Consider the following 288,358-nt stretch of genomic DNA (forward strand, 5'->3'; position numbering starts at 1 on the left):
CACTGCCCTGGATATTACAGCTTTTCATCAGTGGCTAAATCAACAAAATACTTTTCTTAAATTCACAGTTGAATACAGTAAGACATGTTTACCCTTCTTGGATATCTCCATCTACCCATGTAATGGCCATCTTGAGAGCAAACTCTATAAGAAACCAATGGCTAGAAACTCACTTCTGACCTTCGAGAGTCATCATCCAAAGGCCCTGCGTGAAAACTTGCCAGTAGGCCAGTTTCTCCGCATCCGGAGGAATTGTTCAGAATTGACAAATTTCCAGAAACATGCGAGAAGTCTGTCAACACAACTCAAAGCACGTGGCTTTCCCAAACATTTGGTTAAAAAAGCTTGGAAGAGAGTCTCCAATAACAACCGAGAGGTCCTTCTAGATTTATCAACACAAACCCACACTGACTAGACTCACTTTTGTCCATACTTTCAGTACCTATACCAATCAGGTACAGAGAACAATACGTAAACATTGGCGTATTCTACAAATTGGATCAGAGGCGGTGCCATCTCCACTCTTTTCTTTTAAAAGAGGCAATAGTATACGTGATAGCCTGGTACACACCAGACCAAAGAAAACAATTACAACAAGAATCAATACTCTGTGGAATTTGCCTGCAGTTCAGGGCCATTTTCCTTGCGGTTCTTGCTCTGTATGTGAACAGACCCAACAAACTAAACAAGTAGAAATAGGCACAGGGAGACCATGGCTCCTAAAAAAGCATACAAACTGCAACTCAGAGAAGGTCATCTACATGATTACATGTCCTTGTCATCTTCGGTATGTAGGGATAACGACGTGCAAAATCAAACTGCGCATTAATGAACACAAGAGCACCATTCGGTGCAAAAAACAATCAACAAAACTAACTAGTCATTTCCTACTACTTAAACATGGGACAGAAGACCTTAAATGGGTAGTGCTGGAACAACCGTACATCCCTGCGCGTATTAGTGATATCACACGGTTCCTTTTTCAAAAGGAACAGAAATGGATTTACAGGCTCAAGAGCGACACCCAGGGATTGAATGATGATATTCCCTGGGCGACATTATAGGCCTGCACTAATGCATTGTGATTTGAATAAGATATAGTGGGAAACAGCAGATAAACCATTATGACTATTACATGGAGGTGCCCAATATATACAATAGAATAGGGTCCACATTAACTAAATCCAGAGGATGAGAATTCGACTATACTAGTAATTGTTGTTTACAGATATTGAACTTCAGTCTGAGTAAGAACCTAAAGGACATGTATCACTTTGTTGCACTACAACTTTGGGCGTTACTAGACAAATAATAAAGGAGTTTTCTAAGTGTGGAAAACGATACTTGATATTAGGTGGCACTATAAACAACATAATCCCTTCACACTCACATAGCAAAGAGCAGAGTTACAATACATCGTGTTGCTCATTACCAGTAGTCCACTACATAGGGTGTTATAAGGCAGATATAAAGAAATCTGAAACAGGCGTGAAATGATGTCTGAGCCACACGTGTTATATGACACAATCCATCCAGTACTATCATAGCAACGAGCTGAGTTAGAACCCCTCTTGTTGCTCATCATCATCAGTTCACACTGCTACCTACGAAAAAACTAAAAAACTATAAATCCCATGCTACCCCGGCGCTCGATTATGAGGCATTGAATCGAACGCGACAGTGCCTGTGTATCTAGACCATTGCGTCATGTACTATAAACAAAAGAATCCCTTTAGCATTTATACACTAAAGAGCTGAGTTATAACCCATCGTGTTGTACATTACTATCAGACCACAATATGGGATGTTATAAGGCAGATACTAAGAAATCATTAACGAGCATGAAATGATACCAGACTGGATACATTTATATTAGGTGGAACTTTAAAACGACACAATCTCCTTTGGATTAGTATACTAACGAGCACAGTAAGAACCCATCTTTTTGGTCACAACTACCAGTCCACATTGAAATTCACGAAAAAACTACAGATCCCATGCTGCCCTGGCGCTCAATTATGACGCATTGAATTGTACGCGACAATGCCTGTGTATTTAGTCCATCGCGTTATGCGCTTCGGCGCCTCCCCATCCTGCCGAGTTTAATCTCGAGGTACCGACGGACAGGTTAGTGAATGCGTGCACTTGAGCTTTAACGGGTTTCAATAGGAGTGCGCTCTCACAATGTTATCTTGAAACGGCTTGACGATTTCAGAAACGTAGCCAGTAGTGCTGACTTCACAGAGTGCAGGATATCGACCTTTGCAAAGTTCTGGTTGTATTCTATGTGCCGGAAAAGGGGTATTTTTCCTGTCAATTGATTATTACAAACCTATTATAGCCTCTTTTAATACCATTTGATCACGATAAAGGACCCCTCTTAACCATCGAGCGCTACGCTTAAGATTGTGCCTATTTTGAGCAAGTTATTGGTGTGCCTAGAGGTCTTTAACCTTTACAACTGACAGAAGAATTACCGATTTCAAGTGTTTGGCCTATGAAGAATAGAGGTTTACACACAGAATAGGTAATTAATGAACTGGATGCGCGCACAATTGTATTTTATCAATGTGCAAGGGGTTGTTGCAAGACATGTACGATATTTTAATTGCTATTTTTCTAAAAGACATGTAATGTGTCCTACACCCGTTCGTTTGCATATAGAGCGGGGCCTCATTTACTCCGAGTGGATGCCGGGTGAGGTGAGGAGAGCTCCCGTACATCGATGGGTAAGCGTTTTCTTTTTGTGTTGCTGTTTTTCTCATGGGTGTTGTATTGAACAAGAAACACTGAAAAGAATCACAAATAATTACAAGTGTTCAAGAGGTTACATATAGACCCTTAGTGATAGACAGCAAATATTGATGAAGTGCAGTGATACACAATTCTGGGTACTGATCTTTCTCCTTTTTCCCTCCTCTTCTGTAGGGAATGGATTAACACTACTGATAAAATGATCAGAGTATCGCGAAAAAATCAGCAACCAAAGTAGTTTGTATATTTTCCTTTTCAGTTGTGTTTACTTTTGGATTACACATACACACAGCAGTAGCATAAGTTCATAGGTCCTGACGAAAGCCAGATTAGAATACAATCATATGGCTGAAACATGTAGACCGTTTTTGAGCTGGATTTGAGCAGTTATTCTTTCGAACTGCTCCTGCACTGGTTTTAGTTTCGTCACCCGAACAGAGTTAATAAAGCTTCTTTTCTGTTCTGGTAGATGATTTTAAGATTCACATTTTTGTTTTGTTGCACTGCTTCCCTCGCTACTACCCACACTATTAGGAACCTTGGTTGATACAACATCAAAGTGAAGATAAGGTTCACGTTGGTCCTTTCTTCTTGTGGCCCTGTTCTAACCAAGGGCACTAGAAAGGTTCCTAAATCCCAGATGATGAGGGTGGCTACCTAAGTGGCTGATGGGATTTATTTTCACTTGTTGTAGTATCTACCTACTTCATCTTAAGTTTGTTGGTCGGACCCTAAGTTTCCCATTTTTGTGGTTACAGTATAATGAGAAGCTGCCACTGCATTACTGGCACTGATTTTGCCACCTCTGAGGCCAGGGGTCATAAAGACAGTGCCACGGTTCGCAAGAGGCATGCCGAAGGTCTCAACTGCAACCCCTGGATGCTTCGAAATTAGGTCCATGTTGCCAAGGTACATCAGGGAGAAAGTGAGGCTCTGCAGAGAAACTTTTTGTTTAATTCCTGCCTGCATTCTCTGAATAACATGTCAAATGGCTCCTTGATTAATCCTCCGAGCAGCCATAATTTGGCATCAACAAGAAACTCCTGTTGTCATAAATCTATGGTCTTACTCGTCGATCATCAAAGAGTGCTGCACTGGCCTGGGCTAGATAGGAAGTGAGGAGACAGGGATTTGGGGGGCTGCTGACCACCGGGAGGTCTGCCTCCCAGGCAGATTGGAATGGTGGTGCAGTCCAGTGACTGCCATTTTGTTTTGGGCTACATGTGTAGTCCAATATAGCCCAATATTATTTAAGGGGAAATTTTGGGCACCATGCCACCATTTTAGGTTCAGGTGACCTGGTGGCTGGTGGAAGAGAGGCTCTGGTTACTTTTTGTCCCCTTCATCCCATCTCTTTAGATTTGGCTTCTTGTGGTGTCTGTTTGAGGGTTATGTTTTTTCTTTCGGGCTCAGTTGTTGAGAAATGTGCACAGGGTTCAATGTGTGTATGTTATCACTTGGAACAGGTGCTCTGCAGTGGCATGAAAAGTTTGCCAGGAGTTGGCAGAAGTATGGTTTGCGTTGCCAGTTGGTGAGCCATGTGCAAAGGGAGGGTAGGCAGGGAGTTCAGGCTTCTGTTTACGACATTTGGTTACCTACAGGTTTATAAAGGCAGTCTTAGGATGTAGGTCTAATAGAAAGTTGGTAATGTTGAAATGCAATACATTTAAAAGTGTTAGCAGCTGGTTGGGTATTTGGAGGGGAACGGTGGGGATGGGGAACTTGTTTAGTTCACTTGATGTAAAGCGAGGTTTAAGTTTTGTAAGGTGGTTTGTCAGGAAATTTTTGTGATGTGCACCTCTTTCAATAAAGCAGTGTTTCTCTCACAATTTAAGTGGTCAGTTGTTATGTGCTGCACAACTCCCTCAAAATGTGGGTTATGGGATGCACACTGCACTGGATCTGCCTTCCCTGAGGTTCAGCAGCTGCCGCATGCCCTGCTCACTCAGTACACCACCACCAGCGTCATCACCGTCCCTGCCCAAGCCGGCAACCCCGGATGTCTGGCAAGCGGGTAGGGGGCAGGCAACCAAGGAGGTGGGTAAGCAGCTGCCTCCCCCCCAAGTAGCATGAGCCCACCCAGCCGCTTCTGAGGTGATTCTAGCTACTCGGTAGCCAGGCAGCCAACAGCCGGGCCTCCTGTCAAGCTTACCCTGAAGTTTGTTTCGGGGGGCTAGTTAGCAGGTTGATGCTACAGCTGCTGTTGGTGATGCCGCCAACAGGCTATACATATTGTGTATTTCGACTGGTGTTGCTTCTATCCTGTGCAAAGTATCATTCATTTTAAGAAAGAATGTGTTTTTTTTCTTATTTGTTTTGTAAGCAATGTGTAATGTAGATGAATGATAATTATTATGAAAAAATATAGATAATGTATGATTACAGTATAGCTTAAAATGTCTGTCTTTCTTTGTCTATGAAGGACTTAAAATAATTGAATGTCAGAATAACAAGCAGCATGAAAGATATAAGTCTCCGGAACACTGTATAAACTTTATATCCTGAAGAAGATGGAGTAATGAATGTGTACCACCGACACTCGTCAATGCTTTTTTTGATGGCCAGTAATCAGCCTTGTACTATTCCAGTTTGAGATGGAAAACAGATCAATATCTGTGCAGCAAAATAATGGATTGGGTGGAATTGGTTTTGAAGACTGGACTTTTGTATTCGTCCGGTGATGATTTTTGTTATGTAAAGAGTTATATTTATTTAGGCTTCTTATGTAAACATTTTTACTAAATTAAATATTTGTATTTGGTTAATATACATTATTGCACTGACTTACGCAGCATTTTTATCAGTTAAGAACTATAGGCCATATGTAGGTAAAAATAAATTTGCGATTTATGGAGGCAGCGGAAGCGGCTCTTAAGGATTCCGAAGGTCCTCTCAATGGCACAGCGTGTGGCTCTGTGGGCGCTGTTGTACCTCCGCTCACCTGCAGTGGCTGGATTCAGGTACGGTGTCAGGATGTAGTCACGTACAGCATACGCACTGTCACCTGCTGGGTAAAAGTAGATTTATGTTCAATACTGTCCTGCCACTTCAAATGTTTACTGGTTGTGTGTCTGTAAGCCATGCATTTACCTAGTAGGTAGCCCTCTTCAAACTCTCCATTTGTGAGTCTGCGGTTTAATCCACAGTGGCGAAACATGAATGACTCGTGTGTGCTTCCTGGGTATTTTGCCGCAACATCAGTGATTATATGTTTGGTGTTGCACATCACCTGAATGTTCAGGGAATGATATAACTTTCTGTTCCTAAACACATACTCATTCTGTGATGGGGGTGAGATTGCGACATGAGTCCCATCTACACAGCCAATGACGTGGGGGAATTGGGCTATTTGGTAGAATTCCTGCTTGGTCTGATCTAGTGTCTGTTGTGTGCTGGGAAATTGGATGTGGGGATGTAGCCTCTGAACCATTGCATCAAGGAAAGCGTGGAAGAAGCGCGAAAGTGCACTCTGAGAGACCCCTCCTGCTGTGGCCATCACCCCCTGAAAACTACCTGATGCCAGGAGGTGCAGTGAGCACAGGACCTGGACATGGGTGGGAATGGTGTGTGCCCTGCGTGTGGGGTGTTCCAGTATGGGTCTCAGCTCCTCTATTAACTCTACGATGCTTTCTGGGTGCAGCCTGTAGTTCACATGGATCTCCTCCTCGGTGAGCTGGAAGAGGGTGATACGTGCTGTGTAGATCCTTTCCTGGCATCTCCTTCTCTGTGTAGCATCTCTGATTCACAGCCTCCTGGCTATAACATACAGCCCAGCCATGATGGCATATCCCAGTGGCATTGTGGGCCTGTTTAAATAGGTAGCACCTGGTTACCACATGCTCAGAGTTGGTGGTAATTGAGAAGTGCAAAATTGTGAATTTCGCAAAATCGCAAACTGTGACTTTTACCAACATCTCAATTTGTGAATTCGCATTTAGCGGGAATGGTAGTAGCAAATTTCGCAAATGCTGTGACACTGATTGCGAATTCGCACAATTATTCGCAGAATCATTGGGATGCAAAAATGGTAATCGCTAAATTAGCGATTCCCATTTTTGCGCTGCTGAAACCTTTTCTACATAGGAACGGTTTGTTTTGCGATCACATACACCCTGATTTTTGCGATTCGCAGTGTTTGGGATCGCAAAACAGCTTCCTACATATGGCCCTATACTTTTCTCCTATTCCTTTATTTATACTTTAGTCTTACAGAGATTTTCTTCTTTGTGGGTAGATCATAACATAGGGCCATTTGAAACGTATCACATACAAGGAATCTGCCAAAGAAGGGCAGATGTCCTGCAGCCAACTTCGTGGTTCCCCTGCCTCCTTTAGAAGTGGGAACTCTGAAGTTTCACCAGTGGAGCCTATTTAGAATGTACTGACAATTACTGGATTTTGAATTTCGGAACCGTCATGTGAGGCACAGTGGTCTTGATCAGGGAAAATTCAGAAAGCCTGTGGTTCATTGGGAGGAAACTCAATGCATGCCAGGTGCATTGCTTTTTTGTTTGTCTAAAGCAAATTCCTGCTTTGTGAGTTTCTTTCAGAATAAAAAGAAAATGTAGAGCTTGAACAAGAAAACTTGATACCTGCAAAACTTTCTGGGGCTTATTTACAAGCCCCTTGTGCCACTTGTGCGTCACTTTTCCCATGTTAAAAATGACGCAAAAGTGGTGCAAGGGGCTTGTAAATAAGCCCCTCTGTTATACTGCAGCTACATACTGAGCGTAGTTGCACCAAAGGCAGAGAGATCGCTGTTCTGGAGGCGGCAATCTCATATTTTGATGGGTGGTCTCCCACCTGAGTAGTGAAGGCCAGAGTGTCGACTGACATGGGGAGCTGGTGGGCCAAATGAAAGGATCTATATAAACCCACCAGTCGGCACATCAGTGACGGGTTGTCCAGGCCTGTAGCTTTTCCTGCAGACATCCACCCCTCTCCTGAACTATGAATCATACACTCCAATGCATTTGACAATACTGCATCAACAATTAGACAGCATGTTCCATTGATCTCATTTCCACTCTGCTCATACCTTTTATTCCAAAGGATACATGTTTCTCTCATTTCAGTCCAGTTTGTACAAACCTTGCAATATCAGGATTTCTGGGCTAGGATCTTGCTTCACTTTGGACCTTTAGTCTCTTTTCAAATCTTTCCTTAGCCATCGTCTCCGTTCTATCTCCTTCAAAGAAAGCAATTACGTCCCATTACCAAAAAAAAGACTTCTTTTGGTCCTTCATTTTTAGGTCTCTCCTAGGCAGCGCGCATGCGTTGCTCTAGGAGATGAGCTTTAGAAATCGGTAATCTCCTTTTCCCAAGCACACTCGTGCTTGTGGTGGCATCCACCTTGCGGGAGCGAGCAGCGTTGCGCCGACCTTCTGTTTTTAATTTTTTTTTTTTATTCCTTTTTGCGTGTGCGCACCACTCCCGGGCTTGTTTTAGTTGCTTTCTGCCTGTCGCTGCTTTTTTTGTTTGTTTTGATTTTGCTTACCCCTTGCACTTTGCGTTATAAGCTCTTCCCCCACCCTCCGGGCACAAACAGAGTGTTTCCCTTCCTCAGACGTCAATATCCTGGCTGGAGACCGAACAATGCCTCTGCCAGTGCCATGTATACTTGTCCCTATTGCCTCCTCTTCTCCCGCGTTCTCCATGTTACTTTCAAGTCTCACTGGCCCACTCTGTTTTCCTTTCATAATCCTCCCCCCACCCAGCCCCATGTTGTTTTCATATTCATCCCCCACCCTTCCCTGTGCTGACTCTGCGCTCACAACCCCACCTTCCCCTTTGTGTTTATTCTCCGAACAGAGTGCAGCCTTTCGCACAAAGCGCAAACTCCTACTCCGGTGGTCCGACCATGCTCCGCGCAAGCCTCGTGAGACTTTCCTCCAGGCTCTCTCGCCTGCCTCACTTGGTCTGCAGCTTGTCCACTGCAATGGCCATCCCGGTGCTGGAGCCGGACGTTTAGGACAACAAGTTGAGGCATGTGCGGCATTGCCACTAAATACACTGCTGTAATGTAAAATGTAATTGTGTCTTTGAGTTTTACCAGATGACAAATAGCAGATCATCTGTGCCTTGAAAACACTTGGACAAAGCTTGACTAGTTGATCAAATGTTCATAGGACGAAATGCAGGCTGCAATGACAACTTCCGTGGCTATGGCAGACGTGCTGGTAGTCTTTGTAGTAGCAGCTGTTCACATGCAGTTTGTGTGGAGCCATTATGTGGTGTTTTGGATCACCTGCTTTATCTATGATTGTCCTTCGTTTGTGACACGTGAGGTCAATAAAATAGAGTAGTGTGTGTAGTGAGGTGCACAAGTTAGTGCATCGGGACAAGTGCAGGATTAGAGGACAGTACCAGAGAGAGTGTATGTTGCATTTGTTCTTCTATTAGATTTATGCTTGCATCTGCCCATGGTCCTTGATAAAATCACACTTTCACTGTAGTGTTCTTCCCTGTATTTGGGATGGTGCTAAGTTCAGCCAAGCGTTGTGATTTTTAAAATGTGTTAGTGGATAGATCTGTCGAATAGTCGTACGAGCAAATCTTCTGCAGTTGCACACAGTTCCTACAATCATTATGCATGTGATTGGTTCAATTTGCATGTTTTGTCCTGAACACAAAAAAGAGGCAGTATTCCTGTGTGCACACAGCGTGACTTGTAGAAAGTAAAGCATAGTTAAATCATGAGCATCAATTTGGGCACAACTCTTCTGTCGACAGATAATGCTGGTAGTATAGCATATTAGTATATCCAAAATATGAAACCTAAAGTACCTGCTCCTTCCTGCAACTTCCTTACCCCTTTCACGGCTTTCCTCCGTGTCTTCAGCCGTCACATTCTTTCATCCCATTTGATGCAAGTATTTCCACCTACCCTTCTTTGTATGGCCAATGCCACAACCCTCACTGTCTTCCACCCTCCGTAGGCTTTCACTGTGTGCCACGCCTACCCTCCTCTTTCACCCAGCCTAGTTTACTCCTGCACGTGTTCTTTACTCACTTCTTTGCTATCCTTTCATACCAGTTCTGCTTCTACTCTACTGTCCTCTTTACTCTCATATACCTTGATTCCTGTATGCTAGCCTCCCCCCTCGCTGTCCTTGCTCCAGCTACTCTGCTGCTCCAACACAAAGTGGAAGCTGACTTCAGTCTATTCACTAAGGGTAATTAGGAGCACTGGCTCGTATATGGTCCACAATAGGAGGCCGTTCACCCACCCCTAAAATAGGGATGAGACTGCTCATGATAAAAGTTGTATGTACTAATTTGTAGAATGACTCATGTTTTGTTCACTTTAATTATCGATCAGGGGTTATTAACGCAACTGTGGAGCACATTTAAAACTCTGTCTATTTATATTTGGTCTTCAAAGTATCTACAGATGAAGGCTTAAAATGCCAACTTTAGGTTATTTTGCCTTTTTGGGTACCAGCCGGGACATCAAATACCAGTGGTGCTGGTCAAAAACTGGTCATGTGACAACCATATTCGCAGGCAAAGTGCCTGTGCAAGGCAGGTCATTACACCTGAGAATTTATAAATTCCAATCCTGCAAGCGGAGTCATAAGTTGGTTCCCCTGATGGTTATGCTGTCATGGAACAGCTGTTGGTGGCAGAATGTAACGGGTTTAGCTGCTTACTCTTGGCAATGAAGTGTTTCAGTCTCTTAACTATTGTGCATTTTCGACATGACTCATAACAAGCATTGGCGTAGCCAATAGGTCTCGCTTTTGGAACCTTATAATTATTTAGTTATGCAGCACAATATTCTTGGAACAACAACATCAACCATTGCATGGCTAAACACTTATAAGGTCCCAAATGCGAGACCTATTGGCTATGCCAATGCTTGTTTCTTTTGGCTGTCATGCTTGTAGACAGAGTGGGCCAATGGATTTCTACAACCACAATAAGGTTTATAACTGGGTGCTTTACAGGGTGGGATCTCAATTTCAACCTCAGTGGGGTATAGAAACTGCACTTGTTCATATTAACACTGTTGGTTCCATATAGAAGTATAAAGCCTAGTCACAGTGTGAAGTGTATGGTAACATATTCAAAACATAGAAAATACAGCTAGACCATGTAGTGCACAACACATGTGTTGTAAACTGGGATACCTTTCATCAAACTCACAGGTGTGTGTCGTTTGCATAATGTGATGGGTGGCTATGCCTCAGATGTCCCTCCCTCAAAGTGATGTCACTTCCGGTCCATGTGACCAGGAGGTAAAGTTACCTCTGACTCCTGATTCAGTAGTCTTGTCCTAGTAATTATGTCATCAATGGCCCCTGAGCTGGAAATTACATTATTCACTGCACCGTCCCTGGCCAATCCGGAAGTGATGTCACTTCTGGCCCATGTGACAAGGAAATGACATCACCCATGACGCCTGACCCAAAAGTCCAGCTGACCAGAAAGTGACATCCCTAATGACTCCTGACCTGGAAGTACTGAGTGGAAATTAAACTTTATATGAGGCTTTACCCATTAAGTGACATCACCCTTCAATTGACTGCCCTGCCCAAAACCCATCCCACCATGCAATATGCAACAAGTAACTGGTGACATTCAGGGTTCAAAAGTCCCAAACTAACTATGCTCTTTAACATCAACCCATGATGTAGTGTGTAGAAAAGCACATCGTTGGTGGCCACCGGCATCAGGGACCCAAAACTCACAAACTCCAAAACCCCCACTTTGCAGCCCCATCTCAGCATATAATGTGCAGTGTTGGACTTGGCCCTTTTGGCAGGTTCACCCCTAAGCTTTTTGCCTTTCCTGTGACCTGGTATTGGTGGTCCAGTGTAAAGTGCGTGCGCTCTCTGAGTGCGTGTGGTGAGATTGGTCTGCCCTCCATAGGAATGCATGGGGGATATGAGTGTCCATGGTAATTCCTGGTGTGAGAGGAGTGCAGGATCGAGTTTAGTATGTGCGAACTCGTGAGAATAAATGGTGCGCAATGGTGTGAGCAGATTTATTGTGACTGGTGGAGAAGTGCCACTTTTAGAAGTTGGCATTTCTGTGTGCTATTTTTCCTGTCTGCCTGATGTGGAGTGCATGTCTGGCTTGTGATTGACAGGTGCTGGAGGGTGTGGGGAATTCCAGGAGCCAGGGTGAGTCAGCCCAGTGGTGAATAGAGAGATCTGCATCTAGATGGGAGGGAGGAGTTGCACCTGGGACCTGAATAGGGCTGTGCCTTCCCTCCACAATGCTGGCTGTGCCCCCTGTGGTGCGTCTGATCCCTGAGCCCCCACCTAACAAAGGAGAGAGGAGCTAAGCAAAACAAAGTGCTCCAAAGCTCCCCCAAACCAGTTGAATCTGGTTTTCCTCCAGCCCTGTGCTTACAGACAAAGGAAAAGGGTGTATAAAAGAAGGGGCTGTGACCCCATGAAGGTGTTCTGTTGTACTTGTGTTCTTGAGGGGTCACTTTGCCAGGAGGAACCGCCGCGGGACCCAGCTGCTGTTTCCTGGGGGTCCGTGCGTGCTGGCCTGCCTGGCTGTGCTTTGCTGGGGTCTCCCCAGCACCAAAGATCCTCTGGTTCTGCCTGTCTGGGGACTTTGTGAACACCTAGCACCTGGGAGCGCTTTTGTGCAGACTTTGACTGTGAGGAAGAGTGCTTCTCTTGTTGGAGGAGTGCTTGGGCTCTGCAGCACCGAGCCATTCGTTAGGAGGGAGTCCCTGGCATGGGGACCCCCCCTCCATGCTGCTAGGGAGAAGCGGGTGCCCACCCTGCGTTGTTGCCGCTGATTTGTGCTGAAAACCGAGCAGGAGCCCACCCCGCATCGGTACCTGGAGGGCGGGTGCCCACCCCGCAGTTTTGGCTGTTTTGTCGCGGGAGCCCACCCCGCTTTATTATTTATTTTTCGGGTGCCCACCCCACTTATGCTGCCAGGACCGAAGAAGAATCACCGCCGCAGCCCAGAAGTTGCGAAAACGTTGCCGGGCCGCAGCCATCGTGACCCGGAAGCTAGGCGGCCCTGCCTGGTTGTGGGCGGGGCCGCGTGATGAAGAGGAAGTTGCCAGTGAGGAAAGGGAGGACGGGAGCCTACCCCGCCTCCCAGGACGTCCCGGTGCCAGAGGAAGAGCCCCGCATGGTGTGGAGCCGGAAGAAGAATCCAGGCAGGAGCCCACCCCGCGCTGGATGTGGCCAAGAAACTGGGAACTGAGAGGCGCAGTGAAGGCAGGGCTCCCGCAGCCGCGGTGCGAGCCCTGAGTGTGGTGTCTGCTGAAGCGGGGCTCCCAGAAGTGCGAGAGAGCCCCGCGGTGCCGGAGTAGAAGACCTGGAGCAGCCCGCCACAGGAGACGAGGAGAGTCCCCAGCAGCTCTGGTGAGTGGGGGCTGAACTGCAGGGATATCGTGGCTGCCGGTCAAGGCACCTTGCAGGTTTTGGTCTTTTTGATTCCCTGAGTGGACCCGCCGTAGCGGACCGCTCCAACGTGGGGCCAAGTTTTCCTCAGTGGCACCGCCGTAGCGGGCCACTGCAACATTGGGGGCAATTGTTTCCAGGAGTCCCCCGAGTGGGGTTCCCCCAGGCACAGTGGTGCCCGTGCTGATTGTTTTTGGGGGCATATTGTCTTGAGAAGTCCCAGTGGGACTTGGGGCCATTCCAGTTTGAGAGTCCCAGTGTGGACTCCTGAGGCCCCCGAGGTGCCTAATATTTCCCCAGCTGGACCGCCGAGGCGGACAGCAGCAACGTCTTGGACAGTGTCATTTAGAGTCCCAGACAGGGGCTCAGGGGGCACCTCGGTGCCGTGCTCATTTTTACAGCTGGCCAGCAAGTAGTGGGCAGCTGCCACGTTTAGGTTGTGCACCTGCGCACTCTGTTTTCGCTGCTTTTGCAGCCCGCCTTGACATTCTGGACGTTGGGCATTTGAGCCCCTGGTAGAGGCCAGTTGGCCTAGGGCCAGTTTTAGTGTGTATGCCCCCAATTGGGGTACACGGTGTTCATGCTAATGATTGCCTAAGGTGATTCATTTGGTCTATGCTAATGTGATCCAGGACTTATATGACGTAGGCGCCTATATTTTATGTTACAGGATCCAGTTCTCAGTTCAGTATTTCGCCAGTAGTTATTGGTGGTGCTCTACATTTATTATTTGTGTTACATTTACAATTGGTGATTTGTGAGGGTTATGACAGTGGCCCCATTGGCCCTGTCATGTGTAAATAGTCCCCTGTAAATACTGCCTAGTGCCAGTTGGCACAGTGTATATTATGTGATTATGATCTAATGTGTTTATTATAATACAAAGGCTATTTTTATATATAACCTTGTGTGGAGTTCCTTTTGTGGTGTGCCTGTGGTGGTGTTGCTGTGTGCGTGCGCATACGCTTTACACATGGCCTCCGGGATAGGCCTGACTGCTCATGCCAAGCTACCAAGGGTGTGAGCAGGGGTTATCTTTGGCGTGTAACTCCCTTGCCCTGACTAGAGTGGTGGTCTCTGCCTGGCTTTGGCGCAAGCCTTAGCCAACCAGAAATCCCAAGTCTAACATGCAAGAATTGCAGGAACTAGCGACTTTCAACATAAGGGTTCCAGAAACTAAAGCTGTATCAGCCATGTATGTCCTCAATGTTTTTTAACTCCCTAACTCTAAGGCTTTTCCACCTCCAGTGCTGGGCCAGTTTTTGCTATTTGAGGTACTTCACGCTTACACCTTTCTAACATTTGTCCACATAAGGTATCCACCCTAATTTGCCTTTAATTTTTCCTAATATCCTGGGCATGGTGGTCCAGGAAAGCTATGCATTTCTGAAAAGTAGACAAAATTCAGACTTTAACAAGGAGTCATTTGTGTAGATCCCTCAAGATGTTCCCAAAGAAATTAGCTGTTGACTAAAAAGTAACGAAAATGAGAAAAAAACACCATTAGCGTGTTCATTTATAACTTCTTATGGCCGATTTACAAAAGCAATACACCGTTACATGCGACAGACCTTTCTGCTCATTGCGATATATAGGGTTTGTAGGTTCTTCAAAATTGTGATAGCCAGAGTCATCAACAGAGTTGCACCTTGTAATGATTTTTCATTGTGAACAGACTATACAGCAATTCATATGGTAAAATGTAAGAAATGAAACATGGATATGAAAGAAACCTACTGAGATGCACAAACCATGTGAGTTTAGGAAGAGTGATTATTTGTGGTTATCCATACTACCATGTGATTCAGAAGACATTTTGCAAAATGTCTTCTTTCTTGTGCACTGGCATACATTTGGAAGACACGAATGCAGAGAAATCCAATTAGTAATACCAGATGTTATACTATTCTGTGTGCCAACACGTCCCCTGATATAAACAGTACTCCACTGGTGTTGCTGAGCCTAGCGCCTGCAGCACAAAGCACCCCAAAACAAGACCTGAAGACATTTTTCATACAATAAAATCCACCTTTTTTTAACAATGTGCTTAGCTGCTGATTTTGGGCCCTAGCACTGCTGCCACCCAGGGACATCAACCATACCTAGACATTTCAGCAAACTAGACACCCCAGGGTGTACTGGGTTTTGTGACTTGTGTGGTTCTCATGGGATTTTCTAACCCAGATGCCCTTGCAAACATCAAACTTTAAACTTTGGCTAAAAACACACATTTCCTTCACATTTCTGTGAGGGAAAGTTCTGCAATCTAAGGGGAGGCAAAATTGTCCTACTACCTGGCATTCCCCCACGTATCCCAATAAAGATGGTGACTGACTTGTGTGGATGGGCCTAGCACCACTGCAGGAAAGGGCCTAAAACACAACATGGACACATCAAATGTTTCCACTCAAAACCAACCCTATTTGTTCTGCAATTTGAGTAGCTGTGGATTTTGGGCCCCAACTCAGCTGGCACACAGGGAAACCTACTAAACCTACACATTTTTAAAAACTAGATTCCCGGGGGTGTCCAGGGAAGCGTGACTTCCATGGATATCAACTGACTGCAGCCACTTACTATTCCATTACCGGGCATGCGCAGCCTATCAGGGCCAAGGGCTGGTTCCTGCCATCTGATTTTTTTTTCTTTAAATAAAAAGTGCCACCAGCCATCACTTCACTCGATATTGGTCATGCCACATAACATCATTGGGCTCACACAGCCTATTGGGTCCAAGGACTGGTTCCACCCACCTGATGCTTTTTAAAACAAAAAGGTACTCTTGCAGTGAGATCACCCCGGCCTGTTTGCCCGACCACAATAATGTGATTTCCTGCTAATGGCCACAACACAGCCTACTGGGGCCAAAGTTTGGTCTGACTACCTGATTTTTTTAAAAAGAAATAGTTGCTCCTGCAATCTACACTCCTGCCCATCCCATTACCAGACAGTGGTCATGTGGCGTAATAGTTAAAAATAAAAAGCCGTTGGAAGAAACCCTCTGCACCCTCATTTGCCCTTTGGTTTACTCACCGCTGGCATGTTAGGGCGATGGAACTTTTTTAATGTCGGGTGACACACACAGAACCCAAATTCACATGTATCTTGTAATCACTGATCGACCACTTCTCCAAACTGGAATATGTTTGCTTCACCCCTCCTCGCCTTCGTGCCCTCCAATTGTTTGTGGACCTTTCGCTAGTTCAGGGTGTCGAAGCCCCATAGGAGATTTCCTAGGTTTTTTTACTAGTTTTATATAGCACGAACTAGACCCGAGACATCGGGTATCAGAGCGCTTTACATGAGTATCGTTACAGATGAACACATTCGTTTTTTTGTTGGGTTTTTTTGTGCATGGGGAGATTAAGAGATTTGCCCAGAATCACAGGATGTTGAGCGTCGTTGCCTAGACACGAACCCAGTTCCCCAGGTCCGAGGTTGACCGCCCTGTCGTAAGGCTGCATCCTCTTGACAATACAAAGCTTGACAATACAGAGAGCCCAATGCCTACCCCTAACCCCCTATAGAAGGCCTGTTGGGCCCCACTTGAGATAGCCCCCCTCCTCCCACCCCCCTCTTCCTAACTCCCTCTCTCCCTTCTCTATTTTTCCTTCTTGTCCCTTTCTATTTTTCTGTTGCCACAGCTATTGCTACTTCAGCAAGGCACAGTTACGCTCTTAGCCGCTATGCTTCTGGAAATGTGATGCACAATGTTAATGTTCTCACTATAGTTGTGTAGCCTATAATGTAAGACGTACACTATTAAATCGCTTGTCATATGTCTCCAAGCTGTGGTATTAGATTTCAACCCTTCAATAAATAGATTTGAAAATATAAATAAAAAGCCACCGCTGCAGCCTGGTCACCTCAGTCTGTTCATCGCATGACTACAATCTCATGATATCCTGCTGCTAGTAATGCTCAGCCCATCAGAACCAAAGACGGGTTCTTGCCCCATTTCATTCAACATCTAGGCCATCCCCTCACCTGGGATTCTTTAGCATGGGGCAGCGAAGATACGGGGAACTCATATTTGGCCCTACTCATAGCTGCCAACGTCTAAGATGGCTTATGTGTGACATATTCATTGTTTCATTGTACATATGAGGGACATTCTACTACCTAATGTGTGACAGTTCAAGTGAGCAACTTCCAGCGAGTACAAGAAAGAAAAGAGGTCCATTTAAGAAGATATCAGGAATTACCACCTTTTCAGCAAACTGACTGACTCTATGGCCCATACTAACCCCATTCACAACCACAAGTCAAGTGCCTTCCCAGGGGTCACGCCGAACTGGCAGTACCGAGCACCAGGCGTTTCCCCGGGTGACTGGAAGGGTAGAAGTCAGTTTTGTTGTCAGGGGCCAGTTATGTTACTGAGGGTTGATTTTACAGCAGTGTTGCAAAATACCCCCATAGCAACAAAATCAGCAGGTCACCACTCACTGAGTTGTCTTCCAGCCTCACAGGGTATGTTATGACGTCAGGGCCGTAAGGTTATCATTCACTGTGCTTTACAAATGAATACATTCACATATATCATGAAAAATGTGCTATAGAATGCACCATTTTTGACATATTTTTCTGAATTTTGTGAATTTTCTTGGGGGAGCCCCCTCCCAACCGCCCCTTTCAAGTTATCAGGCTCGCTCGTTCGCTCTCTACACATCCTATGGGGGGGCTGGTCTGACAACATTTCCTTTGGGTTCCCAGTCTGGCCCTGCCAGGGGTTCACTCACAGCCAGCCTGAGCCGGGATGCATTTGCCGGGCCGGCAGAACTCAGGGGCACCGAGTGCTGCTCGACTGCTGATTATTACAGGACAAAGGCTGGGACTGGCCTCTCACAACTGACCGCTGACCGCATTGCAATAAATGACTGCTGCTGCAGCACGGGGCTGAGAGCGTCTTAAGTGGTCTCAGTCAGGGCTAGGCTGCTGTATCTGCGTGCTAGGCTCCAGTCTGCCTTGGGCTCTCATGTCAGCAGCGCTTTTAAAGTCTACTGCCACCTAGCCGGGCGAAGCATCACTTGACCAGAGGAGGGCAGGGTTATTCAGTCAAAAACTGAATAACATATTGCAAAATCGTGTCCAGGGACTGGAGCGGCCCAGGGAAACTAGCACAATAATAATTGAATTATTTGTGATCCCTGGTTGGTGGTCAAAGACATCCTGGGCTGCACCTTGTTTGTTCACTGTTCAATCTGTCGGCCACAACCACACAATCCAGCAAGTCCTGCGAGTATCGTGCAGTGCCAGCCTGTCTGGACCCGGCGGGGCTGCCAAAGAAAAAACAATTAGCCTGCAGCCCAGCCGATCAACAACTGTGAGTCCCGAAAGGTGCTAGATTTATTTTGATTTTATATTTTTGTATCAGCAATTTTATATAGCACGGACATAGCCCGAAGGCATAAGAGCGCTTTACAACAGTAGCAGGGTACATTGGTTACAGCAAGTTCCAATTACATTAATTAAACTCTGAGTCGTTTACATCGGTAGATGCATGCAGGAGTTACCCCATGAGACACCTGTAAGAGTTGGTCAAAGGTCGTAGGTAAAGAATTGATTTAGATGGTGGGGATCGCATAACTAAGTTAGTTCAGATCCGGGTGGAGAGAGTACTTATTTATGGTTGAGGGTGATTAACCAAGGTGTCTGTCAAATAGGGGCTGGGCCTGAAAGGTGTGAGTTTGTTTAACTTTATGATGCTCAGCGCTGATAAGCCTATTGGTTCGGAGTGAGGTACAAGATAGCCCTGGAGGCCACAGCTGTTTTTTAGGTTTCATCCTATCCGACAGCACAGCTGTCTTGTATGCGAAAGACATCTTGGGGAGCTTCAGAAAATTGACACGAGAATGCATTCTGCCTGTTGCATGCCATTGGCTTTGTAACTCACATTTTCTTGCTTTCCGTTTGCTGGATTAGGCTGTCCAGATTCACCTCGTCCCTCCCGATGCCAAAACCTTATTTACCAGTATCCTTCCTAGAGCTCCCTTTCTGTAAACAGGCCTTTAACTCTTGTTCTTATCTTGTCACATTTGCTGTCCATTTAATGTCAGAGGTCAAATGTCAAGCTGCGTCTTCGAGGGAGCCTGGTGTTTACTTTGCTTTCAGCTGACTTCAAAGTGAGAGAGTTTATAGGAAAGAGGAATGCAGATTGCTCTCCTCATGGAGTAGGGGTATCACTTCTTTTATTTGCTTTCCCATTAGATAAGAATGAGTGGTCCTGGGCAAATAGCTTTAATCTGTCATTTGGTTTATTTATTCTTGTTAATGTTATTCTATCCAGTCTCTGAGGTTGCTTTTAAAGTATTTGCTCATAACAAATAGAGAAAAACACCTCTCTGTAACAAAGGAAGCTGCGAGGATCACAACGCCAAATTTAGTTAAACAATGTTCTGTATTAGAAGCGTGTTTTTTTTGTATTGATTTACATTTAGCAAAACACTGCTACCTAACAATGAACAATTTTCGCTTTGAAATTTTGTTTCATAAAATGTTATACAGCGACCTCAATGTAATTACAGGCACCCACAGAGGTTGCTCCTCAAATCATTTGTTAATGGTACTAGTATACCACTGCCATTTCATGAACGAAGCCAGCAGCACTGTGTGTAAGCTGATGTTTGGGGAGGCACAAATGTTCTCGAATGGTAGCAGTGCTTGTGTTATTGTCTGAAGCTTCGGCGCTGTGAAATGCAAACGTCATAAGAGCTACGAGTTGCTGCCATTAATATGAAATCCAGTCCATTCAGGCAGTAAAGTACCCTAATTTGTTGAGAAACTTCACTAGAACAAAGGGGCATTTTGTTTTAGAAGCCATCATTTGCTTTCTAAGGAATCTAAGATGTTGTTTCTCAAAACTTTATCAGATAGCAATGCAGCTGTTACTTTGGTGGAAACCCCATGAATGTGTGTTACAGTTGTTAATATCTAGCTGGTAATTTTTAACTAACATTCGCTTGAACATTGTCAAAACCCCTTTTTGTGCTGTGTTTTTAATAGTGCAAACCTGACTGTTATGCTATGTGAGTTGCACTGAATCACAGGATGTTGAGGTGAGGGATTCAAACCTGGTTACCCATTTTCCATACTCAACAGCCCTGCCATTATGCCACATCTCCTCCTAAATGTTCAGAAATGTATAACATTTTAATATGAATTCAAACTATAAATGTACATGCTGTTCACAATATGTTTCGAAACAATATAGATCTTTAACACTATAGAATCAAGGAATTATATTAAACAAAACTTTTTCTATTCTTAATACTATGCTAAAGCAGAATTGCAGTTTTTATAATGTATTTCCTTTCTCAATGTCCAATAACGACAATACAATTACACGCTAAAGTCTGTACTACATTGGTCAGCATTCCTTAAAAGCTTTATCACATAAAGTATTGCAAGCAAACAGCCATTGGCAAAGCCAACAGCTAGCACGGCACCTTTATACTAAAGGCAAAACCTATTGGCTTTGCCAATGCTTGTTGTGAAAGTTATTGTAACAATAACTTAGACAGGTCCAGATCGTCACTATAGCAAGTAGTCACCTCTCCATGCCCTCGGCTCAGCTAGTACTGCATGAAGCAGCAGAGCAAAGCAAACGTGCTGGCTAGATACTGGAAATCCAAAACAGCTGCCTGCAGCTCCTCATTTTGCTGCTAGAAGCTGCTGATGTTGCTACTGACTAAGGCCCACATGCATCAAAGCAAAAACCGGTTGCAAACGGGCAGATTCTAAGAATCTGCCCCTTTGCGACCGGTATTTTTGCATTTGGGATGCATACATAGAAGCCCCGCCCCACACATTGGCTGTGTGCAACGTCTTCCCACCCTTTCCCCACTATGATGGACAGCTCACTCGAGGGACCCCGGCGCCCATCGGCGCGGTGGCAAAGTTACAGACACACATGGTCACTGAAGACAACTCTTCTGGCCCTTCACGCAGCTGTAGTGTAGGAAAAGCACTATACATTTACCCAACGAGGTAGCACTTACTGATTAGCCAGTAGAAAGTACTCCAGTTGAGTAGAGGTATTGCATAAAACGGTGGCATCTTCTTGGGTAAATATGCAGGGCAGGATTCATTCTGGCACGATGCTCCTGTCACAAAAATTAAACCTCAACAGGAAGCACTTATACTGAATTTGACCTTCAACTCGGGCACCTGCTTTATTTATATCTGTAAGTATTGCAGATATAAAGCAGGTGCCCGAGTTGAAGGTCAAATTCAGTAATGCATTAATCAGCACAAAATCTCCGCGATCACACAAAATTTCGCGTGATCGCAGAGATTTTTTGCCGTTTCGCCATATTTTGCGAAAGGCTCTTTTGCAAATTCCGCCCACCCTTACTGCTGAGCCGAGGCCAGGGTTCAAACCTGTGTCCCTAGCAGGGCCGGACTGGGAACTGAAATCGGCCCTGGCTCGGCCAGCCCCCCTGGAGGTTAGGAGGGGGGTGCGGCTGAGCTGTTTGAAAGTGCCGTTTTCGGACGATTTTGTTACAGGTGGCCGATATTGCCAGCCCCTGTAACAAAAACGCCCCCCCCCCCCAGGGCCCCCAAACCCACCCCCCCCCCTCTCCCGTGACCCACCCGGGAAACGCCTGTGCCCGCTACGGCCAGTCCGGCCCTGGTCCCCAGTTCTAAGTTCAGTAGCTGTAATCGCTATGCCGCATTTCCTCAGTTCTCCCATTTTCATCCAAGCATTTCTGTTTTATGTCGATCACTAAGGATATTTGTCGCAGCGAAATAGGGCGACGATGTTGTTGAGCCTGGTGCTCAGTAGCTATGCTCTTCTACACAAGCCAGACCTTCCCGCACGTCACACTGGCTGCTGTAGTGATTTCTCAAGTTATTGAACAAAAACAGACAACAAGCAATTTTATTTTCAACTTTAATATCATATATGAAACACATGATCAGAATAGCAAACCGCTAAACCGATATATAAATATACATAAATATATTCAGGGTATTTCTAAAACACATTTTCTGGTTTATGCGCAGAGCAATAAACTCCTCCAAAACGTATAGACTATATAATAGAAAATATATGCACTTCACTGGCTCTAAGGACGAAAATATAAAATACCTAAAAAATCTTATTACACATTATTCTGTTCGGTCCTGGTAAAACGCAATAAAACCACCGCTTACAAAGCTACGAATCGAAAACAGGCTTTAAATACATAAAAAGCAGGCACTATTTTTATAAGGCTAGATTCCTTTTTGTCAGCTATACTAAGGACATGGATGTTACACCAACAGTGTTAATATGGATTAGTAAGTAGAGGCTAAAAAAACCACACTGTTCAGTTAGCTCTAGTAACCTAGCTAATGAAGGTTATTAGTATGACATAGAAATGACCATGTCTCTGGGCTAAAGCGTGATAAAAATAACTTCAGTGCCTGACGGTACCTCTGGGAAACAAGCAAAAGGAAAAGAGATCATGTTTTAACAGATTCAATGTACTTCCTAAGCACTGGAGAGTTGTATTTTTTTCAGACTAGACCTGTGGCTTAAGCAGTGGTATTCTGTGCGCCCTTAATTATTTATTTGCCCTGTAAAAGTGCTAATTGGTAAGCAAGAAGGTTGCAAAGAGCATGGTAAGCCAGCTGAGACTGCAGTAGAGTGCTTCAGAGTGCTGTGAGGGGATTGTGAGTTCTGGGTGGTGATGAAGAATGAATGACAGCGATGGTTGACGAGAGCCTTTCAGCGTGATTGACCGGACCGCCAATTAACCCAAAGCAACGCATGGTGATCTGGAGCGTTGAATCCATACAGAGCACTGGATGACAGCGCGAAAGGATGGTCAAGGGGGTTTTGAGGATTACTGAGATTGCCGCACTAAGAGTGCAGGATTCCTTTGGGTGATATAGTATACTGTAAATTGATTGCAAGTTATGTAGGGTGACTTAGGGTTCAGCAGCCTGCTTAAATGTTCTTCGGGTGATTTAAAGAGAATAAGGGCCAATTTGATGATTAAAAGTGAATTAAAGCATAACAGGGTGATTCACTGCTGAATGGGTGATTTAAAGTTCTGGGGCATCTTCAGAAAATCTGTATTAAATACCTCATATGGGTGTTACTGAGGTTCTAGAGAGTGATTTGAAGTTCTGCAGAATGCTTCAGAGTACTGGGACCAGGAAGCTTGACCTCTGAGGAACCGGGATTTAGGAGGGCATGAGGATCCGCGACGAGCTGGAGGTCGTCCCCGCTGCCCACCCCATCATTACCTGAAGAGGAGCACCCCTCCCTTCCCCCGCTCGCAGATTTCCTCTCCCTTGGGAGCTCCACTATGACCATGTGAGAGGGAGAAGCATAACCAGATGTCTGCGTCCCTGACTATTATGATTACACAGTTCACTAAAATCATTTATTTTAGGGTAATTAATCATAAGTAAATATAAATAATTACAATTGTATTCAATAATTTTGAAAGACAGGGTTATTCATGAAAATTACATTAGTTTACATATAATTGAGTGAATAAAATCATATGGAAAACCTTTGGAAATTATTTAAGAGTGTTTAAAGTGCTTGGTGCTTTTGTGCTATACCAATTCTCTGATAACACATGAGGCCTTGCAGTCTGCTTGGGTCTTTGCTTGCAAATGTTAACAGAATGTGGTACTTTGACTTTAAAGCATCTCTTGCTTTAGGATTAAATGCCTTCTATTCATGGCCTTCCAGGGACAAACATATTCATCCCTAGTCAATTTCCTCACGTAGACAGTTTTGCCAAGAGTAAGTGAAGAATATGCAAAGAGATGGTGCAATTTTCAGTTCTCAGGTGAATGTTTGCAGCTACCTAATGTGAACATCCTTGGGTCTTGTGTTAGAAACTCTGACAAAATCTGCTACATTTCTTTAACCCTGTTTCTTTTTAGATAAATGTATTGTTCTTAGCCTCCAGAAACAAAACAAATTAATTCCAGAGGTTTATCACATAAACAACGTTTTTTTTCTGAATGTGAAGTGAAAGAATCGGGTTCAAAGAGTCTCCTATTTTAATACATCTCCAATACAGAGAGCAGTTTTAAATTTAGTTGTGTTACCTGCTAGAGAGTTATTTCCGCCTTTTCGTACTACCATGAACACCTCTTTACACGCCCAACAATGGCCAGGAATAATTTTGTCTGTCTATTACAGCGGAACAGAATTCACTCTGATCATGGAAAATAATATTAAATCACACGTTAACTTTCTACTGTATTTTGCTAAATTTCCATTGTTCCTAGATCAGTAGGCAGGACTATTTATTTGGAAACAGAAGGGCAATCTAAGAATGAGTAAGGTTTTTTAGAATGAGCTCATAGCAAAGCCTGTAGAGGACTAAGCCAAAGCAAACGATGTTGGTGGGGAAATGGCTAGTGTTGACCGCAGAGGTAAGAAAAAACCTTGATCTTTAACAAGCATGATATTGTGTTTATGTCATTTATTTCATATTGTCCAAGATATATCTTCAGTTGCCTGAGAACTAATTGAAGGCCGACATACAGCCGTGCTCTTTGCCATTTGTACATATTGCTTTAATTCACACTGAAAAAGCTCCTTTCTCTTTCCATTTCTACAAGTTCCCCAAGGCTGTGCAAAATGACATAAAGGTGATGCCCAGGAACAGGAATATAATAGCAGTCATTTTTTCTTACTCTCATTTATTTATTTATAAGACTTTGTATGACCCTTAAATATGTCCCTTTGCAGCCAGTTGATGGATTGTGTTTAAGAATCAGTTCAAACCGGGAAATCCAAATGAATGGAAAGTTCAAACAAACTTCTTGGAACCAAATCGAACATGTTGGGTCTTGAAGAATACATGGTGGTGAGTGGGCACAAAACCTGTTGAGTTTTCAGGTTTATCATACAGACGTCTTGGAAACAATATCAACGTTATTAAGTCTTAGAGAGGACATGGTGGTGATTAGGGCCTGGTCCATGAAAAGGGAGAGGACTCATCGGGTTCACGCTCTGATGCGCAGAAGGCATTTTAAAGAGATGCGTTGTAAGGTCTTTCCTGAACTTGAGGTTGGCAATTTGATATATTACCATCCAGTATAGTTTATTCCAAAGACAGTGGCCAAAGATTATGAGGAGACGTCCTAGCTATGGGTTTAATTCAACTATGTTTACCACTGCAGAGGCGGGCAACCACACAAGCTAATCATGCAGCACTGAGGAATGGTTAGAGCTGAAGCCTTCATCTTCAGTCTTTGATTTTAGAATTAAAGAAATACGCTTTTCATGGCACAAAACAAATTAATTTTATGCGAAGCGTTTCAGAGCAGTAATAGTTCTACTGAGGACTCTTTTAGATATTTCAGTGAAATATTTTAATAGACAAAAGATGGGAGGGTTGACCAATAGAAAGGTCAAATAAGCAAAAATAGTTTGTCAAATTTTGTCAAGATAGTTAATGACAATGATGACTATTGTAAAAAGGTATTTGTCTTGCTTGAACATTAATTTGATTATACTTTGTCCTTTAGTGGGTGATTCTGCCAGCTTATCTGTACGAAAAATTCTCACACCAACATTTGTGCTCTTACGTCTTTAGCCGGTGCCTGTTATCCTAAAAAATGTCCTAACCTCTTTACCAAATTTTAAATGTTTGTGTTGTAAAATGAAATGAAACACCTAAATAAAAAATTAGATATAACAATTGAAACGTTGTATCGTAAAAAGGTTCAGTTCTGATGTGGGGTTTGTGGATAATTGTGATTACTGTGTGTGTTAAAATCAAGGTAAAGGGTTCACAATATAGAAAGATGGCTATATTATCAGGAAGCAGGCCCCTGCTGTTCCCATGTTCACATTTAGATTCCAAAATGTAATAGAAAGTGAAATGAACAAATGCTCTTTTATACTCTATTTTACATATGTTGTGATTGCACATGTAGTTTATAAATATATTATTACCTCTAAAATAGCAACGTATAAATCTCCTATGGTTAGTTCAATTAATCCTACATGAAGTTGGTCTATAAAAGAACTTCTGATTGTTGTCAAAACACTTAAAACTGGTGTAAATCTTTACAAATTACAAAACGTTAGGCATATCCCAGCATATCCAGAAACCTACACATGTACACTACTGGCTACAGCGCATGGCTTCACTGAGCTACTATACTATTGAACAGCATGTGATTTCAATGAGTTGTTCTTCGATCTGCAGAAGAAGTCTTCCTTTCCTCACAGGAGTATGTGCTTTAAGTCATCATTATTTTTCTGAAGAGCTGAAAAAAGTGGTAAAGAAAAAGTAATGAGTACTACCATTTCTGTGTTCATGTGTTGGAGACAATATCGTTGGTAGTGACAGTACCACAATAATGCATTGTAAAATGACTTAAGAGTGAGATGGGTGTCAGTTAAATGCTACTGCTAAAGGAGCCATAATATTCCACACAAAGCATTGAGGAAAGAAGCACACAGGGTTCTGCAAGAAGTAAAATCAATACCGAACAATGTATTCAATGGAGGAAGTGAAATTCCACTAATACTGGTTTTATGAATCGGGATTTGATATTTTCAAACGTAAGTTTCAAGATTTGTGCACAATTTTCTCTGACTGAGGCTTGAAGGAGCCATTTCACCAAACATTTTATGAAAATGTCAGAAATCAATTCGGCTTGGAACTACTTCTACTATTTGAGATGATTTATAGCTGTTGGGGCATTTACAAACATCCCCAAGACTACTCTTGGAAATCTAGGAAAATCCTACATTTTCACTGAGTTTTCTTTCATTAAACACATTTTTGATGTGTATACAAGATTGTGGGACTGCACTCGTGCGTTTTGTGGAAAATAATTAACTGTGGTCAGTTGTAGGCTAATGGTGATATGAAGTGGAAGATGCTTACAATTTTGTGTTGTATCCCTCATTGGTTTGTGCTTTGCCTTCCTTGCTTTGTATATCTGTACCATGTGTAGCTAATTGTTTAAGATAATTCTGATTAAAGGCAACATTTTCTACCAATCAATCCATTAATCAGTCAAAACTTTTATTTAGGATAAATATCCATATAAGTATATACATTAAATCAAAATATAACAAATTGCAAAAATTAAGGGGAAAAATATACAATGGCAAAATAAAATTGAGAGTCAGATCATTTTGAGAAAGCTTCACACTAGACCATATAGCTTCAGCTGATGGCGCCTAGAACGCCTGAACCTAGCGTGCAGCCGTAGGCATTATTGTAATTGTATTTATATGTCAAGTTCTAGTGGTCTAGTGGCTATGGAGTAATCATTTGCAGAGCCTGGTACCCTGGTAGACCTGCCAGAGTTTATATAAATAATTTGGTGTATTCTATTTTCCATTATATAGAGACCAGAGGAGGGCACCTAACTTCAGACTGTAGCACTGAGGGTGATGTGGGAAAGACTATCAATACATGATTCCCAGATGCACTGAACATTTAATTCGAAATATGTTGCTGCCATTTTACTTTTCAAGTGTTGTTTCACCCATCCCCATTGTCAGAGTTTAACAGATTCAAAATGACACCTATTTATTTTAGCAATACAGTGCAGTAAACATCACAGATTTGTATTAGGAAATAAAACTCTAATGCACCTCAACTATATAGAGAGGTGAACTCATCAAGTACGTTATGGTAGGTCTCTCCACATTGTCAACTGCAAAAGGAGTCCGGTATTAATAAAAGCAGGCTGTTCCATCCCTTTGACTCCTACCGTAAGGACAGCACTGGAGTTGAATATGGAATATTTAGAAGTCACCCAAGAAAGGTGTTTTTTGCAGGAATTAAATAAGAAACAATATGCTGACTTAAAATTTGGCCATGTAAAGAGAACTGGTGATTTACTTAGTCCTATAGATTTTTCTGGCATTTTTAATAAGCACACCACTAAAACATATTAAAAACCACTCGCTACTGTGGCTGGATGGAGGACAGAAAATCTGCTTTTAGCCAGAGGACTTGTCCAGCCCAGGTGTCTGTGATAAGATACTCAACAAGCCTTAATATTGAACCTGCACAAGTACTTCTCCAACGCTCAGTCTGAATTTTCTTTTCATCCCATGCAGTCAGCCTACAACTAGTATTTTACATGTTCCTACACTGATTACTAGACTTTTCAAATTACAATCAGCATCAAAACACGCAAGGGAATTTCCTAAATTGTTACTTGTCCTCATCATAGTGGCATTGTCAGGAGAGTAAGTGAATCTCAAGCCCCACAATGAATGGTAAGTCTGCTTTGATGCAGAGCAATACTCATACCCATCGTTTATTAATACAGTAAAGAGCATTGGTTGGGAACACAGCCTTGGGGACCTCTTTCATTAATGGAAACAATCTTTGTTTTTTCTCCAAAGCTGACATAAGCCCGACTGTCAGATTATAGATGATGACTATTAATCTTTGATCAACGGCCTTCTTCACGTAGTTTTCTTTTCACCTTTTTAATCAATCCTCTACATCAAAAGCCCATATAAGAGCTAAGAAGCCAACAAAATTGCTTCCACCAAGGGTGTAATATTTCTACTGAAAAACAGGTGAAAGTTATGTGTTATGTGTCCTGTTTTACTTCTAAACACAGATTTTACAGTGGTTGAAAAATTGACTTCTCACATCTAATCATTAATTTATGCTCACGAAAACTTTGCTAAATATCTGAATGAAGGAGTTCTGTTAGGACACAATTTACAAGATCCATTTTTATTTTCCTTTTCTAAAGATCAACATGATTTCCACTCTTTCCACAATAAGCACAGCATTTGCAACCTTTTGGATCATCATGGTCTAGACAAGAGAATTGTATTTTTATAGATCTATAGATCTTTTGACAGATGATCTGGATCACAGGCCTTGAAACTATTTTGGGTAGATAGTGCCCTAAATCTATCCTTCACAGCAAAAAATGCCGATTAGAAGAGACAAGACACAGTAAGGTTGTTATTGTTGAGAGAACTACTTTCAAGCACAGGTGAATAGACTGGAAATGATGTGTCCATTGGTTTTCTGGATTAAACGTTAGCAGTAGGGGAGGGCTGTCCCTGGACCCTCCACTGCAAGAATGATACCAAGATACTTAATTTTCACTGAATGTTAAAAGGTTCTTTTTCTAGATATGAAAGCAAACAAGAGCTGCCTACATTTAAAAAAGATTTATAATGCCTTTTAGTTCTGTAGTTTCTGTTTGATCAATAGTAAACAGAAGTATGGCCTTCAGTTGGTACTGCTTTCTTATTCTTCCCATTTTTAGCCACCATTCATGCAGGGATCCATTTTGATCAGGGCCCCTCTTAAAGGTGGCAGAATCAGCTCATCTTAGTTGATGCTGGGTTCATGTAGATGTCGTCCAAATCAGCTTTTCCACACGCTTACACATTCAGATTCGGACGTTCGATTTTACCCCATGCAAAGCTTCCCATTTATCATCTGTAGGAATTTGTAAGGGAAAAACAAGTTGGATAGGGAATTGGATGTGGTTGTTCCGCATTTTGAGACGTAAACCTTTACAATTCGATAATTCCAACAAGCTCAGAATGATGCCCTATATACATTTCTGGCTGCTTACTGTCTTTCTGCGTATTCATGGAAGCAGCGACCTTGTTCTCTTCTCCACCAGCCAAGGTTTGCTCTGAGGATGCTGTCGCTTTAAACGGTCTATTCAGTTTGCTCTACAGCGTTTTCTCCTCAACAAATCCAAGCTATGGGTTTACATGTGGGCTCTGAATACACTACCCAGTAGGACCACTGTTAATCAAGCGACTAGTCACTTCTGTGAGCAATTGTGTGTGGTTGTATCTGGGGCAAAACTATTTAACATATAATCTTAGGACTTACTTTGCTTCCTTTAAGATGCAGCTCTTATCAACAAAAGGGATGGCCTCTCTCTCTGTCTTTCCCAACTCAATGTGATTCTTTTCCAGGTTTATGACGCACTGCAAAAAACATAAATAAACAGCAATTGTTATATAAAGAATGAGAAGCTTTTATATACCAGGAAAGAAGGTTACATTTACTATAGGCAAATATGACAGCTGGAGAAGAAACTGTAGCCATTTCCTCTACATTTCAAGTCTTGTTGCAGTCGTAATATCGAGAATCACATACATAAGATAAACTTGATCCCTGAGCAGTAACTCTAACTGGAGACTGATCAAGGTTGTGAAGCAGCTCACTTTATAAAGCCCACAATGCCAATAGCCCATATAGTTCTGAAATGTTCGTATCATAATTATGAGTTGTATGGTTTTTATCATACCAGGTAAATATCTGGTGCGATAAAACATACATTTCAGCAGGTCAAACATGCTGAATTTTATCGGGGAAAAATACCTGGCAAATACCGGGACATGCATATATTGCTGCAGAAAGCACCAAAACTTGCACGTTATGCCCCATTTTGAAGGCAAAAATTATTGCACCTGATAAATTCCGAACACATCACACAAAAAGTTGGGCGCATTACACTGAGAGCAGGTGTACTATCTACTTTAAATACCACTATGCAGAAAGAGCCCAATGTAATGACACATAACATGTACAGATCACCCACTATGAGGTTCTTCAAGTACCACACCCACAGTACTCGTTATTGTGTGGGACAACCATTGTGATGTTCTATGTGTGGATTATCTAAGTTATAACCCATTCTAGTGATTGGTGTGTGTACCACAACCACAGTTGTGGGGAGTGCCTCTTCTCGTGACTATTATCAAAACCTATGAAAAATATGGACAAGTAAACATTAACGGTATGGTATGGTAGCTGCATTTATGCAGCGCTTGGTATCCCTGATGAGGCGCTGCTACTGGTCTATATAGACAGCATCCATATTATTGGTCTGTCATGCCCAATTGAAAGTGGTGGTCTGTGTGTTGAACTTCCATGCCTTTGGTCAGTTTGAAAACTCTGTATTAAAGATATGTATGTGCCATATCTCCTACAAAATGGCAATGACTTGAGTATGAAGCGAGCAAGAAAACAAGTTGTTACCCATGCTACTGGTATAAGTATATCACATTCATAATAATGTTGTTTTCGTGCTGCATCCGTACTGACATCTGCTTGTGCCGAATACACAGTAATGGTCAATACCTGCTGCATTCATATTAATGGTCTCTCTCTGCTAAACCCACAGTGATAGTCTTTTTATCCCACATTCTTATCAATAGTGTGTCATACCCATGATGTTGGTCTGTGTCACGCCCATAATGGTGCTTTGTTTGTTATGCACCTATCATGGTGGTGTGTGGCGTATACCAATGTAGAGTGTGGAACACAAGTAAGTATTCCTGCGTTTGTAGCACAAATATTTGTATGACTGCATGAATTTGTAAGTTGTGCATGTAAATTTCAAATACGAACATATTTCAAATCTAAAAAAGATTATTGTAAGCTCGCTAAAAGTGAACTGTGAAAATTAAATAAAACATGTTTTTAAGAGAAAGAGTAAGCCTTAGCAAATATCTGCTCTTCAGAGTTGGTGATGGCTGTGAATACATTTGTACAACTGTTTCATGCTAGACTTCGCTCATTCGGCCGTCAAAATATATTCCCACCCCTCTCCTGCAATACTGCAGACAGACCTATAGCGGCAAAATATCATAAGCCATCACTCCCACCCCAAAGGCCTTTGCTGCCTCCCCATCAAAGCCCACATAGCCTTCAAGCTGATGGTCATCCTCCTCATGAGCTTGATCTATGATATTTAATGTGGTTGAAATGTATTGGGTACCAAACCAACAAAGTTCATTTAATCTACTCTTTCCATCATAAAAGTAAAGTAATATTAGGGGGAGCATAACACTGACCAAATTTCACAAAGTCCCATTTGATCCACATTTTGTTGTTAGACAACATTCACAATATATCACAAATTAGGCACTCCATTCCACAAATGTTCCCACTCACTTGATCACATCATAATAATATATTAGTTCTTATGCTATTTGTGTCATCTCGCAACCCGTCTTTTGTATAGTCAGTGCAATTGTGTTTTTCAAGAGAATACATTATAAATTGGGTGCGTTACAGATACCATGAAGGTATCTCAGCATCAGTACTTTAAATGGGCTGGTACTGCCCGGTACGGAGTACCGGCTCTTTTTTATTTTGAGAGGGAGCGTACCAGCACTTCTCAAGAGTGATGTAATACTTTTAATTGGAGAGTACCTGCACTTCTCAGAAACAAGCAGGTATTCTGGTACAGAGTATCTGAACTTCTCTTTTTCAATTTCAAGCACTGCTCAGCAGGGTCTCATGTGTGATTCATGGATAATGCATTCCGTTTAACCACAAGTCGCCAAGTAGCTTTTTTAACTGTGTGTATTATCATCTTTCCACCTCATCAAAATCATTATTTTTGATATTTAAAATCCCAGCTCTTTAAACATGTTATTTTTCTCCTCTTGGGGTCTAGCTTGAGAGTGCCTTTATAGGGTGTAAAAAAATCTGCACAATTTATAATTCCGATATGTGCGGCAACAAGATATATTCCGAATTAGCGCTCATGGTGTTACAGTAGTTATGTTTTAGAAATGTTTTTACGTTAAGGTGCCCCCCTCAACACCCCACTGCAGGCAGATGCTAACACTCACTGCACCTGTTGACAGGGGGATATCTGTCCCCCCTCATTTACATGCAAAATCATTGTGCGTGGTGTGCTGGGGCGAGCCCGGAAGTATCGGGGCCCACTGAATGAGGCCTCCGTGCAAGGTAGCGACTGGAAAGAAATACACATGAACACTTTGGGTATACTGGTATGGGCGAGAAAGACCACTAGCGGTCTCCGCCCTTTTATTAAATAGACTCTGGCCACACCTGGCCAGATGATGAATACAGTGCATTTCCAGGACATAGTTCCCGCAAGGGGGAGGGGCTAGCTGGCCACTAAATCCCTTCCCAACTCGGTGGTGAACTTAGCATGCAAAGTCTCTGAGCCTCTGGCTCAGTGGCAGGTTGGGTCGGAGATGATATCGGTGTTGCCGAGAAGGACCTCTCGTTTCCTCTGGTCCCTGATTACCGCCGGAGTCAGGCTCATCGTTAGGTCCTCCACGGGCTTGGTTGGGATTCTCCTCACCAGATCTAGTGGCTCCATCCCCCTTTTAGGTCTCGCCTGGCGTAGGCTGCGCACATGCGCAGTCTCGCTGGCGAGATTTAACGATTTTGGGTATTTTGTGTAAAGGGCATTAAGCCCCGCCCCTCTTTTTCATTGGCTGGCGTCACCGTTTATGCTAAACGGTGGCCAGCCATTGGAAAAGAGTTGGTAGTGACGTTTTTGTTTGGATTTTTGAGCCGTCCCATTTGGACGGGCTCGTCTTCCTTCCTTGCATCGTAAAAGCTTTCTTATCTTTATGGGGCCATGTGTTTCAAACACATGGCCCCATAAAGATAAGACATCGTTTTGCGATGCAGACCGTGCTTGTTCTCCAGGGCCACCACACGAACAGATGTGATACAGAACGATAGAGGACGGAGACGCTTAATGGGAGTTAGCGTTTGAGACCCGTCGTTTCGGAATTGGTTTTGAAAGTGTACAAAACTGGCGTATTGCGGCCATTCAGCTTACTGAAGCATGTCTCTGTTTTTCTTAACTAACATATTTTTAATTATATGTATATTGGTCGTTTCCCATTCCATCATGGCCGTCTTGTCAGGCTTAATTAGACTTCGTCTTTACGGTAGGCGGAATACGAAACTGAAGCTGTCTGGCAAGTTTGAGAGAGTGCTGCCTACTTTAGTGCATGTGCTTAGATTGTATTTGTCAGAACCTGTACGCACAGGGAATGTTCCTGATAATTGGCGCTGCAAGTTGTCCTGTATCCGGCTGACAACGAACAGGGTTACCAGGGGCTCCCTAGATGAAGATGTGAGTCTTCTGAGTCCAGGATTACTTTTTAGCAAGTGGTCTCTTTTGTGGCAAGAGTTCACCGCCGGGAGCTTCATCGGGTCGGCGAGTCTACGGGACGTTGGGGGACCAGTGCTCGTCGTTTTTTGCAAGCAGCAGTCATCGTGTAGGAGCCTCGGAGCAATACTGGGCAGCGGAGTTGCTGTACAGCTGGAGTGCAGGGATTTAGCTGTGGTGTACTTGCGGAAGTTGCGGTGCACAGAGGTAAAGGGGGGGCTTTGGTTGTGGCAATGGGCAATGGCGGGGGAGGATTTGTGAGTGTTTTTGTAGTTAAATGGGGGGGGGTGGAGGGCACCCCTCTAGCCTCTTGTTCCTGCGGCTGCCCGGTGCGCATAATTGAAGACACGTGTGGTGTCCCTGTTTGTGCTGGTAAATGCCGTACTTCATTGCCATAGTGTGTACACAGATAGAACGTGCTACTGTTCCTGCCTTCCAAAGTACTTCCCCTCAGCGCCACAAGAGAGAGTCTGTTAACACTTAAATTGGGAGTCAGTCCCAGAAATAAACCCCTCAGTCAAACCTGCTACTCAAAAGTCCAATTTCAAACTAAACAATTCCTACCATGCTTGTGTGGCCGCTGTACTTCTGTGTTTCCCTACATACCGCCTCTTTTGGTCCTGGCACTATACAACCCCTTGTGCCACAGTGCAGCCGTTATCACCACTGTCCTGCCCACTCCTGCTGCCATAAACAATGCCTACTAGGGTACCCTTTCACTTTCTTTTCTGGCAGCCGGCCGGGCTATGAGAACCTACATCAATAATATACTAGACAACATTATGTATAGAAGTGCATTAGGCACAGGGTGATGATAATTTTCGAGAATCAAACCATTTATGTGGGGCAAAAGGTGAAGTTCCGGTCATAACCCAGGTGTCTAGATTGCAAAGTCAGGTTTTTAGGCCTTAAATTCCATTTTTCCCCAATGTGCAATAATTTACCATGGAGAAGTTAAGCTGTGCTCCCATACAGAAGGGAACGGTCTCTAAAAAATCTCAACTGCATTTCTTAATATTTGTTCCATGTATTTTATTTTTATAAAGTTATCAGAACGTCTTTTGTTTAAGAACAACTCATCTAAACAATGTCCACTGTTTACAATTGTTTTACATCTCAAAATGCATTTCTTAAAACGCAATGCAGTTAAGTCTCTGCTTCTCAATTTTTATACATGGACAGTCTATTAATTATTCAAAATCAATTATTAGACATTGATGGTACTGTTAGTAATAGTCAATCCTTTTCATTCCAGGGTTCTACCATTTTTTCTGGGCCCTACAGTTCCACAAGTGTGTATATCTTCATATAACATGATTGTCATATATATATGGAATTCTCACTTGACTTTCAGAAATATAAGGTTGCCATCTATGTGACTGGAATAGCCTTTATATGCTGTTGTAGCAACAGATTAGTTATGTATGGATATTTTGATGCATTACTAAATTACTTTGTTTTGGACCTTCGCCCATTTCTGCTACCTGTTTAAATAGTAAAACGTCTCAAGTCTGTGTAGTAACTTCAGTGCAGCGTAATCGTAGGTGGAGGAATGAGGGAGAAGGGGAGTTAAAGTTAACCTAGTTGATTATATAGCTCAAAATTGGCCGAAAGTTGCAATGGTAGGACAACAACCTGGACACACAACGATGTACATTTTCAATCAGATGCTCCCACTGGAGCTAAACTTTTGATCTGTCTCCGCCTGCATGAGTTTCTGTAGTTCCTTTCAGTTGAGCTCAGAGCTGTGTGGAATGGTGTCATTTTTCCAAATTAAGCTGGGCCTTTGTAATGTGCTTTAGTACTGTCTTCCTCGAACAGATGAAGAATCTGAATGAGGAATATAGTCATAGAAAATTACCCTTTTCTGGACAGCGATTTGGGGCATCGTCACTCTAACTGTCCTCAAAAACTACCCATAGCATCCCTCCTTAAGGATTTATCTTTAATGCTCATCTGTTTAAAAACTCGAGTTTTCTAGTTTTGGGTGTACTCACTGAGAGTTGGCCTAATTAAACAAGCATTAAAAATGCAATAGGTCTCGCCTTTTATTAAGTTAAAGCCATTTGCTTTGCTATACAATACCATTAGCAAAGCAAATGGCTTTAACTTAACCAAAGGCGAGACCTGTTGCATTTTCAATGCTTGTTCGTCTTGGCTCTCTAGTCTAGTGGGACTCCCGCATGGGTATCAGTCCCTCCCACTTCTGTTTCAGGTGACGGAACAAGATCTTTTACTACGAACCAAGGCACGTTCCTTGTAACCTGTTCACTTCCTTTACGGGCTGTGACCAGGGTACAGTTAACTAGGGTGACTGTCCATACCTCTGGTTCAAAAGGTATTTGGAACTTCCACCCTGGTCGGCAGTCTTTTAGCAGCACTTGATCTCCGGGTGAGATCACTCGTGAGGGGGTCCGCCGCTTGAGGCTGGCACGCATGTTGGTCCGATTGTGTTGATCTTGGGCGTTCGTTGAGTTATATTGTGGGGTAGCTTCAAGGTTTGTCCCTTCTACTATAGTGATTCGAAGAGCCTTCTTGAGTGTCCGCATGAACTGCTATGCCGCTCCCTTCACTTGCAGACATTGGGAGTGATATGGCGGTGCCGAATTTCCAACTTTCCTAGGAGATCTTGGAATTGAGAGCCTTGAAAAGGTGGTCCGTTGTCGGTCTTTATCTCCTCTGGTAGGTCAAAGACTGCGAAGCCTTTTTCAAGCGCTGGGTCTACTTGGCAGAAGGCTGTGGAGTCAACGACTTCGGCAAGGGGGTACTTGGAGTAGCCATCGATGATAACTACTGTTGTTCTCCTGTCCGGGAAACCTCCTAGGTCAAGACTCACTCGTGACCAGTGTGCGGGGCATGGTTCTTCTGTTATGATCGGTGCAGGCACTTCTTGGGCACTGGTGACCTGGCACGATGGGCACTGTCTCACCAGGTGATCGACAGCAGTTTCGAGCACAGGAAACCAGACCTCTTTTTTCATGCGGGACTCCATTTTTGCCATTCCCTGATGTCCCCCAATGAGCCAGTTCCATCACTTGATGCTGCAAGCTCTCAGGTATCACTAGGCACTGTAAGCTCATGATGAGCCCATCCATAGTAGCGCTCAATTAACTGGCACACGCCACATTTTTGTCAGCTGTTCTTGGTCTTTGCCTTGCCATCTATTGGTATCATGTAGAAAGGAGTGCCACTAGCCACTTTGTAGAGTGTTCCATACCCCCACTAGCACTGGGTCTGTCATTGTTGCATCACAAATTTCTGTTAGACTGAGTGCCTACAAAAACCATATCGACATATGCTTCGATGTCGTAAGCGTTTTCTTCAACTTCGCAGGCTAGTGATGGTTGATGGACCCCAGGTTCTTGGACCCCTGCCGGTAGATTACTTCCATGTTATAGTGCTGTAGCGGGAGAGTTCAGCATTCAGTCCATGGTGGTGGATGGGGAGCAGAGCCACGGAAGAAAGGAATGGGAGGTTGGTGGTCAGTGACGACTCTGAACAGTCTCCCACAGAGGTACAGGTGGATATCTCCACAGCCCCATTTGATTGCCAATGCCTCTTTCAATCTGCGAATAACATGACTTGGCCAAAGTTAGGGCTTTGCTAGCAAAAGCGAATGGAGTCCATCTTCCCGACTCTGCTTCCTGGGTGAGCATGGCACCTAGTACCACTGGGCTGGCATTGACAAGTAACTTGGTCCATTTCTTTGGATGAAAGTAGGCCATGACAGTCTTACTTAGAAGTGCAGTTTTCACTGCTTCGAAGGCAGTCAACTTCCAGGGTGCATCGACCTTGGTAAGAGCCCTCAAGGGCCATCTCCTGAAAACGTCTGAATTCTGAGATGGACGTCAGGGTGGGGGCCTGTTGGATGGCTTGCAACTTTCGAGGATCGACCTGCACCCCATCTTGATTAGAAACATACCCTGAGAACTCAATGGAATTTCGGAAGAAGGAGCATTAGTCCTGATGTAAGGTGAGGCCATGCTCTGTAGGGGTCACAGTGCCCCTAGTAGATGCCGGTGGTGTTCTATTGTCGCAGAGTATATTAGGGTCTTGTCGCTTGCGTTCATGACACCCTAAGGGCCGGACAGCATCTCCCAGATGGCATTCTGGAACACCTCCGCTGCGGAGGAGATGCCGAAATTCAGCCATTTGTGCCGGCGCAGTCCCAGGTGCATTGAAAACATGGTGATGTACCTGCTCTGCTCGGAGAGAAGAATCTTGAGCCATTCAGGTCAGCGATGATGTCGTTCATTGCGAGCGTTATGTATCTTTCCCCCTTGAAGGCTTGATTAGGCAGGTGAATGCTGATGCAGAGGCGTATCTTCCCTGGCTGCTTGGGTTTTCCCGCGATCATCATGGGGAGACCCATAGTGTCGGCCCGGACACTTTTTTGGATAATGCCCTGTTTCACCATTTTGTCCAGTTCTTTCTCAACAAGTGGCCACAGATGGAACTGCACCTGTCGTTGGCGAAGCACGACCGGCTTAACAGACTTATCAATGTGTAGTTTTACCGGTGGGCCCTTTAGGCACCCTAATCCCTTGAAGAGCTCTAGGAATTGGTTCAAGAGTTCATGTACCTGGCAGGCTGTCACGGTCCGGGCGAAAGAGACTAACCCCAAATCTTCTGCCAGAGAAGCACCTCCTTCACTGTAGACAGGATAGTGGAGTAGGACCAGTATGCTGGGGCCAGCCCGGTAGTATTGAGTCCCACTGAATGAGGCCTACCTCCAAGGTAGGCGGCTGGAAAGAAATACACATGGACACTTTGCATATCCTGGCATGAGCCAGGACGACCACGAGTGGTCTCCACCCTTTTATTATATAGCCTCTGGCCACGGCTGGCCAGAGGATGAACATGGTGCATTTCTGGGGAATAGCCTCCGCAGGGGGGAGGGCCTAGCTGGCTGCTACATGTGGGAGCCCACACTTTGAACAAATAGGGCGCTCTCTAGGCAATGACAATCTGAAACATGAAACAAACCTGCTCCGAAAATATATTTTTGTTTTTCCCACTTACAAAATATTGGTCCTTGTTGGGAGTCATCACACTTGCCTGTATTGCTTATGATATTTGTTTCTCTCTTTAGCACATAAAGTTCCATTATGGAGCCACATCCACAATTGTACCACTCAGGAATACCAGGGACCTGGTTTATGTTTAATAACATTACAAATCTAAATATATAAATAAATGTTGAGCTGCTCAATATCCAGCTTATCACAAATGGGAAAGAATAAGAAAAATGCAAATCCAGAAAGATGAAAGTCATTTCTTTGTAATGATACTGAATTGAAAAAGATATTAATTCTTGCACTGGTGAAATTAGGTGTCATCATTTCAATGTAAAAGGTACAAGACCAGTGTATTATCAAATCCTTGACTCTGCCTACAACACAGAGTTCAGGCCACTGAGAAGGTCTAATCGGCGAACAAAAACCCTACATGAAAAAAACAATAGCAGAAAGTCAAGTTTCTGTGAGAATGAACCATCTCAGTTGGCATCTTAGAATGATCTACTATCACTAGCCTATGGCTGTTTTTTCACAGACTCCAGCTACTGGAGTCACCAGTAATGTCCTGTATTGTTGGTTACATTACCCTCTTTGTTGCCTGCTCTCAATGGCTGGAGTCGAAGCTGAATCTAATCTCTCTGCCCACTATTTTCGAACTTGCACTCTTCAAGTAGGAATTCCAGTCTCTTCATGATCACCCTTCATACTGAGCACAAGATATCAGCCCAGAGTTTCCTTTATTTTAAATGTTTACAGTACCTGATTTAATAAACTTTGTAGCATGGATTGAAACAGTCATTCTTAGATGAAATCTAATATCTCTTCTACTTGTCAGTTATCAGAGGAAAATATTGGTACATCTTCATTCGTTCTAAATTGAGTATTACAAATAGATGACATAAATCTGACTTGTCCTACCCAAAATAATGAATCATTGTAAGATAAAACACTTTCAAATATCTGGTGAATAAAGAACAATTTATGCAGCTCCTGGAAACCTTTTCTTCTGTATTACATGGATGTTTGTAACAACCAAAAATACAATCACTGTTACCCTATATGAAAGTTAAGAAATTACAAAAATAGTAACAATTATTGGAATTACAGAAATGTATAAGTGAGTATTGTTACCATTAGATTTCATATATGTCTTCTTTGCTTCTTCCAAATCACTGAGATAAACTTCACGGCTAGAAGACGGCTTTGTAGGCAAAGTGCTATTGCAGAGTTGCAAGTGTGATAATCTTAGTTGTTGAACAGATGACACAAGCCACCACAATTAGTTGCTCACATTTGATGGAGTCATTCTGGACTCTCCAAGATAGGTGATTACCATCAAATAAAAACATTTTTAGGTCTGGCTACAGGTATGCATGCTACTAATTTATCCTCCGTTTTTGGTCTGGCTACAGATATAATTAGTTGTCTGCTATATCTACAATCATTACATTTAAAAAATATACATAAAGGGGGGCCTAGGAAGAGTATTTCTACCTGTCCAGGTGTCTCTCTTCCGCTTCAGTTCAACCTTTACCTTTACCTTGCCTTGCCATTCTTACTTGTGTTGGTATCCTGTCATTTTTCTTGTTAACTGCTAGTTCAGCCTCGTACCTGCTTTTTCTTGTTTGTGCCGTCTGTCCTATCTGCCCCTGTTTAACTGCTGCTTTTTGCATCTTCTGCTTCTCCAAGTCCCTACTTAATGGAGACCAGCACGCCAAACGCAAGCATGTCTGCATCCTTCCATGCCTGAACTGCACCTAGCGCCAAGAACCCTGATCCAAACGCCTCTCCCAGCTACACCGCCGATGAACTCTACCTGTTCAACGCTTGACGCCGCCATTAACGCTTCTCCTGAGCCGCACCTCAGTCCACGGTGGGCCCCTTTGCCTGCTTGCATTGTTACTTCACCTGCCTCCACACATTTTCTCCCACCGCCCACACTGCACCCCTCACCAAGTCAGAACTCAAGTCCCACACACACACAGCAACACACACCCACCCCACCCAACAACACTCACTCGCATGCATGCTGCTCAACACACGCTCTCCCAACAATCACTCCACCTAGATTTGGGACTTTATTGACATCAAAACGTGGCTCAACTCCACATCGGCACCGGACCTTGCAGCAGACATCCCTACGGGATACAAAAGCCTGCACAAGGACCGACCCCAAAAACTAGGAGGAGTACTCAGCTTCATCCATGGAACACATCCACTTCAAGCATCAAACAGACAGTAAAACCACTATCAAAGACACCCTCAAATACCGGCCCCCAGGACCTCGCATCCACTTTAGCAAACTCCTCACTGACCTCACTGCTCCCCTCGCCATGGGCACCAAAGACTTCATACTTCTAGATGATCTCAACTTTCATCTCGACAACCCCATGTGCTTCAACTCCACGGACTTGCTCGAAAGTCTATAGAAAATCCGCCTCCCCAGCATTAAAGCTAGTTACCAGCCGATATCAGTCTTTTTAGCTTTGAGCACCCATCGATTCAGTTGAAGCAGCCGTGTGCTATACAAATGCTTATGATTGATTGATTGATACAAGGTCCTACCCACATTACAAAACACATCCTGGACCTCATCTTCTCCTCCAGCGACAAGGTTAAAGTCAGCCACATCACTCCACTCACGTGAACGGACTACTACATCGTCCACTTCCACATAACAGGGCCACCAACCACCTGTACAGATCTAACAGCACCCCAAGTTGCTGCTAGATGAAAGTTACAGAAACGGAATGGCTCAACGCCCTCCAACTAAACTATTAAGTCTCCCCCAATTACCCCATCAAAAGGAGAAACAACTTCAACAACTGGATCACCACCTGCGCCAATACCCTGGCACCCCTGAAAAACTCCAAATCCAAAAGATCCAACAAACAAGCTAGCTGGTACAACGCTGACCTCAGAGAATCCAAGAGAGTTTGCAAACAACTTGAAAGGAAATGAGGAACCTCCCGGGGAACCACTGCGAGAAATACATACAAGGCTGCACTTAGACACTATCACCATAAAGTAAGAAACCCAGATAAAGGCCCTGACTCTCAGAATAAAATCTAGCTCCAACAACTGCAAGGAAATTTTCTCCATCGTAAAGGAATTTGAAAACCAACAGCAGCAACTCAAACCATCACACCTACACAAGAATTCTGCAACCACCTCTCTGACTTCTTCCATGAACAAAGCCCTAGGATCTACAACAACGTTGTCCTCCATCCACCCCCTTTGACCTTTCCAGCCTGCTAACCTCATCAACCAAAGACTACCAACTGACAGCATGAAACTCCCCATCCATCGAGGACACTGCAGCAATAATGAAAACAGTCCACTCAGGGGCTCCAACAGACCCCTGCCCCCACCATATCTACAAACTGGTCTCACCTCCATCATCAACATCTTCCTCAAGACAGCCACCTTCCCAGATAGCTGGAAACATGCCGAAGTCATCGCCTTTCTCAAAAAACACTCAACTGACCCCGAAGTACTCAGCAACTGCCAACCCATCTTGCTGATCCCCTTCCCAGCCAAAGTCACTCAGGAGACCATCGACAGACAGCACCTTAACCACCTAGAATGCCACAAGTTTCTGGATGACTCACATTCAGGATTCCGAAACAACCACCGCACCAAAACAGCCCTCATTGTCGGCCGCTTTCGACACCGTCTCCCACTACACACTCATTGACCAACTACACACAGCTGAAATACAAAGACTAGCACTCAAATGGATAGCTTCTTTCCTCTCCAGAAGAACGCGAGTCAAAGTCTCGCCGTTCCAATCAGAACCGAAGGACCTCATCTGCGAAGTCCCACAGGGACCATCGCTCAGCCCCACACTTTTCAACATTTACATGACTCCTTTGGCAAACATCATTCAATCCCACGGAATCAAAATTATCTCCTACGCAGACGACACCCAGCTCATTTATTCCCTCTCAGATGACTCCATCATCACCAAAACAAACTTCAAAGGATGTATGACCAGCATGGCCAATTAGATGACAGAAAACTGCCTCAAGGTCAACACCGACAAAACTGAAGTGCTTATCCTCAGGAATAAGAGCTCACCTAGGGACTCCACCGATCTTAGACCACACACACCCCAAACGACCAAGGTGGAAACCTATGCCTCATCTTGGACACCAACCTCACCATGAAGTCCCAGGTCAATGCCATCACCTCCTCATGCTTCCACATCCTACGCATGATACATGAAATCTTTAAGTGGCTCCTACTGGACACCAGGCATACCATCATGCAGGCCCCAATTACAAGCAGATTGGACAACAGCAACACACCCTACACCGGCATCCCAACCAATCTTCTTCACAGACTTCAAACCATCCAAAATTCCACCACCAGACTCGTACTCAACCTCCCTCGCACTCAACCTCCCTCGCCATACTCACACCACACCACTCCTCAGCGAGCTCCACTGGCTCCTGTTAGACCTGGCATCTTTGGCGTGGTTACCCCTGACTTTTTGCCTCTACCTCCTGTGTTTTTTGATGCTATGCTGGATTTCGTTTTTGCTGGTTTAGATGCTTTGGGAACTTTGCCACTGCTGATCAGTGTCAAAGTGCAAGTGCTCCCTTGGTAAATTGTTGTATTGATTGGTTATCCATGATTGGTATATTTGTTTCACCTGTTAGCCCCTAGTAAAGTGCACTGAGTGTGCCAGGGCTGGTGATTCAAATGCTACTAGTGGGCTGCAGCACTGATTGTGCCACCCACAGGAGTAGCGCTAAAATGATGTCTTAGGCCTGCTTGCAGTGCCTATGTGCAGTCCAGGACTGCCATGTCGACCTGGCCAGTGCACCCACTGACCAGGCCTTATCCTTCCCTTTCTGTACATGTCAGGCATCCCTATGGTGGCACTAGGTACCCCCCTGGGCTGGGTGCAGTGTATCTGAAAGGTAGGGCATGTACTGAGGTGTGTAACATGCCCTGGTAGTGAATTACAGCCACTTTCGTTTTTCACTGCTGAGAGGCTATCTTGCCCATAGGATAGAATGGGGAAGGCTGTTTACATGCCTATCTTCCCATAAGGGCAAGATAGAAAATCCAAGTTTGGTATCTCTGTGTTCAGAATTTAATTATACATCTTTTTAGCAAGATGGTTTTTAAATTCACTGTGTGAGAATAGCACTTTTTAGAAAGTAGCTATTCTCCTGTTTAACCCTCCTGTGTGCCTGTGTGCTGGTTGGCTGACTGGTGTCATGTGATGGGCTAGGTGGCTCCAGGAGCCTGGATGAGTCAGCAGCAGGGTGAATAGGGAGATCTGCTTTAGATGGGTGGGAGGAGTAGTCCCTGGGTTTGAATAGGGCTGCCCCTGACAAACACAATGCTGGCTCCACCCCCTGCTGGCCAGGCTGAGGACTCTGCCTCTGTTGGCACAAAGAAGGCTCCACCTCCTGCTGAGCGTCTAACAACCCTGCCCCTCACTCTGAAAGGAACCAGGTGCTCCAGAGCAGAGCACACCCAGGAACCGGTTTGAGCAGGGGAATCCCCCCCACTGGAACAAAGAGAGACAAAGACTTGGAGGGGTATAAGAAGAGGACCCCAGACACCTAAAACTTTAGATCACTTTGGAACTAAGAAGAAACCTCTGCCAAGGAGAAAGCTGAAAAGGACTGAAGAGGAGAAGACTGCCTGCTTGCTGTTTTGCTTTGCTGCCAAGGAGAGGGGAAGGACTTTGCTGTGTCCCCTTCTTTTGATTCTGATCTCCAAGGGCCTGAGAAGAGCTGGCTCCCTGTTAAGAAGTCCCAGGAACAAAAGGACTTCACCACCAGCTCCCCCTGGAACTCTTCTGAGAGAGTTCTGACCTGCCTTGGAGTGTTTGCCCAGTCTTGGGGCCTCAGGAGGTCGTTTTGCTGTGTTTGGGAGCTGGGAAGCAGAAGCGTGAAAAAGAAACAACTGGTACCCAACGCATCATCCGATTGCGTGTCGCAAGAACGAGAGTGCGTGGAAAATTTCATCGCGGCACCATCGCAATACGCAGGGTCCCCGCATCGCCGAGTGCGTCGAGCATTGTCCCGAAGCGTGAAGATTCCTGGCATTGCGAGGGTCGTCGCAGAACCAGTTTGCGAACCGCACCACTGCCGGTGCGTGAAAGTCTCCAGTCGCTGCGTGCGTCGACGCAGAGTCCCGTTCCGTGGCGCATCGAGAGTTGCGGCGCCGGAAGGCAACGCTGCGCCACGCATCGCACCACATCGAAGAGTGTCGCATCGAACCTGTGCGTGAAGCTTCCCCCTAAGAAACCTACGCAACGAAGGCCAAAGTCATCGCATCCTCCCCTTACAGATCGGAGCCGGCGCATCCACCTCTGCTGCGTGAAGCAGGGCTGCTGCAAAGCCTCCCCAGGATCTCAGGAGTATCGCATCGCCTTTGCAAGCTTCCTTGTTATAGCTTTTGGGAACCTTATCGCAACTACAGGTACTGTTGGGCACGAAAGTGTCGCATTTTGTGCGTTGAGAGTCGCATTGTGCAAGACACTGACTTTTACATCCTGGAGTACTTCCTGCAAACTCTGAACTATCTTTAAAGTAACCTTTTTGAATTATATGTTAGTTTGTCTGTAGTATTTGGTCTTGTGAAGTTTTTAGTAAAGATACATTATTTTTCTAAAACTGGTGTGGAGTAAATCTGTGGTGTTTTCACTGTGTTACTGTGAGTGTTGGTACAAATACTTTACACATTGCCTTTGATAGCCTAGACTGCTCAGGCCAAGCTACCTAGAGGGTGAGCAGGGGTTATCTTAACAGTGTATCCCCCTTTCCCTGACTAGAAGCAAGGGTCCCTACTTGGACAGTGGTACCTACCCTGCCAACTAGAGACCCCCAGATCTAACAGCTCCCCATCCAGAAGTGCAAACACCTCACACACACATTCAAGTCACTACAAAACATGGGACCCGCATACCTCAATCCCCAGCTTCACTTCCACCAACCCATCAGGCAACTTCGCTCAGTTTCACTCTCACTTGTACATACACCCCGCATCCACAGAAGCAGAACAGGAGGTCAATCATTCTCCTGCCAAGCTTCCACATCCTGGAACGACCTTCCCAAACACATCCTGGCCTCCCCCTCACTTTAATTCCTCAAGAAGCTGAAGACCTGTCTATTCAAATACTCTTCTTGCTGGGCCATCGAGACTTCCTGTATTCAGGCCATGGTTCACCACACGCCTACACTCACCTACTCCCTGCTCAGCACCTGGATACCCTCACAGGTGACAAGCAGCGCTCTACAAATCCACCTAACAATACATTACATTACCGTCATTCTGTTTGGTAAAATTATTCCACCTCTTATGGGGTGCTTCCATTTCAATGCAAGGGGTGTATTGTTTTCAGAACCAGCAGCAGATGGTGAGGTCAATTTGGTGAATTCAGAAGCCATTTTGAAAAGAATGTTCCCTGACTAAAAGCACACGTTCCGCAACGATAAATAAATGCTTAATTCAAACATGGTGCAAATAAGTATGTCATACAAAATACATGTAAGTATTGTTTTTCAGAGTAGCCAATTGTATTTTATGTGAGAAAAGCTACATAAAAAGTAGAAAACAAATAATGTATTCAAAAATAGGAACTGAGGGTAAAGTGTGTTTGTATGCATATCTAAATGACTCAGGGGCATATCAACAAGGCGGCGATCAAAAATTATCGTCGTTTTGCGTCCATTTTCGGACGAAAAATGGCGATAATTTTATCGCTTTATCAGCAAAGTCATGCTATCGCGTGAATCCTTGCCTTAGCGCCCTTTCCCGTAACGCCTACCTTTGCATCTCTAATGAGATGCAAAGTGAGCGTTCCGTCCCAAAATAACTGGAGAAATATCGCTAACCGACATTTCTCCCATTATCAATGGGCACACTAATAAGCATAGCGATAAGAAAAGTAGCGCTAATCTTGGTTGTCGCTACTTTCCTTACGCCTGCTTTTCCTTTGACTAAACAATGTTAGTCAATGGGTGGTGGTTTATAGGGCTGAGACCACCCAGCCCTATCAACAAGGATATCGCCGTTTTCCATGGAACATCGCTGGAAAACCAGCGATGTTCCATGGAAAACATCGCTATCATAGGAATAATTATCGCCATTGCGCTATGAGTTGGTAATACAGTGCTATCATGGCGATAATTATCTGCGATAGCCGGCGATAAAATTCCTCACGCTAAGGGCCGCCAGCGATAATTATCGCTGCCGCTTGTTGATATGCCCCTCAGTGATCTAGAATTCTTGACATTTGCCTGATTCTTAACAATGGTTGTGACCTCCGTCTGCTTGAACTATGTCATTTCTCCTTATGAAGTCTGCCCGAAAATCATTTAATGAAGCATTAGATAAACGAGATGGTGTAAAAAAAAGTGTTTTACTTTTAATGCACTATAATTGATTTCATCCAAGGCCAAATGCACATTCGAGTGGTTATTAGTGGATAGTACGTTGCTTTTAAAATGGAATGCTCTTTGCACAAATGCATTAAGGAAACGGTGGCGGTTTCTTAACAAGTGTGTACAACCTATAACCTTCGGAGCCAGCTAACGTCATCTGAAGGAACATCCATTCAATGCTCATTAAAAAAGTGTTTACTTTAGGCCCCTATAGATCAATCATATATAATTCTACTAAATATAAGAGTAGAAAAAATAATCTTCAGCTAATGATTGAAACATCCTATTTTTAACCATTTGGACTATCTGGCTGTTCTGCAACCCTTCGGGCAGTACCAAGAGGGTGACACGCCTGTGCTCTGCAGGTGCAGATCTATTCTAGTGTGATGGGCTCTCGTAGTGGGCAAATACTCGTATGCCCTGTGTTCGGGCCGCATGTTGTAGTGTAGAGAGCTTTTGATGCTACTCTATGTCCAAAACAGAGTTGAAGAGTTCCCTCAAAGGCTCGTGGTGATTTCCTGTATGGAGTACATTAGCTCTTTGTGATGTTCTAAATTCAAGATCCTTTTATTTATTAATGTGCTTGTTTATGTAACTGTTTTATTTATATAGTGCAAGGGCACTAAGAGGTGTAGACACGCTTTACAAAGTAACAGCAACGGTCTCCCGGTGAACAAGGTATGGAGCAAACAGGAGGAGGAACTGGGAGGAGAATAGATTGCCACTGAGGAGACTGGAGGGGAGGAGAGCGCAGAGCGTGACAAAGAGGAGAGAGGAGGTACCATGACGAGCAGATTCACAAGGAAAGTGACTCAGAGCGTGCCACAAGCCATTTGACTGCGCCGCACTGAGTCACTTTCAAAGCGCAGGGAACCCACTTATTTACAACAATATGTCGCATCTCTGTGCTTCCCCTTGCGCTGGTGCACAAACTGCTGTCATGCGCTGGCGCAGGCACCTTTGCACCATGGTGCCAGGATGCCTGCGTCATGGGGAGATTGTTTACGTGCAGGAAGGTTTTCCTTCCTGCACATAAACAATCAGAAATGGCAGTTTTCAACTTCAATGTGTGCTGCATTAGCACACATAGAACTTGTAAAACGTAATTGTTTTAGGGATTGTTTACATGCAGGAAGGGACACCTTCCTGTACATAAACAATCACCAGAGGTGATTTATTCTTTCTATGCGTGATGCAGAATGCAGCACGCATAGAAAGAGGAAACAAACCGAGGAGAAATTAATACATTTCTCCACGTTGCGCCTCCCTACGCCTCCCTTGGGGAGGTGCAGCATTCAGACGCATTTCCAGATTTACGATTTATCGTAAATCTGGAAATGTGTCTGGTTCCATGGGTGTTGCGTGGTAACACCCACAGCAACGCCCATGGAACGCCCCTTTCACGCAAAGTGCTGCTTGCAAAAGCGCCATATTTACAAGAACAGGAAAAGTCACGCAGGTTGCGCAAGGGGCTTGTGTATTTGTAAAGTGCACGTTCACCCAAGGGTATCTTGGCGCTGAATAACAGATGTATATTGTTACCCAACTCAATGGTACTCATTTTATCAACCTCAAAAGGATGAAAGGCTGAATTTAACCTTGAATTAGGTCGAACACAGGCCCCTACTGTGGATGAATTAGTCCAAGGTACCAGACCCAGCAAAAATAGATGGCATGGAAAGCAAGGGGGAGGGCGTGACAGAAGGAGGACCTCAGGGGTAGGGGTGGGGAAGGGTGATGGGGCAGGATAGGGAAGAAGAAGGTGAGTGAGAAAGAGAAACTGAAGAGAAAGGTTTGAAGGGGGAGAGGAAGAGAAGTTAAATGTCGAGTAAGAAAGCGGAGACGAGAAGAGGATGTTAATTAGAAGGAAAAGAGGAAGGAGCAAAGGCGAGGGATCATGGAAGGAAGGAGAGCCACGAGAGCAGGAACGAGGAGAGGACGGGGGAAACGAGGGGTGGGAGAGCGCGGAAGAAAGGGTAGAGCAGAAGAGGAGGGAAGGAGTGATGGAAGGTGGAATGAAGGAGGAAAGAGTTCTGGAAGGGAAGAAGGTTCCGGGGCTAGATAAAGGATGGAGGGTAGGGAAAAGGTGAGAGAAGAGAAGGGGAGGGGAGGGGCTAAAAGGAGGTTCAACGGAGATCAGTAGAGATGGAAAGGTGGAGGGAGTATGGGGAAAATAGGGCACTTGGGCAAATTGTTCTGTGTGAGAAGCCTTCGTTCTGATACTATGTAGATAAAGTGCTGCTGTGGACAATACATTGCGGTGAGTTGCTGTAATTGCAGAACACTTGCTGTGTCTTTCTGCGTGTGTTGATCTCCCGCGGTTTGTGACCTACCAAAGTAGCACTCGTCCCAACTCTTTGAAAGTAGAGTAGCATTTATGATGCCCATGCTGTGCGTACCAGCTTTGAATCTCCACTGTGAAGCTTCCCCTGCATGGCACACCGGTCATGCTGGCCGTAGCTGGGCCGCCCTTGGCGCCAGTCTCTGCAGTGCAGATTCCTCTATAGAGCTATCTGTTTCTAAAGCACCACTTGTGTTTCCAGCATGTGTATAGCGCTCTTCTACATTTGCTGGGCCCCAAAGTGCTGTGAAGTCTGCGCTTCCGTTAAGGTTTTTTTGACAGGATTCAATATGACTTCTTGTCATTGTGCTTGCTTAGAGACAGCGTGTCTGCCCAAAGTAGTATTTAGAAATTGCTTATTTTGGCTGAAGGGTGAAAAAGGGTGCGTTCGATTCTATCAAGGATTTTTGTAGAGAGAGAAAAAGCTAGAGTGAGAGAAATCGAGAGAGAGAGAGAGAGAGAGAGAGAGAGAGAGAGAGAGAGTGTGTGTGTGTGTGTGTGTGTGTGTGTCTGTGTGTGTGTGTCTGTGTGTGTGTTGACATTTGGCCCTGTTTCACACTAATTCCCTCCTGTGGTGAAAATACAGTTTTGTGCCTTTCTTTCACCGGCCTTGGCCCCCGCATGCAGAGAACACGTTTAATATCAGAGCCACAAGGATGCATAAACTATTGACAGGGGCATTAAGTAAGGAACAATCCTACTGTACCTTTAGAGACCGCAGCAGCTGAAGACCCAAGGATATGTTTTTCTCATTGTCCTCTAAAAAGAACATACAAGCAGGATTAACATATGACATTTTATTTCTTCGAAGCCATCTAAGGTCCATATGCGTCAGAGTTATACACAAAGCTATTTCAACAGCACACAGCGTAAATCTGTTCAGTGCAGCAAGATGGCGTGAACGGTGTCTTGTGAGAATCATAGCCCTGCTTTCCATCTGTGAAGTGATTGACACGGGACATCTCTAGGAAGTGGTAGTTACGCAGATATTGACCTTTGTGCAGTAGTAATAAATGTTTGAATCTATGATTATTAACATATTTATCTCAAATAACGTTTATTGGGCCACATCGTTTGCAAGGTCATGAGCAGTGGAGAATTTCCGTGATTTTTAGAATGAAAATTGTAACTAACTTTTCTTCAACTGGCATGTTCAAGACAAAGTCTAAGAAATGTAACAATTGATTTTAGTCTCCTGAGTATTTAGACATAACTCTGCTTTAACAGGGTCTGCAGCGAAAGTTCCCACCCAGCCACCTGCGCTTGGACTTTAGCCATGCACAACGTGCTCTTCACACAGGGCGTGGCCTGAGCCCAATGCTGCAGCCGTCCCGGGACACAAGAAGGGCCAGGGGTTGGACGGAAGGCCTGGCCGTCAGCCCCAGGCCAGCCCTTCGAGTCTGTACCGCATGACCAAAGTGTATGCGCTGGTGGTTCTGGAGTGGCGGAGGCTGGTGCAGGCCTGGCAGCAGACTAGAGCTTACATGTCACTATGGATGTCCTAAGACATGTGCAGCTGGGTCACGTGCATGGCCTGTCCTTAGGCAATAGTCGGTGCCAACAGGGCGCAGCACGTGGAACATTTGCTATGTAAAGGCCGTGCCCAGTGGGTCATGTCCACAAAGGGCTGAAGCTTGTGCACACATTCGTTTATTTTGTCAAGGGAATGTTTGTTATCATCCCAAAACCCCCAAAATCCACTTGTCAAGGAGAGTTATGTTTGAGCACAGAGAAACTAAGTTAAAAAAAGCACGAAATCCTTGAAATTCCCTTACAGAACTTCGGCTGAAGCAATGTTAAGGATTCAAACTCAAACCTAATAAAATTGAAATTTGAGTTAAGATTGAACTTAAATTTATGTTTAGTAATGCAATGCACTGCTCAGGGCCTCACATATGACGTCACAAATATTATCACACATAAACTGGGTAAGGAGATCACTGGTGACATCACATATTATCTTGACCTCATCAATTAAATCACTGTGTATGGCCAAGGCAGTGCAACTGCACCAATAAACAAAAACGTTCATACATCACATCATCTTAAACAAACATATCAATTTGAGCAGGCATTACAATGGAAGTGAAAAGGTAATGAAATCAGAAATCATAATTGCCCCAGAATCCACTGCTACAGCAGAGGGAAATGTATTCAGGTATAAGAATCTATTTTGGTCATTGTATATGGAGCCTAAACCCACCCAGGTGCGGGGTGCAGGGCCTAGCCATAAGCCTAGCACTTCAATATACCGCTGGTACCTGTAGCAAAAAGCCATTCACCCGGGTTATGATGATACAGATGCTGGGTATAGGCCCTGGCTGAGCCCATGCCACTCATTACGAAAGGCTATGCCCAGTGAGTCATGTCCACAAGGGGTAAAAGGTAAGCAATCTTTGATGTCTCTAAAAACAACACATATCTATACAGCATCTGTTAGGAGCGGGGGTCTCTAGTTGGCGATGGTTTGCACCTTTGTCCAAATAGGGACCCTTCTTCCTAGTCAGGGTAAGGGGGATACACTTCTAAAATAACCCCTGCTCACCTGTTGGTAGCTTGGCACGAGCAGACAGGCTCATCTCAGAGGTAGTGTGTAAAGCATTTGCACATAACCAACAGTACTACAGTGAAAACACTACAAAAGGACACCACACCAGTTTATAAAAATATCCAATATTTTTATATACTTCAAACAAGACCAAAAACGATAAAAATCCACCATACAGTTCTCAGAAATCTTCAATAATCAAAATAGACTTGAAAAACAGTTCCTTGAAGTCAATAGCTCCGTCTGCGGCTATCACGGCATCATGAATAACAAATCTAAACAGTTCTGGCTGACCGTGGCATTGCGGGCCAGCTATGGTGTCGGGAAGACCCGCAAAACAGTTTAGAAATGTAGGGTGTCGGTGACCTCTTGATGAGCCCCGAAGGGCCGGCATCCGCAGGCGTCAGTTCCGGAGGTCGGTGCAGAAGTCGTCAGGCCCTTGAAGTCGCACGCATTGCAGATCGAACTCCTCGCAGGTTGAAGTCAGGAGCGCCGGTGTCGGCAGGCATCGGGGCTGCCGTGCGAAGTGCAGTGGCTTGGTGACGGTAGTCCAGCAGCGTCGGTGAGACCAGAGCTGAGGTGCGAAGTGATCCGCTGCTCGTCGCAGTGCTGGCAGATCACGGTGCAAGCAGTGGCGTTGTTGTTCCTGAAGTGCTGTCGCCGGCTGCAGTGCGGTATGAGCATGGTGCATTGTGTAACTAACAAGCAGTGCCCGTGAACCACGGTTCAAGAAGCGGCATCAATGTCGGCCTGGAGCGGCGGCATCCGGGATACCAGGGCGATGGCGTGAAGCGAGGTGGAGTGCGATGCCCACAGGTCGCGTTTTAAGCAACGGCTTGGTGGCAGCATCCGGTGGCGTCATCGGTGAGACCAGGGTTGTGGTGCAAAGTGCGGCAGTACCCTCTGCGGTGCCTTCAGGACACAGAGTCGGCAGCGGCGTCATTGACGGCGTTGCGTTGCTTTTTCTTCTGTTGCAGCACAAAACACACAGGCCCCAGTGCTGATGGCAGAAGAACTTGATGTCTTTGCTGTTCCTGAGACTTCTTGAACAGGGAGCAAGCTCTACCTTAAGCACTTGGAGAAACTCAATAGAGAAGTTGCAGAAAGTTCAGTCCAGTCCTTTCACTGACCAAGACAGAAGCAGCCACTGCAGGCCAACACAGAAAAGCACTCAGCAAAGTGGTAGTTCCTCCTCACAGCTTCTCCAGCTCTTCTTCTTCCAAAATAGTTCTAAAGTTCTGGGGTCTGGGCTCCAGTACTTATACCCCAAATGCCTTTGTTCTCTCAGGCAGAGAAGCCCTGTGCCCAGCCTGAATCAGTTCTGTCCTCCCAGTGTAGCTACCCAGCAGGAGGCGTAGCCAGCATTGTCTGTAGAAGACCAGGGCCATTCAGGTGCAAGGAAATCTTCTCCCACTACTCTAAATGCAGCCCAGGTCTATTCAGCCCAGTCCTGACTCATTTAGACTCTCTGGAGCCACTACACATCCCCAGCCCCTGTCACTCCAAAGCCAGATAGTCAATACACATCCTCGCAGAGGCACATTGGATGGCTAAGCAAGAAAATACCTACTTTCTAAAAGTGGTATTTTCAAACACAAAATGTAAAAATCAACCTCACTAAAAGATGCATTTTAACATTCTGAGTTCAGGTATACTAAACTTTCTTTTCCTAGGTTTTTCCTAGGGGTAGTTAAGTTTATAAGATGTTATAAGCTCCCCATTCTTTCCTATGGGAACAGGTAGCCTTGCAATAGTGAAAAAACGAAATTGGCAGTATTTCGCTATCAGGACATGCCACACACACCAGCGCATGTCCTACCTTTCACATACACAGCACCCTGCCCACAGGGGTACCTTAGGCCTACCTTAGGGGTGACAAACATGTAGGAAAAGGGAAGGTTAGGGCCTGGCAAGTGGCACTTGCCAGGTCGACATGACAGTTACAAACTGCGCGCAGACTCTCCAGTGGCAGGTCTGAGTTACCTTTACAGGGTTGCTTCTGTGGGTGGCACAATCAGTGCTGCAGGCCTACTAGCAACATTTGATTTAAAGGCCCTGGGCACACACAGTGCACGGTACTAGGGACTGAATAGTAAATCAAATATGCCAATCATGGAAACACTAATCCATAACACAATTTACAACAGAGAGCATATGCACTTTAGCACTAAATAGCAGTGGTAAAGTGGCCCGAGTCCTAAAACCAACAACAGCAGGTCAGGAAAAAATAGGAGGACGAAGAAAAATGTTTAGGGATAACCCTGCAAAAAGGGCCATTTCCAACACAACCCCCTTCCAGCCTAAATCCAGGTTTACCAATCTATACCTTGATGGGCTTTCCTGCTTGGGACGATAGAACATGGAACCTGGCCCGCAATAGCTGGGGTCTATTCCTGTTCTACGCCTTCCTGAACCTAGGTGGATCCCTCTACCCATACTTTCAGGGCCTACTAAGCTGACCCATGGGGAACCCTTCTCCTCAACCCAGAGTCTGTAGCCGTAGGCTGGACCTGTGCCTGGCAAACCAAGACTTCTGGGGGAGTACACCAACCCCCGAAGGGAAACACGCTCCTCATGAGCTGTGTGAGAGTCTGCCTGGTGCAGGCCTCCAGCCTCCTGTCCACCTGACAGAGCATGAAAAACCCCCGACTGGAAGTGGCTTCCCCAGGGTCAGTCCTGGGGGGTTCTGATCTCAGAGCTGGCAACCCCTGCCCCACTGGTCCTTCCACTGGTGACTGCGTCCCCCTCACCCTTTTCTCTGGATTCATGCACTCTCCCAACTGGAGCGGTGCTGCCAGACACCAGAACAAGTGGGGTACTCGTTACAGCAGTTCCCCCAGTTCAACTGACACCGTGGGATCCCCCTCAGGGGATGACATCCCGGTACAGATCAGGCCACCCTTCTGGGGCTCACTCATGGAATCAACCAGGCCCGCGAATGGGTTTCGGGCACCTTGGGACACAGCCCACTTCCACTCCTTTTCCTCTGAGACAGGATGTGGGACCCTACACCCCCCTACTACACTTGGACCTATCTGGGCTACCACAAACCTCCCCTACCTCACTTGGTTGGGGAAATTCCTAAGCCACTTCCTTCAGGATCACCCGCAGATGCTTCTCCAGACCCTCTGGAATCCACCAAAAGGTCTGCCTCCAGTGCAAGCTCCCTGGGGTCAGAGAACTCACACTCCACCAGGTGTTGGCATAGCTCTGGAAACAGGGACTTAAAATATGCTCTCCATTCAATCCCTGACATGCTTGCGATATGAAAGGGAAGAAGGGACATTTTTACACACAGTCTGGAGCTGTTCCGCGTTGCAACCCTTCTGGCGCAGGGTATCTTCGTGTCTCAGTAATGTATTATCATGATAACTCCCACATGACCCACGACTCTTCCTTCTGCACAGTACAGATGAGATAGGGGACAATAAATACAAACAGCATTTACTCTTTTTGGCCCTCACTATCGCCAAACGTGATATTGCACAGTTGTGGAAAGGGACTTCTCACCCGACGCTGGGCAAGTGGTAGGTAGCACTAGATAAATGTATGAGTGCTGAAATTGCAGTATTTTTACCTCGTTGCTGCCCCCAAAAACACAGGAAAATTTGGGCTCGCTGGGCAACATAGCGAGGGATTGAGCTTACCCCTCTCCCATCGGCGGACCCCTAACAGAAATCACTGTATAGATACATTTTTCTGGACCTCTTGATTCCACATTATGTATAGCCTGTCACTCTATGAACGTATCCATGGTATGACCACTTTGAGTCTTGAACAATCTGCATGTTTCTTTACATTGTGTGACCTGCATGTTAGTAGGTATTGCAAGTGTTTAAAATGTCGGTATTCCTGCTTTATTTGCTTTCAACTTGCAAAGTTCATTCCATAGACGTAGTAAGTTTTGTTGCAAATCTTTTATTCACCAAAATCCTTTGTACATATGAAGAGAACAGCCAATGTGTTTCACCCTTCACAAGGTCTTCTTCAAGGCAGCGGTAAGATGATCAGAAGTACTGCTGCTGCTGCCGGACACGGACGGCTCCGTCTGCCCATACAGATCACACAGGTACAATTCCTGATCACAGTGGAGGCTGTATTTGCCTTAAGACTCGGTTCTTCAACATTGGATCTTGAGTAGGGCCATACTGGATCTTGGATATCATGATATCCATTATTGGCAATGGGCCTCGTGTGCAAAGACTACATCCATTACAGAGGACATGCTTTTATCCAACTAATTGCTGGACCTTGCAAACTGACACATTTTTCTGGTCATCTTACCGTTGCCCTGAAAAAGCCCTTGTGAAGGGTGAAACGCGTTACCTGTTCTCTTCATATGTACAAGTACAAGACATGTTATCTGTGATATGTGTGAGATCTTGCACTGTGCACCGGGACAAGACATAGCTGTGTTGCTAATCAGAGGTAGTAAATATCATTGGTTTTTAGGTTTTCAACACTACATCCTTCCAACTGAATACATATGGGATAAAGTACCCTGTTCCTTATAAGTCACAGAGGAGTTCCTTGGCCAAGGAGAGGAAAATGGCCAAAGGTAGGGTTGCTTCATAATGTTATGTAATTCTGAGAAGGCACTTTCTTTTTAATATCAGTCAAGAGTATTTTATTATACATGGTCATACTATTACCCCATCCCTCATATGACCAAGTGTGGTTGCAGATAGGTAGCCCAAATACGTATGTACCAAATAAAACACATTACTAAATATGTTTTTGCAACATATAACTATGTTGCTAAAACATATTTTATGCAGTTAATTGACAATCATGTTTAAAATAGCTATGATTCATAATGCGTGGTTGCGTACAGATGAAATTCCGCTTTTCTGTAATAAACTATAGGTGTGAAAGAACGTACTATGCTGCCATAAATCTCTAGTTTCTACTAACGACAGCTCTTTTCAGAAAAAACATTCAGAGCTAGTTCTTGTTTTCATTGTTGACACCGCATCATTTTAATTCTTCTCCTTTGCATGCGTTTCACACTGTCTGATGATTGACAGCAGTCATCGTGACTTCACACCTAGCTTCGTAAATCCTAAAATACATTTTGCGTCGTGGCTTTGCCGAGAAAGCGGCGCACCCACAACGTAAAATGTTAATGAATCCGACCAAGAATCCGAACCTTGCTGTAACCTTCATAGTCAGTACCTAATTTGTAAAATATTATGTGCGGGGCCCACGCTTTTGCCAGGGCCGGACTGGGAACACAAACCGGCCCTGGCAAACTGCTCGGCCAGCCCCCCTGTGAGGGGAGGAGGGTGCGGCCGAGCTGTTTGTTAGGGCTGGTTTCGGCCAATTTTGTTACAGGGGGCCGATATTGCCGACCCCCGGTAACAAAAATGGCCCCCAGGGGCCGAAAACCGTCCCACACTCTGGTAGCCCACTGGGGAAACGCCCGGTGCCTGCTAGGGCCAGTCCGGCCCTGGCTTTTGCTCAGACTGATTACTAGGGCTGCCGAGTCTTGAATCCCCTTCATCCATCACCCGACACTCCTGTATCTCTCCTGCACGTCACTTGTCATCTCTGATTTCTCTGTCACTATTTTTCCATCTTTCCCTTCCTCCTTCTTTCCCCTTTTGTGTTTTTCTCTCTTTTGTTCTGGGTCACAGTTTGATGGGGAAAAATAAGTGCTGGTCCCCAAAAATCAGTGTTAGTGGGCCCCACCTGCAACCATCGGCTCAAATTAAGCACTGCTCATATTGTAGGAGTTCTGGAAATGCTACTTTCAGCTCTGCTTCCCTCTCTCTCTTCCTCTCCTGTAGCTTTCGGTCTGGTTCCTCTGTGCCTTTCTGTCTGTCTGTCATCTGCCACATGCTTAGTACTTGGAACACTAGTGCACTCCCACTGTTCACCCACATTAAAGTCCAGAGCATCCATACTACTAGGAGGGCTAGCACACTGGTAGTGTTCACCCACATCCAGTTCAGAGCATCCATACTACTAGGACTCGCACTGTCCACCCACATCCAGCTCAGAGCATCCATACTACTAGGAGGGCTAGCACACTGGTAGTGTTCACCCACATCCAGTTCTGAGCATCCATACTACTAGGACTCGCACTGTCCACCATCATCCACTTCAGAGCATCCATACTGCCAGGAGCACTAGCGGACAGGCACTGAGCATCCGCATGCAAGTTCAGAGCACTCGTACTACTATAAGCACTGGCACAGGCACTGAGCCCTCACATCCAAGTCAGAGCATTCATACAACGGGGATCATTAGCAGAGGCGCTGAGCTCTCACATGCAATATTAGAGCACTCATACTACTAGGAGCACTAATGCACGGGCAATGAGCAACCACTTGCAATTTCAGGGCACCCATACTACTAGGAGCACAAGCACACTGGCAGGGAGCATCCACATCCAAGTTTAGAGCATGCATACATACTAGGAGGAGCGCATCAGAATTCAGCAGTTACATCCAGATCTAGAGCCCTTGTACTACTATGAGCGCTAGCTCGCTGGCACTCAAAGCACATTCAAGTGACCTAGCCTGCTCTGGCTTACCAGTAGGTCTTTAGGTAAAATTAAATATGGATTTCTAGCATTTGTGCAGTCAATCGAAGGATGCACATGGATCCACAAAAAAGCAAATGCAATTGGAAACAGTAGTCTGTTATGCTAGCATGACTATTAGCCCATTTTCGACATTGGATTTAGAGTATGGTAGATCACCTTAGAACTGGGTGAAATGCACAACTGTGCGCTTCTCCAGGTTGCCTCGTTTGTACAATCACCCAGTTCTTGCAGCAAAAGCAGATTTTGCTGTATTTTTCTTATCCCAAAGCGTATTTTTAGATGTTAAGCCCCTTTTGCTGTGTCTCTCTCTTTGCAAAGTTTGTGGTTTCAAAAGTTCACAAATTATGCTTTAAAATGCGATATGTAGCTCAATATTTTGAATATTTTGGAGTTTTCTGAGGAAGGGGCTGGTAAACCCCCTAACCCTCCATTGATAGATTACAGCTCGCGCTTCCTTCACTACTGTGCAATTTGACTGGACATTAATACCAAACTCTCTCAGGCTTTTCAAGCCACCACTTTTCACTTCTGCCCTTTATTTTATCCTCTGATGTTGAAAGCTCAACAGCTTTAACTGACCCTGTGCCCTTTGAAGATCCTTTTGGCCCTCCTGGCGCATACTGCACCTTACCTACTGATGAACAAATTGATGCTTCAGATACGCAGCCCCAAAAATCCGTCAAGGAATGTGGAATAGCTGTCCTCATTCCAAAATCTCTGCAATATGTAGTAGTAAAGACTATGGAGAGGTATGTTTTTGTCAAACTAAACATTTTGGTTTCATCTTGATTGTCGGCTTGAGCTGTGCCCCCATGGCCATTCTTTCTAGCTTATCCTGACTCCTTACAGAGTTTAGTTCCTCCAAAACTGTGATTGGTGGCACTTGGAATTCAGCAGTAATCCTGATCATAGTCAGGGACGGCCTCAATGCAAAGTCAATGCAAGGGATAGAGAGATTCTTCATGATGGTATGGAAAATCATAGCCTAGGAGACCGTTAACACATCACACATCCTACAGAAAAGAATATACTTTCCTGTGCTGTATACAGGACACCTGCTCATGTATAGACAGTTTCCTAGGATTCAATTCAGTTATAGGACCTTTATCCAGCTTCTCCATACTGAAAGGTGGGATCGGGAAAACACTCACTCGTGCAGGAGGACCTGGACCGGGGCCAAGTCTCACCTGCTCCCAAAAGATGGAGAATGAACATCTTCAGATACAACTTGCCCAAGGGGAAAAAGATGCTATAGATGATAAATTACTTGCAAGACTATCTGGAAACGAAAGAAGGACTACGCTTTATCATGGAAAACCTTATGGGCCACAGGGAAGGCTGTTTGGGACTTGGCCCTATATACTCACAAACTCAGGGACTGGACAACCAGCCTGCTCCGGAGAGTGAAATCAAGACCTCTGAATGCTTCCTGCACTAGGAATCCACCGACAGAATTATGAAGGGGCCTTGAATGAAGAAAGTGAAACCTTAACAAAATGGTCACAACCAAGACTGAAAACTGTGACCTGTCTGAAATTGTTGCATTATGAACAAGGTGCATTAGCAGCCCAGCTCCAGCAGAGAGAATCACTAACCGCCATCCCTGCAGTACAAGATGGCTCTAACATACGATAAAGTCACCATGTTGACATCACAGAATCATTTGCAGTTTCCTTTCTGAGCTTATACCACTCTGACTGGCCAGTAACATCCCAAAGAGGAAGCAGAACTTCTAGAGGAAGGCAGCCTTCGCATCCCCCGAGAAGACGGCAAGGGACTGTCGGAAGTTGAGGACATAATGGAGGAACCTGGAGATGCATTTTTGGATCTTCTTATGGCAAGCCACCAGGGGATGATGGTCTGCCGTGTGACTTGTACAGGATAACCAAACATTTGATCTCTCCAGATTTATATGAGGTATTCAAGAGGGTTTTTGGGAGGGTTTTATAGGAAATACAACAAAGCAGTCATCGGTTTATGCCCCAAACCAAGCACAGATCCTTTACAGCGTTCCAATTATAGACCCATCCCCCGCATAAATCCTGACATCTAGATTCTTGCAAAGGTCCTTGAGAACCATGAGAGGAACGTTATGCTGAGCTTAATTCATGACTCACAGGGGAGTTTCACAACTGGATATATGTCCAGGAATCACTTACGACTTCTGTCTCATGTACTGTGAGAAGTGAAGGATGACTAACAGAGCAGTGCCAGTCTCGCTGGATATAGAAAAGGCTTTGAATGAGGTTTTTTTCACATGCAGGAAAGAGCTGGGATTGACCCATACTTCCTAGCCAAAGTGCAGTCACTTTTGTCACTAGTTGTCAGTTGGATCAGTAGTAAAGGCCTCAAGTTGAACTCGGAGAAAATGGAGGTGCTCTTTTCTGGCAAGGACTTCTCGATTTGGAATCAATCTTGGTGGTACCCAGACCCTGGAACTTCTCCCTATGCCAGTACCTAAAGTCAGGAAACTTGGGGTAACCTTTGATGCTAATCTTTCTTTCATTTTTCAGATCAATAAACTACCCTCTTCTTGTTTTTTCGGTTAAGAATCCTGAGGAAAATCTTGTCATTTAGCCCCTTTGATTTATCAGTTATCATCTTGCTGGTTTTGTTGAGGCTAGACTATTGCAATGCCCATTATTTGGGCTCTCATCAATGCTCTTTAAACAAACTACAGAGGCTGCAGAATGCAACGGCCTGTCTCCTCATGGGAATACTGAGGTTCAAATCAGTCTAAGACACACGAGTGGAGATTCACTGCCTCCAAGTCAAACAAGCATTTACAATGCAACGGTCTCGGCATTGTTAAAGTTAGAGCTATTGGCATTGCTCATGACAATGCCGTTTCTTTAAATGTTTAAAAAACAAAAACATAAACAAAAATAATGTCATGAGCAATGCCAATAGCTCTAACTTTACCAATGCCGAGACCATTGCATTGTAAATGCTTGTTGTTTCTTCCCCTCGACTTGGTCTCCACACAACCTTTTCCTCCCAACATTCCAACAATGTCGTCTATCTGCATTCCTCACACATCGTCTCTCGCCGGTTCAGTAATGTCTTTACATTCTCACCTTCTGTCCATTCTCCAAAGTTCCAGGGCACAAAACTCGCCTCACCTCCGGCATAAAAGGCATCCCAACCGGCTGTCGAGGCTGCCCCGGTCTAATGTTCACACATGAAAGGGTCCTGCGCGAGGCATCCGTCGAAAGGACATGAAACAAGAAGCCATCTGAACCATTTTCGGGACAACTTCCGACATAAATCAAACAGAAGTGACAGAAACGCAAGCAGCGCATCGCCATGAGATCTCCTGCATAACCCGCGCATAAACAACACCAGACAACACAAATACTAATGTGTTCAATGAAAGCAGGTGCATGAAAGGGTCGTAAAATGCACCTTTCCTTCAATTAATGCCGCCCGAGGGTTTCCTGCACATAACTGCGTCCTTATGAAAACTAAAACATCCGGGATGAAAGGCGGAGAGGCAAAAAGGCAGAGCAAGAACAAATCTGCGGCTCGAGGGGTAGATAAAGTGTTCGGTGTTTTGTGGGGACCTACAAAGTAATCAATCACTGTGGCTCCAGCAACTAACTTGCGTCAGACGTTTAACAACCATCAACAAACGTGTTAGTTTGCCTTCTCGTGGTGCCTTCACAACACCAGGGGAAACAAAACATCGCGTGACTTTATTTTGGTCGCAAAGGAAATCATCGACTGAAAAGTCCGGATGGCAGCTGGAAACTAGAGACATCAGTGTGTCAATGTGACTGGTGACTGGTGCCCATGTAAAGCGCTCCGATGCCTACGGGTCGAGTTCGCGCTATATTAATCTGCAAAAAAAACCATGCACGTGCAGGCACAGACCAGCACAAAGACACAAACACACGGCCTCCATTAGACCCACAGATACCAGACATGACGCCTCGGAGGCACCCGAACAAAGAGGGACCCATGCACGGACCATCATAGAAGTTCACTCACACACAGGCTTGCCAACTTTAAAAAATAAATAAATAAAGTGCCTCAGTTAAGTAATAATATCAAACACGCGCGTGGTGCACGCCGCGATAATTAAAAAAACAGATGTCGGAACAGATGGCCCATGCACATAACCGCAAGCGTTAGGCCAGGGGCGGATACATGCACACGCCTTTGACCAATTGCGTGATGTCTTTCCCAGAAAGACACACGCAAAGACCAATAAAACAATGCCGAGACCATTGCATTGTAAATGCTTTTTTTTTTACTTTGCGTTTTGATGACCAAGAATTAATGCTGTCCCCTGGTAACCACGGAGGACGGCTGGCGTGTCTAAAGCGAAACTGGAGTCTCCGAGTCGGACGTCCTTGCACAGTAAACAAGGAGGAAGCTGCGAGCTGCACGAACCTGATGCTGGACACCACCACCTTTCTCCGAGGCAGAGCAGAAATGCCTCGGAGAAAGGCAGCGTCCTTTTCGGATTCGGGGGCGTGTTTTGCTGTTGTCTCCTCCTTGAGACTTCTCGCAAAAAACACGCCCCCCGATCCGAAAAGGACGGGGCCTAATCAGAGTGACTGACCTCTTCTCCAGTGGCTGGCCAGCATTTACGAGGCCAGCCAATGGAGAACAGGGGAGAAGAGGGGCTGGTTCAAGCCCCTCTTCTCCAAGTCATTAAATCTCCGACTTCCGGTTCTGCCTTTCGGCAGACCGGTAGTCCTCGACCTAAAAAAGAGTGGCTTTTAAAGCGCTATGTATAGCGCAGAACTCTCTCCACGGTGTAGGTCCGGAGTATTTAAGGAAGAAATTCTCATGGTACACTCCAAGAAGATGTCTGCGCCCTGCTGCTTCCAAAACAGTTATAGTTTCTAAAATCCACAAAGTGTCCTGGGGTGGGAGATGCTTTGTCTACTCCATCTGCCAACTTTGGAATCAATTGCCCTGGCATCTTAGATGTCAGCTAAATCTGACCTGTATCGAGAAGCATCTCAAATTCTGGCTTTTCTCTCTCTCTCTATCTTTATCTCTGTCTATATAGTTTTCTATAAATATTGCTATTTTAGTACAGCATATCGCAGACACTAGTGCCAAGATGCCTATGGGCATTCGATGCACTCTATACATAAATCAAATAAAATATGATAGCTGTCATAGAATCCTTTTCCTCCTTTTCCAGTTATAGGATCAACTGAGTCAGATACTGTTGCTCATCAATAGTTCTGATAAGGTGACTGCAGTGAGAGTTAGACGGCAGCCATCACATCTGAAATACTTCGATGTCCTAGTTCTGGTTTTGTACAACATGTAACCCTTCATTGATAAGACAGACAATGATTTCCCACAATAGTTGATGGGCCAAGATATTATTACCTTCTGGGAATGCTCCCCCTCCCAGTCTCTGCTACGGTTCTAAAATATATGACTAATGCAATCCAAATTTTGTTTGGACTGGTAGAAAAACAGGACTTTAAAAGTCCAAGTTACTTGCAGCCACCACATCTTTGAGGCTTGAGACTCCCTGACATGTATGCATATCATCTTGCGCATCATCTATCTCAGATAATTTACTTGCCTCAGAACTATAATGACCCACTCCTAGAGAAAGCCATGTATCACACCCAGCTTAGACTTACTTGCCTATAATATAAGAAAAATATGTCAAGCTCACATTTCTTCTCAATGGTTTGCACAATGCTGACCACTGGGGACATGGCACACAAACAACTCAAAGTGAATAAACATTGTAAGAAATTGGGTTACTAGTTGAGGGGAGTGAAATCTCCACTCAAGTAATAAACACAATCCTTGTTAGGCTGGACCAGAAAACTTACTAAATGGACCTGTGCTTAACCCTCTTTTAGCTTGGCACACACGCAGTCAGGCTTAACTTAGAGGCAGTATTTATGCAGCACTCAAAATAGTAATAAAGTGAAAACATAACACAAGAAAAATTCCGAACTAATTAAAACAAATAGAGAACATTTTAATCAATATGATGACACCACAATGAACAAGTCCAATAAAGTAGAACCAGATTTATGAATTGTTAAGTTGGTAAGTTAAAATAGTGCCAAGAAGCACAAAGCTTTACTGAGGGTTACTGAAGTCTCCGGCCTTGGTTGAAACTTTGTGATGGCTTTGCATTCGTCGTCAGCTCGAAGAGCTCATCGATTATCACAACTTCGGGTTGGCGGGAAGGTGGAAACATGAACGAATGGTTCTGTGGGTCTCAATCGCTATTACACATGGAGTTATGGTGAACACTAGTCTGATTGTCTACATTGATCACAATTTATTATTCGTCCAATAGGTCCTAACTGATTCAAAAAAATGCAGATGGCATAGTACTCATAGGTGCAGTGATGACACAGGTGTAGATCCAGTTTCAATGCTCATTTCTGTACAATTACTGATTCAGGATTGGAATCAATTCCTTTTGGACAATTGTCATTTCAGTATCAATGTTTCGACCCACAACCTAATTTCAGTGGGTCTCCTCAGGTCAAAAATCTGTCTGACATAATACCTCTTAGCTGTGTCTAATCTTCCCACGTAGAGGTCTCGTGGCAGGCTCAACAAGGGTCCCCACTAACAGGTTATGATTAAACGGCAGACACCAATTGAATTGGGGTCAATAACAGGAGTTGCTTCAGCACGCACGTTCACTTGTCCAAGTTGCCTGAGTCGAAACCAACAACTGCCAGTGGGGAAGTTGTTGTCGACACAAAGAGCACCAGTTGGTGAAGTCTGGGCTCTGTGTCTGGTAATGTAGCGCCAGCAGTCAGATGCAGGTCCCACATTGGCCTTTGTGAAGTGAAGTCCGCTCACATTCGTGAGAAGAGCAGGGATGGTTCTTTTTTATGCGAAGAGCCCAGAACCTCAGATGTTTCAATGAGAGTCTAGTTCATGTAGTTTTGGGGTTAGAGGAGTACACTCTAACACCTGCCAAGGGTCCAGGACTTGGACAGGCACCTGTTGGGTGGTTTTGACTCACTCCAGCAGAGGCCAGAAGCAGGGGTCAGGTGTGTCCAGCTGGTACTGGTGAGCTGGGCAGTTGTCGGGAAAGACCTCTGGAAGCTTATGATGTCCCTGTAGCAGAAAAAGGAGTTTCAGCCAACTGAAACTTGAAGTCATTTCTAGGGTCCTAGGTTCAGGGAAAGTAGGTCCAGTTTTCCTTCTATGGAGAGTTAGCCTTGCTACAGAAACAAATAACTTAGGAGTTTTTCACTGTCAGGATATATAAAGCATAAGTACACATGACCTAATTATTTAAATATTGTGCACCTTGCCCTATGTTTATTTAGTTCCTACATTAGTAGTGACTTATAAGTATTAAAAAGGAAGGAGGTCTCTCCAGTGGATGGCCTGGCAAAAGGTTTATTTTGCCAGGTCAAAATGGCAGTTTTAAATTGCCCTACAGCCTGCAGTGGTAGGCCTGAGACAAGTTTCACAATGCTGCATTAGTGGATGTACAACAAGTGCTGTAGCCCACTAGTAGCATTTCATTTATAGACCTTGGGTATATGTAGTGCCATATACTAGTAAATTAAATGGGCCATGTGTATACCAATATTACCATGTTTAGTGCACAATAACTTCACCACTGGTTAGCAGGATAAAGTGTTCAGGGACCTAAAAGCCAACAAAAACGGGTTCATCAAAGGAAGGCAAAACTCTGTAGTAACTTTTCAGAAAGGGCCACTTTCATCAAATACATACATTGTAGGGCCACCATCTGCAATAATACATTGCTAGTGATAAAGGATAGCATATTTCGATGACAAGAGTAGGCTTCCTCAGTAGACAACTTAGTAAAGGGCGGCAGCCCAAAATCCTTTGAGTCTGTAACTTTGTCTTTCTTCCAACCAGCTCAAGGCTGTCAGTGTTGGCACCTAGTGAATTCCTTAAAGGGCATGTAAGAGTGAGTGCCAGTCTCATGCCAAGATTCCCCTGGTCGTTTCTTAAGGGAAAAAATGAGTAAAACACAGAGGGGTGGTTTTGGGACTTTATCGCACCTTGAACCCCGACGTACACTCCACAGGACTGGAAAGAGGCACTAGAATCAGATGGCAAATACTCAGACAGTTGAAATACTCTTCTGAGGAATACCTAGCACCCACAATAGAGATTTGAGACAGGCGTGTCTCAAGTACGCACCCTGAGGAATGGCTGAAGTATCAACTTGAATACAATGTCTGATGGAGCTCTAGTGCCTCGCGGCACGCGACCATGTGATGTATCCGCTGCAGGACCAGACAGCACGGTTTGATCATGTTTTGGAACATGTTGAGATTACCTTAATGGTCCACATCCTTAGTGTTCTAAGCAATAACATGAAATCATACATCATAACCCTCCATCGGTTGGTGCATGGCTGACCATTGGTGACATAACTGAGCCTGAATCACAGGGCAGGTTTGGCCCTCCCTGGTATGACTATTGAATCATGACATTGGCACCCTTTTAACTGTCCATTCTCATTGTCCTTTGAAAACTTAATAAAGATGCATTAAAAAAAAAATCACAGTTTCTGGCTTTGTTACTCTTGTCCCCTAAATGACAGAAGTCTCATTGTCGGTTCTTTGTGAAAGTGAATGAAGGACCAAGGTTTTGCTATCAATTAAAAGCCTCCAATCCTGCATTCCCAATTACAACCATTCAGAATGAAGCTCACAATCAAATCCCACGTTCTCCATATGAACTAAAAGTGCTGGTGGGTTAAGTGTGCCTCGTTGGGCATGGGCCTTTGGGCAGCACTACATCAGTTAACTCAGTGCAGAGTGCTGATCGGACTGAGGTGCAGCACATTATAAACAAAGCGCCGCACTGCATCCAGTCAATTAACACATCTGTCCCATGGTGTTTTAAAACAAAGTCAGTCTCTCACTTGTACTTAGATTTAGGATTTAAGTGCAGGTGATGAAATTAAAATGGTAGTTATTCTGTAAAAAAAAAGAATGATCTGCCTAAGCAAACATTTCTAAATCCTAAACAAATAATAATGTAGGCGTTCCTTGAAAATGGTAACTGTGCATAAGGAAAAATAAATAACTTTTAACCACTTTACTATGCGGGGTGGTTAGTGATAAATATAAATGAATTCAGGATTCCAGTATCCATGCATTCCTCCTCATGAAAAATGTGGCATTGGGCTTTACAAAATCCACAAAACAAATATCTCACAGCACCAAAGAACAACACAAATGTTGCACACCTTGCCATTTTTCATGCTCAGCTTACCAATGACAACTGCCGGGCAGTCCACTGTTAATGACCCCATGGTAACAGTGAGATGTTCCACCTGACCAATGGGTTTTACATTCTGAGGCAAAGAAATATTTTCATCATCGTTCTTGTTCGTCTTGACACGTTCCTTCAACCTATATTAAAAAAGACACTGCTTTTCAATATGTAATCAATAGCAATCAGGGAAAATAATATTAATAAATACATAAATAGTCGTTTTTTCAAGTTCAAAGTTTTGAAAATTATGTTTTAAATGCCATGAATATGGAAGGAGAAAGTTAATGTGACTCTGCTGTAGTCATCTCTTGATTTCCTGTAGGTATCTATAGCCGATAACACTTCTCAGGAAGGTTGCTCAGAGCATGAGCTCCTAACGCAAATGAGAATCTACAAGTTTCGGCTCTGAATTTCGTCAATCCACCATCCAAACTTACCACCCAGTATTATCAGGCGATTTCCGTTCTTTGTGGTCTGGTCCTATTCTTGTGGGCAGGACTGCATTGCTATCATTCCTGCTCTAAGCGCATCACTGCAGGCAGAGGAATGGATGATCTTGCAAATTGTTGAAGTACAGGGGCCTCAGAGGGTAACTGATTGTTTGGGGTCACGGGTTCACTGACTTCTTCCCCTGCCACGTGCGTATGTGATCCCAGGATGCTCTGATATTTCTGGAACAGCTTCTAGTTCTCCAAGCCTGTTTTTGATGCTGCATGTGTAGCAGCAGGAGTAGGACAGAGGTGGACTGTCCTGATACTGGGAAGGAGATTGGAGACAGTCTTGGGTGCACCACGTGGCCAGGGGAACAAGTGGAAGACCACCAGGGTAGTAGGAGTGAGAAAAGGCAGCCATAGATCAAGCCAGGGGGTATGACGAAGAGATGCCGAAGGGAGGATATTCATGATTTCAGAGTGAGCATCTTGTTGGAAGAGTCACAGGAATCAGGGCGTATTCTCTCCCTGGGGTATATGGAGTGTTCATATTCCTTCCTGGTCCTGTTTTGATTTTGGTAAGTTGGGGAAACCCACCCAAATTGCTCTGGTTGTCTGTGACAACCAAGGACATTGAAGAAAGTACCCAGAGCACACTCCAAACGCGTCCTGCTCATCCTCAAAGGTAATGAAGACTCCCCTAGAGTAGTACATTCCCCTTTCCACCATTATGCTGATACAGCTACATGGTTTAGCCACCAAGGTTTCAGAGATCTAGTCAAAGGAGGGTGCTCCAGCACTCTTAACTATAATTTTTCATGATGACAGAGTTGGGCACTCTATATTGGAGCATTTTTTAATTGAAGACTCCCACGCATCATTAAATGGACTGGTAGTGATCCTACTCCCACTGATCAGCCTTGTTTACCAATATTCTTCGTCCTTACATCATTTATTGGCATGCTGCAGCTGCGCAGCAAGATTGTATAACTCAAGATCCAACAAGCCTAGTCCCCCTCTCTGTCTGTCAATTTTCACCACGTTGCTCCTCTTCCCACCTCATACTAATGTGAACAGTAAACTATCAAGTTCTTTGAGAGAACAGACAAGCCTAGCCCCTCTCTATGTCTGTCCATTTTCAGCACTTTGCTCCTCTTGCCACCTCATACTAATGTGAACAGTACTCTATCAAGTTCTTTGAGAGATCACACAAGCCTAGCGCCCCTCTCTGTCTGTCCATTTTGAGCACTTTGCTCCTCTTGCCACCCCATACTAGTGTTAACAGTAAACTATCAAGTTCTTTGAATGTTGATCTTGGAATTGGGCATAAAGTATTTTGCAACACATATAGGCACCGGCGTAATGGCGCCATTTTAGCAACCACAAACCTACCTATCAGATCGATGGGAAGAGCATTCCAGAAATCCACTGAGCTCCTCAAGCGCACATCACTCTCACCATATTAGTCTCCTGACTCAGCCCCTCAGGACTCCAGAGTGGGAATTTCTCTGCCTTTTCTTTATTTATCACAGTCCTGATGCCCTGCCAAACCTCTCGAGTTCACTCCAGAGTATCGGGACGATCCCTGCAGATAACAAGAGTATCATCTGAGTATAGCATTATCCCACCCTTATTCCCTGGTCTTTTAATATATCCCTGAGTCTAATAGCTAACTACTCCATCGCCCACACAAAGTCGTTGGGAGAGAGGGCACCCCTGCCTGATACCCTTCTCCACAGACCATTTGTCGGACACAGTACCACTGGATCAGACTCTTGCCATAGGTGCTGTACCCAACAGTTTGACCCACACCAGATCACTCCGACTTTAAGAAAATCCAACACAATTTGCATCTCTTTTTTAAAGGGCAATCTCTTAAATCTTGAAGTTCCGCCTAGTGAGTTAAACACATAGTAACTATGGAATGTACTATGTTGTATTTAAATGAGGCAGACCTTTTATTGAAAGAACTGTGTACATGTAAGCTTGTTTTCTGCTCACTGCAACGTTGTTTTTTTATACAACCACATTCTTTTGTGTGTATTAAATGAGAACAGTAAAATAAACAGTGCAATCACGGTGGTATGAATTTGTCCAAGAGAACAATACTATACATACTATCACAATATTTAGCGATTAAATTATAATGGCTCCAACATTTCCCCCAAATCTTGCGATGTTTATGCCGACATACCCTGGCTTTATAGGGAATGATGTCCTGCAATTTTGCACAGCAGTCCATTGCTGCCTGCCATTTGGCAGTAGGAAGAGGGCCAGGGGAGTTCCAGTATCAAGCGATGTCTCATTTGGCTATCATTGTCGCAATACTAACCAAGGCCTCTTCATCTGCCCACATCTTTCAGAATACCCAGGAGTGCAATGCGGGGAGAACGGTTGACCAGAATTCTTGCTTTTCTAAAGAAGGTGGAGAGTATTTCAGGCCAATACTTTACCATGGTAAGACAGTTCCAGACAATATGAAAGAAATGGCATTCGCTTGCATTACATCAGGGTGAGGGAATTTTACTTATGCGCTATAGCCTCTTAGGGGGAAAAATGTAGTGCGCAAATAAATCAACTGTATGCGGCGAAGCTGCAAGGAAATCTCCAGTTTGAAAGGGGTCATTTTGTCATCTCTCCAGTCGCTGCAGGGGTCACACACAGCTCTCCCATTTTTCTCTAAGCACCCAACATAGGTCCAGAGCACTCATAATTATGGATCTGTACATATGTGATATACCTCCTTTCTCTAGTGGGCTTAGGGTGAATTAGGCTTCTAGCTGGCTTCATTTCAAAGGCTTCTTCCGAGCGGGATGGTGAGAATCCAAGACATGCTGCAACTGTATGTATTTATGGAATTTGGCTTTATGGAGGTCAAAGTCTGCTTGAAGAGTCTGGAACAACTTCATCTGTGTTCCCTGTCAAATATGGAATGGAAAGAAAGAAATGCGCTATTGCAGTGAGATCCCAAAACCAGTTCTGGAGGATCACTAAGGGGGAATTCTGTAACATCGTAGAGAAACAATGGTAAGACTTTTTGATCATTTTGAATAGAGCCACTTTGCCTAGAATGTTGAGAGGGATGTTGGACCACTTACTTAGCTCCTTGAATCTGAGCCAGCAGTGGGGTGAGGTTAAGTCTCCATATCACCCCCAGCCCCAGTACAATGTGTATTGGAAGCTGAGCATGTGGAAGGAAACCAGGATTGCTAGCCAACCGTCTCATTGTCCCCCTTGAGAAGGACCAGCAGTGACTTCAACCAATTGACTTATTGTCCATAGGCCTTGCAATAGATTGCAAACATTTAGATCAATCGAGGGCCTGTATCATGGGTTAGACACAAGAGAAGTTAATTATGGACATAAAGGCAAACCGGTCATCCAAGTCACAGGTCCTCCGGACTGCACAAAACTATGCATCACAGCCACACTACCAGGGGTTCTATTGCTAGGGTGAAGAGGAGAGGTGAAAGGGTACACCCACAAATCAGAAATGGGGGAGAGGGTGTCATTTAATTTCACTTATATTTGGGGGTGAGCATATTAAACTTTAACAAAGGATATGAAGTGGGACCTAAATCCCACACAGAGCAATACTTTGAAGAAGGAGGACCAATCGAGGAAGTCGAATGCTTTCTCAAAATCTATAAGCATAAGGTCTGTGGGGTCCCTGAGCCTATGATGCTGCAGCAGCGCGAGATGTACCTTACGAATGCAGTGTCGGGTACTTCGATGACGGATCAAACCACAACAGTCCAGGTGGACAAGCGAAGTAGCCATCTGTAGAAGCCTATTGTCCAAGACCTTGGCATAGACCTTGGTCTCAGAATTTATAAGGGAGATTGGGTGATATGAATAACATTGATCCAGGGGATGTCTCACTTTATGAATGACCACAATGGTCGCTAGACCAAGTTCAGATGGAGGCAGACCATTCTCCATGGCTTGTTGGTACAAATGCAAAAAGTGGGACAAGAGAATCGACTTGCATTTGTTGTAATATTCAAGCAGGAACCTATCTTCACCAGGGACCTTCCCTGGTTTCATATCGTCAATAGCCACCTCATTCTCCTCTAGCATGATGGACTGGTCTAGGGTGTCTAATGCGCCCAGAGTCTCAAGCGGGATTGGAGTGTTCACAAGCCGTCTACTTCTGTCAGGCATATACCTCTCAATAGTAAGAGGCAAAAGCAGAGACATTCTCTGTCACTGTCTTGATTTGTTCTCCTTTTGGGTCTCATAGCTTAGGGATCACTCTAGAGGTGACATCTCTAGTTGCCAGCCAACAGAGCAGTTTCGAAGTTTTATCCCCCCACTCATAGATTCATCTGTGCTTGAGGTGATCCAGCACTGCTGAGCTTCCTCTAGGCACAGTGGCGGAAGGAGAACCTGTAGGTCAGTAGTTGTCAAAGGATTTTCTCATCCCCCTTAGTAAGGTATACACACTAGTTTGGGCACCTGCTGGTTTTTGTCTTTATCCTTTTTTTCAAGAAGGCTTTAACCTTGCCACATAGGGTGTCTTTTACTGCAGCCCACAGTGTCCCCAGGGATGCCATTGAGGTCACATTGGGTTCAAAACAGGATTCCTGTTCTTGGAAATAGGTTCTGTGACTACTGTGGATTGACTAGGCACTATGCATTAATTCGCAACATTTGCAACACCCCACCCCGGGGGTCCCGATTCTTAATTGTAATTGGAGAGAGATTTGAGATTCTCTGGGGTAGGATGCTTACAGCCTTTGCAAATAGCACTATTGTAGCTGGAAGGAATAAGTAATCAATTGTAGACATGCTTCCGTGTGCAGTCAAAATATGGGTATATTCCGCCACACATGGATGCCATATTTGCCAAGCATCATACAGGTCCAGCAAGGCTGTCCAGTCAGCAACCACAACAATTCACTGTGGCCTTGCTGCCCTTGCCCTGGTAGATGAAGGGTCTAATACTACAGTGAAATCCTTACCTATAATAGTGGTGAGAGGTCAAGGTGGAGCACCCGGTGACAAGAGCTACTTCAGCACATTATGGGCCCTTTCTAGGATGAAGTAGGGCAACAACTTGTCTGATGGCTTCCGGGAGGAAATACAGGTTTCAAAGTACCATTCGAAGGAGGGTTCCTCCACTCTCTCTCTGGAAAACCAATGAATCTCAAGTTGTTACTGTGCACCTTGTTATTTCCATGTGCAGCTCATGCCTCTAACATCTTGGAGGTTGTGGTGAGGTGGGATACAGTGGATTTTAGTTCCAGAACTGTGTCATGCATTCTCAAGCTCAGAAATGCAGCCTCTCCTTTCAGAGTCCTTATCTACTATGTTAAGCAGATCTTGCCATAGTAGGGGGATGCCCACCTCGCCTATCCTGGTTTTGAGAGCTGCTCAGTCTGGTTGTATTGCTTGGAGTATTGTGTCAGTACCTAAGAGTGCTGACTTAGCAATGGTGCTCCAACTGATTTGGACGTCTCGGATAGCGGAGAGATAAATGTGTCTATTTTAGTTTTACTTGTGAGGAAGCAGGACAATCTCTCCCCATGACTGTGGAACTGGCAGAAGGCGGCATGTCTGGGTGGCAGGCACAGCAGATCCCTGAGTCATCAGGGTCCACAGCATAGAAGCACAGACATTGGCAAGGTGGGACTCAGCTCAAACTCCTGGGGACAACAAGATACTGAAGCAAATTACCTATGAGATCTAAAAATGGTTCATTCTGCTGCAACGATGATCCAGCAGTTCACCTGTGTGGGGGCTTCAGATGGTGGTATTGCTGGGGAGGGGGTGGGCTGAGGAGGGGTTGGGCATTTAATCCAGATACTCCCCCAAAAAAGATGTGTTATGACCACCCATCTCTGACTGGCATGGGACAGATGCCATTTATTGGCATAAAGTCATACAGGATTCACCAATGTTTTCCAGTTGGTCTGGGCTGTGGGCCCTGCCCTCCACAACATTCCCTCAAGCCTCAGAGCTAGACCTTGATCGGGATGCAGGGGAATGTGAGATGAAGGATGGTGTGGCATCACCTCCTGCAGGAAACCAGATAGCATCATGGGAAGAGATTGAAGTTCTTCACCGGTCTGCTTGCACTGCTGGTCTCCAGATCCACAGAAGGCATCACGTGCAGCCATTCAGTTACCCTGTGAGCGCTGGTAGAAGCAAGTTTCTGGAGCCATTACTGGGAGGAGGAAGGTGTGCAATCTTCAGCATGTGTCCTTTCCCTCCTGCTTTGACCCAGAGGACCTCTGGGGCAGTTTAGGCTTGCTGTAGAAGGTTATGGGCTGGAGCCCTCTGGTCTACCGGGGACCTGTGGTTACAGTATGTGAGTCCGTTATTTGGCTGCTATAACAGAGCCCACCAGTTGGTCAGATGAAATGTCAGGCTTTTATGTGTGGGTCTTGCAGGGCCACCTCTACTAGGTTAGCTGCTCCAGTTTCCATCGTCTTAGCTCTGCCACCTCCCGGTGACAACTCAGAGGCCAGCTGGTTTGTGGGCTCTGCCAGGTTGCCTACACCATATCATCCCAAAAAAAGATGGGTTATGGCCACCCCCCCTACTGGCATGGAGATGAGGCCATTTATTGCCATGAAGTAATACCGGATTCCTCAGGGTTTTCCAGTTGCTCAGGGCTGTGGGCTCAGGCCCTCCAGAATGTTCCCTCAAGCCTCAGAGCCAGAAGCTGATTGGGCTGCAGTGAAATGTGAGATGATGGATGGTGTGGCCTGACCTCCTCCAGGAAAACAGTTAGTGTCATGGGAGGAGAAGGAATCCCTTAGCTGGGCCTGCTTGCACTGCTGGTCTCCAGTGCCACTGCAGGCAGCATGTGTAGCCAGTCGGATACTCTATGCGGGCTGGGTAGAAGAAAGTTTCTGGAGCCAGTACTGTGAGGAGTAGGAGGGCAATCGTGCAATCTTCAACAGAAAACACACAGTTACAGCCTACTCTCAATTTTAATATTTCAAACTGCAGAAGGAGGTTGTGTGAGCTTAAAAAGTAGGGGAACGTATTTTCACTTCCTAATGAGATGTAAATGTAATGTAAATTGATACTTGTATAGCGCACTACTCACCCGCAAGGGTCTCAAGGCGCTTGTACGAATACCGCTGTGGAACCCATCCTGGCTTTCCCTGTGAGGTGTCCACTCCTGGGCACCCCCAAGGTGGAGGCCAGGCATCCTTAGCGTTGTGGGGGCTGTTGTGGAGATTAAGCAAGCTATTGCCCAGAGTTTCAGAGTGGGACTCCATGATTGGAATAGGCACCGAGGCGAGAATTATCAGGTCCGTGGAATTTTTGAGCCCATGACCCACCGAGGCGGGGAATTGAACCCTGGTCCCGGGCTAGACCTCTGCATCAGGGTCTGCCGCTCTAATCATTGAGCCACACTTCTCCACTTTAGATAAATTCTAGAGATAAATTAAATGCGATAGAGACTTTCTTTACTTAGAAGCTATTTTCACAAAAGAACATTTTAGAGCTTTCTTTGATGGGAAAGGGTCCCATAACTCAATATTCATACCATTGCTTCATGTTTAGCCCTATGATTAAATAATAACCTCTAGAAGGCATCAGGCCCACTTCCTTTTACTGCAAAAAACTTCTTCCTAGCTATGGCACAGGGCACACAGGCTTAACTTAGAGGTAATCTGTGAAGTATTTATGCAGTGCCAAAACAGTAATAAATTCACTTAAGAAATATCACAAACAAATTCAGAAACATAGAGTATATTTTAATAAATAACAACAAAATCCAATAAGGGGAACCAGAGATATCAATCTTTAAAGTTTTATTTGAAAAAATAGATCGCGGTAGACCAGGACCTGGATGTGATTTGAGTCAGAACATGATGGATCACACGTTGGATACAGAGATAAGGTACAACCTGGTTGGAGGATTTACCTTATAACTTTGTTTAAAAAAAGGAACACCAAAGTCTTCGGTAGAAGCAGGCAGTGGTCGAAGAGGGCTTCACGACGTCGACTAGTCATCGAACAAAGTCTCGGTGAAGCTGTTGGTTTTTGGCAGGAAAGCTCAGAGTGGAGTAAATTGACAGTTCACACTCTTACAAGGCCTCTTGCGTGTAGGATACTTTTGCTGCCTTCTCCCGGTTGCGACTTCATGGTTTTCACTTCCTAGCATTCTTCAGTGGGGCAAGGATGTAGGTTGTAGCTGAATAGGGTTCTACAAGGCTGGATTCCTTCTCTGTGAGGTCGTACCCATGAAGATTTGCTGCACAAAAAACTCAGAGCTGGGGATAACCTGAATCTTCAGCCCAGCACCAATGCACATTGGTCAGTTCAGATTGGCAAGTGTGTCCTAGCGCTCCAAAACCAAAACGTTTCCAAGTCCCAGGATTTCAGGGGTGGTCGTAGAAGCCCACCCAGACAAGGGTTCCAGCACCTCAGGAACAGCATTTAGGGGGGTCAGGACTCACTTCAGCAGAAGCCAGCATCAGGGCTCAGGTCAGGTCCAGTTGGAACGGACAGCTTGTAATCTGCAGGAAGAACCACTTATAGCTTGTTGTGTCCCTTTAACTTCAGCAGGAGATCAGTCTTATGAACCTTGGAGTCCACTTCTTTGTCCTGGGTACAAGAGGGAACAGGTCCAGTCCTTTAGGGCTCCTCTCATGTCTGAGACAGCAGGTTAAGTCCTCAGGTCAAGCAGTGTTGCCACCTTTATTCATACCTGGCACCGTGTGGCTGGGGGTGACTCCTGGCTCCTCCCTAAACAATGGTAAAACTTTTCGCAGGGGTTACCCTACCCACTTTTCTAGCATTTACTCTGGGCCCCAGAGCAAACAACCTCACAATGCTCTCGCTCTCTCTACCTAAATCCAAGATGGTGAAACCCTTTTCCCCTTATGCAGAGCCTGTGTGCCCACTCCAGAGGTGTGGTCAGGGAAATGAGCAACCCTTCCTCTTTATTCACTTAAAACCAGTTCTGGGGACAGTTCCCTCCTCACTGGGATTGGTGCCTGCATAACCGTTGGAACAAAGAGTGGCCTGTCCCCTGTCCAGGGTCATCTGACATGTGCCTGTAACAGGGGAAGACTTTTAGTGGAAATTTAGGTTTCTTGGCACTGCCCAAATAGTAATCCTGCCAGAGGAACAGGAACACCTCCCCACATCCAAGCCTTTGCCTCTGCCATGGCAGCAGTTTTCACACCTCATTTAGGTCTTGAGCACTCAGAGGGCTGTAGGTGAAGGCTTATGCAAATTAGCCTGCAGAGGCATTGGGCAGGGAAATGGTAACTTTCCCAAATGTACCTTTTACTTAATATTTAATAAACGTCAGACTCCTTCAGTGAGTTGTGCGTTTGATAAATATTAAAGAGTCCAAGAATGACATCCCTAGATGTTTCCTAGTTGAAGATAGCATTGCTAAATTTAATCGTGCATCCCAGTGTTTCTCTATGGAGTAGTCAACCTTGTTACATTGAAAATAGCTTTTAGGTGCTAGTCACTGTAGGGACATTTTTAATATTAACTTTCTAATTGTCCTACTTGTAAATATCATGAATGTTGCATTATATGCTATGAGGCCTATTCAGGGGTGACTTAATATTTTTAAAGGAGGGTTTAGATATGTCAAAAGGGTTTAACGTGACGGGTCGAATTGCAGTTTGAAAACTGATTTAATCGGGCTACAATGGTAGGCCTGAAGCCACGTTTGCACTGCCACTGTAGCAGATGGCACAAAATGTTCTGCAGTCCAATAGTGGCATTTAACTTACAGGCCCTGGAGACGACTTGGACCATATACTAGGGACTTCTAGGTAAGTTAAATATGCCATTTAAGGTTAAGTCCATTCTTCGATGTTAAAAGCGGCAGCACGGGCATTTTCCCACTGGTTAGTAGAGGAAAAGTGCACAGTGGTCTACTGTCAACAAAACAGATAGGGCAAACATCTAGGGTACACCAAACAAAGGATGGTCATTTCCTACAGGTGCTCAGTGGATGACAGTTTACAGACATACCGCAGTAGACAAACATCCACTAATTCAGCCCATGAAGACAGATTCAGTTTGTAATGAATAGCCTGTACAATGGTTCCATTTGGACGATTTCCAACATAAACTTTCAGTGTTCACCCGCACATTAGCTCTATTAAGATGTTCCACCTCAGACCCATAACGTGCCAATGGAGGTATTTTCATTTCAGTGGTTTTCATCAGAATACTCTACATATCTACAGTTGAATTTTGCTAAAGATCCTGTGTTAATAGAGCTCTGGTCTTTGCTGCTTTTAAATGATCATTCCAGTTTAGCTTTCTGCCAAACAATATATTCAGATACTTACAAGATTTTACTTCCTCTACTTTAAATGTATCTAATAACCAGGTGCACTTTCCTATTTTTTTTCCCACCAAAAATCATTATTTTAGCACTCATGTTTATTCTCTGCAGTGTTCTAACATGTATATGAGGGGAAGTTGCAGAATCTGCAATGAAACACAACATTCCTACATTTCTTCTTAAAACACAGTACCATGCTTGTGAGGGTGGGAGTAGCACACGCAACAGAAAAGCCCCCAAAACACAACAAGAAAACATCAGATTTGTCACTATTGCCTTACACACGGATGTCATTCTTGAACGATGCAACTGGCCTCAGTCCGCCATTTTGAGAAGAGTGGAAAGCATGCGGCTTCGGCGTGTTGGGCACAAACCTCTCGGGTTGAGAACGGAGACAAACTATCTTACTTTCAGAAAGGATTTGTAGACTTGACTTTTCCCCATATAATTAGCTCTGCCATGCTTGTTAGTCACCAGAATCAGGATTACTTAGCGCCAGGATGCCTTCGGGTTGCAGGGCTCTCTATAAATGTCTTAAAATAATATAACAAAATGGATACGAGGCTTTGCCAGCTGCCTCAAAGTTTGAGACATTAGAACATTTCCGAACTGCAGCAAAACAACCCTAGCTACTGGACCCAAGAGTAAACCTCGCAACCTTTGATTTATTTATGGAATGGAAGTGCACACGACTCATCCGTTTAATGTTTCAAAACATAACACATTAATGTACCTTTTTGTATGTTCTTTCCTGGCTAATGAATCCCAGTCACTGCATAGGCAAACCTGCCAAACACAGCTAGGCTGGCCTTGGCAAACATGTACCACACAAAAAGAAAAGATGCTGCTGCCTTAGGGTGGGGGCTATATGCGTGCAAACAAAATGTGACATGAAGAAAAAAAGAGCAGTGCGAGTGCTCTCTAGCAGGCAGGTGCACTTAGAGTTGGTATAGAAACCTTTTTGAATTTCAGCACACTGCATGAAAGTATGACTCATATTAGAGCAAACAAATCTGTAAATTTAGCCTTGCAGGATCGAGGCTGCCTTTTCTATCTCGCTCAGTAGTTAAACCACTAGGAATGAATAATGGGACACCATTAGAAACGACGACATGGAGTTCTCAGCCTGGACGACTGTGAAACCAGAACTTAGTAAAGCTGTTGCTTCACCTTAATCAAAGGTTAGAAATCTCAGGTACAGATTTGGTTTTATATTTTGACATATACTGAAAAGGAAAAGGGCAAAGAAACTCCAGTCATTAAATCTAAGTTTCTTCATCTATTTAGCCAGACTCTTAATTTAGCAGACAGACCAAGGACCTTATTACGAGTAGGCCTGGGCTAAAAATCTGTTCCGCTCGCGGAAATTGCGATAATTTGACATTTTCGCGTTCCGCGGAGAGCGCGAAAACGTCAACATTTCCGCAATCCGCATTTTACCGGAAATTTTTTGATTGCTCGCGCTGTAAAATAATACATTTTTGCGTGCGCGCGATCGCCTTACCTGAATCCCCGCGTTCGCCGACAAGTTTTCCCAATCCGGTCGCGTTCTCCACGAGATGTTGGATTGTTGGTAGCCATTTGCGCTGTCTCGCGACAGTTCGCGCCCGCAGTAAGTCATTCGTCGCACGATCATGTCTTTCTTCTCGCGATCATGCACCGCGAGACAAGTGAAAACAAGATGGCCGCGCCCGCGAGCAACCGCATGGGTAAGTTGGCAAGCCGCGACCACGCAGAAAATACCGCAAACGGGCGGGAAAAAACTTCCGCATCTTTGCGATATTTCTGCGTGTTTGCTGAGATTTTTAACATTTTCGCGATAATTTGCGAAAGTGAATTTCGCAAATTCCGCCCACCCCTAATTACGAGTACAGTATTCCATAGGACTGCCATACTTGCGGTGGCGGTCCGACCACCACCACAATGCGGGCCCACCTACAGTATTATGAGTGTGGCGGTCGGACCGCCAAAGGACCGCCGCATCTGCCAGGGAACCAGGATCCAGTGGAGGTTGCGCAGTGGTCAGGAGCAGGAATATGCTGGCCGTACTGCGGCGGCACCGCCAAGCATATTCTGAGTTGCCTGTCCACCCCCTTTTCATGGTGGTAAGCCTGCCATGGAAAGGTTGCTGTAGAGGCAAGGCCCCTGTGCTGCTCCTGGGCCGGGGGTGCATGCAGTGGAGCACATGTTGTGCCTTCCTGGAACTGCACCCCTGTTCCTGCACGGTGTGGCATGCATGCCACACATGCAGGAACGTGCTGCAGGAGCTGTCATGGCAGCAGGCTGCATGTTATGTTAGGCTCTCCTATGAGCCTAATAGCCTACCACTATGAGACTGCCGCAGAACCGCCTACCCGCCATGGTTTACAATCGCACCGCGGCTATGGCGGTCCTCCTGTGGACAGGGCGATGGCAGCGCTGCAGGAGGACCTCCAAACTCGTAATAAGGCCCAAAGACTCCAAAGACTTGGATACTGTTGGTTTTGTTAAATTGTCAACAGTGAGGGATGTACTTAAGATATCTATTTACTCCCCTTTTATAATGCTTTCTATTCTTAAGGTCAAAGAAAATCTAAACTCAGTAGGCCTTGAAATAAAATAAAATCCGACATCATGATGGATGAGGAGAACATAAAACCACTACTTACTTGCTGTGCTGGTCTTGCCATAAATCAAATTATGTACCCAGGACAACATTAATATCGTTATCCCCACAGAATCAACTTCATGAGAGATAGCGAGTTTGGGACTGAGCAATATGAAAAATGGTGTAATATTTTGAATTGTTGTGTCGAATAATTAAGGTCAGGTTTCATTTATTTGCATAGTTAATTAAAACTGCTGCAATACCAAAAAATTCAATTAAAAACAGAAATGTACATATATAAAACTCCTTACTTCACATTTCTTGTATTTATAAATTCTTTCTAAAAAAATTGCTCTACTTAAGCAAGTAAAGCGAAAGGCTATGTGTTCACTTTTGTTCCAGCTGAATTCATTGTCGGCTAAATATGCTGTCAGCTCCTTATGGCAATAACTGCAACGTCTGTTATGTCCAGCAAGTCGTTGTAATTCGCTAGGGGGATAGTACTTATTCCAGTCCTTACTTCCTTTCCCTGGTTATGCCCTAGTTTAGTTAGGAGAAGATTGACCCCGGAAAATAAAGTGCAGATGTGCCAGTGGAAATGATGAATATAGAGGAGTTCTTCTCACCTCCTCCTCGCGGTCTTGCTTGTCTTTCATACAACTAGGTTCTTTTATAACTGCATTACTGGCATTTTCTGTTTGCATAACCTCAGGTACTTTACTACACGACAATTCAGTTGTGGATCGTTAGATGCAAAGCATGCCAGTGCTGCTTGCCTCCCGGTGCGAACCCCTCGTAGATTAAATTGTCGTTTTAGCAATTGCTTCCGTTCTTTTAAAAGTTCTTTACAAGAACATAGTATATGCAATAGGTCTTCTGATGCTGATCCACATAAGCGGCATGTAGAGCCCACTTTCCCCTTTAGCCAAGGTGGTATGTGCTGTATACAGGGTAGCAGACCAAGCCTATATTTCATGAAGCTGATTTTTATGTTTTTTGCATAACCCAGGTTGAAGTAGTTTTGCGCGGTAGGCTCCGTGTAGGTGTTCAAAGTCATCCATCCATGGGACCTTTTTGATAGAGAAAACCTGTCCTCCAGCCATGAAAGATGTTTCACTGTCTTCCACACTAGTTTTTTAAAAGTGGTGGCAGTTGTTGGTATTTCCCAAAGTTGGATTAGCCCCATAATATGTAAGCTGCTGTTCAGATACTTCGGAGCAGGTGTTGCAGTGTGTAGTTGTATCTCCTTCCATAACTATTCATTTAGAGTTCCCTGGGGGGCTTTCAGCACTTTGTCCCAGGCGATGATGATGTAAGCCCCTTGTCTTGCAATCAATTGTTTTTGTATGCCAAACTAGAGTCTGATTTGTGCAGGCGAGGTGTATTTAGGTAGCCCAAAGATGACCCTGTATGCAGTTGTTACTGTGGCGTCGAGTATTTTGGCATCTCTTCCTTTCTGTGCCTCGCTGTCGTAGGTGATTGTTGGCAGTAGCTTTGCGTGGACCACATCTACCAAGGGCAGAATCGATGGTCCGTTTAGTTTGGTATTTAATGTTTTTAAGGAGGTAGCCAGCACAAGACCTTTGTGCCTAATTCTGTTCTTCTGTGCTAAGAATCGGACACCTTTGTCCAGCTTCACACCCAGATATTTGCATTCCATTGTGTCCTCAATTCTGGTCTCTCCCCAGAAACAAGCTGCTGGTTGTCTCCTTTTTTTGCCGACCGTCATTGTTCTTGTTTTATCCAGATTTATCCATAAATCATTTGCTTTGGAGAAATCATGTGTAGCATTTAAAAGGTGTTGAAGCCCTACTTTTGTTTGGCTAAACAGGACCATATCGTCCACGTATAGGAGACAGGGTAGCAATATGTCTCCTATTTTTGGGGCATGTGAGTTGCAGCTATTAAATTGCAGGACTAGGTCAGCTATAAACAGGTTAAAAAGTGTAGGTGATAGTACGCATCCTTGCTTCAGCCCTTTTTCCGTTGGTATAAGCCTTGACAGGAGTGACCCATTACTCAGCTTTATCTGTACCCATGTGTCGGTATGCAGATTTATCAGCAAGTTTAGTAGGGGCTGTGGCAGCCCCCAGCTTTGCAGTTTGGACGAAAGTCTGTTGCGATTGACATGGTCGAAGGCGGCCTTGTAATCGATGAAACATAGGTGAAGGGGCATCCTTGCCAATTCTGCCTTTATCCATAAGCATTGCCATACTAAGTATATTTGTAGCTGTCCCAACTGTTTTCGCGAATGATGTAATGGGATTGCAGATTTCTCTTTGGCCCGTGTCTGGAGCTCCTCTAGTAGCATTCCAGCAAATAATTTAGCCTCGTTGTCTATTAGGGCAACTAATCGATAGTTTTGTGGTTTTGACTTTTCTCCAGATTTATAAGTTGGTGAAATAATTGGTCCTCTCCAAGAGCATGGCAGGGTATTCAGCTTCCTTATTTCTCCGGATAATGGTTCCAGTGCTTCTGCCCAAAGATTTAGCTCTTGTTTCTAGAGTACTGGTGGTATTCCATTTGGGCCAGGGGCGCCTTCTCTCCTTTCCTTTCCTATTTGCTGTTTGATGATGTTAATATAGTTTATTTGCACGTCCACTGTTGGTAAGTCTCCTCCTAGTTTCCCAGGTACAATAAGGTTATTTGCAGCCCAGGCCTTGATGGTAGTTTGGCCTTCTGATACGTTTTGAAGTTCTTGACCATGCACACTTTGTTCGGTGTCTTGATGGAAATGGGACCTAAGGTATTTTACCCAGAATCCTCTGAGATGTTCGAAGAGATTCCCTCATGATTAGGGTGGATAAATTGATTTATAGTGCTTCAGAATCTGGCATTATTGTTATGCTAAATGTCGGCATGTATTTTTGTCCAAAGGTCGTTCTCCGTATCTCTGATTGCGTCCCTTTTAAGTTTTTTCAATTGCCTCTTTTGCTTCTGTAATAGTTGCAATTGTGTCGAATTATTACATTTAGACTATGGATGGGTTAATGTCTCCGTTTCTATCTCATATTCGATATGATCCACTGGAGGTTCATATAAATGAGTATGCAAAGGGGCAGGATTTTTCTCTGAAGCTCAGGATAATAAGTAGGAAAATCCATGGGTTTGAGCGATCAATAAATGAGCATTGATTAGATGAGAATTTTAAGCATAACTATGTAGTTATGTTCCCAAAAATTTGGACATAAGAAAACCCAACTGTGGAAGGTTTAAAGGCTTTAAATCATATAGGCCAATTGCACAACAATGATAATATAGCTGGCGCTTTGTTCACCCTAGTTTCAACAAAAATCTCCTTTGAATTGACTCAAATTATTATGGATTATCACTGAGTAAAAAACAATAGATAGACATATAGATAGAAAGATAGACAGATATGAATTCACTGAAAAAATGCTAAACCTTTGTCATATTTAGATTTTTTTTTTTTTATTCTTTCTGTTCAAACCAAACTTAAACTACACAAACATTCAAAATGCTAAGGTTATAGCTAGACCTTAAATGTATGCTCCACCTTAAAATTACGTGAATTTTATTCATTCTTTCTATACAAACAAAAGTTAAACTACACAAAATTTAGAATTTCTAAAGTTATACTTATACCTTTAATTTATAATTTACACAACATCTTCCAAGTATTATAACTTGCACACCTCCATACACAGTATATTCAACTCAGTAGACACAATACATATTTATTTAAAATGTTTAGGTACCACAGTACTCTGTATATATTATTTTAAATATATAGAAACTTATGAATAACTTTCCCGGCCTATTACCACTTTAATACGGTGGTACTAGGAAGAGAAGATATAAAACCTAATGCTTAACTATATCTAAAGCTGTAAGCCAGAACACTGTACTTAAAATAACATGTCTGGCCTTAAACTTTTGTAAAGGTAGTCATTAACAAATCACATAATGCCTTGCCATCGTTATGTATAGCTGTAGTTTTGTGAAATACTGAGAATTTTCACGAAACTACTGTGAAAACAGACATCTTTAAGTTAAAATGCCTTATAACTTACAAAATACTTATACTACTTACCTGCACTACCCACAAGGATCATCTGCCCACTTTAATGAATAATCCTGGCAAATTTCATGGAAATTCTTAAGCCGTTTTCAAGCTACGTCCAATACAAAAGTCTATGAAAATGCATTGGGGAAAAACTTTGTTTTGGGGACCCCCTTTTACCTTTGTAGCCCTCGTACCCTCACCATGCACTGCTTATGAAGTCACATATTACATCAGTCATGACGGTCTATGACCTCATTAATAACACCACTGATGACATCTTAAATAACATCTTTAATGAAACACTGTGCATGGCGGAGGCGCAAGTAATAGTTACATCAGTTGGTGAATTTCAGTATTTTTTTTAAATGAAAAAGGTCACGTTTTTACTGCCATTTTCACCTAACTATAATATCACTTTAACCTCTGTTTTTTCAGTGAATTTCTGAGATCTTTTTAATGTAAGTAAAATATTATTACCATACCAAACTATAACGTCACATTAACCTTTGTTTTTTTTTCTGTGGATATATCTATATCTATCTATGTCTGCACATGTGTGTGTGTGTATAAATATATATATACACACACACAGTAGGCCAGACCTTTAAAGCAATGTGTACATTATACGTTTCCTCCACAGCAGAATGAACCGCAACCGAAAAAGTCTGCTGCTATACCTCGAAAAAAAGCTGATGCGCATCCATCTTTTATTCCTTTGCGGTTACAAATGTGAAGCATAAGGGAGTCTTGTTTGCCTTAAGCCCCCCTCCCCGTGAAAATGTGCACCGTCGAGAAGTATACTATAGCGTAAGAGGCCCTTCAGCTGACCTGAATCTGTCAACAAAAGATGTATTTTTTTCTCAGTAGTACAAAATAAAGAGGACAGAGCAGATTTCTGCTCTAGTTCACTTTCCTGCAGAAGCAACTGCAACAGTATAGTATACGATTCGGTGGCTGAAAGAAGACAATTTACTTGTACGGTTGGCTTAAATATGTTTAAAGAAGACATATTTAATGTCTAATGTCACAAATGTGGCTCAATAAAAAATAATACATTGAGAGAGAATCTCCATCACCCATCAGATCGGTTTATATTCATTAAAAAGAGAAGGCAAAGGCCAACCGGAGCAGAACATTTGTTTTACCCAGGTTAAAGGGCACAAGCCCGGCTGATGGCATGCCATATGTGCACGCATGGTGAGCGGCATTTGCGCTTTGCCTTTAGCCTGCTTCTTCCTCTTGCATCTGTAAGATGTAGGGGTACTCCCGGCCTCACGTCCTACCTCTCTGTCCTTCAGTCCACCTCGGTGTTTGGAGGAAGGCGAGTTGAGTTATGTTGTGTCGTCCAGCGTGTGGGTACATGGACCATGCCGTGCATGTGCTGTGTCTCCTGTGTCAACTGTTGGTGCAAGATGTTTGTTTTCTTGTTCGTTACCCATACCTGTACATGTTGCTCCCACAAGGCGAATAAGAGTCACACTTCTACCCAAGAGGCAGAGAGACATCGCAGTCACAGTGCCGCGTGGAACCACCAGTACGTCTCAGTGCCACATTGAGAAGATGTCTTCATCCTTCTCCTGGGCCTGGATCCTTCTGACGTTGCCCTCCTGATGATCTCTTCAGGTCTTGATGGTTTGTATGCCTTTGGGCTTATTCCTCCTCATCAGGAACTCCTTCCTGCAGAAACCTCTCTCAACACATTCTGTATGAAGGTTTAGCAAAGTTACCCCTACCTCATCCGTGCATCCAGCCATTGACAGTACAGGCAAGTGAGCTATGATATGGAGAACGCAGTGTGACTGTGATCCGCAGAGCCACTATTGGTGGCTGAAGACAGAGAAAGACAGAGAGTGAAAGGGAGAGAGAAACAGAGAGAGGGGTAGCCAACACCTCTGTATGTATGACTGTATCTGTACTAGTGTCCTAACTGAGAATATGAAAGTAACAATTTGTGTAAATTTTCCTGAGGATCATCCTTATTAGACTGCCCATTGTATATTGTAAGTCATTTTTTGAGGATTATTTCTTGTTTCGAAAAGAAAATAGTTCTCTGTAGCACATATTTTGAAAGATACTCATGGTAGTTGATGAAACACAAATGTCTAGATGTGGGTTGGTCACCCGAGGTGTGAAGAATATGCCTAGAGATGGTCCCATAGATTCCTGTGCATGGCACTCATGCAGCACCTTCCTTATGAGTCAGATTAACGCTGAAACCAGTCTAGGGCTGCTTGTCTTCTCGTTTCAAGGGCATGTGATCTAGCAGCTTATGCCGGACTGTTTACTGGACCAGGATCAAGACAGATATGCATTTGGTCGGTGTCTGTCTATAGTGGAAACGTAAGCAAAGATTATACAGTTGAAAGTAAGTCAGATTAATTATCAGTGACTGAAAATTAGTGAAAGTTTTCTTCCCATCTCTGTTTTGCCTTTCTTTGTGAGACACCCCAAGTGAGACAGATATCCCTAGGACATGGATAACTTGGTTCCTGAAAGATGAGGTAGACATGTGAGCAAAAACATCATAGATTGGGACATGGACGAAAAGAAGGCTCTTTGCAGAGACAAGCACAATTCTTGAAAAATCAGTTCCAGGGTACTACCCCTTCAAGAAATTTAGGCCGGAAAGTAATTCTGGGTTGGATTAGGAAGCACCATTATAGGGAGATGTGAATCACAAACAACTGTACCTGCCAACAGTATGTATAGCTTGCTCCCGCTTGACGAAAGCTCATTCACTGGGCCTTTGGGGTTCCTTGCACCTTTCTTGTTTTTCCCATTTCTTGGTCACCTTCACATCTAATGGTTCTCCCTTCTTGAAGCGCCTGTTCTTTGTCCTGCATGGGCAGTGGTTAAGTTGTGCCGGTGGTTGCAAGTGGGGCCCACTGGCACTCATTTTTGAGGACCGGCACTTCTTTTTCCTCATCAAACTTTAACCAAAAGCATGAGATTGAAGAACACATAAGGGGAAAGAGGGAGAAAGAGAAAGACGGAACAACAGTGACAAAGGGAGAAAATAGGGACTAAAAAGAACCTGCAGAAGTGTGATAAAGAGGCAGGGATTGTCTGGTGGTGGATTAAAGAAACATACCTTGGAACGTAGACTATGCAGCCTTGGTATTTAGCGCCCCGGATTCAATAGCACTGTCTGCAGGCTTCTAAGCAAATCTTTGGGGCCGGCACTTTTTCCTTTACAAATTATACACTGTTTGGGTCATTGTTTCGCAATGCTTACCTTTTATTTACAGGTGGTAATCAGTGCAGCTTGCATTCCAGGAGGCTTGTGCCTCCTTAAATTCATTACAGCAGTTTCCCAAGTGTAATACAGTATGTGTTGTTTTATTAAGGTGCATAACTATTAGCTACACCTTCCAGACTACCCAGTGGTAGTTCATTGTAATTGCTGAGTCAAGGTCAAGCCGTGAACCATTTACCAAGGGGCCAAGTCGTTTACTTCATTACCATACCACATATGTCCACAGAAACAGATGTTGTTCTCACAGTCTTCCCTGCATTCTCCTTCTCTTCCCCCATCTCAGGGCTGACTCACTGCCATATTCAGTCTGAGGGGCTTGACTTATGGGTCCAAAGCCAAACTGCCCTATATATCCTTTATGTTTGTGTGACACTGGCAGTGCTTAATTTTAACCGGTGCTTTCCGGTGCTCGGCACCTGCACTTAATTGTCAGCACCGGTGCTTGTGACAGATGGAGCTGTCTGGACATATTAGAGATGCTCACAACAACAGTTAAGAATTAATTATATATATTTAACAAATTACTATTACCTGCCGCCCAAGTCATTCTTATAGCTTTGAGGGCCTAAAATAGTCAAAATTGTCACACTTGTAGACGTGTGATGGTTAATAGTTGAGTTGTTACCATCACTGGCAGTGCTGGCAGGGGCAATCTGTGGTGCAAGCTGCAGTAGACTACCGACCAGAGCCCTGGCACTTAATTTTTTACAAATTAAGCACTGGACACTGGGGTCCATAACTCGCTGTGTCTGGAGCTCAATCTGTATCTTACTGATGAGGTCAAATGCGTCTATCTATCTGTCTATCTATCTATCTATCTATCTATCTATCTATCTATCTATCTATCTATCTATCTATCTATCTATCTATCTATCTATCTATCTATCTATCTATCTATCTATCTATCTATCTATCTATCTATCTATCTATCTATCTATCTATCTATCTATCTATCTATCTATCTATCTAGTATGTATATAGTATACACCTAGGCAAAAGACAGCAGAAAGGCAAAGATACAGTCAACCTGAGAATGGAGGGGCAGCTGATTTCTAAGAGCACAGGTAGACTTAGCTGCATCATGATGTGACTTTATTTAAAGAGATGTCTTAGTCTTAAGCTACTTCCTAAATTACAGCAGGGTTGACACAGGCCTGATGAACACAGGGATGTTGTTCCAGATGCTAGGTGCATGGACAGGTAAGGGCATTTGCTTTGTTTTTCTCTTTTTAGAACTTCTTTGAGTCCAGCCTGATGGTATCTGGCTGTGGGTGTGCTGTGAACCATTGAGATTGTCAGCCAAATAAGCAGGGAAGTCAGTCGTGATCGCTTTGTAGAACTGGCAAGTGGGAGCTGATGGAGTTTCATCAGCGTGGAACTGATGTGGTCATATTTCTTAAGAGTCTGGATGAGGCATACTGCACATGTAGGATTCCCTTGACTGGAAAATGTGGAGTCTGGGAGTATGTGGTGTAGGGCCTTGCACCATCCAGATGCAAGAGTATGAGGGCTTGAATGGCAGTTCTGAAGTAGCTTTCTGGGAGGAATGGTTTCACTCTTTTTAGTGGAAAGAGGTGGTACTAGGAAATCCTTTTTTTCCTGCTGTTATTTTTCTTTAGTGGCAAAAATATATTTTTGGGGTCTCAAAAAGTACCCACTACCATAGTAGTCTCTGGTACTGGAGAGAACAACTTTGTGTGCCAGTGTGCACCTTGTGAAAGGGCAGAATGCCAATACTCACATGGAAGTCAACCACTGGCTGAAGTGGGCTGAAGCACTTTCACATGCTGTGGTGGGAGAAAATAAAATGTGAATGGCACAATAATAGACCAATGGATGAAGATTGCTGGCTGAAAGCCTACATCAGTATATTATACATATCAGTTCAGTCAAATCAAAAGACAATGATGCTATGGGGCATTCATATTACCAAAGCCAGTTTCCACCACTAAGTAGGGCACCGTATTGCATTTCCGCAGAACCCCTCCCCAGAGTTCCATTTCATGGCTTTAATCAGGTCGACATGGCCAATTGTTCTGATTGCCTTCTCCTGAGAGCTACCGAAGGCTGATGCATACGCATACTCCCGACTCGGGACTGAGTGCCTTTAAACCTGGCTTTCCCGAGATGAAAGCCATGCACCATGACGTATTTCCCATCTGCCCTTACCTGTGAAAAGCAATTTACAAATGAGAGACGATGAAACTGGAACAGAGAGTCCCCGCTGAGACATATATGGTTGCTAGGCACTGTCCCTGTCTCCCCAGGGTGGACGTCTGTGACATGGAAGGGGATAATCAGCGGAAGGATCACCGTTAATGTATCTCTCTATACCGCGGGGTCCAGAGGGAATGTATTTCTGTGATTTGCCTCCCGCCGTGTTTTATATTGTCTATATTTTTCGATTCTCTGAGATGACGCAGGGGATAGTGAAGCACAGAAGATAACAGAGTTGGTCCAGCTCCTTAGTAACAAACTGGTCAAGTTAAAGGTCTGAGTTAAGGGAAGCCAACATCTAGTTGTGCCTGGGGCAGAAACACCCATCACAATTGCACCCAGCAAGCGAGCAAAGCCAAAGGGCCCATCTGTCCCAAGAAGGTTGGGAGGGGATTTTGGCATCAAGAAAATGTTGCAAGATAAGGGGCAAATAGTAAAGCATTTCTTAACGCAGCAGCCAGTACTATCCGTGGCGCAATATATAATCGCAGGGTTGCACAATTCAGCTACATTTGGCAGATTAGGGTTTTAAGTGTGAACAAAACCAGGGGCCTCATATACAAAGAGGTTGGTTGCTGGTTGCACTGTCTTTTACGTTGTTCTTCCACCAGCCTCACCCTTGGCAGTGGAACGGATTTGCAAACACAATGCAAACACAGTACAAATGGATGGAAATTGGTTCGACTCACTAGGAAGATTAAGGAACGCTTGGAAGGAAGCAGCAGACCCATTACAGACATTGCTTGTCAAATGTACCTATATAGACAGTGGCGCTTTTTAGGTCTCGCCTGACCCAGCGCATGCGCTGGTCTGGCGAGACTTATTGAGAGGGCTCCAAAAAGTGCTACCAGGCCAGCATAGAGCTACAGTGCATGTGCGCGGGTGCGCGCGCTGTGCTTTACCGCGATTACTTTCACTTTCGCGGCCGCATGTCCGCTTTGCATAGCCAATAGGTCTCGCTTTTGGGACCTTATAAGTATTTAATTATGCAACTGTTGCATAGCTAAACACTTATAAGGTCCCAAAGGCGAGGCCTATTGGCTATGCCAATGCTTGTCGAATTTCACATGGGGGTTGCATGCAGTGCTTTGTTGGGCAACTATCTTCTCTTCTTACACATATTTTCACCATTCCATACTTTTTAACCTTCAAAAAAATAAAATAAAACATTTTTGCATACCACCGAGTCAAGGGAAATGGACCCCCACCCCGTCTCCTCTTTCTCTTGTGATTTTACAATGAAACACAACACGTGTATTGCAAATTGTGATTTGTAATGTTAATTATGAATTGGTAAGCACATTTGAGCACTGCAAATTTAGATCTGGCTTCTGAAAAGTCAGTTTCATTGGCTTTTCTTGAATACAACGTTTGTTGTGAATGCTAAAAAACTGTCTTAAATCTGGATTCAAAGGCCCATAGGTGAGGATATGATTCAGGATTTCATGAGTTTCAAGAAATATTTGTCTGAGTCCAACAACACAGGAGAGAACGTGGGCAATATATGGGCAAATACGATAATAAATGCAGGCCTGAGTTACAGTAGGCAGTTATTAACACAATAACACACACAAAACATATATAACACACACAAAATATATATAACATAAAATATATATATGTGTATATATCTATGTGTGTGTGTGTGTGTATATTACCTACTGGCGGTCGCCAGTAGGTAGTTATAGTTAGGACCACGTTTCCATAGGAAAACCTCAACATTCTATTTTGAATAACTTTGGCGCCGGTCGACGAATCCTCGCGAATTTCTCAAAATAGGTGGGGCGCTACGCTCCGCTCCTACCCTGAAAGTCTCGGGGGGATTCGTCAAGCGGGGGCTGAGATAAAAGGGGGGTCCCAAAACGCGTTTTTCCCATGCATTTTTCCATAGGACCTTTAGAACGAGCTACAGCCCGAACGGCTGAACAGAATTACTAGAAATTTGGCAGAGAGGTAGTCCCTAGGTCAAGGAAGTGCCTTTTGTAGGTTTGGTGTAAATCTGTTCAGTAGATTCTGAGAAAATAGCCTTTAAATCAATATATATATCTGAGCCCGCTTACGGTACGCTTACCGTACGCTTACGGTAAGCGTACGGTGGCGTGCGCGAGTGCGATTCTGATTGGCTCTTAGATCTTAGTAAACATTCGAATCGGCAGAAACCAGGAAGCGGCGTCCGCCATTTTGTCTACCGCACTGAGTGTTATGTATCAAACATGATGGCCAAAAACATGTTACGGGGATGTTTTGACAACTCCCTCTCACATAGTCATGTTGAGGGAGTCCCCAAACATCCCCCAAGAGCAAAAACGGCATTATTTTTTTTTCGGCAATTTCGCGGGGTACGCTTACCGTACGCTTACCGTAAGCGTACGGTAAAAAAATAAAAATAAAAAAAACACTATCCACACTTTCTCCACCCCTTGTGCAAATGGTGGCCGAAGGCCACCATTTGTGCATGGCTTATCAGAGCACAGAAAATTTTCCCAAAAAATTTCAACAGATTACCTATCACAAGGAAGCGCATAATATGTCCTCCATGTGCGCACGGTGCGCGAAGCGCATCGTGCGTACATGGCCCATCTAGCGTAACGTGGGCACGGCACTAACTGCGTTAAGTGGGCGCGCACGCCACGAATGGCGTAAAGTCACTTAGCATTTAAAAAACCGTACAAATTCACTGAAAAAACCATAGGTTTCACACACGTTATAGTTAGGAATTAGCATTTAAAAAACCTTGCAAATTCACTGAAAAAACCATAGGTTTCACACATGTTATAGTTAGCGGAAATTTTACTGATAAAAAACCAATGAAATTGCCCCGTTATAGTTAGTGCTGGCAACTATAACTCACGCGACCGCAATCTTCTGCTGATGACATATGTGTCTTTATGAAAAAAAAATATTTGTAATATATGTATAGCTAAAAATGTATGGAAGAAGACATGGGCAAATAAGTGTCTAAATACAGTATTAGCATCAGCAGAGGATTGCGGTCGCGTGAGTTATAGTTGCCAGCACTAACTATAACGGGGCAATTTCATTGGTTTTTTATCAGTAAAATTTCCGCTAACTATAACATGTGTGAAACCTATGGTTTTTTCAGTGAATTTGCAAGGTTTTTTAAATGCTAATTCCTAACTATAACGTGTGTGAAACCTATGGTTTTTTCAGTGAATATATATATATATATATATATATATATATACATATATATATATATATATATACCTAAAAAAACAAAGGTTAAAGTGACCTTAAAGTTAGGGATTGTAATAAAAGGTTAAATGGACGTTATAGTTGGGTGAAAATGTCAGTTAAAACATTCTGTTTTAAACAAACAAAACCACTGAAATTCACCAGTTATATTTATGACAAGTTCCTATAACTCTGCCCTAAAGTAACTATAACTCGCACACACTTTTATGGAAACCTGTTCCTAACTATATCTAGCCAGTGGCGACCGCTAGACTGCCAAAGTTTCCATAGGAAGAGCATTTATTGTTTTGTTAATAACATTGGTGTCATTTGAGGAATCTTTACGAAACTTTCTGAAAGAAAGTTCATCCAAAGAAGCTTCGTCCTGGAAACTTTTGGCGTAATCCATCAAGCGCAGGCTTAGAAAAAGGGGCAGTCCCAAAACATGTTTATCCCATGCAATTTCCCATTTTGGAGAAGTGGTACAGAATAAAACGGCTGAACAGGATTACACCTAATTTGGCAGAAAACTAGATCATTATTCAGAAAGCGTGCTTTTGTGATTTGGTGTAAATCCATTCAGTTGTTTTAGAGTACTTAAGGTTAGAAACATACCGATAGTGACTGCTGTACTCCTGTAGTAAATCAGATAACAAATAGAGCATTCTAATTGGCTGAGATGGGTTGGACGCCTGCAAAGGGGTTGGGCATAACTCTTACCTAACTCTAACTTACACCCATCGCTGCAGGTCAAGTGCTGCATGCAACCCCATTCTGCACATGGGCATAAACTATGTTCAGTGAGGGAGTTGGGTGAATATGATAAAAAAAACTGAATTCACTTAAAAAAACAAAGGTTAAAGTGACATTATTGTGAAGTATGATAATAAGATCTTACTTTACGTCAATAAAACCTCAAAAATTCACTGAAAAAGCCAAACATTAAAGTGACATTATAGTTAGGTAAGGTACAAAGATTTTAGCTCACATTAAAAAAATCCTAGGAATTCATACAGAAAAATAAAAATAAACGTTAATGTGATGGTATAGTTAGGGTTTGTAACAATATTAAAACTAATGTTTAAAAATCAAAAACTGTTGAAATTCACTAGTTTTACTTTACTTACCTAACTCTAACTTACACCCATGATACACTGCTTATTATCCCACATATTACATCACTTGTGACATGCTAAATTACATCATTGATGACATCACCGATCATATCACTGATTTCCTCATCTCCCAAGCTTCTAAGATCATACACCGCCACCTTGCCATTTACACGATGTTTCACCTTAACTGCCTGTTAATGACCCTGTTCACCTGTCATGCTTCAGCAACTGGTGAGTAATTTGTCAATCAGAGGCTTGGGGGAAGGGATAGCAAACAGTGAGCTTGTGGACTGAGCTGGTCGCTCTGAGAACACGGCCTTCCGGTTTTTAGGTCTCGCCTGAGACAGCGCTTTAGCGCTGCTCTGGCGAGACTTATAGTAAGCACTTTTGGAAGTGCAAACGACTGCTTTCAGGCCGCCAACTACTGTGCATGTGTGCCGGGCGCGCGCACCATTTGGCAGCCTGAAAGCACTCGTTGTCTTTCACTTTCGCGGCCGCTCGGCCGCTTTGATGTTTTATCGTGATCGCGATCACTTTCACATTCGCGGCCGTACGGCCGCTTCCCTTCCTACTTTAATGCACTGTTAAAGCAGAATCCACACGTCGTAAAGCACATCGTGACACCATCCCCGGCCATCGCTCTCTTCCATTCACCATCTGCCCCCCGTCCTTTCCCCTCCTCCTTTCACTCAGTCATTCCATTCTTACCCCTCCTTCATTCACCACTGCCTCTCGCCCTTCTGTTAGTTTCTTTCCTACTCTCGCCTCTATCAGTTCTCTTCTTCTCCAGACCTTTCTCTTTGCTATCTCACCCTCCCTACTCTCCTGTCCTCTCCTCCATTCTCTTCATCCGTTCTTCCTCCAAGGTCCCCTCTCAGTGCCAGAGGTGGTATTTGCAGCTGTGTCGTTTATGCCCCGTGCCTGGCCGCTCCTTCCCCCATCTCAGATAATATCGTTTTTTTATTCTGTCTTTATTTCTATGGCCTATGGCGTGATATGGACGATGAAGGCGCGGATCGATTGGACGCTGCTGATAGCAATAGAGCTTCCATCTCACAGGGTGCCACCGACTGGTTTTGTTTTCACTTTGTTTGCACTCGGCGAAAATGTCCCGATATTTCTTGTGAATAGCGCGTTCTTTTCCAAGGAGAAACTGTTGTCATCTGCAGGGAAATTATAGCAAAGTTCATAAATAGGTCCAGCCCTGCCTCCACATGCCCTTTATAACAGTTACTTTCATGCCCAAACATGAGAGACAGCGCGGTACGTATCAGACGCATCTCTCTGGATGGACTCCCAGCTATGTCATGGTATTAATTTAAATTGTTTTTTTTTCAATGCTTTGCAAAAAAACAATCTTGATGATTGGCGATTAAAAACATGGACACAGGCCTTCCACTACAATCTGCTTTAAAACCCATATTACTCGTGACCGAGGCACTGACTGTGGTGTTTGCTTATTTTGAGGGGGGGCCCGAGGTTGGGCTGTTATTGACAGTACAGCTGTGCTCACAAAGCATAAGTGTTTGAAGAACTGAAAACTGGGGGAAGCCTGGAAGCAGGTGGGGGGGATGGGCTGGCGCGGCCAACTTCAGCTTAGATTTTCAGGATTACTTGTGTCATATTTGTTACCTTTACAGATGCATCCTGCTCTCTCTCACCCTAAAGAATTTACAGGTGCTTAACAAAAAGGCCACAAACCCATCTGCATGCCACTGGGAATCCCAGCCATAATTGCTCCCTTTCCCAAGGCAACCCCCCTGCTCTGACACTTTATTGCCCTGGCTGTCTCTGAGGTCTCGGCGCCTCATTCCACACCGCCGCCATCTGGTTTGCGCTGTGGTTTACCCCTCCCTGTGGGAGTCGAAGGGCCTTGTACCCAGGTGGAGGGCGCCCAGTGAAGAGAGCCACCCGTCTGCCTGTGATTAAAGAGGCCTGCTCATCTCCCGCGGGTGTCATTTTCAACACGGTTAATGAAACTGAAGCTGTATTCAAGAACAACACGCGTGGGGCCTAGGACTTCTCGGTGCCCCCTTGTGAAATATTCAACAACATCGCTGGTTCCTTTTCACCTTAGCCGGCCCCTTTCCCGCACCCGGCTGTAGGCTACATTTCTACATTGTCTGATGCAGCTGTTCATGATTCAGGTGACACTATGACCTCTGGGAACCCGAGAGCAATAAATAATAATAAATAGGCTTCGTCCTCTTTTAAGAAGCAGTTTCTCTATTAAGGTAAGGGAGGGCCATACGGAGCTGCTCTAAATGGCTTGTCTTATCACCTGAGCTAATTCCGGTGTTTAATGAATAGATCTTTGTATTTCTTGGTAAATCTGGTTGTGAATCATTTGAATTATTTACTAATCTCTGCAAACCCTGTCTGTTTCCTCCTATCCCGTGTAATTTTCAGACTTAATCTGATGGAGGCGTCCATGTAGCTGACCAGCAGTGAAATTAGCGGTTCATTATTGGAGTTGTTTCGGGTGGGGGGGATGTTGCATTCCGATGGAACGCCCTCGCATCATGACAACAAGCATTTGCAATGCAATAGGTCTCGCAGTTGTTAAGAGTTTGAGCTATTGGCACTGTAAATGGCAATGCATTTTATTTATGTGTGGGTTTTTAAAACATAAATAAAAGGCATTGTCATTTACAATGCCAATAACTCAAACTCGTATAAATGCGAGACCTATTGCATTGCAAATGCTTGTTGGATTAGAATCTATATGGGTCTTCCAGGTTGTAGCCACTTCAATAGATTCTGATCAAATGAATTACCATTTTGATTGCTCGTTTTTCCATTCCACAGTCCACGACGTGAATTTATGAGTGACTGATGTAAAGAGAAGTTTTAGCCTCTTACAAAAATCTAACTATAGAAAAGCTCCCGACATATAAAATGAAAGTCAGAAGTTATTTGAAAAAACTACATATGCTTTTCAAACGCAATGCTCCTCCAGACCAGGAATACTATAAACACACTGCAATGGCCTCTTGCAGGCTACATGTCTCACTGCGTAAGGACTGCATGAGCTAAGTGTTGGATTCCTTGGTCTTTCTGGTGTCAATAATCATTATTTGCATCCACAGAAATTCAATGCATTTAAAACATAGTCATATACAAACAAGTTATACTTGTTAATGAACCTTATAACCTGAATTTTGGTTGTATCCTCACAACTTTACACTTTCCACCAGTGCTAAATTCTCGCTTGGACCAGTGGCGTCTAGCCCCACTGTTCTTTTGCACTCTAAAGTTATGCAGTTTATTTTTCTGCCTTTTTTTCTAGTGTCTTCACAATCTTTCTATTTTTACTCTAGAGCCAGGACCTCTTACAATGATGGCGGAAGTAGAATTCTAGTCATTGTTATTGTTATCGCTGCTTTTGCGACTACTACATTTTTAATGAAAGCACTTCTACTTCAATGTGTCTGCACAGAAAACATGTTTAAATACGGAGAAAGAGTATGAAATGTCATTGCAGTGTTTATGTTTATGTTTATGTTTTTGGCAATTTTTATAGCGCACAACTACCCGTGGGTGTCTCGGCGCTCAATGAAACAGAACGATAGCTAAGGCAGATTTTAATGTGGGAAAAGCCAGGTTTTTAATTTCTTCCTGAAGCTAATGAGCGTTGGGGCCATCTTAATGGAAAGGGGGAGTGCGTTCCAGAGTCTAGCTGTGGAAATGCTAAAGCATCTATCACCCCAGTTGACCCTCTTTGTTCGTTGAATTTTGAGCAGATAGGCTGAGGAAGAGCGAAGAGTTCTCGGATTTTCCAGCGGACAGAGGGCATCTTTGAGGAACTGTGGGCCCAAGTTGTTGACAGCTTTATAGGCAATACACAATGCTTTGAATTTTGTACGGCTCCTGACGGGGAGCCAGTGAAGCTGTTGGATATACGGGGAACTGGAGGTAAACTTAGGTATGCCCAATAGGATTCTGGCTGAGGCATTCTGTACTAGCTGGAGCCTGTTGAGGACTTTCTCCTGGGCATTAAGCAGGAGGGCGTTGCAGTAGTCTGTTTTGGCGAAAACCAGAGTGCTAATAAGGGTTTTGCCAGCTGAAATGGGAAGGTAGGGGAGAAGTTTTTTGATTTTCTTCAGAGTGAAGAAGGAAGTGGAGACTACGGAGTTGACATGGTGGTGAAAGGTCAATTTGTTATCGAAGATAACTCCAAGGTTACGAACCTTGGTGACAGGTTCTGGTGGAGGTCTCATCTCAGTTGGCCACCAACGAGGGGACCAGGTAGGTTCCAGTTTCCCGAATGTCATCACCTCCGTCTTATCAGAGTTTAATTTAAGACAATTTGATGACATCCAGGAACTGATTGCAAGCATTCCTTTTTGAAAGTTTGCCGCGATTGTCGCTCCGTCATTGTGTACGGATAGGACCAGTTGGGTATCATCGGCATAGGTCGTGAGGGCAATGCCGTAGGACTTGATCACCCTCGCTAAGTCCGAAACATATATGTTGAACAAGGTCGGACTTAGCGAGGAGCCCTGTGGTACTCCGCAAGGAAGAGAGAAAGTAGGAGAGGTGAAAGGGCCCATCTTTACTGCCTGTGATCGGTTGGCTAAGAAGGAGGCAAGAAGTTCTTTGGCCTTGTTCTGGATGCCTATTGCTGAGACACGGTCGATCAGGATGGCATGATCGACCGTGTCGAAGGCTGCGGAAAGATCCAGCAGTACTAGTACTGCCACTCCTCCTTTATCCAATGTCATTCTTATTTAGTCTGCCGCTTTTATTAAAGCAGTTTCGGTCCCGTGTCCCTGCCTAAACCCAAATTGGGTTTCATCCAGTAGATTGTTTTCATCTATGAATTTCGAGAGTTGAATATTCATAGCTTTTTCGAATACTTTTGCTGGGTAGGGGAGACATGCGATGGGTCTGTAACTGGATGGAAGGGAGGGGTCAAGGGTGGGTTTTTTCAGGAGTGGCTTAATGATAGCCTTTTTCCAGATTGTGGGGTAAGAGCCGGTAGTGAACATAGAGTTGCAAATGTTCGTCAAAGCAGGGGAAATGGCTTCTGGAATGAGATTGAGAATAGCCGGAGGGCAAGGATCTTGGGGGAGCCCGATCTGGTGCTGCAGATTAAACGGTGGATTTGTTCCTCAGTGACTGCTTTGAACACAGAGAAGGATGGAGCGTTAGTGGAAGATGATTGATTGTTTATAGTAATAGACGGAGATTTTTGAATGAAGGCTGAGAAGATAGAGGTGACTTTGTCCTTAAAGAAATTTGCAAGGGAGTTGCAGAGCGTTTGGGATAGTTCGGAAGGGGGGGCTGGGGGGTTTGAGAGATGGTTAACCACTTAAAACAATTTTTTTGCGGAATTTTTTGCCTGTTCAATTTGGGAGGTGTGATACTTAGTTTTTTCGGACGTGATGAGGTCTTTATAGTTGGAGAGGGCGCTTTTGTATACGATTTTGTCAGTAGGATTGTAGTAACGGCGCCTGTGTCTTTCTAAATTTCTACAGTGTTGTCTCTGAAGACGGAGAGATTCCGTGAACCATGGGGCAGAAGGAGACTTTCTATTTCGTTGTGAAGTTTTCAAAGGTGCTAGTTTGGAACAAGCCATGTCTAAGCTGTTGAGGTAATTACTGGAGGCTAATGATGGATTAAGTTCGGTGGTAATGATGCTCTTGGTCAACATAGAAGCAAGATGAGAAGTATTGATGTTTTTCCAGTTTCTAAAAGAGGTGGGGGAAGGTATTCCGGTTAGAGATGGTGGAGATTTGATTTTTATGGAGAAGCAGACTGCTGAGTGGTCAGTCCAGATAAGAAGAATTACATCTGAAATCATAATGTGAGGGTTATTGGTGAATACACCATCTAGGGTATGGCCTGCTTCGTGAGTGGGCTGGGCGACAGTTTGCTGGAGTCTGGCTGCTGATAGATCGTTAATTAGCGCAATGGTATCAGTGTCGCATGGGGATTCAAGATGGAAATTGAAATCTCCTAGTATGGTATATTGTGGAGCTCCAGCCGTAACCTCGATTAAGTTGTTAAGGTTATTGAGGAATTTGGATCTGGACCCAGGCGGGCGGTAAATTAGCATACCTACAAATGACTGATTGCCTGAGAGGCGAATGGAAAAGGAAAAGGCTTCATATTCATTGTATTTAAGATCAGTAAATTTGACTTTGAAGTGGTTCCTATAAATGATGGCTAGTCCGCCACCTTTTCTTTTTAATCTGTCTAGTCTATGCACACAGTAGTCTTTGGGGATAGCTGCCTTGAAATCCGGGCCGGAGGATTCGTCACCCCAAGTCTCAGTGATAAACAGGAGATCGAGGTTATGTGACACAATAAATTCTAAGATTTCAGTTTTATGTTTAGGAATGGAGCGTACATTAATGAGTGCTGCTAAGACCTGTGAAGGGGTATTCGCAGCGGGGGTATGAGTGCTGTTCATGAATACATTTTTAGATGCTGCTGGTAGAACAATACGAGGACATTTAGTATTGTTACATTTTTTAGACCTTGTGAAGAAGACGATATTTAAAGATGTGTGGGTGTGCCAACGCGCATAATGTTTTAGCACTGAATATACTTTTGTTATTCTAGAAGATGCCATAGGGACTCCTTTGTAATGTTTATAAGTCCGGTGCACCTACTTGGAGGCTGGTAAAACCTGAGCGTCCCTTTGGGATCCCTTCGGTTTTGTGAATGAAAGAGAAATGTTTGCTGGGGAGTAGGCGGGCACCACTGCCAACTTTTTAAAAAAGAAAACATTTATTTTTAAACACAGCCCTATTTCCTTTAAGTAAAATGGACTGCATTTAAAAAAGTTTACTTTACTGAAAGTCATTCACAGACATGGTGGTCTGCTAACCCTCGTAGACCACCATCGCTGTGAGGACCACCAATCAGAGTGAGTCCAAATTTACAATTTACCTCATTAACATTCATGAGGTCAGTTGGATTGTGACCTACTCCAAATCATAATTTAGTGAACTGGCCTATTAGTACATAGGTTGGCTCATTAAATATTCCCTGGCACACAAATAGTGGTCTCAAATTGTGACCAGAATTTTCCAACCTGTAATTCTTCCATCGGGACCTCGTCCTTCTCATTCAGGCTGTTGATGGTGTGTCCAGGTGTGTTTATTCCAAATGGTAAAAAGTGTTAAATAGAATGATGATGCCAGGCCAAAGTTTGAAAAACGAATACATACAGTTAAATTAACAGATATCTTGGCAGCCCGACACCGGCAGTGTTCTTGGACTTGTCCTCTTCTATACAGCACTGGTGTCAGAAAACTCGCATTCAAGGATTGGCCATTACACCTCACTTGTTCAATATCAGTGTATTCCCAGTTGCCAAGCATTCAAAGGATAGAAGGAATCAGATCTCTCCTGCATGCAGATGACACCCAAATTCTCTTAGGTTTCGAGACTAACCTCCCCAACCACACAGGATGCATTCAAGACCCTGTTCTACATCTGACAGAGGATGGGTAGTAACTAGTTAAAACTAAATGCAGAGAAGCCTGAGGTTATGATAGTCAAAGGGTGGAATGACATGTGCCTGAACACTTACAAGCCACCTGAACTGAGCGCTAAACCATTATCCAGTTTATTTCATCAAGGCTGGTAATCTGCAGTCGCGATCGGTTCAAGTCTCTGCAGTAGTATCATCGCTTATGTACTTCAACAGAATATTGATAAAGATTTAAATTCCTAACTTTTGATGGTACGCTTCAAACAGTGATTGCATTGATTGGCTCCCAGTTAGGTTATGGGATTGCTTTACAACTGGACCATCCCAGGTTCCTGTGGAAAAAGATTCAAGTTATTCTGAATAAGGGAGTCGGGTTGCTGGTGGATGCTCCACACTTTGCACACGCCATACCAATTCTTCAAAAACGTTATGTCTTGCATCGATATGAGGCAGCCACAACCTCCTTTCACAGGAACCTAAAAGATTATATTCTGGAGAGAAAATGTAGATCTTCCAATGCTAACCTAGTAGTGGAATCTAAACTCCACAAATCCAGATCACAGAAAATGTGATTTTTTGTTAATGCAGCTAAACTTTGGAATTCCCTTCCTCCAAATTTAAGCTCTGAAACTTCTTTAGTTCTGTTTCACCACCAGCTAAAGACCTGGCTTATAGACAAATATTTGGAAAGTTAGAATATTAGCCCAGGCTGTTTATCCTGCTACAGTTGAAGCAGCGCCTAGAGACCACATGGTGCTAGTGCGCTTTACAATTGATGTTCACATAACATAAAACAAGAATAGATTACGTTCCCAGTGTAATTTATTCTCATTTCCTGCACTCTATAGCAGGGCCCACGCAGTTGCTACCGCACGCTACTTGAAATATTGCGTCGTGAACATCCAGAGTTAGAAACCTGGAGTTATTTGAATGCAAACAGTTGAGATCACTTACCCCAGTCGATCCACGCATGCAGATGTTATCAGATTGTACTGACAGCCGGTATCAATCATAACTTTCAGATCCTTTCCAGCACACTGTGGAAGACAAGGTATGCATTGTGAACATCCATTTAAACCATTCACAAAGATGGAGTCGTTCATTAAGCAATACCTTATTCTAACTAATGTCAATTAAAATCAGATGTCGGTGTACCTACAGACATGTTAAAAAAATATTTTCAAGGGATAGGTAGTCGGCTGTATTCCCTTGACTACATTTCACATACATGTCCCAAAAGTAAATTGGAAATCAATTATTCATGCCTGTTTTAATCGCTGATAACAATTATTTAGCATCTGTAAATAGTTAAATAAAGACGTACTACGTTTTATGTGTTTTAAAGAAAGGATTAAAAACAAAGTTGCCTCCTGGTTCTATTGTGACTTGTAAAAGCAGTACAAACTACAAACACAGACTAGGCAGAATGTCCCTTTTTACAGCTTAACCCATTTATTGATATCAGGACAAATAGGTTTAAATGCTTTGCAAAATTGTCCCTAAGGCTCTCATTAAACTTGAGTCCTAATCTCTGATGGGCACTGGAATAGGAGTAACTTGTTAATGCAGAAACACCGCAGGCCCATACAGTTTCTAACAGCTTGAAGCAACAACAAATCTTTGGGTAACAGATCGGCTGCGATTGTGCATTACTAAGGGAATTGGCTGCAGTAAATCCAAGTCCAATGTTATTCCCCATTTCTTAGTGGACTCTCTGAGTTCCCCTTGTAATGGTGCATTTTTCCAGCTCACAGAGATACAGTACCAGCTACTATGATAACTCCAGTGGAGGAATTACCAGCCCAAATACCAAGGACTTCATGAGGTCGAATGGTCTTAGGTCACCTAACACGTCCAACTGACAAGGGCACAAACAATCGGTCTCCTCAACCCTACCACAGCGTCGCACACTATGACCCTGGCATCACCTAATTGACCTTTAAACTTGTACTTCAAATTGAGGCTCTTAAAATCCATTCATGTTATTTTGAATGAGGCTCTGGCCCTGCGTAACAGAAAATTGATACTTTTAGGACAAGCCCGGACTAGGCAAAGGTGCCATTGAATCAGACTAAATGCCATTTAGGTTATTGTACTCAATGCCACTTCTTAAATTGACAATCTAGGCTCCTGCATAGAGCGATTTTGTATACTCTCTCTAGGTATTGATTACAACTCTTACAACCACAGCATGGCTCTGAAGGTGATATAATTGCTACTTCTTACTAAGAAACGCAAGTTGTCAAATTACATATTTGCAACCATTCCCACAAATGAGTAGATGCTGAGGTTGATGTCTGTTGGACCTGGAGCAATATTGGGTCCAGTGTTATAAATTCCACTCACATACCCACAGACGTGGTGCCTAGCTTCAAGAAGGGAGATGACATCTATCAGTGGTCGCAGGACTATGAGAGAGCTCTGGCAGTGCACAGGATCCCTGAGGAGGAATGGGGAACTGGCCTAAGGAGTTATATCCCTGAGGATAGGAGGGATGCCCTCCTGACCCTAGATGGGAGTGACAGGCAGAGGTACACCCCCATGAAAGAAACACTGATAAGAAAGTATGGATTGAGCCCTGAAGATTATAGGTTGAGGTTCAGGGGCAGCCAGAAACTGTCTCACCAGTCCTGGGAAAAATGTGTGGAGTATTTTTGTAAAGCACTGGATGGATGGGTGAAGGGTAGGACAGTAAATAATTTGGAAGGGCTGTACAATCTGATTATCAGGGGGCACATGTTCCGTTGTTGTTATCCAAGGCTACGCCAACACGTGTTGGAGTGTAAGTTCTCTGTCCCTAGGGAACTTGCAAAGGAGCAGGCTCTGGGTGAGTGCCAGAGGGTATGGAAAGGCATTTGAGAGTTATCCTACAGGGAGTGGCTCAGGTTCCCCCCAACCAAGGGCGGGGGATGTTCATAGTAGCCCAGACAGGTCTCAGTGTAGCGGGATGGGTAGAGGGCCCCATGTCCCTTCTCAGAGAAGGAGGAGAGGTGGGCAGGGGCCCAGGGTGCCCAAAACCCAATCCCACAGCCTGGAGAGTACCCCGAGGGGACACCGGAGAGGGAGCCTAGTCTGTGCAGGGAGACCATCCGGTGAGGGGGACCCCATAGTGTCAGGAGAACTTGGGGCGGTGGCTGACATGCGTCTCACCAGTTCTGGTGTCTGGCAGTACCACTCTCCAAATGAGGGTGCAGAAGTCCAGATGGAGAGTTTGGAGGGGGAGACAGTACCCAGTGGGAGAAGTAGTGGGTCAAGAGTTGCCAGTTCTTAGATTAGAGAACCCCAGTACTGACCCTGTGACGCCAGTACTGGCCTGGGAGGACACCATACTTTGTGAAATGGACAGGGATTAGGAGATCATTGCCACTCTTACACAACATATGAAGAATGTGTTTCCTTTGGAACATGCTCAGCCTAAGGGTACAGACCCTGGGCTGGTGGGCCAGTTGCAGGATAGCACCCCTGAACTGGTGGGAGAATTGTGCAGGAAGGGTGCCACAAGCACTGGATTCGGGGGGTATCACTCTCAAAAGGAGGGTGCGTAACCACAGAAGGAGGGGCGGGAGAAAAAGGACTCACCCCTGACTACTGTCGAACCAGAGGGTACAGACCCTGAGCTGGAGGACCAGTCTCAGGATACCACCCCTGAACTGGTGGAGGTGGATTGGAGAAAGGATGCCCCACTCTGAGAAGCCACAGAGGACAGAGACCCCTAGATGGCCAGAGGACTGGCTCTGGACGCTGACAGCTGCCAGTGGCCTCTGTTGGTTGCTGTCCTTGCGGACAGAGTTTTCCTTGTTCTGGGGACAGAAGTCAGACCCAAGGGGTGGAATGGGCCACATCGCTTTGTTGGCCATGGTGGTATTGTCTGCCTACTGGGATGCATCTGTGAACAACTTATAGTGAGGCGCTTCACAGGTGGGGTACGCAAGTGAGGAGAAGGATTCCTCATGGGTTACCTTAGTGTGCCCTGAGAGTATAGATAGAGGGATCCAACTGGGTTTAGAGAGGCATAGAACTGGCACTTGCCCCTGCAGTAGGGGGCCAGGGTACTCATTCTATCGCCTTGAGCAGGGAAGCCCATCAAGGTATTGATAATTCTACCCTGGCTTTAGGATGGACGTGGGTTTTGTTGAACCTGATCTTCTGGCCCTTTGTGCAGGGTTATCTCCAAATACCTTGCCTTCCTTCACCTATTTTTCTGACCTTTTTATTGGCTTTAGGATTCGGGGCACTTTACCAATGCTAAACAGTGCTAAAGTGCATGCGTTCTCCCCTCTAAACAAGGTATGATTGGTTTACATCTGTTTGGTATATTTGGTTTACTTGGAAGTCCCTTGAAAAGCGGTATCACATATGACCTGGAACTGTACATTCAGTACTACCAGTGGGCCTGCAGCACTGCTTATGCTACCCACAGAATTAGCCTTTCAAACCTGTCTCATGCCTGCTACTGTAAGGTCTGTGTGCAAAGTTTACTGCTACTTTGACTTGGCATTTAAAACTACTTGCCAAGCCTTAAACTCCCCTTTTATTACACATAGAGCACCCCTAAAGTAGCCCCTAGGTAGCCCTATGGGCAAGGTGCTGTATAAGTAAAAGGTAGGACATGTGCCTTTATGTGTGGCATATCCTGGTAGTGACAAACAGTCTATTTTGTTTCTCACTGCTATGAGGCCCAGTCCTCTTATAGGCGAGCATTGGGAATTCCCTTACATCTTTTTAAGTGGTAATTCCTGATGAGGAAGGAGTGGCGTTGCCAGGTTTGGTATGTTTAGAATAGTGGTGATAAATCATACTTAGTGGTATAATTGGAATTTACATTACTATTTTAGAAATACCACTTTTAGAAAGTGGCCATTTCTCTGTACTTATGTCTTTTTGTGCTAACTCCAATACATGTGTGAGGTAGGGTGACAGCTACACTTGGTACATACTTTCCAGACAGCCACAACACAGGAAGGTCTAGGTGTGACAGATGGATACATTGCATTCATCTGCATACTGATAATCTTCTTGGGTTGGGAGAGGGAGAGGTCGGTCCCACTTTACATTTGTATAGATTGTGTCCTGCCCACACACAAAGGGCTGATTTACCCGTTACTGATTATTTGGAGCCAGGGCTGGGTTGAAAGGGGTTGTTCTGCACTTCTGAGAGTTCCTTTTAAGTCACCCCTTCATCAAGGACATTATTGAGTATAAGTACTGGGGATCTGACCCCATGTTTTTAGACACTGCGTGGACTTGCAACATTGGCAGAGGCAGGCGTCTGGTTATTTTGGGCAGGGCTGATGAGTCATTGTGTTTGGAAACTCATGTGCCACCTTATTGTCTCAAGAATAAAGATTATGAAGTATTGCGGATGAACATCATTTGACAATGTAAAGTCCTATTAGCGCTAACGACTGTTAAAGAACAATGTTTAGTTGGGACCACAGACTTGTTTGCTTGTATGCCCATAGCCCAAGTGTCTGTTGTCTCCCAGTTTGTCTCACATGCTTAATCTTTGTTTCCATGCATTAGTGTCTCTGTGTTCTCATGTCTCAGTGCAAGTGACCCTGTGTAACTTCCAGTCCCCTTTTCAGAGCCACTCTGTGCCAGTATCCCTATAGCCCAATATCAGGGTCGAAGTATGTCTCCCAAAGTCTGTGTCAGTCACAATGTCAATTTATTGGTCTCCCCACATCACTCTCCAAATGTGTATGTCCCTTTAACAATGGCAGTGGTGTATCCATGTTCATGTGTCCCTTATGCCAATTTGTGTCCCTGTGTCAGTGTCCCAGTGCCTGTATGCTAATTTCAATGCCTCTGTCCTTGCCACAGCATCACTATTCCAATGTCAGTGTCCCATGTAACTTTGACTGTCTCTGCGTCGGTGTCTCACAGTATGTGGAGTTTTGTGCCACTAACATTGTACATACTAGTGCTCCACTGTCAATATTGATCACCCTTTGTTCTTGTGTCAATGTATCCATATCAGTGCTTGTGTCACTACCTCAGTGCCACATTCAAATGCCATGATCCCCATCAGTGTTCATCTGCAAGTATTGATGCCCCAACAATAGTGTACCCCTGGTAGTTTCCCTGTGTCCACTTTGGTGCTCTTCTGCCAGTGACCCAGTATCAGTGCCTTCATGCTGGTTCCCAGTGTTATGTCACTTCCTAGTTTTAACATCCGTGTGTTGTAGCATCCTGCACCAGTGCCCCAGTGCAGGGGCCCTTGCGTCAGAGTCTCAGATTAGTATTTGTGGACTTGCCCGTGTTCCTTGCCAGCATCCCCATAACAGAATTAGTGCATGTATCGCAGTATCTTATTTTTCCCCCCTGTCAGTTTTCTAGTATCAGCGTCAGTGCCCCTATTTCTCTATCTACCCAATGTTCCAGTGTGAACGTGTCTATGTCCATCTCAAAGTTAGTGTTTCTATTCCAGTAGACTCATGCCCCAGTGTGTGTGTTCTCAGGTAGCAGCCCAGTGAAAGTAACCCTTGGCTGTGCCCAGTGTCTATGTTAGTGTCCAAGCATCACTATCAATGCCTGTGACCTTATGTCAGTGTCCTTGTGCCAACATCTCAATGTCAGTGACCCATAACAAGAACTAGAGGTCAGTACCCCAGTGAGGTGTAGTGGCCGCAGGCACAAACAAAAAGTTGTGGGGCGGGTGGATGGGGTGTGGGGGAGTGCGGGTGGGAGAGCGCGGGGGTTGGTTTAAATAAGAAAAAAATAAGAGGTACCTGAAGCTGCCGGCCGCTTCGGTACTTATTCCTCTGTTTCCCCAGACACTGTGACAGCATCAGAAACTCCCTGTGAAATCCCTGCACTGCTCTCATGCTATTACTAAGCATGAGAGCAGCACAGGGATTGGCCTGAGCAAGCTAATTAAATGCTTGCTCAGGCAAAGGGAGTCTGTGCTGTTTCACTAACCCAGCTGTGCAATACAGCTGGGTTGGAGAATCCTAATTGCACATGTCTGTTGGGCCGGCCTAAGTCGGCCAACCAAACAGACATGCACACTTAGAAGCACGCATACAACTCCTCCTCCCTCCATGGCCCGTTCCGCCCCTCCCTACACACACGTACTCAGCCAGCAGGTGAAAAATAAAATGATAAAAAAATATTGTTTTATTTGTCAGCTGCTGGCTCTGAGCCATTGGAGGAATGCTCCTCCACCATTGCGGAGGAGTCGCTGCTGGAGTTCTGTTTCTCTAGTCAGTGCCCCTGTGTTAGTGTCCCTGTGCCATTTCATTGTCCTGGTAATAATGAGTGCAAGCATTAGTATTTTAGCGTGAGTATCTTAATTTCCCTTTTTAGTCTCCCGGTGTCACTGGCTATTGCCACTGTCTCAGCGTCATAGTTTGTGGTCCCATTCAGCCTTCCAATGTCACGGTTTCCAAAACAATATCCACACGTACATGTGGATGCACTTATTTCTGTGTCCTTTTGGTATTGTTTACCTTGTGATTGCTAGTGCCCCTTTGTCAGCGTTCCAGTATGAGTGTTTGTGCTCCTGTGTCAGTGCCCTACTATTAATATTTGTGACCCATGTCAATGTTTGAGTTCATTTGTCCCTATATCAAAAGCCTTTGTCAGTGTTGGTGTCCCTGTGTCAGCGTTCTAGTATCCATGTCCCATCAGTAGTATCTCAGTATCAGTGTCTCCATGTAACTAACTTTGTGTCAGTGACTGTCAGTATCCACATGTCAGTACACCAATTTTTCGTTCCTCCAGTCAGTGTCTCGATGTCATATTACTGTATTGGGATTGTGTCTTATGGTCAATATCTTTGTGTCATAGTGTCTGTATGTCAGTGTCCCAGTGAAACTCCCCCATACCGGTGTCCCAGTGTTAGTGATAGTTCCCCACATCAGTGCTCCAGTATCATTGTTGTCATGTCAGTATTGTGCCAGTAACCTAGTGTCAGGATTGATTTTTCTTTGTCATACTTGTGGCAGTGCCTTTTTTGCCAATGCCCCTGTGTTAGTGTTCCTTTGTTAGTGTCTTTGTGTCAGTCTAATTAAGGCGGTGTACTCGTGTCAGTATTAATGCTCTTGTGGCACTATGCCCGAGACCATGTTGTGGCCCCTTATCAGGGGCCTTATGTCATTGTTGGTACCCCCTGTGACGGTTTTCTGCTATCAATGTGAGCCTCCTTCCACTGTCCCAGCCAGGATAAAGATGGATAGTTCTGATCAGGGCCAGACTGGCCTTAGCGGGCATCGGGCATTTTCCTTTGAGGTTGGAAGGGTGGGGGCCGGTTTTGCAGAAATGGCGGATGTTTTTTTGTTACTGGGGGCTGGTTTTTCAGTATTGCTGCAAAATCGGCCCAAAGTAACAAAAGCAGCAGTGCTTCACACTTGCACCCCACCCACCCGCCTCCTGCGGGAAAGGGGATGGGGGGGCTGGCCCTACAAAATTGCCAGTGCTGCTTTCGGTTTCCAGCCCAGTCCTGGTTCCGGTGATCTAAAAGATGGACTAAGGGTGATAAGTATTTCAGGAAAGATAACTTGACAACAGGTGAGAAATATTGGGGCAGATTTCCTACATTTTAGCACAACACTGCACAGCAACCAAATGTTATGCACTATGTTGCGCAAGTACTGGAAATATCCCTGTTGGAAAATGACCATCTTTTGCATGGTACCCTCAGATGTTTGTCTTGACCATTTTTGCTGGCTGTAGAACTCTACTCCTGCTGTGGGTAAAATGCCTGGGCTTCCACTTTTAACATTATAAAATTTGCATTCCCATGATTGTTATATTTAACTTGCCCATAAGTCCTGTGTATATGGTACAGAAGAGGGCCTTGGACTTGTAAGTTAAGTGTCACAAGTGGACTGCAGCACCCATTGTGCCATACACTACAGTGGCAGTGTAAACACGACTGCATGCCTACCATCTGTAGTCTGGTTGTGCAGTTTTAAAACTGTAAATTCGACCTGTCGAAATGAGTGCTTTTGGCAGACCTAAACCTTCCTTTTAAATATTAATAAGCCACTGCGAAGTCAGCCTTCCTGTCCATATGGCAGGGTGCATGGTATTTAAAAGAAATGCATGTAAAGGCTTAATGTCAAATATGTCCTTTAAGTGAAAAGACCCCAAAAAGCTATTTTCACTGTAGCAGGGTTGACTGTTCCATAGGAAAGCTTTGGGTACAATATTAAATTAAATATTGGTATCTCCGGATAAGAAACAATTACAAAATTAATTCTTGTTTTAAAAAAATATATATTTTACAATCCCAATTCACTGGTGAAGACAGATTTGGAATAAATATTTTGGAAAAGGTACTTTTAGAAAGTTATCTTTTCACTGCAGAAAGACTCAAAAGGCCTATTTGCATGAGCTTCAACTGTTACCTGGCAGCTGAATAGCCCCCTTCATAAGGTGTGAACTTGGACCCAGGGCTGAGACAACGGCCTAGTGCATGGAGAAGTGTTCTGTTCCTCTGGCAGGGTGACCATCTGACCTAGGAACTTGATTGACTTTAAAGTGGCCCACCCTGTCACAGGCAAACCCTAGCTGACATCTATGCAGGACCCTCCCGCAGTCAGCCAGACACCAACCCCAACTCGTTCTGCCTCCAGAACCGGTTTAGAGTGACCACAGAGGAGAGATTGCTCATTTCCCTAGTCACACCTCTGGGGTGTGCACAGGAGCTTTGCATAGGGAAGAATGGTTCTGTCACCTTAGTTTTAGCTAGAGAAGCACTGCGTAATTGTTTGCAGTAATGCACACACAAAATGCTGCAAAAGTGAGTAGTGTCACCCATGGGAACTTTTACCTCATTGGTTAGGGAGTGGCCAGCAGTTTCTTCCACCCACAGGTTGGTACCAGGCATCAATGTGGCACCCACAGTTTCCTCCTCAGAACAAATTCTGGACCTGTGAATGAACAGAAGAGGGCTGCACCTGCTGACTGTATCACGAGAAGAGCATAGAAACCGGACCTGCTTGCCCTCATGTTCCCAGAACAAAGACATGGACTCCATGTGTCATATGGCTGATCGCCTGTTCATGCTACAGGAACACAATATGTTACAAGAGGCCCTTTTCTGGACCTGTCCAGCTGACCAGTTCCAACGAGACCTGCCCAGGACTCTGCTGCTGGCCTCTGCCGGAGTCAGTCTTGCCCCCAAGTATTGTCCCACAGGTTCAGGACCCTTGGCTGATGTCAAAGAGCACTCCTCCAAACTTTTGCTGAAACCTGGGAGGTAAAATATGTTGGTTCCAAAGATCTCCAGAGGACCAAGACCAGCCTGTGAAGATGTGTTGCAGCTGAGCCAAAGATCTAGGTTGCTCCCATTCAGAGCTATCCACAGCAGCAAATGTGATTCAACTGGACCTCCTGGAGAAGGTATCTGGTCCTGTGGAGCATTTTTCGGGCACAGCCTGCTGCCTTACTCAGCTGAGGATTTTTGACCATTCCAAACCCAAAAGTAAAACTTCTGACTATGTCGAACCTGGTTCCTGTATCCAACTTGCACTCCTTTGCGATTGGCCTTAACTTGGGCCTAGGTACCGGTCAAGTGTAGCCAGATGACCACGGTTGGCGCTTAATGGTGTATGGCATTATTTTCACATTTAAACTTTAAAACTTTTTCCCTTACTGGATTTTTGTCATTTTGGTGTCATTGTATTAATTAAAATGTACTCTATCTTTCTAAATTGGTTTGTGGTTTTTCTTGTGCTGTGTTTTAACTTTATAGCTGTTGTAGTACTGCATAAATACTTTACACATTGTCTTTAGGTTATGCTTGCCTGCTCTGTGCCATCGCTACCAGGAGGGCGTGCTCAGGTTAATTTGTTGCCTTTAATGGTTCTCCCTGACAAGGGTTGTGGTTATTTGTTGAGGTGGGTACTCACCCCCTCAACTATTACCCCAATTTTTACAACACCCTTCTAATACAAACTCTCTGCATAGACAAATATTATTACACTCCACATGCTGAATGTGTATTTCCTGTACAGTCCAGCACAGATGCAATGTGTCCGACTGAGGCATTCTTTTTTTTATGCAAATCCCGGCCTGGTTATCTATGTAGATCAGGCTTTGTGTCAAAACATGGCAGTTTGCACTGTAACACCCAAGTACCAGCCAGATAACTTCCCCTTGATGGAAAGTGGTACAACATATCTTAAAGCGCAATGTGCACAAAGCAAAGGACACTTTTCCAATGCAAGATACTTTTGTGCTGGAAAGAAAATCCATTTCCCAGACTTTGCAGTGGCAAAAAGTCCTAGTAAATATGCCTTAATATTTTTCTTAGAGAGAAAGGAAGAGAGAATGAAATATAGAAAGACCCCCTTTGAAAAGGAAGAATTGACAACATACGTTTTACTATTTCTCAAATTACAGTGACTCGTGCAGCATTATACTCATATTATACACATTTTTGTAGATGACCATGTAGGACAAATGTCACATGACATTTAAAAAATAAGAAAAGCCTTTGACGTTTGCGTCACAGTGCAGAGCAGAACTTTAAATTTGACTTGCATGCTGAACATATTCTGGGGTGAAGGAAGTAGTAACATGAGCTAAGCTTTTGTTTTGAAAACTATCTCTAGCCCTGTGAGCCCTGTCTGCTGCCAGTTGCATTTGGGGAGCCAAGCAATATAATGGGGATGCTTGGCCCCTCCAGCCCCACTCCCCCACCCGTAGCTACAGCCCTGGGAAGCAGCTTAATTATAGTATAGGTTGAGATATCCAACACAGTGACTGCATGTATAATTAGAACATTGGAACGTTGGGAGCTCTATTGAAAACAATGGAGTAGCTCCGGGCTTATAATGGCTGGTATAAGCCCGGAGCTCCGACATTCCAATGATTGTCTTTGTTCACAGCTGTGGATTTCAATCCCCTCGCGCTCCCTGAAGCCTTTGTTTTATTTGTTAGAACATTTTGCCCTCTAGTGGCAGAATGTTCTAATAGCCTGATAGCCCTTCGTAGCTGGGCTCCACCGGCAATTAAAGTCCTGCTCTCTTGCTAAAGTCCCTCACCTTCGGCTCGGGCCTTAAAACGCTGGAGCGGGCCTTTAATAGCCGGTATAGACCGCTACGGCGGGCTATAAGGCTATATTATGTACCATTTGGACCTCTGAAATTGTATCTGTGCTATTTAGTTGTGTACAGTGCTTACAATTTCTTTTCTTTCCAGTTATATTTCTAAGTAAAGGTAGCGGCTAATCAATTAATTATTAGCTGGTGTTTTCTGCTTAATTGAGTTCCAAGTCTGTACCCCGTGTCACCTCCCTGACGAAGCCTTGGACCGCTGTTCCTTAAACAGTAAGATCCAGGACAACAGGAGTAAAAGGCTCATATTTTTACCGTGTGAGCCCAGTAACCCTTGAGTACCTTGGGACTCCAACATAAGTTTCCACAATGCCCATGCACTGCCACTTACTCATTCATCTGTATTTGCGCTCACTTATACAACCTAAAGCTGACTCATTGTCACATTCGCCCACTAACACATCCACAAAATTCACACACAAAAACAACTTGCAAAACAATTTAGAATCACCTTCACTTAAGAACTAGCCATAACTATTGGTTTTGTCAATGCTGGATTGAAATGGAGGCCATTTTGCAGCTCGTGTGAGGCCCTGTGGGTGCACCAGCGCCTAGAAGGTATTAGCATTTCTTTTCAGGCAGTCCTGTGGTGTGCTTTAGTTCTGATTAAAATGGAGACGATTGTGTGGAATCTGATGCGTCTCCTCCCTGAATCACGACCAGCTGCTCGGTGTTCACTGCCAGTTACTGCACAACAGGGCGGTAGGAAATGAACAGGGTAATTATTCCTGTTTACAAATGGCGGTAGTTTTTAACAGGGCGGCTAAATACGTGGAGCGAGCCACACAAACAAGACATAAAGACAGATCCTACCTAACTGTGGGATAAATTCGAGTGACGGTAAACGTGCTGGCACGTCACCCTTTAACATGCATTCTGAGCTGGAATGAGGCCATTTCTAAGCAGCGGAGTGTCCTGTTGTTCATTCAAACGGGTTGAATCTTTCCATGTAATTGCTAGCAAATTGAGCTTTTAATTCTATAATTAAGGCAGCAACTATCCAAAAAATGTCTTGCTGAAGAATAACCAGCGGGAAAGTAAACCATTCTCTGAAATATAAAAGCAATTACAGATGAGCTAATCACCCAAAAACATCTGGATCTAGAGTGGAATTACGACAGCGCATGCGTGGAAGGCGCTTCTAAGGAATCTTTACGGTGGACCCTAACCTCAGCATACATTTGACATATTGTTTAAAACCACAGGGGAAAACCACTGATCTCATGAATGGCTTCTTGACTTTAATGTTTTGGTCCTGACTAAATTATTATGTATTGAGGAATCCCATATTTTACAGCTACCAGGGACAAGTCCTTTAAAAAAAAAAAATGAGTTTAAATATTTTAAATTAGTTTCATTAAATAGACCTTAGTGCAATATTGACAGGCAAAAAATACAGATCATAAATGATGTGCACTACATATACAGTAATTTGTTTTAAAAGGGTACACACATAATCATAATTAATAGATTAAAATATAGTACTGCTATTCTAATTGAAAATCCATTTACTTTCCAAGGCACTAGTCTATCAACTTTGCAGTAGTTCACATCTCGCTTTTCCCATAGTTAATAATCCAGGATTTCACAGTCATTGTGTATCACCAGGAGTAGAATACTATGTACTGTGCATGAAAAGTGCACTGCAAGTTATCTCACAGAGTCCTCTGATGTTATAAGGGAATTGAACGTTCAGCCTTGTTCCTCTCTGTGTGGTTATGCATCTCCGTGGTGAATTGCAATAAGCTAATAATGTACAATATGAAGCACTTTATACCATAGATGATAAGGGGCATTACCACAATTTTTGTTAAAGCTATAAAACACACGTGAACCTGAAATCTCTGTATAAGAACACATTTTCCTATTATAATCAAGTTGTGACATCACTAGTCACCAGTAATAAGAACAAGAGATAGCTACTCAACTATAATAATCTAGTACAGTTAGGTTTTGACACAATACCTACTGCAAGTGCCATCAAACAGTGTGAAAAGCAGAAAATAGTTCATAATTACATTTGACTAAAAACAATGAGAACAATAAATAGTTTTTCAGCTCTTCTGAACAACTCTGCTGAAAGGAAATCTATATATATGAAGTAATGATGGTGCTGTCGGGAAAGAAATTGCTTTACTACCATCTGAATATTGGACAAAATTAGCAAACAAAAACAATTATTCAAACATTTGTGTCATCACAGTAAATGGAAAAAGGGGAAACAAAGAAAGAACACACCAATTATGATTCAATCAGAAAGAGTATATTACTTTTTTCTTTTTTTCTTTTTACATTTTATAGTGTATAGATGACACTAATAAGCTGTCACAAGTAAAAGAACAAAACGGTGCAAGTGCTGAGGTGACAAGGTTCAAAAAGTGCTGGTTGTGAACAGGATATATACAGTGAAGCATATGCTGGTTAAAAATGATCATTTCCGATAACATCCCTCCCTAGGTGCATAAATCTCTGTGCCACTTGGGATTAGAATTTCCTCATGATGTGGAGCAGGGAGAATAGGGTCAGGATTTTAACAAGAGCGTCGACGTTTCGACCCAGGTGTGTAATAGCATGCGTAGTAACATGCTATATTCGGCTAACGGCAGCTCAGCTCATCATGTTACTTAATCTCCCTGACGGCCCCCAGCTCCTTGATACCCTTTGGGGTGAAAAGTCGTGCTTTAGAAATCTGGAATTATTATATTTGCAACTATAGTGATCCATGCTCGTGGAAAGAGACTGAGGTTTTCCTTTTTGGGTGGAAGAGTAATGGTGTAAACATGTAGTATAAGAACTAAAATGCTCCCAGCCGTTGGCCTCATTCATCAACAGTCACATAAATTCTCGGTGACTGGCAGTGTCCATATTATTCATGGCAGAGGGCTCTTTGTTCCATATAATACAGCTTTACACAATTGGTTCAAAAGAGATTCTGCTACAATTATCATTAATAATGCCCGTCATATCCAACACACAGGTTAAGTATTAGACTCGCAAACAGTTATGAACAAGACTGAAAATGCTCTAAAGTAATAATATTTGTTTTTAGCTTATAATACCTGCCTTATGTCCCAAATAGGAAATGCATTATGTGGTTTCTCTATTGAAAGAGACATGTTTCTTACCTGACAGGAGACAAATATCATGTCATCCTCTTCAATTTTCCTCTGGCTTGTTTGTTTTACATGATTAAACTTCTTGCTCAGTGCTGACAGGTCGCTCTTTGGTGTCCATGCTGTGCGGTTGTTTCTAAATTTTGATAGATTTGTCTCCAGTAAACGTCTTTGCAAAATGTTATGCGGTTGCTAGGAAAATGCATAAACATTTGGTTAGAACACTTTAAAATGATATCGGTAATAAAAACATGCTCAAATGAACTTCCAGAAGAAATGCGATCTGAAGGGTCTATTGGCAGTGTCGGCCGGCACGGATCGGTGGTGGCGGGACCGGGGTGAAGGGGGGAATGTAAAATATATATATTTTTTAAGCTTACCTTGTCGCCATCTCTCTCGTCTCTTCTCTGTGTCAGATTCAGGCGGGAACAGGAAGCGGGAAGCACCCAGGCTCCCCTGACCAATCACAACGCTGCAATGCAGCATTGTGATTGGTCTGAGCGCCGTGGTTCGTCACTCAGATGGGGACTGGGTGCCCGGCCATATTCTCTACCCAGGCTGTAATGCAGCCTGCATGGAGAACGTGCAAAGTGCGCATGACCATTTGGTTGGCTCAATATTCATGTGCACTTGGAGTGGGCAAACCACTCCTCCCCTGTCCTGCTCTGTACTGCTAAGCGAAAGGCATCATGACTCTGCAGGGACATCTTAAGGATTTTGTGGGCCCCGGGCCAAACATATTTCGGGGCCTCAGACTCGGAACAACTCTGAATTTATTATCCAATTCCGGGTCATTCACGCCCTCAGCAACTATGGCCTGATCATTGGCAACCCTCTTTGTTAGCCCACACACTGTAAGGGGACCCACATACTTCAGGACGCCTCCACTCAGTGCTAAGTGGGAGCCCCTTTTCATATTGTGCAGGAGGCCTCATAATTTTTGCGTTATGTCACTGTCTGTAATTGTCCTGAAAGCTTAATGATCGGGCCCCTAAAAACCTGGGGGCCCTTTGCCAGAAACCATTTTGTCCATGCCTTGAAATGTCTCTGTGTCTCTGGAGGACATACTATACATTGGTGAAGGAATGCAAACTGCATTTCCCATTAATCTACTGAACTATCACAATGTTTGACGATGGCAGCTGCCATTGTGACGTTATCAATTATATATTTTCTTGTCGTTCAAAGCGTCCTTGCTCGGCAATTGTGCCAGGACCTTATTGCCAATGATTGTGAAAATCTTGGAGACTTTTTGAAGCATGTCTTGAGGTCGAAGCTGCATACAGAGAAGTCCTGTAAGGAATATATTCATACTTTGGAATCAAACTTAAATAGTTTAAAGTACCATTTCAGAGATAATCCTAGAAGGATCATAAACTATATGTTTGTCGCACTTTTGATATTTAACTGTGTGGGGGATGGAAAGGATCCTCATCACCTAAATACTGTTGAAATGTTCACATTGTATATATAATGGTCTTCAGGTAGTGATATATGTTTAGGGAAAGACAATGCATTTATATCAGTGTGAATACTAGAACCCTGATGAATATTTATTTTTATTGCAGTTAAAGGAACAACCTTAATATATAATTCAACTGCAAAGCGTGTACTCAGCTAACAGAAGATAGTTCTCTTTTCATAAAGTGAGTGAGATCATGACAAAACATAAGGATACATTTTACTAAGATTGTATTTGTGTTTCAGTGACAGGAACACGAGATTTTCATAAAGGTCCCAGAGAGTCTGAGGTATAGACATAGTCTATAGGTATATCATTTGGTACAAATAAAGTGAAGGACTTAATGCACAGATATGTCCTTAAGATCTTAATCTTGGTTTTAGTTTTCTACTGTGAACCAGCACTTGTCAACACCCTAAGAGCAGACTCCAGCGCCCAGCAGAGTGATGAGTCAGAGTCGTGTTCTCCAGTCTCTCGCTCTCTTCCTTACCCCATTCCCCTTTCCCTCAGTCTGCCTTTAACCCAAGATGTCACTATGGCGTATGGGTAACTGTGGACAGGGAGATACGTAGGGAAAGTAGATCACGCCCATCTGATCCGGAATTCAGCTTAGTGCATTCTGACAGCATTGAAATAGAAATATATTTTTCGTCACATTGATATTTGTTACATCACTGGTTTAATCCTTTTGGTTGTAGCAATGATTGGATCTAAATTGACCATGATGTTGTTGGCAGACAAGCTGGACTTATGGTAATTAGTTGTTTGCCCAAATATGGGGCCCATTTTATTCTTTAGTCTAACGACTACTGCTTTAAACAGCACATACACTAATAGGTGCTAATCTTTATATTCACCGGGATGCTCCTTAACGGTATAGCAGAGAAATTAAGATGAAGAATAATGTGTGTTCAGAAATTAAAGGAATTTAAAGGGATTTTCAAATTGGGCCAGTCATTAAAATACATCAAGTCATCATATTGATTTAACATACACATAAGGAAGTATAATATTTTTACACGCAGGACAACTCAATATTTTCAACTGAAAAATTGTAAGATTAAATTCCTTTCCAATCTGCATTGACTCATTTCTTCACCTAATGTACAGAATTAAAAACGCTCATTAGCATCTTTTTTATCGAGTGTCTTTATAAAAACGTATAGAAGTGTAGGAGCTTTTTACACTCTCTGCTTTGCTTTTTGTCAAGGACTTTTTATATTTGTTTTTGATCTTATCTTGTTGTATTTATGGGTCACCACCATTTTGAACTCTGCAAAAGTCATGGGTTGCATTTCAAGGTAGAAGTCATCTTAGAATAAAGATTCACAGAAAAGCACATGCTGAGTCTAGTACCTATTATAAGGTAGGAACGTTTAAGCAGTTTAAGCAGGGGGCTGTGTGAAGGTAATAGATTGCCAAATCACTTAAATGTATGCCTTCTTGGTGTTTGTAGTCTTTGATATGTGCAAAATATTCTCAAAGCCTTTTGGCTAAGGTATTAATGCAGCTGGAAGGGTGAGTGAGGATGAAAGTCGAAACAGTGTATGCCATCAGTGCAGCTCAAATTGTGTCTACGGTAACAACATAGTTTGAACAGTAACCTTGTTGGCACCTCTCTCACAATTTGTTGGCATCTTCTTACATGTTAGGGGTATACCATCCTTTTTTGAAAGATACTGGATATCTTCAACCTTTTAGAAAATATAACCATTTATCCTGAAAAAAACAAATGTTGATGTGCAGTCCTTCTCTACCAGTATACCACATGCAGCAACCCTTCAGGATAATGGTGGATCTACAGAAAGCCACAGAACGGCACTTCACATCACCAATCAAATTTGTAATGTAACATGCCTCCGCGGCATTTAAAAACAATCACTTTAGATTTGAGGACAACATTACTTTCAAGCACGCGGGACTGGTGTGGGTAGTTCTGGTGCCCCCCGCCTTGCATAGAACCATGGCTAAGAAAGGAGCCTCTACCACACTATTAAGTAAAGAACAAATGGAAAAGAGCCCGTTTTACATAGCAGAAAATACACCTATTTCATGGCTCCTGCATGGAGTAATTTCCCTTTCTAGTACAACCTTTCAATTTCACGAATATCAAAAGTCCTTGGGTTGGGAAGAAAAATGCACAATTCCTTCCTATATCTTTTGTTCTCCTGCCAGACGCAAGGCAACCCTGCATTCATAAGCACGTCTGGTAGCATAAACCCTCTGGGTAATTCACCCCTGTGCGATTCCATTACTTTTCATTGAATTTGTGATCCTTTGAAGCCAGATCTTGAGTTAGAAGGTGCACCTGCTCCATCAAACTCACCATATAGGGCCTGATTCCGTTCTTGGCGGATGAGATTCTCCATCACAAATGGGACGGATATCCCGTCCGCCGTATTCCAATTCCATTATATACTATGGAACTTGTAATACAGTGGACGGGATATTCATCATGTTTGTGATGAAGTATCCCATCTGACAAGATCGTAATCAGATCCAATGTCTTGAACGGTTCATATTTATTGTTAACTAATGAAAGCTGTTGTTGAATGGCACAATGTCAACCTTACTTGCTAACTGTATCAAAAGGGATGAAATGTAGTGGACTAACCTCGTTTCCCCTGCAGCGTGCTTAGATTAGATTAGATTAAAGTTTATAAAGCGCTTGGTTACTCCAACGGAGCGTCCCCGCGCTGAGACATCTCAGCCTAATAACAGAGCTTGAAAATATTCTTTGGCCTTGAATAGACACAGGCAATATGCGTTCTGATAAACTAAGTATGCTTGTTGCCATTTTGATTCAGATAGCTGCCCCTTTGACTTCAGCAACAGAAACATTAGCCTTACAACCATCCCCCTCTGCTTCAGAAATTCAGAGGCTTTTGCAGGCTCAGTATTCAACTCCTTTCATAGACTTGGTGCAAATTACTACCAACTCATCAAGCACAACTGGTATTGAGCACATCTTTAAAGCCATCGGAGGTGGTCTGATGACTGGATTGAAAGCTGTGTTTGAACTGATTTATGCGTTTTTTTACTCCATGGTTTCAAGTATGGCGCATTTCCTGTAATATTTCTAGTCACTGGCTGTGGCATTCTCCTTCTTTTTCTAGCAAGGGACGTATATCAGTCCAGTCAACATCATGGAATACACTTACACAGCTGAAAAGAAACTATCGAGTTTATGAGTGGCTCTCAGAACTGGGTAAATGCTGGACTTTGACGTTTCTTAAAATGGATGCTCTGTGAGTATGGTCCGTCTTTTGGTGCATGAGCTGTGTGCAAGAAACCATTCTGGAACTGTCTCTGGAAATTGCATTCAGCAACAACAAACATCTTCTGAGGCCATTGAATTTGCACCAAGCCTAATGGAGAGCAATGCACCTGCCAATGGTGAAGTGTGCTCATTATGATGGACTACTCTCAACACTTGAGTCATCCGCAACCGAGGAGACGAAGAACGAAGCAATGTTACCACCTTTAAATGTCATGGAACTACAGGATCTGTTCCATGGTGTTTGGCCATCTCCTTCACTAGAGATTGGTGTTCAGCCAAAAGGCTGCAGTGATCAAGCCTGTGCCACCACCGCATGTGTTGCTGTAAAGTCTCCTGGAAAGTAGAGGGACTACAGACACCATCATTCATCAGGAAAAAAGAATGAAATGCCCTTTCCATCTTGTAGCTTTTACGAGTCTAAATGAAGGAAAGGACTTTTTTGGAGCAGTTTTGGCACCTTTTTTAGTTTGCACTTTTCGCACCCAGCTGCATTACGTAAGAGCCAGCAATAATTCCTGATTTGTGTCCTTATCAAAATCTATTTTATTATTCGTTTTACAATTCATATGTATTTCTGCGTGCATTTTATATCTAGCCATTTCATGTTTAATATGCATAATGCTTGCATTTTATTATCATGTTTCATATCAATTTATGCTTCATGTTTGAATGCATTTATTTTTCCATTTTATTATCATATGTGTATTTGCTTAAATTTTATTAGACATGTGCATATGTCATTTCAACATAAAGTCATCTTTAGACTTCACATGACACAAAATGAGTAATCTCTATGCCCAATCCGGAGATGTTGTCAGACTCCAGTTTGTTAGGCTAAGTAAGCCTGTGTTTTCATTTTCTCGCTTGCATATCTTTAGCTGAACGTGTGAAGGTCATGTTCACAGCTGCTCGCTTCTTGTTTATTATCTTCAACTGCAGCACCACAATTCTAACATGGCCCCTGGCTGACTAGATCTCAAGGTATTAGTAATGGCCCTTTAAAATAAACATATGGATAGAGCCGACACATTTTCTGTCCTGTTAGGAATCTCATGTCCCTAAGCCCAGTTTTATTTTCTCAGTAAAAGATCAAAATCAGTGTTCTAACCCCATATAAAGTCCAGGGTTTGACCACTGATTAGGCGAGGTGTTCACACTAAGGAAGTCACTCCAGATTGCAGTATCAGACACTTTCGGTCAGGGAGTCAGATCTGGAAGCCTAGCAGAGAGCGCTCTTTCACGCAGAGCACATTACCTTCAACAGCAGGATTCTGATAAAGGACAGTTGCACTAGCTGCCAACAGGTATGATGTGCTAGCATCTTTAAGACACTGTAGAGGCAAGTTTCCTATTCAATGCTATGACTAGAATACAGAGTAACACTTAGGAATAGCTACAGGGTGCTAGGACATCTAAAACAAGTTAGACATTTTCTGGCATGCATAATTGCTTTCATATTTTCAAGTGGTATGGTTACTGTGCACATTTTAAGTACTAGATTAAGGCTTTTAAAATCTATGTTTTAAATAAATCCCTGTTGCTCCTAGTGCTATGCTTGATTGTGTTGTTCAAGAACGAAAGATTGTTTGGATTACAACGGTGTCCCTGAAACAGGACTGATAAATTATGTGACAACTTTACCCATGCAAGACTGCCTGGTGGGTTAGTGACAGTGCTGTAGTCCAAATGGTATTTCATGCCTCAGCGTAGTGGGTTGAACTACGTCTTTGTACTTGTGGGTTTAGAAAACGAACTGCATCCCAGACTTTCTACCACAATTGTCAGGGACTATGAATATGAATAGAACCCAAATACCATTTCTAGACATTGATACTGAACCCGTTGAGCTAAAAGGGATCCCTTTCCTTCTCCAGGGATAGCCGGCTGTGCTTTGAATCAAGGGCAGTCTTGTTTTGATTTTTCAACCCAGGTCTCCTGGACAGCGGAGTTCAATGGCAAAGAGCATGATGAAACGCATAGCTGAGGGTTCCCCCATTTTTTTCAACACTTGTAAATACTGTGTACTGAGTCGCGCTCACTAGACTGGTCTTCCCAGTTTTGTAATTTCCTCAAGGGGGGAGCAGGCGGAGTCGCTTTCAATGTCGTCAACCTGTGAGCTTTCTTCCACCGTCTTCCAATTGTGTCTTGCCTCATATGGACCACCCTTCTCCATTCGTTGAGAGTTTAAGTCTGTACTTGAAGTTTGCTCAGCGAAAGGCTGTGAGGTCACACTTTCAATCTGCCCCATTTGCTGAGCACAGGTCTTCGCCTTAGTTTTTGACTTTCGTTTTTTCCACTACTCACCAGATTTCTCTCATCAGGCTCATTCCCTTGAGAACCTTGCGACTTTGTTTCACCTGCCAGATCCATAGCTTGCTGCCCTGGGGGTTTAAATTCCTGCTAAATTTGGGTTTTCACTCTGGAGAGGGAGCTACCTTGAGGAGGCTGTGGCTTTCTCACTGAAGGCTTCCATTTAAACATTTCTTTCTGCTAGGAAGAATAAAAGCGGGCACAGGGAGGTGCACGCACATAGCAGAGATAATTGAACCTTGCAAGAGTTTCCAAGAAAGGGCAGGGATTTTATTTTACCTTGGAAACAAGAGAAACAAGCATTGGCATAGCCAATAGGTCTCGCCTTTGGGACCTGATAAGTGTTTAGTTATCCAGCACAATATCCTTGATGCAACAACATCAAGTGTTGCATGGCTAAACACTTATAAGGTCCCAAAGGCGAGACCTATTGGCTATGCCAATGCTTTGAGTGAGTGGCTTGTGCAGGTATGCCACTGTGAGGTAGAGATGCTGCGAGTGCTTTTACAGGAGCCCCTGTGACATTGCGCCTCTTCAAAATGTATCTTGGGTCTGGTGTAATACTTCAAGCCACTATTCCCGTCTTCTCGCACCCAATGCATTCTTAAATGTCCCATGTACAGCTGGGGTTGACACTCCTATTACCCCTGCCCTCCAGTGACACTTTACCTGTCACGGGTGGTGGTGGAGGTGGTGGAGGTGGTGGTGGACGTGGTGGTGGTGGATGTGGTGGACATGGTGGTGGTGGACATGGTGATGGTGGATGTGGTGGACATGGTGGTGGTGGACATGGTTGGACGTAGTGGTGGTGGACATGATGGTTGTGGATGTGGTGGTGGACATGGTGGTGGTGGTGGACGTGGTGGTGGTGGTGGTGGACGTGGTGGTGGACGTGGTGGTGGTGGTGGATGGGGTGGTGTTGGTGGACATGGTGGTGGATGTGGTGGTGGTGGACATGGTGGTGGTGGTGGACATGGTGGTGGTGGTGGACATGATGGTGGTGGTGGACGTGGTGGTGGTGGACATGGTGGTGGTGGATATGGTGGTGGTCGCCTTGTTGGTGGTGGACGTGGTGGTGGTGGACGTGGTGGTGGTGGACATGGTGGTGGTGGTGGACTTGGTGGGGGTGGACGTGGTGGTGGATGTGGTGGTAGTGGACATGGTGGTGGTGGACATGTTGGTGGATGTGGTGGTGGACGTGGTGGACATGGTGTTGGTGGACGTGGTGGTGGTGGACATGGTGGTGGTGGTGGACATGGTGGTGGTGGATATGGTGGGGGTGGTGGCCTTGTTGTTGGTGGACGTGGTGGTGGTGGTGGACCTGGTGGTGGTGGATGTGGTGGTGGTGGAGGACATGGTGGTGGTGGACGTGATGGTGGTGGACATGGTGGTGGTGGACATGGTGGACATGGTGGTGGTGGACATGGTGGATGTGTTGGTGGTGGACATGGTGGTGGACATGGTGGTGGACGTGGTGGATGTGGTGGTGGTGGTGGTGGAAGTGGTGGTGGTGGTGGAAGTGGTGGTGGTGTGGTTTATGTGGATGTGGTGGTGGTGGTGGACGTGGTGGTGGACGTGGTGGTGGTGGTGGACAGGGTGGTGGTGGTGGACGTGGTGGTGGTGGATGTGGTGGTGGATGTGGTGGTGGTGGACATGGTGGTGGTGGACGTGGTGGTGGATGTGGTGGTGGTGGACATGGTGGTGGACATGGTGGTGGTGGAAGTGGTGGTGGGCATGGTGGTGGACATGGTGGTGGTGGACATGGTGGTGGTGGATATGGTGGTGGATGTGGTGGTGGTGGACATGGTGGTGGACATGGTGGTGGTGGAAGTGGTGGTGGGCGTGGTGGTGGACATGGTGGTGGTGGACATGGTGGTGGTGGATATGGTGGTGGTGGATATGGTGGTGGTGGTGGACATGGTGGTGGTGGAAGTGGTGGTGGACGTGGTGGTGGACATAGTGGTGGTGGATATGGTGGTGGTGGATATGGTGGTGGTGGCCTTGTTGGTGGTGGACGTGGTGGTGGACATGGTGGTGGTGGACATGGTGGTGGTAGTGGTGGTGGACATGGTGGTGGACGTCATGGTGGTGGACATGGTGGTGGTGGACGTGGTGGTGGTGGATATGGTGGTGGTGGTGGCCTTGGTGGTGGACGTGGTGGTGGTGGATGTGGTGGTGGTGGATGTGGTGGTGGTGGTGGACATGGTGGTGGTGGATGTGGTGGTGGTGGACGTTCTGGTGGATGTAGTGGTGGTGGACGTAGTGGTGGTGGACATGGGGGTGGTGGACGTGGTGGTGGTGGACGTGGTGGTGGACGTGGTGGTGGACGTGGTGGTGGTGAACGTGGTAGTAGTGGACCTAGTGGTGGACCTGGTGGTGGTGGTGGATGCGGTGGTGGTGGACGTGGTGGTGGTGGACGTGGTGGTGGTGGACGTGGTGGTGGTGAATGTGGTAGTAGTGGACCTGGTAGTGGACCTGGTGGTGGTGGTGGATGTGGAAATGGTGGTGGTGGATGTGGTGGTGGTGGTGGATATGGTGGATGCGGTGGTTGTGGTGGTGGTGGACGTGGTGGTGGACATGGTGGTGGTGGACATGGTGGTGGACATGGTGGATGTGGTGGTGGATGTGGTGGTGGTGGTGGACGTGGTGGTGTTGGACGTGGTGGTGGTGGATGTGGTGGTGATGGATGTGGCGGTAGTAAACCGTGGTGGATGTGGTGGACGTGCTGGTGGATGTGGTGGAGGTGGTGGACATGCTGGTGGACGTGGTGGTGGAGGACGTGGTGGACATGGTGTTGGTGGACATGTTGGTGGACATGGTGGTGGTGGTGGACGTGGGGGTGGACGTGGTGGTGGTGGTGGATGTGGTGGTGGTGAAAGTGGTGGTGGACATGGTGGTGGTGGTGGACGTGGTGGTGGACAGTGTGGTGGTGGACATGGTGGTGGACGTGGTGGTGGATGATGTGGTGGTGGTGGACGTCATGGTGGACGTGGTGGTGGTGGATGTGGTGGACGTGGTGGTGGTGGATGTGGTGGTGGTGGAGGACATGGTGGTGGTGGACGTGGTGGTGGTGGAAGTGGTGGCAGTGGACTTGGTGGTGGAAATGGTGGTGATGGACGTGATGGTGGTGGACGTGGTGGTGGTGGATGTGGTGGTGGATGTGGTGGTGGTGGACGTGGTTGTGGTGGTGGTTGACGTGGTGGTGGTGGACGTGGTGATGGTGGACGTGGTGGTGGTGGATGTGGTGGTGGTGGCAGATGTGGTGGTGGACATGGCGGTGGACGTGGTGGTGGACGATGTGGTGGTGAATGACGTGGTGGTGGACGACGTGCTGGTGGTGAACGTGGTGTTCAAATAGCTGGCATATTTGCCGTTAGAATCCATACAGCATGGTGATACAGGACATTTGCTTTAACAAAACTTCCACCTTATGAGTGGAATATCGGATGCTATTTAAAAAAACTCATACAAATGAAATGCATTTCAAATATTTTGACTGTCTGAGAAATTAAGGGCTTTCACTTTTAATTTCCCCAAAGGGAATTGATTAAAAAGTGCTGTCAGTCATAAAGTTAAATCGGGAAATCTGGGAGAGGAGTCATCCGCAAGATGACAAAACAAGGAATGCGCATGAGAGAGAGGGAGAGCAGGAGGTGAGCCCGGGAGTGGCGCGTGCGTGCCACAGTCTGCTCATTTTCAAGCATTGCACTCGTGCTTGTGGCGCGCCCCTGCTCGCTCCCGCAAGGTCGATGCCGCCACTAGGGGTGGGCGGAATTTGCGGAATTAACCTTCGCAAATTATCGCGAGAATGTTTAAAATTATCGCAAACAAGCAGAAATATTGCGAAGATGCGGAAGTTTTTTTCCGGCATGTTCGCGAGATTTTCTGTATGGTTGCGGGTCGCCAACTTACCCATGTGGTTGCTTGCGGGCGCGGCCATCTTGTTTTGAGTTGTTCTCGCGGTGCATGATCGCGAGAAGAAAGACGTGATCGCGCGACGCATGACGTCACTGCGGGCGCGAACTGTCGCGAGACAGCGCAAATGGCTAAAAACAATACAACATCTCATGGAGAACGCGACCGGATCAAGAAAACTTGTCGGCGAACGCAGGGATTCAGGTAAGGCGATCGCGCGTGCGCGAGAATGTATTATTTTACAGCGCGAGCAAGAAACAAATTATCGCCAAGCTGCGGAAACCGGAATTTTTGACATTTTCGCGCTCTCCGCGGAACGCAAAAATGTCAAATTATCGCAATTTCCGCGAACGGAACGACATTTTTGCCCAGGCCTAGCCGCCACAAGCACGAGTGTGTGCTTGAAAATGAGCAGAGCAACAGCTAAAGGCCATCCTAGGCAGCGCATGTGCGCTGCGTAGGCGAGACCTAAAAAGGAAGGGGGCTTCTTTTTTCATTTACTCTTTGTAGACCAAGTCTGGGTGTCAAAAAGAAGAACACAAGGGGTTTTGCCCATAAATTATTATAATGTCAAATGATGTGTGGCTCACGCTCTCATCGTTCTCCCCCGACAATGGCTATAACAATGCCAATGAGATCAAACAAAGACGAGACTGTCTCTGAGCCATCCTGCCTTTTGGCAGCACTTGCCACGCTCACCATACTACCTTCAGCAACGTCTCAGCAGTCTCCATCGCCTTATCCATCTAATCCTCCGACTGGCCGATAACTCCTGTAGCGTAGCGGCTACAGCCAAGACTGCTCAACAAGCTCCAATAAACTCGATTAGGCGGTGTCAGTACAGCGAAAGAAAGCAACTGAAGCCACTATCTGCTCCCTTAGGTTCTGAGGACCGAGCCCCCGCTGCACACCATCCATGCAGAACAACGCTAAAGCCGCCATTACGGAAGAATCAGACTTGTGGCCTGTCAGAAACTTGCTCTCCCGTCATTGCCTCCGGCAGCTATCTTTTTTTTAGATGCTGAAAAGGCATTCAACCTTGTGGTCTGGGGAACGCTCTTTCAGATTCTTGAGTGATTTGTTTTTTTTCCTCAGACCATAGGATTTATAAAAATAATGCATTTTAACGATGAAGATAGCCTAATCATGAACGCATCCAAAAGTGGTGTGCTTAAAGTGCTTTGAGGCACCAGACAGGGTTGCCCCCTTTCCCTTGTTCTTTTTGCCTATTTTATCAAGCCTATAGCTCAGGCTATTAGACAAGATGTTGAAATTAAGGCACCTCTGCCTCACATGTCCAAAATTAAACTATAAGCGGATGAAGTAATGTTAATACTGGCACTGAACGTTCAGTATAAAGAAGAGTGTTTGAGATCTTTAAGGCCTTTAATATCTTAAGGGGTATAAGATCAATCAAACTAAAAATGTGATTATTCTTTTCAGCTGCTTGATGGAGAAATTGCTGCTGGAGTTTAGAGCCGGCACACATACTCAACCAAAACACCACTTGGGTTTTTCTGTTACAGAAGGTTTAGGTGGGTTGTACAATATGAATTACCAGCTCCTTTTGAATAAGATGAAAGCATTGCTAGATACGTGGATGCTTTTATCTCTCATGCTGTTGAATAGGGTGGCTCTTATAAGATGTCAGTGTTTCCTTTATTTAGTTTTTTGTTTGCCGCTGCTCCCTGCACTCTGTACTCCCGATTTTTTAAGAAAGTGGATTCCATGATCTCATCATTTCTGTGAACTAGAGGCGATCTGAGAACATCTTCAGAGATTTTATATAGCAGTACATGAAAAGGAGGGCTGGCCCTTCCTAATTGGCAGTTCAATGATGTAACCACTCTCTCAATCCTTTCAAACAGTAAATAAACAATTCTGAATACTTGAGACTCCTTCTTAACCAGATTCCTTTTTTCTTTTAATCTGGGAAGAAACTAAACAAACTATGCGCTACAAAAGTTACCCAGGTAACACACAGATAACCCTAAACAAGAACTCTGTGATACTTGCAAGGAGCAACCTAGCCAGTGGCGGCTGGTGACGGGCAAGAATGGTAAGGCGGCATGAATAGAATACTTTTTTTTGTTGCAGATTTATATATAGCAAACTTGGCCCAAAGGTTTTAATTAGAGTCTAATCTAGAGATTTCAAAGAAGAGGAGATAAAGCAAGCGGGCTTGAGCAGGCTTTCAGGGAAGGCTTCAAAGGCACTTTCTTTCAAGTGATCAACCTACATTCATATAGTAGAGAAAAACTGTGTGGTTTAAGGATTCAAAGCTACCGCTTCCAATGACCATCATAAATCTGCCAGTTCACACAACACACTGGAGTACCTCCAAGCCATCCTCTCCTGCTACCCCCACCTCACCAGAACCCCCACCCCCTTACATATGCACCATATTGGTGACACACAGGACATTTGGTATGTATTTGTCTTGTTTTCTGTATAGCAACCATCTTGCCACGTCTCCCATAAAACCGCCAGATGGCTCAGCAGCATAGTGTGTCATTTTCCAAAAAGCAGCATATTTTTTAAACATCAAAATGGGCATTCTGAAACCACGTGTGAACCTGCTACCTTTACGTGCACTTTACCTTAGACAGCCCCATAAACCATGAAATAATAAAACACGTCTGTTTTCCTTTGTGTATGTTTATGTGCGTGTGCACTGGACTGGTGTGAGAGTGTATGTCTGTGCTGCAGTCTACATATACAAACTTACCTTAGACTACAGCACGTCCAGTCTCCAGTTCCAGTTCCAGATTCCTCAGAGTGCGAGGTCCCACAGCTTCCTATGGTCCTCATCCAATCCAGACGCTGCTCTCATGTAGCATGAGTGAGACGTCCGGATTGGCTGGAGCAGGCTGCCTCAGCACTCCAAAGAGCACTAGAGGCATGTGTCTGCTCTCCCACCCAGCTGTCTGAGACAGCCGGGTTGGAGAGTCTGAATTGCGTGTGTCGGTTTGGCCGTTACAGGGTAGCCGGCCAAACCGACATGCGTAATTCATACTGAAGGAGCCACTTGCCATTGCTGCCAATCAGCAGCAATGATGACTGGCCCCACCATGCCCTCTCTGTTCAGCAGAAAGCCAGAAAAATAAAATGGCAATAAAAATCTTTTATTACCATTTTATTTTTCTGGCTTTCTGCTGCTGAGTGGGAGAGGGGCGGCGCTCCTCCACTCCCATGACAGACCTGAGGATTATATAAAGGGAAAAAATGTTGCCTCCATCCAAGAACGCTTAATACATTAAAACCTACACTGATAAACCATAAACATTTACTTTTACATGTAACAGCCTCCTATTGAATGAACACCACCAGTGCCTTGTCGCATGCACCTAGGTTAGTTCGTGAGTATGCACCATATGTTTCAATAGTTTTCTGTCCCTATAATCCCCATGCGCATTAGACTGAATTATATAAATGCACATATTGCGCAATGAAGTAATTGATACCATGCCCTGGAGAAGGCTGGCATACCTTGGTACAAGCCAGCTCATCAATATAAAAAAACGCACAGGCGCAGCCTGTTCAGGTAAGAGCGGTGGGGCGGGGGTGGGGAGGAGTCGACAAATGAATGGATAGGGAAAATAAAATACATGAATAAAACCACTTACCTTGCGCTCGCCGCATCGCCGACTCAGCAATGCGGTGAGCGCAAGGCAGTTGTTTTAAAATGTATTTGGTTTTTTTCCTATCCCGTTGTATGTTGACCTCCCCCCTGCCCAGCTCGTGCCCCGCACCACCACTCTAACCTGTACCGGCCACGCCTGAAAACGCATCACACTGACACCACTCTTTCAACAAAGAGAGGAGCAGCGGTCAGTATATTCAAGAATGCAGCAGCAAAGTACAAATTTACTATTCAACAGATCACAACTGAAAGCAAACTGCCAAAACAGATCTAATTGTATGGTCCCAACTAATTTATATCACACAAGGGGACTGCTCTAATAACTGTAGTTCAACACCCACCATTTGGACAGAGCTTTAGAAAACAGCCCATCTTGGTAAGAACTATGTGTATACCAAACCAAACACCACTCATCCTTTCTTTGTGAGTCATGAGTTTTGATGAGTGTGTATGGTGGTTAATATGCTAATCTTGTTGATAGAGCGGACATTTCATTGACACTGTTAAAGATGAACTAAAACTGGACATGACACTTTTGAGAGAAAAATAAATAAATGTGTCAACATTTCCTGTTATAGAAAAATTATGAAAGCAAAGAATTTTAGCTATTGCATCATAAAAGCATGCAGAAAAAGACAAGTTTCATGGGTTGTGATTTACTAAAGAAAAGAATCTTGTTCTATTAACATGCATTAGAAATGTGTACATGATGTAATTCTCCTGTTACTGCATTTACTTCTAATTGGTTTACATTTTAGATAAAATAGAAGAATAATTCATGAAATGTATGAAATAATATAATGGATTTGATTTCGATAGTGAATTTTTGTAAATGTACATTTTATTACGTGATAATGTGTGCTCCATAAACGACAAAGAGAAATAGGTGCTACACCTTCATGCTAAAAGTACAATTGCAAAACTTTCAGAAAATATTCTGTACACATGTGCTAATAATAATTGCTTTAAACGAAAATATAATCTATATTTTTAAAGTGCATATATATGTTGGTACTTATACTGTAGTGTTACCCTATTTCTATCTGAAGTAATTTTCATCATATTAATGTTCCTAAGTGCATCAGAAATTTAATTAAAATCTCAACTCCTTCATAATTTCATAAAAATGTACACTTATAATTCTGTATCTTCTGCGTAATATTAGCCTAAGTTGACATAGGTCAAACTGAAATCACAAAGTTTTCTACTTCGCTATACGCACTGAGGGCCAGAGTACGATCTTGCTAGGAAAACCCTCTGTACGACTCCTGGTGAGTTGTGCTCTGCTAATCCGAGCAACCGAGCACAATGCACCTGTATGGTGACGGACTCAGTTCGCTCAGAATTCCATTGAACTCTACGAGGAGCCTGTATACTGAACGCGTACACAGGCTCCAATAGCAAAAAGGGTTGGGTGTGAAAAAGCCTGCAACTTGCGGCGGGCACCCCATGGTGCCGCGACACTGTGTGTGCTTGGAAAGGGGGGACCCATGGGTACCCCCACGGGACAGATTTGGAAGGCCCTGGGTGAAGGGGGGCCCGCTACAGCCCCCTAAGGTCCGATTCCCACAGCCATTTTGTTTTGCTGAGACCAAATCGATACGGATGTACGAATCGTGCATTGTATTCACTCGTTCGGAATCCGGCTGCATTGCGCGGCACAATTTGGCTGCGAACAAGTCGGACTGACAGGATCTGGTTTGGAAACTATTCGGTAGACGCGTATTTGGTTGTTTGGAACAGGGGACGATTTGGTCGGAAAATGGCTTCAAATTGGATTTTCTCGTTCCGGAACCCGTCTGGAGGCCTTCCTAGCGAGATCGTACTCAGGACCTGGGTGTGAGAGAATCACTCAATGTAACAGTTGACTTTAACAAGTTCTTTCCCCTCTAGAGTGAATCTCATGTATTGTATAAAGTTTTTGCTAGAATTATGTTACCATTTACAAGACACTTGCCTGGCAAACTGCCCTTTCGAACTTTACTACATTCTCTAGCTGAAGGGGCATTAACGTTTTATATGAAGGATGACTTAAGGACTGCATAATAGTTCCACCTATTTCCGCTGCATTATGTGTCTACTTCATGTTGCCTGATTCACATTCCAATATGAACTGACCAATGGACTGATCAGATGAGGTGACACCAGGAGGTGCCAATCCCGGAAAATGCTAAGAATATATTATTGCTTGATTTGACAGATTTTGGGAGATCTTTTTTGCAAAGAATTTTGGGAGATTCTTTGAGAGTTCATTGCTCTTGGACACTTTTGAGAGCTTATGCAGCTGATGGGGGTGGTGGCAGACTTTTTGTAGTCCTGCATGCTGGCTAATTACAAACTGATTGGAAAGATTTGCAGAACTTTAATGCAGTCTCACCTAACTTCCTTTTCAAATCTGCGCTTAGGCTACATGTACCCTTTCTTTGGAAGCTACTAGAACTGGCAATTTACATATTTTCCTGAGCTTGTAAACTTTGGGTACTAATCTGTTTACTAAATTACTTATTTCTGATGATGCACTTATTTTTCTAAGGATTTAATAAACTGAAATATATTAACTATACTGACTCAGTTATCATGTTTCAGCCACTTAATGTGAATGAGTAGTCTCAATTTAAATTTTACTAATGACTAAAGGTGATTGGAGAGAGATTACAGGCCATCAAATGCTAAAGCTGCTATTTTGTATTGTTTTATGTGAACTCTTAGTGTGTATGATTTTGGCTCACCTTCATTTCTTCAGGAGATTTGGGCCAGCAGTATTACTCCTTTATCTCTATGGCATTGTGTTGAGAGTAATTTACATGAGTTTGATTTCAAACTCGTAGTCCAGCTGTCCAATTCCTGGTCCTCACTGGATGAATTTTGAATCCCTTTGTATCTAACCCCTTTTGGCCCACAGCAAGGTCTGTCTGAGGACCAAAAGATTTAAGTGATCTTTTTCTGGGGCCCAGTAAATGCTATAGCAGTGTCTACTCACAGACTAAACGTGAGTTTCAATAGAGAATGCATTTACATGTGTTACGATGGACTTTTATACATATTCACTGTACTCTATGTTGACAAACGCTCTATTTTTTATCTCAAGCTGGGGAGAAATGTTCCAAGAACATACATCAGCCGATTGAGCAGGCCAACAGGCTATACATTCTTTTTTTTCCATTACAACACCCAAAGCCATTAGGTTTTGGGACGTACAAGTCCCTGGTATGATGATAAACATGCACCCCTGCCTTGAGTGCCCTAACTGTAATGATGTCTAGAACCCTGATGCTGACTTTTGTTGTCATTGGAGAACAACAATCATGCGTGTGTGCCATGACATAGGCCTGTCTCATGGATTAGGGGCTTTTTTGGCTCGGAGGGGGGGCACACAACATGCTACCCTCATATTGGTGGAAGACTGTCTTTGCCAGGAGTTAGGCAGCACAAGTGCGATGGTGGCAGCATACCATATAGTGATCAGTAGGAGTAAACAGATCTTTTTACCTGTGTTAATGGAGTGAGGGCTACAGGCTCTCTTATTTAAAGTTCTGCCTCTGTGTATTTAACTCATTCTTGGCCTACATTGGTTTGGTGTGTAGAGCTGTGCAGTGTATGTGCATTATACATGTGGTAGGTGCATGTGTGCCTATGAATGGTAGAATACAGGTATGATGCAGTGCTGTGCATGTGGGTTACACATATGTGCTGGGTGTATGTGTGCTAGTAAAAGGTACAATACACGGAAGACTCTGGACTCCATTTTGTGAGACCCAGGGCTAACTGGAGGAACAAGAGAAGGTAGAGAAATCCTCCCAGACAGATTTGTGTATTGCTGCATTCCTGTGAGCTAGGCGGGCCACACTGGAGGAATGGAGAGCCATGCTCTTCAGGACACTCCTAGGGTGCTCTTTGTTTCTAACAGAGGTAACTGGGAGAGGCCTGGACACATCTCAGGAAGAAGATAGGGCTGATAAGAAAATGACAAAGAGTATGGATGAGGCTCCGGGGTAACCTTTTGATACACATGTGCCTTACATCCAATTGTGAACCGCTGGTCCCTTCCATGGCCTGTGTTGTGGGGCTGTCAGATTGAAGTCCCACCCCTGCTGTGACAGATTGTTTTGTGGAGGAAGAGCAGGGCAAAGGGGAGGGCACTTCAAAAGGAAGCAGGCCCCTAACAAATTTCAAAGACTCAGACTCTAAATCACATTTGGTGTCTGGAAAGGGGCTACAAGAAGGGGGGCTAGAGGGCCACAAAATTTAAACTGCCAAGGAGCAAGTTTGCATTGTGAGGAGAAGAAGCTCTGCAAGACGTCTGCCTGTGACCAGGGCTGTGGGCCAAGGCCTGCCAGTCTTGCAGCTCCATGATGGGACATCACCCAGAATATTCAAGAGGACCTACCGCTTGAACTTGGAGCATCAGTGCCTTAATGCTTGCCAAGACCAGTGTGCCCTGGGAGGAAGAGGAGAGAGCTGGAGGGAGTGAGGTCTACTGGGCGATGCTGGAGAGTAGATTCCTGTTGCAAGGTGTGAGAAGACGACTGCTGCACAGATCGGGTTGTAGCCCGTGTGCAGGGTAAAGTTGGCGACCCCCATATGCCAGAGGAGAGCTGCCATGAAGTGAGCTGTAAACACATTGCCCGAGTGCAGTTTTGTAGTTGGTTACCCAAATGCAAGATGAGACAACTGTGAAGATTGTTGCTGGTCCGATGGGGCTGAAGCCTATCTACAGAGTGAGGAAGATGACCTTGTAAGGCCACCGGGACAAGGCAAGGAGCATGGTCTGGTCGAAACAGTTGTCGTGAGGAGGAGAGTGCCGTGGTGAACTGTGTGGGTCAAAGCCCCAAGTCAAGACCAAAACCAGGAGCATCACATCCCTCCCCCAATCTGTGGGAAGGATCCCAGGAAACTTACCAGTATCAGACAAGCAATGAGGACCCCCTAGTGACTGCCTCTGCAGGACCGTGTGTGTGGAACTGGAAGACACCCAACCACTGCCTCTCCAGGGCCACATTTGGAGAGCTCACCGGAGACAGCCACTGCCGCTTCAGTGTCTGTGAAGGGGGCGCACTTGGAGACTCTGGTCATGCAGGTCCTGCTTGTGCGGTTAAGACTGGTTTATGGGCCAGCCAGCCCTGAATGAATTTGGCTGCCATATAGCGGTTTGGAACTGGAACCCTATTGACTTTAATAAAGATGTAGAGTGGGACTTCCATGCCCCAAGTACTTAGATCATTTACTTTAACATTTGGAGATGTACCTTTGCAATGCTCAATGCAAACTTTAGAATAATCTTTCTTTAATGCTTTGCAGCCAACATTCTCTTGCTCTTTTTATGAAAGCCTTAAAAAGTTTACAAATTAATTTGTAACCCACTGGCACTTTTCCATCTTCCTCGACATGTTACTGGATAGCGCAAAGAAATATGGTAATCATTACACAGGATGCACACAAGGTAGTGCTAGCAGGTGGTTTGAGAAATAAATGCTCACAAAGCATGCCTTCGAAAATAATTGTTTAACATGTGTATATTGAAATCATCATGGGGCCATTTCGTGTTATCATAGATTCCACTATGATGTCGTTGGTGAAATTGTTTGTGATGTCATAGATGATGTAATCACTGAAGTAAACTGAGTTGTAATGACTAATATTGTGTGAGGTCATTAGCAGTGCGTGACAGAGGAATGAGCTCTGGTTTGTATAGGTAACCATACCTGGCCAGTTTCAGTGGTTCTTAGGTTTGTTTTAGGATAACCATAACTTAAAGTGAACATTTTCAATGAATATTTCACTTTAATGTGTTTCTTCAGTGTTTTTAGGTCGCCCAGCTCTGCTCATGCAAGAGTGTCAATGTGCTTTACAAAGAGGTAACTGTAAAAACAGGGAATTCTCTTTTGAGAGGAGAGGCAGAGAAAGGTAGGATGAGGAAATTTGGCTAGGGCTGGGGAAGAGTAGAAACTGTAACCTGTAACTGTATTCTTGTTGAGAAACATGTTACTTAAAACATTTCATATGAATTGTACGTAATGATGAGTGTTAGTTCATTAAGTATTGGTGGGAAATGAGAGCTTTCAATTTTATCTAAAATTGAAGCGGTTTTCTTGTCTTGTCACTAGAGTTATTTGGGGAAATAATTTCATAAGATTGCGGCCACATCAGGAAATTATTGTAATGGTCCTGAGTAAAAGTTGAATTTCATTGTTTCTAACCTTAGGTTGTTTTTGCTTCTGTCTTTTGCCACAAGTCAAAGAAGGGTATGATGGTTGTATGAGAGAAATCACCTTGAAAATGATGTAGGCTAATTTATTTTGCACTTGATACAAACCTCACTGACTAGTCAATATAGTTTGATCAAGACGTGTGATACGATCAAATTGTTTCTTCTCCAACAGACATCTCACAGCAGACTAGATTACATCCGTAAGGGGTGATATTGAGGTTATTGAGAGTGTAAGCGTAACAAAGTGACCTTTCTTAATAAGTAGGAGCCAGAAATGGTTAAAGGTGTAGGTTTATTCCGAGAAAAGATCCCATCCATCAATCCCCTCCAGCTGTCAGCAAGATCACAACTGCTCTGACCATTTACCATTCACTTGACATCATATCACTCCCATGGCAACAGGAGCATTACCTAAGATGCCACATATCTCCCTTCTTCACAAAGAGAACCCCCAACAATGTTGAAACAACATATAGAAAACATGAAAGGTAACAGAGAGTAACACAGTACTAGCTAGTAATAATGGTGGCATATTTACGCAAAATTATAACAAGTCATAGCAACAATGAATATTAACAGAAAAGCTTCAAGTCACGAGTTGCATGTTCAGACACATGTAAATAAGATTAATTTACATATTCTCTCAAATACGCAGGTGGTGTGGTTTTCCCCACAAACCTCCTAAGAGACCGATCTGCAGAATCAAGTCCCAAAGTACCTTTAGAGGCACCATCAATCACACTTTTCTCTGGAACCCCCTCACTCAACAGGCCACCCTGGACTATAGCATCTCGGAGTACAACAACTCTGTTTAAATTCCATATGGATAGTCACTGGTTTTGACAGCATTGTTGAAGACTTTGATCACCTTCATAGGTTTTAGGAAACCTGCTGAACTTCCTCTCATACACAGTTTTTTAACCAATACCCAGTTTCCCACCTTGACCTCCGTTCTTTTACACACTCTTTTAAATCAAAATGCTCCTATCGAGCCTCAATCTTCTTAGCCTCTGTCAACCTCCAATCACACTCTTCTTTGCCTCCTTCACAACCTGCTTGCATATCATTGACCCATGTACGTGCTACAAGAGTGTTGGCTCGTGTCCCCCTGAATAATTCAAAAGGAGTTTTCTTAGTAACAGCATGGGGAGACACCCTCTACACCTCCACTTTCTTGATGATTTTTTTCCTCCAGTCCAAACCAGCGCTCTTGGACATGTCTATGGTTTCTTTCAGCACACGATTAAAACGTTCCACCATGCTATTAGTATCCAGGTGATATAGTGAGCATTTCCTACGCCTAACCCCATTTTCACCCAAAAACTATTCTATCTCTCTAGAAACCAGCTGTACCCCGTTCTCTGTAAGGATGATGTCAGGAATTCCTTCCCTTCCAAAAAGCTCTTCCAAAAATCATCTCACATGTTTAGTTTCTATTCCTTGTGTAGTTGCTATTTTTGGCTGCCTGGAAAACAAGTCAACCAGACTCCTCGTCCTCTTCCTCACCATCAGAAAAATTCTTCTCATCCACAACTGCCAAATGAGAGAATGCATCCGCTACTTTGTTCTCAACTCCTGGCAAATACTTAATTTCAAAATCAAATTCTTGAAGAGCCGCCACCCATTTGGTGATCCAAAGACCTCCTGTCTTTCCGACCCTAAATAATGTAAAAGTAACTCTGTTTTCTTTGCAGCACTTTGTGATGAGCCACACACCCTGGATTGTCTTTCGAAAACTTTCCGCCGTGTCTGCCATTTAATGGGTGAATCACCTGGCGATGTAAAAAAAATGGAGCTGCAAGTACATTTTGCATATTGTGTATTTAAGAGAAAAATTCTAATACAATAAAAATAAAAAATACTGAATCAACTACAAAATATGCAGGATGATCCTCCGAAGATCTAAACATAAGATATAGTTACATTATTTTATACCTGCTCCAAAAAAAAAACCTTTGCTAAGAATGTTATTCTTAAGCAGGTGACAACTAGAAAGTAAACAAACAATGATTTTAGAATTAGCGTAAATGTTAAGCTCACTTGAAGGAAAAGTGCATCTCAGTAATTCTTTTTTTAATTTTTTATTATTGCTTTCTCAAAGAAAGTCAGAATAACCATTACAATCACTTAGAAACACTTAGAAATAAGTACCAAATGGCTCCAGTCAAAGTAGATAGTTACACAGACTAATATACAAACATGATTCATGATTGATCAATATATTAGACCAAAATCGCCAATTAGAGATACATTCGGCTAAGACCAACTCCAATGAGACCATATTTCCCCCGTTTTTTTAACTGATCGGGGACCCCGAGCTTTTGCAATAGCAATCTCACATTCATAAATTTGATGACGAATAGCCCAGAATTCCGACACCCTTGGTGGCCTAAGATCAATCCATGCCCTAGCAACACAAAGACGAGCACTAACAATTATAATCGCAATTAATGGCTCAAACTGGGGCCAATCCATCTTTAATACCCAACATGATATCCTTCTCACTCAAGTTTGTTTCAATCCTAGTGTGCACTGTAATCGATTCAGATAGGTTATCCCAATAACCTTTAAGCTTAGGACAGCTTATAAACATGTGTACTACATCTGCTGCATATTGCTTATATTTGGGGCAATATAAACGCCCTGAAGTCCCAGCTGTTACCCATTTTAAAATCCAATCAGGTGTGTACTATAACATACAGATTGTCTTAAATTGCTGTAATTTAAGACTGGTCAAGGTAATTGACTGATCTAAGACAGCTAATGCGTCCTTTAGCTCGATCACCGTTACTGTAATCATCAGACGCTGGCTCCAGTTTAAAGCAAGTTGAGAACTATCGTCAGGAACTTCTGATAAACTATACTTATACTGACCACCTTTGCTTCCTGTCCAGAAAAATAACAGGTATGAAAGTCGGTCGTTGATGTATCACTCCTATACTTAAGGTCATTTACAATATAATCCCTCACCTGTAGATATTTGTAAAAATTATGCTGGGGAAGCCCAAATTCAGCCTGTAGTGAGCATTTGTCCAGAAACCGTGCCTATCAAACAGCTGTCTCAGTTCAGCTACACCTGCCTGACCCCAAAGTAGCCCCACGTTATCATGGAATATATTGGGAAAACGAGAATTGTCCCAGAGCGGGATCAGCGAGTGTACAGTTGGTAGTGAGAATCTTGTACAAATTTCTCGCCAAATCCAAACTATATCCCTTACTACTTTGAACCTCATCTGTTTAAAGTAATCGGGATCCATCAGTTTATGCATAGATGATCGGGAATCAATACCTAGTGCTAATTGATGCCCATATGCAGTTGGTCCGGCATTAAATCCAGCCAGTAAACTTCCAATACGGCCAGTAAATGTTGCCCAAAAAATATAACTCAAAATCTGGTAGTCTAAATCCACCCTGCATATAAGATAGCTTCAAAAGGCGAATACCACACTTAGGTCTCCTATAACCCCATATGAAGCTACTGATTGCTCCATCCAATCACTTAAAAAAAGAGTCTGGAACTCAGAGTGGTATTGAACAAAACAAGTGAAGAAACTTAGGAAGTATATTCATTCTCACAATATTACGTCTACCCAGAATGCTCAGAGGGAGCTTATGCCATTGGCGCAGTTTCGCTACAACTCTTTTCAAAAGAGGTTCATAGATTAACAGAATAATCTTATCAACATGACTTCATAGGCGTATGTCAAGATAGGTAGCAGTATCAGCCACCCCAACCACAGGAGTGTGTGGCTTAAGATAACCTGCGTCTTGGAGAGATTCAGCTTGTAGCCGGAGAAAGAGCTGAATTGGTCAGCTTCATTAGCTATAATATTAACCGCATCTTTCAGGTTGTTAGTGAACACTGCGACATCATCAGCGTAAGCCATCATTTTCAGATTGATGCCATTTAACCGAGCAGGTTGTATACCCTTATTCTGATTCAAGTGTCCCATAGAGAAAGACGAAGATGAGTGACCACCTACCATTACTGTAGCAACCAGGTTCTTATAAAGGCTCTGAACAAGTGTAATAAACCGACTTCCTATTCCACATTTATCCACAATCAACCAGAGTGCTCCCCATATAACCCGGTCAAAAGCCTTATCCGCGTCTAAAATAATCATACCAATATTATATTTAGTTTTGCCAGCCACGTCAAACTCAGCAATCGCAGTGTTAGTATGAACTATAGTATCTCTGCCAGGTATAAACCTGTGCTGTTGTTCTGAAACTACATCCTGCATAACTGGAGCAAGGCACTGAGCTAGACTTTTTGAAAAAATCTTTGCGTCCATGTTTATCAGGGAGATAGGCTGATAAGAGCTCCGTTCTTCAGGTGATTTATCTTTCTTGAGAAAAACAATAATATTAGTATATCCCCATGATCGCAGAGTGGTCTTGCTGGTACTGATAGTGGTGGCCAACTCTAAGAGTTCTGGTGCCAACATATCTATGAAAATTTTATAAAACTCAAGCACTATTGAGTCTTCTCCGGCTGCTTTCCCTGAAGATAGTACATTAATGGCTGTCACCACCTCACCAAGACTGACTTCCCCTTAAAGTGTCTGTTACTGTTGAAAGTTAAGTTGGGGCATTCTGCATTCCTGTAGATATTTCACTGCAATCCGATAGTCTATACTATCAGACCCCTGATACAAATGTTGATAAAATATGGCAAATTGTTCCATAATGGATTGAGGGTTCATGTGGATTACACTGCTTTCCCCTGTAATCTGATGAATAGTACTGTTCAATTTTTTATCAGCATTCTGATAAGCCAACAGCCGCCGAACCTTTTCTCCATACTCATATTGAGAGACCCTGTTTTTCTGATGGATGGCAGCCACCCTCTCCTTCAATCCCCTGCTAAGCGTTAGTCGCCTCTCGATTAGTTTCAAGAATAATGGCTGCTCCCGCGGATCTTTTAGAAGGATTGCCTGTGCATGATCTTTTTCCAAATCCAGGCACTCCTGCCGAATTTGGGATTCCTCTAGCTGTTTACTCTTATTTTGAAACAGGATAAAATGCAGCGTCATCCCCGTACATATGCTTTCATGCAATCCCAAACTATTGAGATCGGAGCAGGACCTTTATTCTTTAGTAGATACTCTTGGAATAAATGTTTCATATAAACCCGATATTCCATGCTGGGGAGTAATTTCCGTAGAAATGTAAATAATCGATGACCGTCTGTCCCCTCCGCTGAGCCACACTGCATATTAAATACAATAGGATCTGAAGTAACCTTTCGCACAGATCTCAATGGTTGCCCCTTCCAGCAGCTACCCTTGTACCAATACCAAATCAATACGAGAGTAGTGTCTGTGAGGTGCTGAGTAGTAAGTGTAACCAGGCACCTGGGGTTCAGAGCTCTCCAAACGTCGACAAGACAATAAAGTGTAATTCATTTCAAAATAGATGCGCTTGTTTTAGACATCTGAACACTAGCTTGCCGATTGGTAGTATCTATATGATAATCCATCACACAATTAAAATCCCCCATTATAATCATGCCCTCCCCTTCCAATCCAGCAGCTGCAAGTTAAAAAAATGAAAAAGTGCTGGGTCGTCAAGATTCGGGCCGTAAACTACATAAATAGTATAAGTCTGCCTATTAACAACAAGCTGTGCTATAGCCCATCTACCCCTATTGTCCGAAGCAGTTCGAAAAACCCTAACGACAAGTCTCCTAGCTTTCATGATGGCAACACCCGTATAGACATGGATTGAATAGTACATATAAGTGGTTCATACCCCCGCTGCTTAAATAATTGTCAATCTTTAAATGCCAGTTGAGTTTCAGTAACCCCAATAATTTGTGGTTTGCAGACTGCTAGTTCCTCACAAATAAGATGTTGCTTCCTTGCCTGATTTAGACCTGCCACATTCCAATACATTAATTTATTCTAGCCATTGATTAGCCAACTTATCCGCTGATAACCCTCGCCACCATCTCAGACTACCGACCACCTTATCTCTGCGTTACATGCTGGACTCAATTTCGTATTATTCTGACTCCCATAGCTACCCCTCTTGCCTCCCTTAACCATAAAATGCACAAGCCATTTATCAAAAACACCCCCAATGCCCCTTGACCCCACCCTAGCCTAACCCAATCCACTCCGTACCTATGAGAGGAAATCACTCACTCCCTAATGCTGTCAGTTGTTTGACAGACTTCAAGGAGCGTTGTGTGTACTGCCCCCCATGCTCCCCCACCACATCGCAACCCCACCACTCAGTGTATAACCCCCCTTTTTTTATATACATCTATAAACATATCAAAACTGCCCAGCTACCATGGGGCTAATCCTGCCACTTATCCCCTTAGTGCCTCTATACTCTAGTTAGGCAAATAAATACAATTTTAGGTAGAATGCTACAAGGTCCCTTGTTGCCATGAGGTGAGGGCTTATGCAGCTTCAAGTTCTGTAAGAAATGTCTATGACCGACCATTCTTGATAACCTTCAATCGTGCTGGCTCCTGCAGGAACACTTGTGCCCCAACAAAATGGGGTAGCCTCCCCTCTTAGAGACCTGAAGATTTGGGTCTCTAAGGGGAAACGTTCGGTCTCTCAGGTAAAGCCACTCCCTCTGCCTCAGAATTCCTCCTTCATAGAGGATAATAATCGGTGGAATTGGCTGCACAGTGCCTTATCTACTAAGACCACAGATAACCCCAAATTGTTTCACCATCTTTAACACCCCATTGAAAATTATTTCTTGGAATGCGGCAGGGATTCATAGTAGCCCAGAGAAATTTGACCTTTTATTCTCTTTAGGAGCAAATGTGATTTGTATACAGGAAACCTGGTGTATTAATATGCTGGACGTTTCGAAGGATTTCTATGTTTTGGAAGTGCCAGCTGCCCCTTCCAAGAAAGGTCACGCTAGGGGGGGAATCGCTTGTCTATTATCAAATAAATTGCAGTGGAGATTTTCCCATTACACCGACCCAAGTAAATTTTTTCACGCTATAACAATAGCAAATCTGTTTAGTAATTTTAAAAAGTCACCTATTGTTATTCTTAATGTGTATATTCCTCCAGAAGAGCGTTTTAATCTCATATTGAAGCAGGTATTTCGATATATTGATCAAATTAAAAATGTTCCATCCCCTCCGGATATCATTCTCGTTGGAGATCTGAACTGCAAAATTTCCAATGCTAGTCTGAAACTTTTTAGAAATAAATCTAAAGAAGAGGCGCATTTTGTTCCCCTACCCCTCTTCCCAGATAAGTTAGTGACTAACAAAAGAGGGAAGATTCTGCTAAAAGAACTAGCGGCCGTTGAGGAACTTATATTAAATGGGAGATTCCCGTCCGATGTGCCTGCCAAATTTACACATAAGTCTCCTTTTGGGTCTTCTATCTTGGATTATGCAATCTCGGATTATGGCTTGTTTCCGTGTATTCAGGATTTTAAGATTATTCCTACATCTCTGAGCGACCATAGTGTAATGCTCATAACTATTTCTTTAAATTCCATGCCCACTGCGCCATGGTCCCTTAACGGCAGTGACGCTGCTTTCCACGCTTCCACGGGAAGGTGTTTTTGGAATCCTTCTGCCATTAATGGGGTCCAGGATATATTATGTGAAACTTTAATAGAATTAAATGAGTGGCGTGGTCTAGAAATAGTTAATTTTGAAAAACTCATGCGAAACATTATTTTACATGTAAAAAAGACTTCCCGCCCTAGAAAAGGGGTAGTGGTGCCTAGTATACTACGCATCCTGAACAAGGAAATAAATAAACTAGTCCGTGAGCAATATCTAGATAGAGTTATGGAACGAGAAAAAGAAATTTCTAGACTAAAAAGAAAGAGATGCAGACTAAAGGCGAAAATAAAAAAGGAGAAGGAAGATACAGTTTGGATCAACTTGAGGGAATCAGTTGTTCATGGTAGGATTAGAGAATTTTGGGCAATAATTGGGAAGGGATGTGGTACTAGAATAAGCCCTTGCCCCATCCCCATAGCTGAAGAGGTATGGATCACTTATATTCGGGACCTCTATGCAGGGAATGGTATTACAGGTGAAGATATTGTCCTAGATGCAACGCCCGAAGGACTCATTAATTATCCCACAGAGGAAGCAATTGAGATGGCTATAAAAAATATGCGTGCCTCTGGGGCAATGGGTCCTGACGAACTCCCTATGACACTCCTGAAGCAGGATCCTTTAAGGTGGAGTAAAATCCTGTATCCATTGTTTAAAGCCTGTTTCTTGTCTAAAACGGTACCTGCCTCCTGGAGGGGAAGTATCTTGGTCCCTATTTTTAAGAAGGGAACCAGGGATAGCCCCAGCAATTATCGTTTGATAGCCCTCCTCGACTCTATCGGAAAGGTCTTTGCGAAATGTCTTTTAAATTTCCTCTCCGATTGGGTCGAGGAGAATAATATCTTGCCTCTTGAACAAACTGGCTTCCGTAGGGGGCATGGTACTTTAGATAACCTCACCGCTCTCCATGTGGTTACTGATAAATACGTGCAGGTGAGAGGGGGGGTGGTGTATACGGCTTTTATTGATTTCTCCACAGCGTTCGATAAAGTAGATCGTAGTACGCTGTGGAGAAAATTGGCAGCTCTTGGTGTTCCAGCTTATCTATTGGAGCTTGTTCGGACTCTCCATACAGAGACTTGGTGTAGTGTCTTGCAAGGGGGCGAAAGGGTGCTCTCCCATCAAATTTCGTCCTTGAATGGCCTTAAACAAGGCTGTTTATTGGCTCCCCTTTTGTTCTCCTTATATACTGTAGACCTACCCGCCGCCTTGTCTGCCAGTGAGGGTATTGCTCCGGTGATGGGGGGGACCCCAATATCCTGCTTGATGTATGCCGATGACGTCCTTATTCTAGACTTGACTCCTAAAGGACTTACAAATCGGCTACATGCCCTTCATGTTTTTGCTGCTGCCCATTGCATGAAGATTAATATATCTAAAAGTAAAGTTATGTGCATAGCCGGTAAGAAGAAGTGCCGATCTGTAAATTTTGGATGGTATATCGGTGGCCAAAAACTGGAGGTTGTTAACTCCTATACCTTCCTGGGGAAAATTATCACGGCTAACTTGAGTGAGAGGCCCCATATTGAGCATAGTTCACGCAAAGCCCTCGCCCATGGCAAAGGTTTAAACTCCCTCTATCAGGCTACGGGGAAAAGGCACTTTTCGTGTTTACTGGAGGTGTACAGGTCTAAAATCCCCGCAACGATACTGTATGGTATAGAACTTATAGAGGTGAAATATTGGGACTTTTGCCATAAGATTGAGGGCAAACTCTTAAGATCCCTATCTTCTCTGAATACTGCGTGCTCTTTGGCCGCTTGTAGGCTCGATTTCGGTCTCAGGAGCAGTTGGGTACAGGGACTATGTGCCCTAGTAAAATGGGTGGCCTGCCTGGCTAGAGCTGAACTAGGGACGATGAGAGCTCTCCTCAGAAGTGAATTACTGGGTAATTTCAAAGAGTTTTCACAACTTGTAAGGAATTTTAGAAAAGCCATAACCCTTCTAAAATTAGATGAAAACACCTTGTTTTTGTATTCCTCCTTACAGTTAAAACTCGTATTAAAACAGGCCTCGTGGGAACTATGTTTTCAGTCTGATAAGAAGTTAATCTGTGAAAAAAGGGATGTAGACCTTCTCCTTAATTCTTATGTGATGAAGTTGGCCCAACCCTATGTCACATGGAACTTGCCGCATGGTATTCGTAGATTCTGGTTTCTTTTACGTTACGACCTAGTACCTTTAAATCTACTTTTATCCAAATGGTACGGTTCTTCTCCTATGTGCAATTTATGTAAACTGAGTACCCAGGATTGTATGCATGTTTTATTGACCTGCCCTGTGCTCCGTATATTGCGTCTCAGATGGTTAAAACCTATTTGTATCCGTCTGGGCATTTCCACTTTGAACGGCTTTCTCCAAGCACTTTATTGGCCTCCTAATGAAATGTTCTGTTTCTATATTTTTAACTTTTTTAAAGGTTTTTTAGCTATTTATTAACATGCCTCTGGAGATGTTTGACATTGCTTCCTGCTGTAGATCTGTCATTGTATGTTATTTTTGTACTTAAATATGTTTCTCAAATGTCATAATCTTGATATGTACTTGTCTTCTGCTTTTATCATTGTAAACTTCTATGTGGCCCTCTTTTGAGAGCCAAAACATAATAAATAAATTGAATTGAATTGAATTGAATAAATTGAATTGTGCCCCAACAGCTTTAAATGAATCTATTAACTGACGCAGCTTCCAGCGCTTGTTGTTGTACAAAGATCTGAGCGGATGTAGATAGAAAGGGAATCAACTGACAATGGAGCTGTTGGACGAGCTTTGTAATAAATTGCCTGCCACAAAAGAAAATTGCCAACATAAATAAGAGCGGGCGAGGATAATAATGTTTAGAATTTGCAGCTTGCTTAGAATACAACAGTAGCCTATGAGCTCGTTGAATTTGGGAGTTCATATCCCAATCTGCCAGGTCTGGAAGAGCTTTCTGCTACAGACTAACCAAGAAGGCTCTGGTGTCACTGCCTTCACCTCCTTCCGGTGTTCCGAATAACCGAAGGTTATTACAACACTGCCTGTTCTCCAAATCCTCGATTTTATGTTGAAGATAAACCAGCTGGTGCTCATGCTCTGTGACTACTTTAGTTGTTGCTGTGCGGACCTCCTCAACGTTTGCCACTTGGTGATTCAGCTCAGCAACATCAAACGTTAAACTTGCCATTTTACTAGTAACCTCTGTAAGGGCATGATGCATATATTTATTGTCCTCTTTAATCTGGGCATAGTGTTCCAAGGCCTCGGTTCTTTGCATCTGTAAGAGCTGCAAGATGGCTGTTAGAGAGGGCTCAGTTGCCCCCATAGGCCCACCCGTCACTGTAAGCTCTTTCCCATCTGCCTCGGAGTTATTGGGGGATGCCCTGATGCAGTGAGCAAATAGAAGATTCCAGAGGGCCATCGTCACATATCCGAGTCTTACTGCTGGGCTAAAACCCTTATTGGAGATGAGTGGGGCTGAGAGACAGAACCACTTTTTGACAGCCTTGAGATCAGAGTCTTTACCACTCCCTTAGAGGTGATCCACTTCCGCAGGAGGCTCTCCCTAGCGCCCCCCCCCCCTAAGTCGTACGGAGTTAAGGTCAGGGCAGTGACGCATTTTCCAAGCCTTTGTTTTTCATCTGTTTTTTATCGAGGGCCCCATTTTTCTCAGTAGACTCATCTTCCTGTAGTAAAGATCCAAGGAGTACTGCCTTATGAGGGACCTGCAGCACATCTGAGCCAGCTACTACATCTATTGCAGCCTCCGCCCCCACCTCCACGCACTTAATATGGGGGGGTGTCCATCCTCTACCTCCCCTAGCTCTGTGTCATCAGCCACTACAACCACTGTACCACCCGAGCCGTTATGACTTTGATACCTTGCTGTGAGATCACAGGCCCGTAACCGCCGCTCTGTTAGGCTGAGGTGGTCTGCTCGGTTTGACCCGATCTGCCGGCTCCAAGCCCTCCCCCGAAGTTCGCTGAGCCCTGTCCATCCAGAGTGAGGGATTACAATCCTTCTCAAACAGAGAAACTCTAGTTAAGGGGGGTCAACTCTTTTTCCATATTATTCAGCTCCATATTAAAGTTAGAGTTAGATCTTGCAACAGTGCAAAATGTAAAACAACCTAGTTCCTTTTACCATATTAATTAGACGAAATTCATTCAGAATCACAAGTTGATACAAATATATTTATATATTTAGTTTTACTTTTGGGTTACAATTTCAGGCTTCATCTGAGGTATAGTTTAACTGGCAATGGTGATTCTTCACAATTGTCAATACTAGTAAATGTGCACATTTGTGTTAATGACACCATGATGTAGCCCCAATCAAGTGTTTGCAAGTGTACACTGTTGCCAACTGTTTTGCCTTAGAACATCTGTGTATGTCACGTCTGTACCTTAATGCAAACCCTTCCTTCCAACAGATGTTCCAGATAATTAAATTCGACAATTCAAAACCTACCTCAATAATGTGGCAGGACGTTTAGATTCCATTAAAGACATAAGTAAGAGTTATGATATATTTTCTTTTTTGTAACTCTTTAGCCGAAAAATTAGCAACAGGAATACTTTAAAAATGGAATTACAAATGTCCCCATTTAAGACTAAATCACATTCAGTGTTCCATGAGTGATGATGTCAGACTCAGACCCAATCCGCCAGTCATGTAACAAGTGGCCCTTAAAAGGGCTGTGCCTGCTGCCTCTCACCTTCACCTTTGGCATCGAAAAAGCAGTTTACAACCCAATTTCCTGAAAGGTTGGTCAGAACATGAGATCCAATGAATTAAAAGCACAACTTCTAGAATTTGATACTCCAACCTCTCCTCCTTAGTAGTCAAAAGAAATCATTGGGGAGGCTTTGGGAGGGATAATCTTAGCTCCTCTGTCTTTAAATAGAATTTAAATGTCCTGTCCCAATAGTGAAAGAGATTTTGCATTCTATTACAAAACAAAAGGCTCAATTACGAACTCAAAGCTTGTCCATCACATTGTGTGAGACAGATGCTAAAGACCAGCCTTTTAGACCAGTGGCTTTCAAATCTTCCAACCGTCCAAAAATCATAAAGGATTTTGACACCACAGTCCTTTTGCTTAAATGAGCTCCAAAAGCAGGTACATCTGTTCCTGGCTTTTTCACCAACTATCTAACCTATCGTTCTAAGACCGATGAAGAAAAAGGTGCAAATGTCTCCTCGAAATGAATCAAATGTTGAAAGGCCTAAAGAGATCTGAAAGTGGCAAACTGTGTTTCATGGCATAAAATAAATTTTGCAACATATATCTTGGCATGATCAGCTAACTAGGCCTATGTTATAGTGGTATGAAACAATTTAGTATCCCTAGTGATATAGAAGAATACCCCTTCAGTGGACAAACTCTGTTTCACCATCTAGGCCCTTGCATCAGATACCCTACCGACTAAAATCATCCACAAAAGGAAGGTTATTGTTGTATGGTGTTTGTGTCATAGTTTTATGATTGGAAGACAAACATAAGTGGTTGTGTGCATGTGAATTTGTACACTGCAGCAACTGGCGATGAGTAGTCAGCATTGGCATGGAAATACAGACCCATGCAGCTGTGTCTTGATATAAGTAGAATTTGAGGGAAGTGCTTTGGACAATGTTGGCCTATATCAACATGAAGATTCCCTGAACAATAGGGGCACTACGCCGGTCGTGACTGCCATCTATGGGGAGTGGAGGGGTGAACAAGTGGGTTGTGGGTAAAAACAAAAAAACTAAATCAATTTTTTTAAACACGGCCTCTTCCGCAAAATACATCATCCTTCTCCTGTTGCTGCATCAACCAACTGCCTTAACCAATCCTGGTGCTGCTCTCACCAGCATGAGAGCAGCACAAGGACTGGTGGGAATGGCCTCTCTCGCCACTCCAGAGGACACTGGAGTATTGCCACGTGCTTTAACCCATGCTTTCAAAGTGCGCATGTCTGGCTGGCCATCGCAAGACGGCCGACCAAGGGGACATGCGCACTTTTAAAAGTGCACTGGCAGCCCACCCTTCTCCCTGCTGCCGTCACTGTACAAGCCCCGCCCCATCCTGACCTTCGGGGGTGATGAAAAATAAAATGGTAATAAATTAACTTTATTACCATTTAATTTTTCTTCTCTGGGGCTTTTGGGAGCAATTTAGGGGGTGCGCGACACTCCTTCACTCTCACGGAGGACCCGCCCCTGCACTACGCTCATTTTACCAGGCATACATTTAATTTTGCCTTATCAGTACCAATGTGTACTGTGTTGTGGCAGCACGAGCTGTTTACTCAGCATTATGAAAGATGCGTACGCACATGGCTACGTCTGACGTAAAGTTTGTGGAGTTAGAAGAGGCAGCATGTGACACAAGACACACTTTGTCATATGATGAGCACATTCTGTTAAAACGAGGACTAGCAATCCCCAAAGATCTTTTACCTTTCAAATAATTATAGAGACAAGCACAGACGGGGGAATAGCAACCAATTTCTGGATCAATTTCTGGAGCACGTTGCTGTCGGTGACACCTATAAACAATATATATGGGAGTTGAATGCACTAGTGTAGAGCATCACCTACATAGTTGATTTTATGCAAATCTGCATATCACACTTGAGACACACATTTTTATATCTCTATGTAATTAAAGGGAAGTGTATTTCCAAGGAAACTAAAAGTCTAACACTGCTTGTTGCGTCTTGCTGAACTGGTACCTTGTAGTTGTGTTGTTTTATATTTTGCGCCTCTTGAGCCTATTTCTCAACCTTAACCAAATGACTAGTATTTAAATGCCACCGCAATTATTTGAACCTTTTGGCAAGTCTCGCTCGGAATAGGAAATATGATATCCAGTTTTTTTGTCTGATGTTGAGGTTTTATAAAATGGAGATGGCACCCCTTCATTGTAAACTTTCACTTTTAAAATATAATATTGCTTAGGTGCTGCACTCAGAGAGCTCAAGAATCTTCCTCTATTGGACATAGGAATTAGTCAAAGCCTTGAGGTTTTTACAGTGGCAGTGGCAATTGAACAAATTCGTTTTCACTATGGGGAAAAAGGCAACACAGTGATAGAAAGATTCAAATTCTACTGGAGAAACAAAAGTTAGAATAAAAGCAGTGGAGGCTATGTTTCAGCTCTCAAATCTCTTTCTGCCTCAAGTGACTTTGAACAGATCACTTATGATGAGGATCTATAAACCAAATTTTACTGAAAAGAAACATCAAGAAAGTTCAAGAGGGACTATGTATTTGCACTGAACTCAACTTGAAAGCGGCAATGAATATTGCGGAGGAAATAGAACACTTTTTGTTCAGGAAATACCACTTCTCTTCACCATCTGATAAGAGTAGTGTGTCAGAAAAGGGATTTTTCGAGAAGTAAAAAAATGAACATTGTGGTAACATTGCATGCTACAAATGTGGCAGAAGCAATCATCTAGGCAACAGAAAAACATACCCATTGTTGTGCAAGATTTTCAGTAATTGTAGGAGAAAATGTCGTTTTGCCCATGTTTGCAGAGCCTATGCTACATATGAAGCCGCCACTGGCGGCCGCATTGCTATCATCCTAAGAATCGCCAATGAAGCATTGCCTCCTCTGCACCCCGCATCTCATCCTCAACATCAATGCAAACAAGATATTTTGCTGCGGGCCAAGGCTGGTCCCTGTATCCAAGCTTTCCTCAATTGTGGTTGGCCTGACCTTTTAGATTTCACCCATTCTGGCATGACCAGGTAGCCCTGGTTGGTGTTTAATACTTTTAACCACTACATTTCAGTTGATTCTTTAAAAGTTCATAACTCTAATTTTACTTTTTGGATTTGTGTTGTTTTGGTCTTGTTTGGTTCATTGTATTAAGCTCTATTTTTCAAACCTGTTGTGGAATCTTTTGGTGTGGTGTTTATACTTTTTTACTGTTTAAAGTGTTGCACAAATACTTCACACATAGCCACTTAAGTTAAGCCTGACTGCTCTGTGCCAAACTACCAAGGGGGTGAGCACATGTTAATATAGGGTGTGTTTGTGACTTTCCCTGACTAGGATTGTGGTTCCTGCTTAGACAGGGTGTATGCCTTTGCCAACCAGAAACCTAGTTTCTAACTGTGATAGTCCAATTGAGGAAGACAGTAGTTCGTTTTTGGAAGTACGTAGTTTGTATTTCAAGAATGTGAGTTTTCTGGGTAATGGGAAAGAACATGTTAATCATTTGCCCAATCACATTTTCTATTTTAGGAGTAAGGCATCCTGGTAAGACAGTGATGGTGACCCTTCTAATGCTTCTGTGTTAGGCTGTAGACATAGTGCAAGAAAGAGAAGTGTGCCCATGCAGTTCTGGGATACCTTCGTTTATCTTTGTTGATGCTTTACAGTCATCTTTAGTTGATGCTTCAGAAAATATCAGGAGTTCTTGAGACATCCTGGGGCTTTAGCATCTAGCTAATTCTCAAACAAACAGCCTTGGAGGGTGGTGTAATGTAAAGAAGTGGGACCAGAATGATTGCTTGAATTGATGTTGATAAGAAACCTATAATCCTGGTTTATCTTCTTGTGTAAAAGATCACAAGGGATATCCGATACACCAATCAGAAAGCATGGGCGTTTTAACTAAGATATAAAAAACAGTGGTTCACTGAGAACAAACGTAGCAAAATTATTTATTCATACATTGATAACACTGGAGTGCTATTAGAGAGAACATCAGAGAGAGCAGCAATCATGATATAGGGACAAGTTCTATAATGAGTAGAAAGCAAAAGACTTTAGACTCAATGGAATTCAGGGGCAAATTCTAAATAAAAGATAGGCATCTTTCAAATACAACTTGACCATCTAATCTACCTTCAACAAGGACGATCTCAAGCAATGAGTGCACTCCATATTGAAATGTCTGTAATACACTAAACCATTAAATAGCCCAAAACTGATTACAGAGTGAAGTCCCTCATCCCTTACTGCACTAAAATGAGGTTGCTGTTGGCATGGAGCTGCCCGGTGGTGCATACATTCTGGCAGATGGTGGTGGAGAATGTGAATGCTGTCATGCAGACACCTCTTGTGGTTGACTCTACTGTTTGCCTGTTGGGTGACGTTCACCGCCTGAGAGACCGAATAATGGAGTTTAGGTTTGTACACCTACTGTTGCTAATGGCTAAATGGCAGGAAGCGGTTACCTGGATGGGACTGATGGGTCCTAGTGTGGAAAAATGGAAGGCCAACGTGGCAAGTGGGCAGTGGCTTTAGAGGTGTGACTGAGGCAATACACACATGATGATGAGGTGAGGGAGGACTTAGGGAGGTGGACGGAACTCCTGGCCAGGTTTATAGGCTCAAGAGACACTCAGTCACAGACCGCAATAGAGGATGGAGACTATATTGTCTCTGATGATGGCTGAACTGTATCACGATTATGAAGGAATCTGCTCGGATTTGGGTGTGCTGTTCCTGGAATATATTAGGAACTTCATGTGGGGACCATATGTCTTTGTGACATAGTTGGAGATGGCTATTGTTTGTGTAATTGTTGATGTTACAATTTGATAAGACCAAAAAAATTAGGTTGCTGAAATCCATGGGGCCCAAAGATGTACTAGCGCATGATCCTATTGAGAGAACAAGAGGATTAGGAGGAACTGCAAAAGACAAGAATGAAATTCTATTCTGTATAGTCAGAGGCATCCATGGATCTGATGTTATATCTTTTCACTGAAGTATAAAGAGGGTGAGTCTGACACCCAACCTTATTGGGAAACAGGGATTTCATGAGAGTGACATGCCAGTTTTGGCACGTGGTAATCCTGGATCCAACCGGAAACTGAATCTCCTCTTTGATAAAAGTGGAATAACTATCATGGAGTGCCACGTATGACTATAAGTTTTAAGGCACATGGGTTCCTATACATTAGGTAGACAAATAGGACTCTGAGAGCAAATAATAATGCCCAGGGGATGTCCAATCAACAGTTAAAACAACATATTATTAAAGCATTGAAAGTAAAAACAAATTCATAAGAGTGGGTACCCCAGTGTGGTGAACCTCAACAGGTACTGAGAAGAACTCACAGGCAAAAACAAAAACTGACCTAAACGTTTTCCAGAATCAAGGTGACTTACATAATCAGGTGGGTAAGATAGACTGAGTTGGTGGCATTTCGATCCACTCAAATTATCTGATCATCATCAGGAAAACACATTGTTTGCCTGAATACATAAATCAATGCAAGAGAAAATCAATCAAAATAAATCAATGAAATGAAAAATACATTTGGAAAGTGCTCTAATACCCTGAGGTGTCTTAAAATGTATTGGTTTATTGACAGGGAGGCAATGTAGATGCTTAAGTGCTGAAGAGAATGATTGGTGCTTAGGAATGCCCAAAAGGAGTCAGGCTGCTGTATTTTGTAAGATCTGGATTTTGTTGAAGCATTTTTTTCTGAAGATTGACAAACAGAGAATTGAAATAGTCTGTTCTTGAGAGAACAAGGGAGGTGGTCACCGTTTTCTACAGATCTTTAGGAATGAAAGGGAAAACTGCCCTGAGGAGTTTGATGGTAAACAATGAGGCTGAGGTGCTGGAGTTTACGAGGCCCTCAAAAGAAAGTTTACTATTGAAAAACAAACCCAGGTTCTTGACTTTTGAGGAGGGAGTAGGAGGTGTGCCAAACTCTGTCAGCAACCATGAAGGGGACCACAGAGAGGAATTTCTGCCGAAATAGAACCTCCGTTTTTCCAGAGTTAAGCTTTAGGCAATTATGGGTCATCCAATTCCCAACCTGAACCACGCAGTCGCAGGCGCGTGAAGCCGTTTCTACTGGGTCATGCGCCACAGACACCACGATTTGGGTGTCATCTCCGTATGATATTGCTGAAAACACAAACTATCTGATCAATTTAGCCAGTGGTGCCACGTAAATGTAAAAAAGGGTGGGGCTCAGAAATGAGCCCAAGAGGAACACTGTATGGCAAGGAGAAAGGAGGGGAGTTAAACTCTTCAAGTGCTTGCATTTGGTCAAACAGAAAAGGTTTCAGAAGAGCAAAAGCTTGGTCCATGATCCCAATAGAAGAAAGTCGGCCAAGGAAGATATTGTGATTAACGACATCAAACGCCACCAAAAACTCTGACAGTATAAAGGCGGAAATGCCTCCTGCATCAATGGTCTGGCGAATTTGCGCCGATGCCTTGATTAGGGCGAGTTCTGTACTGTGGTGGCTTCTGAAGCCAAACTGAGACGGGTCCAGGTGGTCATGTTCATCGATGAAGGCTGTCAGTTGAGAATGAATAGCTTTCTCGATTATTTTTGCTCGAGACTGCAGGCGGGGGATGGGCCAGTAGTTGTTTAGGTTTGAGACATCCAAATTGGGCTTCTTAAGAAGGGGGAGAATGTATGCTAATTTCCATTTTAATGGAAAGGAAGCCTGTGCTGAGTACCTAATTAAAAAAAATTGTACGGTTTTATGCTTGGCAAATGATTGGCTACAAAAAGGTTAAAAACTGCATTAAACTTTTCCCTGAAAAAGGACGCTAGGGAATTACAAAAATTCTGACTAGTGTTAATATTTTAATTTTGGGTTTTTTAATTAATTTTTTTACTGTAGTGAAGAGCTCTTTAGAAGAGTTCTATGAAGATTAAATTTTTTTGTTAGTTAAGTAACTCAATTTCTCTCTTCTAATCAGATTTTTGTAAATTAATAAAGATTGCTTGTACAGTTCCTTATTTGAGGGGTCATAGTTAACCCTCCATTTCCGTTCAAGCCTGAGGCAAGCCGGCTTCTGTAGTCTCAGGTTTTCAGAAAACCAGGGTTCTGAAGGGGATGACCTTGAGTTTTTATGGGCTTTGAAACAGGCTAGTTAGTCTACTGCTGAGTCTATGCAGAGGTGATAGGAGCTGACTGTGTTGTCAATATCTAGGGAGGCTATTGGCTGTGTGGAAGCTAGAGACCTTTCCAGAAGATCCAAATTGATGTTGTGCCATGAGCGTGAAAGCTTAGGGGGTTGATGCTGCATTGTGTCTGGAGTATTTAAGGTGAAAGTAAGATTGAACATGACTGCAGAATGATCTGACAAAGTCAGAGGTAGGAAGGGGAAAACATGTAAGTGCGAATTATCACAAAACTTCCATCAAGGCAGTGGCCTGCTGAGTGAGTAGGTCAGTGTACTTGTTGTCCTAAACCCAAACTATTCATTAAATCTGTGACATAGGCTGAATGACTGGAAAGGTCATCAAAGTAAAGATTAAAATCCCCAAGCACTGTAAAATCTAAAGAGTCCACTTTGGTGTCAAGTAGCTGACAAAGATTAGAGATAGATGTGGCCTTAGAACCAAATGGAGGTAAATCAACTAGCCATTGAATGAGTAACACTTAGCAAGTTTGATTTTAAAGAAAAGAGCTTCAGGTTCACAAAAACCTTCATAGTCTGATGTAATGCTATTAAGAATGATATATTGAGATTGGCTCCATTTTGCGTAATTGACTCCATTTTCTGTGCTGACTCCATCTTGTGTAACAGACTCCATTTTCTGTGCTTGCAAGTAGCTGCAGAGTGGGGAGGGGACTCTTTACTTGTTTTTGCTCTTCAGCGATCAGAGTGAACTGGAAAATGTTGTGTGGGATGCGTGCTTGGTACCTTTCAGGGAATGTGTGTAATGTACGGCTCTGTCTCAGAGTCAAAATACAGGGACCTGGCCAGCTTCTGTCTTGATCTTGACACAGATCAGTACGGCCAGCCCGTTTTTTTTGTAACAGAAGAAAGGGGGTGAGATTTCTAGAACCTTCACCTCACGTTGAGTGAAAGGTATTAAAGGCAGAGAATGTTGACAAGCGGATTGGAGCTCACTTGTGGGGTAGATGTGCTGTCACAAGAAGAATCTGGATTCAGTCACAATCGCGAGTCTTGCCTGGCTGTCAACGGGCTCCCCAGCTTGAGTTGGCAAGGATGTCGAGTGACACAGTGATAGAAAGATTCAAATTCTACTGGAGAAACAAAAGTTAGAATAAAAGCAGTGGAGGCTATGTTTCAGCTCTCAAATCTCTTTCTGCCTCAAGTGACTTTGAACAGATCACTTATGATGAGGCTCTATAAACCAAATTTTACTGAAAAGAAACATCAAGAAAGTTCAAGAGGGACTATGTATTTGCACTGAACTCAACTTGAAAGCGGCAATGAATATTGCGGAGGAAATAGAACACTTTTTGTTCAGGAAATACCACTTCTCTTCACCATCTGATAAGAGTAGTGTGTCAGAAAAGGGATTTTTCGAGAAGTAAAAAAATGAACATTGTGGTAACATTGCATGCTACAAATGTGGCAGAAGCAATCATCTAGGCAACAGAAAAACATACCCATTGTTGTGCAAGATTTTCAGTAATTGTAGGAGAAAATGTCGTTTTGCCCATGTTTGCAGAGCCTATGCTACATATGAAGCCGCCACTGGCGGCCGCATTGCTATCATCCTAAGAATCGCCAATGAAGCATTGCCTCCTCTGCACCCCGCATCTCATCCTCAACATCAATGCAAACAAGATATTTTGCTGCGGGCCAAGGCTGGTCCCTGTATCCAAGCTTTCCTCAATTGTGGTTGGCCTGACCTTTTAGATTTCACCCATTCTGGCATGACCAGGTAGCCCTGGTTGGTGTTTAATACTTTTAACCACTACATTTCAGTTGATTCTTTAAAAGTTCATAACTCTAATTTTACTTTTTGGATTTGTGTTGTTTTGGTCTTGTTTGGTTCATTGTATTAAGCTCTATTTTTCAAACCTGTTGTGGAATCTTTTGGTGTGGTGTTTATACTTTTTTACTGTTTAAAGTGTTGCACAAATACTTCACACATAGCCACTTAAGTTAAGCCTGACTGCTCTGTGCCAAACTACCAAGGGGGTGAGCACAGGTTAATATAGGGTGTGTTTGTGACTTTCCCTGACTAGGATTGTGGTTCCTGCTTAGACAGGGTGTATGCCTTTGCCAACCAGAAACCTAGTTTCTAACTGTGATAGTCCAATTGAGGAAGACAGTAGTTCGTTTTTGGAAGTACGTAGTTTGTATTTCAAGAATGTGAGTTTTCTGGGTAATGGGAAAGAATATGTTAATCATTTGCCCAATCACATTTTCTATTTTAGGAGTAAGGCATCCTGGTAAGACAGTGATGGTGACCCTTCTAATGCTTCTGTGTTAGGCTGTAGACATAGTGCAAGAAAGAGAAGTGTGCCCATGCAGTTCTGGGATACCTTCGTTTATCTTTGTTGATGCTTTACAGTCATCTTTAGTTGATGCTTCAGAAAATATCAGGAGTTCTTGAGACATCCTGGGGCTCTAGCATCTAGCTAATTCTCAAACAAACAGCCTTGGAGGGTGGTGTAATGTAAAGAAGTGGGACCAGAATGATTGCTTGAATTGATGTTGATAAGAAACCTATAATCCTGGTTTATCTTCTTGTGTAAAAGATCACAAGGGATATCCGATACACCAATCAGAAAGCATGGGCGTTTTAACTAAGATATAAAAAACAGTGGTTCACTGAGAACAAACGTAGCAAAATTATTTATTCATACATTGATAACACTGGAGTGCTATTAGAGAGAACATCAGAGAGAGCAGCAATCATGATATAGGGACAAGTTCTATAATGAGTAGAAAGCAAAAGACTTTAGACTCAATGGAATTCAGGGGCAAATTCTAAATAAAAGATAGGCATCTTTCAAATACAACTTGACCATCTAATCTACCTTCAACAAGGACGATCTCAAGCAATGAGTGCACTCCATATTGAAATGTCTGTAATACACTAAACCATTAAATAGCCCAAAACTGATTACAGAGTGAAGTCCCTCATCCCTTACTGCACTAAAATGAGGTTGCTGTTGGCATGGAGCTGCCCGGTGGTGCATACATTCTGGCAGATGGTGGTGGAGAATGTGAATGCTGTCATGCAGACACCTCTTGTGGTTGACTCTACTGTTTGCCTGTTGGGTGACGTTCACCGCCTGAGAGACCGAATAATGGAGTTTAGGTTTGTACACCTACTGTTGCTAATGGCTAAATGGCAGGAAGCGGTTACCTGGATGGGACTGATGGGTCCTAGTGTGGAAAAATGGAAGGCCAACGTGGCAAGTGGGCAGTGGCTTTAGAGGTGTGACTGAGGCAATACACACATGATGATGAGGTGAGGGAGGACTTAGGGAGGTGGACGGAACTCCTGGCCAGGTTTATAGGCTCAAGAGACACTCAGTCACAGACCGCAATAGAGGATGGAGACTCTATTGTCTCTGATGATGGCTGAACTGTATCACGATTATGAAGGAATCTGCTCGGATTTGGGTGTGCTGTTCCTGGAATATATTAGGAACTTCATGTGGGGACCATATGTCTTTGTGACATAGTTGGAGATGGCTATTGTTTGTGTAATTGTTGATGTTACAATTTGATAAGACCAAAAAAATTAGGTTGCTGAAATCCATGGGGCCCAAAGATGTACTAGCGCATGATCCTATTGAGAGAACAAGAGGATTAGGAGGAACTGCAAAAGACAAGAATGAAATTCTATTCTGTATAGTCAGAGGCATCCATGGATCTGATGTTATATCTTTTCACTGAAGTATAAAGAGGGTGAGTCTGACACCCAACCTTATTGGGAAACAGGGATTTCATGAGAGTGACATGCCAGTTTTGGCACGTGGTAATCCTGGATCCAACCGGAAACTGAATCTCCTCTTTGATAAAAGTGGAATAACTATCATGGAGTGCCACGTATGACTATAAGTTTTAAGGCACATGGGTTCCTATACATTAGGTAGACAAATAGGACTCTGAGAGCAAATAATAATGCCCAGGGGATGTCCAATCAACAGTTAAAACAACATATTATTAAAGCATTGAAAGTAAAAACAAATTCATAAGAGTGGGTACCCCAGTGTGGTGAACCTCAACAGGTACTGAGAAGAACTCACAGGCAAAAACAAAAACTGACCTAAACGTTTTCCAGAATCAAGGTGACTTACATAATCAGGTGGGTAAGATAGACTGAGTTGGTGGCATTTCGATCCACTCAAATTATCTGATCATCATCAGGAAAACACATTGTTTGCCTGAATACATAAATCAATGCAAGAGAAAATCAATCAAAATAAATCAATGAAATGAAAAATACATTTGGAAAGTGCTCTAATACCCTGAGGTGTCTTAAAATGTATTGGTTTATTGACAGGGAGGCAATGTAGATGCTTAAGTGCTGAAGAGAATGATTGGTGCTTAGGAATGCCCAAAAGGAGTCAGGCTGCTGTATTTTGTAAGATCTGGATTTTGTTGAAGCATTTTTTTCTGAAGATTGACAAACAGAGAATTGAAATAGTCTGTTCTTGAGAGAACAAGGGAGGTGGTCACCGTTTTCTACAGATCTTTAGGAATGAAAGGGAAAACTGCCCTGAGGAGTTTGATGGTAAACAATGAGGCTGAGGTGCTGGAGTTTACGAGGCCCTCAAAAGAAAGTTTACTATTGAAAAACAAACCCAGGTTCTTGACTTTTGAGGAGGGAGTAGGAGGTGTGCCAAACTCTGTCAGCAACCATGAAGGGGACCACAGAGAGGAATTTCTGCCGAAATAGAACCTCCGTTTTTCCAGAGTTAAGCTTTAGGCAATTATGGGTCATCCAATTCCCAACCTGAACCACGCAGTCGCAGGCGCGTGAAGCCGTTTCTACTGGGTCATGCGCCACAGACACCACGATTTGGGTGTCATCTCCGTATGATATTGCTGAAAACACAAACTATCTGATCAATTTAGCCAGTGGTGCCACGTAAATGTAAAAAAGGGTGGGGCTCAGAAATGAGCCCAAGAGGAACACTGTATGGCAAGGAGAAAGGAGGGGAGTTAAACTCTTCAAGTGCTTGCATTTGGTCAAACAGAAAAGGTTTCAGAAGAGCAAAAGCTTGGTCCATGATCCCAATAGAAGAAAGTCGGCCAAGGAAGATATTGTGATTAACGACATCAAACGCCACCAAAAACTCTGACAGTATAAAGGCGGAAATGCCTCCTGCATCAATGGTCTGGCGAATTTGCGCCGATGCCTTGATTAGGGCGAGTTCTGTACTGTGGTGGCTTCTGAAGCCAAACTGAGACGGGTCCAGGTGGTCATGTTCATCGATGAAGGCTGTCAGTTGAGAATGAATAGCTTTCTCGATTATTTTTGCTCGAGACTGCAGGCGGGGGATGGGCCAGTAGTTGTTTAGGTTTGAGACATCCAAATTGGGCTTCTTAAGAAGGGGGAGAATGTATGCTAATTTCCATTTTAATGGAAAGGAAGCCTGTGCTGAGTACCTAATTAAAAAAAATTGTACGGTTTTATGCTTGGCAAATGATTGGCTACAAAAAGGTTAAAAACTGCATTAAACTTTTCCCTGAAAAAGGACGCTAGGGAATTACAAAAATTCTGACTAGTGTTAATATTTTAATTTTGGGTTTTTTAATTAATTTTTTTACTGTAGTGAAGAGCTCTTTAGAAGAGTTCTATGAAGATTAAATTTTTTTGTTAGTTAAGTAACTCAATTTCTCTCTTCTAATCAGATTTTTGTAAATTAATAAAGATTGCTTGTACAGTTCCTTATTTGAGGGGTCATAGTTAACCCTCCATTTCCGTTCAAGCCTGAGGCAAGCCGGCTTCTGTAGTCTCAGGTTTTCAGAAAACCAGGGTTCTGAAGGGGATGACCTTGAGTTTTTATGGGCTTTGAAACAGGCTAGTTAGTCTACTGCTGAGTCTATGCAGAGGTGATAGGAGCGGACTGTGTTGTCAATATCTAGGGAGGCTATTGGCTGTGTGGAAGCTAGAGACCTTTCCAGAAGATCCAAATTGATGTTGTGCCATGAGCGTGAAAGCTTAGGGGGTTGATGCTGCATTGTGTCTGGAGTATTTAAGGTGAAAGTAAGATTGAACATGACTGCAGAATGATCTGACAAAGTCAGAGGTAGGAAGGGGAAAACATGTAAGTGCGAATTATCACAAAACTTCCATCAAGGCAGTGGCCTGCTGAGTGAGTAGGTCAGTGTACTTGTTGTCCTAAACCCAAACTATTCATTAAATCTGTGACATAGGCTGAATGACTGGAAAGGTCATCAAAGTAAAGATTAAAATCCCCAAGCACTGTAAAATCTAAAGAGTCCACTTTGGTGTCAAGTAGCTGACAAAGATTAGAGATAGATGTGGCCTTAGAACCAAATGGAGGTAAATCAACTAGCCATTGAATGAGTAACACTTAGCAAGTTTGATTTTAAAGAAAAGAGCTTCAGGTTCACAAAAACCTTCATAGTCTGATGTAATGCTATTAAGAATGATATATTGAGATTGGCTCCATTTTGCGTAATTGACTCCATTTTCTGTGCTGACTCCATCTTGTGTAACAGACTCCATTTTCTGTGCTTGCAAGTAGCTGCAGAGTGGGGAGGGGACTCTTTACTTGTTTTTGCTCTTCAGCGATCAGAGTGAACTGGAAAATGTTGTGTGGGATGCGTGCTTGGTACCTTTCAGGGAATGTGTGTAATGTACGGCTCTGTCTCAGAGTCAAAATACAGGGACCTGGCCAGCTTCTGTCTTGATCTTGACACAGATCAGTACGGCCAGCCCGTTTTTTTTGTAACAGAAGAAAGGGGGTGAGATTTCTAGAACCTTCACCTCACGTTGAGTGAAAGGTTTTAAAGGCAGAGAATGTTGACAAGCGGATTGGAGCTCACTTGTGGGGTAGATGTGCTGTCACAAGAAGAATCTGGATTCAGTCACAATCGCGAGTCTTGCCTGGCTGTCAACGGGCTCCCCAGCTTGAGTTGGCAAGGATGTCGAGTGAACGATCGGTGAGTTGTTACTTACTTTGTTTATATAATTACTGAGTTTCTTTGCTACATGTATATATGCTACATGTTATTCTGGTTTTGTGCTTAAGTTACTGGATATTTGTGAGTCTGCATCAAACGATATATATTTTGCCTTCCTTTCCAAAATATTGAATTAATAAATGTGTGTGTCACTTTAAATGCACCTGAATTTGTTTTCTAGCCTCGCCTTAAGAGAGTGCTGGGTCTTGTTTTATCACCTCGTCTTTCAGGAGTGCTGTTTTACATGTGTATTTAAAGGTGCAGTGCATTTGCCTCCCTCGGGAGTGCTCGGTTTAGGTGTGTCAAATTAGTACAAGGTTTTGAGAGGGCTGCAGTAGATAATAGCTAATCCATCGTCTCTTTTTCCAACTCCATCCAGTCTGAAAACTGAGTAACTGGATGGAACTGTATTGCAAAATCGGCCCGAAGCCGACATCGGCCAAGGTCTCTGGGACAAAGGTTATGTCTATTGAATTGGATTCCAGGAAGCCAGAACATTCTAGTGCATGTTTGATTAGAGACCGCACATTGATGAGAGTGCTGTGATATGTATGATTGAACTAGGGGGTTTTAGGTCGGGGTACTTTGGTAGGTCAGGTTTTCTTACCAGGAGGTTGGTTAGTGAAAGCTGGCATATGACAGGTTGCACCATCCAGTCAGTCCGGCGGTTTTAATGTGGAGCCAGGACAGCACTTACCTGCCATTTTAAGCATCAAAAGCTGTTCCCTGGTATAGGCAAGAAAGGCTTTGGGTTGGAAAGTTAATCAGGTGTAATGGCTGGTGCTGAGCACGATCTGAGTGTGGGCGGGCACAGACGGACTTGCCTTTGATGCCTCAGCGGCACACCCGCTGCATATGGATGCTCTCTTAACTGATTGAAATAGTCCTTCATGACAGCGGGCATGTCCTGGTGCTGGCACTAGAGCACAGCGTTAGTAAAAACAGTGGCAAAATTAACAAGGGCTTGTTGATCAGGGTCCAGCAACCCCTGCAGCTCTCGTAGGCTCCCAAGCGAGCAGATACGTACTGGCAAATATAAACCAAATAAAAAGTGAGAAAAGGGACCACATAAAACCAATTAAAACAGGTGGGAGAGAACTTCCTTCCAATGTGGTGTGCAGAAGCAGCTGTGGAGACAGGTACCTCTGGTGGCAGAAGTGCCTACAAGAAACAAATGCTAAGCCACGGGTGAGCTGTGCGGATGCGCTCTCATCTTATTAAAATAGGCTTCCATGAGATGGGGGGTGTCCTGGTGCAAGCACTAGAGCGCAGCGTTAGTAAAAACAGTGGCAAAATTAAAAGGGCTTGTTGACCTGGGTCCAACCACAACCCCTGCAGCTCTCGCAGGCTCCCCTGCGGGTAGATGAGTACTGGGGAAAATGAATATAAACCAAATTGAAAAATGAAAAAAGAGAACGCATAAACCAATTACAACAGGTGGGAGAGAACTCCCTTCCAATTTGGCATGCAGAAGCAGCTGTGGAGCCAGGCACCTCTGGTGGCAGAAGTTCCTACAAGGAAATAAACGCTATGCTACGGGTGACTGCAGAGACTCAGGCACAGAAGAAAAAGAATAGTGAATAGTCAAGCCAATGGGCTATATCCTAGGGCCCTCTATCAGGCACCAGCAAGGCAATGTGGGTGTTTCGGCAAAACGTCCTTGGACTCTGTGACTATTTGACTTTCTTGCATTTTTACATATAGATATAAATATTTTAATGCATTTGTCACAAAGCAACTGACCATTGCGTTGCGGCCTACCCTAGCTCCCTGTCTGCTATTTTTACCAACCTGGGATCAATCTTCATCAGTAAAAACTTGTGCATTGTGCTGGTAGTATAACGTCTTATCACAGGTAATTTCAAAGTGACCAAACACAGCCATTAACGCCATGATTTGTGCTAGAGGGTCTAAAGAGCTTATCTTGATCGAGGTTGAGAGCTTCATCTATGCCCTTTTTAGGTCGAGCCTGTAACAGTGCGCATGCACTGTTCTGGCGAAGACTTCATGTAGGGGCTTTGGAAAACTAACCTAAGAATCGCACACACTCGTGCATATGTTTTTTGTTTTGGCCCGCGCTATTGGCCTTTGTGTGCGTCTTTTTAACAAAGACAGCAAGCAATTGGCCAAAGGCGGGCGCATTGCTCCGCCCATGGCCTATTGGTGTCGGTTACGCGCACGGCCGCCATGTGGTTTCAATTATCGTGCCCAGACACAGGCGCGATAATTGAAACCAGATGTCTTGCTGTGGCGCGCACGCACCACTCGTTGGACCATGGAGGGGCATGTACGGCTCCTAGTCTTTGTTGGTACGAGTCGAGCTGTAGTGTGAAAGCTGCAGATAATGGTGTTGCCAAAATCTCATGAATAGCACACGAACAGCTTGGGTGTCAGGAGATAACTATTTTTTTCTAAGATTATAGGACAAAGTTTGAGAACTGGACAAACTTATTTATGTGCACTGTTAGTGATAAAGCGTTGTCTATGCTAAACCCAAATATTTCACCGATGAAGAGGGAGCTAGATGGAAAAGGGATATCATCGACATTTTCGTAGTTGCTATTCCATCCTTTAAATCATGAGAAAATTACTATGATTGTCTTTTAATACTGTCAGACCCGGCTTTCCTGATGCTTTAGTGGCGCCCAAGGGACTAAAGACCCTTTCTCACGGTTGCATGAGCAAGTCTCCCAAACTCAAAAACAATCTTCTGGGACACATTTTGAAGACTGTCCAGTATGGAGCACCAACTAGTGGCGGTTGAGCTTACCGCACTCATGATGAATCTAAATGACATACAGTCAGTCACATCACATGCATTTCTATGGAGTTAAGCGACGCAAGCCTGAAAAACCTCCCTTCATGTCAGTTTTGAAAGTGGCAAGGTAACCCTTCTTTCTGAGGCCGCGTCAGCCATTTATACCAAGGACAACAAAGGGCCTTGCGTGCGCATGCTGATAAATGTAATCATTGATCGGGTACACAGCGTTAGTGCCGTTCTGACCTCCTTTCACGATTCTTTAACCCAGTGCTGACCTTTTAGGTCGCAACACTTTGCATTCTGGGAGTTGTATTTTTGCTTCGCCCATTGCAGGCATGCTGTGCGTTAGACGCGGTCGTCGTGTTTGCCAGCCAGGAGCCCTTGAGAACAGAAAAAGGTGACAGCAATGATACAGGTGCCCATTTGCTACAAGTCTTTAATTTCCCACCAAAGTGCCGATGTTTCCTTTCATTTTGACTGCAGGTCACTCTTGGTACCGCGGTGCTTGAGCCACACTGCCAGTCTTAAGTGGGAATTCAACGTCATGGTCCAGAGTTTGGTTAACCACACCGCATAGACCTTCAGGAGGCAGGTGAAGCAGACCACGGGTGATGACCTGCTTCAAACACTCTTTCTTCTTTTAGGGGCTGTTCGTAGTCTTGCTTCACATTTTGGAGGTACTGAATGCACTCTTTGCAATTTGTGCTTGTTAGGTGTACTAGGTATTGCTTAAGGACACCTCTAGCTCATGTGCTAGCTTCATGTATTAAAATCGAACCACCATAATTAATAATACATAAATATGTACTTATGTAGAGGGCTTTGAGTTAGTCCTCTTTATCCACTGGCCTTTAATCTTGTCATTCACATTTTGCTTCCATACGGCACTGCATAGAGAGGGCGTGGGTCAGACCTCTTCAGCCATTGGCTCTCTTGCGCAGTGATTAATGGTATCTTGTTTGATCTACAGTGAACACCCACCTGAACAAGCTTTTCCAATGCAATAGGCCTCGCATTCACGCGACTTTGAGCTATTGGCATTGTAAATGACAATGCCTTTTATTAATGTTTTGGTTTTTAAAACCTAAATAAAAGGCCTTGTCATTTACAATGCCAATAGCTTAAACTCACGTAAATGAGAGACCTATTGCATTGCAAATGCTTGTTTAGGATTTTTATCATTATTCACCAGAAAGGCTACTATGAAAGGATTTAGGTCTGGTATATGCCAGTTTTCTGGAACAATTCAGATGGGCGCCCTCAAACCTCAGCAGGTTTCTGTTGGTCTTATCCATTAGACACAGAATCCTGTAACAAATCATGTCACAAAATCTGCTATAGTCGAAGATGGAGTCCCTTCCATTACCCTGATGCCTCAGTGCCTTTAGGCCAAAATAAGGTGCACCTAGGACACTTACAATAACATGATCTAACATAATCTTTAGGACCCTAATGAGGGACAAGTCGGGGGCCCCTGCACCCTAGATGAGTGATCATGGCTAACAATTAATGGGGAAGGAATGTAATCACGGAGAACACAAAGGGAAATATATTTGTAAGTATTCATTAAGTGTTAATCAATTATTTATAAAATATCACCAAACCAAAATAACACAGTGCCCCACTAAGGAAACAGAGCTAAACTTCCCTGCAAATGAGTGGACACCTTAGACACTAGTGTGTCTTCCTGTAGTGGGTCGCCAATAGGAGAAAATCCTGTTAGGGCAGCTACAATGAAAAACATCAAATTACGTTGTTAGACTTGGCATCCTAGGCGTGGTTTACCCTGACTTTTTGCCTCTACCGCCAGTATTTTTGATGCTGTGCTGGATTTAGTTTTTGCTGGCTTACATGCATTGGGCACTTTGCCACTGCTGATCAGTGTCAAAGTGCAAGTGCTCCCTGTATAGTTTATTATTATGATTGGTTATCCCTGATAGGCATATTTGAGTTACTAGTAAGTAAGTCCCTATTAAAGTGCACTGAATGTGCAGGGCCTGTAAATCAAATGCTACTAGTGGGCCTGCAGCACGGGTTGTGCCACCCACACAAGTGGTCTATTCAAATGTGACTCAGACCTGCCACTGCAGTGCCTGTACACAGTTTCAACTGCCATGTCGACCTGGCAAGTGCACCCACTTGCCAGGCCCTAACCTTCCCTTTTCTTACATGTGAGACACCCCTCAGGTAGGCCCAAGGTACCCCCATGGGCAGGGTGCAGTGTCTGGGAAAGGTAGAACATGTACTGGTGTGTGTGACATGTCCCGATAGTGAAATATTGCCAATTTCATTTTTCACTATTGAAAGGCTATCTGTCCCATAGACTAACATGGGAGTAGGGAGTTACTTTGTAACATCTTACAAGTATAACTTCCCATTGGGACAAAATAGAGAAATGGAGTTTAGGCTCTCTGAACTCAGAATGTAATAACAAATCTTTCAGTAAAGATGTTTTTTAAATTGTGTGTTTGAAAATGCAACTTTTAAAAAGTAGGTAATTTTGTTATTTAGCGATTCTGTGTGCCTCTGCTGTTTTGTGTATTGACTGTCTGGTTTTAGAGTGACAGGGGCTGGGGATGTGCATTCACTGCAGACAGCCACTGGGCGGTTAAGGTGTGTCTTGCCTTTCCTGGGTGACTCAGAGCTGAACTGAATAGGCCTTGACTGCATTTAGAGTAGTGGGATGAGCTTTCCTTGCACCTTAATATTGGCTGTATTCCGTGCACAATGCTGTCTCCACCTCCTGTAGTGATACTGCACCAGAGAGGACAGAATTAGTTTTGACTGGGCTCAGAGACACTGGCCACAAGAGAACAGAGACAAAATTGGGTATAAGTAATGGACCTTCAACCCCAGAACTTTAGAATACTTATGGACTCAAGAGGAACCTTTGCCAAGGAGAAGAGCTGGAGAGCTGTGAGTACGAGTACTGACCCTTTGCTGTGTGCTTTGTGGGCTTGGCGTGCAGTTGCTGCTTCTGCCAAGGAAAGTACAAAGACCGGACATTTGCTAAGAAACCTACTTGAAGAAGAACCTCCAAGGGCTTGTGTGTGCTGGCCTCCTGTTCTGAAGTCTCAGGAACACAAAGACTTTACCCCCAGCTCTCTTGAACTCTACTGCTGAGAGTTCTGACCTGCCAAGAGGTGCATGTTCCAGTTTTGGGCCTCTGGAGGATTTTCCTGCTACTGGGAGCTGGAAGAAACCTAAGAGAAGCAAGAAAAACATTCTCTGACACAGTTAGCAACTCTGCCGTGACGCCGTGACCTGCAGCGAGGCCTGGGGCACCGTTAGTGAAGTGCACGATGCACCGCCCTGCTTGCACAACAGCTACAACACCCTTCGATGCCTGCTGACGCCTGCAGTTACCGGCCTTCCCAACACCAGCACTCGCACCGACTCCGCCACCACCAGCAATAGCATCCAGTTATCGTGGCACCAATAAGTGCAGAGGGTGACTCCACGAATTTGCTGACTTCGCATCGCCTCACCGGAACCGACGCTTCACCGCCGACGCAACCGACTTCACCTGTCCTGGATTGGACACGTCGCCTCCTCACAGACACAAAGCCTCGCCTCCCAGTGGCAGCCGGGTGAGCTGGCCTCGACCTAGGCACCAACTCCTAACCTCCACAACGCCGTGCATCATCATAGACTTCATTTTCCAAGGTGCTGTTTGTTTGGGGGTGACTCCATGCCCGGTGCCGTGCACCTTGTGGTCGGCGCTGTACTTTGGATTTATTGCTGTCACAATGTCGTAATAGCACCAGGTGGAGCTATTTGTTTTCTACCAGTTCTATTTTTGCAATAACTGTTCTAAAATTATAATTTGATACATGTATGTTGGATTTGTGTTGTTTTGGTCTGGTTGAGTTTAGATAAAGATACTTTATTTTTCTAAACTGGTGGGGTGTCCATTTGTAGTGTTTTTACTGTGCTACTGAGTGTTTTGAGTACAAATACTTTACACATTGCCTTTAGGATAAGCCTGTCTGCTCGTGCCAAGCTACCAAGGGGGTGAACAGAGGTTATCTAAAATGTGTATCCCCCTGACCCGTACTAGAAGTAAGGGTCCCTATATGGACAACGGTACATACCTCTGCCAACTAGAGACCCCCATTTCTAACAGACATGCAAACATGGGTACAACCAACTACCTGATTCAGCATGGGCAAATCCTACTTCTTACAGCCACCTCTAGCAGAGATTTCCATATCAACAAAAGCATGACCTCCATGAATCGTAGGCCAATGACTGTAGCCAGTGGTCAAAGTGGGTGTGATCTGAGGAGCATGACATGCCCATACTTTTTAAATTTAAGAAAAACAGTTCCCCTACATTTTGTGAAAAGATAACTGTACCAGGATGGTTAATTCCGATAGATGGAATGCTTCCACTGTAATGTAAGGTAGAGAGTCTCCTGTGCTGTGAAATCGCGGGCGAAGCAGACAGCTAAACAAGGCTTCTTTCCAGTGTGCCTGCTTGCCCGAAAAAAATGTAAATGTGTACAACTGGTTAATCTGCAAATGTAAAGGGTGCTTGGCAGCCGGAATTGGCTTTAATTGATGGAATCACTTGAACCTGCCGGCTGACACAGATTTATTATTTTGAATGGTATTGAATGGGAGTTACCAGCTGAGCTGTGAAGTGTGTGCTTTTAAAGGACAGTTTCTCAAAAAATTGCACTATGTTCAGTCTGGGCATTACTAAAATCTATATTTTGGGAGCACTTTTTTTTATCTTAAACCTTTTTGCATATTTTGTAGCGGCCTATGTTATACTGTGTAAAATGCAAGTCTAAAATAATGACTTACATATTTTACAGTGCTTTCTGTCACAGACTGGGGCATTCTAGCATTAAACATACACAAGTCACTATTCTCCACTGCACCAACCAGGATTCACTTCTGTGGCTCGCTGGTTACATACACAAATCTCTGCAGTGCATTAACTAATAGAGGTTTCATAATGTACAATAGAGCATTTCCCACTGATTAACTTATGTAGAATATATTTTTCCTTTAAGGTGTGCCTTATTTTCTATGTAGTTACCTGAAGGTGAAAGACTGAAAACAGTTACGGACTATTTAGTTTTTTTTGTCATGCCTCTGCCCCTACGCTCACTCACCCTCCCCTCTTTGCGCACTGCATCACAGATTTTTAATGACCTTCGACCACGGACTGTATCTTCTATCTGTGGATGAGTGTAAGAAGTGACCCTGATGTTTCTCTGTCGCTGGCAATGGGAGCTACACATTCCGGTCAAGGTGGCTTCAAAAATATTTGTAGCTCTGTTCACAAAGATGCAAAATGAACAAGCATATGCAATGCAATAGGTCTCGCATTTACGTGAGACCTATTGCATTGGAAATGGTTAGCATCATGGACAACGGGAGGGTGGGAGGGCAGTGAGGGGGAGAAGGTACAGACAATGGGAGGTGGGCGGGCAGGAGGGGAGAAGGCACGGACATCGGGAGGGCGGGCAGGCCGGCGTGGGAGAAGGCACAGACAACGGGAGGGAGGGCGGGAAGAAGGCACGGACAACGGAAGGGCAGGGGGTTGGGGGAGCAGGCACGGACAACGGGAGGGATGTCAGGCAGCGGGAAGAAGGCATGGACAACAGGAGAGAGGGCGGGGGTAAAGAAGGCACCAAAGCTTGTCGTGCCTGCAGTAGAAGAACTTCATTAAAGAAAACAGTGCTCAAAGCCTAAATAACACATACCGTGTAACAACCGAAGTAAAAGGGCCAATCGCCATGGGAGGTGACAAATGAAGAGGAGGTGGTACTAAGGAGGGACTAACAAGCCTATTTACGAATCAGAAGCTAGCATTTAGGACAGAAGCCAATGGCAAATATGGGCGTAGAGCGGGTGGGGCTTCTATTAGCTACTCTACCACAAGTCTCGCAGAGGAGCGCATGCACGCTGGCTCTAGTCTCGACCTAACTAATGCAACATCACCAAAATAAGAAGCATGCTTTGGAAACACAATTGTGCAGCGACATTTACTCAAACGTTATTTTCATAAAAGTGAAAGCCGTCATGTTTTGAGTTTATTGCAGGTAAAATGTACAACCATAAAAACTGTTAAAACAGCATATACCTGTATACAAATAAATAATACAGCATTGTCAATAGATGCATCAAAATCTGCATGACTATAAAAGCAATAAAAGTTTAGTATAATATATACACACTTTTAAGTTACAACAGTCCAATATCAGTAAATACATCAACAGGCTGCCCAATCAGCTAATCAGCAAATTGCCCTAACCCTGAATCGTCCCACGTCATTGCGAATCACGGGGACATGAAAGTAATAATACTCATTTGCTAATGCAGCAAAGGAACGGATGAGTGACCTTAGAACAGGGACTTTGAATGGTGGCCTGCTTGGGGGTTGGGGGACACGATGTTACATCATCAGTGATGGAACACTAAAATGAGACTGCTGGGTATCAATTTTCTTCCATTTTAAAATTATTCTTGAGGTTTAGTGTCGATGCTGTGTAATTGCAGTAAAGAAGATATGTCATAATTGAGACCCCCCCGCCCCTCCCCCCGCTCAGTCTTGCAATAGAATTTCGATAATGGAATATCCATGGTATCAGTCCAAATCAGCTATTTTAGACTCCTCCTTGATCACGCTGTGACGCCTCATCCTTCTAAAGCAAACAATCAAGCCGAGCTGTGCCTTTTTCACAAAGAAGCGGGGTTTAACCTCTTGAGTGCCCCGCCCTTTCCACGCCCTGTGCCGGGCGTTTCATTAGCGGGCGGGGCTCATGACGAGATAGTCTCGTCATGGGCACAGCGCAACCGCGGCCCATGACGAGACCATCTCGTCATGAGCACTCAAGGGGTTAAGGACATTGGATTTTAACTGAAGTCATATCTCTCATCTGTGTGTAAACTCTGTTAGGGAAGGAGGAAGAAAACGAAAGGGGGGGGGGCATCTCTGTTTTCTGGGACAGGCAAGTTCATGTTGTTCTTTTTTGCTCCAGGTGCTTTTTGTCATCTGCACTTACTCAATTTACATGCTGGAGAAGAACTTTAGGGAAACTTTAAAGCAATGATAGAAAGCCATAGACAGAAAGGTCTGCTACTCTGCTCTCACAATTGTTGTTCTGCACCCAACCAGCCATTGTGTGTTGGAAGCTCTGAAGTCTCAGGACAAAGTCAAGGGACAAGGTCAACGGATAAGGGTTAATGGGTTGTAAGGGCTAATATAGAATCAACATGCAAAATTTTAAGACACAGGACAACTGTCTTTAGTGTGAATATGCATGACCCCCTGCTACCAAGACTGCAGGCACAAAGGGCCAAAAAACCGAGAAGTCCAGCGAATGGAGCAGAAGACTTTCTGGACCAGTTGGGCCTTACACTTGAGAAACCATATAAATTAACACTTGACGTTTTTAGTGAGAATTTTGGATAAGACTACTTTATTAGCTCCTACTTTGGCTGACGCTCCAGAGATAAACGCTAATTTAGCGCCTCCACCAGCGGGTATAGCCACTACTGCAGCAGGGAAGGATGACAGTGAACCCTCCAAGTTCAATCTTCATGAACTTGTTGAGGTTGCACAGAAAAACAATTTTACGAGGACACATTATTGTCCAAACTTGCTCAAACCGAAAATACGATAATACCCTTTGATTCCAAGAATCAGGTCAGGCTTGAACCTGACCCCCAACCTCACATGTGACCTACCTTAGCCTTCTTTGATTTCACATTTCCTGATATCCTTTTATCACAGGCTCATTGGCTCAAGTCTCCTATAGCTCCCTCACTAACTGAAAGTCAAAGAGGTAATTCCTCCAGGGGGGACCCTAAAATGTCAGACTCTCAATTGGCACAAATGGAAGCCCTGTTGTCCGCCCACATCTTTAAGGGGTTGTCAGTGGGACAAGTCGACACCAGTTCAAAGTACCATTCAGCCACCCTGGGAATCTGAAGATTGCCTTTATCTTTTTACATGCATTCAATCACAAACATACTATTTGCTATCCTGAAGTTGCTGGAGAAACAGGTCGGCACACTAGACCATACATTATTTATATTATCAGCTATTTTGAAAGAACTCCTGGTCGTGAATAACCACAATAGGAAAACATGTGACGGTTCTTCTAAAATGGGTGCAGTTCAGTCAGCTTCTGAGTAAAGTTAAACAGACCTGGTACTAAAAGCTATGGCCCACAAGGTCACTCAAGTTGGTAGACCTGGTAATAGAAATTATTCCTCTAGTAAACCCAGACCATTCGCAAGCCATGATACCATCACAGTAAATGCTCATCTTTAAAACTCTACCTCAGAAATTACTAATGAGGCATTATCATCTTTGTTCTCTGAATCCCCTCCCATGCTTCCTGGCGCCAAAAAAATCAAATGAAACCGAAGAGAAAAAAAAGCGGATGGCAACCACAAAAAACTTGAAAGTAATTCCCATATTTATAAATACATGAACTACCCTGTCTAACGAAGAAGTAAATCACAAAGGGAAAAGAATGAAATCTGTGATAAAGAAGAGAATGGTTACCCATTAAGAGGCCTCGGAAATTCAAGTTAGAAACGCCTACCTTCAACATGGAGTTGTTTTATTCCCTATGTCAGAAACACATTTTAATTCTGTTAGCATGAAGTCATCAGATTAAAATGTATCATGTACCCTAAAAGGGGTGACTTCGGAAGTAGAAAAGGGCTGCAGCCTGTACTCAATGTCAATTATCTAGCAACAAAACCCAAAAGAGGGTATCACAAGACCCAGCTTCGGGGACGGCTTGGGAGAACTTGAGTAGGAATAAAGGGGGATACATCCTCTCTACTTCAACAAACACATTACCAAAAGTATCCCATCACCCAGCCGGTTGGAGAGCCGGACTGGAAGTAGGTTTACTACTGGTATGCTACCATTGATAAATATGTGACTACAGGGGCATGTCCTTCCTTCCCACTACTCCCATATAGCAAAAGAGAATTGCCGAGTTGGGAATCAAGCCCAAATGCAGCATCTTTATGTGAGTAGTACCACACTATGCATGCATGAGATAAATGTTTTGGAATGAACCCCGGTGCAGTATTAGGGTAATAGGGCTTTTATAGCCGTACCCCTCCCCCCCCACTGAAACTTTTTAACCATACCCAAACAATGGGAATTAAAGGAATGCCTTCGTTGTTAGAGGTATTTTTCTTATCTTTTGCTGATCGCGGCCATAGAAATATTCAAAGTGCTCCCTGAAATAAGGTTGATCACATCTTGGTTTTTAGGGACCATGATGAGACTCGATGATGAAGCATGCCACTGAAATGGGTGAGGGTCTAACAAAGAAAAATGTTCTTTTTTCTTTGACAGCAGGGTGATAATTAAAGGACGAACCAATGTATTTAGAGGCATGGGATACTTTCGGTAATGTGTTACTCATTGTCAATTGCCTCATCACATTAGATGATATGAGGGAAATTTGGCATAAGTGAAAGTACTGATGCCATTATTTCCTCGGATGGGAAGAGGTGTGGCGCAGCGGCCAGGGCAACTGACTCCGGAACCCAGGGGCTCACAGCGCCGCTCACAGTTCGATCCCAAGCGCCGGTGGCAGATCAGCCCAGCACCATGTGACTCTGGACAATAGCTCGCTTAATCTTTCCGACGGCCCACAGCGCCTTGACACCCTCGGGTAATTGTTTGCGCTTTACAAATACTGGACATTTACATGTGAGAGGTGGGGAAATTGATCAGTGCACGGGCACAGTGTAGGCTAGGCAAAAGGGGGCTGCTATGGGGGAACAGGCAGGAAAGCTAGGGGACAATGTGGACATGGGAACATGAACTGCTCTGGTTGCAAGGGGTTATGGATGGTCAGAAGGAGACAGTTGAGGGCCAGAGGGCCTTCCCTGTGGGCTGCGGTGGTGGCAGGGGGCCTACACAAGAGACTGCTCTGATGGGAGAGCTCATAAAGGGGATTGCTTTAATAGCAGGGCACGGGATGGTTGCCAAACTGCGCCATTCAACCACATGCCCCTTGAGGCAGTGGGAATGTCTTCATAATGTTGAAAATGTTCACTAAAATTGTAACGCTTTTAGAATAAATGCAAACTTCACCCGGTTTAAAGTCCATATACTTTTTTTTTTTAAATCATAAAGATGCAAGTCATCAAACATTGCAGCTTCAACATTAATACTATTAGTGAAATAATCCCTAAGATCGAAAATTTCCTTTAAATAATTTATTTTGTGTATAGTCCCCATAGGAGTCCCTTTCCAGCTGAACCCAAGGCAACAACGGTTGAGGGGGCAAAGCAGAAATGGGAACCAATACAAAATATGTCCTTCTGCCCCATCAGAGTACTAACTTTGCGCCTTGCTACCACATTAATTAAGGTACCTGGAGTCCTGATACCCTATCTCTCACCTTTCTCAGCAATTCATTGCTTTTCCCTGCTTAACAATGCCATTTAATTTACATAGCAAAAGACACACAGATGATGGACGGAATGCAGAGCAAATCAAACATTCACCCTCAGTCAATAGGTTAAATTGAGCGTTCTTTTGTTCACCATCCCACCCCTGTTTAGACCCAGCAATATGCAAATCAGTCTTGACCCGGTGCCTCATGGGAATAGTTCAGACCGAACTGCCAAGCCAGATCCTCCCTGGGCTGGAAACAAGCATCCTGGGACCAGTTTCGGGATTGTTTTGCATTTGTCACCCCGAGTGGGATTGGTAGGCCCAGACGTGGGTCCCGTGCTCAACATGCCACTGGAGTCAAGCTATCCTGGCTGATGAGAGGTGAAACCGGTCCTAGGGTGCTTGTTTCCAGTCCAGGGAGGACCTGGCCTGGCAGTTCGGGATGGACTGTTCCCGTTGGGCGCAGGGTCAAGACTGATTTGTATATGGCTGGCTTCAAACTGTAATGGCTTTGGGAGCAAAAAACGATGGATTTAGGCCCACATCCCAGTACTGGGGTGAATGTATAACATTGTTCTGCGTTCTGTCCATCAATTGTTCTTTTTGCATTTAATTTACATAGGGCATCGTCATCCCCCCATGGACGTCATTTAGGGATCACCAGGGGTCTCAGTTATGAGCCCTGGCTTTCCCCCTGGCACTGCCTTTGCCACCCCTGACCTCAGAGGTGGCAAAATCAGTGTCTGGAACACAGTGGCAACTCATCATTTTATTACATTAATAGTAAATAATGTTAAATTATTTACTATCAGTGTAATAAAAATGGAGTACAATTAGCTAGAATATTACTTTTTCTGACAGCTGAGGTAAGTAAAAGAATGTTTTAAGTTATGTTATGTTATGTTATGTTACAGCGTTCTTTTATAGCGCACGGCTACTCGAAAAGAGTGTCCCGGCGCTTTCCACCTGCATCTCAGAATAAAAATAACACAACACAGCAAAAGAATGAGAAAAAGAACTGAAACTGAAGCAATAAGAACAGCCTAAAGATTAAAAAGCCAGGTCTTCAGGCTCTTCCTGAACTGGAACAAATTGAGTGTATGCTGTGTGCGTGCTTGCAGATGAGTGTGTGTTTATGTGAGTGTGTGTCTATGTGAAAGTGATGGTCAAAAGGAGTTTGATGTCACTTCCACTACCCCAGGCATTTTGGTGAATTTACGTCCATGCATCCTCCTCATCAGCTTTAGCTGCCCCACGTCTTCCCATGGTGCCACCACCACTCACCTCCATCTGTGTACATTGCTTCCGCTCTCCTATAGAGGGCGCTAGTAGATCTGTGACAGTGGATCTGTGAGAGAGAGCTGGCGTCGAATACATCACAGATGGACGGTGACATAGGCTCATCTGCCATTCCAACATGTCCCTCAGGTATGTGTAGACTGGCAGGAGAATACAGGTGAGATAGTGGATTGCTAGTCACCACCAGTAGACCTGAGAGGAGCCATCAGTTCGTGCCCGCCCTCTCTCTTGCCTTGTTTCTTTGCAGACGTGGGTAATGGGGAGGACGAGTGGGAGAGAAGCCATTTCCCAACCATGATGTCAAATCGAAAACAACCCACAGGTGTGTCACAGCAGTGTGCACGTATTTATCGAGTTTACCAGTTGACGGGTTTATTTGTAATGTGGTACACTACTCGATGTTGTAGCCTGGATCAGTTTCATTTCCGTGGCGTAACACACAACGAAAGGTGCTTTAAGATGTTGGTGCATCTGAGAAGTGCTAGTTTTGTGCACGTTATTATGCAGATACTTTAATAACGCATATTCACATTATTACACAAACCCAGGCTATATGTTTTAGATAATAATCAAGGACTATAAAAAATATTCAGTAACACAATGCATACTCTCATACAAGCATTGGAAAACGTATTGACGGATTCTCACAAACACCTTTAAAAGCAGGTTGGAGACAAAGTACTTTAACAGAAGGTGACTCAACGGGGTCAGCTACCAGCGGCCTCTGCAGAACCATGGCAACAGCCCCAGCCAGCACAGCAAGTATGTCACTTGAATTCCACTACCACATGCTCTGTGTCACACATATTTCTTTTATTATAAAACTTGACATTTAAACAAGACACAAAGGGCCTAAATAATACGATACACGTCATAAATGACTTATGTGATTAAAAATAATACTGGTTAAAAGAAGTATGAACTCCACAGAATAAAAAGTTTCTTTAAAGATTCATTTAAGACATAGGGCCAGATTATGATCTTGGTGGACAGGGTTACTCTGTCACAAACGTGACAGACATCCGGTCCTCCATATTACAATTCCATTATATCCTATTGAACTTGTGATACGGCACACAGGCATCCATCACATTTGTGACAGAGTACCACTTCAGCCAAGAGAGTAATCAGGCCCATAGTCATTAACGTGCACTGGTCTGTGACTCCTTATGGTCTAGACTTCTCCCAATTTTTCAGCACAATGCACCAACCATGTAGAGTTGTCATCAAACATCTCTTGCAGCGAGACTATATCATTCCCTTTCCTAGTCCTTTTACACAGTGCTTTTGGTAAACGCACTTGGTAATCATGTTTAAGCTTCATATACGGGGCATGGCCATGCAAGATGGGTGACAGGATGCGCTCCTAAAAGGCTCCCGGCCAACCCTGCATTATCCTGCACCATCTTGCTAACTATGAGCCCAACAGGCGCGTTCTTGTAGGACACACACTTCGGCTGCATCCTGAAATTTACCCGGACGGGCCACAGGGGCACACCTGGAGACAGTGGTGGGTGACAACTCGTGATGGGACTGGGGGCCTGTGCTGAGTGGCACTACGGGCTAAGAGAGCAGCAACCCCTGGGGTCCCTGGCCCCCTGACGCGATCGGGGGTCCCCCCTCCTGCTGTTAAGGGGGGCTCCAATGTGCTGGTGGTGACAGCCACCTGACCACTGAGGCAACTACTGCAGAGGATGGATGCGGGTCTGTGGCCTGCTCCAGAGAGATGCCCCTCGGGCTGGCTTTCAGCCTGTTGTGGGTGGTGAAGGGCAGCGTGCTGTCCTGGGGCTGCGCCCATTCATGTCTGGATAGGCAGAGTGGAAGGTGCACCGCCACCCATTTGGCCCCTTTGCAACTGTTGTTGTGGGAGGTGCCCCCAACTGGTTCAACCCATCGGACCCTGTGGACAGGGCCACAACTGCGGTGTTGAGGGCCCCATGGAGTGGGGGGAGTTGCCCTCAGAAATCACGGACGCTGGCTGGGGCCGCGCTAAAGAGATCCAGCTACTCCAGGAGTGGCAGACAGTGAGAATTGGACTGAGCCCGCAGGATTCCCAGCAGATAGCGGCCTGTGGAAGTGTGTGGGATTGCCACAGGTTATTGCTTGCAGCGGCGCAGTTCGGGGGAGGGTGGGCTCATGGGTTCGTGGGGTCCCCCTGAAGAGTGACGGCATGTGACTATCTGGAGGCCTGCCAGAGCCCAGAAGTAAGTGTCTGGGCCTGAAATGATTGTTTCTGTGTCTACCTGTCCCCGGGGTGAGGCAAGTGCTGGTGGGGTTGGGGTGGTGAAGATTTGCCTGCCAGCTCTAGAGGGCCTGGATCTACACCATCGCTATGTGACCCACCAGTGGTGGTGGTGGTGGTTGTATTCTGCTCCGCTCGGAGCGCTGGGGACTGCCCTGTGACTGCTGTTATTTACTGGTATCAAGGGTGTGGGAGGGCACTGAGGACCTGGCACCTCAGCACTCATGGGGAGAAATAAGCAAGCAGGGGCCCTCCAAGGCAACACCGTGGATCACTACACGATCCTGGACCCCACCTTGCAGCACAGTGTGCACCATGCCTCTGGCAGGGGAGATCCAAACACCGATCTGATGGTGGGGGAACCATCAAGGGTTCTAGGCTGGCCCTAGAGAAAAAAAATGTGACTGTGGCCTTCGAGGTTAATCTCTTGCACACTGACCTCCGCAAGGTCTCTGACAAGGTCCAACTGGCGGAGGGCTCAATTGAAGAGCTGCAGACAGAGGTGGCCACTTTGAGGAAGCAAGCCGCGGCAGTCATATCCCGGTCAGGGACGGCAGAGGCTAGGGTGGAGAATGCAGAGGGGCGCTCCCACTGAAATAATGTGCACCTACTGGGATCTCCGGAGTGGGCTGAGGGGTAACACCCTGAGCAGTTTGTTTTGGCTTGGATCAGAGGTACCATGAAGCCTAGAGGCCTGTCCCCCATGATTATTATTGAGAGGGCGCACTGTTAGCTTGTGGCGTCACGGCAGTTTGGGGCCAGCCGTGGGCTATCCTTGCTCATATTTTGGATTACAAGGATAGGGACTGCATCCTCAGGGCAGCCAGAGGCACTGACACTATCAAGTACGAAAATCAGAGGATCTCCATTTATACAGAATACACAAACAAGGTTCAGGGCACCCGGAAGACATTCCTGGAGTTAAGGCCAAGTTTCACTCGATGGGCCTCCGTTACATGTTAGTGTATCCAGCTAGGTTGTAGGGGCTGTCTTTGATACTCCTGCGGATGTGTGGCGCTGGCTAGAGGCCTAGAACAAAGTGCCCAGGGAATGCAATGGCTCCTGGAGATCTGGGACTCAGAGGTTGAGGGTTCTAACTGGAGGGCAGGAGAGGGTCCGTAGGCTGACCATCATCAGTCCCATGAGAGGGCTGATCCCGTTAGGGTGGAGATACAGGAAGATGGAGCCATGGCTCTGGCCTGCCCGCACCTGGGTTAGGAGCAGCTTCATCGATGCAGGAGGTGGATACTCTGCGAACTGCTCCTGAAGCTGGAGGCGAACCGCCATGATGTCAGAGGTCCCTATGAAATGACTGTCTTACCCCGTTGTTTTTTCCTTTGCAGGATGGACTCATTTCAATTCCTCTGCTACATAGTACTGGTTGAGTATTGGGGTGGCGGGCTGCAGCTGAGGGATTGTTAGATTGCATTTTTCAGAAATTAAGGGTGTGTGCTACGTTTAGGTCTCATGTTTAGGCTGTATCCTCTGAAGGCACAATATACTTGCGTGGGTCATGTCTTACTGGGTAGCCTCTCCACATTACTGGTAGGTGCTGGTTGGAGGGGGTTGGGTTAGGCTGTGGGTCCTGTTAGCGTGAGTACAATTGGATTTCCAGTGTAGAATGAAGATGTTACACTGTATATCCGGAGAGGGAGGGTTGTTAATGGATCCCGCAGTTTGGGGTTGCTTGTTTGTTGTTATGATAGTGTGTGTACTACAACAGTGTGAATGTTTACTGGTCAGACGGCGCTTGTGTGGGTTATCCTGGGAGGCAGAAGTGGTTTCTGGAGTGGGAATTTGCAATGCATACAGCTGAACAATTAAACGTTATTACATGAAATGTCCGTGGGCTCCGAGGGTATGCCAAGCACTATAGAGTCTATGTTCTCCTTAGACTCCACAAGATCCAAATTGCTTGTCTACAAGAGACACACCTTGAGGTTGGGTAGGTGCAGTAATTGCAAAATAAATTGAGGGGTCAAGTGTTTTCTACTTCTTATTTGTCTTATTCCATGGGGTGGTCATCTGGGTGGCTTCCGGGGTTCCCTTTCAGCCCACCTATAGTGAGGCGGATGTGGAAGGGAAATACATCCTGATTCAAGGTAAACTGGATGGGAAAGAGATTACGCTGTCAAATTTGTATGCTCCCAATATTGATGACCGGCATTTCTTTAAGGGACTGCAGGACTTGCTGTCAGACAGTGTGGGTACCCCATAATCTAGGCAGGGGACTTCAATTGTGATTTGGATAAGGCGAAGGATCGCTATCCACCCAAGGAAGGTACCAAGCCACTGATTTTGGGCACGCAGAGGAGTGCAATGCAGAATTTGGGTCTCTTGGATGGGTGGCACCTCTTACACCCGTGGAGAAGTGTGGCTCAATGGTTAGAGCGGCAGACCCTGATGCAGAGGTCTGGCCCGGGACCAGGGTTCAATTCCCGCCTCGGCGGCTCTTGGATTCAATTTCCCAGGACCTGATAATTCTCGCCTCGGTGCCTATTCTAATCATGGGTCCCACTGTGCAACTCTGGGCAATAGCTTGCTTAATCTCCACAATGGCCCCCACAGCGCTAGGATGCCTGGCTTCACCTTGGGGGTGCCCAGGAGTGGACATCTCACAGGAAAACCAGGAAGGGTCCCACAGCGGTATGAATACAGCGCTACGAGACCTCTGGGTAGAAGTGCGCTATATAAGTACAAATACATTTACATTTACACATGCCAGTCAGGGGGAGAGGCACACATGGTCAGGTTCTTCTCCGATCATGCCCCGGCTTTACCGACTTTGGCCTGGGGCACGAGGCTGAATGGATACTGGGCATGGCGCATGCCCTCCGATCTCCTCACAGATGTCACATGTAGAGGGGACTTGCGGACTGCTATAGAGAATTATATTACTGAAAATTGGGGGACCATGGACACCAGGGCGGTCGAATGGGAGACATTAAAAGTAGTGCAGGGGGAATGCATAGGTATTGTCTGTGGTGTGCGCAGACAACTCATAGTAGACTTGAAGACTCAGGAGGGTTGGTTAGCAGACCTTCAAAACAGGAGGCATATACGGCGGAGGTGTGCGCAGTGACCTTGGTGGCCCACAAAGAGCTCCACTCCCTCTGCGATTAATTTAAAAAAACGGGCCTTAAGTCTTACTGTGTTTTGTTTCATAGGGAAGGAGATAAATCTGGCAAACTCCTGGCGTGGGTCCTCTGGCGAGAAACAGAGATGCTCTCCATTTTGTCCATATGTAATGCCCAGGGTCAATTACAATCTCGGCGGCGTGATATCCAGTCTGCCCTACTGTACCACTTTAAGTCGTCTATAGAGCTGGCCCACTGGGTGATGAAGGCAGGACAGAGATGCTTCTGGCTAGGGTGGGGCTTCCTCTGCTGCAGATGGAGGTCATGCAAAAGTTAGAGGATCTCTACCTGGAGGAGGTTGGTGCTGCCATGAAGGCACTGAATAGGTCCAAAGCACCGGGTGGCGATGGCTTCCCAGCGGAAATCTATCACACCTATCCTGCTCTTAAGGAAAAATTCCTGGAGTTCTACCTGGAGGTGAGGGAGAAACATTTGCTACCTCTGACTATGAGAGAGAGGGTGGTGTGTTTGATTCTGAAGCCTGGGGGAGACCCGGTGGACCCTTACATGTATAGTCCCATCACTATGCTTAGTACTGATCTTAAAGTATTGTGCAAAATACTAGCGAACAGGATGAGTGGAGTGGTCCGAGATCTGGTCCATGAGGATCAATGTGGCTTTATGTCAGCAAGCAGCACCGCACACAACCTCCAGAGGCTGGCACATGTTCTGCATGTTGAGTTGGATGGGGAGTGGGAGGAGGCCTTGGTATTCCTTGATCTCGAAAATGCATTTGATACAGTAGAGAAGACCTGTGAGAAAGTGGGTTTCTGTTGCAGTAACCCCCCCCTTTTTTTTTGTTTGTTGCCAGACTACTGATGCTCGTTGACTTGATGTGCTCTGGGGCCCTGCCAATCAGGACCCCAGGGCCTGTGTTCTTTCCCCAAAACAAAACCCAATTGGCAACTCTGGCCTCAGGTAGGTCCCTGGTAAACGGTACCCCATGTACCCAGGGCACTGTGACCAGAGAAGGCTCCTAAGGGCTGCAGCACCAATTGTGCCACCCTTAGGGTATAAGGGATCTCAGGGATTTCTGCAGGAGCGTCAGGAACCTGAAGGTTATGTCTCAGCCCTCCCCTACGGCCTTCCGACTCTATCAAACACTAGAGTATCGGATGACACGCCAGGGGAAAACAGGGAAACAAAACAAGGGAAGGCGAGTGTGACTTCTGTGGCGTGGCTGTGGCTGGATCAAGGATGAGGCTCTACTCCGCTGTAATATAAAGGCCTGGTTATCTTCAGTTGTCACAATGTCCTCTCTAGATATCTAGACAGCACTAACCCTGGAATCCTACATACCAATGGTCTGTCACCTCCAATCTGAAGCAGTGTAAATCTTGGAGTTCAGGCCGGAGTTTCCTATACCACATAAAACAGATGATTCAGATAACAACCCCCCTCCCCCCACTAAAAACATATGGCTCTCCTCAAACGAATAACTCACCCCACTTATCTACAATAGAATCACAGGTTCTCCAACTAGGGTCCATTATGCATGTTTAAAAGAGGTTCAAATCAGGCGTAGGTAGAGAGCTGTATAACGAACAAAATAACACTGATTGCCCCAACTGTGTTTATATACTGAAGGTAAATAAAAGGCAGCGCACAGCGCTGTTACCGTGCTTCTGTTGTACTGCAGTTACGGGCACAGTGGTCCACGCTAGCGTCCCCTACGGACTTCAAGATTCACTCCTCTTCTGCCCAGTGGGAAATCTCACAACACTATGTGGTGATTAGGGAGGTCGTACAGCGGAGAAACAGTAAAGAATATGCTTGAGGTGATGGCACAAACTGCTGGCGAAGCGCCAGCGAGGCGTGTCAGCCCACAGAGATACGTAACAATAGACTGAGTCTATTGAGGTATTGACGGGGGTGTGTGAGAATTAAGAAACAAAATATACAGGACTGAGTCTGTCCTATCTTCAGCGAAGGAGCGGTTAGTAGGGGTAAAGTAACGGGAGCAAGGAAATCCCCTCAGGATGCGGAGGCGGAAGGAAATTTGAGACAACACGAAGGGGACTGGTAACACTCACGCCTCACGCCTCAGCAAGGGGGTGGATGAAACAACGGGAACAAGGAGGCACGAAAACCGTACTGGATTTGGAAGACCACGAATCTGTTTAGGGAGCGACTCCACCGAGAACGCCAGAGACGCGGGCTTTCCCTGCGAAACGCTCAAAACACCAAACACGAACTCCGGAAACAGGAAGCAACAAGACGGAAGTCAGGCAAGGCGAGCAAGGGACGGAAACAGGGCTCAAGGCTAGAACGCTAAGCGCGTTTGAGAGCGTTTAGGGACCTTATATACTGGACCGTCTTCTGTGCCGGACCTCGGGGCATGACATAGGGGCCCTGTACCTTTTCACAAACACACTGCCTTGCAGGCTGCGTGTCTTGGTGTAGATCAAAAGTGAAGAGTCGACATGGCACACATCCCTGTGTAATTAACAAAGGAAGAGAGTGGGCCTGCACACCTAGTATATACAAGTTAATCAAAGGGTAAAAATGATAAAACTGAATGTAAAAGTTCTTTTTAGCGTGCATTCACGTTGGAGATGTGCGCCTACGTCCCTAATTGATATAATCATACGAAAGGAGTTTGTGGAAAACCATAACCTACGTGAAGCACCGCTGGGACACAAAGGTCTCTACTAATGTAAACACAAGTAATCATTGTAAATCAGAAAATGTTTATATGTGAATAATCTCAATGAAGACAAAAATAATTGTACACTTGTATTTGAATTCAGTGTGAAACTCTTGAACATAAACAGTATTTGTTAAACAAGAGGCATTTGTACATTGGTGTAATGTTTTCCAACATAAGTTATTTGACACGTTAATACATGTGCTATAATCAGAAATCAAAATTTGAATTTAAAAAGACAATCCCAATGCATTTTGGGTTAATATAGAACCCTTCATCAGGGGATATATAAAAAACAATAAACAGTTTTACTCTTTGGTAGTATCTTGAAGTCCTCCTTCCAGAGCTACAACGAAAAACCACACAAATGTAAATTGAGGAATTAATAGGACAAAATACAAAAATGCTCATAGGATTTGCACTTGATGTAAAGACTCAAAAAGGAAGAGAGGTGAACAGAAAGCCCATCTCCGAAACGACAACGTGCACAACAACCTGTGTGAAACCAAATGCTGTGCACTACTTGACAATTGCCACGTGCCACTGTATTACTGATCCTAAAACCAAAAGTGCCCTTCTGCAATTGTATTAATGGCTTACCCAAGCGTAATATTGCTGTAATCTGCTAAAGATCGTCACTCTGAAAATAATCAAGATGGTCACCAATGGTTGCGACCCATGATGTCATGAATGCAAAAAGGACCAATAGATATGAACAACGCTTACCCGTCACGATCGACCAATAGTTCCAAATGAGCACCATCAGTATTTTCAAAGAAAAAGTCTGTCTATGCTCTAAAACATACAAAGGAGCCATCCGTAAACTGCGGTTGCAAACTATGAAACAAAAAGTGCAAAGTCACGCGTATAGAGCTACACCTCCGAGACTCACATATGCCAAAGAGCTCCAAAGGCTTCCATGTTACACCACGCGTCAGTATTGTACGTGAAATACGTCTGTCACGTCATATGACGGGTCACGGTTTATACCCGCCCTGAGTAGAAAAAATAGAAAACAGACTCACAACGGATGGGTCTGGAATCCACCCTCTTGTGTAAATGTAGGCAAGAGACCGATCTTAAACAGCGAATATCTCCTAATCGACAGAAAACACAATACAATGCGCAAGTATTCAAAAGAAAAAATATTTAGAGTTGAAATAGATACAATCGTAAATCAAACATCTGATAAAATAAGACGTGATCATAAGAAGGTATATTCTTCTCAATAAAAGAGTAACAGATCTGATGTGAAGATGTGACCACGTGATAGATCCAATTAACCCAATGGGGAATCAGAGAAGCTACGAGTGCAAATCCTGTACAATTAAAATAACTGATGATGAATAATATGCTGTGACACAATAAGTGTGAAATTTAAACAAAACATAATAATTCATAGTGATCATTAAGTCCTCCAGGAATCACTGTTCCTAAAAACTTAATCCAGTGTGTCTCCCTACATGCTAAGACAGTGTTCATATCAATTCCTGGCGTTATGTGAATGCATTCTAAAATTGTAAATCTTAGCTGAGGGATTGTGTGTGCTGCATTTACCCAATGGGCTACTAGGGAAGAATTCATATTTTTGTTACGAATCCTACTTTTGTGTTCTATTACCCTGGTTTTGATTTTGCGACTTGTTCTCCCTACGTACACTAGCCTGCAGGGGCATTTAATGGCATAGATCACCCCCTCGGTGTTGCAATCCGATGTATGGTGAAGTGTAATCTTTTGACCAGTTCGGGGGTGTGTGAATATTTTTCCCGGAATTAGGTTACCACATTGCCCACAATTGTAACATTTCTTCATGCCTGTGTGATTCAAACTTCTGGTGCTGTCACGTTTTTTAAGAAGTTCCCTCAAATTTTTGAGTCTGGTGTGTGCAAATAGTGGTGGATCCTGAAATAATCCCACAAAGTCAGCCTCCTGTTCAATAATATCCCACCGTTTTCTGATTATAGATTTTATTTGTGATGCTTGAGCAGAATATTTTAACACGAAAACTTCTCGTTTATTAGGATTTTTGCAAGTTGGCAATAATAGATCCTCACGTTTTTTTAAGGCAACTTTCTGCTCTGCTTCCAAGAGCATGTCTTCAGGATAACCTCTGTCTTTATATTTCTCCAATTGATCCTTTATGAAAATATGACAACTGTGACTGTCTGAGGTTATTCTCTTGATTCTTGTCAATTGAGAAACAGGCAAATGTTTCTTCAAAGAATGTGGGTGTGCGCTCGTGTAGTGTAGAGCATTGTTGACATCTGTAGTCTTTCTGTAAACTGTTGTTACTAAACCTGTGATGGATTTATGAATCTCAATGTCCAAAAAGTGAATCTTCTCTGATTGAATGTCATGTGTAAATTGTATTCTTGGGTTGCAGAGATTCAATTCTGTAATACATTGCTCCAGGACATTTTTAGAACCTTTCCATATAACCAGTATGTCATCAATATACCGTAAAAAAAATAGCCGCATTCTTGCGCCATGTAGGATTTTGCAAAATATGTTGGTGTTCAAAGTAGGCTATAAAAGTATTTGCGTATGCTGGGGCTCCAGGAAAGCCCATTGAAGTGCCTGTAATCTCTCTACACATCTATAACCCATGATGAGGGACTGGAGGCGGTAGAATGGAGACTACTGCAATCACCTATGACAAAGGACAAAAGCATTTTTCTTTTGGAACTGTTACATTTTTCATTATATCACAGTTATTTTTCATGGGATGGCAAATATTATTTACAGATTACAGGCACTTCAATGGGCTTTCCTGGAGCCCCAGCATACGCAAATACTTTTATGGCCTACTTTGAACACCAACATATTTAGCAAAATCCAACATGGCAAGCACCACCCCGATGCAGCTTCTGGTGCCAGCCAGAAACCGCGAATCCAGCCCACTCTGCACCCGCCGAGCCCGGCCCAATCTTGAGTGGAAAAACACCACGAGGAGGTCCCCCCGGCTATCCTGACCCGAGATCCGGCGACCCCTGACATGCCTCAAGCCTCCAGACGTCATCTGCAGCCTCAATCCAGACAACCCCCCCTACCGCGACCAGAGCGGATAAGAAAATCCGACATCTCTAGGCACCCCTGCACCCGACGCCACACGGCATTGTGTGCTTAACCCAGCGGTGCCTAACCAGCCCCCAACATCCCAACTTACCCCTCGAAGTGGTGGTCACTCCTGGAAGATCCTCGTCCCTGAGCCTGCAGTGTTTCTTTGACCCGGAAAATCTTCATTGAAATCAACAGGACCCCCGACCTCAAAAACAGCACCCTACACACAGCCACCCTAGTGCCGCTGAGGGTGCCTCTTTTGTGCTGACCTGGTCCCCAACTTGCCCTGAGTTTAACCCTAGGAGCTTTGCTCCCACAACCCCGTGGCCTGCTAGCCAGCAGCCACCAACCGGAGTCCCCCTTTCCTCCATAGGATAACATTGAGCCTCAACACTCTACACCTGGCCGCCTTAGTGCCACTGAGGGTGCAACAACAGTGCATCACTGACCCTGGGAGACCCCTGAGTCTTACCCCAGAACCCTAACTCAAAAGACCGATTACCTACCTGGAAACCGATAGCCTCTTTTTCCTCATAGAATAACATTGACACTTTTTCTCCCAAAAAGTTTGTGTCGACTTTTGAAAATTGCAAATATTCCTTAAAATCAGCCGAATAATCAAAACGCATTCTTTCAACTGTTTTCAGGAAATGTCCCAGTGCTGAATCTAGGTATCCAGCACTGAGTAAGAAAAAGTATCGTTAACATAACTTACCTGCGAATTGAATTTCCTCCCATAGGCTAACATTGGTGATTCTATGTGAAAAAGTTTCTAAGTGTCAACTTTTGAAATGCAATAATATTCTTTAAAAATCGTACTTCTAACTAAAACGCATTTACTCACCTCTTTTCAGGAAATGTCCCAGGGCTGAATCTAGGATTCAGTCCTGTGTTAGTAAAAGTAATCTGACAAGCAATTAACTGCATGTTACTTAACAAACCCGTTCATTTGAATGTACTATACCTGCAAGGTGTTACAAACTGCTTACTTAAAACTATAACCAAAACCAGTACAAGTTACACTGCAATTTTGAACTGTGTTCATACAAGTAATTTACTACTGAAAAGTATTTTTTATGCTTACCTGTACCAGGCTTGCTTGGTTCTAGAAATAAAACAGTATATTTTTTCATACAAAGCCATTGGCCTAGAGTTCAGTTCTTGAGCGTGTGAATTCATTTGCTGACTGAGTGTGTACATCAAATGCTTAACACTGTCTTCTGATACTGCCTTACTGCTTGACCAAGCTACCACTTTAGAGAGTAAGGTTCTATCTAACTTTAACCTCTGCCAAACCTCTGGAGACCCTTGGACTCTATACACACTGTACCTCACTTTGGTGCAGTATATATAGAGCCAGTTTCTTACAGTGCCTTTTTAATGGCGGCACTGCAGGCATGCGGTTTGGACCCAGCTTCTGTGCTTGGATACAACTATTGTACACCGACCCTTATATACATAAACAGAGAAAATTAAACAGCAACCGCACCTCCCTCAGCGTTCCCCCACTGTTAGTCCATAGTACAAAATTTGCAACTGTTTAGCGTGCACATCCACTACTCCCGCTGTTTCCAGAAAGTGATCCCAAGGACCAAAGTTAATTCATTCATGACTGTGAAATGGACCACCATGAAATAGCTTCCAAAATGATATAGTCCTTCCGGGCAGTTAGTATCCAAATATACTTTAATCTTCACATGAATTTTGTAAAAACAGCCAACGCATTTCATCGGGGCATATTTGTTAGTTGTATTCCTCTGTAATTATTAACGTCAGTGCCAACACTGTTGTTATTTCTATCGTAGGCCCTTCTTTCGTGTGCTCAATCCCTCATAACAGTGCCTTGATAAGCCCTAGTTGCAGTTACGGTGGTCGGCGTCTCTTCCATGTGAATATACGTATACACGTATAGACCCCCCACTATGCTTAATACTCATCTTAGAAAAATATAGAAGAGACGCCGACCACCGTAGCTGCAACTGGGGCTTATCAAGGCACTGTCGCAGTATCACTAAATAAAGTGACATTGAACCTGACCATGGACTTATGAGGGATTGGGCACACAAAAGACGTTATATACGCTTCAGGCTGGAGGGCGAGCTTAATGGAGGGGTAACTCGCCAGTGATGCCCCCTCTCACCCCTACTGTTTTCCTTAGCATCTCACCCCTACTGTTTGCCTTAGCAATTCAGCCTCTCATGCTGTAACTGCGCACAGAGCTGGGGCCCTGGGGGATTCAGGTGGCGGACACCACTCACATTGTTTCGTTATGGATGGATTTCGATACTTTGGGATTTGGCTCACACATACTGAGGCTCAGCACCAGAACGTAGATAGCGTGCTGACAGGTTTGGAGAATTCCATTAGGTTCTCGAATAGGCTTTCACTGTCAGTTATGGTTAGGGCAGCTATAGCAAAGATGGTCTTACTCCCCTGATTGCCTGTACCTTGTTCAGAACTCTGTTCCAACTGAGGAATCGGTTCTTCCACAGGTTGGATTGCATGTTGGTGACTCTCCTGTGGGTGGGTAAATGCATCAGTGATGTCATCAGTAATGTCACTGACCATGTCATGAGTGATGTAATATGTGACGTCATCAGCAGTGCATTGCGGGGGCGCGAGTTATTGTTAGCTGAACTAACTATAACAGGGGAATTTCTAGGGTTTTGTACGAGGGAAATGTCCAGATAACTATAACACCCCTGAAACCTATGGTTTTTTCAGTGAATTTCTAAGGTTTTTTAAATGCCAATTCCTAACTATAACGCCCCTGAAACCTTTGGTTTTTTCAGTGAATTTCAAAGGCTTTTTAAATGCCAATTCCTAACTATAACGTGCATGAAGCCTATTGTTTTTTCAGTGAATTTCAAAGGTTTTTTAAATGCTAATTCCTATCTATAACTTATCTCTGAAGATATCATGAAAAGCATTCTTTTTTAAAAGTAGGGTGTACATTAGTTTTGTGGAAAAGCATCTTTGTGATTGGTTAAGAAAAAGCAGTTTCAACGTGGAGTACATATCATAGGATAAAATTTGCTCAGCTCAACCACACCTGCAACTTGCATTTGGAAGGCACTGTTCGAACTTAAAACAATCGTCCACTTTTAACCTGCATGTGTCGTTAAATGTTCAAGAAAATGTTACAAAAAATATCGTAAAGTTTTAAAAAATTGATGAACTTTTAACCTGCACGTATTGTAGAATGTTCTAGAAAGTGTGTTGATAGAATACGTTGCACTTCTGACTTCTATGTGTTGTTGAATATTTAAAAAAACGTTTCATATGGAAAATTAAAAAGAAACCAATAGAGAAGTTTGAAACCTAAAAGAATCAAGGAACTATTCTATTTTATTCTTTACATGTATTTATGTGTGCAGCAACAAAATTATAGACACAACAGCACTAGGAAGAGGAAGAAGTAGGGAGTGGGGGGAGGGGGGTGGAGATGGGCAGAATGGCACACATGCACAATTAAGTACAACACACATATAGACTAACAATGGCCAAAATGAAACACACCAACAAGGAGCACAAGTCACACAACCTGCCAACATCACACCACTGAACGAGCATAGAAGTGAAAACCACGCTGCATTCATACAGGATGTGTACAAAGGCCAGTCGTTGGTGTTGTGGGATGTCTGCGACCGTGGTCATCATGGATGAGATGCCCAGCATGTGGCACATGGTCGAGTTCACTGTGTGTTATGTTGCCAAACGGCTGCTCCTCCCTCCCATGAGCCCCCACACTTTTGTACGGTGAGCTGTTGTATCTCGTGCACTCATACGGCACACCATTGTAATGTATTTGCGCATGTCCTGCTACATTCCAACTACAACATCACAGTGCCGTTTGGAGGTGGTGCATGCCACTTTACAACATCGACTGCTGCGGCTCTTGTAACAGGCCACACCAGAACACAGAGACACACTTACTGCACTTCCTGTACACGGACATGTCCGAGACACCCCGTTCCCCTTGCTGGATAGGCACACCCCTGCACTGACCTGTGAACGACAGACCAGCACACGCCAGTTGTGCATGCAGGAGGATGCGTACGTAGCTACACATCCAGGCTCACTGCCAACGCTGAGGTGACAGCACACTGTGATGTTGCAGGGCTCGTGCCTATCATGCTAAGACAATGACCACAGGGACACACTTACTAAGATGTGGGTTTGGGGGGCATTGGCGGTCCTGGAGTTGTTGAGATGAGTCTTCTGGCCCTCATGGGTATCCCTGTATCATGCTCCTTGACTCTATGGAACCTGTGGGTGTTCTGGTGTGGCTATTGGCTGTGTTCCCTTTCATGGTGCAGGTAGTTGTCCTGCTTAACACCTGCAGAAAGCAGGTGTAAAATCCCTGGTGCTAACGTGTCTTATCGCCGGAATTTGTTTCGCATTGCAATTGGTGTGAAAGTTGTGATGTGATTTTTTTCGTGTGCACAACAATATACGAACTGAGCAGTGTATCTTGTCAAGATCCAGCACCTGACGCACTATTCCCAATCAATATAAATACAATGAGATTTCTTAATAGATTTTGTGTGTACACTGTAACAGCCAATACCTCAGTGCAATACAATACAGGATTTTAGTATTTAGAATAAATCGCAAAGGTGCACCTCGTGTCTTTTTGCACGGGAACGGCTACTCTCCATTTCATTATCAGCACTTTAACGGAAGTAAAGTTGAGATAAATCTAACACACTATTCAGAAGTTGGTGCAAACTGCAGATATCACCAGTATTCCAGCGATAAGTGTCCCAAAATTTAACACCATGGTGGACTCCATCAAATAACAGTAATAAGAACAAGAAAGAGTCACACAGCAGTTAAGAGAACAACCAAAAACATTATGAATTTTTTTTTCAAACTTTATTTTTTATTATAATAAATATATAAACGATAAACTATTTTCAAACTTTATTTTTTTATTAACATAAATATAAACAATAAACTAATAAACAAAATGTAACAACAATAATACAAAACAACAAGGCGGAACACTCCTGTGGGAACCACGGATGTCAACGACAGACCTGGAAAATCAGAAAGATTGTTAAAAAAACAACATGGTATTCTCAACAAAATACCACAAGAAACAAATCACAGATATATAAAATGTATACAGCTAACAAAATTTTATAAGTTTAACTTACAAAAACTGTAAATGTTGCCGCTTTAAAATATTTACCGAATCTGAGGAAATTTTTTTGCAGAAGGCACCACGTCCACAACGTTTTTCTTCAGTGGTGAAGAAATGTTTTACTTTTTCCAAGGGGCAAACAAAGACCAATGCCACCTTCTTCATTCGCAAGATTTGCCAAAGAGTTCTGTTACGAGGGGATCCTAACAAAAAATACTCGTGCGGCACAGCAAGTATGATGAAACACCTTAGGACCCTTCATCCAAAAAATCTTGCACGAGAAGAGTGCAAACAGATGAGAAACACTCCTGTTCTGTATCTGTAAAAGAGAATCACAAATAAATGTATATTAATAACTTTCAAATTTATACTATTCCATTACTGTACAAACACATTTTATATAAAAACTGACTAAGAAACTATAGCCCTGAACCACAAGTGTGACGATCGTTAAAACACTACATGCATAGTGCATACTACTTTGAAGCAGTTCATGCCCTAACACCTACCTCACTAAAAGACTACATGCTAACTGACTAAATGATTACAGTACTATAAGGAGACACACTGGGTGAGTGACAGGGTGTTTGCTAGAAGAGTATGAATACTAACTAGGGAATTGAAGGTGTGAAACACAACTGTGTAGGTGATTAGAGGACTGCATCCATACTGCATAGGCATTTAAAGCAGTCCATGTGCTAAGGCCTGGCTCACTGCATGACTACTTGGGTACTGACTGAATGATTAGAGTACTGCAAAGATAGTATCTTGGTGAATTTGTAAGTGTTTGGGTTTTAGCACAGTGAATGGATTAGTACATGGTGCTGAATGGGTCACTAGAGGACTGCAAAGGGAGTGACAGGGTATTTCCTGGAAGTGTATGGATACTGACTAGGGAATTGAAGGTGAGAAAGACAATTGTGTAGGTGGTTAGAGGACTGCATGCATAGTGGATAAGGGTTTGAAGCAGTCCATATACTAAGGCCTGGGTCACTGGCTGAGTACTTGGGTACTGACTGAATGATTAGAGTACTGCAAGGAGAGTGCCTGGGTGAATTTTTTAGGGTTTGGCGCAGTGAATGGATTAGTACATGATGCTGAATGGGTCACTAGAGGAGTGCAAATGGAGTGACAGGGTGTTTGCTGGAAGTGAACGGATACTGACTGGGGAATTGAAGGTGTGAAAGACAAGTGTGTAGGTGCTTAGAGGACTGCATGCATAGTGGATAGGGGTTTGAAGAAGTCCATGTGCTAAGACCTGGCTCAGTGCATGAATACTTAGGCAGTGACTGAATCATTAGAGTACTGGAAAGAGAGTGTCTTGTTGAATTTATAAGTGTTTGGGTTTTGGCACAGTGAATGGATTAGTACATGCTGTTGAATGGGTCTCTAGAGGACTGCAAAGGAAGTGACAGGATGTTTCCTGGAAGTGTATGGATACTGACTAGGGAATTGAAGGTGTAAAAGACAAGTGTATAGTATGTTAGAACACTACATGCATACTGCATAGACATTTGAAGCAGTCTATTTGGTACTTAGAAACTGACTAAATAATCAGACTACTTCTAGGACAGTGCTTAGGTAAAACTTTAAAATTTTCAGTTCTGCCACAGTGAACAGAATAGTACATGGTACTGCACCTTAGTGTCAAACCCTGACTCATTTTATCAATGCATAAGCAAAGTCTAGCTTCTAATGCTACTAAAACTTGACAACATGAGAGGTTTTAAATTAGTTATCTGTCAGCAAATACACGATGTTACCAAATGCTTCTCTCACAGTGGTTCTCAAATGCACACAGACTCACAGTGTGATTCTAGACAACAACCACTATACCTAGGAGTTTACCAAAAATCATTCACTACTGTGGAAGTGGTAAGCGAACTGCACACAATCTTCATATTTCAGGACTGCACTTTTATGTCAAAGCCTGACTCATATAATCAAAGCATAAGCAAAGACTGGCTTCTAATGCTACTAAAACTTCACAACATGACCGGTTTTAAAACAGGTATATGTCAGCAAATACACGATGTTACCAAATGCTTCTCTCACAATCCTTACCCAAATGCACACAGACTCACAGTGTGATTTTAGACAAGCAACACTATCCTAGTAGTTTACCAAAACTCATTCACTACTCTGGAAGAGTTAATGGTACTGCACACAATCTACATATTTAAGTACACCACATCAGTGTCAAAGCATGACTCATTTAATCAACGCATAAGCAAAGACTGGCTTCTAATGCTACTAAAACTTCACAACATGACCGGTTTTAAAACAGTTATCTGTCAGCAAATACATGATGTTACCAAATGCTTCTCTCACAGTGATCCCAAATATACACTAACTCACAGTGTGATTCTAGACAAGCACCACTATCCCTATGAGGTTTACCAAAACTCATTCACTACAGTGCAAGTGGTAAGGGAACTGAACACAATCTACATATTTCACAACTGCAATTTACTGTCAATGCCTGACTCATATCATGAAAGCATAAGCCATAACTGTCTTCTAATGCTACTAAAACTTGACATAATGACATGTTTTACAACACTTATCTGTCAGCAAATACACGATGTTACCAAACACTTCTCTCACAGTGGTTCCCAAATGCACACAGACTCACAGTGTGATTCTAGACAAACAACACTATCCCTAGGAGTTTACCAAAACTCATTCACTACAGTGGAAGTGGTAAAGGAACTGCACACAATCTACATATTTCACGACTACACTTTAATGTCAATGCCTGACTAATTCAATCAACGCATAAGCAAAGACTGGCTTCTAATGCTACTAAAACTTGACAACATGACAGGTTTTAAAACAGTTATCTGTCAGTAAATACACGATGTTACCAAATGCTTCTCTCACAATCCTTACCCAAATGCACACAGACTCACAGTGTGATTTTAGACAATCAACACTATCCTAAGACTTTACCAAAACTCATTCACTACTGTGGAAGGGGTAAGGGGACTGCACACAATCTACATATTTAAGTACAGCACATCAGTGTCAAAGCATGACTCATTTAATCAACATATAAGCAAAGACTGGATTCTACTGCTACTAAAACTTCACAACATGACAGATTTTAAAACAGTTATCTGTCAGCAAATACATGATGTTACCAAATGATTCTCTCACACTGATCCAAATACACACTAACTCACAGTGTGATTCTAGACAAGCACCACTATCCCTATGAGTTTACCAAAACTCATTCACTACAGTGCAAGTGGTAAGGGAACTGCACACAATCTACATATTTCACGACTGCAATTTACTGTCAATGCCTGACTCATTTAATGAAAGCATAAGCCATAGCTGTCTTCTAATGCTACTAAAACTTGACAACCTGACTGGTTTTAAAACAGTTATCTGTCAGCAAATACACGATGTTACCAAATGCTTCTCTCACAATCCTTACCCAAATGCACACAGACTCACAGTGTGATTTTAGACAATCAACACTATCCTAGGAGTTTACCAAAACTCATTCACTACTCTGGAAGAGTTAATGGTACTGAACACAATCTACATATTTAAGTACAGCACATCAGTGTCAAAGCATGACTGATTTAATCAACGCATAAGCAAAGACTGGATTCTAATGCTACTAAAACTTCACAACATGACAGGTTTTAAAAAAGTTATCTGTAAGCAAATACATGATATCACCAAATGCTTCTCTCACACTGATCCCAAATACACACTAACTCACACTGTGATTCTAGACATGCACCACTATCCCTAGGAGTTTACCAAAACTCATTCACTACAGTGCAACTGGTAAGGGAACTGCACACAATCTACATATTTCAGGACTGCACTTTTCTGTCAAAGCCTGACTCATTTAATCAAATCATAAGCCATAACTGTCTTCTAATGCTACTAAAACATCACAACATGACAAGTTAAAACAGTTATCTGTCAGCAAATACACGATGTTACCAAATGCTTCTCTCACAATGGTTCCCAAATGCACACAGACTCACTGTGTGATTCTAGACAAGCAACACTATCCCTTGCACTATACCAAAACACATTTCTTCATCTAGAAGTAGTACTACATTTTAGTATAGAAACATAACATAACTCATTTCACAAATTCATAAACAATGACTGGTTTCTAATTCTACCAAAATATAAAAACTGCACAGTTATCTGTTTACAAACACATGAAAAACACAAATGCTTATCACAGAATGGTTTCTACATGCACACACATTGTAGAGAAAAAAAGTACTCCCTACACTTTAGCAGGAAAAATACATTAGTCTGATTAAAATCAAAATAGTCTACATACATCCCCTCACAATTAAATAACTCATCTTTCAAGTTCTTTTGTAGATTAAGAAGTATATCAATCACTCACCATATTTTCTTTTACAGAATCTCTGCACTGTGCACCTCTCAGCAAAAGCAAAGAATGAAAAAGTTTCCCTTTCATTTTCCACACATATACATGTAAACATCAAATCACAATCCTTCGCACATAAACTCAAAAGCAAACACACATTTCTATTGGTTAAACATTTCAACTCTTTCTAACTGAAATACATTTCAACCCTTCCCCCAATCTGCCTTCTGCCTGTTACCATAGAAACAGGTCATGGAACACTGCACTGAGCTCACAAGTTCAGCACACAATGTTCCTACACAAGACAGGAAGTGTGCTTGACTTTTCAACATATCAGCTTATCATATATAATGTTCCTTACAATCTGTTTTTGTTAACCAATAACAATCATACCTTTAAAAAACAGAAATATACACCCTATCTTTCAGTGTAGAAAGTCTTCATACAACCAATGATTTCTTGTCATTTTTCAAAAAACGTTGCCGTGGATCCACGCACCCACCGCGAGAGACTCCGTGCATCCAACGCGATAGGATGCGCGCACCATGCGCGCATTTCCCCTGTGTTTTTTTTTTCTTCAAAAGGTGGCCCCAGGGGGTCCTTCTGGGACCCCCTAAGCACCTCTAGAGGGTCAGAGTATTTCCACTCTGCCCCCTTTATATGTTTTACACACTTATTCCCCTTGCATCTTCAGCCTCGCTTCTACCGAGGCAGAAAATGGCTGACAACAGTTCCTGGTTTCGAATGTAGAGAGACACTCGACAGCCAATTAGCATTCAGCACGAGATCGGGAAGGTGCGCTCTTGGTTCGGGGAGGGTGCGCTTACGGTGCGGGTACGGTCTGCGGATCCTCCGCAGCCATAGATATCACTAACTTTTTTACCCTAATTTTCTCAGGAACTACTGAACAGATTCACACCATATATGCAAAAGGCACGAGTCCGAACTGAGGACTACCTCTTTGCCAAATTTGGTATCATTCCGTTCAGCGGTTCGGGCTGTAGCTGCGACAACAGATCCTATGGGAAATTGCATAGGGAAAACGTGTTTTGGGACCCCCCTTTTTTCTCTGCCCCCGCTTGACGGATCACCGCAAAACTTTCAGGGTAGGAGCGGAGCGGAGCTGGCCAAAAGTTTGGAAAATTTCGCGAGGATTCGTCAACCGGCGCCAACGTTATTCTAAATAGAATGTTGCGGATTTCCTATGGAAAATAGGTCCTAACTATAACTATCTACTGGCGACCGCCAGTAGATAATATATGTATATATAGATATATATATATATATATATATATATATATATATATTGCTTGTTACCCCTAATGGGGTGTTGAAGCACTTTTTCGGCGAGTAGCACACTGCTCCAGACCCCATGAAGGATTAGTGGTTATGATGATGAGGGTCTTTGGCACTGAACCTGAAATATCACTCATTACTATTACTGAAAGTAGACGTTATCTGGGAGGAAATTCTAACATGACAAGAGGATGCCTCTCCATGGAAACTATAAAGAGCAGGGTTCTCAGGGGTCTATGAAAAGTGCTGGGCTTGCATCGAGCTGTGAGGACAGAAGGGCAACATGGGACGATCAATGTTTTCTTCTGCTTTCAGCGCAGCGAACTTAATAGCTAGTGTTAGAGCCATTACCGGACTACGGCTTGCCGATCTTATGGAGACTTCAGGAGCATGAGAGGGCCTGCTCAAAATTTTTCCATCCTTCATCTTACTTAGCAGGAGTAGGTGAAATCTGAGCCTTTGCAGATTGTGTATTTTCTTGCGAGATTTGCTCATTTTCAGTGCTCACCCACTTCTTTCTTCACTCACAAAGTATATGTGTACAGCAGTAGGCAGTATACCAGCCTTTAAAAGAATGCATGGATACTACTGTCACCAACCTCCATTCTTGCCCATTTGGCATTCTTTTACTCATTAGACCCAGGGCCGGACTGACTACCGTGCGTTTTGGAATTCTGCAGAGCAGGGGGCTGATTTCACTGCGGTGGGGGCTGATTTCGTTCATGGAGACCTGCGTGTACTTCGAAATAATTAAAGCAAAAAGAATTTCGTTCAGTACATGCAGGTCCCCATCAACGAAATCAGCCCCCAGCTCAGCAGCATTCCAAAACGCCCGGCAGCCATTCTGGCCCTGATTAGACCGCATCTCTGCTGTGTACTAGACACCGTATTGATAACTATGTCTTTTCTAATTAGTCATGTTCTTCCTGCACATGCTCACAGCATCTGGCATCCCCCATGGCTAGGCTGGTACTGTGCAGTTGCCAAAATATTTTAGTCCCACTGGCCTCATGATGGACCACTTCTAACTTAGACCGTCCATTTAGATCCCTTCTTTTTTCATCTTTTAATGCTACCTTTGGTGCCTATCTCTCACATTTCCTCCTTCACACTACTTTGTGATGCTTGTAAACAAGATAAGAACACCTCTCTGGTCAATCATGAAAGGCACCAAAAGGCTTTCCACATAAGACCGCTGTAAATACAACACTGCCAACCACAACCTACTCCGCTACTCCACGTTGTTGCGTACTGCCCATCCGTGAATGGGCAACCCACATAAGACTATGAAGCGCTAAATAAATAATACTGTATCCAGCACCTTTATAATACCAATTGAATTAATCTTGCGAATGTGCTCCATTTTAATGTGAAGAAGGTAAATAAAAGGTTTCTTACAAAAGAAAAGTTTTAAATTTCAAGCAAACAAGAGTGTAAGGGCAGCCTTCATTTTCTAAATAATGCCTTTTAGCAATGACTCTTTTATACTTCATTGAAGAAGTCTTTCAGGGACAACAGGTTCAGAATCTATGAACTCTGCATGAATTTTATTATTGTTAAGTTTGGACAGGCGAAGCTGGTGTGTGTTCTGGTACCAGCAGCGGGCCGAGCAGGTAAGCATGGTGGGGTGGAAGGGGGGGGGGGGTGTTAATGCCGACAGACGTCAGAATAGGAATTATTTATTTAATTAATTTTCCCTATCCGGTTGTCTGTCGACTTCCCCCCATCCCACCCCACCCCACCCCACCGCCCCACCGTGCTTACCTGCACTTTATAAGATACCAGTGACATGCAAGATTTGCCTCTTTCCAAAGCAAAGGAGTTTCTAAGTATACAAAACGTAAACAATCTACAGTATGTTAAACCTTGCAGCCACGTGTATACTAAAACTGAAGTGGGTGTATAATTCTTCACATGCTTTTAAGTGCAACTGTGCACAAGAAATATACAAATTGAAGCATCACAGCATATTCCCTGCCACAAGACAACACACTATTTGAAGACTGGCTCCAGAACATGCATCAGCCTACCTTGCAAACATAGGGTCCAATTGAACTATATCTGGTTGAAAAAATATCATCCACTATTAAGTTAATTTCCTCTAGAACATCAATTCTCAGACACCACATGATCTTAGTAGATAAGAAATTCAGATTTATGTATAACAAAAAATGTCTACTTCCCTTTTCAGTTCCAGGTGTACATAAACGTTGACATGCACCACAACCACCACTGGCACCAACGAACACCACCACTACTCCTCCCCCACCCTCTGTGACCTCAGCAACACAAAATTGCAATCACGCTCCTGCAGCGCATCCCCCAGTACCACTGTAGGACGTTTCTTCTGCAACCATTGCAATTCCACCTGCGACACTTCAGACGCCGACACCACCACCTCCAAAAAACTGACGCATGCCACCAGCACCATCTCGCACCAACTGTCCGCCATGCTCCTAGGCATCCAATATCTCAGAAAACACTTCACTGAAATCTGGGACTTCCTCACCAGTAATACTCCCGACCTTCTCTTCCTAACCGAAAACTGTCTCAATCCAGCCTCCAATCCGGACATCGATGCAGCCATCCCGCCGGCCTACAAAGTCATTCCCCAGGTGTGGGACTTGTGATCATCTACAAAAATACGATTGGCTGCACCATCTATACAAACTAGGACACCGACCTCATGGAACACCTCCACTTAAAAATACGAACGGACTACACCACCACCCTTAAAGGAACCCTCGTCTGCCATCCCCAGGGCGCCTGAGCAGAATTCTGCAACCACTCAGACCCTCCCCTGTCCATTAAATCAACCAACTACATCCTCCTCGGGGACCTCAATTTTCACCTGGAAGACACCACAAAGCCTAACTCCAAGGCCTTCCACTGCATCCTTTGCAACCTCGGACTCACCCAGATTGTCCAAGGACCAACCTACACAGCAGGTGGCACCCTCAACCTTATTTTCTACTCCAACAATAAGATCACCACCACACATGACTCCGCTCACATGGTCTGACCAGTACGTATTACTTTTCAAGATGTTACATTTCATATCGGTACCCTAATATAGGTTTAGAGAACATCGTACTCTTTCCCTACATCATCTCCCCTTCATTTCATATGAACGTGCCTTATAAGGACATAACTCCAAATAAGGACAGAATGCCTTATAGGGACTGAACGCCTTATAAGGACTGACGCCTTTTAAGGACTAAACCTTTCATCTAGTTCTATGACGAGGGTGGGTTCTGCCCGATCAATATTGCTAAGACGTCATCCTTAGCACATATGAATAATTTATGAGTACACTCTCCAGGGGGGCATACTTCACCTTTCCTATCTACGCACAAAGGTTTAATCCCCAACGTCATCCTCATACTGAACAATGGGTAACATACGCACATAGACTGTATAAATACAGCACCTCTTGCAATCAGTAGTCAGGAGGGAACCGAGACTTCAAGGCTGACACATTGACCAGAGACGCTGCGGCTCCGGAATGCCATCGCTCCAGCTGACAGTGGTCTAACTATCCCTGACGGGGTGTCCAACTCAAGCCCAGGACAAAGTCCCACACTCTCACTATTCAGGTATGGAGCTTCGACTAAATCCTAGCAGGATTATTGGCTCTTAGATTCTAGGCTCTTAGGCTTTCACACCTACTTACATGCTAGGTACACTCAGGTACATCTAGACAGGCATCATAGGAGTACGCACTTTATTTTATAAATGCATTTTATATGCATGTATGTGTTCAGGACTATTGCATAATGGTAGAACAATACTTTTTATTTACTGTAGTGCTGGTTTTATATCTCTGCTACTGTGTTACAGTTGTAGCAGCACATTTGTTTTACATGAGAACAACTGTACAATAAATTCTTATTGTAAACACGCCCGACTGCTTCTTCTGTGTATCTCTCTGAGAGCAAAACAAGCAAGCACGAGTGACTGGGTGAAAAGTAGTATATTGTTTCCACGAGTCTGAGACTAGTGTGTTCTGAGGTTGCAAAAACTAATCTCTCTGAGAACAGGAGATTCTAGTGGCACTACAAGCTAATGCGAAAACAGGCTTACATATTCGGTGGGGGTGTACGGAGTCAGTCTGCCACCAGACCCACAGTTTATGTTATCCACAAATGCGTAGGTCCTGCATGAAGGGTAATATTGGAACTACACTACATGGCGCCCAACGTGGTCTAATGGCACCCAACCGTTTGGTTTGGTACATATTTAACAGTAGAATCTGAGTAGCTCAGTCGTGCTTATTCTCAGAGACCCTACTTACAAAAACCCAGAGACGTCTGGAGCGAGTGGGAAGAAACTCCGCCACAGCTGAGTAGGCGACATATCCTATGTATTGGCTGTTGGTTATTCAAGCTTGAAGGAAATATTCCCAAAATTGTGCATAAAACCTTTGCATAAAAACCTTTACATAACTTCATTAACCTCATTAAAAACAGTAATTCGTTTTCTAAACACAATGGTTGAACAACGGGGAGATTCAGACCATCTAGCCCCGGGACTGAATCAGTCTGGTGAGGAAGATGTAGATGCAATACATATTGCACCAAAAATAAGACAAACTCTGACAGTCAAACTTGTCAAACATGGGTTATCACCCAGAGGAGATGTAGTAATATTCGTGATAGAGGCACACGAAGATTTCAAAACAGATGTATTCTACTCTTGGGTTACATTCCCAGCAGCAGATGCTGTAACACAAACTTTTAATTAATACACACATGAAGAAGTTCCAGCGGCTTACAGTCCGTTTGAGGAGACTGAAATTCCACTTACTTACCAGGAACATAATTTCTGGTTTAATGGTGCTCTACCCCATACAAGAACAAGAGCAAGGCTTGGTCCTTTGGGAAGACCAGGAGCCACATGGCCGATATTAGCGACCTATGCACCATATCCAGACATTGACACAATGCAAGGTGATGAACTGCTTGTTCAACACAAAGAGTTGATAAAACTCTACAGAAACATGACACACTTCGTCTTAAGGACACTAGCGGTCCAACCAACAATAATTAAACCAAATTCAGCTCCTATACAGAGCTCAGGTACTAAAATTACTCCACAAACATTACACGTGGTAATGGGCAAAGTGCCCACAAAACGTGAGCAAATTCCTTTCTGGGTAGCTCAGAAAATAACCCAGTTAGAAGCAGTATTCCCAAATACCACACCATTTGAAAAACACAAAATGTTAACAATCTGGTTGCTCATGGGGATTACACCACAGTTAGAGGATTGCACCCCTCTTGGGGTACAGTTTTTGCTGCCATATATACCAGACCTCATGGTATTCCTTCATTAGGAGTAATTCCTAATGTATTAAGACAAATACAAAAGGAGTACGGAGTAGAACCTGCCCTAAACTTAGGGATGAAGTTATTTAAGAACTATGACCAGGTATCAGCTATAATACTAGCTAACATTAAAGGGGAAGCAACATCAGTGGCAGGGATAGTTTGTGGGGAAAAGCTTTAAAACCTCAACTACAGGGAAGTCCTGAAAAGGACACTTTAATGCAGACAGCTACTTCTTCTAAAAAGAAGTGGGATAATAAAAAAGAAACGTTTAAAGACAAGAGATCTCAATCCCAAGGTAGGTCTCCTCCACAGGAGCCCTCTGAAGAGAGGTACAACCTTAAGAATAGGGATAATATTAGGAAACCTGTCAGGTATCAGGATGCTAATACACGTTCCTCTCGTTCCTTTCGGTGCTCGAAGAAAAGCTCCGACAGAGAAGGACGTCAGAACACAGAGAGGAGCGCACACAGTCCAGAGACAAGCAGCGTGCTCAAGACTTTACTTCTAAAAAAGAAGATAAGCAAAATCCAAAACCTCAATTTAAGAAAAACAAAGTTGCTGGTCTGAAAATCAGACATGCCCAGAATTCTGAGGACATAACTTCTGAACGAGGAATGGGCTCTGACGATGCTTGACAGTGCAGGAGAAGTAACAATAGCTCGCCTGAACCTCAAGGAATTTCTGGTGACAGCGGAGTTGAATGATTACATCACGGTGGAAACACCAGACACCAGGGTGAGCGTCCCACATAAGTTATATGAAATAACACTCCGGTTGGAGGGGGACAAGCCCAGGAAAGTAAAAGCTCTTTTTTGAAAGAACTTATCATCTGGTTATGACATCCTATTAGCAGAAGATTGGCCACCTGCATTCGTAATAGAGTGCCCTAGGGGAGAACGTATAATATTTCCTGCATTTTCCAACCATGTTCCCGTTCACCTTAAACATACATATGCACAGGAGTGAGCAGATGCCCAAGCCCCTGCAGTGTACAAAAATCATGCAGGGTGGGATGAGAACTCAACCTACCAAGTGATCCCATTAAAAGTTTCACCTAATGCTCAAAGGCAATATCCAATAAAGCAAGAAGCTAAAACACAGGTCAGGGAGATCTTAGATCAACTTTAATACCAGGGGGTCATTGAAAATTGTACCTCTCCAATGAACAATCCTTTGTTTCCTGTCGCTAAACCTGACAATACATATTGTCTAGTTTTAGATTACAGACATTTAAACTCATGCACAAAGACATTTGCTGTCCAAAATGCATGCAGTGCCGCATTAATGAATAACATTGTGTGCAAAAAATACAAAACCACACTTGATATCTCAAATGGATTTTTCTGCCAAAATATAGCATCTGAAAGCAGGTATCTAACAGCCTTCAGTGCGTTAGGGTCCCAGCGACAATTCTGTCGGTTGGCACAAGGGTTTAAAAACAGCCCAGGTATATTTTCTGCAAGAGTAAAGGAGTTACTTCAAAATTTTGATGAAGAAGCGTTGTCCTATGTGGATGATATTTATCTGACAGACGACGGCTTATAGAGGCACTTGACTTGGGATTTGCTAGAGAGGGCTACAAATTTAACTTTAAAAAATCAAAAACCTCACCTCAATGTCCCATTTTTGGGATATGAGTTGTCAAGTGAAGGCAAAAGTCTGGCAGCTAACTTTTTAGAAAAGTATGAGCTGCTCCAGCCTCCAAAATCATAAAAAAATTTACAATCAATACTAGGATTCCTAAATTTCAGCAGGACATACATTTTAGATTATGCACAAAGGGTAAAACCTTTCTATAACTTAATAAAACCTGACTTTTCAGCCAGAGATTGGACACAAGAACATACTAATATTCTTCGTTTACTCCAGGAAGACATGATTGCTTCCAAACACTTCCAAACACGCGTAAACGTACGCCACTTGGTGATACGAATAATTGCGGGTCAAAGTGGGTACACTTATTTGACTTTCAATGAAGGCGAAACTGTACCAATCGCATACAAATCACACCTGTACACAAATGCAGAAATGCGTTTCACTTCAACAGAAAAAATACTGACAGCTGTTCAGACTGCCGTAGCAAGAGAAAGAGCACAGGCTCAGGGGAAACGTATTATTGTCGTAACTCCGGTACCGGCTTTATAAGCTGTTACAAAGGCCAGCATCCCGAATGCGAAAGCCTTACATCCAAGATGAATACATTGGCCTAATTTTCTTACTGCAAGAGCTGTTGAATACAGATTTGACCCAAGTTTAAAAACACAAGCATTCCTGCAGTATGAACAGAAATATCCACTACCAAATGAAACCTTGCCTCTAGAACAATATGAATATATTATTTACACTGACGGATCTGCGCAACTGGCCAGAGGAAGTAAGCAGCAATATTTTTCGGCATGTGCTATTGTTAAAGGTCGCATGCATGATGGCAAGTTCCATCCTAGCTGCACAAAAATGCAATCTCTAGGAGACTGCACGGCTCAGTTGGCAGAATTAAAAGCACTAATACTGGCACTTGTAAATACGGATCGCGAATTCCCCACCCTAATCTTGTGTGTTTTTTTTTTACTGTGTACAGTCGTACAATGAGTACTTACAGCATTGGGAACAAAATCGGGTTTAAGGATGCAAAAGGTGGCACAAATAAGCACAAAATGCTATGGGAACAGGTAGCAGAGTTGAAAGCCGAGCTACCGAGAACTCACGTAACCTATACACTGAGTTATCAACGTGATGGAATTCACGTTGAAGGGAATTCATTGGCTGATAAAGCCGCAAAGGGGGCTGTTTGCACAGCTTCCGTAGCTGCGCTGACTGTTTCAAAAACGAGAATAGATGGAGATATAATGGTAGCTGTCATCGCATCACGCAAAGGCAGCACAGCAGTACCTAAAAAATATCCACTCAAATACTCCTGCAAGTTAGATGCACAAAACATTCCATATGCTCAGATTCCTGGAGTGGGGGATAGAGTAATACCAAATATGGATCGTAGGCAAGGTTTAATACTAGCTGCACACGAGGGTTTGGACTCTGCGCACACAGGCGTTAAGGTGGCTATTTCTCTACTGAAACAGCGCTACTGGTGGCCAGGGTTATCCAAGAAAACCAAAGACTATGTCTTGAAATGCGACATCTGCCAGCAGATGAAAGGATCCACCGTTGCACGCCCGGCACAGACGCCATTACTAAAATCTGACAAACCTCTTGCATGTGTGTACTTGGACCACTGTGGCCCTTTACAAACAGACGGGGCTTACAGGTATATCATGGTGGCAGTGGATTCATGCTCGAGATTCCTATGGGTTGGCCTCAGCGTTCTGCTGACGCTCGAACTGTTATAAAAGATTTGCGAGTCTTTATCTGTGCATACGCAGTTAGCACGTTACACTCTGACCGCAGCCGTGTGTTTAGCTCTTGGGCTTACAAAGAGACAATGGAAGGAATGGGCGTAGCATTGCAGTTCTAATCTCCGTATCATCATGCGGGAAATTCTGTTGTGGAGAGAAAAAACCAGGACTTAAAGCAATCTTTAACAGCTAGGGTATTAGGCAAGAGCGGTAGTTGGGTCACACACCTTTAAATAACCAGCCAAGAAGCTCTCTAGGAGGTGTCACTCCATATGAGGTCCTCTTTGGGACACGAATCTGGGTACCTGATCTTGATTGTGAAGGCACAGTGGCGGAGGAAAAACCATTTGATATCCATGATCATTTGGCTGTTTTACAGGATCTAAAGGAATCTAGGACAAAACAAAGCAATGTCCATCTAAAGCAGACCACCACTGAAGAAGTCAAGGTAGTCACGGCAAGACCTGTCTGGATCCCAAAAGTCGGGGATCTGGTCAGAGAGAAAATTGTGGACAAAAAGGAATTTGGACCCTCTTACAGAAAACCTGTACCAATCTTTGCAGTACACGGAACAAGAACTGTGCTGCTACCGCCTCTTGCCGAAAAAAAGGAGAAAAGATTTTGTCTTAATTGACTTAATCAAACCACACTATGTGGCCGATACTAAACAGTAGGCCTAGTGGACTCCGCTGTAGCAGACGTCCTCCTCTAGCTACAATCCAAGAAGTTCAAACAGAAAGACTCATCACATTTGAAGATCCATCTGTAAGGAATGAAGGACTAAGGAACAATCAACATTATGGTCATCATTTCCTGCAGAAATCCATTTCACCTAGGAATGTATTTGAGTACCATCAGTGGGAACATTGCCCAACACCACCAAAAACTAGTTCACAAGTGTTTGCACAGAAATGTGCATACTTTTCAGGATTTAATACAACAGATCCAGCCTCATTTTACTATGAGGTTGCACCAACAGCAGCACTGAAAATTAAGTTGACAAATACTAAACAGATTTACTCTGCTTCCTTTATGGCCCAATTGTCTGAACAGGGTTTCAACCTATGGAAAGACTAAATTGACACGAAATCAATTTGAGGTTCAAGGAACTGGCAAGTCCAGGGTACAGAGGCACTATTTAGAGCATGCCTCATTCCACAGCAGATGATCTTTTTAAATGAGACTGTGCAACAGACATCTTTTCTTGGAATAGCCAAGATAAAAGATCTGAACACTCCGAGGTTACCTACACCAACACAGGGGTGGCAAAATTCTTCTACAAAGGAAAGGACAACAGTTGATGACATACTAAAGTACAAGAGATCAGACCCAAATTGGAAGGAAAGGGTGGTTTGGCCCTTAGACACAAACACATGTCATAAACGGTTCCTGCACATCACTGAGGGACTCCGCATGCATAAGCCAGACCCACAATATGTACAGAAAAAACATCCAGGGGTAGTGACATCCTATAGTGTTGGGAAGTTGTGCCTAGATTGGCTAGAAAACTCAACACTTGCAGAAGTGAAACAACACTTATCTTTACTCTCACAAGACATAGATCTTAGGGACTTTTTACTAGGACCTAGGAAACAACATCAAAAACGTTTCATATATGCAGGCATTTATGCTGCCTATAATGAAATGTGGAATATTTCCCAACAAGAAGCCACAGAGAGAATACGGGAAATAGACAGTATAAACTTAGAAAAAGCTTTTGCTGTGGCAGATAATGGGTTAACAACTTTGACCTCCAGAGTATATTAATTGGGCAACATTGTATCTTCTGCTATTGACATACTGGAACAAGAGTTAGCCATATTACAAAACGGCCAATCACAGTTACGTTCTATTATGTTATTAAGCTGAACGCTGCAATCTTTACATGCAGGAATTGTGCCTTGGGATTTTATAAACAGTACGTCTTTGTTTTCAGAATACAATCTAACTGATACACAGATAGAAATGGCACAAAGGGGAGCTAAATATACAATGCTGCAAATTGAAAAACTGGAACAGTAACCATTCACAGTAGCTGAATTACCATCAAGAGTTTGGCTACTTCATGGCCAAATCACTCTCCCAGTGTCAGAGCTCACCTTCTCGCTGGTTTCTGTAGTCTTGCACGGGAACAGAAGTCGCTAACTTCCCAACTCCCACTACCAACCAATCAGCCCCAGAAAGAATACTTGGCGCTAACTGATCAGTGAGGGGGAAGGGGGAAAGTGGATAAAATAACAAACAATAAGAAGAGACCGGTCCTGAACCTTCTGGTTTTCTGTTTCTTTTCAGGTGCCAAATGAATCACTGCTCAGCTCTGACGTGAAGAGAAAATGAAGCTCCGAGCACGGCTCCGGTATTTTCTTCTGCACGGAATTCTGAGTGCTTCTTCTTTCTTAAAACTAAATATTTATTGCGGTTCTGTGACTAGGGAAAGGTCGCTAAGGTTAAGGCTCTCAATACTTCGGACTCTAGGGATTTTAACCTTTGAAAAACTACGGGCGCTCAAATTATCAACCTCCTCTGAGGAAACACGTTAGTGAAGTGCGCAATACTTCAGGTGTGCGCGCGTCACATCAGCCCACTCTAGATGTGCAAATCAACTAGACCACTGACCCCAGCACCTTAGCGGCCATCTTGGAGTTGCGGACATGCCACCAACTCGACCACTGATGCCTGGTTTTCGACCCTGTGAACCCTGTGGCCCCGCAAGAGTCTATCTGATCGCGAACCTCTTTGGGACTTAAGCTAGGGATCCTGACAGTACCCCCCACCAAAGATGGTCCTCCCACTCTGGGTTTGGTTGGATAGCGTTGATAAAAAAGTTTTATTAATCTAGGAGCATGTACATCCGAATCTAGTTCCCAAGACCGCTCCTCTGGACCGTAGCCTTTCCAATCAACTAGATAATACAGTTTTCCTCTAACTAGATGTGAGTCTAGAATCTCTTTTACTTCAAACTCCACTCCTGTGTCTAGCTGAATTGGGTGTGGAATTGATTCTTTTCTCAGATTTGGAAATGCTTTCTTCAATAGAGAAACGTGAAACACTGGGTGAATTTTGAATTTGGAGGGCAAAGTCAACTTATAAATCACTGGGTTAATCTGCTCTGCAATGGGATAAGGACCAATGAATCGGGGTTGGAATTTTCAGTTCCCTTTTAATCTTAGATTTTTAGTATTCAACCAGACTTCGTCTCCTATTTCAAAAGGAGGGGGTTTCTTTCTTTTCTTGTCTGCGTACATCTTATACTTTTCCTTAGCCTGTTCTAGGTTCTTTGATGCTAATTCATGTACTGAACTTAAATGAGGCACCAAGTCCTTAACAGCTGGGACTAAAAGCTCAACATCTTGTACTGTGGAATTTGGATGTCTCCCGTAATTTAAATAGAACGGAGAGTACCCAGTGGACACATTCTTCGCATTGTTGTGAGCAAATTCTGCTGTCCACAAGTAGTCAGGCCATTCCCCATCCTGTTTCAAGGAGAACAATTGTAGATATTGCTCCAATTCCTGGTTCACTCTTTCTGTTTGCCCATCCGTTTCCGGATGGAAACTGGTGGAATACCGAGTTTCTACTCCTAACCCTTTCATAAAAGCTTTCCAGAAATGTGAGACAAATTGAGTACCCCGGTCCCATATTGTGACCTTGGGTATTCCATGCAACCTTACAATCTGTGTACTAAAATGACTTGCTAACTGTTTCGCTGTAGGAATTCCTTTTAAGGCCAAAAAATGTGTCATTTTCGTGTATGCATATACTACTACTAGAATTGTGTTTATTCCATGACATGATGATAAATCTGTAATTAAGTCTAGGGTGATTGTGTGCCAAGGATGGGGAGGAATGGGCAGGGGTTGCAACAGTCCCTGGGGAACGTGCCGTTCTGATTTCCCCTGAGCGCATATCTCACAGGTTTTCACATATTGTTCTATATCCTTATTCATTTGTGGCCACCAATATTTTCTTTTGATTAAATCTGCTGTCTTGAACTCTCCCTTGTGCCCAGCTAACAGATGATCATGACATTCCCGCAAGGCTTGCTTCTGCAACGCTGTAGTTGGCAAATACAATGCACCTTCTTTGTAAGGTAATTCATCTCGAACTTCTCTTCCAACCTCATGTTAAGCCCAATCCAGCATTTCTTCGGGGGTCAAAGCTTGGATCACCTGCTCCTTGAAATTCAGAATTTCTGTGGCACAGATAATTTTAGTATCTGGTATGATCGCTTGAGCACTGATTGGATTCTTTTCTTCTCCGGTTCCCATTCTGGACAAGGCATCCGCCTTCCCATTTTGCGTACCCGGCCGGTAAGTTATCACAAAATCATATTCAGCAAAATACAGTGACCAACGAAGTTGGAGAGGTGTCAGAGTTCTGGCGGACTTCAGGAATTTTAGATTGCGATGATCCGTGTGAACGGTTACCACATGGTGAGCTCTTATAAGATAATGTCTCCACTCCTTGAAAGCTTCTTTCATTGCCAACAATTCTTTTTCCGTAATTGTACAGTTTATTTCAGCTGGCGTCAACTTTCTAGATTGATAGGCCACTGGATGTAATTGGCCGGTTTCTTTATTCCTTTGGGAAAGTACTCCACCAACCGCAAAATCAGAGGCATCCGTCTCAACATAAAAGGGCTCCATCGGATCGGCATGAAGGAGGATGGGCGCAGTGGTGAACTCACACTTCAATTCCTTAAAGGCTTGCTCTGCCTCTTCAGACCATTCGAATCGTGTCCCTTTCTTCAGTAATCGCGTCAAGGGTAGTATTCGTCGAGAAAATTCTCCAATAAATCACCGATAAAAGTTTGCAAATCCAATAAACGCTTGGACTTCTTTGACACTGGTAGGTGACTTCCATTTAAGAACTGCCTGAATCTTCCGTCTGTCCATATGAATTCCTGTTGGCGAGATCACGAAGCCCAGAAATTCCACATGCGAAACTCCAAAAGCAAATTTTTCCAACTTGACAAATAATCTGTTCTCTCGAAGTATCTGTAGGACTCCTCAAACTTGTGGAGTACGCACTTTATTTTATAAATGCATTTTATATTCATGTATGTGTTCAGGACTATTGCAAAATGGTAGAACAATACTATTCCTTTTTATTCACTGTACTGCTGGTTCTATATCTCTGCTACTGTGTTACAGTTGTAGCAGCACATTTGTTTTACATGAGAAGAACAACGGTACAATAAATTCTTATTGTAAACACGCCCGACTGTTTCTTCTGTGTGTCTCTCTAAGAGCAAAACAAGCAAACACGAGTGACTGGGTGAAAATTAATATATTGTTTCCACGAGTCTGAGATCCTTGTGTTCTGAGGTTGCAAAAACTAATCTCTCTGATAACAGGAGATTCTAGTAGCACCACGAGCTATCTAATGCGAAAACAGGCTAACATATTTGACGGGGGTGTACGGAGTCAGTCTGCCACCAGATCCACAGTTTGTTATCCGCAAATGCGTAGGTCCTGCCAGAAGGAACTACACTACAAAGATACCTGCCTACCAACCAACCCCTCTGGAAAAACCCAAAGCACCATCAAGACACTGGGGCACAATATCCAAAGAAAACTCAACCAAGACCCTACAGGAACACCCAACCAACCACACCACCAAGTTCTTAAAGAAATGGCTCTCCGACTGAGCCAACCGCACCGTTCCCACCAGAAATGAGACCTACAACAAAAAGAAAAGGACCCTGTTGGTACCCAGATTACCTCAGGGAGTCCATGCGTCACTGCAAACAACTTGAGAGAAAATGGAGGCTCAACAAAAACACCACTCCAAGAACCACATACAAACCCACCCTCAACTTCTGCCACCAACAATAAGAGACACAAAGAAAAAGGCCCTAATTCTCAGACTCGAAGCCAAGTTCAACAATGGCAAAGAACTCTTCACCATCAACAAGACGTTCTCCTATCCCGCAGCTGCAAACAACGACATCATCCCATCTCAAGCACTCTGCAAAGAGCTCTTAAACTTCTTTTAACAGAAGATTGTCAAGATCTACAACACATTCGACCGACAGCATACCAATATGAACTCTCCCAACCAGCTGGACACCTACTTCATCGCCAAACAGAAGCTAAACCTCTCTTAAATGAAGAAACTACCGCACTGATGAATACCATCCACTCAGAAGCCCCCTCAGACCCATGCCCCCACTTTGTGTACAACCTTGGAAGAGCCATCATCTTCCCCGCTCTCACTGCTATCATCAACACCTCAATTACCACTGCCACCTTCCCATCTTCCTGAAAAAATTCAGAAGTCAACGCCCTACTGAGGAAACCAACAGCGGACCCCAATACCCTTGGCAGCTACAGACCCATCTCACTCCTGCCTTTTCCAGCTAAAGTCATTGAGAAAGCTATCAATACCCAACTCACAGACCACTTAGAACTCCATCAACTCCTAGACAGCACCCAATCAGGATTTCGCACCAACCACAGCACAGACACAGCCCTCATTGCATCCACCGATGACATTAGAAGCATCATTGACCGAGGAGAAATAGCCACACTCATCCTCCTCGAACTCTCCGTAGCTTTCGACACAGTCTCCCAAAAGTCACTCATTAGAAAGCTGTAGCACTTGAGTATCTGGAGAGCGGCCCTCAAGTAGATATCCTCCTTCCTCAAACAGAACTCAATGAGCTAGACTTCCCTCTTACACCTCAGAACCCAAGAAACTCATTTGGCGAGTCCCTCAAGGATCATCCCTAGGCCCAACACTCTTCAACGTCTACATGACGCCCCTCACGGACATTGTCAGAGCCTATGGCATCAACATAGTATTTCATGCCAATGACAAACAGCTCATCCTCTCCCTTACCCATTCAACCAGCACCGCCAAAGGAAACGTCACAATCTGCATGAGCAACGTCGCTGCTTGGATGAGAAACAACTGCCTCCAGCTCAACACAGACAAAACCGACGCCCAAATCTTCTGCAAGAACCACTCCAATTGGACGGCTCTTGGTGGCCCTCCGAACTTGGCCCCCTACACACCCCTGCAGACCGTGCCAAGAACCTTGTGATGTAATTGCATTTATATAGCGCTTACTACACCTGATGAGGCATCGAAGTGCTTTTCGGCAAGTAGCACGCTACTCCGGAAGCCAAAAAGATTAGTTGTGAATTAGTATAGTGAAATATGAAATTAATTAGAGCGGTGGATATGTTAGTCTGTTGTTTGGATTGAGAAGGATAGTGGAGAGACAGAAGAGGGGATCATCCTGGACAGCAACCTCTCCAGACAGATCAACATCGTCTCCTCATCATGCTTCCACATTCTGCAAATGTTACACAAGACTTTCAAGTGGATCCCACTGAACATCAGATGAACTGTCACCCAGGCCCCTCTCTATGTCGGAATCCCAGCCGACCAGCCCATGTCCTACACTGACTTCAAATCACCCAGAGCACCACTGCCAGACTCATCCTGAACAGTCCACAAAATAACCACATCTCTCCACACCTCAACAATCTCCACTGGCTCCCAGTCCAGGAAAGATGTAAATTCAAGCTACTCACCCACACCTACAGAGCTCTCCACAACACCGGTCCGGCTTACCTCAACCACCACCCCAACTTCTACCAACCCACCAGAAACATTTGATCTGCATTTCAGGCAAGACCACACCTCCTTTGCATCAAGAAGACCAGAAGTAGAGGACGCTCCTTGTCATATCTCACAGCCAAGACATGGAACGACCTCCCGAAACACCACAGAATCTCCCACTCACTCATGGACTTCTGAAGGAACCCCAAGACATGGATATTCCAGATGAAATAGGCATAATCTCCTCCTTTCCCCTCAGGCCTGCCCTACTCAGCACCTAGATACCCTAACAGGTGATTAACCGCGCTCTAAAAATTCACATAATATAATATAACATTCAGCTGTAATTTTAAATGTTTTCATATATATCCCCGCTAATTTGTCTTAGTCCCATGTATGTATAATTGTTGGTCTGACATATTTTTACTTTGCCTTGCATGAGAAGCAATGTCTACTTATTAACATTAGTGTTGTTGGTTATTGGATTGTGTTTCATGGTTGTATCCCTGTAGAAAGAATTACATTACAGCACTGGACTGGGAGAAAGGATAGGTGATGACACCGCACCTATCTCTTGATGAATGTGTGACTATGGAGGAGGCGCCCCCACACTTAGCTATGGAGCCTGCAGTTTCATATAACTGGGGTATTCTCTGAACCATGAGAGGGGCCGGTAGAGTGCAATTTTTCACCTTTTCGCATAGTTTAAATGTACACCATTGCCCTACAGTTTTTCTACCCTGAAGAAGACCCCAGACCCTTTTGGGCTTATATGGAGGTCGAAACATGTTGGTAACACGTAAATACTAGGTCAGGTGATCCATTGTATTTCACATAACGACTGATTCTTTTTAATGTTTTTAAACATACCAGAGGTACTCGTTGAATGAATAAGATTTTGAGTATACCTCTAGGAATATTTTATATTAATTTTTTCTCCCCCTAAAAAACAGGACCCAGTGTACTGTCCTGATCTGAGATTTATATGAACTCATAGAGATAGACTAGCTTCCCCTAGTTAAGTCCGCCGGGGCGGCACTGCTCCTACCCTGGTATTCGAGATTGTCAAATTATGAAGCACGCCTTGATAAGTTGAGGGTGAGACGGCTTCTCAAAAATCTTTTGATGACCCACATCTAAGAGTAGTCAGTACACCAAATAGGATATAGCTGACATAATAATACCCTCAAGTATAATTCTTGTGTTGTATCCCTATAGAAAGAACGCCCCCAGCAGTTTGCATAATTGTGTCATCCCTGTACAAAGGAACACCCACTTACAGTTTGGATCATGGTGGAATTCCTGCAGAAAGGAACACCTCCTCTCAGCCTCCATTGCGGCAGAGCTGGAGTATCATTGTTCACAATGGAAGAGCTGCAGGGACGCTCTAAAAAATGTATTGAGCAGGCACAGAGGTCTGGTCAAGTGCATTAGGACATAATGCCCTTTTAATAAGGTGGACGGGATATCAGTCACAAGATTTCTATCAAAATGTAAATCATGCCCATTGTAATCAGGTATCTCATTTGTCTCTAAGGTCTCAACTTGCGTTGCCTGCAACAGTGCACCCCTTCATCATATTCTGCTAACTTTTTGTTAGGGATTTTCCAACATTGTAAATTCTCACACTTGCAAATGTTCGCTGCAGCAGTAGGAACAGGTGCAGGAGGCCCTTTGAATCACAGACACTTGGTTCAGTCATAAGTTTATAATTAGGTGTGGTGCAAGTGCGATATCATGGTGACAAAGGCAGGCACCTTCTCATCGAAGTCTTCGCAGAGAAAAGAGCATGGATGATGCGACAGAATGATTAACAAAGCAAGAAGAGCAGAGCTGAAAATCCACTGTGTGCCTCAAAGGACTGGGACCTTCTGATCACGCCTCTGCCTTACCTCATGTAGTCTGTCTCAGCACAGATGTTTAATTATAGCTCTCTGAGAAGGGTTGTTCTCGACTCACATTGTGACTGTTACATTGCAAGCGATACTGAATGAAATTATCTGTACAAGAGTAATGCTATTCAAGATACTAAAGTCCATTGTGCATGTCCTACCAGGCAACTATGGAAAGACAAAGAAATATACAAGACGCAATGAGAGCATGGACGAGTCTCCTCAGGCCACAAGGCAATAAGAGAAGTGATGTAACATGCAAGATTCACCTGAATGCACATGTATCCAAAGACACGCAGAAAGAGTTGGGCGAATGGATTGAGGCACAAAGGAAAAAATCAGAAAAAGAACCCAGCGCAAAGAGATTGATTAATAAATCCCTAGATCTGTGGTCTGTGAGAGATGAGAGGGTGTTGTTGACATGAGACAAACTCAGAGCAAGAGAAGGATATATTGACACTTCGGTGTTTTAATCACAACGGACTGTGAGGGAGGTAGGGAAGAAAGTTATTTTTTTCTGTCAAGTATGCATGAGGGCAAAAACCAACAGCTGAACAAAGAACATTCTACCTTGCTCTATAGAGAGCAAGGGCTTTTATCACGTCGGCTGAAAGGGTTGGTGATATAATGGAATAAAACATAAAACAAAGGTGAAAATTGCTACAAGAAGACTATGCTCAGTCTTCAGGAATAACCGAAGTCAGGCACCACCACAACCTGGAAGTCAGGCAGATGAGGAACAGGATCTTCATCAGCACTGCAAGCACGTCATAAGCAATGCCAGGGGCATTTTCAAAACGGCTGCTGAGGCGATCAAGAAAGTAGCAGAAGTGAAACGAATAACAATAAGAAAGAGATGTGGAACGAAAGAAGAGAGACTGGAGACATGAGATGAATCGGAAGGAAACTCTATCAGGAAGAACCGGTCCAGAACTCTCTGGACTTCACACACCGTTCCCAGGGACCGTAGGACTGGGAAGTGTTCAGGAATTAGTGGGGAGCCCCGTCTCAGTAAAGTGGTGGTGCATTACTGGAGGGTGTGGCCTTGCGGGCCCGTGCACAGCTGCCTAATAGTTCTTTTGCTCAATAATACACAATAAAAGCAGTACTCCGGACAGTGATGTCACCTCCATTCTGCAGCTTTGCAGCTCGACGATAGTGCAGCTCTTAGCAAACCTAAGTGACTATTTTGTTTATTCTGTTTATTTGAGGGATGCCTGGAGAGGACAAGCATTTCCAGGATACTGGACACTGGACAGTGGATCCGAAGAACTGGTGACCGCTTTTGTTTGGTGATGCGTCTACGCATCGCGTGAACTTGGGGGCCTCTTAAGTCATACTACAGTAAATCTCTCCAAAACATACTCCTAGTAAGGCGGGCCGGCATCGGACCTGCCGATGATATGGCGGTCCTGCCGGCCCCGACGACACCGGAGGCGGGCCTGTCGCGCCCCTTGTGACGCGACAGGCTCGCCCTCCAATGAGTCTACAGTCAGACATGGCCCGGAAGTGAAAGTTTCACATCCGGGTCGAGTAAGTCGCCAGGGCCCGCCCCTCTGAAGCGGCGAGCACTCGCCACTAATAAAAGGCTGGGGAGCAGAGGAATCTTCCTCTGTTGCCTTCCGTGCTCCCCAGCCTTATTGAGCGACCTCCTTAGGAGGTCTTTGGATAACTGATTTGGCGTTTTTCAAGCAATTGCGTTGTCGATAGCACATTAGATACGTGCTGCGAACATTAAGTATACTGTTTATGTAGCATACAGTCAAGGGACAGCCCGTGGTGTCATTAAAGTGTTTATTCATTATATGTTGGGCCAAAGAAAGCGGGGAGTAAGCCCAAAGCGTCAGCGCCTAAGTCGCAGCCTAAGGACAGATTAGGGAAGAATTTGGCGGATCTCAAGGAGAGGGTAGAAGGGCAGGAAGGAACCGGCGAAAGACCTAGGCGCACCATAGTACCGCCCAAACCCCGAGGCGAATTGGATCCGCTTACAAGGTTACCTCTCACCCGGTTTCAGTTTAGGAGGGTCATGGACAGGGCAATTCTGCGGATAGGTTTGGATCCTGCGCACTTTGGAACGCATTCATTTAGGATAGGGGCTGCGACCGAGGCTACAGCAAGAGGGCTACACAGCAGCAGTGTCAAGAGAATTGGGAGGTGGTCCTCCAATAGTTACAAACGTTATGTGCGGCTGCACATGTTGTAGGTATCCCGTATCTGTTTTCTGATGCAGGTCTTTTCTGTTTGAATCTATACAGTTTCTCGAGCCTGTTACACAGGGGGGAAACTCGCGTCGGATCATCCAAGAACAAACGAAAGACAGGCGACGATGCCGGCAGCAGGAATTCGGGTGGTTTGGATTATTGGCCATTCCTATGTGACACGTTTAAAGGCATTTTTCTGTTCAGGGAATTACAGGCACAGGGCAGAGCAGGCTGGTCTAGAAATTGCATTCCATGGGAAGGGGGGCCTGTGTTTGAGTCAGTCAAGGGTTTTTATAAGGGATTTGCTGAAGAAAGAGGGTCCCCGTCCTGATATCATTATCCTGCATTTGGGAGGGAATGATCTGGTGAAGATAGGGAGAAGGGGTTTGGTGGAATCCTTAATCACAGAAATTGGCTGATTAGCAAGAACATGCCAAGGATGCATCATCGCATGCTCACAAATGGTACCTAGATGTCAATGGAGGGGGGGGGGGGAAATCGGTGAAAGCACTGAATCACTCAGTAAGACGTATCAACAACAAGATAGAGAGGTTGTTTAGGTCTCCTCAGTTGCAGACCATCGCCCATGGGTGTATCGGGGGGGACCCGTGCTTCTTAAAAGACGGTGTCCATTTATCAACTGTGGGGAATGCAATCCTATCAGAGAATCTGCTGGCATGGTTGTTGGGCTTGAGAAGGGGGGGCATGACTTCCTAGTGTTAGGGGGGGGCCAGATAGTCGGGCAACTATGCTGGCCTGTGGCGGTAAGGTCATGATTGGTGAGCAGTAAATTTAAGGTCCTTAGGGGGCGGCGCCATTCCTTGAATGGGGTTGCCCAAGGGAGTCCACTCCTAGAACTCTCCGGGGGCAGTTACAGCCGTCGTGGCTGTATGGGTGCGGGGGAGGGGGGAGTTACGCTTTTCCTAGGCTGTTGGCCATCCCGCATGTGCACAATGGCGCCAGTAAAGGGCGCAGAACTGCAAGGGCCCCCGATGGAGAGAGTATACAGGGCGTACGGGGGTAACTGGGGGGGGGGGAAGTACCCCCACGGTGAACGGGCCGTCTGCGCATGCGCACTCAGGCGGGAGGGCGGGTTTAAGGGATAAGGATCTGACACCAGTTATTGACCTTGCCGTAGGCTCAAACATGGGTACGCAGAAAATGATTGCCATTATGATTATGAATGATGCATGCTTAGATTCGGATAGGAAATAACTTGTATTAGAGTGATGTTAAGGTTAGCCATCTGATATCTGTACATATCAAATGTAATCAAATGTCAATAATATGATTGTCTGCGTAAAGATTGGTTTTGTAAAAAATTAATATTTAATGTTTGATTAATTTTGTTAATAAATACAGCCGGGGGTTATCTACGACCCCCTTTTCCAACTAAACCTGTGTCCCTGATATTCTGTGGGGCTGAACAATGGAGGAGGGGGTATAGGTAGTACCAGGCCATATTCGTCTGGGGCTTTCCTACACTGTCGCGTGCGTGCTATCTCCGTGAAGCGGTATGCGACCCCTGTGAATTACTGAGCAAGCCCACGGATTCAAAAGTAAGAAACCACATCTAGCTTTCCTTTGTTTTAGTAATATATCGTTACCACCTGTTATCAGTCAGAGTTTAATAACTTGCGGCAGCATTAGATTTTTCAGTAAAGATCTTTGGGGAAAAAGCCATGAGCCAGGACCTGAGCTAAAGGTCATAGAACGCCACATCCTGTAATGTCATCGGTCAAAAGGTATGTGCTATGCATCACTAAAAATACAATGAACAGTCCAACCTTCACTTCATAGACAAACGGTAATGACGCCAGACATCTTGATTGCCCTCAATAAGAGATCGGTATATACGTTAAGAGCGACCAGATTCAAAATGCATAAACGGTAGGAACATCCTATGCCATTCTCCTAACTTAAAATGATATAACTTCCACCTCCCCGGTGATTCTGACGCCATTGCACTGCTGAACATGAGCGTCTGATGTCATGGGGAGCTCCCACGTGACACCTAGAGCCAGAATCAAAGACATTCTTGTCTCCCAAACCCATGGAATCCTCAGAGACTTAGTTGTAGAAGCTATGCAGGGATGAAAAGAGACCAGATGTGGTTCTCAATAAAGAGGGGCCAGTGACAGGTACAAGGGTGGAAGCACATAGGGGTTCTAGTCTTGAACAGGTGACACTATCGGGGCACTGAAATCATGCAGCATTGAAAGACCAAATTATGCAGCAGGGTTGAGATATTTATGCAGCAAGAAAAAGCAAATTATGTGGCATAATGAGGCTTAATCTGTAGCCGTATTGTTAAATTACTCTGTCATTTCAACATCTCTTAATTCTGTCGGGGCAAAGTTGCCCTTTATTATTATCATTTCAACATCTGAATACAACAATCTGCAGTTGAAAGGTGATCAAGTAACTCTTGCAAAGAGTCTGCCACCGCACAGACCCCCGCCTGGCACTTTTGTTTAGTAACTTTTGATTATTTTGAACTAGAAATATTTTTTGATACAGTCGGCAAATTATGCAGCAGATTATGAGGCAAATTCAGCAAATCCACAATTATGTGGCAACTGAAGAGACCGTAGAATCTCATAGTTCCAATGGCCCTGCTGTACCTTTTTCAACACAAGGACTTTGGAATAGCGCCCTATGCTAAAACGGGGAATAAAAATATGAACTAACTTAATTTGACACTCCTTAGCTTTCCAAAATTATATTAATATGCACATGAAACAATAGGTGAAAAATAACGCTATGATATTCCAAGATTGTGACAAAGATAGCAAAACGCCTGCCATTTCAGAAGTACGTGGAAACTCAGCAGGAGGACTCCAACAACAACAAACTGCAACTAGAAAAGTAAAAGGGGGCATGAGAGGCAGTTTGGGGAGCAGAGGCTAACTAGAAGAAATCTAGCACAAATAATCAATCAAGGAGACAAAACATGCCATAGATGCATTGGTGACGTCTGGACATGGAAGTGTGACGTTGGAGGCTGAGTAGACTTGAGTGAAGGACGGTTAATTACCCAAACTATATGTATACAATATTCACAGTGGAAACGGTCCGAAGATGAGTGTCAGGGATTGAAGGAATGGGTTCAAGCCTGTGCTTCTTATGGAAGTAAAAGTCAGGCTGGAAGTAAGAAGGGTAAAAGTGTAAAAGGCAGCGAGGCTGAAGGGATACAAAGTATGGGACCATCAGTCACTGTGGCTGACCCAGTCTATGGAGGGAGGAGCAGCAGTGTGCGGCTGGGGGGGGGGGGGGGGGAAGGGGGAGGTGATCCACCCCTCTCATCCTGTCGGGCACTGATGTCCACAGCTACATGAGCTGCGCAGCGCCCTATCACATGTCTGGGTAGCCTGCCACCTTTGGATATCCGAGTGACATCATGACGCCTCCACGTCATCGCACCAAAGTGATGTCACAAGTGACAGGTGACAGGATTGGCCTTGGAAGGAAGGCAAAGAAATTCTTCTAGTAGTTGTGCACCTCGGGACCACCTCTTCCCTCCAGCAGTCCAGGAAATGACTCAAGACCTGGCTGTTCGCGTGAACAGATCACCGCGAAGCAGCGCCTCGAGGGATTTGCCGCACTCTACACACCCTTGATTGAATGAATTTGGTATTTGTTAACATACCTGGAAATGTAAGTACGGAATTACAAGAAGCACGTTCACCCAGTGACGCTACGAGCTAATGGCTGCAGGGCACTAATGTTAATAAAGAAGAACCGATGGAGTTACTAAAGAGCTTCGCCGAAGAGCACGCGAGTAGCATGCCCCTGCAACATGAGGCGGAAGCCTGCTGGCTTCCCTTCTACTCCGAGGGGCAGGGAGCAGCTGTCGGGTGTCCTTGTGAACCGAGACAAGCAATTTGGGTCCAATCCTCTCCATGGTGACGGATAAAAGAACAATTGAAGGAATAAAGCAGTTTTCAACGAGTTCGTGTCAGGTGACTCGGCCTCAGCTGTTGATTATAGTCTCCAATTTACCACTTCTAGAGCCTCGAGTCTATGAAGAGCGCCCCGGCGTGGATTATCACAGAGTGCACTCAAAGCCGCGGAGCGCCCACTTATTTATACGGCGCTTTATATACACATTCAGTCAGTGCCCAAGCCGTCTCTCTGTTTGAAAAGTATGGGGAAATGAGGCACGAGGTGAAGCTATGTGTCCAGAATCACACGCTGTAATCAGGCGAGCTGGGATTAGAACGTAAATCTCGTGGATCCAGAAGCAACACTTTGGAACACTGAACTAGGAGCGATCTGACTTACGGTTTAGATGGTATGGATTTTCAAGAGGTCAGCGCAACAAAAATATGATTAGCTTCATGAAATAGTCTAAACCCTGACAGCATATAGTAAAAAAAAAACGTTATCTGTGTAGATCACATTTAATTTTGTTTCGACCTTTTACATAGCGCCACGTGAATCTTCAAAGCCCTGTTAACCGGCCTCCCGCTGAAGATGTTTGCTACCTTGAGAGTTGAGAAAATATCGCATGCTAATTTATCCAACAGCAACATCTCTCCTCCTACTGTCCAGGCTACTCGCTGTAGTGCTTAGCCTTTTGTTGGGAGGGTGAGAGAGGACACGAGGGTGTATTACACAGCATCACAACGGCAGTAGCTAGCCTGTGTGTCATGGGCCAGAGTGCAAGAGAGGAAATGCCTACAATGCAAAATAAGCAGGGGTTGAATAGGTCCTTCAGGCCTCTGGACCCCGGTGCCACTGCACCTATTGCACATATGAAAGCTACGCCCCTGCACAAAAACTTCGGCAATCCACCATTAGTCTCGAAGGGACGTGCAACAACATAACCTTATTGTGTTGGGATGTGACTATAGGGTCACTCCTAAATGGGATATAGAAATAGTCTACTTAAACTATGGGGCAGGAACTAGGGTTGCATCCTTCCCACCCACTGACCCCAGCAAAGGTCAGGTGCAGCCAATGCGGCGGCAATGGACCCCTTAGTCAAGAAAAGCCCTTTTGAGGGTCAGCCCTAGAGATAGTCTACACGGCAGCTGATCCCACACGAGAAACTGGCCTCTGGCTGGCGTGCAATAGTCACACACCACTCCCAAACCATGCCCAACACCTCTCCAACAAGTGTCTAGCCCGATACTTCATTATGGATCACTAAAACTATGCACAGGCCACCTGCTAATCGAGCGGTGTTTCATTAAACCCATGCGTAAGCACTATTACATTAGTGTGATTAGGAATGTATTCGTGTATTCAACTTTCATTGGGCTGCATTTCAATAAACTGACGCGATAATGCGGTGTTCCCCCAAGCAAGTAAAAGATTCGTACTTGAGGGCTCTGCAGCGACATGGGTAGCGACACTTCACAAAATTATAAAAAACGAATCTATACAACTTGGACGGAGCAGTAAGCGATATGTTCAGGGTTCTCTTTATTGTTAGCGGTTAATGATTGATAAATGCCCGATGCCAAGCTCCCTGTCTCTAAGAAGTTTTAAAATGATAGATGGGATGAAAGGCCACATATAGAAGACGAATACAATATCGTAATGTTCTCTCCTAGCAGGCACATTGCACTTTCGGAGAATAATACACTTATATGTTTTTTGCACAATTGCACTTTTGGGAAAAACTGTATGTACATAGGTTTTCCAGGTGCTATTATAATTTATATTTTAGCGGGCGATAAATGAATCAAAAAGCTGCTATTTAAGAATTCTAGCATTTTTTGTCTTGTATGTAAGTGATATTTATCAGTTTCTCTCGGAATTTTAGTATGGCAATGTTTGCACAAAAGATATTTTGATAGGTATAGCGGAGACTTCTGATGGACGAAATGTTGATTGTTATGCTTTTATCACTACATGAATTTGTAATTTAATGTTTTCATCTATTAAAATAAAAATATATTTTTTTAAAACGTAACGCAGCAGTACTATAATTAAAACGTATAATAATCATGTTGTACTTCCCTCTAGGGATAAGGACTGCTGTTGTAAATCGTCCACTAATGATAACCAGGAGGGAGGGGACAAAACGAAGGAAAGAGTAATTACCAGCTGTTAACGCCCCGCAGCATGTGAGCAATGAAGCTCAAGGAATCTCCCCAAAACACCGAGAAATGAACATCAAACATCACATGGACTCGATCTACTTTATCTTAGTGCCACAAAACAAAGACGAACAACACTAGTGCTAGCGTTCTAAGCAATCTGATAGGCTTAGCCTATTTCCGCCTTTAATATAGGATGCTACTACGTCTTCTCCCTCTGTATATATATACATCGCGTGCTCACGTACTCTGAACACACATCCTCACCAATCCCCCACCCCAGTCACAACATTTCTAAAATGAGATGTTCTTAGATGAAAGTAAGGGTGAGGGACGGGTGTAATTAGTGAATGCTCACAGTGTCCTTTGATGTCCCCAGTTTCTTCAGCCCGTCCAAGGGTAGCAGGTCTGCCGAGTCCTTGTGCATGAACTGCACCGACTGCTTCATCCTCCTCTGTTGCCTGAGAGCTGCTGCCTCCCTGATCTCGGCCTCCTTCCTCCCCGAGTCCGTCAGCATGCCGGAGTAGAACATCTCGGTGCCTCGCCACGAGCTCCAAGCCGCGCGCACAGATACGTGCCTCGCCAAGAGCCCTTCACGAGATCCAAGCCTCGCGCAAGTACGAATGCCTGCCCTCGGCACGAGCCACTTCAGCGCTCCACGCCGGCGCGCGCGTAGATACCAGTGACTGCCCCTTAGAACTAGTGCTGAGAGACTATCAGTCGCCCAGACAGTGCTGCGGAAGGAGGAGACGTCATCTGGTAACACGGGGCTGCAGCTAAACAGCCTCTGACAGAACTTGGATGCAAAGGGAAAATCATGCTAACTCTTTATTGGCTGAGCCAGACACAGCATCTGAAATGACAGCAACTAATTGGAAAATACACTTACAAAGCGGACTTGTCATTAAAACACGAAAACAAAATTAGGTTGCACTTTCAAACCTCCCACGCGACTGCATGCATACAAGGGAGTATCGAACAACAGAAAAGAGGACAGCATAAGATGAAGAGATTTACTCTTGTTAAATTATCTTCACTAGAGAAGACATGCATAACAAACATCGAAAAAGCAGGGTTCACTTTTGTATATGCAACTGCACGCACGTAGCTAGACGTCTCATATAGTGAAACCGATCGCACATGTATAAGTGCCATAGATCATGCCTACAGCCATACTGACCTCCAGAAAATCATACCCACCGAACTACACACGACCACCCACCCACGTTTGGACACAAACGGGCACACGGACCATCTGACATAAAGTCCACTGATCAGTGCTGGAAATGGAGAAATAAATGAGTCCAGAAGCCCATTAATTCGGGGTCAAGGAAGGCAAGGTCCGTACTGGGAACCCCAGCAGCCCTGGCAAATTCTGTCAGACCAGCCCCTGTACCATGCATAGTGAGTGCAGCGAGCCCGCTGAGAACTACAAGAAGGCGTTGGGGGGCTCTCCTCTCCCCCCAAGAAATCTTGGGCAAAAATGGTGCATTCCGCAACACATTTCTCATTATACAATTGTGTTAGCTTGGAAAAATTAGTAAATGATGACATTAGAGTGCACCAGGATTCAACAGTCTTTGCTGAGGTCTCTTACAGGATTTCCTCACTATCACTCCAACAGTGCCCTTCATGTCTTCACACCCCCCCTCTCGCATGTGTTTCACATGTATTTAATTTGTTTTACAGCACCTCTTATATCAGTGTACTTATATCAGTCTAGGGTGTAGGAGCACTTTACATCATGCACAAATGCAGAGACTCATAGGTGTGTAAATCAGTGTATAGAAAATGTTACATAAAACTAAGGGGACTACAAGGAGTGGGATTCATGTCATGCATACTGGGAGGCATTGTTTAAGACTACTTGGTCTGGAGAAGCACACACTCAGGATTCAGAATGTAACACAGTGGTTAGGGGTTGGCTTTACTAATAAGGATTGATTTCTACCCAAATAACCCTCTTTGGCAACATTAGGAACATTAGGATAATGAAAGACTCTGAAAAACACATAACTTTCTAACCTGTACCATTTAGCTTGCATGCAGCTGTATGATGACACTTCATAGCTCACAGGGTTGGATTATGATTGTAAGTTATGAACTGCACAGCAACGAAAGGGTCTCTGCGACAAAAGCAGCAAACCGCTAAGCTATAAACATAAAATACTGTTCTGTGATCTGCATGACACACGTCCTTCGCAAAGCTATCTTAGACGAGTGAAAACTGCCGCTAGACAAAACTCGGATCTCTCTCCAGCAGGTAAAGTTATCACCCGAATTATCTTGACGTTTGTTATTCTTGCCTGAAAAGCACATTATTTAACATGCAGATTATAGATTTGTATTTTATTTAAATAGGTAAGAAGACTAGTGGTCTGTCCTGAAGCAGCCATCACAGAGGGCGAGAGCCTACATCAGAACCTTAGTAAAGCATGTGGCGTATGCCAAACTAGGGAGAAGGGTAAAAAGATAACCTTAGCGCCCTGACACTGACAGAAATCTGGCATATTACCTATTTTATATGTCCTTGCTGAGTAGTCACAAGGCAGCCGTGGAGGCGATCCTGCGGAAGTTCCCTTTTTTGATAGTCAGCACACTAGGAAAGGTGAATATTTATTGTATTTATTGTCAGAAGTTGACACCTCTATCTAATCTTTTAGTCCAAAAGGGTTTCTCGGTGCCACCAGTTTTCCAACGCCATTAGTATATGAAACCAGTAAGTTGTGTTGTTCGCTTGGACTGCTGGGCGTAACACAGATTGTAAGTTTATTCCGATGGGCGTGACATAGTCGATATGCTTGGACCGCTGGGCATGACACAGATGGTACGCTTAGCCCCTGGGTGTGATACAGCGTGTAATTCGGACATTTAAGGAAAAAGATTTGGATCTGAGAGATTAGGTGTAACTTGTGTTTGGCCACGAGAGACCTGTGGTTCTCAAGTTATTCCTTTTTTCCATGAACTATTATTATTGTCTTTGTCCCGGAAACAATATTGACACACTATTGGGCTCACTTATTCCAGTGTACTGTGCAGAGCTTCCACTCGTCGCTGGATAGCATGCGCTAGGAGCAGGCTAAGGAATTTGTTTATACAAAGTTATCATTTTTCTCTATCTGTTTTTTAGCTGTTGGTCGCTTGGACTGCTGGCGTGATACACATGGTACGCTTGTAGTTCCTATAGAAAATATACAGGATATGCGTGTTTAGACAACATACACCGTAGGATTGGTGTCAGACGAACTCTGATCACCCACATCGTGTATGCTGGCCTTCTTGTACCAAGTAGCTCACAGTGCCACTGTAATCTCCTCTTACCAGGGAGAAAATAGTTCTTGGCAACCATCGAACATGACAACCCTGATCCCTCAGGACCGTGGAAACAATGTACTACCTTTCGCTCAGTCACTCGTGCTTACTTAGTTTCTCTCAGAGAAATACACCGAATAAAACAAGCTGGGAGTTTTCAATAATCATTTATTGAACAGTTGTTATTCTGGTGTAGAATAGATGTGCTGCAACAACCGTTAGACATTAAAAGATATAAATGATTAACAGTACTATAAAGGAAAAAGGATGGTATAGTTCTACCATCTTACTAAAATCATAAATACATTCAAGTATATAAAACACATGATAAAAGATGCGTAGTCCTACGATGCCTCCCTAACTAGATGTACCTAAGTGTACCTAGCATGGGTGTAGGTGTTAAGCCAAGAATTCCTCTAGGATCTAGTCAACCCCATTACCTTGAGTGAGACTGTGGGACCCCGTCCTGGTCTCGAGTTGGACACCCCACAAGGGATGTTAGACCACTGCGAGGTGGAGCGTCTGCATGCAAGAACCTCAGCATCTCTGGTCAGTGTGTCGGCTAGGAACTCTCGATCTCCTCTAACTATCTTAGCAAGATGTGATGTATATATACCCATAGGGGATGTATGACGTTACAACGCACACTTTTACAACGCATGCACTTACAACGCATTTTTTACAACGCATAATCCATTACAACGCACTACACTTACAACGCATGACACTACAACGCATTTTTAAAAACTACCTTTACAACGCATACCATTACAACGCATAATATTAAATTGCATTTAAGGTAAGTATTAGATAGTATAGGGGTAAAAACTACTTTTCTAACTCCAGGGGGTGCAACAGTAGGGTAAATGTTGGATAGTATAGGGGTAAACATTACTATTCTAACTCCAGGGGGTGCAACAGTAGGGTAAGTGTTGGATAGTATAGGGGTAAAAATTACTATTCTAACTCCAGGGGGTGCAACAGTAGGGTACGTGTTGGATAGTATAGGGGTAAAAATTGCTATTCTAACTCCAGGGGGTGCAACAGTAGGGTAAGTGTTGGATAGTATAGGGGTAAAAATTGCTATTCTAACTCCAGGGGGTGCAACAGTAGGGTAAGTGTTGGATATTATAGGGGTAAAAATTACTATTCTAACTCCAGGGGGTGCAACAGTAGGGTAAGTGTTGGATAGTATAGGGGTAAAAATTACTATTCTAACTCCAGGGGGTGCAACAGTAGGGTAAGTGTTGGATAGTATAGGGGTAAAAATTACTATTCTAACTCCAGGGGGTGCAACAGTAGGGTCAGTGTTGGATAGTATAGGGGTAAAAATTACTATTCTAACTCCAGGGGGTGCAACAGTAGGGTAAGTGTTGGATAGTATAGGGGTAAAAATTATTATTCTAACTCCAGGGGGTGCAACAGTAGGGTAAGTGTTGGATAGTATAGGGGTAAAAATTACTATTCTAACTCCAGGGGGTGCAACAGTAGGGTAAGTGTTGGATAGTATAGGGGTAAAAATGACTATTCTAACTCCAGGGGGTGCAACAGTAGGGTAAGTGTTGGATAGTATAGGGGTAAAATTACTATTCTAACTCCAGGGGGTGCAACAGTAGAGTAAGTGTTGGATAGTGTAGTGTAATATTATGCGTTGTAATGGTAGGCGTTGTAATGGAATGCGTTGTAAAGGTAGTTTTTAAAAATGCGTTGTAGTGTCATGCGTTGTAAGTGTAGTGCGTTGTAATGGATTTTGCGTTGTAAAAAATGCGTTGTAAGTGTAGTGCGTTGTAACAGTTGCGTTGTAAAGGTTGTTCCCAACCCAGAGGTCTCCTCTGGGGGTCCTACCATGCTGTATTACTGTGTTGGCCTAAGGATGACGTCGGGAATGAACTTTGTACATAGATTTTATACAGGAGATGGCAGTCCTGCTGTGCCTCCAAGAACCCTCATGCATAATTTATGAGATTTCGAACTAGGGAAAACCCGCGTTCTGAATGCAGTGTCATATCTAGGTAAAAGGTCAGTCCCTGTAAACCGTGACAAGTGTAATGTAGGTAGAGAATATAGTTGAAGGGTAACAAGTTTACCGAGGCCTATATTATAGTACCTATATGGAATATAACGCCCACTCCTCTTCTGAATGGACGACATAATTTTAAATTTTACACATATTACTAGGTGTTCTAGATATGTGTACGCAAATATACAAAACATTAGTTTGTCATTGTGTTAAAAACATTTGTTTAAAAACATTTTCCTAAAAATCTAAAACTTTTGTTAAAAAAGAAGGAAAGTATTAGAAATTGACAGATAGGCTACTGCTCTAATATGTCCCTAGGTATAGTCCGAACTACTACAAGCATTTTGAAAGACATACATGTGTGAAAGGAATGTCAATTTTGATATAGAGTTTCAATTTTCTCTTTTGTTTTTATAAAGCCGAATTTCTTCCCAGCAAACAACGGGCCAAATGAGTCAAATGTTTATGTGTCCTGGCTGGTAGACGCAACATTCTCGTTGCTTGCTTCCAGAGTTGGCGATCCATGTTACACCTTGCAAATTATGTCTATTGAGCACAGATGATTTTCCGTACTGTCCACAGCCGATGCGGGGGCAGCTTGTGCAGCCTGTGCGCCTTCCAAGGCCTGGGTGTCAGAGGAGGAGCCGGTGTCTGTACCAAAAGGGGCTGATGTTACCTGTAGTGGCTCTAAGAATGCCGACATCAACATGGGAATATGCTGGTGACACTGCAAAACATGGGCCATTATCGGGTCCAGTAAAGCGTCAGCGTCCGGTCGCGCACATGATAGGAGAGTCAGACAGAGATCCAACACGCATTCTACTCTACAAAACAGGCATCGGAGGACAGGTAAGATGCAGTCCATCCAGACTGGTCTAAATGACAATAACCAAGAAGCACTTAGTTCCCTTCGGCAAGGTGTGCCTAGAAGTTGTACCATGCGATCATGGTATTTTCTCTCCAGGATTACTGTTTCCATCTCCTTGGTGACTGGGACGTCCAATGCATAGCAAAAACACGACAATCAGGATACCTGCTATTAGAAACAGGATTAGTGGCAGTCCTCCAAAACTGCTTCCCAATACGGAGTGTATAAAGTTTGGAATAACTCAGAGGACCGTTTGAAAGGTGCTTAACCGTCCATAACCTATGCTCTTAAATAGGTGGACAATGCCTGTCATATTAAACATGTTAAAGATATGATTTACCATTTCTGCGAAATGGAAAGGGCAGTTTGTATGTATAAGTGCCTGTATCTCTGCTGAAGACGTTGCTACTTGGAGATCAAAAGTCTCTCGAGCGCAGGTTAAGGGCACGGATTTCTGTGTAAGCATGGCTTTCATTCTTCTCAAAGTATCAAACTGTATTAATGAAATATTTAATGAAGGCCATAGCGGCGCCTCCCTGACTGTATGTGTTGGGGGAAACAATACTTGCATGCAGCAAGTAACCCTGGAACTTACAGTTACCAGATATGCGATGCCCAGAAGCATCCCACAGCAACCTTGATCGTTCAGCATCAAGTAACTCCCAATCGAAAGTAGTTTGAATACTGGAGTGATCACAGCAGCTGGGGCACTCTCTAAGTGACAGGACAAGTTTGCTACTGAACCATTACATGACTCATGAAGCATTACATCCTGGCATATAAGCGATCCACTAAAGGTATTCTCACAGTTAGTACCGCTAAGAAACACTTCTTTTGCCCCAGTCCGACATTAAAATCTGTACAGCAATTTCCAAGATTCCTTGATGAATTCCTTACCCATTTCTTCATATCTGCCTGCCTGCATTTGTTCTAGGCAATAATGGAATTGAAAAGTTGTGACCGGGAGAGTTATGTGGCCATGGATTAACCATTCTGTGGACGATGATTCTGCCACTGTAAATGTTTACCTGTCCAGTTTTTCAACGCGCAACATTGTATACTTTGCTCCCCTATATTCCATTTCTATCTGTTTTTCTGTCAGATTGTACGAGGAAAACACAGACGTGCTGTTTATAAAACGCCATGGCACATAGCCTGCGCACAAATATTGCAGCGTCCAGCTTAACAACATAATAGAACGCAATTGCGATTGCCCGTGTTGTAGTATGGACGAATCTTGTTCTAATACATCAATAGCAGAAGATACAATGTTGCCCAGTGAATATATCCTGTTAACCCATTAGCGACCACTGATAGAGCTTTCTCTAGATTCAGACGATCTATTTCACGTAATCTTTCCGCGGCCTCTTGTTGAGAGATTTTCCACATTCCATTATAGACAGCATATAAGAAACATTTTTTACGTGGTTTCCTAGGACCTAATAAAAAATCCTGCAGGTACACATTCCCTGTAAGTAAGGATAAGTGTTGCTTCACCTATGTGAATGTTGAGGTTTGTAGCCAATCGAGGCATAACTTCCCAACATTGTACGATGTCACTGCCCCTGGGTGTTGTCTTTGCACATAACGTGGATCTGGCCTATTAATACTAAATCCTTTAGTTTTACCTAAGAATATTTCTTGACAGTTATTGGTGTCTATGGGCCAAACTAACCATTCCTTCCAATCGGGGTCTCATCTATTGCTTTGCAAGATGTCATCTACTTTAACCACTTTATGTGATGTTATATCATCCTCAGTGTGTGATGGTGCTGGCACCCAAGGTGTATTCAGATCTTTATTCCCGGCTATCCCAAGACAAGTTGTTTGTTGCACTGTTTCATTTAAGAACATTATTTGTTGAGGAATAAGACATGCTCTAAACAGTGCCTCTGTTCCCCAGACAGATTTTAAGTCTACAGTGTCTTTCCATAGGTCGAACCCTTGTTCAGATAACTAGGCAATAAAAAGAAGCCGAATAAGTATGTTTGGTGTTTGTCAACATAAGTTTCTGTGCTGGTGTAGGTGCAACCTTATAGTAATATGAGGCTGGGTCTGATGTGTTAAACCCTGAAAAATATAGACATTTTTGTGCAAATGTTCTTGAACTGCTTTTCGGCGTTGTCAGGCAATGTTGCCATTGGTGATATGTGAAAACATTCCTAGGGTTAGCAGATTTATGCACAAAGTGATGAGCATAATGTTGATAGCAATACATTTCCTCAAAGTCTGATATGTCTTCCAACATTTCTTTATTAGAAAAAGCAGCAGATTTCTCTAAATCAGACAACATTTTATTTACAGTTTCATAATCCCAATCATCGGAAAATGTACTTGAGGTAATGATATCACTCAATGATATTTTAAATAACTGTGGTATTTTTAAAAGTTCATTGGGCCAAATATATCAAAATCAACTTTGTCCCCTACTATACCATCAGATATAGGAACTGCTGTAATGTTCACTAATGACAGGTCTCTTCTTTCAAGATGTGATGATAGGTGCGGTTTCAGGATCACATTCACTTTTGGTGCCGCAGAGCTTTCTCGAAGATAAGTTCCATTAATAAGCATACTAAAACAATTACTAAGCCTCTCCAGAAAAGAAATAAAAGTATTCCTGTAGATACCCAGAGTTCCACCCAAGGTGATACCAGGTAAGTCTTTTTAAGAAAGATCAGAAAATCTTTAAATCGCTGTAGACACGATTTTTGGGCTGGAGGTGTTTCAGGTTCGCTTGGATCCAATGAAAAGGTGTCAAAGTCAATGAAATAGCCAGATGCAGTTCGATCAATTTTCGGTAGTTCCACAGGTTTTGTGGAAACTGTCGCTTGCTCTTGTTGGGGCATGCTGACGTAGATATCCATGTTTGGTCGAATGGAAATTTGTCTTTCAGTAGAGTTCTCATTTTGAACTTCAGTATCAAGAGGAACGAGTTGCATTGCATTATTGCTTAGTCCTTCATTTGTGTAGGTGATCCTTCAAACATGATGAGTCTTTCTGTTTGAACTTCTTGTATAGTTGTGAGAGGAGGGTGTCTGTTACTTCAGTGTCCACGTGGCCTACTACTCAGTATTGGCCACATAGTGTGGTTTGATTAGGTCAATTGAGACAAATCTTTTCTCCTTTTTACCGGCAAGAGGTGGCAGAAGTACAGTTCTTGTCGCTTCAGCTGCCAGGACAGGTACAGGCTTTCTGTATGATGGCCCAAATTCTTTTTTGTCCACTACTTTTTCTCTGACCAGATCCCCGACTTTAAGGGATCCAGACAGGTCTTGCCGTGACACTTTTTACTTCCCCAGTGGCATTCTTCTTTGTATTAACATTACTCTGTTGTGCCCTGGTTTCGTTCAGGTCTTGTAAAACAGCCAAACGTTTATGGATGTCAAAATGTTTTATCCGCCGCTGTGCCTTCACAATCAAGATCAGGTACCCACATTCTCGTCTCAAATAGGACCTCATAAGGAGTGACCCACCCTAGAGAGCTTCTTGGCTGATTATTTAATGCCCTTTGTACTCCATACAGATGTTTTACCCAATTGCCACCCGAGGCTATTATTCTAGCTGTTAAAGATTGCTTTAAGTCTCGGTTTTTCCTCTCCACAACCGAATTTCCCTCGGGATGGTATGGAGAGGAGTACCGCAAGGCTACACCCAGACTTCCCATAGCCTCCTTATGGACCCTAGAGCTAATTGCAGGGCCACGTCAGAATGAATTGTGACAATTGCGTATGTCCCTATAAAGACTCGCAAATCTTTTATAACAGTTTGAGCGTCAGCCGAGCGCTGGGGCCCCACCCATAGGAACCTAGAACAGAAATCCACTGCTACCATGATATACTTGTAAGCCCCATCCGATTGTAGGGGGCCGCAGTGATCCAAATAAACTCACGCAAGTGGTTTGTCTGATATCAATAATGGTGTCTGCACTGGACGTGTTACAGTGGAGCCTTTCATCTGCTGACAGCTGTTGCATTTCAAGATGTAGTCTTTAGTCTGCCTTCTTAGTCCTGGCCACCAGTAGGGTTGTTTCAATAGAGAAACCGTAGCATAAACTCCTGCATGTGCAGAACCTATACCCCCATGTGCTGCTAGAATTAATCCTAACCTTCGATCCATATTTAGTATTACTCTAACCCTCACTCCAGGAATTTGACCAGATGGAACATTGTTTGCATCTACATTGTAGGAGTACTTGAGTGGAAACTTTTTCGGTATTGCTGAGTTATTGCGTGTGCCAATAATCGCAACCATTATCTCACTGCCTATTCTCATTTTCAAACGAGTGATTGCAGCTACGGAAGCCGTGCGTACAGCCCCCTTCGCGGCCTTTTCGGCCAATGAATTCCCTTCAACGTGAATGCCATCACGTTGAGGACGCAATGTGTGTACTGCAAACCACATATGACAGTGGAGATCCCTCCACTGCCAGACAAGGGGTAAGAGAGGTTTAGGACGTGGATACCTCCTCCCAACTAGAAATTCACTACCACAATTGCTTACAGACAAAAAGGAGCTGTAGAAGCTAATTAAATCCTTACGTGGTGTACACCACAAAATGCGGAAAGGAAGCAATTCCTTTTTGTTATTTAACCCTCACACACCCTATTTGTGTCATGCTTCATCATCTGGCTCACCCGGACTCCTTAAGGTCAGGGTGGGCTCAACCGTGTTTCAGGGAGCTCTTAGGAGATGTAGGCCAGTGGGACTTGAAGATAAAAATCCTACTCCGTTCCCCAGGTATCCCTTTTATTCACGGGGACGTAGTGGATAATAAAACAAGATAAAAGCGGGTCTTTTTGGAGGTTATGGTCCTATGACCCTAATAGTCTACCAACATGTTTCAGCCTGAAAAAATTGGCCATATAGGTCATGGGTTCTTGTCAGGGCACAACAAACATTCCCTCCCTGGTGTTGACTGTTAATTGTCCTATATATTTTTTCGAAGGTGCAGAAAGCTGTAACCTTCGTGAAAATAATAATAATAGTGGAGAGTATACTTATCTCCCTTCTTTGTGTACAAAGAAATTCTGCCTGTAAGGGGGATGAAAGGAGACAGAAGACATACAATTATGCAATATAATCATCATAGTCTTAGTGAACAATTTCACCCATCATACTCGGGTGCTCTTCTTCCCATCATACCATGATTAATAATTAGTGATTGAAAACCAGAGCTGAACTAGATCAACTGATTTCAACTTGCCAAATAGGCAGCATTTGTAAATTATCGCACTTTATTTACTTCTCATAAGTGCAAATTACCTTATCCCATAGTGACCCACACACACACTCAAAAGTCCTATGGATAGGTGGTATTCACTCGTACAAAGCGACAGTGATCATACTTATTCACAGTTATTAGTCCGATCTCAAATGCGGTCTTAATACAGGTTTACATATCCATTTTTGACATTTATGCCATATGTGTACATGTGCCCTTACCCAATTAGAGGGGAACTGCTGTTTCTCATGGATCACGGTAAGGGGAGCCTTGTAGTCACACACTGTTTAGGGAAGTAAAAGGTGAAAGATTACAGCATTAGGAATCCCTGCCTCCATATGACCAAACTCACATTACCTATGTCTGTTGCTGCGTAATCAATCTGGACTTACTACTTCAAAGGTCCTACCCCTTAGTATACCTATTTGATATACGTGTATCTTGCTCTTGCAACTCGCTGCTTTTCGCGCCCGTTTAAATAAACAGGCCATCTCGTATTGCAGCCGGTCAATGGGCGTGAGAATGGGACGGGGAGCACGTCAGACTCGTCATTTCCTGCGCGCGTATAGGAAAGGACTAGATATGGCCCATAGAATCATGGGAGCTGTAGTTCCATGTTCCAGATATGTAATTCCAATAAAACTTGCCCGTTACAAGTACCTAGTATGGGACCTGGGGCTTGAAGTAAGCTTAGTTCAACATGGATTAAAAGCAATGTTCTGGGGTATACGGGAATTCGATCATGTCAAACTGGTTGGAATACATGACAAATGCCTTGTTAGATCTATTCGAGAGACAGTCATGTATGGCGTCTGAATTTCATCGGTAGCCCTATGCTGATGAAACATGAGCATACCTCGTTTTATGGACAAAGAGTATTTGTTCATAAAATAAATTGTCTATGATCAAGGATATGTTTATAAAACACAACTCTAGTCACAGAGTCTGATATGGAGGAGGCTTTTACGTCTTTTAAAACTATCTCGACTGATACCTCTTTGCAAAAGATTTTGGCATGCAAATCAGGCTCCCCTCTGGACCCTTGTCTGGCACAATTATTCAGTTCTCTTGCCCCTCTCATCATCTCTCCATTGAATATGATCTGGAACACCTCATTACAAACTGGTCATTTCCCTACGTCTTGGAAACAGGCCATGCTTATCCCAATTTAAAAAAAACCTGAAGCCGACCCATCGGTGTTCAGTAACTAACGGCCCATCTCCCTTTTACCTAAACCAGCCAAAATACTGGAGAAAGTACTGCAAGAACAACTCTCTAACTACCTTGAGTCCGGACAACTTCTCCACGATTCGCAATCTGGATTTAGATCCGGTTACAGTACAGAGACTGCACTTTTGGAGGTGACAGAGACTATTCGTGAGTGCGTGGACGCAGGCGAGGCAGCTATGCTTGTGCTCCTCGACCTGTCCGCGGCATTCGATACGGTCTCCCATGCCATATTGATAGAAAGACTGTATAGTCTCGGGATTCAGGTCACCCCTCTGGCCTGGATTAGATCTTTTCTAAGCGGTCGTACCCAACAGGTCTACCTTCAACCTTTTGTCTCAGAGAAAAAAACACTTAGTAGCGGTGTCCCTCAGGGCTTTGCCCTGAGCCCACTCTTTTTTAATGTCTATCTATCGCCCCTGGCCACGGAGGTTGAATCCTGTGGGGTCATAGTGATCTCATACGCTGATGACACACAACTTGTGTTTTTATTTAGAGATCACTCTGACGTTAGTTTTTCCAACTTCAGACGCTGCCTGAGCAACATCTCCTCCTGGATGTCACTTAACACTCTCAGGCTCAACTCGGACAAAACCGAGGTGTTGTTTTTTATTCAAAAAAATCACCCTCTACCCTTACTTTGGTGGCCACCTGAGTTGAACCCTCCTCCTATACTGGTGAATTGTGCTAGGAATCTTGGTTTCCAATTTGACAACAAATTTCCTTGCAAGGCTCAAATAAATAAGGTCACCTCTGCGTGCTTTGGTAAGCTTCGCATGATCCGTAAAATTCTCCCTTTTCTGCCCGTGGACACACATAGGACCATTATTCACGCCCTTATAACATCACACCTGGACTATGCGAACAGCCTGTATGTTGGAGCACCAGTCTATTTGGTCAAACGTCTGTAGATTGTACAAAAAGCGGCGGCAAGGGTGATATGTAACATCCCTTATCGTCACTCAATTTCTCCTCACTTGAAAAAGTTACACTGGCTGCCCGTGACTAGCCGCATACAATTCAAATCCCTGGTCCTGGCATTTAGAGCAATGAAGGGTCAAGGGCCTGCTTATATCAGAGTTAGACTTAAGCATGCCCAGTCCAATTGATCACTTAGCTCGAATCATCTGCGCCTCTTACGTACTCCCCGATTTCATCGCTCCAGAATGGGGGGCAGAGCCTTCGCAGTTATCACTGCTCAATCATGGAACAGCCTGCCATTGTCTGTTCGTATAACTGAATCTGAATGCCTATTTCGACGCAATTTAAAAACCTGGCTGTTTTCCAACCCTTAGCTGCTCAGAGACACTTATAATTGCCTACTGTCCGTAGCGCCGGGACACCCCCGTTGGGGGTAGCTGCACGCTATATAATCTTCTAAATAAATAAAATAAAATGTGCCTATTCTCTATCATCTTGTATGACCATGCGATATCTGAAAGACAGGCTAGTAAGTACACTCATGGTGATGGCTAAACCATATGTCACGTTAGTTTCTATTCAGCGCATTTAATGGGATTGATTCATTCAATTCTCGATTGTCAGTTCCCAATTTATAAACACACAGAGTAGGAGTTTTATCTTTAAGTCCCCCTGACCTACATCTCCTAAGAGCTCCCTGAAACTCGGTTGAGCCCACCCTGACCTTTAGGAGTCAGGGTGAACCCGATGATGAAGCATGACACCAATAGGGTGTGTGAGGGTTAAATAAGAAAAAGGAATCGCTTCTTTTCTGCATTTGGCGGTGTACACCACATAAGGATTTAATTAGCTTCTAGAGCTACTTTTTGTCTGGATACAATTGTGGTAGTGACTCAATGTGTGTATCAAGTGAGCCCTTGGTAGTTCGTTTTTTAACTCCACTACCTGTTCCCAAAGCGTTTTGTGCTTAATTGTGCCACCTTTTGCATCTTTAAACCCATTCTGTCCCCAGTGATGTAAATATTCACTGTATGACTGTACACAGTAAAAAGAAGCACACACGATCAGTGTGGGGAATTCTCAATCCGTATTTACCAGTACCAGTATTAGAGCTTTTGGTTCTGCTAACTGTGCCGTGCAGTCTCCAAGAGACTGTGTTTTTGTGCAATTCGGATGAAAATTTCCATCCTGCAACTGTCCTTTAACAATAGCACATGCGGCGCTGTATTGTTGTTTACTCCCAATGGCCGGTTGCGCAGAACCATCAGTATAAATAATGTATTCGTACTGATCTAGAGGCATTATTTCATTTGGTAGAGGATATTCTTCTGCGTATTGCAGACATGCTTGTGTTTTTAAATTTGGGTCGTACCTGTATTCTACATCTGTGGCAGTGAGAGAATTGGCCCATTGTATCCATCTTGGATGTAAGGCTTTAGTGTTGGGAATGTTTGCCTTTGTTGCAACCTCTAAAGCTGGAACTGGGGTAACAACTATCATACATTTCCCTTGAGCCAGGGCCCTTTCTCTAAGTACAGCAGTCTGTACTGCTGTTAGAATCTTTTCTGTTGATGCAAAATGCATCTCAGCATTTGTGTACAAATGTGATTTATATGCTATTGGTACTGTTTCACCTTCATTATATGTTAAATAGGTGTACCCTGATTGACCGGCAACTATTCGGATAAATAGGTTGCGTACATTTACGCGTGTCTGTAAGTGTTTTGAAGATATCATGTCAGCTTGTAAGGAATGAAGTATATCTGTGTGTTCCTGTGTCCATTGTCTAACTTAAAATTAGGTTTTATTAAGCCGTAGAAAGGTTTTACTCTTTATGCGTAATCCAAAATATATGTCTGCCAAGATTGATTGTACTTTTTTAATGATTTAGGAGGTTGGAGCAGCGCACACTTTTGGGCAATCTTCGATTTTTTAAAGTTGAATTTGTAACTCTCAGAGGTGAATCCCAAAATTATGGTATTCACTCTGTTCAAGTGTTCCTCCAGGTCATCGTCCATTAGATAAATAACAACCACATAGGACAATGCCTCTTCACCCAGATTTTGAAGTAATTCAGTTACTCTGTCTGAAAACAACCCCTGGGCTGTCCTTATACCCTTGGGGAAGTCGACAAAATTGATACTGTTACCCTAGAGCTGAGAATGCTGTTCGCAGGAGCTATGTTTTGGCAAAAGAATCCATTTAAGATATCTATTGTTATGATTTTTTTTCCGCACAATGTTATTCATTAATACGGCACTGTGTGCATTTTGAACTGCAAACATCTTAGTGCAAGTGTTTAAATGTCTGTAATCTAAAACTAAACAATATGAATTGTCCGGTTTTGATACCAGAAACAAAGGGTTATTCATTTGAGAGATGCATGTTTCAATCACCCCTTGATATTCAACTTGATCTAAGATCTCCATGACCTGTTTTTTAGTTTCTTCCTTTATAGGATACTGCCTTTGTGCCGTTGGAGTGTTTTTTAGTGTAATAATGTGGTGGGTTGAATCCTCATCCCATCCAACATGGTTTTTGTATAATGCTGGAGCTTGGGCTACCGCCCACTCCCATGCATATGTATATTTTAAATGTTTGGGAACGTGGTCAGAAAATGCTGGTAAAATTACCATTTCTCCCCTAGGGCAATCCATGATGAATGCTGGCGGCCAATCTTGTTCAGCTAACAAAATGTCATAGCCAAACATCAGGTTCTCCCAAAAAGAGACATCTAACTGTCCTACATTTGCTCCCTCTATTTGGAGTGTTATTTCATACAATTTATGTGGAACACTTACCCTAGAATCAGGTGTTTCCACTGTGATATCATTCAAGCCTGCTGTCATCCGAAATTCCATCAGGTTCTGGCGAGCTATTGTTACTTCTGCCGCACTGTCTAGCATCGTCAGAGCCCATTCCCGTTCAATAGTCGAGTCCTCAGAATTCTGGGCATATCTGATCTTTAAACCTGCAAACTTCTTCTTTTTGATCTGTGGTTTAGGTTTGGCTTTATATTCTTTTTTTGAAGTATAGTCTTGAGCATTCTGCTTGTCTCTGGACTTTGTATGCTCTTCTTGTCTGTCTGACCGTCCATCCCTCTCTGAGTTTTTCGTTGAACCCTGAAAGGAACAAGAGGATTTAGATTGAAACTAGAGAGTCCCTAAAATAAACAAGCTAAGATATTATGTCCTCTAAAACTACTAAACTTATCATGGAGACACCAATAAAACACATGCAAACCTGGTTCCCCCCACAGGCAAAAAACCTAATCAGGTTTGCCATAAATGGCACGAACACACAAAGGCACATACATTTCCCTGGCCAAAGGAGGGAACTTTCGACGCTAACATACTTGAACACATTAGAACATACATACAAACCATATACACAGGCCAAAAGAAAGTAAGAGAGAGGCATTTTTAAAACTATGGGCCATCTTCTAGGAGGCGCAGATCGACAGTCCTGCATCACAGATAGCAAACACAACATCAGCACCTCCCCTATAGAAGCCTAAATAATCAAATAAAACACAGACTCCGTCAGGCTCACTTGTAGAAGATTTTACTATACGTGAATATGGGACAGCTGGCTTAGTAACCAAGTGTCCAATTTGAAGAAGTTCAGTACAGCCTTTAATTTCTGTAAACCACAAAAAGTAGTTTCGGTACATGCCCAATAAAATTACAAGTTCAACATAATTTCTTCGGAATAATAAACAAATACATCATGTGTTCATCATTGAACATTATAGGTTACACAATTATTTGATACAGAACCAATCAGAAGAAGCTAATGGTGTGTGCCACCTGCATAGTGCAGGGTGGTGGTGCTCACGTGTCAAGTGATTAGGACAGTGGGGATTTTCAAAGCATAGGAAATGCAGTAACCTATCAGAGGTAGACACTTCGTCTCATCTATATATGGCATTGTTACTGTGTCGTGTCCCGGAGTTGTGATGTTTGTTGCAAGTAGTTTCCTTGAGCAAGCCTTGCATTACAAGCGGTCTAGTTTAGCCTGGTACATTAGTTTATGCATGATCATTCTATTGCTGCACATTTCATTCAGGCCTTGTCATCACTGAATATCACAAAACATGACCAAGATAAGATTGATTGCACATAAAATAAAACACGGTTGCACCCTCCCACGATATGCAGGTATGGAGGTACTCTCGCCGGCTCTCCCCGTATTCGGATACTCTAACCCGCCAGTTACAGAAGTCGGCGGGCCCCCCATCGAACAACGAGCGGTTAGTCCCAGCCATGAAAGACTAACAGGCCAGCAGGCCCAAGCAGTCACAGAGGAACCCCAGTCCGGTGCAAGGGCTCTCAGAAGTTCTACCCCCCGTCCATCTCACCCGACACATAGAACCCCAGCGGCACAGAGAACACGCACCCTCATTGATTTAGGCAAGCATACACGTGTGACAGGGAGGTCTGTAGTGGTTCTAAACAGTGATACAGCTAGCAGGAGTGAGGAAAGGGGCCCCAGTCTCCCGGGATCCAATGACGAGAGTGAGTCTACAGGACTTGCTCAGTCAACCAAGGGAGAAAGACAGGAGCTGATGCTCAAGGCAGAAGGGGCACACAGCGACACCTGCATCAACCACTAGCCGATCAGAGGAAGAAGCAGTAGTCATAGCACTTGTCACCAATATACCATACAACTTTGTAATAGACATAGGAGTAACAAGGCCATGATTAAGGGAAGGGACGGTCCCCTTATTGGAAGATACAATGGGCATACAGGGGTTGCAGGATTCAATGTCAAGGATTCCCTTCACAAAACCCCTCAAATTAAAGGTAGTAGGGATTCAAGAGAGAGGACAGTCAATATATTCCCCCTCATCCCAACTAATCTATTAGGATGAGATCTGCTAGCCAAGATAAGAATGACCATCCAGTATACCGACTAGGGGACCATGGCCTGATTTTCCCCAGAGGCTCCCACCCTAGGATCCGTAGCATTGAAACACCCTCATCGCAAGTATACCAGCAAAGACACTGCCTACCAACCAGACCACCCTTATTGAGGCAGTCATGGCATACATGGGAGAACTCCTGGGTACTGGTGAACTTTTTCGGCAGTAGGACCGTCACACAAACCACCTCCTAGGTGAGACAGCTAAAAGGAAAAAAGCCTTTGCAACTAATAGGGTAGTTATGGAGGAAGAGAGTCATGATTACGCTACACACACTTTCAAGGGTTGCCTAGGACAAAGCGAGAAATGGGGGCAAATCATGTGGGGCAGTGGCCGTCACAGCTAGATCCCATGCAATTTTTGAAACACAAAGCTCAGTCAATGCCAGCACCACGGCACCTCCATGTGGTTGGGTGCAGTGGAGATAAGGTTGCCTATCGTGATGGGATGCATCTGCCCCCTCAGGATCCCTCTCACCTGTCAAATACAACACCTGAACGCGTAGCTATCGTAAAGAATGCTGCACACAAGGGAGACAGAAACCCACAGCGAGGAAATGTCCCCTATGATCACAGGGAAAGGAAGGCTGTGTATGAGATGAGCTGGCAGGCCCACCCGCCTTCCGGGCGACCCACAAGGACAATCCCAAAACAGGAGCAAGCCCAGAGAAAGACAACTAAATTGGTCCAACACAAACTGAGGGGGCTGCGTTGGCCCTGAATATGCAAATGGCACCAGTCTTAAAGAGGGCTCCATCCCAAAACACCAGAGGGTTTCAACCTTAGCTATGGCGGCAGAGGCCAGGGTGGTTGGCAGCAACAACACCCTAGGGAATTATACTATTGACTATGGATGGGCCACCTGTCAGAGATATGCCAGTAAAAAGCATAACACGAACAGAAATCAATGGGCCATGGTCAGCCATCACAAAATCCTAATTCTCAAAATCAAGCCCAGGGAAACCCGAACGTAACTTACATTCTACCCCAGGGAGGCCAGTCAGCCTCTGCACCCCCGCAACAGGGATCAAGTAGTTGGACAAACATGTGGCAACAGCAACTGCAGACATGGAACTTAATCCAACAGGGACCCGAGCCATAGCCTTGACAGGGAGGGATAACTGTCTGGGGAAGTTATGCCTTCACACAAACACAGAGTCCAAATGCACAGTAAGATACAAATCCCAGTGTAAAATACCACCCATTCACCACATCCCAAGAATTAACTGTACCAAAGCCAAAAGAAGAACCAATTAGACAAGATGAGAATACAAACTTTTACTTGCATCTGGGAATTCAGGGCTGCTATATGTGTTCTGCCAATTGGGTATCCTCACTAAAGTCCGCCATTAAGGGCACCTGTGGGAGCCAAGGCCCTACCCTGCTGCTGATCCCCCAGGATGGAGTTTGCTTGCCACACCCTAGGGGGAGGGCAGTCAGAGGAGGGGATTGGGTTGCTTCCAGACAAAGTACTTAAAAAGCAGGCTCCCAGGTCCCCACATGCAAAGTCAATGGAACGGGTTCCAATAGCAATATCAAAAGGCACCCATTCTCGAACATTCAGCCCGGACCCATGTTTCCTGTATGGCATGTAGTTCCAACAGCACTCCCAACAAGCCTTGGCATAGCCAATAGGTCTCGTCTTTGGGACCTTATGAGTATTTAGTTATGCAGCAGGTCCCAAAGGCGAGACCTATTGGCTATGCCAATGCTTAACTGGCTACTTTCATGGTGTCTGCCGTTGTCCTTGCTGCGGGATGTGTGCCTAGTATTGCACTACAGAGAGACCGAATGTGAACAATGGCGCCTCCAATTAATTATACGCATGCGCTCCTCTCGCTGCACTTCAGCATTGCTGCGCCAATGCATTCGCTATTCCCTGATTCTTAATGAACTCCGTATGACATTGAAGACGAGGCCGCTGCTCTGATTGGAGGCTGCTTCGGCCGTCGCTGGTTAGTTTGAAGACTTTGCAAGAGTGAGCAAATCAGTGGCTACTATCGGCAGTAAAGTTAGTTACCCAGAACGTAATGTTCTACCCTACCCACTGCCGGGCTGAAAATGAATACGGTTCTCCCCTGCCCCTAATGGCAAAACGGTGTCGGAAGAAGTACGCAAGGGTATATGGGTTTAATTTGAAAGCTGAGCATCCCTGCTCCCACCTAGGTCCGTTTTCACTGGTGATCCTCAGCAGAAGCAGACAGTTTCTTGACCATAGCCCTATCCACTAACTCATGATGTAATTAATAGCCCTCACAAGGAAACACACTTTATTAGTGGATGCGCTGTGCACTCTGTTGCAACACTGTGCCTGTCCATAATGGAAAACAAGGCACCATAAGGAACAGTAACACAGTTTGAGGCAGAATGAGGCACAAGAGGGAATGCTGTAACACAGCTGAACCCAGGTCCCTGGCCTCTAGGATGTCAGTCTTGCAAGGACAATTGCTCTAAATTATAAAGCTCAATACTTACCCAGTAGCCTTCAAACCGCTGTACAGTTTTCTCTATACAATATGCATTATAGGAGCAAATGCGGAGAAAAGTAAAATAACTCAAAGGACACACACAGATTACATAGGGCACCATTAGGCAAAGTGAAGGATGGTTGTAAACAACAAAGCAGTTAAGGACAAGTTACCTGAAGTAACCTGAAGCTGGAATGAAGCCAGCCCACCATCGGGCACACTGCGCGCCAATGCCCTGCTAATTAAACACAGATGGCACACCGCAGGGCTACTGCGTGCTCACGAGGACCCTAGGCCACAACAAAGAGAAGGCGGGACATGCCCCCGCTTTTGGCCAATTGCGTGCTGTCTTTATTAAAAAGACGCATGCAAAGACCAATAGCAGGTGTAGAAAACAAAAGCACACTCACGAGCGTGTGTTCCAAACTTTAAAGCCCTTTCTAAAAGCCTTGCAGAGCAACGCATGCGCGCTGACTCAGGTGAGACCTACAAACTAGAAGCCTCTGGCCTGATGGAGTCCCCCTTCAGTTTTAAAACAAAGCTGTCCTTAAGTGGCAGGATCCAGGATTTTCATACACCTGGATAGTGAAGATCCTACAACCTCCACAACCTCCACAGCACACGCACAATAGTCAATAAGTTACAAGGCTCTCACATAGCGCCAAGTCGGTCGAGAGGTTAGCCAGATGTCCCGGAGTTGTAAGGCAGTCCCGATCAAGTCATCACCCCTATGCAAAGTTTGGCGAGGGTTCTTGGCCTTAGCCCCTGGCTCTCCACGTTCTTATGATCCTGGCTATGTTTTCTGTTCTTTCCTACGGGTTTTTCCGAATAGCCAATGTCTGATCACCATGCCATACCCCTCAAAAATAAGCAATAGGAGCCCGCCTGTTAGTTGGAAGTCCATAGCCACAAGCCAGGAACTGCAGACGACTGAGAAAATTAGTCCAAGGGCGAGGGGGAGGTGCCTGGGAGAGGGGAGGACGCAAAGTCAATCACAGCTCCAGGCGAGAGTAGAACACAGACTGCACTCACCCCCGTATCAGGCCTAACAATTGACCAAAGCACCAGGCCTCACATACACCATCCAGAGACAGCAGTAAGCCTGACATCAGACACCACAAGATGGAGATCAGGTGTACATAGGTGCCACAGAATGACTTTCTGACCCCCTCTGCCAAATGATAAGTGAAATAGCAGATGGAGCGAGATCTAGGGAAGCACCTAAAATCCAACAAAAGTAACCCACAGTTAGCCCAAAAAGAGAAGCCTCAAGAGAAGGGGTGGAACTGAGAAATCTGGTGCCACAAGGGAAAGGCACGTTGCACGCCACATGCTGAGACACACGTGATCTCGGGGCTTGTTGTAACCACCAACAACACATAACAGCAACACACCCCCCTGCGCATACAGTACAGCGCACTTGTAGATTAAAAGCAACCCACACTGATGGTACTCACAGACACAGATCGTGAGAGACAGGGTCTCAGGAAGCTGGTGAACCCCATAAAACACTAAATGAAAACTGATAGATCCACCCCTATAATCACAAGAACACTCCATAAAACACTGATCCAATCACCCAGTTAAGGCTCATAAAATAGATTAATTCGCCTGAGTACCCATAATCCACCTATCAGCTTTTAACCATCAAAAAGATACAAAGACCGGCAAAACCTTCCGGTACACAACAGAAAAAAAAATGTACGTAAATGAAGTGTGTTGAATACACCACTGAGGGAAATACAGGAACCCTCCAAGTGCACCACCTTCCAGCACCCACATCATCACCCAAACGTGGATCTAAGGCGTGTGAATCAAACTTACGAACTGCACTGTGAACTTTTTTGATCGAACTGTTGAACAAAAACATCCGATACCCAGAGGACCACAGACATCTCCCCATGATCCATATCAGAGATCTGCAATGTTCAATCACAAGGTATGCATTTTTGCACTTCAATTCCCCTCTGTCTAGTTTGGGTCCTGGTGCACCTATTCGCTGGCAAGGAGCTGAGGAAATATGAATTTTTATGATCAATTGTGTCCCCTATCTTAGACCCCAACGGCTCCATGTACGTGCTACAAGTACATGTATGTTCCCTCCACTTCAAGCTATGAAGACGCAAATACAATTGTGTCCAACGTCAACATGTCCTCTTTCAGATCCGCCATGAATGGGTCGAATATTCCGTTCCTAAGTATGCCTTGCCACCGTCTTTATATGGTATACTTTTCACGTTTTTCAGCTCTGGCAAGTTAGGCCCTGAATTCTGCCATCGAGCCTTTTCCTGCTTTCTGCCTCTGAATGCTCCAGCCTGGACCTGCATCTGTATCCATGACCTTTGTCTTACTTCCTGCGCGGCTAACGGTGCCTGGCCCGGCCTGTTGCCTGCCAAGACTGTATTCAGCCTTCAAGTTATCTGCTCTGCTCCTCGAGAAATACATTCCTGTCTAGTAGTTTAGGTAAACATCCTTCCAGCTACAGAGCAAAGGGCCCGGCCTTACTGTCTCCGTGCAAGTAATTCATAGCTCCTGTTACCATGGTAGGCCCATGCCCCTCGCATCTCATGTAGACACGTAGACACTTATACACGTACTAGAAGTCAGTATAGGATAGCCTCTGCCTGAGAGACCTTTCCTTCCAGATAATACAGTTCCTTAAACACAAGATATTAGATACGATTTGGGATTAGGTTGTTCTGACATCCCAGACTTCTGTCTCCTCATGTAGGGCTAAATGTCAAGTCCCCTTCACCCTCCAGTTACACGTCAATCACACGTCATGCTGCCGTGCGCGCATCTCTGCCATGTACTTCTGCTGACTTTGCAGGATTCTCTTATGGATCCACCCACCTGTGACATCCTCAGAATGACGTTTCTAGTACACGCCCTTATGCACGCCTATTGTAACGCCTTTTTTCATTACGTATGTGTATTCTTATCTCTCTTCTCAGCTGTTACGCCTTCTGCATATGCCTTTACTGTAATGCATTGACTATATATATGACAACCTGTCAATAAAGTATTGCCTTATCCCTTCCCGAACCTTCGTGGTGACGGAATCCGATTGCCTGGTTCGAACCAATTCCTTTGTAAGGAATAAACCCATTTTAAAACCTCAAATACCACGGATTCTGCCTCTTATTTTTACTGAGTTATTCTTATTGAACTTTACCGCATAAATTAAGTCTAGGTAATTTAAATTTACCACACAATTGGCGCCCGAACAGGGACACCTCCCCCACCCCACGCGCCGGAGGTGCATTGCAGACCCGGTCTCCTGCCACAGCCGGACGGACAACTACGCGTACCCGCAGGATTTCCTGTACCTCCCTCAGGCCAACGGAGGTGACTGAGGCTGCGATCAACACCCAGACGAGGCGGTGAGGAGTGCGGAGGATCCCGACCAGAGCCTAGCTGAGAGAGCAAGATCCGAGGTATACAGAGGCCCACCAGATTCCGAAGTTCCGAAGTAACTAAGTCACGAGTCGAGTCGAGTCCAGTCCAGTCTGGTCTAGTCCAGTCCAGACTTTCCGAGGCCTTCTGTTCCGTTCCGTGCTTCCCGGTGAGTACCGTTGCTGGGGACGCATCTAGACGTGCGCATTGGTTTGTGCCGGTTAAGACGGGTTTGGGTACACAGATCCGGTCTGCACTGTTTTAGCAGTGTATCTGTGCTGTTTAGCAGTACATCTAGTATTATGCAGTTAACTAGTTTTATTCTAATTATCATTGTTCGTTTTAAAATGTTTTAATATGTTTTAAATGTCGTGGTATGAGTGATTGTTCGATCTTCATTACTGTGTTTATTGTATTAATTGTGTTCAAGTCCGAGTAAGAATCAGGTAGCAAGGTTAAGATGCCGTTATTCTCAAAATTAAGACAGATAAAAACTAGAAAAGGGATACTCGAGGAAGCCGTTCCCGTTCCACCTAGGGACACTCCAGGGTACTTTATGTACCATAAACATGGCCTAGATGCCGTATTATATCTCGATTTGTGGGTGGACTACACCAAGGATTTAGCAGAGAATCAGAGATGGCCCACTGCTGGGACATGGGATGCAGATTGCATCATGAGAGTAGAAGAAGCATTATGGAAAAAGAAAGCCAGACAGTCACAGAAAGATGCCATTGAATTATGGCGTAAAGAATCACATAGACGCACAGAGAAAGCGCTCAGAAAAGAAGAGAAAAGTAGGGAGGATTCAGAAAAAGCCCGAGAAAACGTATTAATTGAGGAAGGTATCCGAGTAAAAGCAGAACAAGTAGACAGGCAAAGAAACACTCTTATGAATGGTATGTATCCTCTTCTGGCCGAGGGTTTACCTAAGGCCACCCTGGAAGTACCAAAAGATCTGCCACCTCCATTGCTTCCGACTAAATTGCACCCCAAGACCGCAAAGGACATTTTCCTTTCTTCCTATTTAGACGATGTAGCCCCCGAATATGTTAATGCTCCGCCGCCACGCACACCACCTGCTAATGACGCTCGACCCCGAGATAATCTGCCCCCACTTCCGCAGCAACATACTCCTCCTTCCGTTCCAAACCTTCCGCCCGTTCCTTCACTTCTTCCTGCACCTATTCTTCCTACCTTACACCCAACGAATCCTTTTGGACCTAGCACCTCAGGAGGTGCGACAGGAAGCTTTCATACGCCGCCATCAGCGCGTCGATTGACTTATAGGGATCTAGCACACCAACGTACACCTCAAACAGCGAATTATGACATATATAAAGAGCCTCTTACAGACTGTAGATATGATCCAGTACCCGGTAAAGACGACAGAATGATGCTATCATCAGTACGTCTACGACGAGTTGCGAACTATTTAATGATATTACCAGGAATGATTGATCATCTAGACAAAATATATCACTTTGTCCAAACAGGGCAAGGTCCTGAAAGTATTGGCGAGGCCATGGCATACCAGAAAGTGGACACGCAAAAACTGTTGTTACGCTTCTTCATAAACTGCCTGATAAGACACAGAGATAGGCCAGGTGTAGACCCGGAAGAAATGAAAGCGCTTAACAAATGGGGTCAGAATATAGCGGACGGAAAACATGATAAACAGAATAGTATAGAAAGTATGTACCGAAGGATCCGAAAAACAGTAGAACAAATATGTGAGAGAGAACAACCTGAAAGAGAAACAGATGCAGATAAGACTGAGTCCTCGGGGGAGGAGGAACAACTAGAAATGACAACAGGACAATTACAATTACCAGCTAGAGAAACGATAGCTTATGTAGGTAAGGGAAGATCCTTTAATAATTCAATACGTCCGATACGTCCAGAAAGTAAGAGAATTTTTCAAGCAGCTATGTCAAATCCAAAGACCCCTGAACACTTATTTCAGGCTACTGATAAAATACTTCAAGAACGAATGGGGTACCATGTACTCGATTCTATGGATGAACAAGAATTAGCCAGGTCAGCAGTACAATGGGCTGACAGTTCTGATAAATATAGTGATGACGCGCTAGTACATACGTTTTTGAATCTTTCACCAGACGAACAGCGTTTAGCTGGTACGTACATGATACAACACCTCCTTATATTGTATAAAGGCCAACACTCCGATCCTGGTCCCCTACCTGATATACTGATAGAACTACTCATGAATAAATGGAGAGGTCTAGGTACCGATCTAATTAAAGTAATTCTAGAACATCGACACAGATATAGTGCCTTTCTGTGTCCAGAGCTTGATCCAGCTCCCTCCATGGAAAGAAAGACGTATTACATAGACAGACAGAATCCCTTACGCGAAGTGCACCCAGTTAGAAATGATGATAATACTTTTAGACGCGTGTTTGTGTACACGCCTATAACTAAAATAGAACTATTGGAAATGAAAAAATTAGTGCCCAGCCATGACAGAGATCCAGCAGGTTTCCACCGTGAAATAAAAGACATGTTACTCATGGGTGATTATACCTATCCTGACATTATGAAAATATTAAAAGTATTATTGCCTGCTGGTATTTACGAGAAACTCAAAGAAAAAGAGTGGGAGGTGGGAGAACAAAAGATTGATTGGACAGCATTAGAAAACGAAGAAAATGCCCGAACTGCAGGCCTAGGGCTTGGGGACAAAACTAAAGCATTACCAGGATTATTAGTACAAGTATTGCCACGTTTATTAACTACGAAAAAGGAAGACTGGGGAGCAATCTCAGCTTGCAAACAGAAACCCGATGAAGACACTAGTGATTTTTATTCCCGATTTGAAAAATGTTTTGGTATTAATAGCGGTCTGAAAGCAAGTAGCGATTCATATCCACATCTTTTTGTAACAAAATTAGTCGAGAATTCCTTGCCACAGGTTAAGAATAGAGTATTGAAAGTAGAGAGCTCTTGGCAAGCTAACACCCCGTCACAAATGTTACAAATGTTACAGTACCACCAGAATAGAATTAGAGAAGAACAAGAACACGAACAAAGACGTATGAAAGACACGAAAATGAAAATGCTCGTCGCCCAGTCAGTTCCAGCTGACAGTCATAAAAAGGGTGCGACACAGTCCAATAATTCAGCGGTTCCTGTTAAAGGGACATGCAACTATTGTAAACAGCCAGGTCATTATATAAACGATTGTGCAGTTCTGAAACATAATATCTCTACGGGTCAAACCAAGGAGAGACCACGTCCACCTAGACAGGATCAGATCCAACAACAAGTACCTCAGAACGTACAGCCTATGCAAGCTGCACAACAGACCGTAGCGGTACCACAGCCTATTGCCGCAACACAAAACACGACACAACAGATGTACCAGTATGCACAAAATGACTATCCCGACTATCAGCGATACACATGAAACAGCCTAGAGAGGGAAGTTGGCTTACCCCTTATTGAGGTTCCTGTAGATCAAGAGGGTCCTTATGTACATAGTCAAGTATTAGGGAAAGACAGAAAGTTTTTAATTGATACAGGGGCAAGCAGAACAACTATAAGTCACGACGAGGTTCCAGGGGCACCCCTCTCAGGCTCACAAAATGTTTCCCTTGGATTTTCAGGAAAGCCTATTGTTAATGAAGTATCGCAACCTCTTCCTGTTGCAGTTGGTCCATTGACACGGACTACAGATCTATTGCTTACAAAATCATGCCCAGAAAACTTGTTAGGTATAAAGACATTGAAAGCTCTAGGAGCTGTAATATGTTGTTCCCCGGAGGGGGTACGACTATTTTTGCGTGACTTTAAAGGTCACTATGTATTTAGAGACATGGATCACCGGTTACAGAATGTCCCTACACATTTATGGGCACAAGGCCCCACTGATGTAGGTTGTATGCACATTACACCATATCGAGTCACACTCAAAGCAGGAGTGGTATTACCACGAATTCGACAATACAAGTTACCTCCAGATGCTGTAGTGGCTTTGCTGCAAATCATTGACGAGCTCATTGCACAAGGAGTGGTTGTGGAAACCGACTCCAATGTATGTAATTCTCCTATAATTCCGATTCTTAAACGAACAGATCCAAATGCACCCCAGTTTATCGATTAATTATTGATCTGCGCGAATTGAATAAATGCATTGTACCACAGTATCCCGTGGTTCCAGATATCTCTTCATTATTGACAGCTATTGATTCAGAAGCTACGTTCTTTACTGTAATTGACCTCAAGAACGCCTTCTTTAGCGTCCCAATCGATCCGGAAAGCCAATATTTGTTTGGATTCTGTTTAAATGGACGAAGCTTCAAATTTGCACGCGCACCTCAAGGATTCACAGAAAGCCCCAGCATCTATAGCCAAGCACTAAAAAGACAACTTGACAGTATCCACATGCCTGTTAACACTACCCTGCTTCAGTATGTCGATGATCTGCTGATCACCGCCCGAAGCGAACCCAAATGTGAAAAAGCATCACTGACGGTTTTACATTTTCTGGCCGACAAGGGGCACAAGGTGTCCCCTTCGAAGCTGCAATTCTGTGTTCAGCAAGTTGTGTACCTTGGGCACTTGCTGTCCAAGGGGGGGAGACAGCTCACACCTGACCGCATCCAGTTAATTGTAAACATGCCACCACCCAAGACACAAAAGGAGGTGCGGGCCTTCATAGGTCTCACTTCGTACTGTAGACAATGGATTCCCCAATATGCATTTCTAGTAAAGCCACTCATTCAGTTGACAACCCAGGAGGCAGCGACTTCGACTGTCCTCCCTTGGACTCAGGCACATACACAAGCTTTTGAAGACTTAAAGAAAGCCTTATGTCAAGCACCTGTTTTAGCGACACCATGTTACAGTAAGCCTTTTACACTTTTCGTTACAGAACGCAAAGGTACTGCCTTGTCAGTACTCACTCAGGAACAAGCAGGTTCACACAAGCCGTGTGCTTACTTTTCTAGCACATTAGATCCAGTAGCCCAGGCTCTGCCTACGTGCCTGAAATCAGTCGCAGCGACAGCTTTAGCGATCAGACAAAGCGATTCCATAGTATTAGGACATCAATTGACAGTGCAAGTTCCACACTCCGTGGAAGTTCTTTTAAACCGAACTCAGACTCAGCACTTGACTATAGCACGACTGACAGGTTATGAATTAACATTGTTCCAGCCACACATAGAAATCAGACGCTGTAGTACATTAAATCCTGCCACACTTTTGCCATTAAGTGGAACAGACCCATTGGCACATGATTGTATTGAAGTCATTACTATTACGACGAAACCCAGACAAGACTTGACAGACATTCCATTACCAGATCCAGACCTGACACTTTATGTGGATGGTTCATGCATGAGAACAAGTACAGGAGAGTTAGTGGCCGCTTACGCAGTCACGACAGACACCGAAGTTATTGAAACGAATTGTATTGACACATTATCAGCTCAAGCAGCAGAGCTCATCGCTCTGACACAAGCCTGTATTCAAGCCAAAAATAAGAGAGTTAACATATACACAGATTCACGTTATGCATTCGGAGTTGTACACGACTTCGGAGTCCTTTGGCGAGAGAGAGGTTATTTGACTTCTCACGGTGCCAACATTCAACACGGTCCCCTCATTCAAGCTCTGTTAGATGCAATACATCTGCCTACTTCAATATCTATCATGAAGTGCAAGGCTCATACAAAAATTACCGATATCATTTCCCAGGGTAACGATCTAGCAGACCGAACAGCTAAGCAAACAGCACAGAATCGAACTCATGCAACTGACTTGACAAAGACAATAGTTCCGACATTGACACACTGCATGACAGTTAGGGATCCCGCCCTTGATGTAATTGACATACAGACACATGCTACACCAGAGGAAATCAAGAAATGGACTGAACTAGGAGGGATCCGAACAGATCAGGGATGGATGACGAAGGGAAAATCTACATGGTTTCTCCCCGACTCAATGGTTCAAGTTATCATTAACACAATACATAGTCCAGCGCATCTAGGAGAGAAAGCTATGTTAGACAGTATTCAAAACATTTGGTTTAATAAACACTTACGAGCTGCAGCCAAACAGAAAGTGCGTACTTGCATGATTTGTTGTCAGTTCAACCCAGGTAAAGGCGTTCCTGTAGAGCAAGGTGGATTTCAACCTCCTGATCACCCTTTTGAAGTCCTCCAGGTGGATTATATCCAGATGGAACGTTGTCGAGGATTCAAATATGTTCTCGTAGTTGTATGCGCACTTTCCCGTTGGACAGAAGCATATCCAGTCTCAGATTACACTGCCCCGACCACTGCCAAGCAGCTGGTTCGTGAATTCTTCCCACGGTATGGTTTGCCCCGTATCGTGTATTCAGATAATGGCCAACCGTTCTCATCCGAGCTAATGAAACACATTTCACTCCTGTTAGGCTATCAATGGAAATTCCACTGTGTCCGGCATCCCGAGGCAGCAGGTCTCGTGGAGCGTCATAATCAGACTCTGAAAATTCGACTTTCTAAAATCTGTAGAGAGAAAGGCGTCGACTGGATAGTAGCCTTACCAGTTGCACTATTTTACATGAGAATGATAGCACATTCTCGAACAGGGCTATCCCCGTACGAGGTGGTCTTCGGTAGGCCACCAAATATGTGGGGGACGCCTATACCTCGTAAAATCACTGATGTTGATTGTAATATGCTGACAGATTACCTTGCTTCCTTGATGTCTGCACTACAATCTTGCCGTTCACAGGTAGCTGCAGCCTTTCCCGACAACACCGAGGTGAAGCCCCATGAAGTGGTTCCCGGAGATTTTGTTTTTATAAGAAATTTCGACAGGAGGAGCCCGCTGGAGCCTCGCTGGCAAACGCCGAAATTAGTACTTCTGACCACGAGGACAGCAGTGAAGATTGAGGGTCGCAAGGGTTGGCTATACTCGAGCCATATCAAGAAATTTCATGGACTGCCTTCTGATTTGAACTCTCAGCCCTGCCCTCCTCCACAGACTGACTTAAAACTCCCCCTGGTCGAGAAAACTGCTGCCCAAGAATATAAACTGAAACTAAGGTCTAGCAAGTCAGACAATTTGATTGTTTAAGTCCTCTCCTAGGTGAATCGGTTAAATTAGTCTCTGACATATATCCTCTAGACCGAAACAGAGAGAAAGATAGACAGAAACAGCTCAAGAAACGTGCATATTGTAAATCACTTCATAGTCACTGTATCGTGACATTGTTGATTATGTTTTTTCTAAATCTTCTGATTATTGCTGCAAGTATACTGTTGCACATATACTATCCTATTTTCAAGCGTGCACATTCTGCTTCCGATGTTACTGCCGAACACTCTTTTAGCGAATTACCTCACCATGAGTTGCCCTACAGACTTGCGCTGCGCAACAACACATTCATTAGTATGTTACATCACTCCCATCAGGCCAACAACGCTACAAATTGTTGGATATGTGGCCGACTCCCTCCCTACCAGAAATACAAGGGAGTTCTGCCCCTCTTTCCGTATCCATTCACACACAATGGTTGCTGTGGTGCATGGTTTAGTTTGATTAATTCATTAGATTCAAATACCGTAGTTTACCAGAGCAACTGGGTATGGGGAAACCTGAACTTAGTTTTGCTTAAAGCCTGCTACCCTAACAAGGAGGGACTTCCCAAAAGGACAGGAACTGATCTAGAAAATGAAGTATATGGATTAGGTAACTTTACACTTAACCTCATGATTCTGAATGTTGAATCCGAAGCCGCACCAGTCTTGCCTGCTATGTCAGTATGACCAGTCAAAGGTGAATTATGTGTAAGAAAGAATGGTTCAGTACACTTGGGTCATAGTAAATGTACTACTGTGATCGAATTCAGTGATCAAGGCAAGTCTACATTTAGAGCTTCCCGTCATTCCTACTTCATTTGTGGTCATACCGCATATATACGTTTACCTCTAGATTGGGATGGTACCTGTTACATTGCATTCCTTCTGCCACCTGTTTTCCTAGCCCCTCCTGATTATCATAGAAACACCCATCTAGTACACAATAGACCCCAGAGAGATCTCCCGATTGTCGACTACACTGAAACGGCATGGGAACAATACACAGACTTCAATAAAGGTCTCTTTCCCTACATAGGTGTTGTCTCTAATAGTAAACTGATACGCAGATTAACCAGAACCCTTGAAGCAGTAGTGAATGAAACTACCTCTGCCCTAGGCAACTTAACAGAGGAGCAGTCTGCGATGCGGATTGTTGTTCTCCAAAATCGTCTTGTCCTTGACGTCATCCTGGCCGATAGGGGCGGAGCCTGTAGAGTCATCGGATCAAGTTGCTGTGTTTTCATTCCAGAAAACGCGCCATCCGTATATAAAGCCATAACTCGTCTTCATAAGATTGCAAGCCAGATACACCAGAATCCAGGCACCTGGACGTGGTCCGGTTGGTTCTGGAGCGTGTTGTCAGCCTGGGGATGGAAAGTCCTATCCTTCCTAGGTATTGGCCTTCTCATAGTATTCAGTTGCTGCCTGTGTCTACAATGTGGACCAGCGATTTGCGGCCTGTGTGCCACATCATGTATTCCACACTCAAGTTCTCATTCAAAATCCCGGAAGAAGAAAGAAGAACAAATGATGTTACATGAACAGATTGATGGATTCCTGAGGATCGATATCTCATGAAGGGTCCGTAGGGGACAAGGAGGGAATGAGGAAATATGAATTTTTATGATCAATTGTGTCCCCTATCTTAGACCCCAACGGCTCCATGTACGTGCTACAAGTACATGTATGTTCCCTCCACTTCAAGCTATGAAGACGCAAATACAATTGTGTCCAACGTCAACATGTCCTCTTTCAGATCCGCCATGAATGGGTCGAATATTCCGTTCCTAAGTATGCCTTGCCACCGTCTTTATATGGTATACTTTTCACGTTTTTCAGCTCTGGCAAGTTAGGCCCTGAATTCTGCCATCGAGCCTTTTCCTGCTTTCTGCCTCTGAATGCTCCAGCCTGGACCTGCATCTGTATCCATGACCTTTGTCTTACTTCCTGCGCGGCTAACGGTGCCTGGCCCGGCCTGTTGCCTGCCAAGACTGTATTCAGCCTTCAAGTTATCTGCTCCGCTCCTCGAGAAATACATTCCTGTCTAGTAGTTTAGGTAAACATCCTTCCAGCTACAGAGCAAAGGGCCCGGCCTTACTGTCTCCGTGCAAGTAATTCATAGCTCCTGTTACCATGGTAGGCCCATGCCCCTCGCATCTCATGTAGACACGTAGACACTTATACACGTACTAGAAGTCAGTATAGGATAGCCTCTGCCTGAGAGACCTTTCCTTCCAGATAATACAGTTCCTTAAACACAAGATATTAGATACGATTTGGGATTAGGTTGTTCTGACATCCCAGACTTCTGTCTCCTCATGTAGGGCTAAATGTCAAGTCCCCTTCACCCTCCAGTTACACGTCAATCACACGTCATGCTGCCGTGCGCGCATCTCTGCCATGTACTTCTGCTGACTTTGCAGGATTCTCTTATGGATCCACCCACCTGTGACATCCTCAGAATGACGTTTCTAGTACACGCCCTTATGCACGCCTATTGTAACGCCTTTTTTCATTACGTATGTGTATTCTTATCTCTCTTCTCAGCTGTTACGCCTTCTGCATATGCCTTTACTGTAATGCATTGACTATATATATGACAACCTGTCAATAAAGTATTGCCTTATCCCTTCCCGAACCTTCGTGGTGACGGAATCCGATTGCCTGGTTCGAACCAATTCCTTTGTAAGGAATAAACCCATTTTAAAACCTCAAATACCACGGATTCTGCCTCTTATTTTTACTGAGTTATTCTTATTGAACTTTACCGCATAAATTAAGTCTAGGTAATTTAAATTTACCACAGAGCCGCCTGGCCAAATGGACTCTGTTCAGAAACGATCACAGACCTTGCGTAGGGATCTCTCCCATGTCACTTATAACAACACCAACCCAAGCACTAGCATTTCACATGCATTACACAGCGCTCTTTTACACAATACCTGGTATCAGCACATGGCCGCCGTGGGCTCCAAGACATCAGCCAGGTCGTGGTATGTCTGTTTGCTGATACTGCATGCAGTAGGCGCCGATAGTCTTTACTTCTTCCAAGAGGGAGCCCCTGAAAAAGCAAACTGCCTTCTCCACTTATACCTATGCAGGATCAGGGTCAAAATGCAGTCCAACAAGGTAGAACCCCAGAGAGTAGTAGTGAATCTGACCTGTTACAAGACCAATGCAACAGCTCTGTACCTTTTCACCACTTTTCAAACTGAGCTACACAGGATGCGCAGAAAGGGAACCATAGGGGAGGATACTGTTTAGCCCAGAGACTTCTCAGAGCTGAGATTCTTGGAGGTAGCAAAACGCCTAACTCCATGCACAAACACATACGCTCCTGTCTCCATTTGTGGTCCAAGGGTGACCCTTAGCATATCCGTGTAGTCTTCTTTAACAACAAGTGGACCCCTGACATGGAGTTACTGTGTAGAGCCATCCAGCTCGATGATACGAAGGGAAATGGGCCTCATAGGGGAGGGTTGAATGAAAGCATAGTCAGCCCATGTCAGAAAATAGAGGATACCAAGGTGGGTTGATGCACTTGGGGATTTCCTGCTGGACCAATGCAGTCCTCAAACTGGGTAGAACGCAAGTAACTAGGTATATAATAATTGTCAAAACCGAAGAACAACAGTCTCCCAAGAACGTAACGAGATATCCATGGTGAGTTTGTAACACATTACCAAGACCTGTATAAATCGCGCACACGAGCTACACCCCTAGAGCTACAGCTTTACCTGGAGAGATTGGATCTGCCACAGCCTACGCGGCCCCAAAAAGAGGAGCTAAACGCCCCTCTTCTATCAGAAGAAGTTCGGGACTGTACATTCTCGTTGTCCAATGGGAAGTCGCTGGGACCAGATGGCCTGCCGACTGAATTTTACAAGGCGTACGCACATATCTTAGTGCCGCAGCTGCTAAAAGTGTATGAAACCGCGCTTGGTGACTCCACCCTCGCCGACACACAAAATGAGGCCTTGCTGGTATCCCTCCTTAAACCTGACAAAAACCCTGAATCTCATATCGCCCGCTGGTGCTTCTTAACACAGATTATAAAATGTTTGCATCACTGTTGGCTAGGCGTCTTTCACCCGTAGGGAAAATGCTGGTACACTCTGACCAGAACAGTTTTGTTCCTGCCCGGAGTACTTCCCTTTATATCTGCAGGTTCTTTCGGGTGCAGAAATGTGCATTACACAGTTGGCCCCGATCAGGTTGCTTGGTTCGGGATCTGGAGAAGGAGTTTGATTCTTTGGAATGGCCTTATCTGGTAGCAGTTTTAAGCAAATATGAACTGGGGGATCACTACTTAAACATGGATCGCCTATTATACCAGCGACCCACTGTTCGGGTTCGCACCGGTAGGTTAATCTCAGACCCCATTAGAGTGAGACGAGGGACGCGCCAGGGCTGCCCTTTGTCCCCGTTGTTGTTTTCTCTAGCTCTGGAGCCATTAGCGATGTTGCCCAGGGGTGATGGCGAGACATGGGGTATACGACTGGGAGATGGGCTACACGCCGTTTCCCTATACGCAGATGATCTGCTGTTATATCTTCGAGATGTCACTGCCATCCCGAAATCCATTGTAGACACACTCAAAACCTTTGAGGGGAAATCGGGTCTTCGGGTCAACTGGGCTAAATCAGGGGTTTATCCATTTAATGCGCACACAACTGAGGAGAATGTGCTTCTTCATGGCTCACTCCTTTCATGGTAACCTACTACCTTCCGCTATCTCGGTATCTTCGTATACCAGATGTCTGGCGACTTACTAGAGGGCAATTTGATAAGAGCAATCTCAGCTATAAAAGCCCAAATGCAATTTTGGAAGTCACTCCCACTGAATGTCATGAGTCGCATTACCCTGTTGAAAATTATTGTTCTTCCCAAACTATTGTATTATTTTTCAAATCTCCCGTTCTATGTCCCACCTAGGATTTTCCATGAACTGGAGCGTCTCTTCTGAGACTTAATATGGAATAAAGCAAGGCCACGAGTTGCCCTGTGGAAGATGTATGCTCCTACTAGTCAGGGCGGGTTGGCTGTTCCCAATATGGAGCAGTAGTACGTAGCTGCCCAACTCCAATGGGTGACGAGATGGCTGGATGTCAGATGTCTGGAAGACACAGCGACTTTACAACAGCCTTGGACCCACTCTCAAATCTGTCATCTGTTCCACTTTGGACTGACGCATAAATGTTATAGGAGGAATTTATCTCACCCGCACGACGCGGTCATATGCTCCGATTTTACCATTGTTGGGTACACCAATGGGAAGATTAGGTACTTCTGACGTAGCTCTAACAGCCTGGCATACTGCGGGACTTGATACTTTGGTTGATCTATACAGAGATGGCACATTACTCACGCTCGAGGCATTGGCCGAGGATACTGATTTACCGGCAGGCCAATTCCTCTTGCACACCTCCCTTCTGAGGGCTTTGTCAGTCGTCTTGGGAGACCTAACGACTAAGCCACCGATGCATCTATTATTACAGTATTTACATGTAATGGGGGCGGGATCACATATAGTGCATTGGTTAGTGGAGGCGCTACTTGTACACACATTGAAGCCAATGCAGCAACTCTGAGTCCGTTGGGAGACAGACAGGGGCCAGCCATGGACTGATAAGGAATGGGATGCTGTCCTAGCTGGCTCTGGGTGTGTAACGAGGAGCTCTAGATTCAAGCTCATACAAACGTACATTATACAGAGAGCGTACCTTTCACCCGACAAGATAAACAGATATTTTAACATTGCCACTTCTGCATGCCCACGTTGTCAACAGCTCAATGCGGATCTGCTTCACATGCTATGGTCCCTTCAACATTAGCAGGAGGTGGTCACGACCCTTGCTTTATGTGCAGACTTACCCCTGCCGTTGTCATGGAAAGTTTGCATTCTGGGGCTTTATGCCAGGCCCCAAAAAAACAAAGTCACATCGAGATTCCGGGAACTGGGGCTGATAACCGCAAAACGACTAATTACTAAGAAGTGGAAACACGCAGATCCTCCAGAAGCAATTAGCTGGAAACGCTCACTCACAATATGGCTGCAGGCGGAAAGCGCAGTATTACATGGAGAGGAAACAGCGGGGCTCCGCAAATACCCTATAGCGCAAAACTGGGATACACTACTCACTGCCCTCCAGCATGTCGGTATAGTGGAGAGAAATGATACTCATTCTGTTGATCTGCAGCAAACACACTAGAGATTCTGAGCTCAGATGGAAGGAGCGGTTGCACTTCAGAGCGCGTAGCACTGACAGCCTATGTGCCCCCTAGTTCACTGTGGGAGACTACCCGAGCCCTGCCTACCTTCCAGGCGTAGTAGTGCCCCTTTTTTACTATGCAAATAGATTTAAACCCCAATAAGGCGAGCCACTATGCTGTAAAGTACCGATAATGCACCTCCATATCCAGTCATGCTCTATTGACTTTATTTGTATTTCATCGATGGCAGTTTTGTTTTTATGTTATAAGGTTTAGTTTTATCTGTAAGTAGGAGAAAATATGTCTTATTGGCACTTTTCATTGTTTCCCTTTCCTTTTTTTTTTAAAATCATCACGTGATTCCTTTCTTGCATTATTGCGATGATTATATCCTATGACCGTTTATACGTGTTCAAACAGTGAGTGTCGGACGCCATCAGATCGGTCCTGACTCGATGTGTTATAAGCAGGATGTAGGTGGTTCTGAATGTGAATTACGATCGGTGATGTGGCAATATGTGTAAGCAATAGCACACAGAGATCCAGGAGCAAATATTCCCCTGTGGAACAGGAGTATGTAACTAAGGATAGTATCCTAACAATAATACCACACTGTTGAAATGTATAATGCTATTCTTTATTTGTATCATACATGTATGTCACCTATTTTTGGATAAAAGAGATGATAAAATCAGAAAATACCAATAAAGATATTTAATCAAAAAAACAGTCTCCCAATAACGTAACTGATGAAGTATAGGGTAGATAGTGTAGTTAAAAATTCAAGTGAGGAGTACTGTTGATATTGAAACGGTCGATGTCAATATGAATAACGATACATTCATGTATAAAAATAAAATTGCATCTTAATTGACGAATTCGCCTGTTGTGAACTCCATGTCAACCCCAACCCAGAAATATGTAGTTAGGCATTTAGTTAGGCAGGCTATGAGACCCAGGCCCGAGGTCACTGATTGACAGATCACAGGTTGGGTGGCACTTAGCCAGCAGAAAAACACATAAACAGGAAATCTCAGATCAATCCCACAGGTAGGCGCAGCGGCACCACAGTGGTTCAGGGAGATTGGCCCCAATAAAGCACCCATGGCCGGAGGGGTGCATGCGGTCCCAAAACACCACAAAGTCAGATGCCATATGAAGTTAGGAACACTTGAGTAATCAAGACACAGCACACACAGTGATTAGGCACTCCCCATGCCAGACATCTGGACACATTACCCACTGGCCACATTGTGTCCATGCAAGGTCAAGGCTCACTTGGATTCCTCATCCAATAGCCTAATTTATGCCTCCAAAGACAGAGGTACACATTCCTTACCAAAGAAGGATCACCGGACACATTTTATTGCATTCAGTGAACTGAATAAAAGTCTATGTCTGACCTACTGTAAATTGAGACAGTCCTCAGACCCTATGCCTGTGACTGTGCCACCGGCTGCATTTTTGAGTTAAACTAACTGTTCCAGTTTTGTCAAACGCCTTTCGTCTCCTGTTTCTTGTTTTTTTCAAGGTACTTCATGTTCAAGCAAAAATATAATGTCTATAAGAATGGGTGATATCTGAGTTTCTACACCTTATAACTTTTATTGTTTTATGTAACATTTCTTGTATGTGGATTTACACACTTGTATGAATTATAGTGCCTCTGTGTGCGAGGTAAAGCGCATTGACACCTCACACTGGTATGAGTAGCACTATAAAAGAATTAAATAAACAAGAAATAGTAGGTGCCATTCAAATCATTGTTATTCTAATTATTCACACACACAGATAAATCTTGTATTCTTACTGTGCAAGCATATCTCCTATTCAGGGAGCTGAACAAAGTTAAAAACATACCTCTATTAGCTTCTTTTAAGTGCTTGTGAAGTGATAACCAGCTTTGCACCCTTGTTTCCTTACATTGCATTGGTGTCTAGGTGTTAGGCTTCAAATGGCTCCCAGCCGTAATGATACTCTAACCAAAGGAGTGCTGACGACGCTTTAAATCAGGCCTTAGTTATGGGCCCAGCTGGATGTTAAAATAAGATTGCACCCTCACTGCCAGCAGGTTGTTGCACCAAACGCAATGCAGACAACTGCGGGCACTGGTGAATTATGTCCCGGTGTCAGAAAATGACACCAGGTCAAATTCTTTTTTTTTGCCTTAGTCCTCCAGGTCCCAGATATTGCTCAGAAATAGCTGCCGGATAGGGATCCAGTGGAATGCCCCTACTTTCTAGCACTGCTACCGATGCATACAGACCCACAGTGATAGGTCACATTGTAATTTTGATTGTTTGTGAAATGACACTATGTCAAATCCTAGACTGGTGATAGGAGAAAGGGAGGGGATGAAAAATGGATCTTATGAATGGAATGATACTCTCCAAAGCAAAGCAACTGGCAATACTTCTGTATCCAGTCAGCAAAGAGGAAGAAAAGAAGGCGGTAGGAGAGGGAAGGGCAATGTATAAAATTTGGGTATGGCAGACACTAAGGAAAGATAGTAAATCAATAGAGAGATACTCGGGCAAACCAGGATGAGACAGGTGGCCATCTACAAAGACCAACACACAGGGGTTTGTACCGGTGCGTGTGCGCGCGCACACACACACACCGATTATTATGAGGACTGGCTATTGACCACAATGAAGTGTGTATTTACTATTCTAACTCCACGTGTGCTTTGATAGTAGGGTAGGTTATAAAGAAGACTTATTCTGAAGTAGAAACAGAGGCCAGACTGATAGTAGGATATGTTATAAAGTGACCGAATCCTAAGTAGAAGCAGAAGCCGAACTGAGAAGGATCGAGCTTTTCACAACCCCATAATAATACAAGCCTGGGGTGCGATTTTGACATCAGCATTTGAAACAAGCAGCAATATGAATGATAGCTGCTGGCGGTTCAGGTAGGAGACACACTATCCCTACCTCAGCTAGGATACAGAATTCACGCCTGTACGTGTTAATATTGGTCTAGAGGAGAATCAACAAATAGGACTTTCGGGTTCTGAACCAAGAATGTGGGTGAATTAAAGGAAACCACAAATTTTATAAACATCCTGGTTTATCCAGACTGAACACGTATCACCAAGAGTGAATACATATGGTTAGCATCTTGAAGAGGGAGGAAAAATCCCATGTTATTTTATTGTCCTGATGAAGGTGGTTCTAGTAGTTGTACCCACCGAAACGCATCGACGCTGAGCACTGCTGAATCCGACCACAAGTAACTACTGGAATGAATGGATTCTCACATTCACCAGGACATAAACTTGAAGTGAACTGTTGGATCATCTAATGCAACAGCATTTTCTGAACTGTGCAAAAAGGGTTCCCCATAAGATATCGGTTATTTCAGATATTTCAAAAAAGTGTTTATTTATATACTGCTCATTTTGTTTTTAAAATTGTATATTGCATGTTAAATGTGAATTTTATATGTTATTATAAACAGTAAGAAATTACATTTTGATATAAAGTAGAAAAGTTTTTTATTAAAATAACTTTTTTTCATAAAGAAAATTATCTTTGTTGTTGGATCTCATAATTGGGGGTGTACAAGCCTGGAGGGTGGGTTCCACTGTAACCTCATGTTGAATCTATTTACAGGTTATAAGTAACTGAAGTGAGTCTGTGTTTGTATATGAGTGTGTTTGTTATAGATCTCCAAGGGGAATTCTTGTTCTCTTCACTATAAAGAAGACATAGGCAAATATAACTGCACCTTTAGTTTTTTGATACACACCAGGACCGGTCCTCCTAATGCTCTGGCCCTCACAAAGATAGCGTTTGTCTGATTCTGTCAAGGTTTACCCCACGCTATGAGGACCGATCCAGTCTTCACAGCATAGGAGATATATATATAAAGAGGGCAACGCACAGAAAGATCGCTGCATTGGCTGAAGACAGTGAGAGCAGCTTTGCCATTGGCCCGTCAATATCCAATGAGAATCAAGGACAGTATATTTATACCAACGATTAGACCGGGAATATTGAGCATTTCGTGAAACTGATGAGGCATCCCGCCGAAACGCGTCTTTCAATAAAGAAATGCCTAACAACCTACCTGTTGCCCCGTGAGTGCTTCACATCATTGTGACTGAGCTGGAACATTTAATCGCGATCCCCACCTCGCGAACTACAGCACCCGCCTGAAGAGTTCAGCAATAAGGTGGGACTTGGAGCCTGGATATATATATATACATATATATTATCTACTGGCGGTAGTTAGGACCGTGTTTCCATAGGAAATCTCAAAATTCTATTTTGAATAACTTTGGCGCCGGTTGACGAATCTTCGCGAAATTTTCAAAACTAATGGGGCGCTCCGCTCAGCTCCTACTCTGAAAGTCTTGGGGTGATTTGTCAAGCGGGGGCCGAGAAAAAGGGGGGGTCCCAAAACGCGTTTTCCCCATGCATTTTTCCATAGGACCTTTAGTCGCAGCTACAGCCCGAACGGCTGAACAGAATTACGTGAAATTTGGCAGAGAGGTAGCCATAAGGTCAAGGAAGTGCCTTTTGAAGGTCTTGTGTAAATGTGTTCAGTATTTCCTGAGAAAATAGCATTTAAAACCATATCAATATCTGTACGCGCGCACCGTGCGCGCACTGTGCACGCACCCTGCCATGCGCGAGCGCAATTCTGATTGGTTGTTAGATGTCAGTAAACATTCGAATCGGTTGAAATCAGGAAGTGTCGGCCGCCATTTTGTCTCTCGCAGTCTGAGGCAGTGAAAAACAAAGGTGGAGAACGTGAAAAGGGGGCAGGGTAGGGAGTTTCTGACCCCCTAGCCTTTGTCAGGGGGTCACTGAAGGACCCCCAAGGGTGAAAAAAACATTTTTTTTTTTTTCGAAAAAGCGCCGGGTGCGCGCACCTTGCGCTCACGGCACGATCAACGCATTGTGGGTGCTCGGTGCGCGAAGCGCACCGAGTGACCACAGCGCGTGCACAGTGCGCGCACGGTGTGAAAAACCTGAAAACAAAAATATTAATAAATACATAACTTAGCATTTAAAAAAACGTTCAAATTCACTTAAAAAACCATAGGTTTCACACACGTTATAGTTAGGAATTAGCATTCAAAAAACCTTGCAAATTCACCTAAAAAACCATAGGTTTCACACATGTTATAGTTAGCTGGACATTTCCCTCGTAAAAAACCAATGAAATTCCCCCGTTATAGTTAGTGCAGGCAACTATGACTCACGCGACCGCAATCCTCTGCTGATGACGTCAGATATTACATCACTGATTACATATGTGTCTTTCTGAAAAATAAATATTTGTAATATATGTATAGCTAAAGATTAATGGAAGAAGACATGGGTAAATAGGTGTCTAAATACAGTGATGTAATATCTGACGTCATCAGCAGAGGATTGCGGTCGCGTGAGTTTTAGTTGCCTGCACTAACTATAACGGGGGAATTTCATTGGTTTTTTACGAGGGAAATGTCCAGCTAACTATAACATGTGTGAAACCTATGGTTTTTTAAGTGAATATATATGTATATATATATATATATATATATTTATTACGCTTCCAATTGCCCATCCGGCAAGCAGCCAGCTTAGACATCAAGCCTTTAATTGGTGCAGAACATCTCCAGCATCCCAAAACTCATTAGGAGCTCATTGCGCCCTCCATGCCTGACGCGTTTCGAAGTTATGAAACCTTCTTCCTCAGAGGCTCAGGCACTGTGAGTGTGCACACTCTGGTTCCGCCGCCCCTCACAGCCTGAGCCTCTGAGGAAGAAGCAATTGGAAGCGTAATATATATATGTATATATATTCACTGAAAAAACCATAGGTTTCAGGAGTGTTATAGTTAGCTGGAGATTTCTCTCGTACAAAACCCTAGAAATTCCCCTGTTATAGTTAGTTCAGCTAACTATAACTCGCGCCCCCGCAATGCACTGCTGATGACGTCACATATTACATCACTCATGACATGGTCAGTGACATCACTGATGACATCTCAAATGACATCACTGATGACATCACTGATGACATCATCCAGTGATTGTGTGTTTCTGTAAAGTTTAATTATGTTTTATATATTTATAGTGAAAGGCCTGTGGAAGAATGAGTGGGTGTACAAGTGTGTGAATGGATGATTTTCTAGGTCCGTAACTGACTCTATAAGTGAGTCATTAAATGTATCTTACTGCAGACTAGTGACTAAACTGTGTGAATGTCTGTATGTGTCTGTGTGTAGGTGTATAAGTGGCTGCATGGTTTTGTGAATAGCTATATGAATGTCTATATGGGTTATTGATTGGTTGTCTGAGTATCTGTATGGGTGCCTGAGTGTTTGTGTGGGTAGGGTGTGTGTGACTCTATGCATAGATGTGTGAGTGGGTGATTCTATGGGTGCATGGTTTTAAGAGTGCATCTGTGATGAACCGTATGGTTGGGTGAGTGTATGTATGGGTGTGTTAGGGATTGAATGTATCTCTCAGTGGTACATGTGTGACTAACTACATATGTGAAAGGCAGTATATATGCGTGTAAGAGTATATAAGTGAGTATATGTGAGAGTGTGTGATTGTGAGAGTGGCTGTATGGATGAGTGTGTGCTTGTATCAATGATTGTATAAGAGCGTAAGAATGTGGTACTATTTTTATGAGTAAGTGAACTTGAGTGTGTTTAACTGTATAGGTGAGTAAATTGGACTGTGTTTAATTACTTGCACGACTGACTAGGTGTGTCAGTACCTCAATGGATGATTGGCGGTCTGTGAGTGTCTATATAGGTGTATAAATGCATATGATAGTCTTGTACAGAGTGACTGTAAGTATGAGTGACTGTACAGGTGAGTGAGTATGTAGACCTAAGAGTTGATGAGTGGGTATGTAGTTATTGGTATTGGAGTATCTATGGTTTTGAGAATGGACGTCTGAAATTTTGAGTTGGTGTATCAAAGGTTAAATTAGGGTGTGAGAAGATGCAGTAATTTATCACATGGATGATGTCATCAGTGATGTCATTTGAGATGTCATGAGTGATGTCATCAGTGATGTCACTGACCATGTCATGAGTGATGTAATATGTGACGTCATCAGCAGTGCATTGCGGGGGCGCGAGTTATATAGTTAGCTGAACTAACTATAACAGGGGAATTTCTAGGGTTTTGTACGAGAGAAATGTCCAGCTAACTATAACACCCCTGAAACCTATGGTTTTTTCAGTCAATTTCTAAGGTTTATTAAATGCCAATTCCTAACTATAACGCCCCTGAAACCTTTGGTTTTTTCAGTGAATTTCAAAGGTTTTTTAAATGCCAATTCCTAACTATAACGTGCATCAAACCTATGTTTTTTTCAGTGAATTTCAAAGGTTTTTTAAATGCTAATTCCTATCTTTAACTTATCTCTGAAGATATCATGTTTAATGATTTTGATTGCATTTCTATATTTTTCAAATTCAGTGTGTCAATTTCATTAATTATGGTTTTTTTAAATACTTTTTTATCACCATTTTTTAAACTTATTTTTTTAATTAATTCTTTTAAAAATTAAAAAATATTATTTGAATTTAATTGGTTTTTCATTTTTTTAAAAATATTTTTCAAAATATTTTTTTAACTATATGTTCAAAACTTTATTTTATATATTTTTTTCCATGTTTTTGGATCCGCGTACCCTAAGCGCACCGTTCTCGATCCCTACGCGTTAGCATCCGCGCATGGTATGCGGTGGGTACTTGTTTAGTGCGTGATTGCAATGCGACCGGTACGCGACTCACACCCTATATGCGACACGTTCGATGTACGTAACGTGATGTTTACGCGCTTCCGCGATGCGTCATCTGCATCTATGACGCGGTAGGTGTGCGGATCCCGCGAAATATTTAACATTTAAAAAAACATATATGTATTTCATGTGAATATTAATTGAAGACAAACTCTGAACTTTAAACTAATATATTTTTACATCTAATCATCTTACATCTAATCCTATGATTTTTTTTAATTCAATTTCGCGGATGCGCGCTGGGTGCGTGCTGCGTAAGCGCAGGGTGCGCGGATCCCATGTGACCTGCAAAAAAAGAGATTTGATTGGTTCATTACACTTCCTGTTCTAACTATTGAAAGACCACACCCAATTCAATCATTCTTCTTTCACCTTCTTTGGAGGAGCATCTCTTTGCAGAGAAGAAGATTTTTTAGACTAAGTTTAAACTTAGCTCTAACTTTTTTCAACTAAAAATGGCTTCAGGGCAGCAGGCATCACCTGCATCTCCTCATACATCTGAGGATGAATTTTTGGAGGAGTTACCACGCAAAGAACGTTTTTCTTCAGTGGTGTGGAAATTTTTTACTTTTCCCGAGGGGCAGAATAAGACCAATGCCACCTTGGTCACGTGCAAGATTTACAAAAGAGTGCTGTCGCGAGGGGATCCTAACAAGAAATACTCATGCGGCACGACAAGTATGATGACGCACCTGAGGACCCTTCATCCAAACAATCTTGCACGACAAGAGTGCCGACGGATGAGAAACACTCCTGCTCCTGCGCCTTCCACCTCATCGCAGCCGAGCACTTCAGGAGTGCATCCATCAGGCCAAAACTTGGACATCCGTCCTCAATTTCAATATTTAAAAGTGCTCTGCACTAAGTGCAATGCGACTTTGTGCTACGGTGAGCAGTCGATCGATCTGATCTGTCGCCGGCAAGAAAGTCACATTTGCTAGGTTTTTTATTTAGTTTTTTTTTGTTCCCTGAAGTTCATTGTTTGGTTCCTCCTGTTTTGTTTTTTGTTTTTTCCAGAAAAACCAAAAAAATCACAAAACTGTTAGAAAACCCCAAAAATATATATAAAAGAAGAAAGAAGAAAAAAAAAAGTTCTTGTAAGAACTAACTTTCCTGGTTTAAAAAAAGAGCTACATTTCTTTGTTAGTGTGTGAAAGTTTAGATGAATGTATGTGTAGTACGTAATTGAGTGAATGAATGCATTAGTAGCATATGGTGAATGTATAAGTGCAGAACTATGAGGAAGTGCTGCAGCATCACACAGTAACCTCTTTAACTACAGTGTGCTGTAGTACTTCCGAAGCATAGGGATGCAACATATGTACATAAATATGTTGAAAATCTATGCTTCTCTCTGCACGGCTGCTTAAACTGCAGCCATGTAGTGACACAGGCACCCTGGCACCATAGTGCAAGGATATCTGTGTCATGTGCTGTTTGTTTTTCTGCAGGAAGACACACCTTCCTGCACAAAAACAATGAGAAAATGCACTTTTCTCCTTCAATGTATACTGAACATTTTAGCATGCATTGAAGATATAAAAATGTGGAGAAATAAAAATAACTTTCCTTATTGTACTTTCCTACACCAATTTTAGAATGGTGCAGCATTCACATACATATCGAGATTTCTTGAGTTCTGTTAAATGTAGAGATATATCTTGTTTTATGAGTATTCAGTGCAATCATGCACAACAACACTTATAGAACACCCTTTCAATGCAAAGTGGTGTGTATGATGAGGTTGTATTTACATGGAGTAGAAAAAGTACACAGAGTGCCTTTTCCTCTCTTTGTAAATATAAACGAGTGTCTTGCACAATAACTATGTAACAAAAAGTGACATATTTCCGGTTTTAAAATTCCTTGCGAATGATAGAAGGTAAGCACAGAGTTTTGTCTGCAAAGATGCTCAAAGAAGAATGATTGAAATGATTGCGGTCCTTCAATAGGTACAATGGGAACTATTATGAACCCCGCAAATCTCTTTTTTTGCAGGTCACATGATATCTGATTATAGTCAGATTTCAAAACTACATACGTATAAACAGAGTGTTTTTAGAAACATGTTTCAACTTTGTAGCTTCTTGCATACCTCGTCATTCTGCATATTGAGACTTAGTTAAACTTACCTTCACAGTAATAGGAATAAAAAATGGTATACATTTTTTTCATATTTTCATTGCAATCTAAATTCATATAAATTGCTTATTTTAAAATTTGGATCTGTGAAGTAAAAGGAAAAAAAAATTATAACATGTAATAATATATTTTTTACAACACAGCATAATTTCCACAAAGTAATTTGTTTGCCTTTTTTGCTGTTCTCAGAATATATTAAATTTCACTAAAAATAGTGATTTCAATCGTACTCATCACTTAACAGCGGGCAAAAAAAAAAAACAATCAAAAAGATTGTTAAAAAAAAACAACATGCTATTCTCAACAAAATACCATAAGATAAAAATCACAGATATATAAAATGCTTACAGCTAACAAAATTTTATAAGTTTAACTTACAAAAACTGTAAATGTTGTCGCTTTAAAATATTCACCGAATCTAAGGATGAATTTTAGGAGGACGCACCACGCCCACAACGTTTTCCTTCAGTGCTGTGGAAAGTTTTTACTTTTCCCGAGGGGCAAACAAAGATCAATGCTTCCTTGGTCACGTGCAAGATTTGCAAAAGAGTTCCTAACAAGAAATACTCGTACGGCACGGCAAGTATGATGAAACACTGAAGGACCCTTCATTCAAACAATCATGCACGAGAAGAGTGCAAACAGATGAGAAACACTCCTGTTCTGTATCTGTAAAAAAGAATCACAAATAAATGTATATTAATAACTTTCAAATTTATACTATTCCATTACTGTACAAACACATTTTATATAAAAACTGACTAAGAAACTATAGCCCTGAACCACTAGTGTGACGATCATTAAAACACTACATGCATAGTGCATACTACTTTGAAGCAGTTCATGCCCTAAAGCCTACCTCACTAAAAGACTACATGCTAACTGACTGAATGATTACAGTACTATAAGGAGACACATTGGGTGAGTAACAGGGTGTTTGCTAGAAGTGTATGAATACTGACTGGGGAATTGAAGGTGTGAAAGACAACTGTGTAGGTGGTTAGAGGCCTGCATGCATAGTGAATAGGCGTTTGAAGCAGTCTATGTCATAAGGCCTGGCTCACTGCATGAGTACTTGGGTACTGACTGAATGATTAGAGTACAGCAAGGAGAGTGCCTGTGTGAATTTATAAATGGTAGGCTTTTGGCGCAGGGAATGGATTAGTACTTGGTACTGAATGGGTCACTAGAGAAGTGCAAAGGGAGTGACAGGGTGTTTGCTGGACTGTATGGATACTGACTAGAGAATTGAAGATGTGAAAGACAAGTGTATAGTATGTTAGAAGACTGCATGCATACTGCAAAGACATTTAAAGCAGTCTATGTGGTAATGTCTGGTTCACAACATAAGTACTTGGAAACTGACTAAATCATCAGACTACTGCTAGGACAGTGCCTGGGTAAAACTTTAAAATTTTCAGTTCTGGCACAGTGAAGAGAATAGTACATGGTACTGCACTTTAGTGTCAAACCCTGACTCATTTTATCAATGCATAAGCAAAGAATAGCTTCTAAAGCTACTAAAACTTGACAACATGACCGATTTTAAAACAGTTATCTGTCACCAAATACACCATGTTACCAAATGCTTCTATCACAATCCTTACCCAAATGTACACAGACTCACAGTGTGATTTTAGACAAGCAACACTATCCCTAGCAGTTTACCAAAACTCATTCACTAGTCTAGAAGAGGTAAGGGTACTGCACACAATCTACATATTTAAGTACAGCACATTAGTGTCAAAGCATGACTCATTTAATAAACGCATAAGCAAAGACTGGCTTCTAATGCTACTAAAACATGACAACATGACAGGTTTTAAAAGAGTTATCTGCCAGAAAATACATGATGTTACCAAATGCTTCTCTCACAGTGGTTTCCAAATGCACACAGACTCACAGTGTGATTCTAGACAACAACCACTATACCTAGGAGTTTACCAAAAATCATTCACTACTGTGGAAGTGATAAGGGAACTGCACACAATCTACATATTTCAGGACTGCACTTTTGTGTCAAAACCTAACTCATTTAATCAACACATAAGCAAAGACTGGCTTCTAATGCTACTAAAACTTGACAACATGACAGGTTTTAAAAAGGTTATCTGTCAGAAAATACACAATGTTACCAAATGCTTCTCTCACAGTGGTTCCCAAATACACACTAACTCACAGTGTGATTCTAGACAAGCACCACTATCCCTAGGAGTTTACCAAAACTCATTCACTACTGTGCAAGGGGTAAGGAGACTACACACAATCTACATATTAAAGTACAGCACTTTAGTGTCAAAGCATGACTTATTTTATCAATGCAGAAGCAAAGACTGGCTTCTAATGCTACTAAAACTTGACAACATGACAGGTTTTAAAACAGTTATCTGTCAGCAAATACACAATGTTACCAAATGCTTCTCTCACAGTGTTACCAAATGCTTCTCTCACAGTGGTTCCCAAATGCACACATACTCACTGTGTGATTCTAGACAAACAACACTATCCCTTGCACTATACCAAAACACATTTCTTCATCTAGAAGGAGTACTACATTTTAATAAAGAATCATAACTCATTTCACAAAATCATAAAGAATGACTGGTTTCTAATTCTACCAAATTATAAAAACAGCACAGTTATCTGTCTGCAAACACATGAAAAACACAAATGCTTATCACAAAAAGGTTTCTACATGCACACACACTGTCAATAAGATTGTAGAGAAAAAAAGTACTCCCTACACTTTAGCAGGAGAAATACATTAGTCTGATTAAAATCAAAATAGTCTACATACATCCCCTCACAATTAAATAACTCGCCTTTCAAGTTGTTTTGTAGATTAAGAAGTATATCAGTCCAGACCAGATTTTCTTTTACAGAATCTCTGCACTGTGCACCTCTCAGCAAAAACAAAGAATGGAAAAGTTTCCCTTTCATTTTCCACACATATACACGTAAACATCGAATCTCAATCCTTCACACATAAATTCAAAAGCAAACACACATTTCTATTGGTTAAACATTTCAACCCTTCCTCCAATCTGCCTTCTGCCCGTTCCCATAGAAACAGGTCATGGAACACTGCACTGAGCACACAGGTCACAAGTTCAGCACACAATGTTGCTAAACAAGACAGCAAGTGTGCTTGACTTTTCAACATATCAGCTTATCATATATAATGTTCCTTACAATCTGTTTTTGTTAACCAATAAGTATCATGCCTTTAACAAACAGAAATATACACCCTACCTTTCAGTGTAAAATGTTGTAATACAACCAAAGATTTCTTGTCTTTTTAAAAAAAAAATTCCTTGGATCCGCGCACCCAACGCGATAGGATGCGCGCACCGTGAGCGCCTTTCGCCGTTTATAAAAAAAAAAGGGGGGCCCCAGGGGGTCCTTCTGGGACCCTCTAAGCACCTCTCGAGGGTCAGAGTATTTCCACTCTGCCCCCTTTATATGTTTTACACACTTATTCCCCTTGCTTCTTCAGCCTTGCTTCTACCGAGGCAGAAAATGGCCGCCAACAGTTCCTGGTTTCGAATGTGGACAGACACTCGACAGCCAATTAGCATTCAGCGCGCGATTGAGAGGGTGCGCGCTCGGTTCGGGGAGGGTGCGCATACGGTGCGGGTAGGGTCCGTGGATCCTTCCCGGCCATATATATATATGTACATTTAACTCTAATTTTCTCAGGAACTACTGAACGGATTCACACCATTTATGCAAAAGGCACGAGTCTGAACTGAGGACTACCTCTTTGCCACATTTGGTGTAATTCTGTTCAGCGGTTCGGGCTGTAGCTTCGACAACAGATCCTATGGGAAATTGCATGGGGAAAACGCGTTTTGGGACCCCCCCTTTTTTTTCGGCCCCCACTTGACGAATCACCATGAAACTTTCAGGGCAGGAGCGGAGCTGGCCAAAAGTTTGGAAAATTTCGCGAGGATTCATCAACCGGTACCAGACTTATTGGGAGTAGAATGTTGCAGATTTCCTATGGAAAATAGGTCCTAACAATAACTATCTACTGGCGACCGCCAGTAGATAATATATATGTATATATATATATATATATATATATATATACACACATACACACACACTACACACAGCCCAATGAGACAGTCAGATGCTAACGCAGGTCCTGAAATTATCCATTGAGATCACCAAGCTGATGCACCTGGGAATAGTAGAGGGATTGGAAGGGTCTAGAGAGGAGAGGGCTTTGGAGGGCATGGGATAGCTATTAGCCAAAAGGGACATAGCTAAATAATGGTTACCCTTACACAGAAGAATGAGAGACATGGACATGTGTTATGCATCAAGGAACCTATTTGCAAAGCTGGCCACACAAGCACCCTTGGATCTGGGGTCCACTGTGGGATCACTTCCAACTGAACATGTACTGAATAAGACATGTTGTATAGCTTAAAATACTGTACCTGTAACATTTCTGTATGATGTGTTTATCTTTGTACCATGCCACGCTAGACAGATACGTCTATGAAGTTTGCTTGCCTTCAGTTTTAAAAAATGAATAAAAAATGTATATCACAATAAACAATGACTTCTACTAGCAAGGGGTTTACTCCCTACACATTGGGGCATATTATTGGGTTTAATGCCGCGTATCGCAGGATTCAATCACCGAGATATCGCGTTATTATCAACGCATCTCTCCACGGCGATCAAATCCTGCGATAGCGGCGTCAAACAGAATCGCGCAAATCGGGAAATGCGATTTTTAGCGCGTTTCCTTGATAATATGCTCGAGGCTTGCTAATATTGCGCTGCCGTGTCAGCGTGGATTTCCACGGAGAGATGTAAAGGAACGCCTACTTTGCATGTCATTAGCGATATTCATCGCTGACATGCAAAGCAACAAAAAAACGGGCCCTATTGCCAGTAAACTGCAGCTAACAGCTGTTAGCGACAGCTTGCTAATAGGGCGATTAAAATATCGGTGCTTTAGCGGCAAAAAGTGCCGCTAAAGCGGCGATATTGCCCTTTATAATATGCCCCATTGTAGGCGGAGCGCAGCACCGAACAGGTAAGTGCAATTTATGTATACGTTGTATTTTCGTTTTTGGATTAATTTTAATGTGTGCATAATATGTCTATGTATTTGCCTTGTTGATAATTTTTTGTTATTTATCGATGCTGTTATTGTTTTTGATGTTTTTTCTTATTATATGTTGCGTCTCATGTTGTTTGTTTGATCGTAATACAGGTGTTTCTTGACGAAAGTGCTATTACGTGTATTTTGTACGGGGTTCATTATTTGATTAAGGGAGGGTGGGGCACGTTTTTTTATTGAATCTGCTGTTGTCGGATTGTTCCATTGGTTTCCGGATGTCACAGTAGGCGGAGCGCAGCACGGAACAGGTAAGTGCAATTCCCCGTTGCCTCAGCCGTCCAATCCACCTGCCATGATAAGTATGGGTAAGTTAGTTTCAAAGCAGGTGTTGCAATCCCGCGATAACCGCGGTCAGCGCGGTTTATTTTATCGCTTCGTGGGTTTGCTCGAGGCTTGCTAATATTGCGCTGCCGTGTCAGCGTGGATTTCCACGGAGAGATGTAAAGGAACGCCTACTTTGCATGTCATTAGCGATATTCATCGCTGACATGCAAAGCAACAAAAAAAGGGCGCTATTGCCAGTAAACTGCCGCTAACAGCTGTTAGCGACAGCTTGCTAATAGGGCGATTAAAATATCGGCGCTTTAGCGGCAAAAAGTGCAGCTAAAGCGGCGATATTGCCCTTTATAATATGCCCCATTGTAGGCGGAGCGCAGCACCGAACAGGTAAGTGCAATTTATGTATACGTTGTATTTTCGTTTTTGGATTAATTTTAATGTGTGCATAATATGTCTATGTATTTGCCTTGTTGATAATTTTTTGTTATTTATCGATGCTGTTATTGTTTTTGATGTTTTTTCTTATTATATGTTGCGTCTCATGTTGTTTGTTTGATCGTAATACAGGTGTTTCTTGACGAAAGTGCTATTACGTGTATTTTGTACGGGGTTCATTATTTGATTACGGGAGGGTGGGGCACGTTTTTTTATTGAATCTGCTGTTGTCGGATTGTTCCATTGGTTTCCGGATGTCACAGTAGGCGGAGCGCAGCACGGAACAGGTAAGTGCAATTCCCCGTTGCCTCAGCCGTTCAATCCACCTGCCATGATAAGTATGGGTAAGTTAGTTTCAAAGCAGGTGTTGCAATCCCGCGATAACCGCGGTCAGCGCGGTTTATTTTATCGCTTCGTGGGTTTGCTCGAGGCTTGCTAATATTGCGCTGCCGTGTCAGCGTGGATTTCCACGGAGAGATGTAAAGGAACGCCTACTTTGCATGTCATTAGCGATATTCATCGCTGACATGCAAAGCAACAAAAAAACGGGCGCTATTGCCAGTAAACTGCCGCTAACAGCTGTTAGCGACAGCTTGCTAATAGGGCGATTAAAATATCGGCGCTTTAGCGGCAAAAAGTGCCGCTAAAGCGGCGATATTGCCCTTTATAATATGCCCCATTGTGCCTTGAGAACTTGAAGTGCAGAGAACAGGGCCCTTCCTTCAGCCTAGCGCAATGTTGCACTAGCAGTAGAGCCAGCATGGGAGCCTTCTCTAATATTTCCTAGGAATGGGACAATCGGAGATCAGAAGGCTATAGTTAGACTTTCCTGTTTTTAGTTTCTATTTGTTTTAAATTCCACTAGGTTTTTTTCTGTATTAAAAGAATGTAAAAACAAGTGGTTATCAGTGTTCACTTTTTTTGCTCTGAAAAAAGTCACAGGGCTTGTGTTTTTCCACTGCTTATGAAGAATGTTGCTTTCATTCCTTTCTTCTCCTTTTTTTCCTATTACCAAATTTACCATTGTTCTATCCTGCTCCAAATACCCTTGTGTGTAACCTTTCCTTGAATTTCCTCCTTAAAGTAACATTTCATTATTTGTCTCACCATCATGCATGTCTCATTTCCCAGCAGCCAAATTTCTCTTTCCAACAATACAGTCTCACTCCATTGAAAGTAAATGCATGGATGCAGATATGTTTGCACCCCGTTAAGATATGGTACACCTTCCTGCTTCTCTATACTTCAGATAAATATCAAAGATCAGCTGAATGAAGATTTTCTACTTAGAACTTGAGATATATATGTGGAGTGCTTGGAACTTCGTAATTGTAAGCCAATGCCCCACTGCTCTGCTTTTTGTTCCAAAATACAAAGAAAGGTCGGGATATTAATATGCAGTTGTGGGGAAGTGTGCATGGTTCTAGTGCTTTTTTAGGTCTCGGCTAGCGAAGGCTGCGCTTGCGCAGTCTCGCTCGCAAGATTTAATGACTTGGAGAAGAGGGGCTTGAACCCGCCTCTCTTCTCTCCTCTTCTCCATTGGCTGGCCTCTTAAATGCTGGTCAGCCATTGGAGAAGAGGTTTGTCGCTCCAAACAAGCCCCGTCTTTTTGCGATTCGGGAGCGTGTTTTTTCGAGTCTTTCTCTTTTTGGTCGGCCGTCCCTTTTTTCGCTGGTGGGCGTGTTTATTTCTTTTTTTGTTTTGGACCCTTTTCAGGTTTATTTCGGTGTCTGTTGCTGTGAGGCAAAGGCTTCCCGAAGCGGTATGGTAAGCGTTTTTTTCTTTTCTTATGTTGTATGCTTGCTTCTTATCTTATCTAACTCTTTTTGTTTCTGTTTCTTTACAGGGCTTCCCCGGTCCGTGCCGTTCCCGTGCAGCGTCTTGCATGGAGCGCTTTCCCCGGTATGTATGATGCTGTTTGCGGGTCTTAGGTAAGGCATCTGGTCTGTTTCTTATCTAACTCTTTTTGTTTCTGTTTCTTTACAGGGCTTCCCCGGGCCGTGCCGTTCCCGTGCAGCGTCGTGCATGGAGCGCTTTCCCCGGTATGTATGATGCTGTTTGCGGGTTTTAGGTAAGGCATCTGGTCTGTTTCTTATCTAACTCTTTTTTTACTGTTTCTTTACAGGGCTTCCCCGGGCCGTGCGTTCTCGTGCAGCGTCGTGCATGGAGCGCTTTCCCCGGTATGTATGATGCTGTTTGCGGGTCTTAGGTAAAGCATCTGGTCTGTTTATTATCTAACTCTTTTTTTTTATGTTTCTTTACAGGGCTTCCCTGGGCCGTGCCGTTCCCGTGCAGCGTGGTGCATGGAGCGCTTTCCCCGGTATGTATAATGCTGTTTGCGGGTCTTAGGTAAGGCATCTGGTCTGTCTCTTATCTAACTCTTTTTTTTAATGTTTCTTTACAGGGCTTCCCCGGGCCGTGCCATTCCCGTGCAGCATCGTGCATGGAGTGCTTTCCCCGGTATGTATGATGCTGTTTGCGGGTCTTAGGTAAGGCATCTGGTCTGTTTCTTATCTAACTCTTTTTTTTCCTGTTTCTTTACAGGGCTTCCCCGGGCCGTGCCATTCCCGTGCAGCATCGTGCATGGAGCGCTTTCCCCGTTATGTATGATGTTGTTTGCGGGTCTTAGGTAAGGCATCTGGTCTGTTTCTTATCTAACTCTTTTTTTTTTTGTTTCTTACAGTGCTTCCCCAGGCCGTGTTGTTCCCGTGCAGCATCGTGCATGGAGCGCTTTCCCTGGTATGTATGATGCTGTTTGCGGGTCTTAGGTAAGGCATCTGGTCTGTTTCTTATCTAACTCTTTTTTTTCTGTTCCTTTACAGGGCTTCCCCGGGCCGTGCCGTTCCCGTGCAGAGTCGTGCATGGAGCGCTTTCCCCGGTATGTATGATGCTGTTTGCGTGTCTTAGGTAAGGCATCTGGTCTGTTTCTTATCTAACTCTTTTTTTTTCTGTTTCTTTACAGGGCTTCCCCGGGCCGTGCTGTTCCCGCGCAGCGTCGTGCATGGAGTGCTTTCCCCGGTATGTATGATGCTGTTTGCGGGTCTTAGGTAAGGCATCTGGTCTGTTTCTAATCTAACTCTTTTTTTCTGTTTCTTTACAGGGCTTCCCCAGGCCGTGCCGTTCCCGTGCAGCGTCGTGCATGGAGCGCTTTCCCCGGTATGTATGATGCTGTTTGCGGGTCTTAGGTAAGGCATCTGGTCTGTTTCTTATCTAACTCTTTTTTTTTCTGTTTCTTTACAGGGCTTCCCCGGGCCGTGCTGTTCCCGCGCAGCGTCGTGCATGGAGTGCTTTCCCCGGTATGTATGATGCTGTTTGCGGGTCTTAGGTAAGGCATCTGGTCTGTTTCTAATCTAACTCTTTTTTTCTGTTTCTTTACAGGGCTTCCCCAGGCCGTGCCGTTCCCGTGCAGTGTCGTGCATGGAGCGCTTTCCCCGGTATGTATGATGCTGTTTGCGGGTCTTAGGTAAGGCATCTGGTCTGTTTCTTATCTAACTCTTTTTTTTAATGTTTCTTTACAGGGCTTCCCCTGGCCGTGCCGTTCCCGTGCAACGTCGTGCATGGAGCGCTTTCCCCGGTATGTATGGTGCTGTTTGCGGGTTTTAGGTAAGGCATCTTCTATGTTTCTTAACTAGGTCTTTTTTTTTCTGTTTTTTTTACAGGGCTTCCCCGTTTCCTGCCGTTCCCGTGCAGCGTCGTGCATGGAGCACTTTCCCCGGTATGTATGGTGCTGTGTACGGGTTTTAGGTAAGTCATCTTGTGTTTGTCTTATCTAACTCTTTTGTTTCCTGTTTTTTTACAGAGCTTCCACGGGCTGTGCCGTTCCCGTGCAGCGTCGTGCATGGAGTGCTTTCCCCGGTATGTATGATGCTGTTTGCGGGTCTTAGGTAAGGCATCTGGTCTGTTTCTTATCTAACTCTTTTTTTTAATGTTTCTTTACAGGGCTTCCACGGGCCGTGCCGTTCCCGTGCAGCGTCGTGCATGGAGTGCTTTCCCCGGTATGTATGATGCTGTTTGCGGGTCTTAGGCAAGGCATCTGGTCTGTTTCTTATCTAACTCTTTTTTTTTCTGTTTCTTTACAGGGCTTCCCCGGGCCGTGCCGTTCCCGTGCAGCGTCGTGCATGGAGCGCTTTCCCCGGTATGTATGATGCTGTTTGCGGGTCTTAGGTAAGGCATCTGGTCTGTTTCTTATCAAACTCTTTTTTTTTTGTTTCTTTACAGTGCTTCCCCTGGCCGTGCCGTTCCCGTGCAGCGTCGTGCATGGAGCGCTTTCCCTGGTATGTATGATGCTGTTTGCGGGTCTTAGGTAAGGCATCTGGTCTGTTTCTTATCTAACTTTTTTTTCTGTTTCTTTACAGTGCTTCCCCGGGCCGTGCCGTTCCCGCGCAGCGACGTGCATGGAGTGCTTTCCCCGGTATGTATGATGCTGTTTGCGGGTCTTAGGTAAGGCATCTGGTCTGTTTCTTATCTAACTCTTTTTTTTCTGTTTCTTTACAGGGCTTCCCCGGGCCGTGCCGTTCCCGCGCAGCGTCGTGCATGGAGCACTTTCCCCGGTATGTATGATGCTGTTTGCGGGTCTTAGGTAGGGCATCTGGTCTGTTTCTTATCTAACTCTTTTTTTCTGTTTTTTTACAGGGCTTCCCCAGTCAGTGCTATTCCCGTGCAGCGTCGTGCATGGAGCGCTTTCCCCGGTATGTATGAAGCTGTTTGCGGGTCTTAGGTAAGGCATCTTTTGTTTTTTTACAGGGCTTCCCCGGTCTGTGCCGTTCCCCTTCAGCGTTGTACCTGCTGCTTTCAGGTAAGAGTAAGCTATTCTTATTTATTTCATTTACAAATTTCTTTGTGTACTGTTTTATTATGAACCTTTGTTTAATTATATCTTTCATGTTCTTTGTTTGATTGTAATACAGGTGTTTCTTGACGAAAGTGCTGTTACATGTATTTGGTGTGGGATTCATTATTTGATTACGGGAGGGTGGGGCACGTTTTATTATTGAATCTGCTGTTGTCGGAGTGTGTCATTGGTTTCCGGATGTCACGGTAGGCGGAGCGCAGCACCGAACAGGTAAGTGCAATTTATGTATACGTTGTATTTTCGTTTTTGGATTAATTTTAATGTGTGCATAATATGTCTATGTATTTGCCTTGTTGATAATTTTTTGTTATTTATCGATGCTGTTATTGTTTTTGATGTTTTTTCTTATTATATGTTGCGTCTCATGTTGTTTGTTTGATCGTAATACAGGTGTTTCTTGACGAAAGTGCTATTACGTGTATTTTGTACGGGGTTCATTATTTGATTACGGGAGGGTGGGGCACGTTTTTTTATTGAATCTGCTGTTGTCGGATTGTTCCATTGGTTTCCGGATGTCACAGTAGGCGGAGCGCAGCACGGAACAGGTAAGTGCAATTTATGTATACGTTTTATTTTCGTTTTGGGATTAATTTTAATGTGTACATAGTATGTCTATGTATTTGGCTTGTTGCTAAATGTTTGTTATTTATCGATGCTGTTAGTATATTAGAAGTTTTTTCTTATTATGTGTTGCATCTCATTTTGTTTGTTTGATCGTAATACAGGTTTTTTTTTTAACGAAAGTGCTATTACATGTATTTTGTGTGGGGTTCATTATTTGATTACGGGAGGGTGGGGCACGTTTTTTTATTGAATCTGCTGTTGTCGGATTGTTCCATTGGTTTCCGGATGTCACGGTAGGCGGAGCGCAGCACGGAACAGGTAAGTGCATACGTTTTATTTTCGTTTTGGGATTAATTTTAATGTGTACATAGTATGTCTATGTATTTGGCTTGTTGCTAAATGTTTGTTATTTGTCGATGCTGTTAGTATATTAGAAGTTTTTTCTTATTATGTGTTGCGTCTCATTTTGTTTGTTTGATCGTAATACAGGTGTTTCTTGACGAAAGTGCTATTACATGTATTTAGTGTGGGGTTCATTATTTGATTACGGGAGGGTGGAGCACGTTTTTTTTTATTGAATCTGCTGTTGTTGGATTGTTCCATTGGTTTCCGGATGTCACGGTAGGCGGTACGCAGCTACAAACAGGTAAGTGCAATCTTTGTATACGTTTTATCTTGTTTTTGGAAATAATTGTAATGTGGACATAATATGTTAATATATTTAGCTTGTCGAAAAATGTTTCTTAGTTATCGATGCTGTTAGTATATTCGATGTTTTCTCTTATTATGTGTTGCGTCCCATGTTCTTTGTTTGATCGTAATACAGGTGTTTCTTGACGAAAGTGCTATTACATGTATTTTGTGTGGGATTCATTATTTGATTACAGGAGGGTTGGGCACTTTTTTTATTGAATCTGCTGTTGTGGGAGTGTGTCATTGGTTTCCGGATGTCACGGTAGGCGGTACGCAGCTACAAACAGGTAAGTGCAATTTATGCATACCTTTTATTTTCATTTTGGGATTAATTTTAATGTGTACATAGTATGTCTATGTATTTGGCTTGTTGCTAAATGTTTGTTATTTATCGATGCTGTTAGTATATTAGAAGTTTTTTCTTATTATGTGTTGCGTCTCATTTTGTTTGTTTGATCGTAATACAGGTGTTTCTTGACGAAAGTGCTATTACATGTATTTTGTGTGGGGTTCATTGTTTGATTACGGGAGGGTGGGGCACTTTTTTTATTGAATCTGCTGTTGTCGGATTGTTCCATTGGTTTCCGGATGTCACGGTAGCCGGTACGCAGCTACAAACAGGTAAGTGCGATTTATGTATACGTTTTATTTTCATTCTGTGATTAATTTTAATGTGTACATAATATGTCTATGTATTGGGCTTGTTGCTAAATGTTTGTTCTTTATCGATGCTGTTAGTATTTTCAAACTTTTTTCTTATTATGTGTTGGGTCGCAGGCTGTTTGTTTGATAGTAATTCAGATGTTTAGTAACGAAAGTGCTGTTACATGTATTTTGTGTTGAATTCAGTATATGATTACGGGAGGGTGGGGCACGTTTTGTATTGAATCTGCTGTTGTCGGAGTGTGCCATTGGTTTCCGGATGTCACAGTAGGCGGAATGCAGCTACAAACAGGTAAGTGAAATCTTTGTATACGT

At 43.8% G+C, this 288,358-nt stretch overlaps 1 protein-coding gene across 1 annotated transcript; it reads right to left on the bottom strand.

The window, feature by feature from the left end:
* Positions 1–24,495: 24,495 nt before the first annotated feature.
* Positions 24,496–228,508, bottom strand: NRIP3 (nuclear receptor interacting protein 3). Its single transcript, XM_085648139.1, has 7 exons — positions 228,196–228,508; positions 117,869–118,048; positions 103,630–103,712; positions 68,113–68,252; positions 50,496–50,548; positions 29,954–30,051; positions 24,496–26,372 (listed from the first exon to the last, which is right to left on the bottom strand). The coding sequence occupies exons 1-7, from the start codon at positions 228,367–228,369 to the stop codon at positions 26,357–26,359; spliced, it is 744 nt and encodes a 247-aa protein (XP_085504265.1). The 5' UTR covers positions 228,370–228,508; the 3' UTR covers positions 24,496–26,356.
* Between the last annotated feature and the right edge of the window lie 59,850 nt (positions 228,509–288,358).

Source organism: Triturus cristatus, chromosome 3_2 (genome assembly GCF_964204655.1).
Source record: "Triturus cristatus chromosome 3_2, aTriCri1.1, whole genome shotgun sequence".
NCBI classification, from domain to species: Eukaryota; Metazoa; Chordata; class Amphibia; order Caudata; family Salamandridae; genus Triturus; species Triturus cristatus.

Excerpts from the sequence above, each read along its gene's own strand:
- NRIP3 (XM_085648139.1), bottom strand. The coding sequence starts at position 228,369 with ATGTTCTACTCCGGCATGCTGACGGACTCGGGGAGGAAGGAGGCCGAG. Across the intron at positions 103,713-117,868 it reads TGATATTTGTCTCCTGTCAG|TGTGCTGGAAAGGATCTGAA; the intron begins GTAAGAAACATG and ends TGTCTTCCACAG. Across the intron at positions 68,253-103,629 it reads GCATGCGTGGATCGACTGGG|GTTGAAGGAACGTGTCAAGA; the intron begins GTAAGTGATCTC and ends TTTTTAATATAG.